Here is a 288,358-nt window from a genome sequence, read left to right on the forward strand (position 1 = left end):
AGCTAGAGAAGCCCATGCGCAGCAACAAAGTCCCAAAACAGCCAAAAATAAGTAAATAATTTTTTTTTTTTAAATAACAACTTTTAAAAAAGATATTGAAACAAGAACAGAGTAGACTGGACATAGATTTGCCCTGAGAAAGACTGAAGCCTACTTTCAAATCAGCTCAGTACTGCATTGGATTAAGATGATCTGTCTTTCCTCTATGGGGATACCTAGGAGATATTGCTGGTTTGGGTCTAGGCAACTGCAATAGAGAGTACCATAATAAAGCAATACACACTAATCTTTTGATTTCCCAATAGTGCACATACAAACTATGTTTACACCATAGTCTATTAAAGTGTTCATTATTATTATGTCTATAAAGCAACATACATATTTTAATTTTATAACTTTATTGCTAAAATTAAGGCTGTATATTGTCACCTTATTTAACTTGCATGCAGAGTACATCATGAGAAATGCTGGGCTGGATGAAGCACAAGCTGCAATCAAGATTTCTGGAAGAAATATCAATAACCTCAGATATGCAGATGACACCACCCTTATGGCAAAAAGTGAAGAAGTAAAGAGCCTCTTGATGAAAAGTGAAAGAGGAGAGTGAAAAAGTTGGCTTAAAACTCAACATTCAGAAAACTAAGATCATGGCACCTGGTCCCATCACTTCATAGAAAATAGATGGGGAAACAGTGGCTGGCTTTATTTTTGGGGGCTCCAAAATCAGTGCAGATGGTGACTGCAGCCATGAGATTAAAAGACGCTTACTCCTTGGAAGGAAAGTTATGACCAACCTAAACAGCTTATGGGGTCGCAAAGAGTCGGACACGACTGTGCAACTAATCACAGACAGCTTATTAAAAAGCAGAGACATTATTTTGCCAATGAAGGTCTGTCTAGTCAAGGCTATGGTTTTTTCAGTAGTCATGTATGGATGTGAGAGTTGGAGTGCTGAAGAATTGATGCTTTTGAACTGTGGTGTTGGAGAACTCTTCAGAGTCCTTTGGACTGCAAGAAGATCCAACCAGTCCATCCTAAAGGAGATCAGTCCTGAATGTGCATTGGAAGGACTGATGTTGAAGCTGAAACTGCAATACTCTGGCCGCCTGATGCAAAGAATTGACTCATTTGAAAAGACCCTGACCCTAAGATTGAAGGCAGAAGTGGATGACAGAGATGGTTAGATGGCATCACTGACTCAATGGACATGAGTTTGAGTAGACTCTGGGAGTTAGTGATGGACAGGGAGGTCTGGCGTGCTGCAGTCCATGGGGTTGCAAAGGGTCAGACACAACTGAGCAACTGAACTTAACTGATAGTTAAAAAATGCTAACCAGTCAGTGAGTCCTAGTCTTTTTGCTGGTCTTCCCTCAGTGCTGAGGAAACAGGATTGCTGATCTTCCCTAAATGCTAACTGATCAGGGTGTTGTTTGCTCAAAGTTGAGGTGGCTGTGCCAATTTCTTAAACCAAGAAAAGGAAGTTTACTGCATCAATTCACCCTTCATGAAGGATTTCTCTGTATCATGCAGTGGTTTGATAGTATTTTATCCACAGTATTACCAGAACTTCTTTCAATATTAGAATTGATCCTCTTAAACTCTACTACTCCAACAACTAAATTTATGTAATATTCATATCCTGTTATATATTTATTAATATCATCTCCACCAAGAGTAGGTTCCATCTCAAGAAATCCGTCTCTTTGCTCACTGAAAATTAACACCTCCTCATCCATTCAAGTTGTATGTGAGGCTGCAGCGACTCGATCTCTTCAGGCTACACTTCTAATTCCCTATTTTCCTCCACTGAAGTCTTGAGTCCCTCAAGTCTTCCAGAATTGGAATAAATGTCTAACTCTTGTTAATGTTGACTTTTTGACCTCTTCCCATGAGTCACAAATGTTAACAGTATTCAGAATTGTGAATCCAAGTTTTTTTTTCAATTCACTGTCCAGGATCCATTAGAGGAATCACTATGACAGCTGTAGCCTATTACTTCTTAAATAATAAAAACAACTGTCAGGTTGAAACCACTCCTTGATACATGGGCTGCAAAATGGATGCTGTTAGGCATGAAAACATTAAATTTCCTTGTCCATCTCCCCTCAGAGATCTTAGGTGTGTTGTCAATCCTGCTACTGTGCTAAGTCACTTCATATTGTGTCTTGACTCTTCGTGACCCTACAGACGACCAGGCTCCTCTGTCCATGGAATTCTCTAGGGAATACTGGAGTGGGTTGCCATGCCCTCCTCAAGGGGATCTTCCCAACCCAGGGATCAAACTTCTACTGCATTGGCAGGTGGATTCTTTACCATTAGCGCCATCTGGGAAGCATTGTCAATAAACAGTATTTTGAAAGAAATCTTTTCTGAGCAATCAGGTCTCAACAGTGGGCCTAAAAGTTTCAGTAACATTGTGAACAGATACACTGTCATCCAGGCTATGTTGTTCCATTTACAGAGCACTAGTAGAGTAGATGATGGCACCCCACTCCAGTACTCTTGCCTGGAAAATCCCATGGACAGAGGAGCCTGGTAGGCTGCAGTCCATGGGGTCGCTAATGGTGGGACACTGAGCAACTTCCCTTTCACGCATTGGAGAAGGAAATGGCAACCCACTCCAGTGTTCTTGCCTGGAGAATCCCAGGGACAGGGGAGCCTGGTGAGCTGCCATCTATGGGGTCACACAGAGTTGGACACAACTGAAGTGGCTTAGCAGCAGCAGCAGAGTAGATTTTAGCCTACTTAATGACCTGAGGATTTCTAAAAAGGGAAAATGAGTTCAGTACCCTAAAATCACCACATAGAATGGCAGCTTTTACTATTTACATGGTACCACCCAGTGTAGGTACACTGCTACAAACTCAAGTGAACTTGAAAACTCTTGAAAGACTTAGCAGCATTACTATGTAATTTTTACCCCAGTTCCTTCTGAAACATTAGTCTGTCTTTGCCCAGTTCATAGTTGTCTTTATCATAAATATCTTACAAAAGCCCATTTGAAAAGACTACATATGTGATTCCAACTATTCCAATGATTCCACATTCTAGACAAAACAGTAAAAATAGCAGTGGTTGGGAGATAAACCGGTAAAAATAGTGGTTGAGCAAGGTTAAGGAGGAACAGAGCAATTTTTAGAGCAATGAAAACACTGTATCCTATAATGCTTAACACATGAGGGATGTGGATAATGGGGGGTGGGGGGCGGGGAATGGGAGAGGCTATCTATGGGTGAAGCAAGTGGTATACTCTGCACTTCATTTTGCTATGAATCTGCAACTATAAAGCCAACCATGTTGAACCCTAAATGGACAAAGGAGTTTAAAACCATGGACAAAAACATGAATTATTATAGTCTATTTGACGATTCACATTTGGCCACAAAGGATTTCTGGAAGTTTCTGTCATTGATCTTAAAGGGGTTCAGCACCTTAAGCCATCTGCAGAATCCTACTGGGAGAGATGAGAAAGCAGCAGTATTAAATGTGGGAATAAAGGGAAAACATAATCTGTTTGGTTAATCTCTAGTTCTTGGTATTCTATAACTTGGTTTCATTACATTTGGTTCAGAGAAGGAAGGTGTAAGTTCCAATGCTGGCAATCCCTAAACTGCAAATAAAGCCGAACATTTCTAGACTTAATGAAAACTCCAGAAAGAGATATACACCCATTCTTACACTAACAGAATATGATGCTAAAAATGAACTCTACAGCTTCATATAAACTTCATAAATATAAGAAAATTTATTCTGAATAATCATTTTATACAGTAATTACTGAAAAGGACTTTCATTACTATTTAAATCATCCAAACAAAATAAACATGGCAATACAAAATTGCAAGAAATTTACAAAGCTGTACAAAATAACTTAATATTTAAAAATGGGACTGATACAGTCCATATGGTATCTGATAAGGGAGCTGTACAATTATAGATTTATGTAGCTTTTTTAAGGGGGTAAAAGAAGGGATGCTTTAAGGCTTCTTTAAGAGTGATCCTTTTAGCTGGTTCATACTCCAACATTTTCTGAATAAGGTCAAACAGAAGCTCATGTTCAGCATCTTGGGAAAGCATAAATTCCTGAAAAGAGAAGAAATACAGAGTCAACAGCCCTTTCTACTACCATTTATTATAAATTCATTTACCCACCATGAAAGAAACTCAAGGTTTTGATCATTTAAGCAAAGACCCAGGCTTACCTTCAGAGGTTTACAACGCCTTGAAACGTATCTGCCAGCAGAACTATGTTCATCCCAGTCTAATCGATCATGATGGAAATATTTACGTTTCCTAAGAATAAATTGATATTCGTTCAGTTTATAATATTGACAATGAAAACTTAAAAAACATCTAGCAAAGGTGACTGACTGATGGCACTTTTTCTTAAACATACCTGGTTTTCTGTATCATATGTTTTGGTAAAGGCCCAAGAATCCTTTCCATCATTGCCAAATGTTCCTTACTATCATGCGTCTAAAACAATAAAGAAAACTTATTAACCACCTCTACTTGCACATTGTGTTTTGCTCTTATTTAAGCAAGCTGCTCAATTTTTAGTCAATGGATAATTACAGGTCACCAAAGAATGTGATCTCTAATCAGGTATACTTTTAGCAAGTTACAACTTACTGGGGAAAAAAAAAAAAAAGGCCTACAGAGTAAATTCATCATAAATTTCTTAAAGATAATTATTTGTAATACACTTAGAAAAGTTTTAAATAAAACAAATTATGAAGGACATAGTGTCAGAATTACACATGAAAAAGTGTTACCTAAAATGCATGTATACTTTATGTTAAAGTGTTCATTCATATAAACAGACAATTTACTTTGGCAAAGCTATTGAAACAGATCATTGTCACTTACTGGAAATACTGTAAACCCAAGGTAATATTCAATAAGAATACATCCTATACTCCAGACATCACATGGCTGGGACCATCCTAAAGCTGCAAAGCAAAGCAAAATGTAAATGAAAAAATTCTCAATATTTCTTACTGTCTTTGATATTTGAGCTGGAAAGATCCTAAAGGAATCACTTAATCCAAACTTAAACATAACACAATAGCATAGTATGTTAAAAATCCCGGCTCTGGAGACATCTGGTTTCAAGCCCCGAATCAGGCTTACTTTTTTGCAACAGACTCGGGGAAGAAAATTTTAGTCCAAGTCTCCATTTATTAGCTTGGAAAATGGAAGCAAGCTATACCATGCAAACACTAACATAAAGTGTATAGAATATAACAGGTACTAAATTATTATGCTTTAAAATCCCATCATGTACTATAAATGTGAAAACTGAAATCTAGCAAGATTAACCAGTCTCTCAAAGTCTTAAAAGAGTTGACTATTTGGAGTAAATTTAAAATCCTTAATGTGTTTTATTATGCTAACCCCTAAAATGGAAAAGAGTCCCACAAACACCTAGAACAGTAAATTTTAAAGTTGGCTTCAACACAGGTCTCAATGCATAGTTAAGAAATTCTTACCTAATATAACTTCAGGTGCCCTATAATGTCTTGTAGATACCAATGTACTGTGATGTTCATCATCATATGTTGCACTTCCGAAGTCTACAACTTTAATATCTGGATTTATTAAAGTACGTTCATCACGTCTCTGAAAATCATAAATGATGGTTAAGAAGGCATTATTAAGGAGGCATAAAATATTAATTTGGAAGTGTGAAGATAAAACATCAAAGACTTACCATTTTGGGATTATATGCCTCTGTGTAGTCAGACTGTACAAATAAGATGTTTTCAGGCTTTAAGTCTGTGTGAGTCAACTTATTACTGTGCAAAACTGAAAACAGAAAAAGTTCCTGTATTATAAAAGCCAAAAATCAAACTCCAAAGCTCTGCAACAACAATTCTCTGGAAGTGGTCAACATTTAGCCTGTTAGAAAACCATCAGGGACTAAAACCTACTACTACACCTTTCTAAAGTTAGTTCACTGAAAACCAACCATTTAAAAAGTGAAGTAATATACTGTTGTCAAGATGGTGAGATTTGCCATTCCTGTATTTTTAACCCAGTGGTTCTAGATTATCATTTTTAGCAATCAGAAAAGCTAATCAGTGTTATACAGGATAACATGTTATTAAATGCTGGACAATATGCTTATTTACTGAATGATATGCAGTAAATTGACCAACAGCTTGTAATCAACTATACCTTTCTCCTACCTATTCTTAAGGCAGGCTACCAAGTAAGTGTACATTAGATTTTTTTTCAAATATCCAAATTGGTCATTAAAATCAGTGTCACTCTGGAATATGTTAAGCGCTTACAGTTCACAGACTTGCATATCTGGTATGCCATTCTCCTGATATGATCCAGTCGAAAGGGCAGAAAACCATTTTCCTTAATAAAGTCATAAGTACTAAGTCCCAATAGTTCAAACACAATGCAGACATGACCATGATGCTCAAACCACTCCAACATCTGGACACAGCGGCTATAAAACATACAAAAAATAACTGAGTACAGCCTCTCACAATTCAAATCTGCCTGAGGCCATTTCCTAAGTTCAATTCTGATACTTACAATGTACTGCTAGGGTCTGTTGTATTTAAGTGTTCCAGAACTTGTATTTCTGAGCGAGCTGCTTCACAATATCTATCCACATTTTTAACTATTTTTACTGCTACATGTCTACCTCCCCTGTTAAGAAAATTAAGTCCACATTAAAAAAAAAAGATATGTCCAATTCCATTTTTTATCACTCTTCAAACTGTCCTACTTCTATTCTGAAGCAATATTTGTTTTTTCAATTTATGGTTTGGCATTCAGCTGTCTAATTACATGTAATTATAGGCAAATAGTTATGTCTAATTATATGTCCAACTTCAACTCAGTGTAAGCAACTAATCTGGAAATATGACAGGGTCAATACAAGTTGCATACAGATTTCTCTCATCAGCCCATCTAACTCATGTGACCTTTTTTTTGTGTGTGTCTTTTAACTACGAACCAACAGTTCACAATACTGTGACATTAATCACCTCAATTTACATTCCAATTAAGACATAAAACATACATACATGGAGTAGTTTTCTTCCTATAGTACCAGTCACTGGCTAATCTTCATTTGGACCAGGTTGCCAAAGAAGTTGGGAAATAGTGGAAGTAATATAAAAGAGTGCTAGTTCTTAGAACCTTACAAACCAATAGCAGGAAGCCTCCCCTAATAATTCAAAAAGCTTTGTCACCCCTAAGGAGAAAGAAATTCAAACAAGAGACAAAAAAATTTCCTACCATATTTTATTTCAATCAATTGTTTGAAGGGCATGGATAAACTTATGACATCAATCTAAAGTGTTTTTAGCCCTAGCTTTTGTTACCAGTATCAGATATGTCACTTTCTAAAATTACAGGTTCCTGAAGACTGGTTCAATGTCTGGGGTAAGAAAGTCTCCAGACTTCTAACATGAAACCAAGGCTAAAAACTGATCTAGAACTGTGCCCAGTGGGACAACAAAAAGTACCTTTGGACACAATAAAATCTATTCTCAGCTTGTAGAAGCAGCTCACATGCACTATAAACAGCTACTGCTTAAACACAAAGGGCTAGTAACTTTACTGAGCATTTCCTGTATCTAAGATAAAACCCCTAAGCTAAAAGGGTATAATGACTAATGACAATAACTGATTCATGGTCAGATCATATCCTAAATGTATTTTCTGTACTGTTCACCTTCCCAAGTCCAATTCCAGACCAAAAAACTTACGCTTTATGATCAATGCACTCCACAACTTTTCCAAAAGCTCCTTCACCTAAAGTATCAACAATTTCATCTAAAAGAGAGAAATAAAACTCAGTTATACCAAGAAGTGAAAACAGTTTACTTACAATAAAGGCTATCAAATGCAGATTATTCTAGTTGATGCTACAAATTTCCTTATCACTAGATAGTTCATTGGTCAACACTGCCAAAAAACAAATATAACTATTTTTAGATCTAATTTCATTCTTAAGCTACTTTCATTAACTTTGATTAACTGTTTTGGAAGTTCTGTATAACATTAAATTTCTAAAGAAAGCAAAAACACAATCCCCCCCACCAAAAGAAATGGAAAAAACAAAACAAACAAAAACAGAGAAAGAAAAAAGATTTCCAAATCCCTGAAATCTTAATCTATAAATAGATTATGTTATCTGAAAAGTTAATAAGTGTTGAAAAATATTCTATACATCTTGCACTTAGTACGTCTCCACTCTGACAGATCAGGTGACCCTCCTCATCATCCTCTACACTCCTGGTTCTTTTCCTTCGGTGACTCTTCTGGAAACGTCAAGTGCGCGGCACCAAGATCATCCAGCCAATCAATATACCCGAGTGAATTCAGGGCAGAATACGAAATTCATTCAGCGGGGAGATATTCAGGCATTCAGATACACGCCAGGCCACAAACGGTTGGCAGGAGCAATTTCAAATTCAGTCCCCAGAAATTCACAGGGCACATAGTTTATGTTAACAGGAGAAAAACATGGCAAGGAACAGATTTTCAGATAAGATACTCAAAGTGGCAAGGTAACAAAACATAATACAATTGTTTTTCTTAAAAAAAAAAAAAAATGCTTAGTTGTAGCATTCACTGAAACATAACTTTTAAGTTTCTAGTGTCCTAATTTAATGCTGTAAAATTGTAGAATGTAATTATTTACTTGTCAAAAGTAGACTGTGGCCAAATTATAATTTCCTAGCTAATCTAAGAAAACAAATATCGAAACAGTAAATAAAATAAAAATTCTAATGTCGGGGAGAAAAAAAATTGGCATACAAGAATAACACTACAGTATTTAAAATGTCATCTGAGCTTGAGCTCCAAATACATAACCAACCCATAATGTTCAAATCTGTTTTTTAGTGATAAAAGGATTAGCCAGAACAAAGGCAAAGCATAATCCTCAATCATACAAATATAAAAATCCTACTTGTAAGACTTTCATTTATCAAAGCAAATCAAATTTCCTAAAGTACCATAAAAATATTTTCAGAGTATCTTGTAATCCCTGCTATAAACTAATCAACATTATCTCCACTATTTCACTGGAATGACAATTAGTTGCCAATCATTAATAAAATCTGCTACCATACAATTAAACATGTACTGTACTTCAGGAATTTCCTATCCAATGCACAAAGAATCCTGCAAGTTAAAACTGAGATGACTTCATCCTAAATAGAACTTTCTCAAATGATCAAACATAAATTCAAGTTTTCCTGTTCCACATGGGAAATAAAATTTCCAAAAAATTTAAAAGAGCTCATACCCCATGTGAACGATGATATGAAGTGCTGTCGTGAATTCTGTGTTTGCTTTTATAACTACTTCTTCCACTTCTACCAGAGGACTTGCTACTATGATTCTGATATCTGCTTTCATAATCTCTATGTCGATGTCCAGGTTCACATCCTTGACTGTAGTCATTTCTGTATTCATCAATGTAGCGTCGACTATGATAATCTTTCTCATTTAAGGATCTGCTTTCCAGGTAATAGCTAGAAAAAGAATGTTTTTTTCAATGCTTTTATTTTCTCTTAAAGTAATACTCATTAAAATTTTTTTCCCACCAAAAAACATACTTCCAATTTTACAACCATAGCTGAAAACAGCAATGCATCAGTTTTGAGTCAATTCTAGTTTTAATAATGAAAATGTATTCCCCACCAGTTTTACTGAAATCAAACTAACATGTTAATGTAATTACTGAGATACTAAGAACCCTTCTTACCTATCAGATGTTTTAGAGTAATTGTATCTGCAGCGCTTGTTCTCCCGTGCACTGCTATGCGATCTCTTCTTTCTTTTATGACTGCCGCTGCTGCTCTTCCATTTTCCATAATCCCAATCTTTTTCATCCCAATCAGGACAGTAACTTCTTTTTGAGTGTCTCATCTACATAAAAGACAAGTTTTCCCGGTTTAGTTGTATCCCATATGTCAACATTTTAATAAAACTCGTCCTCTAAAATTCATCCGAGTTGTGACGTTTTCATTGTTCTTTTAAATCAAAGCTCAAAAGTCATTATTACTCAACTATGAGGGAAATCCTTTCCTGCCAAAACTACAAATTCCTAACAACTTGAAAAAAACGTTATACAGAAACGACTTTTCATCAACTACCGCTCGTACCAGCACTAACACCTGGGCTCCATCTCAACTCTATACAAAAACAAGCGTCGAAATCAAGACGCTCCAACTGTTCCGAGAAGGGGCGGCAGAAACACCCACGCCTAAAAGGCCCGATCACCCGACTTCCCACACGCTCTTTCAACTACACCATATTATTCCTGTTTCCTTGAGTTCCTAAACCTAACTTTTGCTTTCACCTCTGAGGGCAAAGACATTCGCCGTTTTCCCTCGAGTCGCCTTACATCAGGTCAATGTGGTTTTTTTTGTTAAGAGCAAAGTTTCTCAGAAGAGCGTCACTTAGGCACATTCCAGAACCCAAGTCATCGCCAACCTCCCCCCAACCCCGCCGCCATCTTAGAGCCCGTCCGAGGCCTGCCGTTGCAGACAACATGGCGGCCGCCCGGGCTCGGCCCTCCCCGCTCCCTCTGGGGAAGGCAAACGTTCGAGAATCTCTGCCCGCCTAGCGAACTCTTCGCCGCGGATCACAAAGAAATTCGCAGCAACGGCCTCGATAAGCTTGGAAGACGAGCGAACCATCTTTCTGCAGCTAGGGGAGGGGAGCGGGAGGCGGAGAAGAAAAGATCACTGCGCCAGAGACTGCAGGCGGCCAACAAGCCCGTGGGGGAGCTTCACGGGTGTTCTCAAGGCACAAAAGGGGGTCCCGACATCTAGCCCGCTTCTCCCTGCGTCTTACCGTCCTGGCCAAAGAGTCCAAGCCTAAGGAGGTAATGCTTGCAACGCGACCACGGAGAAAACCCAGCTGGCTGCGACAAGCTCCTACGGCAGTATGGAGCTAACAACCGCAGCGTCTGGACTTCTGGAAAACAAGATGACTAGGCAAGCGCGTCTCCGCCTCCGGGTGGGGCGGGGCGGGGCGTGCACGCGTGTCGGGCGGAGCTGGTGAGCCTTATGCGCAGGCGCTGGCTGGGGAGCTCAGAGACAATAGGTGGACCGAGGCAAGGCTTTGTCGGTGGCCATTTTGGCCTGCTCTCCGTTCTCTGAGAAAACGTTGTGTTGCGTAGAAAAGATTCGTTCATCCTCACCAAAAATTGTGTTCTTGAACACTAGAAACGAAGAAAAGTGGGGGAAGCGGGTACAAAGTAGCGTGTGTCCTGACTGCAACCGCTTAAACGGAGATTACACCATCTGCATCAAGTAGCCCCAAATTAGGAATTGTCTGGATTTGGGCTTTTTGTTCTGAGACATTTTTAAAACTAAACCTTACGTGACTGAGACCCACACTCACTGAGGTTAGATTGTAAAGATTTGTACCAAGGTTTTAAAAATCCAAATGTGAGCAAGAGCCTGGAGACAGGAAGTGGGACTCAGGTAAGCAAGATTTCCATGTTAAGTGAAGCCTCTAAGGTGTAAAGTTCAAGTAAACTGAAAGGGAAAAATTGAAGGTTATTGGAAGACAGAATTATCGGAAAACAACTTCTGAATAACAGAAATCAAGCTGCAATTTGAGAGAACAAAGTAACTGCTCATCCTGATCGCCGCCCCTCCTCCAACTTGGAAAAAAAAGGTCACGTTATTCCCTCTAAACTTAGTGAAACACATAAAATCATGACGCAAGAAGATGGAGCGTACTTGTGTTTTTTGCACAGGAGAGCAAGGTAGATAACCTGCCGATTACGGATGCAGTACTGTAGGGTAAAGTGATGAAAAGGAATACACATAGAATTCCCAAAAACCTATGGTGGTTTGCATTTCTTAAGCCTCTTCTCTGAAAATGCTTTAAAATCATTAACACCTAGATTTCTATATGGGATCAGGATCACTAAATTTAAGCTTAGTGTTTTGCTTGTGAGGGAGAAATTTCTCACAGTAACTTGTGAAATTTGCTGTTATTAAGTACATGCTTCTCAGCACATTTAAATGTTAACCAAAACAGGGAATCCCAGTCTTTGGAGTAGAATAGTTAATCACATTGTGTTAACATTAAGCATAGGGTCTCAATCTTAACAGCAATCTAAATATGGGTATTAACCATATTCTGCTAATACAGGTCAAAGTTGCAGCGAATGACTGTGCAGAGAACAAGTTCAGTTCAGTCACTCGGTCGTGTCCCACAGTTTGCGACCCTGTGAACCACAGCACACCAGGCCTCCATGTCTGTCACCAACTCCTGGAATCTACCCAAACTCATGTCCATTGAGTCAGTGATGCCATCCAACCATCTCATCCTCTGTTGTCCCCTTCTCCTGCCCTCAATTTTTCCCAGCATCAGGGTCTTTTCAAATGAGTCAGCTCTTCAGATGAGGTGGCCAAAATATTGGAGTTTCAGCTTCAACATCAGACCTTCCAATGAACACTCAGAACTGATCTCCTTTAGGAAGGACTGGTTGGATTTCCTTGTAGTCCAAGGGACTCTCAAGAGTCTTCTCCAACATCACAGTTCAAAAACATCAATTCTTTGGCGCTCAGCTTTCTTTATAGTCCAACTGTCACATCCATACATGACTACTGGAAAAACCATAGCCTTGACTAGATGGACCTTTGTTGACAAAGTAATGTCTTTGCTTTTCAATATGCTGTCTAGGTTGGTCATAACTTTTCTTCCAAGGAGTAAGCATCTTTTAATTTCATGGCTGCAATCACCATCTGCAGTGATTTTGGAGCCCAGAAAAATAAAGTCAGCCACTGTTTCCCCATTTATTTTCCATGAAGTTATGGGACCAGATGCTATGATCTTAGTTTTCTGAATGTTGAGCTTTAAGCCAACTTTTTCACTCTCCTCTTTCACTTTCATCAAGAGACTTTTTAGTTCCTCTTCACTTTCTGCCGTAAGGGTGGTGTCATCTGCATATCTGAGGTTATTGATATTTCTCCCAGCAACCTTGATTCCAGCTTGTGCAAGTTAATATGTTTAATTTCTTTAGGAGAATTCCTCATTTTAAAATTTCTGGGTAAAAAAATAAAAAATAAAAAATAAAATAAAATTTCTGGGTAAAAGGTGACGAAATCTTGTACTTATTTTCCAAAATGATTTTAACTTTAACAAAGCCCATATGTAACCATTTAGTGATTTGGGATCTACCCAAAGTTTCATTAATTAAATTAGCTATTTTAGTGTTAATGCATGTTATGGGCTGTTTGAAGGCCTGTGTCTCCACCTCCACACATATTCATAGTTTTAAGTCCTAGCTCCCACTATTTCAGAATGTGACTATAGTGTCAACTGGAAAAAATGCACAGTGTGAGAGTTATGTTGTTGTTCAGGTGCTAGTTTGTGTCTGACTCTTTGTGACCCCCATGAGCTGCAGCACACTGGGCTTCTCTGTCCATCACTAGCTCCCTGAGTTTGCTCAAACTCATGACCATTGAATCAGTGATGCCATACAACCATCTCATTCTCTGTCACCCCCTTCTCCTCCTGCCATCAATCTTTCCCAGCATCAGGGTCTTTTCCAATGAGTCAGCTCTCCACATCTGGTGGCCAAACTATTAGAGCTTCAGCATCAGGTGACCCGTGGCTCCTGAGTGGGTGATTGGCTCCGTGGCTGACAGTGACTCCTAAGCGGATTGGCCCCAGGGCAGTCAAAGGCAGCAGTGAGTCCGGGGTGCTGGACATCATCCAACATCACCTCCAGCCTTCCCCACACCCCCTTCCCAGCCACTCTAGCAGGGCCTTTGTCTTCACTCCTAGCTGCACGTTGACCGACACCCAACAGCCAGTTAAGGTTTAAACAAGCTCAACAGACACCAACAGTGGGACAGCCAGGGTACCAGGCATGTCACCCAGCTGTGTTGAGTGGCAGAAGGGCATGTCTGCTAGTTAGGACCGGACAAAATATGGTGCCCTAGAGAATGGAATGGCAAACCACTTCAGTATTCTTGCCTTGAGAGTCTCATGAATGGTATGAATAGGCAAAAAGAAAGTTGTGAGTTAAATTTTACTGGGAGGCAAAATACCTAGAGACAGCCTCTCCAGTAGCTCTTAGGAACTGCTCCCAAGAGGTAGGGAGAGAAGTCAGTATTACTGACTTCAGTTTTACTGAAAGGAGTTAGTGCCAGAAAGCACATATCTTGGCAGAAAGTTGCTGCTAGTAACAGAGGAGCAGATGTTTCCATTAATAATTTTAGTGCTTTTCTAGATATGAGAAGATACAAGAAATTGAGCTCAAAAAATATTTTCCTGAAAATACCTATTTGAAGGTCTGTTCTGCCAGTTTCTCCCAAAGCAAACTCCTTTCAAGGTGTGTCAAAGGTCAGCAGCTGCAGTGGCTAGTGACTTCATTCTTATACTGTAGAAACAGGTAGAAAGCAGCATTTTTCAGTTGGCAGTAAACAGTGTCTTTACAGAGATAATTAGGATTAAATGAGGTCATTAGGGAGAGGCCTAATTCAATTTAGCCCGTGTCTTTCTAAAAAGAGACTAGGAAACACACCCAGAGGAATGATGAGGTTAAGACAGGAGATGGTCATCTACAAGCCTCAAGAGTAAACAACCCTGCTCACACCTTGACCTCCCAACTGTAAGAAAATTTTCTGTTGCTTAAGCCACCCAGTCTCTGATCCAGTACTTTGTTTTGGCTGCTCTTAGTGCATAACATTTGGAGAAGGCAATGGCACCCCACTCCAGTACTCTTGCCTGGAAAATCCCATGGACGGAGGAGCCTGGTAGGCTGCAGTCCATGGGGTCGCTAAGAGTTGGGCACGACTGAGTGACTTCACTTTCACTTTTCACTTTCATGCATTGGAGAAGGAAACGGCAACCCACTCCAGTGTTCTTGCCTGGAGAATCCCAGGGACAGGGGAGCCTGGTGGGCTGTTGTCTATGGGGTCACACAGAGTCAGACACGACTGAAGCGACTTAGCAGCAGCAGCAGCAGTGCATAACATTAAAAAATGTTATTTTGGTGGAAACTGAACTTGTAACTTTGGTTTCTAATTAGTGAGATTGAACATTTTCTCTTTTCTCTTGTGACTTGCCCATTCATATCTATTCCTTTTTTGAATGTACGACTCTCTTTTGTCCTATTTGCATTCAGTTAAACCCATTTCATCTTTGCCTTTATCAAGTTTGTAAACTGAGAAATTCCTTTCCTCTTCAGAGGAATTCTTTTAAATGTTTTAGGCTTTTCTTATGTATTCTTTAAATAGGCAACTCTTTTACCTATCTGGAATTTTGGTATATCATGTGAATTCTTTTGCTTTCCTCTGTGTCATTTACCAGTTACCCTAACAGAACTTATAGAATAACTCTTCTCTTTCTTAAAAAAATGATTTTGGATCTTGCTTTGAAAATTTTTTAAAATATTTATTTTATTTTTGGCTGTGTTGGGTCTTCGTTGCTGTGTGTGGGCTTCTCATTGCAGTGCTTCTCTTGTTGGATACTGTTTTAAATAAACTATGTATACACTGTTAAGTTTCCCAGCCAGGGATTGAACCTTCCTCCCTGCATTGGAAGCATGGAGTCTTAACCACTGAACCACCAGGGAAGTCCTACACTATTATTCTAGCCTCATTCCTCACATCATAACACATTTAATATTTGCTGCTTTATAAAAATTGGGATTAATTCCTTTCATTATATTACAAAAATTTTTCCTTTATCATTTTTCTTATAAATTTATTTTAAAATTATTACATGGAATTCCCATCACTTACTTGAACCACAATTGGTACAAACTGAATTGAAAAAATGCATGTTTTCTTTTCAACCTATTGGTGAAATAGTAACTAATCTATCCACTTTACTAAATTGATTGAAAGTTGAGTTCTATGTATTAAAATTTATCTATTTACATGTCTGTTAGCTTCACAGACTGAGCTCCCATGTAGTATGCAGTGTTGTGTGCACCTTTGTCTCCAAATCTGGAAGAAGCTTAATAAATGACTAGTTTTAGTAATTAAACAAATCTTCAGAAATACCCAACATAGAAAGTATAAATGTTACTAAATGGATCTGGAAATTTCCAAGTTCAACCAAGATATAAATTTTAACTACTCAATTTGCCATTAACCAAAACAAAAGGTCTGCAAGCCTTCTACTCAAAAGAGAACTCCAAACCAAGATCTAACAAGACTGAGGAATTCTAACGAATTCAGGTACATTTCTAGAGCAGAGGTTTCAGGCATAGTTGGTTTATGCTATCCCTTGGACTCATCCTACTCCCTCTGCTGTGAAACCATGATTATCTGGCAACTGCTGATAGTCTGAGTCAAGGGTTGGCAAACTGTTTCTGAAAGGGCCAGATAGTAAATATTCTAGGCTTGCAGGATATTTGGTCTCTGTCACAGTCAATCAACTCTGCTGCTGTAGAACAAACAGCCAGACTCCCTGCATAAACATAGGAATGGCCAAGTTCTAAGAAAACGTTACTTGCAAAAACAGGTGCCTGGCCCGAGGGTTGCAGTTTCCCAACCTCTAGTCTAGATGGGAAATCATATTAATTTCATTTTAAAGAGAATTTGGGTTGATCAGCCATATTCTAGTCTTCTTAGTAGTTTATGGGCTTCCCTAGTGGCTCAGACAGTAAAGGGCCTGCCTGCAATGTAGAAGACCCAGGTTCGATCCCTGGGTTGGAAAGATCCCTTGGAGAACAGAAAGGTTACCCATTCTGGTATTCTTGCTTAGACAGTTCTATGGACAGAGGAGCCTGGTAGGCTATAATCCATGGGATTGCTAAGAGTTGGACATGACTGAGCAACTAACACTTTGACTTTCAATATATGGAACAGATATCAATCACCCAACTGCTAATGTGATCGGTGAACCAGTTAATTCAGTTTGAGTGGACAGAAATCAATGTTCTGAGTTTTGATCCTCACTACCTACAAGAGGCCCATGGGTGCAGTCAATATACTTCCTTATCTATGAGATCCTTATGGGTACAGCTGAGCAGACCTAAGAATGAGTTCGAAGAACCCAAAAGTCACCATACTGGCAACACTAAAAAAACAATGGCACAGTTTCGAATAAAAATTGAGGGAATGTCAGTCAGTACAAAAACATCCTGCAATCAGTAAAATACTCTTAAGGGTGGTGACAAAATTCAATGATATGTTTGGAGAAGAAATATATCAAGGGTAGATGGATTTAGAGACTGTCATACAGAATAAAGTAAGTCAGAAAGAGGAAAACAAATATTGTATATTAACACATATATGTGGGACAGTGAGTAAAAGCAGAGACCTGATTTTCCCAGTCACATGCTTGTTTGAAGGGTTATGTCCTTAAGCAGGGGGACAAAAAAAAAGTCTTATCTGATCTACTGAAGACTTATTTTTCTATATTCTATCAAATATCTTATAAACGAAGATGTTCACATTGTTTACTCTGACAGATGAACTCAATGTGACAACAGGGTAAAGAAAAAATAAATTGATAAAATAATATTTTAAATACTAGGTTTATGGAAATATCACTTCAGATTGTGACTGATAACTTATATTCTAGGATAACTAGACTGACTGAAATCAAATCACTGTCTAAACACCTTACAAAATTCTATCACAGAGTCAGAAGAATTCAAAGACTATTTCATCATTACATATAAACAAAAACAAATAAAGCTGCAGAAAAATGCCCAAAGACATTTTCTCATTGGATGAACAATGTGAGGTCTTAATGGTCATAGGTTAACTATTTGGTGTATTTTATATTTTGAAATTGCCAGAACATTCCCATGGGAAACAACATAGCCATTATTTTTGTGGTTAAAAGAGAAAAAAGATATAAAGTATAAGCAGTGGCAAACCAAATTCTGACTCAAAAAAGGCCTTAATACTAATTCTAGAAACTAATGATTAAAAAGGTGAAACAAAACCTGAGGGCATTGATATAACTGGCCACTCAGTTTATTGGAAGGTATGGGAGACATCAATAGTAAAGAGGATAACTGCAAGCTAACTCCCAAACTGCACTGAAGAATCAAAACATTAATTAGATCAGCCATCTGCAGAAATGATACAAAGAAATGTTTTGTATCATTTTTAGGAATACCCAAGGTCTAATCCAGTTGATCTAGGCAGTGAATAGGACATAGTTCTTGATCAAATCACTGATATAGTCTGATAAATGACCTGATTAAGTAAGAAGCCTGATATGGTTAAGAAGGCAGCTTCCATTTATTGGCTACAGAACACTCCTCCACACCAGAAGCTTTACACACACTGTGTCATTTAATCCTAACAAGAGTCATATGGAGGATTATTTATGAGAAAATTAAAGCTTGGAGATGTTAACATGCCTAGTTAATAGTAGGAGGCAGAGCTGTGATTCAGACCCAGACCAGGACTCTACAACTAATTTTATTTTCCAAATGGATCATCTGTAAAACTCTTATCCTGCATCTATGTATTTCTGCATTTTAAAAAAAGATACACTTTAAAAAGATGTTCCATGGGCAAATCAGTTAGGGCATTCTGAGTGTTCACTGTATTCCAGGACTTCTCTGGGCCTTTACTATAAACACCAGGGGAAATACCTAATGGATTGACTGGCCTCTCTAGGCTATCTCTTTATCTTTCCTCTTTCTAACTGTACAAAGTAAATAGTTAATAGAAATATTTCTAGGATGTGGAGTATGTTAAGGCTGTATATTGTCACCCTGTTTATTTAACTTATATGCAGAGTACATCATGTGAAATGCTGGACTGGATGAAGCACAAGCTGGAATCAAGATTGCTGGGAGAAATATCAATAACCTCAGATATGCAAATGACACCACCCTATGGCAGAAAGCGAAGAACAAAAGAGCCTCTTAACGAAAGTGAAAGAGGAGTGAAAAAGTTGATTTAAAACTCAACATTCAGAAAGCTAAGATCATGGCATCTGCTTCCATCACTTCATGACAAATAGATGGGGAAACAGTGGAAACAGTGACAGACTATTTTTTTGGGCTCCAAAATCACTGCAGATGGTGACTGCAGCCATGAAATTTTAAAAGACACTTGCTTCTTGGAAGAAAAGTTATGACCAATCTAGACAGCTTATTAAAAAGCAGAGACATTACATGGCCAAAAAAGGTCCATCTAGTCAAAGTTATGGTTTTTCCAGTAGTCATGTATGGATGTGAGTTGGACTATACAGAAAGCTGAGTGCCGAAGAATTGATGCTTTTGAACTGTGGTGTTGGAGAAGATGCTTAAGAGTCCCTTGGACAGCAAAGAGATACAACCAGTCTACCCTAAAAGAAATTAGTCCTGAATATTCTTTGAGAGGACTGATGCTGAAGTTGAAACCCCAATACTTTGGCTATCTGATTCGAAGACCTGACTCATTTGAAAAGACCCTGATGCTGGGAAAGATTGAAGGCAGGAGAAGGGGACAACAGAGGATGAGATGGTTGGATGACATCATGGACTCAATGGACATGTGTTTGAGTAAACTCCGGGAGTTGGTGATGGACAGGGAGGCCTGGTGTGCTGTAGTCCATGGGGTCCCAAAGAGTCAGACATGACTGAGCAACTGAATTGAACTGAACAGGATGTGGACTAGATATGGTAGGAATATGTAATTAGGGTGCTCAAAAATGCCTGGATTTGACACTCAGCATTTAAAAATGAATGTTTATATGAAAATACAAAGTTAAACACAGGGTTTTTTTTTAAATTAAAGAAATGCATTAGATAATAGTCATAGAATATGCTCTAAAAATAGGACTAAACACTGTTTGGCCCCTCTTGCTACGAGCAACTCACAGAAGATCTTAGTTATAAACAAGCTGCAATTTTTGACATAATTAAAACTGAGTAAACCATAATAGGTGTGTTCCTTGAATAGTTTGCCAAATATTTGTCCAGGTCTATTATAGCTACTGGGCAAATGGGTTGGCATGAATAGTTATGTCCTTAATGTGTACATCATTAAGAGGTCGATACGTCTTCTCATTTACGGGTAACTTCTCCAGTTCATCTAGAGTCTCCAGACCATCTATCACCCTGAAAGAAAAACAATATAATGTTTGAAAATTTCCTACGATTGAAACATAATATCCAAATACCGACAACAATGACAGTCTAAGAGAAAACGACCAAGTGGTACAGTTTTTTGAGTTCTCCTGTTGAGTATACAGTAAGATATTGCTTTGATTTTCTGCCATAAGTAGGGCCCCAAATTCACAAACAAAAATTCATGTTTATGCCTTTAGACAAAAGTAGCAATGGGCAGGAATATTCCCATCAAAGTATCTAAATGATGTATTCTGCCTCATTCACACGGATTAGCTAGAAATGGGGCCAATACAACCAGTCAGAAGGTTTTCTTTGCTATAAGAAAAGCCTGGAGAAAGTATGTAAGGATGACAGTTATTTTGAGTACTGCCCTGCACTGAATGTTCTGAAGTGGGTAGCTTCTTTGTACTTTAGTGTTTAAACGTGTGTTTTTATTTTTTGCTTCTAAACAACAAAAAGAAATACTGATGAGAAGATTGACAGCTAAGCCCACTTCCAGCAAGCCCAATTCACGTTTCTATCAGAAAAAAAAATAATACAGCTGTTTTTCTAATATGTTCTAGCAACTTAGTCTACTAAGACAAAGTGGCGTTTTAGATTATATTTCCTAGTGCACTTTGAATCAATTCCTAAGACTTAGATTAGGTACTTTAAAAATAACAGATTCCCATTTTATTTTACATTTCCACTAAAATGTTATTATAGCCAAAGCCTTTTGATTTTACACCCAAAAGTAGGCAGTTAAGGTCTTTAAATTGTAAGTTTTAAAGGCTTTCCCACGTTCTGAGTCAGTAAGAGAAAAAAGAGGGTGCAGGAAAAAGATCCCAGGCAAAAAAAGGCATACAGAGTTGAGGTAAGTTAAGTATTTGGGAATGGGTACCTTTGAGAACCGGCAAAAGCTATGAACCATTTTCTCAGAAAAATGTGTGTGCATATACAGAAAAGAGTTTCAAGGAGTTACTAGACCGAAGGTTAAGAATACTTGTTCTAAATGCTACAGTGTTTTTTAACCAATTCAGCAAGATAAGTCCTACTAATTACTAATCAATAATTCTGAATGGAGTGTTAGGGAGAATATAAAACAAAGGGAGTGTAAAGATTATCCATATACACACAAAAACTACTAAAGGCTATAATATTCCTTTTCATCAAATATTAATATATAAATTAGACATGCATACGGAATGAAAAAGAAAAGTTGTAGACTCTTGTATTTTTAATTGAACTAGCTTGGCATCCAAACTGTTAAATAAAACAAACTATAGAACTGTGCCTTGGTTTACTGAACACAGTAAATAATTTGTTGACAAACTGACTTCCTGTTGATTTATAAAAGCAATTACCAGGGATAGTGCATCTAATGGATTTTCTTGCAGAGACTGCTAAAAGTCTCCTCAAGATTCCATTCCCCTTTCTTCTTATTTATAGAGGCCTGATTTTATTGAGATGGCAAAATATCTAGCTGAAAAACATTTCCTACCCTCTCGTAAGTAAGGTCTGAGTCTTTCAGGGAAGTTCTTTAAAAGGGGACTGATTCAGCTGGCCTAAGACTCTTGAAAGTCCCTTGGACTGCAAAGAGATCCAACCAGTCCTGGGTGTTCCTTGGAAGGACTGATGCTAAAGCTGAAACACCAATACTTTGGCCACCTCATGTGAAGAGTTGACTCATTGGAAAAGACTCTGATGCTGGGAGGGATTGGGGGCGGGAGGATTGGGTGACAGATGATGAGATGGCTGGATGGCATCACCAACTCGATGGACATGAGTTTGGGTGAATTCCGGGAGTTGGTGATAGACAGGGAGGTCTGGCGTGCTGCAATTCATGATGTCACAGAGTTGGACATGACTGAGCGACTGAACTGAACTGAACTGATTCAGCTGGCAAGCACCTTTTGCCTTTCCTCCTCCTTTCTGCTTGGAACACAAAAGTTCTGACTGGCGCTTTGCTGCCCAAATTATATCTATGAAGTGAATTTCAGAATGAAAGCTAATGACAGCTGAGAAAAAAGAAAGGCACCTGGGACATCAATGACATACTAGAACCACCATCCCAGTTCATCTTGTTTAAGCAACTGTTTTTCAGATGTGTTGATACAAAATGCTATTCTGAATGAAAACAATACATACTGTTAACTTGCGTAAGATCCTGAAAAAAAAGTGCTGGTGCTTCTTTACAAAATAACTGAGGGTGAGAGAGGCTGTAAATTACCCAAGGTCACATGGCTATTTAAGTGGTGGGTGTAAATTTCAGGCACATTTAGCTCTCATACTGCTCTTTGAATACTAGTCACACCATAATCACAGTCACTCATGCATCCTTTGCAGTGAAATTCCAAACCAGAATACTCACTTGCCAAATACTGTGTATTTCATGTCCAGATGTGGCTGCTTCCCATAGGTGATGAAAAACTGAGATCCATTAGTATTTGGGCCATTATTAGCCATAGATACAACACCTCTAACACTGTGCTGAAAAGGACAGACCAAGTATTAATTGCTTTTACATAAGCATTCCAAATATAGAACTGAAATAAGACATGCATTCTTCACCTTCCCAATATTTAAGAGATCAAGAAAACATGTAATCAGTTTCCATCAGGGCTAGTTCAAATGTTCAGTTTCTGTATTATCTGTATCTCTGGAAACTTGTATGTAAACTGTTTATATACCAAATCATATTCCTCAATTTCATCTTTGGAGAAGTAGAGCCACAAACACTTTTGGCAACACCAATGTATAATAGAAATAATCCTTACATTTACATTAAGGAACAGTGTGCTGGCATGAAACCATCAGGCAGACAACAAAATCAAAATCCCCATAATCTCTTCATATATACACTGGACTCTGGCTAGTTTCTTTATCTGTAAAACAAGGGAGGTTGGACTAGTTCAGGGGTTTTTTCATAATTCAAATTCTCACAAGGGTTGCTGCTGCTGCTGCTGCTGCTAAGTCGCTTCAGTCGTGTCTGACTCTGTGCGACCCCATAGACGGCAGCCCGCTAGGCTCCTCGGTCCCTGGGATACTCCAGGCAAGAATACTGGAGTGGGGTGCCACTGCAAGGGTTAGCAGATAATAAATTGATAATTGGGCAGAATGTAAACATTAGGGAATGGTGGAATCTGGCAAAAGGAATAGTGTATCTCTTGCCTCATGACATATACAACTTTTTTTAAACCAATGGCCAGAAAGAATGAATCTGTGGGTCTTCCACCCATGGGCAGTCAGTTCATAAACCCAGGACTGGATGATCTAAGGAAGGCCTTGTCTATGTTATACAACGGAATGTGTATAGGAGTTAAAAGGATTTTACCAATAAGACTGAAGACAGAACTGTCTTACAGGGAGATGCCCAAATATCAAATACACTAAAAGTAACTCCAATGATTACTCTGTCCGATGCTATTCATAGCAGACACTAATGAGACAAACCACAAAAATGCAACTACATAGATATTAATGCTTTACTGTCTCCCTAAAAGGTGACTACCAATCAAATGTATTTGATGCATCATAAGAATATATGTACCACTTACAGTATAATAAAATAAGCAACCATTAACCTGTTTCCAAGCTTTAAGAATTAAAATTTACCAAACTGTTGCATATGCCTATATGCTCCTCTCAGCTATTACTTCAGCCTCTCGAGGTGGTAACTAGTATTCTACTATCTTTCTAAATGCCTGAACAATATATTGTTTCCTTTTACTGGTTTCTGAGTTCTATAAAATAGTTCATACTATTTTTTAGTCTTCTAGAAAATGATTTCTGCAGTTAACATAATGTTTCTAAGATTCATACATGTATTATACATATTTCTTTCACAGTATATTTTACTACTGAATATACTGCAATTTGTCCACTCAAAGATTGATGGACACTGCTTTTCAATTTTTGTTATTATAAGTAGTACTCTAGGAACACACTTGTACATGTTTCCTAGTGCACATGTACATGAATTTCTCTAGGGTAAACGTGTGGGAATGGAATTTCTGGGTTAGAGTATGTGACTATTCACGCATCCTCAATTCTGGTATGTTAGAAAATGATTCTTAACCTTGTTTGTGTAGGAAATACTAGGGAACCTTAAAATATAGTCATGGTCCTAATCAGTTCTACTGTTTTTCTCTAGATTTCGGGAGGTAAGGCCCTACTCTTTTTTTTTTAATTTAAAACTTCTACAGGTCAATCTGTCACCAGCAAAGTTTGAAAATCACTGGTATAGGATGACAGATCAGTACTATGCAAACAGTTATTAATTAATGCCTAAAAAACCGTTTCATTTCCAATTCAGGAAAAGAGTGACTTTTAAAACAATTTATCACCTCCCAACCCCAACTTTGCCAACAAAGGTCTGCCTAGTCAAGGCTATGGTTTTTCCAGTGGTCATGTACGGGTGTGAGAGTGGGACTGTGAAGAAGGCTGAGCGCCGAAGACTTGATGCTTTTGAACTGTGCTGTTGCGGAAGAGTCTTGAGAGTCCCTTGGACTGACTGCAAGGAGATCCAACCAGTCCATTCTAAAGGAGATCAGCTCTGGGTGTTCTTTGGAAGGAATGATGCTAAAGCTGAAACTCCAATACTTTGGCCACCTCATGTGAAGAGTTGACTCACTGGAAAAGACTCTGATGCTGGGAGGGATTGGGGGCAGGAGGAAAAGGGGACGACAGAGGATGAGATGGGTGGATGGCATCACCGACTCCATGGATGTGAGTTTGAGTGAACTCCGGGAGTTGGTGATGGACAGGAGGCCTGGCGTGCTGCGATTCATGGGGTCGCAAAGAGTCGGACACGATTGAGCGACTGAACTGAACAGAACTCCAACTTTGTAACAATATTTATTTATGACATAAAAGCAAAAAGATAAATTATTCCTAATGACCGTCCAGAGATAACACTGAAGTGAATATTTTTAGAAGTTTTGCTGAGTACATTTTACTGTAACTTCAAAACAATATACTAAATTACATATTCAGATTGAAAGACCACACAATAAATTGTTAACTGATGTCATCTCTGGGGAATGGAACTTTTTAAAAAATTAATATGTACTAGTTTTTTAACTTTTAGAAAAAAGAAAATTCTTTAGAAAGTTTAAAAAAATACAAAGGAAATATAAGTATCTAATTTTTCTATGCTGAAGATTTATTTATGTGCACTTCTCTGAGACCTAGCTGAGAACTACCATACACATTAAGTGAAGTTAAAACAGAAATATTCAAATATCTAAGAGAAGATGATAAAAAGCTGGCGATTGATAATAGGCAATATTGCAACCAGAAGGTCTGACAGTCTCTACTCCCCACTCTCAGAAAAGACCAGTGATTCATATCATTCAACATGAATTCTGTAGTGACACATGAAGCCCCACAGGTATATTACTGATTAAACATTTCAGATTGGACCAAAAGGTGAGCTCACATAATGTCAAGATTCATGTGATGGTTGAGATCCACTATAAGGCTAGAACTGACATTTATATTTCCTCTCTGACATCACTTATCAAGCGTGAAAAACTACAAAAAAAAAAGTATATTTACTAATTATTTTAACCTGTATTATTACAACATATGTATCGGTTTCCAAATGTAAACACAGCATGAAAAAATAGATTCTGAAGTATTTTGGATATACCTTAAGATATTCACTATATTCATCTTCAAACTTCTTGCCCCAGATACTGTTACCTCCCCTTCCAGTACCTATATTACAAGACAAACAAATGAAGTATCTAATTAAAGGTGAAAGGGTTCATGTTCTAAATGTAAGGGCTAGTTTATATAGTGTAACCCTTTAAATACAAATAAAATCTGATATATCCTTTCTTTCTTCCCCAAAATGAACTTTAAAGAACATAAAAATAAAGTATCTCTACAAAACCCCCAAACCCTCCTTATAAATATTGTTGCTCATATTTTAGGGTTTGGTGCTAGCAGCTTCTGCTTAAAAATTTCTTGCTAAGGTAAGTTATAAAAACCCCACATGCTTTTATTTTTCTATTCTTTATCTAGTCTCTTCTTTACACAATATGTTCAATTCCCTACATATTACTGGAATCACTTACCTGTCGGATCTCCCGTTTGAACCATGAAACCCTTGATATTTCTATGAAATATACAGCCATTGTAGTAATTACTGGCACAAAGAGCCAAGAAATTCTGGAGAGTAAAAATAGTGATTGAGAAATGTAGCAGAAACATATTTTAGATAACACATGAATTGTATTTACTGAAAATACTGCAACAACCTTTTAAACAATATCTTTCAAGCATTACTTTAGGTAAAGTCACTGATTAAAACTCTCCGATAGCTTCCTTCTATTCCTGAAAGAAAATGCAAAATCCTCAGCAGAGCCTAGCAAGCCCTGCCTGACCTAGCCTACTTCTGCATCTCATGATAATCACTCCTTCCCTGCTACTTACTGTGTTAACCCCATCAGCCTTCTGAAAGTTTATTCAAAAAACACAGGCTTTCACACCTTGAGGCCCTGTACCTATTTCTATACCTGGAACGTTCTTTTTTATAAGTCCTTCCATGGAGATGCCTTCATTAGCTTTCACACTCCGTTCTTAAAGTGCAATACCACTTTCTTGGCTAGCCTTGCCCTCACCTTCTTTTAAATAAATCCTTTCACATTACTCTCCATCTCAACACTTTATTTCCTTCAAGGCATTATTTCCCTGTAGAATTACTGTTTTTTCTAATGAATTTTCCCCCTGCCTAATCAGGTAACTATTAGCTCCACATGAGCAAGGAATGTCTCTTCTTCATCACTAAAGTTCCAGATGCTGGCAAGATAGCTTCTCATAAGCAAAATTGCTGAATGAATGAATATATATTGCTGACTCCTTTTTTTTCCCTTCTTGTATTTTTTTGGCCATGCCACGCTGCTTATGGGATATTAGTTCCCCAACCAGAGACTGAACCTACGCCACAGGAGTGAAAGCACCAAGTCCTAACCACTGGACCGCCAAGGAACTCCCTTTTTCCTTCTATCCTTGTTATTTAAACAAGTGAAATAATATATGGAACAGTTCCCTTATATTTCTTGAGAAAAACGAGCCAAAAGAAAAAGATACCAGCCACACTATGGTAAGAGAAAAATCATCTACCCTTTCTTTAATTCACTTTAACATCAGAAAAAGAAGTGTAGGACTTCCCTGGTGGTCCAGTGGTTAAGAATCTGCCTGTCAATGTTGGGGACACAGGTTCAATCCTTGGTCTGGAAAGATTCTACATGCCAAGGGGCAACTAAGCCTGTGTGCCACAACTACTGAGCCTGTCTGCCAAGGGCCCATGCTCTACAACAAGAGAAACCACCACAAAGAGAAGCTGGTGGACTGCAAATAGAGAGTAGCCCCTGCTCCCTGCAACCAGAGCAGCCCTGCGTGCAGCATCGAAGACCCAGCACAGCTAAAAATTAAGTAATTTATTTAAAAGAAAACGAAGTATAAATTAGATCAGAAATTATGACTGATGGTTTAGAAAAGTTCTATTTTGGGGGGGGAAAGCCATTTAAGTTAGGTGACTCAATTTCAAAATAGTTACCCTATTGAGTTAACTCATCTTTTATGCATACATTATGGTACTCACTTCACATGTTTTGGGTGTCCTTTCACAGAAGACTTCTATTTTAATATCACCTACATCTGTATGCAATGTCACCGACTAAAAAGGAGAGAGAATGTGAGAAAAATGAGATTTCTTCAGGTGATTTTGTGTACTGTATCATTTCCCTAACTAGATATATTTGAATAAAAACAGAAAGAAATACCATTTCAGAGATGATCTATCCATACAGTAGCTCTTGAGAGATAAGTTGCATTTCTTCAACATTATTTCAGCAGTAGAAAAAGAAATTCCAGAGGAGAAAGGTAAATGTTTAGGTAAAATGGTATCTATGCTAAAAATTTGGGAGCAAATACTATGATGGAAATAATTATCTTATTTGAATTTTTCATCAATAAAAACGATTTTTATGTTAGTATGACTGACTTGAATAAGCAATTCACTAAGTCATTAACATTTATTGAAAAATAGTAAGAAAAAGACTTTTACATAGTTTTTTTAACCATTTCCCTTATATAATTTAATTGTGAGAGTTGAAAAACAATTTCTTTCTCCACTAAAGACAACAGACATAAAAAGCATCTGTGTTTTCAGATCCTAAATGTGCAGAGGTAACCAGAGTACTCTTTCTTTCTTGCCTTTCTGCTTAATCTATTCAGTGTTAGTCAAAATACTCATTTTGTTACTCCATTCCAGAGAGGCTAGAAAGCTTCTGAGACTTCTTTTTTAATTTCTCTCTTTTTTTTTTTACAATAGTATCTAGCAGTCAGAGTATGACTAAGTTGAAGAAAGAGGGCAGGAATGTGTGTGTGTGTGTGTTGGTGGGGCAGAAATGTGTGTGTTGGTGGGGGGTGTGTGTGTTGGTGGGGCACACTGCTTTCTTTCTATCTCCAACTCCAGTTGTCCACCTTAGATCAAGAGCAAAAGGATCCAATGAAAATGATCACACCTGACTATGCTCTTCTGCAACAACCCCTTTCCATCTCTCTCTCTCATCAGTCTTTTTCCATATAAAGGTAAATCCTGTGTTAAGTGAAAAGCATAATTTAATTTTGCCTTTGCTGGTTTTGTTTAGAATCATTTTACACTGTATAGTTCTTCATCTTATTATTTCTGTTTTGTCATTGAAATTTCCATGCAGTTTTACTTCCCTTGATTTTCTAAAAAAAAAGTTACTTATTATGAAAGACATTCATAAGAATTCCATAAAATTTACCATTTTCTTTCTTGATGGTTTCAGGAAGCACTGTTACTTTCTCAGGGTTTCTTGAGAGAAGTTCAAAAACAAGCCTCTATTTACAAAAGAAAAGACAATTAATTTCATTTCCCTCTCTTAACTCACACAAACTGTTTTATGATATATTTAAAAGAAAAAGTGTCAGCGAGTACCCATTCCACCCAAGTAATAAAAATTCGGTTATGGAAGCGATCAGGCGAAACTAATCGACTCCAGACCCTCAAACTCCTCTTTTCTTGCTCACTTCCCAAGGGCCGAGTACATTCCTGCCTTGGGGTCCAGGCACTGGGTGTTCCCCTAGAGTGGAACATGTACACTCAGACATCTGTACGGCTAGTTTCCTCACCTCCAAATCTCTGCTCAAAAGTCTGGTTAAACCTGCCTTAACGATTTCCTTTTCTCACAGCACTTATCAATAGTATACCTCATCCTTTACTAGTCGTCACCCTCCCCACACAGAATAAACTCACTTGTAAGCAGTCCAAGAACCAAAACACACAGCGCTCTGCAAGCACTTGAGTTAAGCTAATGAAACAATAAGTGATGTTACCCCATACTTACTTAACCACTTCGATTAGCACAGTTGTTGTTAAAACAGCAAAGATGCAATCGTAGGTGCCCCCACGGGTCTGTAGATTCGAAATGCCCCGCCGGAAGTCGAGCAAGAGACCCATTAGAGAGAACGCCCCTCCCCGGTTCGCGTCCTCCCTTCCCCCCTTCCTATCTGTAACCCAACCGAGAAGAACTAGGGAGAGAATGTAGGATTTATTCCCCACCAGGAACACTTCTGACCTAGAGAGGGGGCTCTTTCAATAATTACACTAGGACAAAAAGCGTTAATTCTGGGCAACCTCTAGAACTTCCTTGGGCTCAGACGTAAAATGGAAATGACCTCTTCCGCCCGGCTCCTGCGTCCCGCCCACTTTCACAACACCAGGAAGTTCCGCGCAGGACCGGAAGTAGCACTCGCGGAGTCCCGGGACTGGTGAGTCTTGGGAGAATCAGATTCCGGCCTGGGTAGCTGAGCCTTCGGTGGCGGGCTGTGGCAGCAAGCACCCTGATAGCCACAGGGCAGAGATAGGCGCAGAAAACCGGGTTGCCTCGAGATAGGATAGGGCTCTAGAGGGGCCGGGGCCCTGACTCTCAGGTTAACGACCTTGCCACCTGCTCTCTTCATTGTCCTGGAAAACGTCTGAAGTGGGACTGAAAAAAGGGGGGCGCAGTTTGCAGGCTGTGAAGTGGCCCTGCTAATGATACTTAAACAGCGCTGACTCTAGGCCAGGCACTTTTCCCCAGCGTTACGGTTAAATCTTGCAAGAACACTGTGAGCTGGAAACTGTTATTTCTATCCTTCAGAGGTGGAAACCGCAAACACCTTTGGCTCTGGGAGTCAGGCTGGTTTTAGAGTCTGTAAAAAGACATGGTGAAGTCATGTCTTCACCATGCTGGGCCGGCTTCCATTCTTGTTAATTGTGGCTTCAAGCTACGCAGCTTCGTTGTGAATGGGGAGTGTTTTGTTACCTTTAAGTCCTATAAATTTAACAGTAAATAGATCAACACCGCCGTGGTAGACCACTAGAGCTTCACTTTAGCCCTTGCTACATTTTAGAAGCGTCTGTAGAGCGGAGTAATTAGTATCAGGACCTGGAATCTGGAAATTGGAAGTAGTATGTGCTGTGGTGCTTAGTGCCTAAGTCGTGTCCGACTCTTTGTGGCCCCATGGCCTGTAGCCCACCAGTCTCCTCTATCCATGGGGATTCTCCAGGCGCAAATACTGAAGTGGGCTGCCATGCCCTCCTCCAGGGGATGTACCCAACCAGGGGTCGAACCCAGCTCTCCTGCATTCTCTGGCATTGCAGGCGGATTCTTTACCAGCTAAGCTACCAGGGAAGCCAGCAAGTGGTATAAGGACTCTTAGAAGATCTTCCAAGACCCCAGTTCAAGGGTTTGTGGAGGTTCTGCATCACTCCAAACCATATTTTGAATAAGTGCATTAAATATTAAATATTTTTTGTGTATTTGTTTGGAAGGAATGATGCCAAAGCTGAAACTCCAGTACTTTGGCCACCTCATGCGAAGAGTTGACTCATTGGAAAAGACTCTGATGCTGGGAGGGATTGGGGGCAGGAGGAGAAGGGGACGACAGAGGATGAGATGGTTTGATGGCATCACTGACTTGATGGACGTGAGTCTGAGTGAACTCCGGGAGTTGGTGATGGACAGGGAGGCCTGGTGTGCTGCGATTCATGGGGTCGCAAAGAGTTGGACAGGACTGAGCTACTGAACTGAACTGAAAAGTTTAAAAAATTGTTTCCGTGGTTAACGAGTTACAAGTATTCCAATTAAAATTTACAGTTGACTGCTTTCTTGCTAATTTGCATACCATGAAATGCTTTTCTTCAAAAAAATTTTCATAGATACTCAATTTAAGAATTGAGCTAACAGTGTTATCTTTTATATTGGATACAGATGTATAGAAGGCTTTGACTCTGCTAACAGAGTACCCTACATCTTCACCTCACCCACCTCTTGATTCTGGCCTTTGTATGGCACCAAGGTGTTTGTTCAGGGGCAGCGTCTCCTGCCCCTTTCCTGCCTTGACCTTGCCCATTCACAGTGACCCACTTCTGCATCTCATGGTTCTGGCTACTGATAAACCACTTAATTTTTTATGTATGGTATCATTACTTTTTCTTGATAAAGCACCTTTTTTTTTGGCCATGCCCCACAGCTTGAGAGATTTCAGTTCTCCAACCAGGGATCGAACCCGAGCCACAGCAGTGAAAGCTGGAATCCTAACAACCAGGCCACTAGGGAACTCTCTGATAAAGCACTTTTTAATGTTAGTATATACCACCCTAACTCCAAATTCTGCTATCATAGGGGAAGGGAAACTGTATAGTAAGCATTTAGTGCTGGCCCATATTGGAGATACTGAGATACAGAAAAGATAGTTCCTATTCTCTGGTAGCTTTAGGGGAGACAAACAGGAATATAACATTAATTAAGAGAATGTCTGGAGCAAAAGGGGAGACACTGAAAGAGAAAGTTTGTCAAGAAAAGCTTTATTTAGAAAGTCGAAGTGGTCTTGGAAGGAAGTGTAATATCTAGAGAAATGGAGAAGGATGGTTGAAGTAAGGGTGAGAAGACTAAGAACAAAGGGTGTGGGGGGGACAGGGAGGAGGGGATGAATGTAATTGTGTGTTATGTACCAGGCTTGTGCACTGGAGAAGGGAATGGCTACCCACTCCAGTATTCTTGCCTGGAGAATTCCATGGAAAGAAGAGTGTGGTGGGCTACAGCCCATAGGGTTGCAAAGGGTCAGACACAACTGACCAACACACACACACACACACACATACACACACTCCAGGCTTGTGCAAGGTGACTTAAACATATTAATCCATTTATTGACCTTGAAGTAAGTTATAGTATCTCTGTTTTGTAGATGAGAGAACAAGCTCAGAGCGCTTAAGTGACTTAACCTGTGATACCATGCCGGTAAATGATAGAGCCAATATTTGAACTTACGTATGGCTTCCCTGCTGGCTCAGCAGTAAAGAATTTGCCTGCATCGCAGGAGACGCAAGAGACGTGGGTTTGATCCCTGGGTCAGAAAGAAGCCCTGGAGGAGGGCATGGCAACCCATTCCAATATTCTTGCCCAGAGAATCCCATGGACTGAGGAGCCTAGCCAGCTGTAGTCTAGTGGGTTTCAAAGAGTTGGACACTACTGAAGCAGCTGAGTGGGCTTCCCTGATAGCTCAGTTGGTAAAGAATCTGCCTGCAATGCAGGAGACCCTGGTTCGATTCCTAGGTCAGGAAGATCCGCTGGAGAAGGGATAGGCTACCCACTCCAGTATTCTTGGGCTTCCGCTGTGGCTCAGCTGGTAAAGAATCTGCCTGCAATGCGGGAGACCTAGGTTTGAAGCAACTGAGTATGCATGCCATCACGTTTGGGTCTTTTTTAGTGTAACACTACAGCTCTTTTGCTCATATACTTTGCTGTCTAAGAAGGTTTGAGTCTGTGAAGTGTACACGTCCTCCATAGTCTGTGTTTGACTTCAGATACTCAGTTCTGCCTGACTTCTGCATGTTGTCATCTCGTGTACTCCTGATCGCCACGACAGCCCGCCTGGTCCATTCCCGGATCTACAGCTCTTCCCGTTCCTTCATGGATCTGAAGGCTCTCCTTTGCTCCTTGAACGACTTTGCATCCCTCTCATTTGCTGAGAGCTGGGACAATGTTGGATTACTGGTGGAACCGAGCCCACCACACACGGTAAACACGCTCTTCCTGACCAATGACTTGACAGAGGAAGTGATGGAGGAGGCGCTGCAGAAGAAGGCGGATCTCATCCTCTCCTACCATCCGCCTATTTTCCGACCCATGAAGCGCATCACCTGGAAGACATGGAAGGAGCGCCTGGTAATCCGGGCACTGGAGCACAGAGTTGGGATCTACTCTCCTCACACCGCCTATGACGCTGCTCCTCAGGGAGTCAACAGCTGGCTGGCTAAAGGGCTTGGTGAGAAGCCTCTTGTTCTTTCCTATCTAGTTTTTTCCCTGTCAGTGCTTTGAAATTTTATAGAATGTCTTTTCAATAGTGTTTTGACCTCTTTAGGGATGGGAACCATTATTCTGTTTTTATGTATTTTTAAAATAACCTTGCTGAAACCTGACAATTAAATTATATTTGAAAATGAAATTTTATTCTTATTGAATAAAGACCACATGGGAAATCTTCATTTTTGGCTGAGCTTTGAGATTCCTTACTCAAGTGGCACAGTGCCTAGCACTCAGGCACTCCAGAAAAGCCTGTTGAATTGAATCGAAAGCTCAGGCCTCTCCAGAATATACTTCATATATCAGGCAGATAGTTTCACTGGATTAGTCCTTATGCCCAGCACAATGAGAGAATTCACTGTATGTGCTTTTAGCTTTATTTTTGGTAAGCCTTTTTAGTTTCCTTGTGCTGGGCTGAAGCTTCTGTGATGATATAATCTGGATTAGTGTGGTCAAGTGGATTATGAGCTTTGTGACCTGAATCATAGTTTACACAAGTAAATTTAGTAAGCAGTCTCAATTCTATATGTCATCAGAAATTCATGAGTCAATCTTGTCCAACTTTCTGTGATATTTAAGAGTCTTCTGGAAAATAGTTCTGAAAAGAAATATGATTCTGTATGACAATACAAAATCCTTAGGTTATGGGGACTATTGGGTGTATATGTAAGGACCATGTTGTGTGTGTTTATTATAGAAGCATCTAAGAATGAATCCTTTAAAGAATACTCATTTCTTACAGTAGTAGTTTTTAATTTAAAAAAAAAAACCCACAAAATCTCTTTTAACTCCTGACAATTTTTTTTCTAGGTGTTTGCACCTCCAGGCCCATCCATCCTTCCAAAGCTCCTGACTACCCCACAGAGGGAACTCACAGAGTAGAATTCAGTGTTACCCATACCCAAGACCTGGACAAAGTCGTTTCCGCACTGAAAGAAATTGCAGGTGTATCTGTGACTTCTTTTTCTGCTAGGTACAATATATTTTCCTCTTTTTGTGTATATATTAAGAATCTTTCTTACAAATTCTATAACCCTGCTATTTAAGTTTACAACAAATCATTTTCCTCAAGTGGCATCATTTTCCTCTGGTAGGTTTACAAAACAGCATTCTTCTCATTTGCATATGGGTCCCTGAGGAGGAAAACTATGGGATCTTTTCAATACAATAAAAATGATAACGCTTGTTGACTATTTTCTATGCAGGAAGGACTAAACCACACATCTTACAGTGTTTCTAATCCTCCTGACAGTGTTGAAAGGTATTTTTACTTTAGGGTATGTGGATAAACCCTAGTGATATACTGATAATATAGGTTTACTTTTATCAGTTCCCAGCAAATGATGATTCCCAAACACTTGAAAGGGAAAAAATACGTTAAAATGCCTCTCAGATATGCCAATCATTTATTTAATTAGGTCTGAGATACCAAAAAATGTTGGGACTAATTTACCCTGCTGCTGCTAAGTCACTGCAGTTGTGTCCGACTCTGTGTGACCCCATAGATGGCAGCCCACCAGGCTCCCCTGTCCCTGGGATTCTCCAGGCAAGAACACTGGAGTGGGTTGCCTACTAAAGCATTGTAAAAGACACATTATGCAGAGCTAGGACTTAATAATTATAAAAAAATCAAAGATAAATATAGTGACCTTTTAATAAAATGGAAATCTGTTAGCAGTAATCATGCCTTGGGTAAATCTCAACTGCCACTGTGCAAAGCTAAAATGGAAATCCATATAAGCTACACTAAGAATGACTCTTTGGTGAGTGGTTTTTACGTGTAGATACATTATACTAAAGCCATAGTAAATATCCTTTAATAGTATTGAGGGATTTCAAGATCCTTAAGGAAAATTATTTATAAGATTTTGCATAGATTTCGGTCATAGATATCTTTTACCATTCTGAAACACTGTGTAAATACTGAAATTAAAATTATACAAATAGAGCATGGAAACTTCAAACAATACCACAGTCCTCCTTGTCCCTTCTACTCAGTCCCAAGATCTTCAACTCGAGTTGTCTTTTCTTTTGTTTTCAGAGAAGTATCTTTCCAAACATGTATAGGGACATGAAGGAATGTATAGTTTTGTTTTAGTCATTTTTTTTTTTTAATTAAATGGTATGCTGTTTACTTGTCATAGTAATCTTTCCATGTAGATTTCTTATTATGAATGTACTATAATTTCTTGAAGCATTTTGCTTCCTAACTGGTGGACCTTTTAAAGAACTGATACACATTTAGTTTGGTTCCAGTTTCTCCATATTACAGGAGTATCTGGGACTTAACAATTAGACTGGGGACCAGGCATTGTTTTTGCTTCTTCTTTTCAAATCTCTGCAGATGGTTCCAGTGTTAAAATTATGCTTCCACATTATCTTGTAAGGTATCTTTTAGTTCTCAAATTCTGTGATTATATTTAGAGTTTATGATTAAATACAAAACTTTCTTGATGCTAGTTTTTTTGGAGAGGCTCTCAAATGTTCCTTTTTAAATTTTTTTTTGGCCGTGCCCCGTGGCTTTTAGGATCTTAGTTCACTGACCAAGGAGTGAACCCAGGCCCTGGCAATAAAAGCACCTAGTCCTAACCACTGGATGGCCAAGGAATTCCTAAGGGTATTGCTTTTTAAAGGGTGATTCAGGGACCCTCTGAATCATAAGCATAATGGGTGCTTTTGAAAAATGCATCACGTTGTTGTATGGCAGAAACCAATGCAAGATTATAGCAGAATTATCCTTCAATTAAAAATAAACAAAGACAAATGCAGATTTTTTTGCTTTATCCTAGATCTGTGTAATTAGAATGGGATTTGCCTGAGAGTCTGTCTGGGAAATTCTTGTATTCAATGATGTTTGAAAATTAACTTTTCTAGGGCTTTAAAACACTTGTTTGCCCCAGCCCCATTCATAGAGGTTCTGTTTCACTGAGTCTATAGAAGAGTCCAGCAGCTGTTATTTTAAGAAGCCAGCAGGAGATTTCTAATGCACGACCAGGACTAAGAACAGTTCTACAACAGAGGTTTCAAAGTGAGGTCCTTGGACCAGCACATCAGTGTCACCTGGAACTTGTTAGATAAATTCTCAGCCCCCACTCAGACCTACTAAATCAGAAACTCTGAGGGTACGGCCCAACAGTCTGTTTTAATAAGGCCATGAGATGATTTTGATGCATGCTAAAGTTTGAGAAACACTATTCTAGAAAATGGTTTGGAATTAAATCCTAAAGTCCATATAAATCTAATCTCCTATTACAGGAGGTTGTAAACTATGGATTATTTTGAGTACATAAATTTATATATACATATATATTTTAAATTTATATTGATTTGTTTATGTTTATCCTAAACCAAGTGACTTTTTTTTCCAGGGCTGATGATGAAGAACAAACACGGCTCAGTCTGAATTGTACTCAGCAAGCTTTGATGCAGGTGGTGGCTTTTCTTTCCCAGCATAGGCAGTTTTATCAGAAGACTGAAATTCTGTCACTAGAGAAGGTAATAAAAGATATCTTATGTTACAGTGCAGTTTTGTTTGACAAATTCATATGTAAAGTGTTAGTTCAACAGATTATTAACTATTGCCTAGAGCAGAAGCACACAGTGGTGATGAAAGCATGTTGGGCCCTGGAAAGTTTATTGAAAAAGGGAGATGGTTCAGGAATACAAAAATGTAGATATCTTAGTCCATTCAGGCTGCCATAACATGTTTGGACTTCTATAACAGAATACTATAGACTGGATAGCTTACAAACAACAGTAATTTATTTTTAACAGTTAAGGAGGAAGCAAAGTCCAAAATCGTGGCGCTGGCAGACTCTGAGTGTTGCCTGACGGGAGCTCACTACATGCTTCAAAGATGGTGCCTTCTCTCTGTGTCTTCACACAGTGAAGGGACTTGGGATCTCTCTGGAGCCTCTTTTCTAAAGCACTAATCCCAGTTGTGTGGGTTCCAACCTCATGATCTGAAAGTACCTCCCAAAGGCTACACCTCCTAATCTATAGGTTAGGATTTCATCCTGTGAATTTGAGGGGGCCGGAAACATTCAGACCATGATGGTACTTCTTCATGATGAGAGACTCAGTTACAGATTCAGTCTCTTATTTTATACCCTCTGCCTGGACCATTTTATTCCTTCCTTTAACTTGACATGTGGTGATCCCTATGTCTTTACTTCCTGTCTCAGGATGCTTTCTTAAGGTAAAAGATAAAATTAAAAAAAAAAACCAAACTGTATTTCCAGCCACTTTCTGAACATTTTCCACTTACAGATCTCACAAGTATTTAAAATCCAGTATATACAAAAACTGACCTTATCCACATACCATGGTTTTAAATACAAGTTTTTTTCTGTGTTATCGGTGACCCTAAGAGTTGTTTTATTTGCAGGTTTGCATAACCCTCCCTTTCTCCCGTACATCCAAGCCCTGCTGATTCTGTCCCTAAATGTACAAGATGTTTCTCCTCTCTGTTTGCTTTGCCACCACAGTAGTTGAAACGCTCATGTTCCCTCCCTTGGGATATAAGATGCAGTAAACTCCTGAGCAGGCACCTCCAGGAGATAGTCCAGGCTGTTCGGCTTAGAGTGTGTAGCCCTTCATGACCAGCGAGGACCCCTGTCGCCAGCTTCTGCTCCCTCCCCATGCCTTGCTCTGCATACCGGCTATACTGTCTGCTTTTAGATCTGCCCTGTGTGCTCTCTCATACCTTGGCACCTTTGTACATGTTCTCTCTGTTTAGAATGCCTCAATAAATAAATAAAAAGGAAAAAAGAAAAAAAATAGAATGCCTCACCACATCTCACCATATCTCTAACCCACCACCCTGCACTTGACATCTCTCCTTTCTTAACTCCTTTCTGGTTTGTCTTCAAGACCCAAGTCCTTGTAGAAGCTTATTTTACTCCCCTTACTTCAAGTATCCACCTTCCCCGCCGCCCCACCCCCCGCCCCCGCCATCACAACTCATCTATTTTGTCACTCTTTTGTGATCCCATAAAAAAATAGTACCCACCTTGGACTTCCCTGGTGGTCCACTGGTTAAGACTCCGTGTTTCCAATGCAAGGGGCAGAGGTTCGATCCCTGGACAGCGAACTAAGATCCCACATGCCACTCAGCCAAAAAAAAAATAGAAAAAGAAGAGAAGACTACCTTCTCAGGAGACTGAGCTCCTAGAAGTCAGAGAATGTTTTTGTCAGGTTTGCATTCCTAACTTTTAGCTTGGAGCTACTTAAAAAAAATTTTTATCTATTTATTTATTTTTGGCTGTGCTGGGTCTTCATTGCTGTGTGGGAGCTACTCTCTAGTTGCTATGCATGGGGATCTCATGGTGGCAGCTTCTCCCCTTGCAGAGCACGGGCTCTAGGGCCCAGGGACTTCAGTAGTTTTTCAACCCCCGGGTTCCAGAGCACAAGCTTAATAGTTGCGGTGCATGAGCTTAGCTGCCCTGCAGCATGTGGGATCTTTCCAGATCAGGGATCGAATCTGTGTCTCCTGCATTGGCAGGCAGATTCTTTACCACTGAACCACCGGGAAAGCCCTGGAGCTAGTTTTATAGCAAGCTCATAGTGCCCTTGTTTTATTGATCTCGGTATTTGCTCCTTGCTCTATGGAATTGTTTTCTAGGACTAATGATGTCCAGTTTTCCTAATTTCTGTTTCTCTATAGCCTCTCCTTCTCTGTACTGGGATGGGACGGTTATGCACACTGGATGAGTCTGTCTCCTTGGAAACCATGATTGAGCGAATCAAAAGCCACCTGAAACTATCTCATGTTCGCCTTGCTCTTGGAACAGGGAAGACCTTAGGTAAGTATGTCTTCTATATTTATCCAGCATACCTACTGATAATATTGGGCAAAAATGGAAACTTTTGGCTATATCAATATGATAGAAATGTGTTAGCAGCTCACAGAATTTGACTGGTTTACTTTATCGGTCAGAGTGTACAAGGTTATGCTGTGGTATACATCCCATCGGCCTAAACAAGATTTATTTCTCATTCACACTCCAGGTCCATCTCAAATCAGCAGGGGACTCTGCTCATTGTAGACAGGTCTTGAAGAGGGAGAGTCTTAAACTGCGGGTAAACATTGTAGTCTAGAAATGATACATATTCTGTTCAACAGATTGTTCAGAGTCAGTCAACCCAGGAAGAGCATCAAGTGCAGTCCTACCCCATTCCAGGAAGAAAGCTAGAAATCGTGATTGCTCCAATTACAATGCATGTCTTAAGTTTTACAATACTGGTGATAATTTATAGTGAGGTACTGCTATGCTCAGTGATGTAATTGACTGCGGTTTCTGAGTTTTGTAGCCACTGCCTTCTCTCTTGGCTTTCTCCTGCACTTTGGGGAACAGAAGGAACGAGCAGAACATTATTGGGCCCCTGCAGTGAGCCCAGGACTCTTCAGAGTGTGCTAAGTGTGTGTGTGTCCACTGCGAAGGCAACAGGTGGAGTGCGGTTGTTACGAGTGTGGAGTCTGATGCCGTGGGTCCATGCAGCAGTCATGTCTGCTGCATGGCTCTGACAGATGTGGCGGTGGTGGTATAATTCATGTGGCTGCCCACGTCAAGTGCAGTAAGTGCCAGCTATTCTTAGATGTCTCGGAAGTATTATTTTCCCTGTTGTATGGGTGAAAAAAATTGAGGTAACCGACTTAACCAAAATCCACAGTTGAATCAAACAACTCATGAGTGCTCATTTCCAAAGAAGGTGGGTGGCAGAGATGGAATAAGACTTCTGACCAGCTCCATTGCCCCTTTTTTGAAATGCAACTAATGAAGTGTCCATTCTAGGAATCTGAGTACTCAACACTTGTTGGATTTTGGCTTGAAAGTTTCTGTATTTCACTCTCCAGAGGATGCTCTTTTAGGAAAATACCATATTAAAAAAAAATGTCAATTAACAATGTTGTATTAGTTTTAGGTATACAGCAAAGTGATTGAGTTATACATACATCTATTCTTTTTCAAATTCTTTTCCCATTTAGGTTGTTACATAATATTGAGCAGAGTTGCCTATGCTAAATAGTGGGTCCTGGTTGGTCATCCATTTTAAATATAGCAGTATGTCCATGTCATTCCCTAACTATCCCTTCTCCTTACTTCCCCACTGGTAATTATAAGTTCGTTTTCTATATATCAACTATAATCCAATATAAAATCAAAAGTTAAAAAAAAGATATGTGTCAACTCCATTACATAGCATCCTCTGACTAGCCTGTTTAGTTCCTTAGCTTCCTTACCTGGGGACAGAGACAAACATGCCTACCTCTTACTGTTACCTGGAGACCAGGTAATTAATTGAGCAGCACTGTGGTAAACCCTAAAGCCTAGTGCTAATAGTGGTAAATACTATTCAGAGGTGCCTTATGTGGGCTTGCGCAACAGCGAGATTCTAAAGGAGTAATAATCTTGCTTTAGGTTAGCTCTGTAATACCAAGGAATAGTCTGTTTGCCTATATGAAGACATGTTTTATTATTTTTTGAAACTTTTTACACAAAATTCACATACCGTTGATAAGACTGAGAGAGAGATCTGTATTACGTATCGGATTCTTGGTACAGATTGTAATATTAATATGAAGGGGAATTGAAAAGTGTTGGTCTCTTGTTTTCTTTATCATGAAGAGTCCCCAGTCAAAGTCGTGGCTCTCTGCGCTGGTTCTGGGAGCAGCGTCCTGCAGGGAACAGATGCCGACCTTTATCTCACAGGTAGGACAGCCTTTGGACCTTTCTTGTACCCTTTTCTTGATACCCTTTTCTTGTGTATCCCTCCCCTACTTTTGTTCGTCTTTTACAAGGTAAAAATTAGCAGATTTTAGGACAGCATCTAACATACAGATGGATCTAATAAATGTTTTTTGAAGCTGAACTAGATAAAGAACTATGTCAAAATTGGGGACATACCACATACTTTGTGGAAGGAAAAAAAATCATCTAATAATTAGATTATCTAAAAAGTGATGTTCAGCATTTATTTAACCTATTCTGGTCCTAAACATGATTTCTCTCAGATTTCACGTAAGTTACTGGGACGCTTTTTACCTGTTGCCTTAGGTAGAAGATCGTTCCTCTTACTCGGCCCTGAAGGCAGTGATCACTTTCTTTCAGTTCTAGCTCCAAAATCTTTCTAATTGTACCTTTATCTCCGTCCAGACATCCCCTAGCTAAAGGACTTCATTAAGCCTCTAATCTTAATCTTCCACACGCTCCCCCAGAACTAACTTTCAGAAGTACGGATGTGACGGTGTATAATATTATCATGGCTGAAAACCCATCAGCGATGTCCTCCATGTGCCCTGGTGAAGCCGAACGTCCCACGTCCTCTTTCATGCAGTCTTGGCTCATGCTGTTTTCCCTGGCTAGGATGTCTTTGCTTTGCTCCTTTCGTATACTTCTAGTGATAAGCTCAAAGATGCCTCCCCTGAGAAGCATTTTCTTGACAGTGTCCGGCTCCTGCCCCTGATGATCATACCTTCCTCTCCCAATTCCTGTCACTTTTTTCTTAATCTACAATATGCACTTCTTTTGGACAGAAATTGTTTGACTCCCAGGCTCTGTACTCTGTCCTTGTGGTTAATACCTAATTGATAACAGGGCCCATTGTTCCTCCAAGGGAGTTGGAGGCACTTTGAACGCTGCTGTTACCAGCTGCATTTCTACCTCTGGGCCTCTTGAGGGTTAGGAGACAGGGGCTTAAGATTACTTTACCCACTTCTAAAACTAGACTCAATGGCCATCCCTTTGGCGTTACTAGACCTCTCCTGCCACCATACGCCCGTGCCTTATCATCTAGCATCCTCCCTTACAAAGGCTGCTGCACTCGAAATGATGTCATGTCTCTGAGAATAGGTGCAGCATCTTAGTAAGCCTGATGTATTGCTTTGAACCAATTAAAAGTGTATATGACCATTGTCTGTTTTCTTTTCCTTCCTTCTAAAGAAGCAAGGGTTTTATTTGGGGGGGGGCAGCTATTTATTTAATTTTTATTGGAGTATAGTGCTTTATAATGTTGTATTAGTTTCTGATGTACAGCAAAATGAATCAGTTATATGTATATTCACTCTTTTTTAGATTTCCTTCCTGTCTAGGTCACCTAAAATTTAAGATTTTTATAAGCCCTCAAATTTATACCAGATGGAAGTAAACTTTCAGTGTATAGACAGTTTAACATGTTATAACATGATGTTTCTATTTTAAAATTTAGCATTTTACTTTGAAGGAATTTTAGACCTATAGAAAAGTTGCAGTGAGAATAGTATAATCAACTCTTATATACTCTTCACCTACATTGAAAGTGAAAGTGAAGTCACTCAGTCGTGTCCAACTCTTTGCGACCCCGTAGACTGTAGCCAGCCAGGCTCCTCCATCCATGGGATTCTCCAGGCAAGAATACTGAAGTGGATTGCCGTTTCCTTCTCCAGAGGATCCTCCCGAACCAGGGATTGAATCCAGGTCTCCCGCATTGCAGGCAGATGCTTTAACCTCTGAGCCACCAGGGAAGCCCCACCTACATTACTGATGGCTGTTCTTTGCCACATTTGTACATTCTGTCTATAACATCATATATGTGTGTATATATTTGTGTATGCATAAGTATTAGGTTGGTGCAAAAGTAATTGTGGTTGACTTTCACACCAACCTCAATTATTTTTACACCAACTGCAGTTACTTTTGAACCTCAATTACTTTTTCATCAACCTGAGTTACTGTTACTTTTGCACCAACAATTACTTTTGAATCTCAATTACTTTTGTACCAACCACAGTTACTTTTGCACCAACCTAATATGTATTTATGTTTTCTCCCAAACCATTTATAAATAAATTACAGATAAGATGAGATTTTACAGATAAGATTTTACCTTCAAATACCTCAGCATTATATCTCCTAGGAGCAAGGACATTCCCTTATATGACCATGTTATAATGACCAAATTCAGGAATTTAACATTGTTAATTGATCAAAATTTATAGTATTTCTTGTTCAGATTGATGCCCAATTCTTTTTTAAAAATATAAATTTATTTATTTTAATTGGAGGCTAATTACTTTACAATATTGTATTGGTTTTGCCATACATTGACATGAATCAGCCACGGGTGTACATGTGTTCCCATCCTGAACCCCCCTCCCTCTTCTCTCCCCATCTCATCCCTCTGGGTCATCCCAGTGCACCAGCCCCGAGCATCCTGTATCCTGTATCAAACCTGGACTGGCGATTCATTTCACATATGATAATATACATGTTTCAGTGCCATTCTCCCAAATCATCCCACCCTCTCCCTCTCCCACAGAGTCCAAAAGACTGTTCGGTACATCTGTGTTTCTTTTGCTGTCTCTCATACAGGGTTATCGTTACCATCTTCCTAAATTCCATATATATGTGTTAGTATACTGTATTGGTATTTTTCTTTCTGGCTTACTTCACTCTGTATTATAGGCTCCAATTTCATCCACCTCATTAGAACTGACTCAAATGTATTCTTTTTAATGGCTGAGTAATACTCCATTGTGTATATGTACCACAGCTTTCTTATCCATTCATCTGCTGATGGACATCTAGGTTGCTTCCATGTCCTGGCTATTATAAACAGTGCTGCGATGAACATTGGGGTACACGTGTCTCTTTCAGTTCTGGTTTCCTCGGTATGTATGCCCAGCAGTGGGATTGCTGGGTCATAAGGCAGTTCTATTTCCAGTTTTTTAAGGAATCTCCACACTGTTCTCCACAGTGGCTGTACTAGTTTGCATTCTCACCAACAGTGTAAGAGGGTTCCCATTTCTGCACACCCTTTCCAGCATTTATTGCTTGTAGACTTTTGGATAGCAGCCATTCTGACTGGCGTGAAATGGTACCTCACTGTGGTTTTGATTTGCATTTCTCTGATAATGAGTGATGTTGTGATGCTCAATTCTTGATCACACACTGCATCTGTTCTAGTTCTCAACTTTGTTTTTAGAGCATTGGCATTTTTGAAGAGCATAGGCCATTTGCTTTTTTTGTATATCTCTCAGTTTGGAATGTCTGATTGTTTTCCATAAATAATGACTTTTTAAAATTAGTTTTTGTATCACAAAGCAGTATATACATGAGATAAACTCACACAGTTCCAAAATGTTAAAATGTCCTTCTTATATGGTTAGTTGGGGAAACAGAAAATGTCTTATCTAGCTTACTTTAGATGTCTGTAATCTGTGAGGCATCACTTTGAATATCGCTTCAGAGATAGGAAACCCCAGCCAAAAGACCATTTTCATCACCCTTCCTTTGAGCTTTACATATTAGGTCATAAAGGGTAGTATCCTAGGAAGACCAGTAGATGGCAAGCTTGCTCCTTGGAAATACAAATTATATACTAGTCCAGACAGCCAGACTTGTCTTTCCCAAAGCATGACTTCTAACTGGGCCGCTTAGTGCCTTTTTCTCCTTTCACTTTTTCTCTACTATTACTTAAATTAAGATATTTTAAAAGGTACTTGAGTAGAAACTAGTCCTTACAATGAGGGCTTCCCTGGTATCTCAAATGTTAAAGTATCTGCCTGTAATGCAGGAGACCTGGGTTTGATCCCTGAGTTGGGAACATCTCCTGGAGAAGGGGAATGGCTACCCACTTCAGTGTTCTTGCCTGGACAATTCCATGGACAGAGGAGCCTAGCAAGCTACAGTCCATGGAGTCGCAAAGGGTTGGACACGACTGAGTGACTAACACTTCATAATGAAATAATGTGTATTTGACTGGGGGAGAGTGTGAGGAATTGAAATTGAGGGCCTTTTTTTTTTTTTTTCTTTTCCTAAGACCTTTTTTTAATGCGTTTATGTCTTAAGTATATTTCAAAATTGTGGTTTTTATGGAAAAGCCAAATATTCTTGCTCCTACATCAGATTCACAAAGTGTTTTTTAAAAATTCAAAACATTTTGAGTTTTCCCAAAATCTTTCCACAAAAGATGAGATCCTCTTCTACCAGTAACTTCAGAATTTCTAGGCGTTTTGCCTGAGTCAAAGGAAGATATCTTGTTTTTAATTTAGAAATAACCTTAAGCTCATTTCATTCTTATGAATTAGACTACAGTTGATGCTGAGAATTTTGTTATTCACAAAGTATAAGGGGCTTCCCTGGTGGCTCAGATGGTAAAGAATCTGCCTAGAATGTGGGAGATCTGGGTTCGATTCCTGGGTCGGGAAGACCCCATGGAAAAGGAAATGGCAACCCACTCCAGTATTCCTGCCTGGAGAATTCGATGGACAGAGGAGCCTGGCAGGCTAGAGTCCATGGGGATACAGAGAGTCAGACATGACTGAGCTACTAACACTTCACTTTGTTTCACAAAGTGTAAATAAGTCTTTGGGAGGTAAGCGGTGGTCGTTTATTTTATTGTGGAAACCTTTTGAATGGGTGTTCCTACAGGTCAGTTCTGGTGGTATTAGATACTGTTGGATGTGTGCATATACCAAGGAGAAACAATTTGGAATTCTCAGTGGGATGGCCTCTCTTTTCAAATTGGAGGACATGTAAGAAACATGCATATAACTTTCTAAATTCATGTGTAAAGTTTTGCTGTATTACATTTGCTTCATATAGGATGAAAACTTGGTATTTCTGCTGTTGTGGCTCAGCACAGAACCATAGTCCACAGTTATTAGACTGTGTCTAATATTTAAATATTTGCTCTTTCCTTTGTTGGCAGGTGAGATGTCACACCATGATGTTCTGGATGCTGCTTCCCAAGGAATAAGTGTCATCCTCTGTGAACACAGCAACACTGAACGAGGCTTTCTTTCTGATCTTCGAGATATGCTGGATGCTCACTTGGAGAATAAGATTAATATTATCCTGTCAGAAACAGACAGGGACCCTCTTCATGTGATATAAGGCCTGCAGGAACAGCCAGATAACACAATACAGAAAGCAGGTGGCTCCCAGTGTGAATCCATAACATGAATCAGTGGGGTTGGTATCCTTCCAAAAGAATCTTAGAAGGTACATTAGCATTTCTGGTTTCTTAGTCTGCTTCTCCAGATGTTCTGTAGCTCAGAAGGTAAAAACTATAATGTAATTACCATTGAAGAATAAATATTATAAAGGACAAATTAAAGAATATACTGTGGAATATAAATTCATTATAAACTCTAGGAAATATGGAGTAAACCTGTTTATTTAACATTCTTGGGAAATAGCTCAAGTAATCATCTCTTTAACTCAGTTATAGATGGGATGTGTCATTCTAGATCTCTCTGTCCTTAGTTATTTTAAAAATATACCTTTTCAGAAAAGTATGTCTATATATGTATACTTTAAAAACTTGATATTAGCTCACCTATATCTAGGTAGTAACCTTTGGAGGGTGGTAAGGTCTGTCTTTCTGTTCCTGTTCCTAGATCACTGATCTCCCACTTCAATTTCAGAATCAGGATGAGATTTTGTTTTTTGGCCTTGAGCAAACTACTTAACCTTTGTCTCAGTTTTCTCATCCCATGTGGCATGTGGGATCTTAGTTCCTCGACCAGGGATCACACTAGTGCCTCCTACAGTGCAAGTATGAAGTCTTAACCACTGGACCTACATGGATGTCCCTCAGGATGAGTTCTGCTTTTTGTTGTAAATATACATGATCATTATTCATGTTCAGTTCAGTTCAGTCGCTTAGTCCTGTCCGACTCTTTGTGACCCCATGGACTGCAGCACGCCAGGCCTCCCTGTCCATCACCAACTCCTGCAGTTTACTCAAACTCATGTCCATTGAGTCGGTGATACCATCCAACCATCTCATCCTCTGTCGTCCCCTTCTCTTCCTGCCCTCAATCTTTCCCAGCATCAGGGTCTTTTCAAATGAGTCAGTTATTTGCATCAGGTGGCCAAAGTACTGGAGTTTCAGTTTCAGCATCAGTCCTTCCAATGAATATTCAGGATTATTCATGTAACTGTTGCTTTTTAGGTAACTCACCATTTCATTAAAGATTTTTAACTTTAAAAATAATACTGTTGAATACGTGTACAGTGTTAGTTTTGTGCCAGGCACTGTACTATGTGCTCTATAAACACTTTCAATCCCTTATATGCAAGTATATAGGTATTGTTACAACCATTTTAACTAATGAGGCAACTGAGACAGAGGTTATGTAGCTTGCCCAAGGCCATGTAGCTTGGAAGTGATGGAGTTAGGATATAAACTCAGTCTGGCTCCAGAGCCTATGTGCGTATTAATTGCAGTGGATCTTAATCAAATATGTTGATGGCAGGACTGATATAAGAGGTATGGAAGAAATCCTGAAGGGAAAATAAATCCGTCTTAACTGTGATCTTTTCTGGGTGGTATGATGAGAGGCTTTTCTTTTTAATGCTTTTATATTTATTTCCAATTTCTACAACTGAGCATGTTACTATGGTAATGGCAAAAGCAATCTTAAAATACTATTGTCTAAAAATGAGAAAGCATAGAATTTAATATTTGTAGGATCCTTTTCGTACCCACAGAAAAGGCAATGGCACCCCACTCCAGTACTCTTGCCTGGAAAATCCCATGGACGGAGGAGCCTGGTAGGCTGCAGTCCATGAGGTTGCTAAGAGTCGGACACAACTGAGCGACTTCACTCCACTTTTCCTACCCATCTTCTATCTCCTGGAGGATTTGGGATCCTAACTTTAAAATTATTCTTAATTTTTAAGAATACAGTGGTTCACCTGTAATACTGATTCACTACAGAAATAGCCAACAGGAGTGAGCCTTATGAAATGCTCCCCATTAAAAGTTGGAGGAGCCACCAGGAAAGGTGAGAGAACAGCTAAGTGTCAGAAGCCAAGAACTAGAAAGCTATGAGATGGTCAAGTTTGTCAAAGCAGAGAGAATGAGATAGCAGCTTTGAGAGACTATCTTAATGGTATTGGCTTCATTCATTCACTCATTGGTTGCTTTCTGTGTGCTGGACCCATAGAGATGTGGAGAGGATACGACAGAATTTGGTTAATGATGACAGTAAACTCTTAACTATGAAAAAGGCAGGCATAGCATTTACAGGGACGGTCTTCCGGGGGACAGCTTAAACACATGCACTAAGTAGAGAAACAGCAGAGCCCACTGAGAAAGCCCAAGTAATTAATTCAATATTGTCAGGGAGAAGGCAATGGCACCCCACTCCAGTACTCTTGCCTGGAAAATCCCATGGACGGAGGAGCCTGGTAGGCTGCAGTCCATGGGGTCGCTAAGAGTTGGACATGACTGAGCGACTTTACTTTCACTTTTCACTTTCATGCATTGGAGAAGGAAATGGCAACCGACTCCAGAGTTCTTGCCTGGACAATCCTAGGGATGGGGGAGCCGGATGGGCTGCCGTCTGTGGGGTCGCACAGAGTCGGACACAACTGAAGTGACAGCAGCAGCAGCAGCAGGGTGGAATGAAGGCAGGAAAGGTATGGCCCAAGGTGATGATGAAGAAATAGCCTGAGGCCAGTAGCTCTCAAACCCTCCTTTTTTGGTTACAGCACACTTAAGGTGTGGTATGATTTGACCTGTGACTCATGCAGGCAGACAGGATCTCGGAATTGACAGTTGTGGATTAAGCCCTTTGGGTAGAGTTTTAGGAGGGGTTAATGAATCAAACAGTTTGTTTATGATTGACACACTTATTGCCAAATAAAGAATGATATGACTGTAATACATTTTCAGCCTGCTTGCACTTCTGAATAACTAAAAATAATACCCCCAAACACATCCTATGTTATTTTTTTCTTCCTATGCAGTTTAAGAAAAAATAAAGTATCATTCAAGATTCCTTACTTTCAGCTGTCAAATTTTCCAGACTGTTAAAGATGCTGAAGTATGCAGGTGACCTAAATACTTCAGAAGACTTGAGGCCCAAGTGATACATGCCAAAATAATGAAAACTTGGTAATAAGTTTTGTTATGCTTAACGTTATATTTTTCGTAGCATTCGTTATTTCAAATTGACTTCATTCAACACATTAAGGATACTGTAATTTTTAATCTATTAAAACCTCAACTAGGTATTTCATATCACATCTTGATTTTCTCTCAGCTGCCTAGAATAGAGCTTTCTGCATGGTAAGTTCTCAAAAAACATGAATTAACATGGCTTAACAGCAATTTGAAAAATTAAAGTGTGGGAGAATCTCCCAAGGGAGAAATGAAATAATTACAAAAAGCCTGAGAAAGTCATGTACGTGACTATCCCTTGGTTTTTAGAAGACACACATCTGTAATGAGGCAGACTCTCATGACTTGCTGTCATCTCTGACAGCTACTCAGGACTAAGCCAAAAACCTGGAATGTAGAAAAACACATTCTGAACATGCTACTGGCTCCAGGTTTGGATCGACTGGAGCTGAAGTACAGTTGAGCCTTGAACATCGTGGGGGTGCTGACCTTCCGCACAGTAAAAAATCCAACTGTAACCTACAGTTGGCTCTGTGTATGCTTAGTTTCCCTTTTTACATCCGTGGGTTCAACAGACCATGGATCATATAGTACTGTAGTATTTACTACTGGAAAAAATCTGCACGTAAGTGGACCCACACAATTCAAATCTGTGTTGTTCAGGGTCAACTGTAGACTTCTAAAGTTTTGTTAGTAATTGTTTTAAGTTAAGCAAAATCTATAAACCCTCCCTCAAACTGCCTGATCTTTTATAAGAATGAAATATTAATGTATTAAAATGACAAATACAATACTAATAAAATGGCTAAAACAGGGCTAAAAAGGTACAGAGGATGCTGGACAGATATTTGCACTATGCAAACTTGGCATAATACTGAATTCCTTATGCAGAGTTCTAAATAATTATGCCAAGTTTGCATAATGCAAATATCTGTCCAGCATCCTCTGTACCTTTTTAGCCCTGTTTTAGTCATTTTATTAAGAGAAGCCAGAAGAATCTTTCAAGGTTTCAGGTCTGTTTAATACTGCCAGAAGCAAGTAACAGAAGTTTGGAGCCTTAGCAGTCAAACTGATAGAGCTTAAGCTACACTGATGTTGAAACAAGTTAGTGAAGAGCATATAATTCTGCCAAGATCATTATCAGAGCTGTAAGATGCACTCATAAAATTTTTGAAGCACTTCAAAATATTTTTAGTAAAAAAATAGCACTTTATGGGACTTCCCTGGCAGTCCAGTGGCTGAGACTCTGTGCTATTAATGTAAAGGGTACAGGTTCTAGCTCTGGTTGGGGAACTAAGATCCTACATGCTGTATTGCATTGCCAAAAGGTGGGGGGAAAAAAAGGTCCCAGAGAATCTGGGAGTTGTAAGTAACAAAACAGTACTATAAATGAAAAAAAAATTTCTATCCAAATTGCTTTATTACTAGTAGACTATTCACACATATTGCTTGCAAACAGTATAGACACAAAAAATATAAAAATAAACCAGTAGATAAATTTAAGGGCAAATGCAGTTTCACAGCAGGTCATTAAAGATTCTGTATACTTTCTTTATATTGTAAGTTATTATAAACTAAATATATTAAGCAAAAAGAAAAAAAAAGGTGCAAACCAGCAAGTATCATATGCCACCATTTGTGTTTTTAAAAGGAGAAATATAGACAATTACCCTTAGATGTGCATAGAATACCTCTGGAAGAATGCTTAAAATGCTGTCAATGGCTGCCTAAGGGACTAGATTGGGGAATGGTAAGGAAACTCACTTTTTACTGAATATCCTTTGGTACAATTAAAACATTTTTGAATCCTATTCATGTACAAATTTGTTTAAGTATTGATCAATAATTATGGTTAAGACTAACCCCTCTTATACATGGATTTAATATAAAATTACTTCATTATATGACATGAAGAAATTATTTAAAAAATTCTGAGCATTTTGGGAAATACTTTCATAAAAGGTGTTTACAAGATAAGAAATCAGTGAGAAATGCTGATGCAGTATATTATAGTGACAGAGAATTTAACTTCCAAGTATGAAACATTTCAGGGAGTATATAAAGACTATCTGCTGACTCCAGTGATCAAGGTTAGCCTTTTTTTCTTTCCTAAGAAAAAAGGGTTGTATATTTAGGAGGCTTGAAATTGTCACTTTAAGAAAAAATTGAACAAAAAAAAAAAAAGAAAGAAAAAATTGAAATGTCTTACAGTGAGTTTTAGGTGGGCCTACTTGATAGAGAAATCAAATTAACTTAAAGCCAGCCATTAATAAGCTATTCATCTGCATATTATTCAAGAAAAGAAAAAATGCATTGATATACAAGAATAATTAAATTTTTCTGTTGCCTTGGGAAAAAATGACTAAAATATAATTTCAGGATTGTGTTTCTCTAGCCTGGCTTCTCACTCATATCGTGAATGTGATGGCCTTAGCATTAGCTATCTCGAGGAGCATGATCTGTTATTGTTCATGTGCTTTCTGGGATGGGCGTACACCCTATACACTTATTACGTTTTTCCCACTTTCCCAACCGAATAGCATCATGCTCCTTCCTCTACCAGCATGTAGCCTAAATCCAAAAAGAGAAAGCTGAAAATCACCTACTTTCCCCCAGTCCTATACCTTTTATTAAGCCATTTCAGAAACAGTAAAAGGATGATCTGCCTACTCCATTATACGCTTCAGTTCTGACACGCAGAATAGCAAATAAAGCATTTACTTTATGCCACTGTCGGTAACTTTCACACTCTGGAACAAGCACATTTGCAAATACAGTGATAAAAGGCCCTCAAAAAAATTAGGAGCATCATCTCTGGTATAAAAGAATTCAAAAACATCCAGTTCCACAGTTCCCTGAGCACACTGTTCCTTCAGCAAGAAGTCTCCAGAGAGGTAATGAATGAAAGGCACGTTTTCTCCAATTTGAGGACTGCTGCATAGTACTCGGATGGTATACCAGCCAGGCTAATCCCGGTTCTAGGTGATGACATTACCCCTCCCCATTTAAGATCTGTACACTGATGAGTCTAATGTTGGATGTAAACACAACACTTTAGAGGAGTGGCAGCTGGGGTATAACTCTTCCACAGAAGATTCCAAGAGTACAGGAGTGCTTTACGACTCCTCTTCTTCCTTTTCCAGGAAATCAGTCAGTATTCCATTGTCAACAGGAATTAATAAATATTCCACTCCATCAGTTCCCTAAAAGATGTGAGAATACCTGAATGTTAGTCATTCGTAAGAAATGTATTTGAAATATACATTTATTTGAAATGTTAAACAAAAAATGGACTTGATTTCATTAATACTTTACCTGAATAAAGAAATATAAAAGACAAGGGCAGCCAAGGGACACACAGGGATATATAGCTATTAAATACACTGAGTTTATAGTTAAACCACTTTATAGTGGAAAAGACGACTAAGGAATGAGACGGTGGGTATTTCCTGCTCTTTCTAAAACACTACACCACTGATACCTCTGTTCATTTATTCCCTTTTTAACTGGATCCTTCCTATTGGCTACAGGTTCAGGTATCTCCAATTTCAAAACAACCCTCACTAGACTCCTCATTTCTCTGCAACCATCATAAACCCATGGCACCTTTCCAGAAGAGCTGTCTATAAATGGTGATCTCCATTTCCTCACTTTCCACTCAACCCAAGCCAACCGACCTGCCGCCATCACTATCATGTCACACCAAGAGAGCTTTTGGTTAGGCCGCCAAGGAGTCCCATTTTCCTAGATTCACTATGCATCTTCCGTCTTTGTCTTTTTGGCCTCTCAGCAGCACCTGACACTGCTGGCCTACGAACGTGCTTCCCTTCTCGGCTTCTGTGACATCTTAGTTTTCTTCTTGGCTATCTGGCTGTTCCACCCCTGCAGGCTTATCTTCTATTTGGCCATTAAATATCACACTTCTAGGCTTAGTTCTGGGCCTTCTAATCTCACTATATGTTCTCTAGATTGTCTCACCAAGCCAGTTTCCATTATAATATATATATGTAGGAATCATAACCTTTTATCTCTAGCCCAGATCTTTTCTCTGGTATCTTGTCCCAGGAATCCAAATGCCCAGCTGACATCTCCACTTGAAAATGTCAGGAGAACCTCAACTGGAGTAAGTCCAAATATACTAAGACCATGAACTCATGCTCTATCTCCCCAAAATGTTGCTCTTTCAGCTTCTCATCCAGTGATCCCACCATCTCTCTGGCTAGGGAGGAAAAAAACAGGCCAGAAACCAGGAATCACTCTTGACACTCTCTTTTCCGTTGGTTCCCATATCCAGTCTGTCATCAGTTCTTGTTAATTTTGAGTCCCAACCACTTTTCTCTTTTTCACCTAGTCCAGAGTGCCATCATCTCACCCAGGCTACTGACAGCTTCCTAGCTGGCCTCCCTGGAGAAGGAAATGGCAACCCACTCTAGTATTCTTGCCTGGAGAACCCCATGGATGGAAGAGCCTGGTGGGCTACAGTCCACAGGGTCGCAAAGAGTCAGACACGACTGAGCGACTTCACTTCACTTCACTTCACAGCTGGCCTCTGTGTGCTAAGGTTTGGCAATGCCCACCTTCCACTGCCCCATCCCACTCTCCATACCATTGTCAGAACAATTTTCTCAATGACTTCTCATTATTTCAGAATGAAACAGGATTGTGTCATGCTGGCTGCTGTTTTGTTCCAGAGCCTCTCTACATGCTGCTCCTGCCTAGAACGCTCTTCCTTCCCGTGATGACTGTAAATCTCCTAGTCTTCCTTTAGGTCTCAGCGGTCTCTTCTGATACACATAATTAGGTCAAATCCACCTACTGTAATATGTTCTTTCAGAACCATGACCCTCCTAATCAAAGGACCTAACCACAATTTAAATGTTGCATGTATGTTGATTATTTGACAAATGTCCATCTTCTCCATTAGGACATTAAGCTTTATGTGCTCAATACACACAGACTGGATTAATGAATAGAGAAAGGAACACGGTTATCTGACTCATTTCTAATGGCCTGTTTGTTACTCTGAACTAGAAGTCATAAGTCTTCTGCTCCATGCTCAAGTGGAGTACTTCCACCTTCTTTCTACAGAACTCAAATGGCACACTGCCTAAATGGATCCTTGTGACCCACCAAGGCAACCTCAGTTTCATAACAGGCATACTTGTCCTTATGTAAACAAGAGACGCTATTCCTGGCATACAATGTTATAGAGCAAAGTCTCACCTTCTTTGTTCTTATAAGCTTGTGGTCCCTAAATTCAGTTAACTGGGCCCGAAGTGTCAGATCACTATTGACAAGGAATGCCTCCCGACACTGCTGGTAAAAGTCTTGAAAACAAAGTCCTGGAGAGTTCAAAAGAAGATATGAACGTAAGTCAGTATTTAAGACATGACCCCATATATGCATACCCATGCTGAAAAACACAGGAAAAAATTGCTATTCCCCGAGTATGTCAGAGCAGTCAGTAAATGCTGAGTAAATACCTCTCGAAGAAGCAAAACTAGAGACTACTTAGGTGTTATATACTGTGGCTTACATTTTTTAATGAGAACTGATTGGTTGAAAGCAGTCAACTGTGGCCAAGGATAATATAATCTCATGGGCAGCTGTAAACAGCGTGAGTAAAGTTGACTGTTTTAAAAGAGGGAACTAGTAAGTCAAGTGAGAGCTGAATGATTTTTTTTTTTTAACATTTTTTCAAAGTCTTTATTGAATTTGTTATGATATTGTTTCTATTTTATGTTTTGTTTTTTTGGCCACAAGGCATATGGGATCTTGGCTCCCCAATGAGGGATCGAACCTGAAACACCCACATTGGGAGGTGAAGTGTTAACCACTGGACCACCAGAGGAGTCCCCTGAATGATTATTAAAATGTGTGTTTAACAGATTATTTTCACTCAAGTTAAAGAAAATCTGAGTTGCCCAGTATATGAAATATATGTAGCTGGTAGACACACATCCATAGTTAGCAGAGGAAATTTAAGAATTATACTGGATTTGTTTTTCAATTTGTATTGACAAATAATACAAATAGCCTGCTCAGCAGTGTATCTGTAGGGTTGCTTGAAATTTTTCGATATGGCAGACACAGTGATCAAGGAGCAAACCATTTACTGCTGTGAAACACTGCAGTGCTATTATTAGATTCCAAGAAAAAGAATATAAGGGATGAAACAAAGGTCACGCAATTTAATATCATAAATATTGGATACCAGTGTAAGAAGGGTTATCCTGGTTATCCAGCTGATACTTTATTAGTAGCCGGAAAATTCCCCTAAGGAAAAAAACAAAAACAAATTGAAATCCAGAATGTTAACATCCACCGAAAATAGTTAATAGTCAAGTACACAAAGACTGTGAAACACTTAGCCTGTTTATATTACCTTCCTTCCCTTTTTCAAAGAACATCATATCCTGGACTACTTAAAAAGGAGACGCATTTTTACTTCCTTTTAAAGAAAATCTAGGAATATAGCTGACCTTTGAACATCATGGGTTTGAACTGCATGGGTCTGCTCACATATGAAGCCTGGCATGCTGCAGTCCATGGGGTTGCAGAGTCGGACACGACTGAGGGACTGAACCTGAACCGAACTCACATATGCATATTCTTCGACAGTAAACACTACAGTACTACATAGTCCCTAGTTAACTGACTCTGCAGATGCAGTGGAATATGGAGTGCTGACTATGAAACGTTAGACACAGATTAACCCCCATGTTGTTCAAGGGTCAACTTTTTGTTAGACTGGAGATTAGTTTACTATAGAAAACCTGGAATATATAATAAAAACTAAAGAAAGAAAAAACAAAACTAAAGAGAAAAATATTAATTCCATAACCCTAAAATTATAGCCACTAACATTTGATGTGGAGATCATATTTGCATATGCTGCTTTCTCAAGTCTTTGTGGAATGAAGTACTGTGAAAACATAAATTCATGCATTTATACATGGTATACACCATTTTAAACCACTTTTTCACTTACTTATTCTCCCATGTCTTAAAATTCTTCCTATCAGTTTTTAATGCCTGCTCATTTATCATACCACACACTTACCATTTTCCTACTGGTTTTGGATGTTCACATTACTTCCAATTTAAAGTAATAAAAAATAACACCACATTAAATACAATTGTAATAAATATTCATTCATGTTTTTGGAACTGTTTCTGTAGGAGACTGTACCAGGTAGAATTACTAGGTTGGACGCAGTGTTATACAAAACTAAACTTCCCAGAAGTCCCTGGATGTGGCAAAAATTTTAAACCTTTGCATTTTCATTTTTATTACAGTCTAGAAGATAATTTCTATAAGCACACTTTGGATCATCTCAATGACCACTTTATAACTTAGTACACAGCTGAATTTGGTGAAGATTTTTTGATCAATCACATTCATACCAAGCAAAGACTAAATGTGTATTGGAGTGTAAAGGATGAACCAAAGCAGCACCGGAGGCTAGCATATAGACATTTGGGAATGCCAAACTAAAAACAATTGCTTTAGAGCAGTCAGGGTCACGTTGAGAGTATCTGCACTGCTGGATTCCCAAGTTTATATGCAGTAACTAGCAATAGTCCATTAGGAGTAACCATAATAGTAAAATTGAATGAACACTTTTTCTATTCCCAATTCCATCAAAAATTCTGATTAGATATCCATTTAACATATGTGCTAAGTTGCTTTAGTCATGTCTAACTCTGCGACTCCATGGGCTGTAGCCTGCCAGGCTCCTCTGTCCGTGGGATTCTCCAGGGAAGAATACTGGAGTGGGTTGCCATTTCCTTCTCCAGGGGATCTTCCTGATCCAGAGACTGAACCCACGTCTCCTGCATTGGCCGGTGGGTTCTCTACCACTGAGCCATCTGGGAAGTCACTTAATACATATTTCACTGTTAATGGACTGATAAGCTTTTAAGTGTACAGAAATAGCTTTAAAGAATAATAAAATTCATTAAAATTAGCATTTGAGGGTTGACACCACAAGGGAGTCTTGTGATGATAAAGCTGCATATCTTGACTGTGGTAGTAGTTACACAGTTACACATGTGACCAAACGGCACAGAGCTAACACACATATGTGCAAATAAGTGCACGTATCAAAACTGAAACTTGGGAAAGGAATGCTCTGGACCTCCCTGTACGTTTCTCTGTGGCCTCCCTGTGAGGCTACTGCTGCTGCTGCTGCTAAGTCACTTCAGTCATGTCTGACTCTGTGCGACCCCATAGACGGCAGCCCACCAGGCTCCCCTGTCCCTGGGATTCTCCAGGCAAGAACACTGGAGTGGGTTGCCATTTCCTTCTCCAATGCATGAAAGTGAAAAGTGAAAGTGAAGTCACTCAGTTATGTCCAACTCTTAGCGACCCCATGAACTGCAGCCTACGAGGCTTCTCCATCCATGGCATTTTCCAGGCAAGAGTACTGGAGTGGGGTGCCATTGCCTTCTCCAGTGAGGCTACTAAAAAGCCTTTTTCAACAGCTTAATTACGCAATTTATTTTTTGCTGGCTTATGCTATATACAACTTTTCTTAGCCTTTGTTCACTAGCTCTTATTAACTCATATATGCAACTTGGTTAGGCTGCTGAAGGGTTTCACTGGAGACACTATATACAAACATTTTCAAGGTTTAACAGTATGAGCTTTGGAACCACATAGATAGGAATCAAAATCTCTGTGCCCTTGACCATTCACCTTAGAGTGGTTATGGAGATCAGAAAAGCTATTTCGTGTAAAGGGCTCTGTGTCTGAGTCATAATGTTCAATATGTAATTAAAAATAACTATCACATGTAAGCAAAATCCATGAAAATTCTACTGTTTCCTCAATGATGACCACTGAGATGTTCTTACTCAGAAACAAAAAATCTATTAAAAATGCTGGTACCCCTGCTTTATTATTGGGCAATTTGAGACTACTATTGAGTAGTCTATCTAATGCATAACCCAGTACTAGCGACTATCATTATCACTGATAATATTTCTCTTAATCCTGCAAACTTAGTAAGGACATTAAGTACTGCCATTCAAACCTAACAGGGCATATCTTAAAATGTGTCAAGTTTTTTTTTTTAAAAAGAAGCAATAGTTTTCATTCTTACCTTGCATTCGGGGTAAGGCTTCGTAAGACATGAATTAGGGAACTAAGTGGTAGTGATCCAGACTGTTTAACCAGAAGAGAATTCTCATAGGAGGTTTCTTCAGTATAATGACTGTATGTAGTAGTTTCATACCAGAGCCAGTTATAAAGACTCTGCTTTGCATGATCCCACACTAGAATACATGATCAAAAAAAATAAGAATGACTAATTATTTTCATATGGTCCTGTTACTAGATTTCACTCTAGGAAAGAACAAGAAAGCATTAAATAAAAAGTGAACCCTGAAAATTTTCATTTTTGCTATTTCACCATCTAAATCAGTACCTTACAATCTAATTTCACTGTCAATCACTATCTGAATCTTTATGTGTATATTAAATGCAGGTTAAAATATATTAACACTACCAAGGCATTCCTTTAAAAAATTTAATAATTTAGCATTTTGTTTTATAGGATTATCACAAAATCTCTGAACTAAAGGCATAAAATAAATATTGCAGTATCACAAAGAACAGTTAGAGAGAAACCAAAATAATAGTTGGGTCTCCTCTTCTTCAAGAAACTTTACCATAAAACACACCCTTTACTATCTAAATTTTTATTTCCAAGAATTATGTTCTAAATCAGATTGAGGACTCCTATATTTTTGGCAACTGTGTCTTTAAACATGGAACAAAGGAAATGTATATGTAAAACAATACAAATGCTGTGACTTACAACATTAAAACAAGTAATTTTCAAAGACTGTTACCTCAAGAAGAAAAAACAGTAACATTCAACTTACTGAGAGGAGCATTGAGGTGATCAATAGATGCTATAAGGTATATATTACGTAAAGATGATAATTGTCCAATAATTTGCTGGCTTTTGTCTCCTCTCAACATTTGGCTATCCAAGTTGTGAATAAGCAGAAAGAGTTCTAAAGAAGAATCTAAAAGGGAAAAGAAGTCAATTATTATTTTCAGTGAGTACTTGTAAAGTCCCCACCACATGCAAGGCTTATATATTGAAGAACATATCAAGGTAATACAGGACAAAACAGCTATTGTTAGGGGTATGCAATTTATTTGAGAAGATATGTCAGTCACTCATAAAACAGGCAAGACATTATTATACTCTTAAAAAAAATGAAATTCATTGAAAATCAGTAGACTCTGAAGCAGTTAAAGACAATTGGAATGGTTAACACTTGAATCAGTCCATGAAGTAACCAGTTTTCATAAGGCATAGGAAATAAGGCAAGATACATGTTAGATTGGGAGGTGAATCTGTGGATGTTGAACTGCAAGGGGGGGAGGGATCCCCATCCCTAAAAGAGTTCACATTAAGCATTAAGAGAGAATATAGAAAACCTCCATTATCATAAAAGCCAAGAGACGAAAACAACAAGAGAAGGGGAGAGGCCTACGATATTCCTCAAGGCACAAAGAAGGTCAGAGAAGTAAAATATAAAAGCCAGTGAAGGTAAAATTTGAATAACATGCATATTATAGAACTAAAATATTTATGATTTACGTAATTATAAATATATTTAATATAAATTATAGATTATATAATATGTATTTATTATAGATTACATAATACAGATTATATACTACATATACACATTAAAAATGACTCAGGCACCAATTTTAATGAGCATACAAATAATATCAAAATCATCTATTAAATCATTCAGTTCAGTTACTCAGTCATGTCTGACTCTGCGACTTCATGAATTGCAGTACGCTAGGCCTCCCTGTCCATCACCAACTCCCAGAGTTCACTCAGACTCACGTCCATCAAGTCTGTGATGTCATCCAGCCATTTCATCCTCTGTCGTCCCCTTCTCCTCCTGCCCCCAAATCCCTCCCAGCATCAGAGTCTTTTCCAATGAGTCAGCTCTTTGCATGAGGTGGCCAAAGTACTGGAGTTTCAGCTTCAGCATCATTCCCTCCAATGAACACCCAGGACTGATCTCCTTCAGAATGGACTGGTTGGATCTCCTTGTAGTCCAAGGGACTCTCAAGAGTCTTCTCCAACACAACAGTTCAAAAGCATCAATTCTTCGGCACTCAGCTTTCTTCACAGTCCAACTCTCACATCCATACATGACCACTGGAAAAACCATAGCCTTGACAAGATGGATCTTTGTTGGCAAAGTAATGTCTCTGCTTTTGAATATGCTATCTAGGTTGGTCATAACTTTTCTTCCAAGGAGTAAGCGTCTTTCAATTTCATGGCTGCAGTCACCATCTGCAGTGATTTTGGAGCCCCCCAAAATAAAGCCTGACACTGTTTCCACTGTTTCCCCATCTATTTCCCATGAAGTGATGGGACCAGATGCCATGATCTTCATTTTCTGAATGTTGAGCTTTAGGCCAACTTTTTCACTCTCCTCTTTCACTTTCATCAAGAGGCTTTTTAGTGTCTCTTCACTTTCTGCCATAAGGGTGGTGTCATCTGCATATCTGAGGTGATTGATATTTCTCCTGGCAATCTTGATTCCAGCTTGTGCTTCTTCCAGCCCAGCGTTTCTCATGATGTACTCTGCATAGAAGTTAAATAAGCAGGGTGACAATATACAGCCTTGACGTACTCCTTTTCCTATTTGGAACCAGTCTGTTGTTCCATGTCCAGTTCTAACTGTTGCTTCCTGACCTGCATATAGGTTTCTCAAGAGGCAGATCAGGTGCTCTGGTATTCCCATCAAGCATAACCAATTACTCCATTTAATTGTTAGTCGCTCAGTCATGTGTGACTCTTTGCCACCTCATGGACTGTAGTCTGCCAGGCTCTTTTGTCCATGGAATTCTCCAGGCAAGAATACTGGAGTGGGTTATCATTTCCTTCTGCAGGGGGTCTTGCCGACCCAGGATCAAACCCAAGTCTAGTTATTGCAGGCGTATTCTTTACCATCTGAGCCACCAGGGAAGCCCCCAATTAATTGTTAAGCAATGACTAAAGGACAATTGTTAGGCCCTAAATAATTTTATTTTTATTCTTCTGAAATGCTTATATAACCAAAACACTCATACCAAAAGAACAATTTTTTTCCCATTTTTCAGATTTTAGTATATGAAATTATTCAAATGCATTGGTATTTCCTCAGGATAAAGAAATAATACTTTATAAACATATTAAACAATATAAAACTATGAGATACAGATGTTCCAATTGGCTGGAAGCACTTCACACTAGCCAAAAAAAACTGGAAAATTATTCTGAAGTAAAAGGTTTTGAAAAAAAAAAAAAAAAGGGCTTTGGCTATATAAGTTCAAGGTAGCAGGAGCAATTCTTTAATTCTGTTAGTTAAGTGAAGTTCACAGAAAAGGAAAGGAGAAATTATTTTAAAGAAATCTAAATCAGCAATGAGAGAAATATCATTATTAAAACTGCCCACATTTTTGTGTATACTAGTACACAAACAATAAGTGGATGCTTAGCTTCGCCCTATAACTACAGAACATCTTCACATTACCTTCTTTAAATTTATTTGTTATCCACTCTAGCTGATCCAGCACACTGCGGAAAGTACCCATATGATCAAGGACTTCTGTTACAGAATTCAGGATCTATGTCATAAAAGTGCAAGAGATATATCAGTTATAACTTATTCTGTCATGTAGGATAAAAACAACTAGCAAGTCAAGCCTTTTTTTAAAAAAATAAATTTGGATTTCCCACCAAGTTTGAAAAATTACTTCAAAAGTCCTACTTTTTAAGGTAAGTAGATTAAGTAGATCTAATTTATTTTTTTGCTTAAGTTATTACTAAAAGGAAATAAGGAAGCAAAGGTGTAAAGATAATATAAGCAGGGTAGTAAAAATACAAAACAAACCCAACAATATGAGAAATATTATAAAACTATAGATTTATCAAATGAAAGAGGGTCCAAACATTTAGCACATTTTTAAAAAGGAGTATTATATTGGTTAATATCCAGAGCTCAAAAGGCTTAAATTCATTTTCAAATGATGAAGAGAAATGAGCATATGGTGTAAAAATGATCAAAGAATGATAACTATTACTTAACTTTTCACTATCTTTAAAGTATCAAAGTGACATAAAAGCATAATGAAGTTGAAGTTTTCCATAATCTTATCCTTCAGAGAAGTGTTGTAGATAGTCAATGTAGTAAACAAAGCTAACATTTCCCTAAGATGTAATACATTCTCAGTTACCAAATAGGAAATTCAAGGAGGGGGATTCAAAGCTAGAACCCTCTGAATCCAAACATGTGATCTTAAGCACCATGCAATCCTACTAGTGTAAAACCTAAAAACAAAAAATGAATGCTTCAGAATATGAAATAGCATTCTCTTTAACATGACGGTATGGATTGGCAGGGGATATGATGTTACTCCTTTTTAAAACATTTTTAAAACTTACTGATTTCACACTGATTCCAGGAAAGAAGCCATTGATGACAATATGTATGCAATCCTGCAGCATGGTGGTTCGAAATCTTTCTAGTAAATCTCTCTTAGAACCCAAACCATAAAGCACAATGTTGAACCCCAGGCTGTAAGAAAAAGAGCACTCATGAAATTAAATTTCAGTACTTATTGCCAATTTTATAATCAACCAGTTTCCTTCATTTAAGCTTATCAAGAATACAGGAAGAACTGGCATGGCTAAATAATGATTAATATATTGATTCCCAACATACATACAGAAAAAGCACAATTTTGTTATTTGTACACCAAGCTTGTAGTTTCAACTTTCAGTAGCTTTCTCTCTAGCTCCTATCGTGGTTCAGAGGCCAAGTCATGTCTGACTCTTTGCGACCCCAAGGACTGCAGCACACCAGGCTTCCCTGTCTTTCTCTATCTCTAAACTCATGTTCATTGAGTCTGTGATGTATCCAACCATCTCATCTTCTGTCACTCCCTTCTCCTCCTGCCCTCAATCTTTCCCAGCATCAGGGTCTTTTCCAATGAGGTTGTTCTTTGCATCAGGTGACCAAAGTATCAGAGCTTCCTATAACCTTTCAAGTAATAGGAGAAAAGAGAGAACAAGGCACTAGGTGTAAGAAACTAAAAAAATTTTAATAGGCTGAAGCAGAGTTTTAATTGAGAGATTAAACTGGAAAAGTAAGCAGGGGCCAGGTCACAAAAGGTCTTGTTAAATCAACTAAGACATTAATTGAATTTTATTCTCAGGAATATGATCATTTAAAGTTAGTAGTTAGGTGTTAAGTGAAAGGTTTTAAGTAGGAAAGTAACATGATCTTTTTAGAAAGATTACACTGGCTGAGCTGGGGAATGGATAGGAAGGAGGGTAAAACTGAAGACTATGGACTTGAATTAGGTGTTATGGAGAAAAACAAGGTGTCAAGAGCTTATGGATCAAATCGGTTGGATTTGGAGAATGATTAGACATGGAAGATAAGTGAAAAGGACTATTAAGAATAACTCAGTTTTTTGGCATTGGCAACTATATGATTAAGTGATATTCACTACCCTAGGTAGTCGGGGCAGGTGGAAATGATGGGTTTAAGATAAGTTAAATTTTATGTATAATGAATTAGTTATAGAACTTCTACGTGGATACTTTCAATATAATTCATGTCTGCTGCTGAAGTGAATTTTGGCTGGGCTAGAGACACAGTTATGGGAGTTATTCACATACAAAGAGTAACTGAAGCCAAGAGAGTGGGTGAGACAACCCAGAACATCAAGCATGAAAGGTCAAGTTAAAGTTCAACTCCATGATTGTTTATGGAGGTCAATCAGAAACAGTATATATGAGATGCTCTGCAGCAATGCAGGATAGCCTAGAAATAGAAGAAAAGAAGAGCTAAATCCCCAAAGGCAGAGATTAGCAAGGTAAAAGCAGCAGGAAAAACAAAGCAAGGGAATTCAGAGAACTAGCAATTCTACTGAAGTAGCTGACTATGAGGTCTAGGCTGGGAAGCAAAGCAAATCGTTATCAAAGTTGACATATGGGAAGAAAAGAACTGGTGGGCTGTGGGGTAGGATTAGAGTGAAGATCTGCCATATAAACTTATAATGAACAGATACACAAATAGTTACTCAGAGGAGATGAGGTCCTAACAGGGAAGAAGATAATTTTCTTACTAGCATAATCCTTTGATTTATTATTGGCAAAAGAAAACCAGGATCAACTAGGGAAAACTGTGGCAATTTCTCTGTTCTTACTGCACTCACATTTTAGCATATGTTTTAAACACTTCCTTATACTAAGTTTCTTTTAAATACAAATATAAAAACAATTATAGAAAAAAATTTCTATATTTTAATTTTTACCATTCTAGGTATTTTAATGAAAGTTTAAAATTTTACCTTAAGTATTTGAGAAATGATAAAATATTCTAAAAAACAATTTAAAAATGGTAAAATAATATTTATAGACCAGACCTCATGAAATTTGAAGGTTTATAGTACATGTAAATAGAATGGGATTAAAAGAAAAATACATGTTCTTTCATTTTAGAAACTTGGCTGTGAAAAACTGAAGTAAAATCTGATATATTTATCAATTGTGACAAATTGTATCTTCAAATATTTTTATAAGTAATAGTTCATAATTCTAAGAAAGGCTATTTAGTTTATAAAAGCTTTCAAATTTGATTAAACTTAGAAAAGACACATTTTCTGTAAATTGGAATTTCTGAGAAGAGTCATATAATAATATGACATTTCTACATTTGGGTCATAAAACTGGGAAAACATCTATTTTTTCAAATTTTTACACATAAGTAAAAATGCATATCAAGGTCACTGCAAAAAAAATTAATGTCTAACTGCTTTGATTTTAACAGACTTACGTATATATATATTATGTAAATATATTTATTTTACAGAGGTTTGTAATGATAATAGTACTTACTGTAACTGCAACATCCATTTATGAAATAACTGCTCATGCTGTTGATTTAGTTGTTTAAGTTCAGCAGAAAAGGAAGGAGAAACCTTGCTCAGTAAGTTGTGCAAAGTTTGCTTTAAAAAAAAGGAAGAGGGCAGAAGAAGATCACTCTCAAGTCACATACATCAAATCAACTCAAAGTAAAAATATTCCCTTACAGGTCAAGGTTAGAAGAGGCTATTAGTGGAAATATTACTTTAATCAGGTTTGGTAATGAGTGCATCTACTGAATATACACAGTATTTCAATATTTGTTTTTGTAAAATGTTATATACTCTTACATACAAGCATGTAAAAACAGTAATGAATTTGCTAAGTTTTGTCTAGAACCATTTACATGACAATGAACTCCAAATGTAAGGCTTTAATTTCTAAAAACAACTGTTACCATCATGAGATGATTAAACCTGCCTCCCAGTTTTGACAACAAATCCAGACGTTCTGGTGACTAAATACAGCTCACTTCTTGAAATGAAAACACTAGCAAAATGCTGTATATCCCTTTTTACCTTGGCACTACTGCGCTTTCATCATGCTATCCTTTAAGTAAAATATTCTGTTAATACTGAAGACTAGTGCAGCAATCAAGATTCTAAACACTCTAGCCTATAGTTTGTATTTTTTGCCAACAGTTTTAATTTATTCACATACTTAAAGAGAAATAGGACAAATTCTAAGTGAAATGTTAAGCAGGTAGCTTTAAAAAATTTCTCTCTCCATCTGTGCCAAATTACATTACTAGCCCCAGCACTTGCCGCTCCCCTATCCATACCCTTTACTGTGTGACTTTGCAATGCCTCCCACTCAACAAGTGAGTCTAGTCCCCTGCTCTTTGACTTTGTTTTCAGCCACGTCATTTATCGTGGCTACCAGAATGAGGCAGAAGAGACAGAGACAGTTTTGAGCCCAGGTTTTACGAGGTCTTTCTTTTTTCACTTCTGTCTCTGACATTGTCATGAGAAGAACATGCCTCTGGTAGCCTTCCAAGGAGGTCCAACAAGGAAGACAGATATGTGGAGCAAATCCTAGATCGGCCAACTCCCAGCTAATTGGAAGACATGAGATATAAGTGCATCCTGACATGTGCTACCAAGACTGTATCCATCAGCTATGTCTGCAATTTATGAAAGACTTTCCTTTCTTTGATTATCAGTAACAGGTGTTTCTTGCATTCTCTGAGAGATCTTTGTCTCTAGGTCCTGTGAAGTCCTACTCTGACCCTCCACTTTCCCCCACCCCCAGGCTGCTTGTATAAAAACAGATGCACTAAGAAGATGTTAGTGCCATCTCTTCCTTGGAACAATGTGGTTTCTTGACACATGTTTTCAGCTAGTCTCTGATTTGAGTTGCAATACCAATGAGCCAGGTAGAAAGAAACAAAACACCCAAAAAAACCAACCACACAGCACCATGTCATTCAGGTCAGTGGTCTACCCAATAATCTCCTCTCTCTGTTCTATAGCTTGAAAACTCTGTCAAAAGTCCTGTATACCTTAGAAAATTGCACTGAATTCTACTTTCAGGAAATAATAAAATTTTGATTCTCTGAGTCAATAACAATCTCTTATTGACTTAAATTATCAAGCCCACTTTCTATCAAACATTTTCTTATTCAGATGGTTCTGTGTCTTGTCTTAGTGAGGTACGAATAAAAGCCCTGAGTCTAACTGTATGGTATTTTTTATATGACACACTGGAACCACAGTATATAGTAACCCTGTTATCTTACTGTACTGGACAGGCTTTCCATAATATCAGAAAGCAGAATACCCACTACGTTTTGCAAGGTTTTTAACTCAGAATCAGGTCAGTCAGTGTTTTATAACCAATGTGAGGTTCAATGAATATATGGGTTAAAATAACAATAGAGATTAATGGCACATGGATTTCAAAGAAACTATGACCCTGCACAGGGAACTATATTCAGTATCGTGATAAACCATACTGAAAAGAATGTGAAAATATATATAGATGTATAACTGAATCACTTTGCTGCACAGTAGAAATTAATACAACATTGTAAATCAAGTATACATATGTCAATAAAATAAAAAAAGAAACTATGACCCTGATGATTACTGTAGGTCCTGAAGAAATGACAAATAAGAGAAAAACATAATTATAGTACTCTTCAGATTTTGCTGCGTATGTAGCGTATTTTTCAGCTCACAGTAAGAAAAATTTAGAAGTAGCCTTCATTGCAACTTACCTGATCCAATTTAGCCCTCTTTAGTTTCTGCAGTGTCCTATCAGAGGTTAAAACTTTAGAACTGCTGTGGGCTTCAAAATATTCTTCTACTAAGTGACTCTGAAAGCGGACAAAGCAAAGTCAGTTCTTAGTTTCAGATATTTGTTTTATATCAAAACTAGATAGTAACAGCAGTGTAAAACAGGGTAAGTGAAATTCTTTATTTGGCAGTCAGTATTTTCTTTTTGAAGCAACAACACTTTGATTAAGGACCAAGCAAAATCAATTCCAGTGATAAAACTAAGTTACACTTAGGATCATAAAAGTTGAAGAAAGTGACTAGTTTGTAGTAGTCTGTCCAAAAACAATTCCTAAATTTCAACATATAATTCCCATTCAGACTTACAGAAAAAAAAAGGTTTTATGTATTAGGACCTTTGTTTTGCCTCACACAGTCCTAGCAAATTCTTTAATTAGTACAGGTGAAGGACTGTGAAAATGAGAAAGATATCAACACGAAGGTTAAAATAAAAGACTTGCTTACTGTTCCAGTAAGATGACTGACCACGTATTCTATTGATTTGGGGCATGACTGACCTCTATGAAAGGAAGGAAGGAATGGAAAGCTATCAAGCAGTAGGCTCTGCTCTGAGTCTTTACAGAGAACGAGAGGATAATTAGCCCTTTCTCAGGCCATGATATGCGCAGTATTCCCCAAACAACTCAACCTGGATCCAGAGTCACAGCATTTATTATATATTTACACTAACCTGAGTACATCAACAGTGTTACAAAATAAAACTATATAAAAAGGTATATACTGAGAAGCCTTGCCTTCAATTATCCAACTAATATTTATTGAAAAGCTCTTTTTCAGTCAACTGAATTGCCAACTTTAGCATGCTATGGTATTGATATATGGAGATGGAGAGAGAGAGGCCAGGATACAAAGTTCAGAAATACACATGTGGGAATTTATGTGAAAGGCTGAGAAAATGTAGAAAAGTAAAGTAAAAATATTGTGCTGATCCTCCCATTTGGATCTTTTAGGTAGCTTATCTTTGAGATATTACTAATTTTTCTTTCAGGTTAAAGTTCTCTCTTCACTTACTGTTTTCTTTCTCTTCATTTTCTTAGAAGGGGTTCCTTTGCAAACAGGAGCTGAAACTACTCTATTCTGAGCTTGAATCTTTTGGCTCAATATGTCTTCATTAGTGTCCTCTTCATATTCCTGTGCGACCCCTTCATCATCCTCTGAGTTGGAAGCTGAATATTCACTTTCACTGTCAGAATGAGACCGTGGAACTGTGGGGGAAGAAGTAATTGGGAAAACTGGACAGCTTGACAAGAGAGACACTGTAGGGTATTAGGGAAGTGTGCGCACTGAAGTAAGAAACTGTGACTTCTGATTGTGCCATTACATGATGATGATCTCACCAGAGCTAGTTTTGTAAGTTTTATGAGCACTAGTTTCCTCATTTATCAAATGAGGCTACCAATGCTTATTTAATAAAACAATGTGAAGATTACATTGAAATGCATATAAAGAACTAACAATGCCTAACACATAGGAACTGAGGCAGAAATTGTCAATCATACCTACTATGCTCTTTCCTTCTTCCTTGCTAATAGAATTCACTGTAAAATGTGGTAGTGTGCTAAGGAATAAATAATCACAGTAAATTTAACTGTCTTTTCCTTTGCCCAATACATGCTCTCTCAGCCTCCTTTGCTACCAGAATCGGCTACGTAAACATTTAACTGATGAAACTTGAAGGAAAATTTGCTGGAAGCTTTTGGGAAAGATTCTCCTCAGTTACGAAAGGAAAGCCCCTTGGTAGCTCGGTGGGTAAAGACTCTGCTTGCCAATGAAGGAAGACACAGGTTTGATCCCTAGGTCAGCTTCCTCTGGAAGAGGAAATGGCAATCTACTCCAGTACTTTTGCCTGGAAAACTCCATGGGCAGAGGAGTCTGGTGGGCTGCAGTCCATGGGGTCCCAAAGGCTTATACCCATAGCTTAAAGCTATGGAAGCCATTTTGCAATATAAAATATCAAAACTAAAGATGAAAAATGCCAGCGATAAAGCAAAAAGACAGGAAGAACAGGAAGATCCTTCATGATACTGTTGAGTCACTACATCAACCATGAACTGTGTATCTCTAGACTTCTGATATGAGATACTTCAATGTCTTAAGCAATTGTTATAGAGTTTTCCATTGCTGCCCATTGAAAATGCCATCCTAACTGACAGAGCACTCAATATATGACAGTCGCTACTTTAAGGACTACTAATACATAGGCACAATCCATCCCAGAGTTGATATAAAAGTTATATTTTTAAACAAACCATAATGACCCCAACCACTCTGTAGAAATAATAAAGCTAGTTTTATAATCATAAAGTAAGGATAAAACTAGTTTTTACACTCAATAAGTATAAAACTATCATAAAAGGTTAAATTCCAAAAGCAATAATTTTAAGCAAATCACTATTTATTTTGAAGAGTAGATATACTTCAGAATATCCAGTCAGCATGTAACAAATATAGATACTGAAAAAGAAAAAAAAAAAAGGCTTGATTTTGTGGGCATATATAGCTTAGAAGATTCAATTTGTGGTGATTACTGCCCATGGTAGATGCATGGGTTAGAAGTGGTAGGAGGTACCAGACAATGTCTTTATCCTATCTACATGAATACATCATACGTGTTGGTGTATTTATTTGATGGTTATTGAGAAGGAAAAGGATGTTTACCTTCTCTCTAAAAAAGATTCTTCTGTGGAGTAAGGAGGAAATTAAGATGTGGGATGTATTTGACATAAAATAATAATAACAATTGTACATATCATCTTTTACTACTTCAGATATTCACTAATTTAGTATTATAAATTTTATGTTGATTAGAAATGTAGCATCAACTTTATACCTTGAAAAGAACGGCTACGAGGCATGGACTTAACAATGTCAGCTAATATTGTCAAGGAGTCAACCCCAAGAAAGGCACTGATATCTTTAGGAAATCAAGGTCAACAAGAAATCTGCCCCAAAGTTAAACATTTAAAAACCCCAAAACAGGGAGTTCCCTGTAGTTCCAGTAGTTTGGGTTCCACATTTTCACTGCGGTGGCCCGGGTTCAATCCCTGGTCAGGGAACTAAGATCCTGCAAACCATACAGTGCTGCAAAAAAACCCCAAAAAACCCAAAACAAAAAAAAACCCAAAACACTTTTAATTTCCCCAAAGGTGGGATTCATGTTTGTTTACTTGGCTTTGTATAGTATTCAGTATAACTGAATATTCTGAATTATTCCAATATAAAACTTCTAAATAAATCAACAGAACCATTTCTAACACTGTCTTAGGCAAATAAACCAGAAAGCATGTTATTATATTGAAGAAGAATTTTAACTAACCTTAATATCCACTGACTGTAATGTCAAAGACATGGTGCTAAGTGTTAAGAGTTAAAATATAAGATATAGTCCTTGCCCTTAACGGATTTACAGTTCAGCTGAAGACGTGACCATATCCTTTCCATCATGGAAAGAAACAGCAGTAAGTAGTTATAATAATAAGAGCTACTAATAGCTAACACCTGTTAAGAATATATCGTGGTCAAGCACTACTAAGCACATTTGACATTCTTTATTTCAATGAATCTCAAAATAACTCTGAGGTTGGTACCACTGTTGTCCCTATTTCACAAATGAAAAGAATTGAGGCACAGAGAAGTCCCTGTGACAGGCCAAAGAAAAAGTAAGCATTCTAAGGCTAGAACCTGTATATTTAACCATTATTGCCTCTTGTTTAGATGCTTTTTTTTTTTTATTAAATACTCAGTGTTAAAAGAAATACACACCTATTAATCTCTTCCTTAGCCCACGAGGTGCTGTTGACAGAAATTCACTTTTATCATTGTTCTGTTCAAAAATAAAAAAGCAACATAGTTTTAAATAGTCAAATAATAATGATGACATGGAAATTAATGATGGATCTGGGTGCAAGAAAGGCTGGAAAGAAAAAAATATTTTGTTTTCAACAGATGACATTAGAACTAGAGGAGCTACCTCCTGGAACTAGAAGACAATGACAAATGACTTTATTGGGGGAAAAAAGACTATAACAACAAAAATGATACAAACAAATTCCAAAGGATTCTTAGAGTGATTCTATAAGTTGTATTCCAGATATCTGTAAAGTATGGACTTCTATTATTATGTAAAGAAAAATTTATCAGTGTTTGAACCATTCTTCACCTATCAGATTAGCAGAATATTTTTTTTTAAGAGGTAATACTGTTCAGTGATGATGAGTAAGCAAATGGGATTTGTTTAAATGGGATTCCTAGAGGCCTGGCGTGCTGTGATTCATGGGGTCGCAAAGAGTTGGACACGACTGAGCGACTGAACTGAACTGAACTGAACTGATACGGCAATGGGTCTTTTAATGCACAAAAAATTTACTGGTGTTAGTCTGTGAGGAGTCTTCCCTGGTGGTCCAGTAGTAAAGAAATCTGCCTTCCAAAATGCAGGAGACATGGGCTGCACCCTCTGTCGGGGAACTAAGATCCCACATGCTGTGGGGCAACTAAGCCTGCATGCCCCAACTAGAGAAGTCCAGGCCCTGCAACTGGAGAGCCTGTGTGCCCCAGCAAAGGCCCAGCATGGCCAGAAGTAAAAACAGTCTGTGAGGACAGGCACAGAGGTTTCTACTTCTTACTTCTGTACTCTTTAGCTGATCTGATCCACGGGTTTATAAAATATATCACTGTATATTTTAAACTTTTTTGATACAGATCCTTAATTTTTAAAAAATATTTGGCTACCTTGATCCAGTACACATGTGCATATATAACTGAGTTAAATTATGATAATACTTATAATACAGAAATTTCCTGTTTTATCCTATTTCATTTTTTAAAAATTGTAGATCATGTCCTACCAAACTGATTTCTGGATTGAGAACTGAGACAACCTATATCCACAGAGCTTATTTATCAGGTCTGAGGACATCTGTGTCAAAATAATCATTTCAGAAAATTCTTGCTCAAAAAGGTAAGGCTATAAACTAGTAAATAACTTCACTGTTTCCTACAGAAATTTCTGCGAATAATTTATCTTGACAGTTTGCTCATCTGGGCAATCTATTCTCCCATTAGGATAGCAGATTACTAACCAGGGCAAACAGCTTGCTTACTTGTTTCTTATCAAATGCTTGTTTACTTATCAAAACTCAAATTTTGATAAGTAAATTTCAATTATTGTCTGCTACCCTGGACGAAACTCAGTTTAAAACCTTCTCCTCACTGTATCCACTAATCCTAAAATATTATGCCATGAATTTTTGTCTAATACAGATCAGTTTCCCATCTTGACAGATGTGCCTTAAAACCCTTGAGGCCAGATCCCAAAGCCCTATACATATTCTCTGATTGACCCCTTCTAAGACAAAACACTAAGACTCTCTCAGGGTGATGGTCTCTTACTGTGGTGGGTATAATACCACTGGTTAACAGGTTTTCTGACCATGTTTTAGGGAATCAACAAGATCCACTAAGTTGTGATCCACAACTTGAAAAAGAATGTGCTGATTTATCTAAAACACTGACTGGATTGTGAAGTGAAGTGAAGTCGCTCAGTCATGTCCGACTCTTTGCAACCCCATGGACTGTAGCCTACCAGGCTCCTCCATCCATGGGATTTTCCAGGCAAGAGTACTGGAGAGAATGAGCTTTATTCTTTTATAGTTATACAAGATATAATATGGGGGAAAAAAGCAGTATCAAAGGCACGGGAGGCTCTGACATGTCTAGTCTCACACCTATACTTGCCTAAAATAGGACATTCCTGCACAGGCTATAACCATGGCCCTGAATGTCTATACTCAAAATTTTACGAGGGGTTCCCAGAACTGAGCCTGTACATAAGTCCAGACATGTCTAAATCTATAGCCACCTAGGCCTGGAAACACTCACCACTCACATATTCATTATCCTGGATTTATCCATGCCTACCTGGGCTTGCCCACATCTAGGCAGGGCCACTTGATGAAGTATTATGAAAGAACAAAACCAGAAAAACACAAAGGAGAGGATAAACTTTTCATTACTGTCTGCTACCCTGGAATGAATTAACCAAAGCCAACTTAGGTTTCAAACATAAATGGTAAGGGGATAGATGAATTGATTTAGTGGTTTTGGGGATTAACCCCACCTCCACCCCCAAAAAACACATTATATATAAAAGCAACACCAAACCAAACCGTAAAATTTCCAAGCCAACTCTGCTTGATGAAAATACCCAGGGATAGTTCTGACACAGAATAGGCAGGACAGTTGGGGCCAGAAAACCTGGCTTCATTTTCCAGCTTGTCCCTTTCCTAGTTTCGTGAGTTTAGACAAGTCACTTCACTTCTCTGAACCTCACATTCTTCATCTATAAGTTAGGTATTTAATTAGCAGATACTTGTAAATGATAAAGTACTATCTAAATTAACAGGTGAAATGGTTATTTTTCATGTCTTACTTTATAACACTATGGTTTTTGCTTATTTTTAGTCAATTGCTTACCTTCAACTGAGATTTGTCTGAAGCAGAATGCCCTAAAGAATGAAACAAAAAGCCATTACTCACTACAAATACTTCATGTTCCATAAAAACCTAGTTTCATTAAAAGCAAAGTTGCAGGTTCTATCCAGAAGCCACTATATTACTGAATTCTCAATTAATTACATCTCCACTAGAGGCTGAACTGTTCTTACTAATTTTATGATTGCTCTCATTAATGACATTTCTGTAGCATTCATGTAACAAGAAAAACTACATCTTTTCATTGTTTATTTTATTTTTATTTATTTATTTTAGCCATGTCATGTGTCTTGTGAGATCTTAGTTCCCCAACCAGGGATCAAACCCAGGCCCCAGCAGTGGAAGTGTGAAGCCCTAACCGCTGGACCATGAGGGAATACCCAGCTCATTACTTTAATAGCACACTATTTAATCTAGTTGGAATGGGCTATTCAAAAACAACTGCTCCAAAATTCTCCACAAACTATAAGACTTACAAATCCCCAAAACCTTATTTCAAATAGCATTTGCCAAAGCAAATCTTCCACAAACATTTGGCTAAACTAGGCAATTGACAACAGTATTTATTGTCTCTATCAATTTGTATAAGTTCAACCCGCACAGATCTTTTTGCCCCTTACTTTTTGTATTTTTGCTAAATACACTAAAGCACATAGGCTGGGGTATTAACTGCATCTGCCGAATGCATTTTCAGAACAGAAAAGAAAATATATGAACGTGCACTTAGACCAAAAATAAAGTGGTATACTTCAATGTGGGAGACCCAGGTTCGATCCCTGGGTTGGGAAGATCCGCTGGAGAAGGAAATGGCAATACACTCCAGTTCTATTGCCTGGAAAATCCCATGGACAGAGGAGCCTGGTAGGCTACAGTCTGTGGGGTCGCAAAGAGTCGGACACGACTGAGCAACTTCACTTCACTTCACTTCATACTATAATTTGAAGCAACTCTGAAAGCTCTTCTTAAACAACTGAGGTAAAATCTTACCCTTGCTACACTGAGGAATGTCTATTGTAATTTCAGGATCATTCTTATTGAGCGAAACACTTTTTCTTGGTGTTTTCGCTAGTTCGGAAGCTGTAAATAGACAAAAGAAATACATAAAATATTTTTTTAAATGTATAACAGATTAAGAGGGAAAGTATCTTTATTTCACTTACATAAATTAAAAAAAAAACAAACTTGCTGCTACTATTATCAGAAAGATAAATAAACCCAGCCATGTTAAGAGTAGAACTGCTTTCACCTTTACTCACTGTTTTCCAAGCATCTTCAAGTCTTTCTTCAAGGTCTTGCTAAAAAAAAAAAAAACCAAAACACCAAAACACAAAAGCAAATAAAGAGCTAACTTTGACCTTGCTGGTTTCTCTAATCATCATATTCTCTCCCTCTCCTCTCCACTGGCAGGCCTATAGTTCTTCCATTTCTCTACTATTATACTTAAGGAACACCTTTGCAAGGGCATAGGAAAGAATGGCCAGAAAGTGGGATTAAAAGTTAAAACTGTAAAGGTTTAAAATTATAATGATTTTAAAGCTCTTAAATCTCCCCAAAAGCGTGGTTTACTTTATTACTTATGTCTAAAACTCTATAATACATGTTAATAATGTATAAAATATGATATAGCATTAAACAGGGCATTTCTTCAACTGAGCATCAGATGAAATACCTGGCTTCTGAACAGCAGGGGCCATTTAAAATAAAAATACAAATGTTAAAGATGCTCACATTCTCTCACTGTAAGAGGCACACAGGAACTGAAGGAACAGATTTACATTTCCCCAATAACACACACTGGAACACTGTTCACTGAGGAAATAAGTATACACTATTTAAATTATCTTTTTTTTTAAAGACAAAATATAGTTGGATTTGTTAGGTTAAAACCATTTTACTGACTCAAACTCTTTTTAACCTAATTCACACAGCTTTATCCTCCAATCTTGGAACTGACCCAAGATATTTATGCAGTCCCCACATATGCACTGGCTACTTTTTTCTTAACCTCCTCAGTCATCCGTATCATTCATTACAGTTTACAAAATGTTTCTTTGAAATTATTCCTCCATCTGGATTCCATGGTTTTATCCTGCTCCCTGGCTACTGTTGGTAGCTATTCCATCTCTTCTTCACTGTCCTCATTCTCCCAAGCAATCTACCTAAGGCTCAGGCCTGGCCTTCTCTTTACACCAGAAAAGTAGGCCAAGTTTGCATTAAAGGCTGCTGATCCACAATATAGGAAAAAAAACTTTCACATCACAAAAAGCCACAAAAGTACACAGTAACTTGGCTGAAATAGTTTTGGTTTTAAAACATAGAATTTCTCTGCTTATAAATGACTTTAAATTAAAAAAGGGAAAAAGGAAGAATTAAAAAGGAAAAGGAACAAGAGAGTCACCCATGTGTGGATATTAATTTCCGTAATAAAAAACTGGGGGATATATTTTATTTAATTTTCATTTTTCTTATTCATTTGTACTGTATATTTACACAACGAGTGGTCTGCAACACAGTCAAAATTTTAAAGTAAAATTTCTCTTTGGGACTTACCTGCGGGTGCAGTGGATAAGAATCCACCTGCCAATGCAGGGGACATATGTTCAATCCCTGGTCTGAGAAGGTTCCACATGTCCCACAGCAACTAAGCCCATGCACCACAACCACTGAGCCCACACGCTAGAGCCCTTGAGCCCCAACTACTGAGCCCGCGTGCTGCAGCTACTTAAGCCTGCACTCTTTAGAGCTCGTGCTCTACAACAAGACGCCGCAATGAGAAGCCTGTGCACTGCAACTAGAGAAAGCCCGAGCACAGCAATGAAGCCCCAGTGCAGCCAAATATCAATTAATTAAAAAAAATTCCTCTCTGCCTAAAAATAACTTCTCATCAGATTTTATCTGATCCTATCTGAACAAACTAATTTCAATTTCGCAAGTGTTCTCTGTAGTTCACAAAGCCTTCTAAACTAACTCCTACTCAATTTCTAGCCCAACTATATCTTGGTTAGTGCAATTATATTTAATCATCTTTTATACTCAGAGTAATATCGATTTTCTGAGCGATCACTTATTTAAAAATATGAAGGCATTCTATTTTATCGATATGTTTAGATGTAAACCCAATCAGCAACAATAGTTAATGAGTCAAAGAGCATCATAACTAAACACAGATTTTTGGAAAGTATGATCAGTCATATTATCCAAAAAACTATCTTTTCATGACTGCATATTTCTTTCAGATGTGGTGAGAGAAATGCCTATCATAACAATACTTAAGTTCCTCACAGTGCATACAGATAGAAGACGTGTATCACTGCAGCTTTGTGGATGTTAAGTACACACTCAGGGAACTTCTACTTGATGACTCCACTGAGGTTCCATTATTCTTTCCACTATTAGTTCTCCTCTTTCTCCAGTGCCCCACTGGCCTTAAGGTTTCATTTTGGCTTTAGTGTCTATCTGCTGCTGCTGCTGCTGCTAAGTCGCTTCAGTTGTGTCCGACTCTGTGCGACCCCACAGATGGGAGCCCACCAGGCTCCCCTGTCCCTGGGATTCTCCAGGCAAGAACAGTGGAGTGGGTTGCCATTTCCTTCTCCAATGCATGAAAGTGAAAAGTGAAAGTGAAGTTGCTCAGTCGTGTCCAACTCTTAGTGACCCCATGGCCTGCAGTCTACCAGGCTCCTTCGTCCATGGGATTTTCCAGGCAAGAGTACTGGAGTGGGGTGCCATTGCCTTCTCCGTTGGTGTCTATCTGATCTTTCCTCTAATAATTATTTCAGGATTTTCCTCTGGTTTCTCAGAGATCCAACATAGAATTCAGTCATTTTTACAGATCAGAAAAATTTAAATTTCTTTTGTATTGAAGTACAGTTGATTTAAAATGGTGTGTTAGTTTCAGGTACATAGCAAAGTGATTGTTTTCTTTTTCAGATTCTTTTCACATACAGGTTATTACAAAATATTGAATATAGTTTCCTGTGCTATAAGTCCTTGTTGTTTACCTATTTTCTATGTATTAGTGTGTATCTGTTAATTCCAGACTCCTAATTTATCCTTCTCCCAACTTTTCCTTTTGGTAAACATAAGTTAGTTACATTTCTGTTTTGTAAATAAGTTCATTTGGTCTTTTTATTTTTGATCATCTAGGGTCTCCTAGAACATTAACTGTGTATTTAACTTCCATCACGAACAGTGCAGAAATAATTACATACTTATGGTCATACCAAGTTTCCCTTCACCTAGCTTGCTGGCAAGGATGCCCCTGAGGATACTGAATATTTCCTCTACTATAGGTTAGTACCTATTTTCTTTTCAGTTTTTTGGCCTAATTGTACAGCATGTGGGATCTTAGTTCCCCAACTAGGGATTGGAATCTGTGCCCTCTGCACGGGGAGTGCAGAGTCCTAAACACTGGACCACCAGGGAAATAATAAGTTTATTTGTATAAATTTTTTAAAAAATTTCTTGATGTAGATAATAAACTCTAAGCAAAACATCAATTAGTGTAAATTATTGTATGTGCCATGTTAGAATCAAAATTAATGATGCATGTAGTATCTTTCAGAAAACTGAATTTTGCAAATGTTTAAAATTTTATTATGTTCAGAAGCACAGGTCTTACCAATATAATTACTTTTTATATGTCCCTCATCAGTTTTAACACTCAACATGTGTGATTTAACCTTGAACGTTTAAATGATCATTGGTTACAATGACTATATAAAAATATGCCACCTAAGACATATACATATAGATGTTCAACAATTATAGATTATAAGTCTTTTTATATTAATACAAACAACTACATTTTGCCAGGCAGTTAATTATTATTCCTTTGCTCTTAACTTTTTGGTATTCTCAAGCTTTCACATACTTATGGACGGCCTTAATTTTCAAGTACTTTCACATGTTATTTCCTTTCCTCAAAACAGTCAAAACTGATGATCCCTCATGCCACAGGATCTAACTATAGTCTAGTTCTCTGAAACTCAGTAATTCACGTGTATTAGTGTAAGTGGTAACCTGGGTAAGAAAACTATTAGAACAGCTCATTCCTAACAATTTTATATAAATGATTTTCTCTAGTACAAACAACATTTTTCTTCTACATATAGTGTAAATTTCTCATTTTCAATAAATTCAGAATATTTCTGTGCAACTTAAGTCACTCACTTAACAAAAGAAGTAAATGTTAAGAACCTGTGCTAGATGTTGTGGGAAGTAATCTAAGACAGGATTTCTATAAACTTAGAACCTAGCTAAGAACAGAAGACATCTGAATATGAAAAATACTAATGACTTTAAGTATGCTTGAATATGTAATATAAAATGACATCCCTCATCATTCTTTTAGTGAAAGCAATGGGGTGATAACTGTGGGAAATGTGGTTAAACACACCTTCTTAGAAAAGATGAATAATCATTACAGAAATCAGAAAAGCAACATACCTAATTTAGCCATCTTTTCAGGATGTTTTCTATTCTGAAAAGGATAAACTTTATTCCCACCATCTGTAGCAGAGCCATTTTTCAAGGATTCTGAAAGAAAAAAAATGCAACATAAAAAAAGAATGCAAGAAAAATGAGTGAGGTTAATTAACAGAAAAAAAAGGTAAAATTTTACCTAAAAACTTAGGATATGTACCCCTCACTGTCTTATAAAGGTTCAACAATATGTATTTATAAATAAAATGTTTAAAATACACAATAGACCATGATACTGTTTAAATTTTAAAACACAGAAAACATGTTATTCACAGATACACAAAAATACACTCAAAAATAGTCATATGATAGTTGTTCTCTTTCTCTCAACAAAGACCCTGACTTAATTTCATTCTTTAATTTTCCCTTTAAAAATAACAACTGCTAAAAGTGTCAACTGTCTAGTTAGGGACACTTTTATGACAATCTACCCTGCCTGCTAAGCCTACTGAGGGGTGGTGGTCATTTTTTGCATCATGTCATTTAACACTGGGAAAAAAATCCAAAAGCAGTATCACTCAAGAAGTGACAAAAAGGTCAGGAGTAGTCACAATGACCACTTAAAAGTCAAGTGTGAGACAGTAAAAGACATGCACATCAGGGAGGCAGGTGGCATCGACAGGACAGAACTGGCGCACAGAGATGACATTGGGGAGACCAGAAGACCCGAGGCAGCAAAAACCCTGCTCCTAGATCCAATGCCCCTAGTGCCCAACAGTACTGATTTTGTTCCTTGATCATAATTTTTTTTTAAGTCAACTTAAGTAGGTCCATGCTCCTTGCACTGGAATATAAATCTGTGCTCTTTGAGTCCTGAGCAAATTATAATTCAAGCCGAACATTTTTAAGTAAATTATAACTTACTTAAATTTTAAGTAAACATTTTTAAGTAAATTATAATTCAAGCCTAACATTTTTAAGCATAATCTGGCAGGAATCTGGCTTAGGTATAAAAAAGCATAACACTAGCATGCCTAGTTGGAACACATTACTTCTTGGAATAATCCTTCTATCTATTTCTGTAAAGATGACCAAGGTAATAATAAAGTGACTTGTTTTATGAAATTATTTCAAATTAGTTGAAAGTACAAATATCTTTTAAAAAATATATTTAAAGTGCTAGGTCAGTAGACTGTATCTTTCTTAAAGTAAGAACAAGTCTATAGTAGAAACTCAGTGCTTCAATCTTTCCAACTGCAGAGAAAGAATCTGAAGGAATGCTTTTCTGATGAGAAATAATATAGCACACCAGATAAAAGTGTTTTGGAGGTGGACAATGGTGATGATAGCACAATATTATGAATATATTTAATATAACTAAATTGTACACTTAAATTGGTAAAGATGGCAAATGTTGTTATTAACATGTGCATTTAAAAATTTTAAAAATTGGTAAAAAATTGTAGCAAAATGCTACCTAACCAACAGGACTACTTTTACATAACCTGCAGAGCAATTTCAGCTACCTGCAGAAACTTGAGGGTACATTCCCAACTCCACCACCCCTACCCTGCAAATACCTTGAACATCTTGTCCTAAAACTTCAACATAGTTCTGATCTTTTAAAACTTCCTGGTCATCTTCCTCCAACTCATTTTCTGGCTTCTTTATTATTTTTTGTGTGTTGAGCAAAAGCTGGGCTCGCTCCTTTTTTACTTTAGGTCCTATATAAACATTCAAAGAATTAGAACATGACAGGTATGAATTCTTTTAAATGTAAACATTACAGTTAAATAAATAAACTACACCATTTCATTGTCGTTATTTAAAAGCTGAGAAAAAACTCGGTGTTTTCTCTTTGATTCAACAGAAATCACAGTTTGTGTAAGTTTGTATAAGTTAAAAAAAAAAAACAAACCTTGAAATTATATATTTTGGGGGCTCAAACTAACTATACACTTTCATTACAGTAGACAGTTATCTTATCACTTAACACCATTGCTGAACATTTCATTTGAGGTGAGGTTTTATTATTTTTGTTTAATTTTTTTTAATGTTTAATTTTTTAAATTTGTGTTTTTGGGATCTTAGTTCCCCAACCAGGGACTGAACCTGGGCCCCCTGCATTGCATGGTAGAATCTCAACCACTGGGCCATCAGGGGAGTCCCCCTATTTTTAATACAGTTTTAATAGAATAAACTAAAAATTAAGGTAGTATTTACTTGCAGTCTTACTAGATCAAATACTTTGTGCTATATTTTCAAAATAGATGATTAGACTTTTAAAAGTGAAATAATACATAACCATTAAATAAACATCCCTTCCATTGTATAATCATTTAGTACCTCCTTCTCTATCAAGAATGTGATTAAGAACATCATCATCTCCCACAAATTGAACTTTCAGCATCTTGTCTTCCTTTAATTCCAGCGTGCTCGTCATTGCTAACCTAAACAAAAGCAATAAAGTACTCAAAGTGATGAAAAATTCCTATCAACAGTCAAACATTCACATAATGAATCCATATATTTGCATAATATTTTTAAAAGTCTGTAAGTATGAAGGACACATTATTCATTATTGTATCAATATTATGTTTTTGATAATAAGTAACTCAATTCTTTATCTGAAAAATGGAAGGGATGACAAAGTGCCTGAGATTAGGAAAAAGCCAAGCCCAATCAAGGCAACTGAAATATAATGACAGGAAAACAATTTTGTGGGTAAAAAAACTCTAACCAATTTATAGGATAACAACATTAACTAGAAGGGGGAGATTAATACATGAGCTTAGAAAAAGAGCAGCCAAACAAGGAATGATAGTCTGGTGGATTTTAATATCTGTTCACTAGAAAGATAGTCTATTGGGGGAAGCCTGCGGACATCACTGTGTCCAAACCTGGATCAAATAATCCTCAAGGACATCCCTTTACTATTAAATTGCATGCTCCCCAAACAACTTCATAATTATGAATATGGCTTTCTAGGTATCTCGGTAATTAAATAGTAAACATGAATCCTCCCAATACTTTATGGTCAGCTCTTCACTGAATAAATTTCAGAGTTTGGCAGGCAAAAGTTTGATCAACTCTTACTTCGCTGACAAAATTTAGTTTCAGAACTTACAATGCTACTTATTGCCTGAAACAAATTAATAACTCCACCTAGCTGTCAGTTAATCAGCAGTTTACTCAAAAAAAGACTTTTTTCTCTCCTGTCTCTGATAAATCCTATTTATATGCATTTCCCTGACAAGAGGATCATACTGCTGTGTCCCCCATGAGTCAGTTCTTTGCACGCAGATAACTGCCGTCTATGGGGTTGCACAGAGTCGGACACTGAAGTGACTTAGCAGCAGCAGCAGCAACAACTTACTAAATATTGCCAAGTTTTCTTTTGTAACTAGCACACTAAATGATTTTGTCTCAGTTTTCATTTACCTTTAAAGGTACTACATATTCTTCAGCTGGAAAATTCAAGTAGAGTCACCTGTTTTGGGAAAAAGACCTCAGTCAGGCCAGCAAACAGGAAAATGAGAGCAACCAAAGAAGTTCATGAGTTTTTACAAACAAGATGAATAAAGGCAGATCTTACAAAGCCAAAGTTACTATGACGACACAGTAAAGGGCAAAATGGCCATTGCCATTTTGGCCAGGAAGCCTCGGAGACTGAGAAGATCTAAACTGCAGAAGCAGGAGGTAGAGAGAGGCCAAAATTTTGAGTACTTATTATGTGCTAGACAAAATTTTTGAATGTATGTATTCCCATCTCATCCTCATAACAATTTTATTAGGATCATACTTTGTGTTCAAAGATAATAAGGTAGGAGACAGATGGGCCCCCAGGCTGGACAGCTGGTATTTGTCAAATGGAATAAAACTAAAGTTTTGTCCTAAGCCAAAGAACAAACCTGATTCTCTTTCTCCATGGAAATGGAGCAAATAAACCAGCAATGGGGAATGTTACAACAGAAATGGAAAATGTGATTTTTTTAATGCTAACAAACAAGGGAAACAAAGTCAACAGCTATAAAAACCCCAAGAATAGGTCCGTGGGAGTTAAGCAATCCTGGTTTTACTTCAGCTGTTTCTAATCTATAGTGCCCATAACAAGCCTTGTCCTTCATAAAATAATTCCTTAGTTACTCTCTATGTAAATTATATCTTGCACCTGGCCTCCCCCGCTCCCTCTGCCAACACCCTTGTAACACTCCCTTGTAGCATTCATTTCAGAAAGGTCATAAGCTGATAACCTTGGAGGACCAGATCCAGTGTTGAGGCCATTTGAAACTTTGCAGAAGAAAGAATGCAAGACTGCCTTAGTCCTTATCACAAACCCCTGACCATGAGCCCTGAAGACCTCTCCCTATTCCCCAGAGAAGGGGGTACAGTTGTTGAGGTGTTCCCTCTTTGCCTGGCAAAGAAATAAAGCTATACTCTTTCATTCAAAATTCTGTCTCTGTATTTCTATTTGACATTGGTGTACAGAGAGCTAAGATTTTGGCAACAATAATATTTCACCTATAATTTATATGACCATAGTAACGCTAGAGACCTAGTAAACATGGAAGAGATCAAGAAGAGACGGAAAGAATACATAGAAGAACTGTACAAAAAACATCTTAATGACCTAGATAACTATGATGATGTGATCAGCCACCCAGAGCCAGACATTCTGGACTGTGAAGTCAAATGGGCCTTAAGAAGTACTGCTGTCAATAAAGCTAATGGATGCAATGGAATTCCAGTAGAGCTATTCAAAACCCTAAAGAATGATGCTATCAAAGTGTTATACTCAATACGTCAGGAAATCTGTAAGACCCAGCAGTGGCCACAGGTCTGAAAAAGGTCAATCCTCATCCCAATTCCCAAGAAGGGTAGTACTAAACAATGTTCAAATCATCGGACAATTGCACTCATCTCCCAAGGTAGTAAAAAAAAAAAAGCACAAGTGCTCAGTCGTATACGACTCTGCAACTCCATGGACTGTAGCCCACCAGGCTCCTCTGTCCCATGGGATTTTTCCAGGCAAGAATACTAGAATGGGTTGCCATTTCCTTCTCTAGGGGATCTTCTTAACTGAGGGATCAAACCCTGGTCTCTTGCATCTGCTGCATTACCAGGTGGATACTTTACCAGTAGTACCACCTGGAAGCCCCCATGCTAGTAAGGTCATGCTTAAAATCTTGCATGCTAGGCTTCAGCATTACGTGAACGAAGAACTTCCCGATGTCCAAGCTGGGTTTAGAAAAGGCAGAGGAACCAGAGATCAAACTGCCAACGGATCATAGAGAAAGCAACAGAATTCCAGAAAAACATCTACCTCTGTTTTATTGACTATGCTAAAGCCTTTGATTGTGTGGATCACAACAAACTGTGGAAAGCTCTTGAAGAGACGGGAATCCCAGACCATCTTACTTGTCTCCTGAGAAACCTGTAGTGGGTCAAGAAGCAACAGTTAGAACAGTATGGAACAACTGATTGGTTCAGGATTGAGAAAGGAATATGACAGGGCTGTCTGCTGTCATCCTGTTTATTTAACCTATATGCTGAGCACATGCTGGGCTGGATGAGTTACAAGCTGGAATTAAGATAGCAGGAGAAACATCAACAACTTCAGATATGTGGATGATACCACTCTAACGGCAGCAAGCAAAGAGGAACTAAAGAGCCTCTTGATGAAAGTGAAGGAGAATGAAAGAGCTGGCTTAAAACTAAATATTGAAAAAACTAAGATCATGGCATCCAATCCCATTACTTCATGGCAAATAGAAGGGGAAAATATGGAAGTAGTGACAGATTTCCTGGGTACTAAATTAGTGCAGATGGTGACTGCAGCCATGAAATCAGAAGACAATTGCTTCTTGGCAGGAAAGCTATGACAAACCTAGACATTACGTTGAAAAGCAGAGACACTACTCTGCTGACAGAGGTCTGCAGAGTCAAGGCTATGGTTTCCCATTGGTCACCTATGGCTGTGAGAGCTGGACTGTAAAGAAGGCAGAGTGCTGAAGAATTGATGCCTTTGAACTCTGGTGCTGGAGAAGACTTCTGAGAGTTCCTCAGATGGCAAGGAGATCAAACCAGTCAATCTTAAATACTCAATGGAAGGACTGATGCTGAAGCTCCAGTATTTTGGTCACCTGATGTGAACGGCTGACTCATTGGCAAAGTCCCTGAAGCTGGGAAAGATTGAGGACAGAAGAAAAGGGCATCAGAGGATGAGATGGCTGGATGGCCTCACTGATGCAATGGACATGAACTTGGGCAAACCTCAGGAGATGGTGAGGGACAGGGAGGCCTGTCGAGCTACAGTCCATGGGGATCACAAAGAGTTGGATATGACTGGGCAACTGAACAACAGCAATACAGATTTTGGCAACACTAATATTTCATCTATAATTTATATGGCCATTGCCAGTAGAACATATTCTTTTGCTCTTTGCCAACTTTCTAGTCATGATACTACTTCTTAGTATGCGGAATTGGATTTATTAGAGAAAAAGTTTAATGCATCTATGTGACATTTATACTAAATTAAGAAATATTTTCTTTTTATCTGTACAAAATAGCTTTCTGAGGGGCTGTTTGTCAGGCATTGTATAAGGCACTTTTATGCACACCAGATCAGTAAATCCTCAAGACTCCCTGAGGTAGTTAAAATATATATAACTCTCCCAATTTACAGATGAGTTAAATGAGGTTAAATATTAAATTACTCACTAAAATTCACAAATTAGAAAGTGTATTAGGGCCGAAACCCAAGTTTGACTAATTCCAAAGACCCAGATCATTTTACTAATTGACACACTTCTCCTGCCATTAAATACAAACCTGTTATCCTAAATGCTTGTCTTGACCTCTGGAAACTATTCACAACATGTGTAGTCATTTTTCCACACAGTGGTTCAAATATCCAAGGACTGCTACAGTTCCTCTAGGTTTCCAGTTCACTAGGTTAAACATCAGTAGTTCTACCAAGCATGCTTTTAAGAGCAGCATTCTGTTGTTTAGTCGCTAAGTCATGTCCAACTCTTTGCGACCCCATGAACTGCAGCAAGCCAGGCTTTCCTGTCCTTCACTATCTCCCTGGGTTTGCTCAAACTCATATCCATTGAGTCAGTAATGCCACTCAACCACCTATTCGTCTGTTGCCCCTCCTCCTCTTGCTCTCAGTCTTTTCCAGCACCAGAGTCTTTTCCAATGAGTCGGCTATGTTGTATAGAGGATTTGAAGCAATGACAATAAACAATGCAATAAAAGAAATGATAAGCTATAAATACTAATAGGGAATCTGGATCAGGGAAAATAAAAGAAAAAGAAAGCGAGAAATTAAAACCATACAAAGAATTTTTAACTCTGAGCTTCCTCTCAATCAAAAGGATTAAAGGTCAGTTACATAAATCTTATTAGCAAAAGTTTAGTAGTTCCTTCGGGGGGGAGGGGGTAAGATTTTTAACAAAAATTTAAAAACAAATATTGTAGATAACTGAACACTATCCCAGGCAGTTTCCCTATGGTATTTTACATAAGAATTGTCTGGGCAGAAGCAGCCTAACTTAGTCTTGTCTGTAGCCAAATACATTTATACATAATTCCCTTTTCTAGATTTTAAGGCATCTTATTATATAGGACAGAATCACAAAATTGAAATTTCTACAGAAACCTACCAAAGGAGCCTGGTTTTGCAACTGCTTTACAACCCCTGGCCCAGGGTGACTGTGTTCAGTTAGGATTCATTTGGTGCTTCCAGGGTGGGATGACATCAAAGTGTTCCTGCTCCAGTGGTACTTTTGGGACAAGATTCCTTCCTCTTCAGCCCTCACTGTACCTGCTCCTATCCCAGGACACCTTACTACTTTCTTTACGGATTTTTACAGTTCTCTCTGCAAGCAGAAGGCTCCTCAAGCCGGGAAACAGATATTCTGGTAACAGACATCCTCTGAACACTAGATCCATCACTGCTGGACAGAGCAACGGTCTTTAAAGAAGGAGCCTCTCACCCCAACAAGTATTTACTGATTTCGCTCTGGGCCTCGCGCAGCCGAGGGTTCTCAGACCAGCGAGGCTGGAGGCAGTCTGGCGAGCGCAAAGAGGGAGGCGCAGCCACCTCGCCCAGGGTGCTCAGGCGAAGGCTGGGGACTGGGTGCACCTGGACTCACCTCAGAAGCCCCGGGCAAAGCAGGAGAGGGAGGCAGGCTGTCCCGCCGCCCCACCACGAACCGCCAGGTCTCCACCAGGAGCGGCTGCGGCCGCCTCGTGCCAGCCGGACGCTACCCGGCTGAATGGTCGCCGCTGGGAAGAAGGCTTCAGCCCTAGCAAGAATGCCAAATTCTTGTAGGCAGTGCAGGAGCAGAACCGCAGGGTCGCAAGGTCGACCAGGAGAGCTCCGGGAGCCAGAAGGGGGGGATGGGAAGCTTCCCTGCGGCACACCAAATCTCCCGCCCTGCTCAGGAGGCGGAGCCCCGTGTATCCAATAGCACGTGGACTCGGCTGAGAGCGACGGTTCTGCTCACCAGTCAACGCCGGTCTGATGGCCTCGCCCACAAGAAAACTGAGGAAAAGGAATCCCCAAGCTCTGGGTTCTGGGCTTTGCTTTTGCTCTTTCCGTTTCCGGGGAAGGGAGTAGGAAGCATTGCTTAGATATGAGGAAATTGAGTGAACTCTGTGCAAACGCAGTCTTCAAAGTGTCATTGGTTTCTCTGGATACTTCCTTTTGAGGGAAAAGATAATGGAATGAATTTGGGTTTATTTGTTTTTAAACAATCTCATTTGGCGTGAAAGGTAGGGCCCCGTGCATCTCAGGGATTTGGGGTAGGGAGGAGGGGAGCAGTGCTCTCTAGTATGAAGAGAATTAGGGCTGGGGCACTGAATGTGGAGATCGGAATCAGACTACTGATAGGATGAAGAGAGGAGGAAAATGGAAGGAATGGACGCAGAGAGAACTAATGAGGAAAAAGGTAATGAAGAAGAAAAGGAGTGAACCTGCTGGAATAACAGTATTACCCACTAACTACGATTTCATTTGGATTCATTCATTCATTCAAAACAAAACCTGCATACTAGATAATAACGTTACACTATTGAGCTAGCGGAACCTGCTCTCTGTGCTCACAGTAGCCCTTATAGAAGATACTGAATATATGGGAAAAAATGCTACGATTTTGGAAAGCCCAGTGTTTATCGAACCACTGGCAGAATTATCTAATTAAAGGACAGAAGGATTCAGAAAAAAATTTCTTTGGAGGAAGAGATACTTAAACTGAAACCTGAGGATTGAATAGATTTAAGCCAGACAAAAGGAGGGGTAAAAGTTTTCCAGGTGGAAGGCCCAAATCAACATAATGGGTGTATAAAGGGTCAAGAGGCAAGCCCCAAAGTTCAGTGTGCTTTTATGAGGGCTAGTTTGGCCCTTAGGCCACTAGTCACATTTGTATTGAAAGATCATTCTGGATAAAGGTGGTAAAGAATGGAGCCGAGGGAAGGAAGAGACAGAGTTACATCAGTTTGGAAACTGTTTAGGAAATCTGATTGGGAAAGAGAAATAGTCATAGCCTGGATACCTACCTTAGTATTCCATTTTGGTTAGCAGAATTTAAGAAAACAAAAGAGAAATTAATTTTCTCTACATTGGAATCAAAAACAGAATTTGGGGGTTGAGGAGGGAGAAGGAATATAGTCAACAGTTAACACTGAAGTGCTTGAAGAATTCTTAAAAAATGTGAAGATCTGATACTACTACTCAACTAATAAGTTATGTTTCTATGATGGAAACTTTCTTCCATCTCCCTCTCAAATCTTCACTAGTCTTCTGCAGACTTAGTGTGAGTGGTGGGTTTTAATTGTTTTTATGGTATATGTGTGGGAAACGGGACTTCTCAGGTGGTGCGATTGGTAAAGAATCAGCCTGCAAATGCAGGAGATGCAAGAGACTTGGATTCAACCCCTGGGTTAGGAAGATCTGGAGAAGGAAATGGCATCCCATCCCAGTATTCTTGCTTAGGAAAATCTCATGGACAGAAGAGCCTGGTAGGCTACAGTCCATGCATCACAGAGTCGGACATGAATGAGCATGCTCGCACGCATATGTGGGAAAGAGACAGAAGGAGCTGAGTTTCCCTTCTAGATTGGTACTGGGATAGATTAAAAACAAAGGGTCATACCATTCAGAATGGAGATCTAGAATTCAGGAGTGGCAGGAAGTTGAAGATAGAGATGATTATAAGATGGCAATTTCCTCATGTATTCCACACACAGTTTGGGTAGAACATTAGACTTTTCCAAGAGCAAGAGAAGACCAAGCCAATTTTGAATACATCTTAAGTGGGTAGAGATGCCAGCAGCTAATTGGGTTATAGTTTGAAATTTATGGCCAGGTTTTAAAAGTCTCTGAATTTAAGAGTCTTTAGAATTTGAATAAAGAATCTGCCTGCAATGCAGGAGACCCAAGTTCGACCCCTGGGTTGAGAAGATCCCCTGGAAAAGGAAATGGTAACCCACTCCAGTAATCTTCTCTGGAGAATTCCATGGACAGAGCAGCTTGGTGGGCTATAATCCTTTGGGTTGCAAAAAGTCAGATATGACTGAGTGACTAACACTTTCACTTTTCAGAATTTGATTAAAGATGGCTAATTGAATACTGTCTTGAAATGCCACTAAAATAACAGGGTCAAAAGAAAATTTTAAATATAAACATACATACATACAAAGAAACAGGAAAAGAAGTTGAAAATTTTAATAAAAATTTGGAAGATGTATAGTGATCAGGAAAAGCAGAGTAAGCTGAAATGCAGGCCAAGAAAGGATGATGACAGTGTCTATTCCTGTCACAGAACTCCAGTTAGTCTCAGGAATTCATCTATAGGAACCTCTAAAGTCAGAAGAGCAGACTGGAACATAGCTGGAGGACTGGTCAAAGTCTGAAACAAGGACCAATTAGATCCTAGATCTCTTGTCATACTTAGCATAATAGCAGGAATTTACAAGGTGAACCAGAGGATCTGGACTCAACAGAGTAGAAATAAGAAGGCATACTGAGTTTGGCTAGTGTAACAGGACAGATTATGTGGGACACTAGGAATCTCCTTGTTTGGCTCCCAGAACACTGGCAACTGTCTTTATTTAAACATTTCTTTTTCAGAAGACTAATCAGAAGAGGAGGCCCCAATTGAAAAAGCCAGTTCATCTACTGATCCACCTTGAAACCCACCAGCTGATAATCCTTGCCCCTGCGGGCAGAGTTTCCAGTCAGTTTTGGCTTCACCAACTTTTTAATAAAGGCTCAACTCTGAAAGAGACAAAACAAATAGACCAGGAGCAAAAGGACTATTTGGGAATCAGAAGATTTATTCCAAACTGTAATTAAGAATACCTCAGAGACAAAGATCTTATATCTGTAAAAGAAGGAATATAAAAAGAATGTCGGTCATCAAATTTAGATTCTAGAGAAGAAATAAAGTTTTAATTAATATTTAGACAGCAGATTGCAGCATCAAGATGTCAGCTGCACATTTTTCTTCACCAATGATCTCATTTGTCAGCATATCAGAATGTCTTTATAAATTCCTTTCTCAGTAAGATAGTGAATTTAAAAATGTGAAATTACTTTTTCAAGTTTTAATTATTTTCATATTCAAACAAAGGGTTTTACCCAAACTATATTTTAGATCAAAATATGATATAAAATGACCTAGATGCTATGCATTAAACACACACTCGATAAGGGTACACTAGGTCTAGAATGTCAATGGCAGATGCCTCAGCAAATAATTTCTACCCAGAGATTTTTAAAAATATCAATAATGCTCAGGAAACAAAAGTGATTGTCTGTCTTAGAATCCAGAGAATATAGTAACCAGAAGCTATTTTATCTCTAGTATTCTCTTGAACCTGGGATAATGAGGTCTTCATAAACCACACACAGATTAGCAGTGAAAGATTTGGCAGAGTAAGCTCTCCAAAATGTGTACATAGTAATTCACATTCTGAGAAACTAGTTATAGAATATAACCTTCAATTCAGAAAGAATTTCACAGTGTAAAATAATTATTTATAGCACTGGATAATGTCTATAGATTTCTTAAAATACTGTGATTAATCTCTTTGAATGGAATTGTATTTTAGCTATAGGTATTTCAGAACGTTAAGTCTGTACTGATTAACATAACCTAGCCATAAAAAAATGTTTTCATTCCTAATGTGTATTAAACATTGTTCCCTAAGATAAAGTGCCAAAACTAACTGGCCCTTCATGTTGTAAAGTCAGTATCACCCCTTTCTGATGTAACATTTGGAACAAAACTAGGGCTATTACCACAGATTACATCCAACCTATTTGAATCATGACCCAGGGCCACATTTAGATCTTTAGAGGCCCTAAACATGAAAGACTTTATTTCTACCCTCTCCCATGCAGTTAAAAATAACATTAAATTACAAATAATTGCAAATAAGTCCAACTTCCTAAGCTGCTTTTTCCCAGGGTGGTTGGGAGGAAGGAAATAAATTTTTTAAAGTTTTGTATTTTGGGAGACTCCTCTTCTTTATGAATTGTCTAAACCAGCTTTTCTAGATGCTCGTCACTCATCAGAGAGATGCAAATCAAAACCACAATGAGGTACCATTTCATGCCAGTCAGAATGGCTGTGATCCAAAAGTCTACAAGCAATAAATGCTGGAGAGGGTGTGGAGAAAAGGGAACCCTCTTACACTGTTGGTGGGAATGCAAACTAGTACAGCCACTATGGAGAACAGTGTGGAGATTCCTTAAAAACTGGAAATAGAACTGCCTTTATGACCCAGCAATCCCACTGCTGGGCATACACACTGAGGAAACCAGAATTGAAAGAGACACGTGTTCATCGCACGTTCATCGCAGCACTGTTTATAACAGCCAGGACATGGAAGCGACCTAGATGTCCATCAGCAGATGAATGGATAAGAAAGCTGTGGTACATGTACACCATGGAGTATTACTCAGCCATTAAAAAGAATACATTTGAATCCATTCTAATGAGGTGGATGAAACTGAAGCCTATTATACAGTGAAGTAAGCCAGAAAGAAAAACACCAATACAGTATACTAACACATATATATGGAATTTAGAAAGATGGTAACGATAACCCTGTATGTGAGACAGCAAAAGAGACACAGATATATAGAACAGTCTTTTGGACTCTGTGGGAGAGGGAGAGGGTGGGATGATTTGGGAGAATGGCATTGAAACATGTATAATATCATATAAGAAACAAACCGCCAGTCCAGGTTTGATGCAGGGTACAGGATGCTCGGGGCTGGTGCACTGGGATGACCCAGAGGCATAGTATGGGGAGGGAGGTGGGAGGGGGGTTCAGGATGGGGAACATGTGTATACCCCAGATTCATGTTGATGTATGGCAAAACCAATACAATATTGTAATTAGCCTCCAATAAAATAAATACATTTAAATTAAAAAAATAATAAACCAGCTTTTTTCAACTGAGGTTCCTCATAGGAACCATAGAAAGACTATTTTCTCGTTTCTCCAGTCACACATGCACTCTGGAGAAAAAGAATGGGATATAATTAAGGACAGTAGTCAACTGGAAACATTATATTGGATTGGCCAAGGAGTTTATTCAGGTTTTTCTGTAACATGGAAAAACCCGGAATAGACTTTTCAGCCAACCCAACATATGTAGGAGAAAAGTTAATTTTAAAATAACTATGGATATCTAGGGTATGAGGACTTGATTCTTTCAAGGGTTTAATTTGCCTTTTAGTAATCTAGCTCTACTGAGATCCAAACTCCCCTTCCTTCCCAGCTTCCACAGGGCCCTTGGCCTCAGGCAAGTGAGATTAACCTTATATGCAGCTGTATCTTGATGGTTAAGTGCAGAAGTCTGTGAGCCTGAATGTCTTGAGTGTCTCTGCTCTATCACTTACTAGCTTGGTGACCTAGTTGTTCAGTTGCTAAATTGTGTCCAACTCTTTGCTATCCCATTAACTGCGGCAAGCCAGGTTTTCCTGTCCTTCACTATCTCCGAGTTTGCTCAAACTCATGTCAATTGAGTCAGTGATGCCATCCAACCATCTCTTGCTCTGCTGTCCCTTTCTCCTCTTGCCCTCAATCTTTCCCAGCATTAGGGTCTTTCCCAATGAATCAACTCTTCACATCAGGTGGCCCAAGTATTGGATCTTCAGCTTCAGCATCAGTCTTTCCAGTGAATATTCAGGGTGGATTTTCTTTAGGATTAACTCATATGATCTCCTGGCTGTCCAAGGGACTCTCAAGTCTTCTCCAGCACCACAGTTTGAAAGTGTCAATTCTTCGATTTTCTCTATGTCCAACTTTCACATCCATAACCTGATTACTTGAAAAACCATTACTGTATAGGTTTGACTATACAGACCTTTGTCAGCAAAGCGACATCTGGGTTTTTTTTTTTTTTTTTTGGCTTTTGCATTTCAATATGCTGTCTTGGTTTGTCATAGCTTTTCTTCCAAGGAGCAAGTCTTTTAATTTCATGGCTGTAGTCACCATCCACAGTGATTTTGGAGCCCAAGAAAATGAAATCTGACACTGTTTCCACTTTTTCCCCGATCGACTTGCCATGAAGTGATGGCACCAGTTGCCACAATCTTTGTTTTTTGAATTTTTTTTTAATTGGAGTCTAATTACTTGGGTTTTGCCATACATTGACATGAATCAACTGTTTTAAGCAAGCTTTTTCACTCTCCTCTTTCACCTTCAAGAGGCTCTTTAGTTCCTCTTCATTTTCTGCCATTAAAGTGGTATCATCTGCATAGCTGAGGTTGTTGATAACTTCAGATGAAATTTCCTTTTTTTTATAAAGGAAGAGTAATAGTACCTACTGGGGCTTCTCAGGTGGCTCAGTGGTTAAGAAATCGCTTGCTAGTGCAGGAGACACGGGGTTGATCTCTGGGTTGGGAAGATACCCTGGAGAAGGAAATGGCAATACACTCCAGTATTCTTGCCTGGGAAATCCCATGGACAAAGGAGCCTAGAGGACTACAGTCCATGGGGTTGCAAAGAGTTGGACATGACTGAGCGACTACATCACTACCACCATAACAAACAATACCTATCAGACACTTGTATTAACTGAGAACTGAATAGTGGTATTTTCTGTAAAGTGTTTACAATGGTGCTTGGCACATCCTACCACTGAACAAGTGTCATTTTTAATTCATCCTTGGACCATAAAATATTGTGTCCTGGACCAGAGTTGTATTTGTGTGGAAGGATACTGCCTCCACTACCTTATTAATATTCACTATTACAGTACCTTAAAGTGACTTTCTCCTTTGTACTTTCTCTGTATTTTCTAAGGTTTTCAAACAAACAAGTAATATTTTGATACTTAAAATTTTTAAATTTTTTTTCCAGGCCCTGCTGCGTGGCACGGAGGATCTTATTTTCCCAACCAGGGATTGAATCTGCATCTCTTGCAGTGGAAATGCAGAATCTTAACCAATGGACCACCAAGTAATATATTTTTAATGAAAGGAATACTGAAACTGTCAACTGGTAAAACGCATTCTTCCTAACTGATGGAGAACTAGAGTTGAGGGAAATAAAAAGGTCTGGTGAGTTGCCTTATATCACTCTTCTGGAACTGCTAATCTATACCAGCAATTTTGCACTAAGGCATAACAAGATATAAAAGGGAAGAGAAAGCTTTGGCTCATAAGTAAGGAATACCAGGCATGAGGAAAAAAGGTACAAAAGAGGTTTTTCTAGAAAGTGCATGTAAAAGGAAAGGAAAAGGCAGCCTGGGGGCTCAGGCCTTTGTTAAATCCATGTTCTAAGAGAAGGTTAAAGTATCTTTAGAAAGACAATGTAGCATCGATCAAGAAGTTTAATGCTAGAGAACGAACTGCTGGTAAGAGTATGAGAAAAGCACTTTCATACATTACTGAAGAGTGTAAATGGCACTGTAATAATGGTGGCTCCGGAAAAGAAAATCAGTTCTAATGTCTCAGTACTAGAAACAGTTGTGCTTCACCTGAGAAACTGATTTAAGGATATCTCAAAATCACATTGTTAATCTCTCTCTCGTTGGCTGCTTTAAAGCTCAGAGATAAATATGTACCTCAACAGTAACATAAATGTGTGGCACACGTTTTATGTATTAATTTCACTCCTGCCTACATGTTATTTCTTATTTTGGGTGCTATATGTAATTTTATATATTGCCTTAATTTTGTAAATTTCCTTAATAGGGTATCGTATAAATTAAAAACTTCAGACATATGTGAATAAAATTACATGCTTTGAAAAATGCAATGAAGGACCATTTTAAGCTAAGAAACCTAGGTATGATATAAATTAACTCAGGAAAATCCAGTCAAAAGCCAAATAAAGCTGTATTTTATACTGTACAAAAGAAAATTTACATCCTTAATGTAACTAGATACATCTAGGGAAAAATTACACATCTCTCAAGAAACACAATATTTAACATCTTAGATATGATTCTGCATTGCAGACTGATAATGAATTTTATACATCTTTATTTATAACTTAAAATATTTTTTCATCTCTGGCAGATATTTACAAGGTCAACAGTGACTACATTTCACATTTCAACAATCAACAGCATTAACCAGTTCAGTAAGACAGTTAAGATAATGGCTTACATGCACCAATAAATATGATCTTAAATGTGCGTTTCTTCTTCAGCTCTGAAAAAGATGTTTTCACTAGTCCTAGTTTGAAAGGACATCAGTCAATAGAGATCATATTTTCTTCCTGACTATCATATTTAAATTTTAACCAGCGTTATTCTCTGAATACTTGGCAAGTTTACACCAAGCTATAGGTTGATCCTGGTTAAGAAACAAAAACGTGTAAGAGCTGACCTATTTAACCTGTATCCTTTTATGAAGCAAACATGAAAGTAGGATATACTTGTCCATTGTGACAGAGATCAGATACATGGTGTTACAGTAGTAAAAAACTCTTCAGAAATTGTAGGTCAGGAGAGTCAAATTATGATGACAAAGTGGGAAAATTATCTTTGCATCATAAAAACTGTTTCACTTAACCAGTTAAACTGAATGTAAAGCCAGTATAAGTTTTAGAATAAGAATCAAAAAACCACCACTGTAAAGCAGTTAATGAACTTCTTACAAATATTTTAAAACAACACAAAGAACATTTAGCATATGTCTCAATTCAGTTTGGATGATAAAACTTAATAAACCCACAAAAACCGAAGTTCATAATTGTTAGAAAGCCAATCTTTTCTAAGATAGCAGATCAACACATTCATTACTTTTTAACTTCTATCTGATATAAAAAAAAAATAATACATAGAGCCTGTTTGGGACATCAGGTAATATACAAATTCATATCCCCCAAATCATTATTTAACAGTTAAAGTAAATTCTTTAGTGCTTACTGAACTGTTTTAAAAATAAGTGTTTTAACTTTTCTTAACCCAATCGTTGTTTTTCTGCGGAAAAAAAAAAAAAACCCAGAATAATCGAGTACATAAATTATGTAAACAAACATAGTTTTAGCCAATATCATACTTACTAGAAATAACTGACATTGCTCACTTAAAAATACACATTTCTATAATTTACCCTCAATTTTTTTAGAAAGTCACAATATTATACAGTATACCAATTACAGAAATTCTTCTCTCTCCCCCTTTTATTTAATACTGATGAGCAAAATCCTTAATTTGAATTAAGGAGACATGAAAATTTGCCATAAAAAATAATATTTGGACTTAACCCTTAACTGGTACTTTTGCTGGAAGTATAAATGTTGACATTTTACCAACACGATAAGAAAACCTCAAAAGGAATCTTGTAGGTTCTGTATATCTGTTCCACATGGAAGAATATTTCCCCCAGGGCTAGAAATCAATCCTTCATGTTAAAGGGGCCTCATTCCTTAAGAGTTAGGTACTTCAAATTTTATATTTGGTTGATTCATTTTCTTTGGTAACTTTTGTAGTTTATGAAGATGTGAAGAATTTCCTCTGATATCATTAACACTACACTTTTGACACTCAAATACAGCAAATCAGATTAATATGAATTCCGTAGTTGGGAATGGACTGTCCAATTAAGTTCATTTTCTTTGAAAACAGAAGACTTTCTTTACTAAACCTACCTTCAGATACACAATTCTGAAAAAAAAAAAAAAAGACTCATTTATACTTTAAGCTATGCCTAATTCTAATTTTGGGTGTAAAAATCTGTATTAACAGCATAATAGCAGACATCTGAATATGACTTAATTTGTAAACATTTTCAGAAAATCCAGAAACAAAACATAGAACTTACGTATCTGTACTATGCTGCCAGTTATTTCACATCATTGCCAGCTATCTGCTAACTTCTATCCTAAACTGTTTGCTCTTCTATTTCTCATGTGACTAATGGCTAAGATTATAAACATACTGAAGAGACTGAAGTTAAATTTTGTGGTTATGTGGTCAGGTTCAGAAGCAATGTACCTACATGGGCAGGGGAAGGTTGGATGATTATATGACTCCTCTAATTCTAATGGCTTGGGACCACCACACAAATTTCTGGCACCACCAAAAATCCAATAGTTTAAGTGCACATTGGTTGACTCTACAAATAGTATTTCCTATATATGTTCAGTGCCAATATGATATACCCATTAGGTATACAATGTAGGATAATACTAAAATTTGTCTTACATTATCAACACGACCACCCTGGCAATGGAAAGTTTTATCAATCTGGTGACTCATGGTTTTTTGTTGTTGTTTTTTTTTTAGCACTGTTAAGAATTTTATACTGCATTCCATTTTATAATCTGGCAAATATTCTAACATTTAGAGTTTAAGCTATCAATTATTTCTAGCTGATTTTCAAACAGCTTGTTTCTAAAAAGCACTTTTTTAAAAATTATTTTTACAAATAATTGTCTCAACCGACTTAGTGGTTTGAAACATGACAATAATCATTCAACTTGAAAGATAAAAAGTCTCAGGTTCAGACTGTTTACATAGCCATAGTATAGAAAAAATTGATCTAAAATTGTAGATTTTCTGATCACTGTCATGACTTATTAAACATTTTAAAACTAAAAAACAAGTATGTAACTGAAATCCTGATTTTTAAAAAACAAAACCATAAAACTTACTTTGTAATTCCAAGATCAGAAATGGAGAGAACCTCCATGCTAGTGTCTGTATAAATAGTGTACTACCCACTGAAGATACGTACTAGTATTTTTATTTACAGATGAACATGCAGAGAATTAAATGAGACTGACTGACTGTCAACAATTAAAAGCACTCAAAAATGGACCCATACTAACTCGTCTGAGTAGGAAAAATACCACAATTCATTAAAATATTCACAAAAATGGTGCAAACAAAACAACTTAAAAGGAGTTATTCTCAGTACTTCAGTAAAGCTACCAAGTGGAATTTGAGAATGTAGGTTGGAAATATTGAGCTTATATAGCTGGGACTACTGCATTTAAGACATTTTATACCATATATACACTTTAAATGACATGGTTCACCATTCTGCTATGCAACCATAAGCTTCACTATAAATCTTTTTCAATCAAAGAAGGAAATAATTGCTTGTTATCTATCTGCTCTGAGCACAAGGTTCAATCTCCTTACATTAGAAATTATGGAATCAAATTTATCTTTACTTTGCAATACTACATTGTGCAATACAGTTAACCTGCCACCTAGGTGACTGTGAAAGCTGGCTGATTCAAAATTACTTAAGATAACTAGAAATACTGATTAAAGTCATTTTCACTGGGTTTATTTTTGCATTTAAATAAATTCCCAGAAACACAATAAACTATAAAATGGCAGCATACAATTGTTAAGTGGCAGAAAACAGTAAGGCATAAATTAGAGTAAGAAAAATGTATTATCCTTCTCCATCTATGTTTATTACTCTACATTTTTCTCTGGATTTAATACTTTTCTTAATGTGCTATATTCACCACTACTAGACCCAAACTGTAAAGAAACTGCAGAATTGGAGAGTGTTCCATACCACACTCACCATATGATGAGTGAAAGGAGGCAGTGGGGTGTTAATATGCATTTGACGGGAGACAGGAGTTTGACTCTGGCTCTGCTTCTAAGTTATGTGACTTTGAGCACATTACAACCTTTTTGAGCCTCAGTTTCCTAAGAATGGATATGAAGTAGTGGGTGCTGGGAGACTCCTAGATTACCTCTATGGTCTCTTTAGCACAAAAAATATTGACTTTATAATAAATAGGCACAGGAGAATCATTGGGAAGATAAGACTAGTGGTAATGATCAGGATTTCAAATTACAATCATCATGCTCCCATGCAGCTTCTCAAAATATTTTCGTATTTAAAAATCTTACTTCTAAGCTAGCTTTCACTTTACACTTCATTTGTTCTAAAATATATGTGTTCTAGTAACATGATTTCAAATTAACATCATAGAGAAGAATTCCCAAAACTTGCAGATAATTTCCTTGTATTTCTTAATTGAACCTGGCATAGATAACATCAATCAAATTGTTTTATTATAGAAAACAAGTATTTTTGCCCTAACTAGCTTGTACATAAATGAAAGAACTTTTTAAAATGGAAGTTAGGAAGTATAAAAACAAAAAGTTTTTAAAGGATAAAGCATGAATATTGCTGGCATATATTTGTAACAGCTGTATATCTGAAAACTATTTTACATTAAATGCAATGATGCAAATGAATATTAAAAAATCTCTTTGAAAATGTGACTATGGTTTATGACTGACTCATTCCATTTTAACTGTATCTTGCACAGGAAATCTGTTCTAAGACACCAAATGCAAAATTCGAACTAAATGAAATGTTTCTTCTTTGGGGCCAAATTATACCACTTAAAAGAATGGAACACAAATGTTAGAGGGTCATGAAACATTAATGGGTATGTGTATGTACAAAATATAATATGAACACACATAGAGATATATGAAATCCTCTAAGTTGAAAGTTTTTCAAAACTAACTTTTCAAGTGTAATATAATATTTCTAACAAATCAGAGGGAGAGTTTATGATGTCTTTTACAGTTTTTGCTGTAATTTGGTATTATTCGGGGTTTTTTTGTGCTATAACTAAAAGCATGCTAGATTTAGGTGCCAATAAATGCACAACTTGCTAAATTAAAAACAACCCTTCAGCCTCTTAAATCAACCAGGCAGTTTTACCATAAAGTGACTGATCTCCAGCCAAGATCTCACCTCCTGTTAAGTATAATGCTCTTTTCTTTTCATACCCAAAACTCTGCTTTCCTTATTATGTTATATATCTTTACACCTCATTTATTTGGCTTTTAATTCATTTATCTGACATCCCTTAGTTAAATTAAACGAAAAGATATCTAAAATATGTCTTTGTGATATATACATATACACACTATATATATACACACACATACACACACATATATATACACAAATCAATAAATCTCTATCAACTTTTAGCTTTTCTTCAGACTTTGGCAATGTTATAGGTAATAGTTCAGGTTCTAGTTTTCCATTTTCGTATGAGCTGAAAAATATTACACACCACCAAATTCAAACAAGCATCTCACTGTTTTCATAAAGATTCTAACAGAAAGTACCTTACAAAACCCCCCAAAATAAAAAACTCTTACAATAAAAAGGAAGGGGCTGGATTTTAAGGTGTGAAAAAATGAGAAGCATTTTTCTGGTTATTTTATCAAAATCTATTGGAATTTTAATCAGTAGAGGTAATATTTCAAACTGTTAATTAGGAGAATACTTGCTTCTGTAAATTCAGTATATTTTTCTTTTACAATAATAAAATAAGAATGTCTAAATGTACAAAGCATTCATCGCTCTGAATATTGTGTGGAAGAATGTATAGCAGTTCAAGTCACAATACACTGATTTTCAAAAACCAATATATTTTCTTCTATTTCAGTCAAGCATTAGAGCCTGGGGCCCAGATAAGTTCATAATGAAATCTTATCCAACCAAATCAGAACTAAAAAAAAAATAATTTCTAAAAAAACCAATAATGCATTTTCATAGCCTCTTAGCACAGTTACCAAATGCTACTTACATACATTCAACATCCAGCTTACTGGCATGATTTCAAAGATTTATAAAAATGAGAACTTTTGCAGATATATGATTAGAAGGTACACAAATTGCATTACATTAAACACAAAGGCAGTGTGGTCCTTGTAGGAGAAATCAAGTCAGTACCCCCTGGTAGAAATGCTCTATAAAAATGTGTCACATTGAAGCATCAGTGTTTTCAGCCAATTATCTGTCCCTGATGTATTTCCTTGGAGTATATGACCTATCAGGACTTCAGGTTTCTTAATCCAAAATATCTGACTGAATTTAGGTACATCTAGAAAGCAGCTGAAAGGGTTTCTCCAATAGTCTGACATCATAGAAAGTGGGTTGAGAAATCCCTCTCTTTACCTGAAGACGTACTTACTCTACTTCAGTCATCATCAGCTCACAAAGGAAAAAAAAAAATTAAAACTTCCCCTCACACAAACAATCCCACACAAGCTAAACAGAAACTGCCCCCTCCCCCCATAAAACCCCAGCACCGAAGTGTCAATCATTCCTGGGAAATAGAACAAGCCCCTTGGATTCTCTGATTTATTAGCTGTTCAAACTCAAAGGACAGAAATGACCTTATGTCCCTGTGGGGAGGAGGGAAGACATATTAATAATGACTTTAGAGCCATTGAGAAAGTGCATTATCTATTACACAATCAACTTAGAGCCCTGTCCTCCAACAGAGGTGGCCACAACTTGATTCAAATGCCTCAGTAATTGAACATTGTATCCTCGAGATAAAGGAGATGGGGGAAAAAAAGAGCCACCCTCATTTTAATGAAAAAGTGCAGCAGTCTACCACCTTTCCCCATGCTTCTCAAGAAAATGATTGCACAGACTCAGAGAAGTCCAAAGTCATAGCAGAATCTCTGAGGCACTCCTGGTTAAGAGAGAAAAAATATGATCCAGTTATCTTCATAGTTCTACAGATTATGAGAACAAACCCGTTTTTTTTTTTTTAAAAAAAAAAAAACAAAAGCCAAAGTATCATTCATAGGGATCATATACACCATTTCCTCTAACATAACCTCAGTCTCACAGTGTTGAAATGGGACCGATCAGCCTACGATGGATTGCACATCACCCAAGGAGAAATGAAGGTGTGGAAAATGCAAACATTTTCTACTGCTTCACAAACACGCTTACAAGGAACAGGTGAAGAGAAGATAGAGGAAGAGAGAAAAGAAAACCTTATTGCTGTTTCCATACAAAATACAGTATGAAGATACCTAAACTAAATCAGATCTGTTTATGATGACCAATGTTTTCACAATGTGGGATGAAGTGTCTTCTTGCACAATGAAATGTTCAGTCTAGAAGATAAGCAGAAAGATGAGAGAGGATATCAAGACTACACCTGGGATATTAGCTGCATATTGAAACTTGGGGATCGAGACTGCTTGGTTAAGGGAGCTCCTGGGCTGAGGAGCTCTTTACCTTCTCCAGCTTGACCTAGCCGGTCTTCCTGTAGACTGATAGTTGAATATCGATTAGCATTGTTAGCTGCTAAATTAGTAATACCCTCAGTGCCAACCCCAATGCTGGTACTTGCTTGACTGCCATTTACATAGTCAAATGATTTACTTGAGGAAGCACTGGCTGTCCGGATTAGATTAATGCTATTAGTTTTTGGCACCACCTGGCCAGCAGGCAGGCTCAGGTGTTTCTTCATCGGTGTCAGCTCAATTGAATCTACACTAAGATCAGTTGGTTGCTGTACATACTGCCTGCGAACTACTGAATCTCGAGGGCTCTCATTGGATTTGACGGCAGAAGTTGTTTCTTTATCCTTGGCTGAACGCCCAGTTGCTACTTTCCTTAAGCTTCCCCTCTGAGAAGAGGAGGATGGTTTGGTCCCAATTGGCTGGCTGCTGAGGGAAGCCCCTGATGAAAATCCTTCATCTGCATCATTCAGGTTTATCGACTCCTCTCCTCCATTTATACCCTCAGCACCTAAAAAACAAATCAGACAGGCTCAGCAATAGCTAAATTAAATAAAAAGCAGCCGTGAATAACAACTCAACTGACCTTTTCTCCTAGGTAATATTTGCTATAGGTCAGTAATGACCCTTGCTACAAACACTTTCCCTAAATAATTTAGGGGAAGGAGCCTCAATCTATACAGAATTCTGATGTTATTTATTCTGTTCATTTAGCTTTAACTGGGCTAGCTTATGTAAAACTATTCACAAACAAGTCTAGCATACTATTAATATCAATATTTAGACACACAACTGTAGGTAAAATACATAATGATCATAAATCTTTATGATACACCTTGTCAATTTGAGGTGAGCATATCTGTCTAAAAAAACCAAAAATTTTCCTGTCTTCCTTAACCTATCATAAAATAGGAGACCCTTCTAATTTCAGTCACCCAGAATAATGTCAAAAACTCATCCCCAAACCATTTTTAACTACTATGAAATTTTATATTTAAAAGCTAGTTGCTTCTAAATGGCTTTAAAATCTTTTAACATGGAACTAGTACATTTTCCAACTCTAAACTAAAAACTCTACATTGCTTCTAGTAACTTCAGTCATATTTTACCTTATGAACATGCCTACTCACTGGTTTCCATATTTTCTTGATCAATTAATGTGAAAATATTTGATTATCAGAGAACAAAGGTAAGAACCAACAGGATACTGAGGAGGAATTTTTTACAATATAATAAATAATATAATAATTTTATATATTTATATAATATTTTAGATTTTAAATATTGAGATATATTATTTTGGGATCACAAAATACTTATAGTATTCCATTAAGTTTCATGCAGAAACTGCAGTTAACAAAAGAATTCTTATCTTGGGATTTTGTAAGAAAAGCAGCATGTATTCAGTTTGGGTTTCCAGAAAGCCCGATTCCTTTACTGAAAGTATGATCAACACTCTCTTAGAAAATAGAACATTTGCTTCTTTCAAAAACTGACAGAAGTTTGCTCCCTTTAAAATATGTTTACCAGATTGTAAGAAAGTTCAGTCTAAATCTACATTCAGATATCAATATTTTAGCTAAGGTAAACTGTTAGGACACAAATCCAAAAAAATATCACTTTGAGATACAAGTTACCTAAGTAAAATATACACAAAATACTTAAACACACAATCTTTATTTAACATAGTACTTGGAAAAATATATTTTCTCATATGGATTAGTTATTTCTTTCCTTCAAAAGAAGAATGAAATAGGCTATCCTTAAAGCAAAAGGCATCTTCTTGTTATATCCAGCAGTTTAGTAATCTTTATTCATCATGCAAAGCCATATGAAAATGCAGCTGACACCACTTCTCTCAACCCCTTCCTCAAGAACAGTATATAGTGTACATCAAAATAAAAACTTTAAATTATATTTATATGACATCTAAGCAATTTATTTATAATTACTATGAAGAACTCCACAATGCTCAGGAAAAGATAGTTACTGGTTCAGAATTAATATCAGTAATATAAAACTAGAAGTGAACAGAAATATGTCATTGGCTATACATATGGTTAGGAAAAGAGACTGAGAGACTTAGTGCTAGCTTCTGAATTTTGCCACATGCAGACCTGATGCCCAAGCAATATGGCCATAAAAGAGATATGACAACGTAGAAACCACCATGCAAGAGAACCTACTGATATTTTATATACTAAGAAATGCTATTTCAGTATAGTGGAACACTGAATATACTTTAATCACAAGCATGGTCCTCAGTTTAGTAATAATTTTAAATACAGCTTTAAAAGTCATAAACGTTACTTAACAATAAGGATAAAGATAGGTGATGAATTCTCCCTTCAATTCCAACACGTAATGAATACAACTTTAACTGTAAATCTATTTAAAACTGTTAGAAAACATGTTTCCTTTTTTCTTTTGGTTGCACCACATGACTTGTGGGATTTTAGTTTTCTGACAAGGGATTGAACCTGGTCCTCAGCAGTTGAGAGAGCAGAGTCCTAACCACTGCAGATGCCAGGTAAAATTCCCTTCGTTTTCTTTTAGAAGGTCAATTATTGATGCTAAACCAAAAGCTCCAGCAGACTTCAGAATTACCAAAACTTTTCATTAGTTTTAATAATTTCCATATATCTGTCTAAAAAACCTCAAGGAATAAAAAGGCTATTATGTCTAATAACATTTTCCTTTCTAATTTTCTCCTTGGGTGATAATACTATTCATGATCCAAAGATGAGACAACCAAAAGGATTTTTAATGAATTTTCCTATTTATGTTGCTTTTCCTTAAAAATTAGCTTTTACTACTACTGATTTAAAGCTACAATTAAACTAGATTAAAAGGAAAAATAACTTGAGAAATTTCAAACACACTAATGGGACTCATTCCTTTTCTAAATGGCTATATCCCACCTTCACTGAAATTTTATCAGTAATAGGAGATATTAAAACAGGATGTTTTAATAGGACATTTTAAAGGAATTACTATTTTTTCCTCTTTCAAAGTGTATGACTTATGATTAATAGGAAGAAATGATTCTACCCAATCCCATACTTAAATTTCATCAATGTTAGTGAATACTGTACTACATTTAGCATGGATACTCCAATATTCTAACAATGGCAGTAGATCCACTTCAAGTGGCTCATTTAGTCACCAAGAAAGTGGAGAAACAGATGTTGACCAATTTAGGCCAACTCTGAATTTGACATCTATTCATATACTTATTTTTACGCCTTATACAAGATACAACTGACTCCCAGGGATAACATAAAGAGGTACAGAAAAAATGAAAAGGAAAGGCTGTATCTTTCACATGGTTCTCTTCATAGTACCAACTTCTTTGGGTCCCTAGATCATGCACATGCAACACTGTTAAGTCAGGTCACTCTGGGCAAATGGGCAAGGGAACAGAAGGTAGATTTAGGTTCTTACTGAGCATGCTCAAATTTTTAACGCACCAAAGAGCAAGAGATTTTCCTAAGTTGGAATAAATAGAAATATGTAACCTATTTTAAAACTACTTGCTATATTTCTTAAATTAGTATACAAGTTCCACAGCAGCAATACATTAAATAATGAAAAAACTGTTAGGCTACAGTATCCTCTTTTATAAAACCGATTTCTATGGCATCACATGTTAAACAGCAAATAAATACTTTCCTATCAGAGAGAAGTGTTCTTTTATAGATAACAGTCGTGGCTGTGGTGGTGGTGGAGGGGTAAAAAAAAATTCTCATTTGAGATACCCATATTGTATAAACAAGGATCTACTAGGATTTATGACTTCTAAATAATACACTTCACTTCTGTTTGGGAGCTATATAAGATAAGCGTTATTTACAATAAATGATAAAAATGTAGTGTACACCAGGAGAGTACATTTATAGAGGAAAGATGTCAGTAGTTCAGACCCAGGCAACTTGATTTGAAGATTATAAGAAGCCAATCAATACTGGTTTATTCTGTCAAAGAGATAAGAAGTTTTTGTTAATTGGCCACCCTGGGACTAGAGACAAATCAGCCAGCTCCATTTCAGTCCCATTTCTCAAAGATAATGTATTAAAGCTTTAAAACTCTCACCTATTTTCTGAATAATACATTATCAACTAAATGAAATTGATACACATTGAATAATAAGGCTCAGGTCCATTGGGTGCATTTTTCCCTTCCTGATGTTAGGATAAACATGCTCAGTAATGAAGAAATCCCAAGCATTTGCAGACCTTTTGGAGACAGGTCTCTCCCTTGTTAGTAGCCATGCCAAGCTGCTCTTTAATACACAGGGATGCAGACTCCAGGCCAGCACAAATGGTAACTAAAGATTGTACCTGACCTGGTGCTAGCATATAGGGGGGGTGCGCTTTGCAAGGAGAGTCTAATACACCCTGGGGTAGTGGAAACACACACTAGAATGGAAAGATGTTCTGCTTGGGGACAGAGAGCCAGGATCCTTCTCCAGCAACTGCCTCACTGACTTCTGCCTCCTCATCTCTGTCCTACCCTCTGTTGTGGCTGCTGCTGAGTTGGGCTCCGGTGAGCCGTGCTCAGGAGTCCTGTGCACCAGCACCTCCCCCTCTTGCACACGTTTGATCCCTAGGTCAGTGGAGCCGTGTTGGATCGGGGAGCCAGGAATACTCGAGTCAGCCTCGTTTGAGAAGTCAAAGCCATCTGGGATTCAACATATAAAATTTTAGTGCTTTTTTGCTGCTCTATTCTTTTCTGAGCATTTTGACCCAGGCAGATAAGAGAATGTATATATGGATATGACATAAACACAAACATTATTTATATAGTTACATGTGTGTGCACAGCATGCACACACATAAGGCAGCAGATGAACAATGTGAGGTTTGCAAATGAATAGGAGAAAAAAATAGAGATCATTAAAATGGCAATTAATCTCTCTTAGGCAAGACAGCTTGACTATTCAAGTAGCATATGCCTATGAAATACTGCTGGACTCAGCACTTACAAAACAAGGAAAAGAAAGATAAAAATCAGTTATTTTATGTATAGCTTGTATTATGGCCAGTTATATAATTTTCTCCCACACTGCTCATACAGGTACCTTTTTTCGGAAACAGGCTTAAAGAAATTTCTTTTCTATTGTTATTACTAGTTAAAAAAAATTAACTTGATCTTATTTTCTGTTTTAACATTCAGAGAGCAGTTTAAATGACATCTTTCTACTTTATAAAATATATATACATATTTATATTAAAATGAATTCGGGTATACAAACCACATTTCTAGTGCTATTTTTAACAACTGAACAATTTTACTTAACTACATAAAGTACTATAATAATATCATGTGTAAATATAGTCTGTAAAAACAGTGATAAATTTACTTTAACCCATTAGTGGGCTATAGGGATTTTATATTCACCTTCTCTCCTCCATCTATGGCGACGGATTGAAGCTGTTGTAATCGCAGTCCGAGAAATCCTCGGCACTGTTGGAGTGACTTCAACTTTAAGTACTTTCTGGCCTTCTTGTGAAGAATCAGGAGCATCAAACGGTAATGAGTTTTTCATGGCATTGGCAACCTAAAATGATAAGTCTATATGTACTTACATTCAATATACAATTTATGCTTACTGTACATTTCACGTTTCCATACTTTCTTGAATATGTATTTTAAAGTTGCTCTACAAAATAGAAAAATATAATGTGTCAGAAATCTTTATATTTCCACTGGTCTGTATTCTTTTAGGTAGGCTTCTAAGATGAGAATTCATTTAAAAATATGAGTCACACACCCTCATGAACTCTGAAGTTGCTAGCTTTCAAGGAGAAAATACATTCCAAAGAGTTTTAAACATTTGAACCCTGATACAAGAAAATTTGGAGTAAGTTTCTTTCTGATTCTTCAGATGATAAATAATAGGCAAAATTTAATTTACAATAAAAAAATTAGCTTTGTTTTCATGAGGAGACATCTTCTCTAAACACATCTGGCACTTTGTTCCACCAAGTTCTGCCCTCTGTGGAGGAAAGTGAGGTATCTGGCTGGAAAGTAATAGCCATTGGCTGCTCCATGTTTTCTGATTGAGTAGTGCTGACCTAGCAAAGATCTTGAGCTAGAGGACCATCTTTCTCCCTCACTCTCCACGTGGACAGAACAAGTGAAATGCAGCAAGCTGGATACCCCTGCCTGCTCTGCCAACTCAAACGTTCTCTCCCAACTCAAACCTTCTCTCCAGTGGGCTGTTTCAACATCTTGACTAAAGGGTAGGGAGTGAAGTCTTTCAATCTAACCTTAATCAGCAATAAAGATGGTACTTGTTTTTCTATCTACCAACTATTTTATCTATTTATCATCTGGCTCTATTTTTGAACAGAGAAAAGGAATGTCATTTACTGGGTCCCTTGGAGACCCATAGCAATAAAGGATTATTCTAGAACTACAGATTACAAATCTCTTTACCTACCTTGGAAATGCCACTTCTACTTAATTTATAAGACTTACAGGGATAAAATTATAAATTTAAAGAGTCTTGCAAATGCAAGGTGTTATTATCAAGATGTAATTTTTATCTTCTTGTCCACTTGTTTTTTGTTTTTGGTTACACTGTGCAGCTTGTGGGATCCTGGTTCCCCAAGCAGGGATGGAACTCTTGCCCTTGGCAGGGAGACAGCAGAGCCCTAACTAATACTGTCAGGGTATTCCCTATGCAATCTGTTTTTTTTTTTTTTTACAGTAAACTTTAGGGTAAAATTAGGGATGCTGACATGAGGAAAAAAGAAAATTCAAATATGAAAGAATATAAATGTCACTTCAATAAATTTATATTTAGCTTAAACTATAAAAAAGACATGAAAAAATGACTCAAAAATTATACTCTTAAATTGCTGCAAGTAAAAATACATAAATAACTTAAAAAATACAACTCTAAAAATACTAGAAAAAGTTTAGAAAATACAGAAAATTGCAAAGAAATAAAAACTATCCACAGCTGAATCACCTAGACAACTATTAACATTTGTTATGTTTCCTTTGTCTTGTCTAGATTAAAAAAAAATAGCTGTATACTACTTTACCATTAACACAGCTAGCATGTTTCCTTAATATTAATTTTCAAATAAATAATTTCATCAAGTAAATAACTTAATGATTCTCTGCTGTAAAATAATGTTTAGAGTTCAGATTCCTTTGCACTTAAAACAAACCTTGATCTAGTGTTCACAATACATTAAAAAAATTTTTTAAGTAATTTCTTGGGAAATGTTGGTAAAGATGGGATAGTAGCTCAAAGAAAACAAATATACGTTACCAAAAGGATGTGCAGAGTTATGTCATACTATTACTGGTAACACAGAAAATACCTTCCTCACCCTACTACTGGACGTTCAAATTTAGTTTTTGATTGATCATCTACCTTTTGGAGATAGTTATTTTGTGGAAGAGTATGAAATTTTTATGTAAAACTAAATATTAACTTGCTTTTTTTGTCATGCCTGTTGATAACTAGCTCATATTAATTTTGGTTTTAAAAAACTGATGGTTTATGGACTTCCATATAGGTCCAGTGGTTAAGACTTTGTGCTTCCACAGCAGAGGGTACAGATTTGATACCTGGTCAAGGAAATAAGATCCCACATGCCATACTGCATGGCCCCAAAATAAAAGAATGCCCCCTTTCCCCCTCCAAAACAAAACAAAAAACTGATGGTTTAGAATTTAGATGTTTATGTAGTTAAAAAAAAAAAATCATCAACCTTTTTTGGTGATGTGTTCAGTCACTTAAATATAGATAGCCTTTCCTTCTCCAGAAATTTGAGCAAATATTTATTTATAGCCTTTCTTCTTTCTTTTCTTAAAGGATTTCAAGACACTTAATTCTTTAATTTATTTGAACTTTATTTTGCTATGTTGTAAAATAAGAGGATAAAACAATTTTATTTCCTTTTCAACTGTTGGTATGGAATAAACCTGTTTTCCCCCTCAATGATTAGTACTGCCTCATACATTACATACTGAATTTTATACCAGCAGTACCCTTTTTCAGAAAAGGCAATGGCACCCTACTCCAGCACTCTTGCCTGGAAAATCCATGGACGGAGGAGCCTTGTGTGCTGCAGTCCATGGGGTCGCTAAGAGTTGGACATGATTCAGCGACTTCACTTTCATTTTTCACTTTCATGCACTGGAGAAGGAAATGGCAACCCACTCCAGTGTTCTTGCCTGGAGAATCCCAGGGATGGGGGAGCCTGGTGGGCTGCCATCTATGGGGGTTGCACAGAGTCGGACACGACTGAAGCAACTTAGCAGCAGCAGCAGCAGCATCCTTTTTAGGCACAGGAAAGTTTAACAAAAAGTAAATATAATAACTTACCAATAGTGGTTGAGAAAAGAGTTCTAGTTGAGCTCTATAGATGATATCATCAAGGACTTCCTGGCCAAGGTCCCATTGTCCATTATACCTATGGAGAACCAGATTACAGTCTCTAGCAAATATCTCTCATTTTCAATAACAATCATTTTTATTGCTCCAAGTCCTATTATTCTGGTTCTGTAACAGGATTTTTACATTAATATTTGCATCATGCATTTCTAAACTATCCCAATTTTGGCTATAAGAACAAAAAGAAAAATTTAAATATTAACATTTAAAATATTTCACAGATATCTCTTCAAAATAATTGGATTTTATCATGTGTTGATATTTTGGGTTATCTATTTGAATTCATGAAAATCTGGGTTATGAACTATGTGACAGTATTTAGACTTCAGTTTAATGACTAGTTTTATTTTAAAAGTACTGAAAGGGCTATGAATAATTTTATGTCAACAAACTGGACAATCCAGAAAATGGATGAATTCCTAGAAACATACAATCTACCAAGACTGAATCATGAAGAAATAAAAATCTGAACACACCCATCACTGTACCCACAGGAAATTGAATCAGTTAATCAAAAACTTCCCAATAAGTAAAAGATGGTCCCAATAAGGACCAGATGGCTTCATGAGTGAATTCTACCAAACATTTAAAGAAATAATATCAATCCTTAAATTCTTCCAAGAGTGAACACTTCCATAGTCATATCACGAGGTCAGCATCCCCCTCATACAAAAAACAAACAAGGACACTATAAGAAAAGAAAATTACAAGCCAATATACCTCTGAGAAACATAGCATAAATGCAAAAATCCACAGCAAAATATTAGCAATCTATATTCAACAACTGATCACATACCATGATCAAGTGGGATTTATCTTGGGATGCAAGGATGGTTCAACATCTATAATTTAATCAACAGTGATACACCATATTAACAAAATGAAAGATAAGTCCTTCATCATAATAGCAGATGTAGAAGAAGCATTTGAGAAAATAAAAAATCCATTCATGATAAAAAAAACAACTCTCAAAAAAGTGGGTACAGAGTAGATGTACTACAGTGTAATAAAGACTGCATATGACCAGCTCATAGTCAACAACTACTCAACAGTGACAAATGATCAAGAACAAGATCTCTCTAATATCAAGAATAAGATAAGGATGCCCACTCTTGCCACTTTTATCCAACACAGTGCTGAAGTTCAAGCAAATAAAAAATAAAAGAAGTAAAATTGTCTCTGTTTGCAGAAGACATAATATATAGACAGTTTACCCGTGAACAACATGAATTTGAACTGCATAAGATCACTTATATGTGAATTCTTTTCAATAAGAACCAACTACTGTAATTCACAATCTGTGGTTGATTGAAGCCATGGATATGGAGGGCTGACTATAAAGTTATACTCAGATTTTCAACTCTGCAACTGGCACCCAAACCCACTCATTGTTCAGAGTCAACCATAGAAAACTTTAAAGAATACACCAAAAAAACTGTTAGAATAAACAAATTTAGTAAAGTTGTAGGTACAAAAACAATATACAAAAATCTACTGCATTTCTATGCACTAACAACAAACTATCAGAAAGGGAAATTAAGAAAACCATCCCACTAAGTAAAGTCAAGTTGCTCAATCGCGTTCGACTCTTTGCAACCCCATGGACTATACAGTCCATGGAATTCTCCAGGCCAGAATACTAGAGTGGGTAGCCTATCCCTTCTCCAGTGGATCTTTCCAACCTAGGAATTGAACCAGGGTCTCCTGCATTACAAGTGGATTCTTTACCAATTGATTCTTTACCAACTATCAGGGAAGCTACTAGTAACAAACTATCAGAAAGAGAAATTAAGAAAACCATTCCATTAACAATTGCATAGAAAACACCTGGGAATAAATTTAACTAAGGAGGTGAAAGACCTGAACACAGTACACTTATGGTTTTCATATAAGACTTCAATGAAAGAAACTAAAGAACACACAAATAAACAGAAGGATAGTCCATGCTCAAGGACTGAAAGAATTAAAATTGTTAAAATGTCCACACTACCCAAAGAAATCTACAAATTCAATATAATGCCTATCAAAGTTCAGTGACATTCTTCATAGAAACAGAACAATTTATACGGAATTTAGAATTTATATGGAACCAAGAAGGACAATGAATAGCCAAAGCAATCTTGAGAAAGAACAACAAACCTGGAGACAGGATACTTACTAACTGCAAACTGTATCAAAACGCTTTTAGTAATCAAAACAGTATGGTACTGACATAAAAACACATATAGATCAAAGGAACAGAATGGAGAGCTGAGAAATAAACATAAATGTATATGATCAATTAATTTAAATATGAGAATATAAAAAAGGTAAAAGGATAGTGTTTTCAATAAATGGTGCTGGGATAACTAGACAGCCACATGCAAAAAGAGGGAAACTGGACAACTCTCTTATCACATGTCAACTAAAAATGGATTAAAGACTTCAATGTAAGATCTGAAAACACAAAACTCCTAAAAGAAAACAAAAGCAATAAGCCCCTTATTGCTTGTAAGATGAATGCTGGACATTGGTCCCATCAATTACTTTTTGGATTTGACATCAAAAGCAGAGGCAACAAAGGCAAAAATAAACAAGTGGGACCACACTAAACTAAAAGCTTCTGCACAGCAAGGAAAACCATCAACAAAATGAAAAGGCACTTTTGGAACAGGAGAAGATATCTGCAAATCATTTATATATGACAAGGAGTTAATACAAAAAATATATAAACAACTCATACAGGTCAATACAAAAAACCAAGTAATCCAATTAAAAATAGGCAGATAATTGAACAGACTTTTTCCCAAAGAAGACACACAAATGGCCAACAGGTACATAAAAAAGGGCTCTAAGTCACTAATCACTAGGGAAATGCAAATTAGTATCATCTCACATCTGTGAGAATGGTTAGTATCAAAAAGACAAGAAATAACAAATGTTGACAAGGATGTGCAGAAAAGGGAACCCTGTACATTACTGGTAGAAATGTAAATTGGTGGAACAACTATGGAAAACAAAATGGAGATTCCTAAAAAAATTAAAAACAGAACTACCATATGATCCAGCAATTCCACTTCTATTATGCATTGGAAGGAAACTTAATCACTATCTCAAAAAGATATCTTATATCCCCATGTTTACTGGAACATTATGTACAACAGCCAAGACATGGAAACAATCTAATTGTAAATTAACAGATAAAAGGATAAAAAAAATACGGCATATATGTATATGTAAGTATGTATAAGAATTGCCAGAAGAAATATCAACAACCTCAGATAAGCAGATGATACCACTTTAATGGCAGAAAGTGACGAGGAACTAAGTGCCTTTTGATGAAGGTGAAAGAGGAGAGTGAAAAGGCTGGCTTACAATTCAACATTAAAAAAATTAAGATCATGGTATCCAGTCCTATCACTTCATGGCAAACAGCTAAGGACAATGTGGAAACAATGTCAGATTTCATTTTCTTGGGCTCCAAAATCACTGTGGATGATGACTGCAGCCAAAAAATTAGAAGACGCTTTGCTCCTTGGAAGAATAGCTATGACAAATCTCGACAGTATATTAAAAAGCAGAGACATCACTTTGCTAACAAAGGTCTGTATAGTTAAAGTTATGGTTTTTCCAACAGTCATGTATGGATGTAAAGTTGGACCATAAAGAAAACTGAACACTGAAGAATTGACATTTTGAACTGTGGTGCCAGGGACAACTCTTCAGAGTCCCTTGGACAGCAAGAAGATAGAACCAGTCAATCCTAAAGGAAATCAACCCTGAATATTTATTGGAAGGACTGATTATGAAGCTGAAGCTCCAATACTCTGGCCATCTGATGCAAAGAGCTGATTCACTGGCAAAGACCCTGATGCTGGGAAAAATTGAGGACAAGAGTAGAAGGGGGTGACAGAGAATGAGATGGCTGGATGGCATCACTGACTCAATGGACATGAGTTTGAACAAACTCACGGAGATAGCTATCAATAGAGAAGCCTGACGTGCTGCATTTCATGGAATTGCAAAGAGTCGGACATGACTGAGCAACTGAAAAACAAATATGTGTTAGACAAACACACAGATAAGGTGTGTGTGTACATATAAGTGTATACATACTTATTATACACATACATATTATATATACAATTACATACACACAATAGAATGTTATTCATTTAAAAGAAGGAAGAAATCCTAGGACTTAAAGACTCCACACTTTCAATGCAGGGGGCTTGGATTTGATCCCTGGTTGGGGAACTCCTGCATGCTACATGATCCAAAAAAAAAAAGGAAATCCTGCCATTTGTGACAACGTGGATGGATCTTGAGGGCATCATGCTAAGTGAAATAAGTCAGACAAAGACAAATGCTGTATAATCTCATGTACATGTGGAATCTAAAACAAAACAAAACAAAAAAAGAGTAACAACTCATAGATACATAAAGATTGGTGGTTGCCAGAGGCAGGCAAAAAGGGTACAAAAGGGTTGGTTCAAAAGGCACAAACTTCTAGTTATAAGATAAAATCCTGGGTATATGATGTACACCATGCTAACTATAGTTAACAATACAGCACTGAATATTAGAAAGTTGTTCAAAAAGTCTATAAGCAATAAATGCTGGAGAGGGTGTGGAGAAAAGGGAACCCTCTTACACTGTTGGTGGGAATGCAAACTAGTACAGCCACTATGGAGAACAGTGTGGAGATTCCTTAAAAAACTGGAAATAGAACTGCCTTTATGACCCAGCAATCCCACTGCTGAGCATACACACTGAGGAAACCAGAATTGAAAGAGACACATGTACCCCAATGTTCATCGCAGCACTGTTTATAACAGCCAGGACATGGAAGCGACCTAGATGTCCATCAGCAGATGAATGGATAAGAAAGCTGTGGTACATGTGCACCATGGAGTATTACTCAGCCATTAAAAAGAATACATTTGAATCCATTCTAATGAGGTGGATGAAACTGGAGCCTATTATACAGAGTGAAGTAAGCCAGAAAGAAAAACACCAATACAATATACTAATGCATATATATGGAATTTAGAAAGATGGTAACGATAACCCTGTATGCGAGACAGCAAAAGAGACACAGATGTATAGAACAGTCTTCTGGACTCTGTGGGAGAGGGAGAGCGTGGGATGATTTGGGAGAATGGCATTGACACATGTATAATATCATATAAGAAACAAGCACCAGTCCAGGTTTGATGCAGGATACAGGATGCTCGGGGCTGGTGCACTGGGATGACCCAGAGGGATGGTTACAGGGAGGGAAGTAGGAGCGGGGTTCAGGATTGGGAACACGTGTACACTCGTGATGGATTCATGTCGATGTATGGCAAAACCAATACAATAAAACCAATACAATATTGTAATTAGCCTCCAATTAAATAAATTAAAAAAAAAGAAAGTTGTTGAGAGAGCAGATATAAAAAGTATAATTGATTTAAAACTACTAAAACAAATTCATATTAGAAAAATAAGATAATGGGTCCATCATGGAACAAAATATTCAATATTGTGAAACTAATAAGGAAAAAGGGAAATATTAAGTTTTCAAAGACTAGGAAGAATCCACACAATTTCACAGTACACCTACTTACATGGCATAATAAACTCCTGTGAGAAGCTGCACCATAAATTCGGGATCCACCACTATTCGACCACAGAGTTCCTTCCACTGTTTTTCGTGTTGCCGTGGGAACCCACTGACACAAACCCTAGGAAAATACATTACTTAAGTGTGATTTGCTGATTCATTAAATAAAACATTTTTGTGTTTATAAGTTCACATATTCAACACTTACTGAAATATTTTTTAAGTACTTGTTATGTGTCAGTCTCTATCATGGGCCTATGCATACAGTATAGGTAAAAAGATTAAAAAAAAAAATCTATGCTCTCACAAAACACACATTCTAGTGGACTATAGCAATAAAAGCAATGAAAAAGTGAAAGCTCCTCAGTCGTGTCCGACTCTTTGTGACCCCACGGACTATAGCCCACCAGGCTCCTCTGTTCATGGAATTCTCCAGGCAAGAATACTTGAGTGGGTAGCCATTCTCTTCACCAGGGGATTTTCCCAACCCAGGGATTAAACCTGGGTCTCCTGAATTATAGGCAGATTATTTACTATCTGAGCCACCAGGCAAGACCTCAAAGCAACAACTTTTCTCAAATAGGTATCTCTCTCATAATCCTCCTCCTCCCTCTTCACAAAAGAAATGCATAACTTTCACACATCCCAAATTTTATCAGCATGGATTAGTGGATGATACAGAACTCTCAAAAAATTTAAAGTGTCATAAACTATCCTCTATTTTCCATCTCATTAAAATATGCTTCCAGAAAAGTTATATTTAATAATTAGCAGAGATGTTACATACCTCTACTATTTTAATAAATTAATTTATTAGAATAACTGCAATGGTGAGTTCAGAAGAAATTTTTTAATGTTTAGTGCGTTTTGGTCTCTGGAAATATTTTTATATTTTTAATTTACATATTTTCTTTGTGGCAGAGGTTTATAATTAGTTGACCAATAAAAGACCTTTAAGTATAACAGCACTATATTAGGATAAAATTTATGTGGATAACGTTCAATACATATTCAATTTTAAGGAGAAAGACTATTAAGGAAAGACTATTTTTCATTTATTTCATATATAGATGATGGTATCAATTAGATCACTGTGTATTTACATTATATACATTTAAAATAACAATTAACAATTATTTATTTTATTATATTAATATTTACATGCTGGAAATAATACAATTTACAACTATTTGAAAAAGGATAAAAAATTTAAATGTTAACTTAAAAGTGTATAAAGGCTATAAAGTTTTTCAAAATTCATTAAGGGATATGTGAGTAAAAGTTTGAGGACTACTAAATGCTATCATCATTTGTTATTAAGGAACTCTGTAAGATGCCATGTAAATGTTACCAATTAGAGATATAGCGAATTTGTTTAATTGAGCCAAAAATAGTCATCTATAAATAAATTTATCTGTAGATATGCAGTAAGTGCTTAAAGAACATTTAGGTTAGAATAGACACATGTATATGTATGGCTGAGTTCCTTCACTGTTCACCTAAAACTATCACATTGTTTGTTAATCAGCTATACCCCAATACAAAATTAAAAGTTTTAAAAAAACAAACAACATGTAGATTAGAGACAAGAATTTTGTTAGTCATTAATCTTGTTATTATACACAAGTGGAAATAATAACACTTTAAAATAATCTACAAATCTATAAATCAAATTAACAGCTAATTTAGACTGGCCTACCTCCAATTAGCAAAAGTGAGTTTTGTTATAAATAGGACCTCAGTTTCTTTTCAGTAATACACCAGTATGAACCTGTGCAAAGCATCTGTAGTAGTGGTTGGGGGTGGGGCATGTGGGGCTGATCCTCATGATACCTTCCTGGTATTCACACCCTTGTGTCATCCCCTCCTCCTGAGCATGGCTGGAACCTGTGATTTGCTTGTAACATGGCAAAGGTGATATGATTTTCATGCATACATGTACATGATTATGTGATTATATAACCTAAGACTGTAGTGTATCATCTCTTGTTCCTCTGCTTTAAGAAGTGAACTGCCATGGTGTAGGCTGCCTAAGTTGGGAGGCTCACATGGCAAGGAACTGACACTGGCCTTCAGCAGACAGTCCATATGAAATTCAAGCCCTTAGTCCTACAACTATAGGAACTGAATTCTGCCAAGTTAAGTGTATAATTCCTCAAATGAACCTCAGGTAAGATGGCTACTCCAGCAGACATCTTAACTGCAGCTTGTAATACCCTAAGCAGAAGGCCCAGCTAAATGACACTTAGATTTCTGACCCACAGAAAACTGAAATAATAAATGTATGCTATTTTAAGCAACTAAATTCATGGCAATTTGTTATGAGGCAATGGAAAAACTAACATAGCATTTAACTTTCAGGGGGTAGAGAAGGCTCACCCTTTTTATTTGCGCTTCCTCAAATAAAAATCAACTGGGCAGGATAAATTGAGTGTTCCTTCTGTATTTAAGATTCCCCTCCTCTGTCTCCAAACCTATTTATATCAATTTTTTTTCAATAGTGGAAATAAAAATTTTAGCTCAGGTCTGTTCAAATTATTAGAAATTCTGGTTTGGTAAAGATTAGAATATACAAATATAAATGAGACATACACATAATTGATGCTATTGCTAATCTTATCCAAAGAAGAGAGTTATTTGTGAGGTACAGTAAGGAAAAAGTTCACATTTCTTTACTTTCTCTATACAGAAGACTATTTATTCAAAACACTCTAAGTGGTTTATAAAAACTGGCATCCAAGCAGTGATCAAGTATACCAATAAACCACCTTGAACCTATATCATCTTGGTTTAGCTTGATGTTGAGCTACAAAATACTTCTTTAATACTGAAATACTTTCAAGAAATCATGACATATGAGGAATGATAGAAAATTCCTACAGGAAGATAAGTTTCCTGAGTTTTGTTTACTGCTATATCACCAGGGGTTAGAACAGTGCCTACCAGAGAGAATATGCTCAATAAAAATGTATGAAAGAATGGTAAGTATTCTGCTTACCTGGAGCCCATTCGGCAAAGAGACTGGTAAGATGAAGCAGGCATATACACGATAGCAGAATTATAACATAACATGAGAAAACTCAGGACTTCAAACCTAGAAAAAACAAAACAAGGAGAAAAAGATCACAAATAATTATTTATTTCTACTTATAGACTGTAGTAAATGATTTCTTTGTTGGATGGTTATAACAACAATGCCTTAATATTGATTTTCATTATTTCTCAATCAGATCATTGTAATATCCTCAATAATTTCCCTATTTCCATTTGCCTTATTAAAGGTCATACCACTTGCTGCCATCTATATTTTCTTCCTCAAAAATCCCCCATCATGCTTGAATAGATGACTCCCCTATCTGCACTAATCTACTGTTACTACTGACTGCATCATAAAGACCAAACTCATCAAGGCATAAAAAGTCCTTTAAAAATCCACCCTCAACCTACCTCTCCAACCTTATTTCCCTCCACTGTGTACCACATACACCATATGATAACAGTTTTCTTGTATCATTCCATGAATAATGCCATAATCTTTCATAATACCTTGCCTTTTTTTTTTTTTTAACTGATATTACCCTTTCTTACTACAACACTTTTCACTTGGAAAACTCCTACTAAGGTTTCAAATCCTGGCTCAAATTTTAATTTCAGACATAAAGACATTGTTAATTCTCCCAACTAAAACAAACAAAAATTGTTCATCTGTATAGCTCTAATACAGTATTTATCTCACTAAATCAGTTCTCTGTCTCTACCTCTGTTTTATCCATTCAGTAATAAGCAACTTTAGGACAGATACCCTAATTTACTCATCTCTAACTCTAGTGTCAGACACGGTGTTTAATACATTATTATTGCTCAATTAATTTTTATTGAATGAATAAATGAATGCTTTCTTAATCTGTACAATCACTAAGAAAGTGGCTCCTAAACCTGAATGCACATTATAGTTATTTAAGGACATTTTGGAATAATATATTCCTGTGTCTCAACACAGACTGACCCAATTAGAATCTCTGAGGGCAGGACCCAGGAACACAATACTTCTAAAAAGCTTGCCATAGGTGGTGAAGAGTATATTGAAAGTCTTTGCACTACTTCTGAAATATTTTTTAAGTCAGAAATTATTTCAAAATGAAAAGTTAAAAATTGAGTTCAAAGTATGACACAGAAGCAGTTCACATCTTCAGATCCTTTCTCCTTCTCTATGCTGTGAGGTTCATTGAAGATTTATTTTCTGAAATTGAAGACTTATTTTCTGAAAGGATAAAAGAGAAACTTCTACCAGGGAACCACCAAGCACAAGTGTGATTTGGGTTGGAGTGGGGAGGATGGGAAGATACTGAAAATAGAAAACTTAAGTAAAATAGGTCTTACTGGATACTGACACCTCAAGTTTTCCTTCCCGACTTGGCCATCCGAATGCTAGCAGCCCTCTGATTAAGAAACTAGAAGAGTTTTCTTTAGAGAATTTGGCCACCCTAAGAGTAAAGACTTAAAGATATGGACTTGGGAAGTTCCCCAAATGAGTGGCCCAGTGAGAAGTTGGGAAGTTCATACTCAATCAGCCCCTACCAACATGGTCATAGCTTCTCATATTTTTAAATTCCCAGCTCTTAAACATAAGTAGGGAAAAATGGATTATAGACATCTGATGAACTTTATTAATAGGAAAATGAGATCAAAATAAAGAAACGGGGGTGGGGGAACACAATTTGGAGGACACAATAAACATAAAAGAGAAAAAAAACTTTAAATAAAGCAAATTATCATTAATATTCTAAAAAAAGAGATGCTGTTTCAAAAATAAAAAAACAACAAAAATCCAAATAGGAACTATTTTACAAGACCATTCAGAATATACAAAATATGATGTATTTTGTCCGTATCTTTAAGTCTTTCCTCTTAGGGTCGTCAAATTCTCTTCCAGATATACAAAATATGATGACAGAAATGAAAAACTCAGGAATAGAACTGGTGAATGAAGTTGAGGAAATATAGAAAGTGAAGCCAAAGGAAAAAGATATGGCAAATGGAAGAGGAAAGAATGCCAGAACAGGAGCTCCAAATAATAAAAGCTCCACAAGAAAGATAATAAAAGACCAAATAAATAAAGGACAAATAATAAAACATTAGAGAAGATGCAAAGGCTAAACTAATTAACAAAAAATAATTAAGCAAAGTTCCCAGTCTGAAGGACATGAGTTTCCAAATCAAAAAGGCCCATGTACTGCTCAGTACAAACAGGAAATAAACCCACACCAAGAAATATCACATGGAATTTCAGAATACTAGAAACAAAGAATGAAGATCTAGGGTGCAAGAAACAGTGGATCCATCCACACAGGAAAAAGAAAAAGGGAATTCCCAGGGTAATAGTGAGGGGAAATACCAAGATGACAAGTATACACCAGGCAAAGAGGGAAACACAGTTCAGACTGTAGTAAGTCAAAAAAGGCTCTGGGAGCTCCTTTTTCAGGAAGATAAAATTGAGAAAATAACTGGTATAAACAAAGTTTTGGAAGGCTACATAGAAAACTGATAGAAAATTTACAGGGCTAAATTACAAAGCACATAGTAAACAAAGAAAACAAAAGGTCAAAGATGAACTTCAAGGAAAACAAAAAGATATGCAGGAAAGGAAAAGTAACCAGTCACAAAGCTCAGCTCTGAATAGTTCTGATGAGCAATGTTCATTCAAGGGGTTTCCCTGGTGGTCCAGTGGTTTAAGAATCCACAGTCCCAATGCAGGGGGCATGGGTTCAATCCCTGGTTGAGGAACTAAGATTCTGCATGCTGTATAGCACGGCCAAAAAAAAAAAAATCATTCACAATAATAAGAAATTTAAATAATGAATTCTCCAGAATTACAAGACAACTATACTGAGAAGAAAGGATGAAGAGAGCTAACAACCTACAAGTTTTTATCTTTCATAGAGATAAGTTATTAGATAATGCCCCAAAGTGAAAAATTTTAAAGCAGTAAATTACTACGAAGATGGTAAATATTAACAGCAAGATTTTTCAACCTCAGCATTATCGACATTTTCGCCTAGATAAGTGATTGTTGTCGGGGGCCAGTCTAGGCATGGCAGGATGCTGAACAGCATCCCTGACTTCTACACTTGAGATGCTTGTAGCAGTCTTCCCTCCCACTCAGTTGTGACAATCAAACAAGTCTCCAGACGCTGACAAATGTTCACTGAAGGGGCAGAAGTGCCCTGGTTGAGAACCACTGGTTAAAAGTTGTTACATCTAGGGAAGGAGAAGTGGAAGGGATGGGGAGCCAGAGACTGCAGTTTTTCGTAATAAACTCTAGAACTAATGCATGTTTAACTTAAAAAAAGTGTGTATTTCTGACATAGCTGACTGTACAAAAAGGTAAAACATATAGCAAAAACAACAGCACAATGATATACCATTTTCCATACCCACTAAGATAGATATAATCAAAAAGATGGAAAAAAGAGTAGGTAAAGATGTTGAGAAACTGGAACTATCATACATTGCTGGTGGGACTGCAAAATGGTACACAATTCTGGAAAACAACATGTCTCTTCCCATACCAAATGTGAACCAAAGTAATTATAGCTAACTATTAAGTGTAAATTAACAATTTTAACATCTACAGTTTTGATTATTACCGGTTTTGTGCAGTGAATGTTTCCCTCTGAGGATGAAGATCGCTGTAAACAACCCTGATGAGATCATGCTGACATAATGCCCCTTCTGTCAAGGCCATGGATCCAATCGTGGAGGGCTATAAAAACAAGGTAAAGTATGAGACTGTGTCTTTAAAATAAAATAAAAATCTGTAACATGAGAACATTTAATTCTGCTTCAACAAAAGGTAATGTCAAACCATTGCTTCTTCTCTTTCAAAATCTCTTCAATTTTTCAATTATATATGTTCTATAGCTCCTTTTAAAACATATATACAATATATAAAACTAAAAATACACCACTTTGGTTTTTGAAATATTATGGAATGAATCTATATTTAGGACACAGAATAAGAAAAATTGCTTAAAATAATAAAGATTACAAATGCAACAACTTTAATTTGTTTGTTTCCAGAACTCAGAGCACTCTTGGGGACTATACATTCAAACCTGCAGGTTTGTCTAACTTCACAGAGGCTGGTACTCTCATTAATCTTACATTAAGAAAGCAAGGTGTAGGGAGTTATAATTGTATAATACAAACAAGAATAAATACTACGATCAAGTCTCTTTAATAGTGATATAATTGATTTCATGTTTCTAAAGTTAGAACCATCAATTTGTAAATGTCTCACTACCCTCCATTTTATAACTTGATACACGGAAGAGTTAAAATCTAATATTTAGAAATGTTCTATGCTAAAATCAGCCTTGGTTAAGTAAGAGGCATTCTATTTCCAACAAAAGACAAAGTCCCAGGGGAATTAATTAAAAAATAAATAGCTGCATTGAGCTATGAAGCAACTGGATACTGCTTGCTGTTAAGAAAATTGAATCTAATTTTTAGACTACTGGTGAATTAGTTAATTTAAATGCTTTCCTCACAACTTTATGCACTAAAGGCCCAACAGACGAGAAGCTTGATTCATAACATATATCCTTAAAGAGAGCAGGCAGGAGTTCAGGTCAATAGGAGCCATCTATCTACATAATTATCATTGTTCTCACAATCTTCAACCAAATAAATACTGGAAAAATCAGAAGTATAAGGTTAATGAATATCTAGAATGCATCAATCAGAGTACTTTAAATGTACTGTGTTAATATTCTTACTGTGTTAATATTCTTCTAAGTAGTTATTTTCCTAAAAAATAATAAAAAATTAATCAATCTAACATAGATCATTTCTAATTAATATGGACGACTTAAAAAATTTAAAGGAATATTTCTAAAAATTCATATAATAAAAAAGACCAGCGATGATATTGGTAGAACAACAAAAAAGAAATAAACCAGAACTAGAGGAAGATTTTCCAATAAGTAATTTCTATCTCTCTTGACAACAGCTCAGCTTTATATCACTAATAACAAACATCTACATTTAAAGAAACAAATCTGCTAAAGATGTGTTAGGAATAATTTATCTCTAGTATGAAACTGACTTTTGCTCAATATATTGATAACTTTTAAAGATTCTACCTCTCCAATCTTACTTACCTCATGGTATATTGACGGCTTGGATAAGGAAGGGATGGTAAAAGACAGAACTTTATTGTTTCCATCTTTATCAGCAATTTCCTATGGTTAAAAAAAAGAAAATTCAGAGATAATGAAATAGTCACACAACTCTATTAAAAGAAATAATAATTGCTTTCTTAATTTAACAAATATATAATTGGCGATTGAGGAAGACTTTTAGAAATGGTAATAAAAATATTATTACCCTTGTGTATCTTTAACCAATTAGCAAATTTGTACACTTTGGTAGTTGACGTCCTTTGGGAGACATTGAGAGATATAACACAATTAATCAAAAATACCATGACAACAAAGACATAAAATAGGCACATATATAAATCCTCATGATAAATTGGTAGGACAGCCAGGGAGATTACAAGTTATCATATCTCTTAGTAGAAACTAGCTGAGTTTAAAAGATTAATGGAAAGATAACAGAGACGATTAGCATAGCCCTAACTAGGATGACAGGCAAATTTGTGAAGTGTTCCACATTTTTAGAATAGGAGAAAATATTTGCAAATGTTACAAATAAAATATACAACAGCTCATATAACTCAAGAACAAAAACACAAACAATCCAATCGAAAAAAGGGAAGACCTTAATAGACATGTCTCCAGTGAAGACATACAGAGGGCCAGTAGGCACATGAAAAGATGCTGAAAGTACAAGTCACTCAGTCGTATCTGACTCTTTGTAACTCCATGGACTATACAGTCCATGGAATTCTTCAGGCCAGAACAGTGGAGTGGGTAGCCTTTCCCTTCTCCAGGAGAGCTTCCCAACCCAGGGACTGAACCCAGGTCTCCTGCATTGCAGGCAGATTCTTTATCAGCTGAGCCACAAGGGAAGCTGAAGAATACTGAAGTGGGTAGCCTATTCCTTCTCCAGCAGATCTTCACAACCCAGGAATCAAACCAGGGTCTCTTGCATTGCAGGTGGACTTTACCAACTGAGCTATCAGGGAAGCCTCAACATCATTAATTTTAGAGAAACGCAAATCAAAACTACAATGAGGTACTACCTCACACCAGTCAGAATGGCCATCATTAAAAAGTCTACAAATAACAAGTGCTGGAGAGGGTATGGAGAGAATGGAATCCTCCTACACTGCTGGTGGGAATGTAAGTTAGTAAAGCCACTGTGGAAAATAGTATAGAGGTTCCTCAGAAAACTAAAAATAGAATTCCCATATAAAAGATTGAAATTAAAGGTCTTAGCCAAGAAATCTACACTTATTAAAAGAAAATCTTACAATTATTCAATAATAAATTAATGACCTGAAATAAGCTACATAGTAACATAATTATATGGTACTAGTCCAAGTGATTAATCATAAGTTCATACTTAATAGTTTTTACTGAACAACAGAAACATCCCTGTGATTTTTAAAAAGCATTTTATCTTTCACTGAAAAAGTCATGGCATTCATTTCTACAGTCTCTGGCACCTCCAGTCTTCTACAGGTATCAGTAAAAACCTGCCTACAGACAACAGCAATTAGAGGGGTGAAATGCCCCTCCTGCATCAATCCTTTTGTCTATTGTCTTATTTTAATCTGTTTTTTTTTAAACCATATTAGAATACATGACTGGCATAAAACCCAGAGACAGACTACCCTTAGTAGACCTAGAAGGAAGGTGGTCAGAGAGATGAGTGGTTGTACAGCATAAAAGGAAGAAACAACAATAAAAAACAACTATCATTACCAAAACACAAACCCAAAAGAACTTTCCTTGAGAACCAGTTTCTGAGTTTAACATGTCACAGGAGAGTATCAGTTGCATGTGAACAATGGCCATACCTCTAATTTTGGCAGGAAAGTGGTTTAAAAATCCTTAGAAAAATCATTTACCTACTCTGTAGTCAAACTAGTTACCACATCTGAGCCAGTGTCTCAGAGAAAGTCTCCGCTAAGATGAATGGGCCTGATTTAAGTTAGGGGATAAAATTTTAATTTTTATCCCTAAATTTCAAATTAAGTCAAATACTTTTGATTTTTATCCATGTATATCTGTGGAGAAGGTGTTAAGCTACTGAAGCAAAAGCAAGGGAGAAGTGCTGGGGTGAGAAAAGAAGAAAAAAGAGAAATGAATATACGAAAGAAATCCAAGGTGGTAATAAAAATTGAGAACCACAGAGATGAGAGAACAAAGATATTAAGGGATTTAAAAGAAGACAGAAACCCGAGGTTACATTTATGATACACAATTGAGTGTTTAAAACAGTACACTATTTTTAAGATACCAAAAGATAATTAAACCATAGCACCAACAAGTACTGTCAAGAACTTGTCAGGGATCCCCAAATTTTTTGCTTTATTTGTTCCACCACTGAAGTTTATTATACCAAACAGTACAAACGATAACTAACATCAACAAACATTTACTAAGCACCTGTGCTAAGCACTAGAGACATGATGATAGATGAAATCGCTTTTAATACTACTATCAATGTTTTATTTCTGTTTTACAGATGAGGCAACTGAACTCAAGGTATTAAGTAACTTGTTTAGATTTAAAACAGCCACTAAGTGGCAGGGCCTATTTTTAAACAAAATACAAGTGACTTCAAAGGCCAGACTTCTTCCTTCACATTTCAGTGATGGAAATGTTCTTTAATGATTTTTAAAGAGATAATGCTTAAGAGAAATGGGCACTGGAGCAGAGTATTTTTTGTAGACTCAAATGTTTTGTGAGGTACTTTAGTTACGGTACCTCTCATCTACAAACATAGTTTTATTATGCAGAGTGTTTGTTTACAGGGAATACACAGAATACAAGAATTCGAAGGGCTGGAATTTCAACACCAATGTTCTAAACAGGACACCATGAGAAAAAAAACAACCCAGAATGTTTAAGGTACTTAAGAATTCCTTAAAAGAAAACAATTTCAGGAACAATACAGTATCAGATACATGTTTTATCAAATGATTATTAAAAATAAATTAAAAATTTTTAATGCAAGGCATTACAATTATTAGTCAATTTAAAAATCAGAAAAATAAGCCATACATTAATAATTTCATCAATTATAATAGTTTCACCTACTTTATAAAACGCATTACTAGCATACACTGAACACCTATGTACTCAATTTAATTAATTCAAATAAGTTATTCAACAGACATTTAAATTTCTTTTCCTCTAACTATTCTGTAAGTATTATTTCAGAGGACTTAAAAAAAAAATTTGACATTTTCCAACTATTATTTTCCACTTACCAAATTGTAAATTCCTAACAGAAGTGCTTCAATGCAACCATTACTCTGTCTGTCTCGGCTAACTGTAAGCCGTAAATACACCCACATCAATTCTGGCAAGAACTGCAGTGTGAACCTCTTAAGTCGAACTTCAGAGCTACGATAGAGCTCAAACAGCTGGTGGCAGACAGGCTCCAGGAGCTAAAAAGAAAATAAAGTGCATTAGCTATTTCCATTCTTTTGGCTGTATTTTTTTAAGGCACATATACTTGTATTTTAAAAATAAATTCTCAATATTAATTTTTGCTTATTCGAAATCAGTGCAACCAAAACCTCAACTTCTATTTATACAGAGACTACACACTGAACTGACCAATTCTGTAACTATAGGAAGTCCTTCATGCCCATATAATATCAACATCTCTTTCAACACATGGTACTTAATTTAACTTCTTAGATAATCAGTCCTTTAACTAATATACTAGTTTACAGTTAGTTTCTTTTTCTGTTCTTACCAACTCTTACAATCTTCCATTTTTAGAAGTTTCAATTGGAAGAAAAGAATGATATTGTTGGAAAAACTAAATTTCAACTTTCAGTTCAGTTCAGTCACTCAGTCATGTCTGACTTTTTGCGACCCTACGGACTGCAGCATAGCAGGCTTCCCTATCCATCACCAACTCCCAGAGCTTGCTCAAATTCATGTCCATCGAGTTGGTGATGCCATCCAACCATCTCATCCTCTGTCATCCCCTTCTCCTCCTGCCTTCAATCTTTCCCAGCATCAGGGTCTTTTCAAATGAATCAGTTCTTCACATCAGGTGGCCAAAGTATTGGAACTTCAGCTTCAGTATCAGACCTTTCAATGAATATTTAGGACTGATTCCCTTTAAGATTTACTGGTTTGATCTCCTTGCTGTCCAAAGGATTCTCAAGAGTCCTTTTCAACACCATAGCTCAAAAGCATCAATTCTTCAGCACCCAGCTTTCTTTATGGTCCAACTCTCACACACATACATGACTATGGGAAAAACTATCTTTGACTAGATCGACCTTTGTTGGCAAAGTAATGTCTCTGTTTTTTAATATGCTGTCTAGCTTGGTCATAGCTTTTCTTCCAAGGAGGAAGCATCTTTTAATTTCATGGCTGCAGTCACCATCTGCAGTGATTTTGGAGCCCCCCAAAATAAAGTCTGTCATTGTTTCCACTGTTCCCCCATCTATTTGCCAAGAAGTGATGGGACCAGATGCCATGATCTTAGTTTCTGAATGATGAATTTTAAACCAGCTTTTTCACTCTCCTCTTTCACTTTCATCAAGAGGCTCTTTAGTTCTCCTTTGCTTTCTGCCATAAGGGTGGTGTCATCTGCGTATCTGAGGTTACTGATATTTCTCCCTGAAATACTGAATCTCAACTTTAGATTGCTGTTGCTGCTGCTAAGTCGTTTCAGTCGTGTCTGACTCTGTGCGACCCCATAGACAGCAGCCCATCAGGCTCCCTGTCCCTGGGATTCTCCAGGCAAGAATTTCCTTCTCCAATGCATGTGATTTTAACAAATTATATACCACTTAGTAGATAAAGGCACTTTGCAATACATAATATTTGGACATCTAAATGCTAGCGAATATTTTAAATCAGTTCAGTTCAGTCGCTCAGCCGTGTCCGACTCTTTGTGATCCCATGATCTGCAGCACGCCAGGCCTCCCTGTCCAACACCAACTCCCAAAGCCTACTCAAACTCATGTCCATTGAGTCAGTGATGCCATCCAACTACCTCATCCTCTCTCATCCCCTTTTCCTCCTGCCCTCAATCTTTCCCAGCATCAGGGTCTTTTCAAATGAGTCAGGTCTTCGAATCAGGTGGCCAAAGTACTGGAGTTTCAGCTTCAACATCAGTCCTTCCAATGAACACCCAGGACTGATCTCCTTTAGGATGGGCTGGTTGGATCTCCTTGTAGTCCAAGGGACTCTCAAGAGTCTTCTCCAACACCACAGTTCAAAAGCATCAATTCTTCTGCACTCAGCTTCCTTTATAGTCCAACTCTCACATCCATACATGACTACTGGAAAAACCATAGCCTTGACTAGACGGACCTTTGTTGGCAAAGTAATGTCTCTGCTTTTTAATATGCTGACTAGGTTGGTCATAACTTTCCTTCTAAGGAGTAAGCATCTTTTAATTTCATAGCTGCAGTCATTATCTCCAGTGATTTTGGAGCCCCCCAAATAAAGTCTGTTTCCACTGTTTCTCCATCTATTCACCATGAAGTGATGGGACCTGATGCCATGATCTTAGTTTTCTAAATGTTGAGCTTTAAGCCAACTTTTTCACTCCCCTCTTTCTTTCACTTTCATCACGAGGCTCTTTAGTTCTTCTTCACTTTCTACCATAAGGGTGGTGTCATCTGCATATCTGAGGTGATTGATATTTCTCCTGGCAATCTTGATTCCAGCTTGTGCTTCCTCCAGCCCAGCATTTCTCATGATGTACTCTGCATATAAGTTAAATAAGCAAGGTGACAGTATACAGCCTTGATGTACTCCTTTTCCTATTTGGAACCAGTCTGTTGTTCCATGTCCAGTTCTAACTGTTGCTTCCTGACCTGCATATAGGTTTCTCAAGAGGCAGGTCAGGTGGTCTGTATTCCCATCTCTTGAAGAATTTTCCACAGTTTCTTGTGATCCACACAGTCAAAGGCTTTGGCATAGTCAATAAAACAGAAATAGATGTTTTCTGGAACTTTCTTGCTTTTTCCATGATCCAGCAGATGTTAGCAATTTGATCTCTGGTTCCTCTGCCTTTTCTAAAACCAGCTTGAACATCTGGAAGTTCGTGGTTCATGTATTACTGAAGCCTAGCTTGGAGAATTTTGAGCATTACTTTTCTAGCGTGTGAGATGAGTATAATTGTGCAGTAGTTTGAGCATTCTTTGGCATTGCCTTTCTTTGGGATTGGAATGAAAACTGACCTTTTCATTTAAAGACATATAAGTAAAATAGATTACTTTTATATTTTAAGACTGACTTAAGTCTTGCTAATTGTATTTATTGGAAAGACTTTGAAAAGGAGGAAGTATACAGAAATAGCCTTTCCAATGTTTAACCTGATAATTTTCGTATAATATCACAAAATATGATATAAGGAACTTTATAATCTTAAGAAGAAAACGAGCAGTTTATATAAACCTCTTCCTTCCTCCTAAACTTGTACTGTTAATTTAGAATGGTGTTGCTAGAATAGCTTCACAAAACTGCTAGACTATAGAAAACTGCCTATGATCTTAAAATGCAGATAAAACACTGAGAGGAAACTATAGAATAATGCTTAAATTAAAATTTAACACCAGCTTTTTGTTTTTTAAAAAAATTTTATTGGAGTATATCTGATTTACAAGGTGTGTTAGTTTCAGGTATACAGCACAGTGAATCAGTTACACATATACATACACTCTTTTTATTTTGCTGAATCCTTTTCTTGTATTTATTAACCATCTAAAATTTAGAGAGGGCCTACATCATTCAAACTGTAGGATTCAGGAAGTAGCTTCGTGGTTTAAGAAGGATGAAACATATGATCTTGGCCCTCAGTAGTGCTCACAGAATTGTATTTAAATAAATTTGTTAAAGTTTGACAGACCTAAGGGATGAGCTTTGGCTTCCTTGGTGGCTCATAAGGTAAAGAATCTGCCTGCAGTGTGGGAGACCCAATCCCTGGGTTGGGAAGATCCTCTGGAGAAGGGAGTGGCTACCGACTCCACCAGGTGGGCTATAGTCCATGGGGTCACAAAGAATCAGACATGACTGACTGACATGACTGAGTGACTGACTAAAGGATGAGCTTAGGTGTAATAGGGGAAAAAAATTACTGGACTAGGTCAAAGGTATCATTTAACATACTAAAGGAGGAGTATTCACTGTTAATGGTTGTCATGAGAGACATTCTTCAAATTAGACATTTTAACAAAATATCCACTCTTTTTTTCAAATTAGACATTTTAACAAAATATCCACTCTTTTTTTCAAATTAGACATTTTAACAAAATATCCACTCTTTTTTAGATTCTTTTCTCATATTGGTCATTACAGAATTATTGAGTAGGGTTCCCTGTGTTATACAGTAAGTCCATATTAGTTATCTATTTTACATATAATAATGTAACAGTAGCTTTAAAAAAGGAATAATTCAATAATTTATACACTTCTATTCTAAATGATAATACATATACACCCTTGTAACTGCTTGAATGTAGATATATGTTTCTAATAATCTAACACTTCAGAATAAAGTCATTACTTTCACAATAGTAAATTCAAGTCAACAAATCCTATGTTGATTGTACAGTTAATATTATTTAGATGACTTAAGCTTAACTCTTAAGAACTCTAAAGCCAGAAAAAATTTACACTTTCTAGTCTACTAACCACCAATGCTTTATATGAAATCACTATCATAGGATTTAAAATCTTAAAAAACATGCCAACTCTCCCCTTACACTGAAGTCTAGACCAGTCAGACAATTTGTCCAAGGTCACAGAAATTAGTGGTGGAGAAAGATACCAGAATTCAGATATTTTGACACAGATGATGTTTTCACTATACAGCCCTTCTTATACCAGAAAGGAGGTGGAGGAAGAGGTGAGGATTGCTTAATTTCAAGCAGTATAGTCTATGTAGTACCAATAATGAAGTAATGAACTTTAGAAAATGGCCAACTGCTGGTAACTAATTCAGCTCTTTAGGGGAATTAAACATTGTTGTCTTCATAAATTTATGTATTAAAACTATATGTCCATGTTTTAAACCTACTTTCCTCTTTAGTAAGACTCTAAAATTGCCTTCTCTAAATGTCATTGGCTGTGGTACTACTATGATTTGTCTATGTTATAAAGACCTTATTTCCTATCCTCAGTAGCAAGTACATTAGCATGTAGACACTGTATTTTAATAAGCACTGCAAAGAAATATAGATTAACCAAATTAGTACTTTTGTTGTTTAAAAGGAGGGTGGGGAAGTGACTGGCAATCCAGTAAATTTTCATCACATACCACTGCAAAATAAGACTATTAAAAACTTGCCAATGTACTGTTAAAGTCTTTCATTCCAAGCATATGTACCATGCCATCATGTTCTCAGTTTCTTAGTATCAGAAATGACCTCCTCACAGAGTTTGAAAAAGGGAAAGGTGCTTCCCTGGCAGTCCCCGTGGTTAGGACTCTGTGCTTTCACTGCCAAGGGCCTGGGTTTAATCCGTGGTTGGGGAACTAAGATCCCACATGCCATGTGGCACAGTATATAAATAAGTAAATAAATAGACAGAAATATAGGTAGATGGGGCTTCCCTGGTGGCTCAGATGGTAAAGAATCCTCTTGCCAATACAGGAGATGCAGGTTCAATCCATGGGTTAGGAAGATACCCTGGAGAAGGGGATGACAACCCACCCCAGTATTCTTTCCTGGAGAATTCCGTGGACAGAGGAGCCTGGTGGGCTACAGTCCATGGGGTTGCAAAGAGTCAGACACTACTGAGCAACTAACACTTATCCTTAAATGGTGCTATAACCTACAGCAAAAGATGTTAAGAATAACTTACACTTCCCTCAAACTTAGCAAATAATTTTGACATGATAATTACTAACAGGCATGCCATATGATGAATGCATTGAGAGCAGTTTGGGTGGAATAATGGAGACTGAATCCAAATATGAGTGGGTAACGAAAAAATATGAGGAGAGGAAATGAGCACAAGTAGGCAGAGGCTGAATAGCAATATTATAAGGTTCACTGGGAAGGAGAACAGAAAAATGGTGTAGGTAATAAAATAGGAGGCAAATCAAAGGTTTTTAAAAAATAGAATATTGTTGTTTATCATATTCTTTTCATCAAGAAAGGAAAAAAAAATCAACAACAGAAGAAAAAGAGCAGACAATTGCAGGAGCAATCTTTGAGGTGGTTAGAGAAGATGAGATCCAGGCCTAAGTGGAAGAGATAGTTTTTGATACAATCTGAGACACTTCATCCACTGAACAGCAGAAATAGCAGGAGAGTTTGACTAGAGATGCTGGCAGAGCGGCAGATTTGAGTAGGAAAATAGTTTCCAACTATTTCCTTCTTTTATAAGGACACAGAAAGCAAACTGAAAATGAGGAAGGATGGTTAAGTGTGAGGAAAAGGAAGGAATAAAATGAACAGTGGGTAAGTGTAAAATGAAATATTATATGCTCATTTTTAATTTTCAGGCCTGCATTTAAGTGGAGAAAGTCAACAAAAACTGTTTTCTCCAGGTACGTTGAGTTGCTCAGTTATAGGCATGAAGTAGATGGATGGGTGGATTTTATCTAGTGTTGAGATTTTGCCCAAAGAATATGAATTAAGGGAATCAGAAGCAAAGGAGCTGAGAATGTGTGCAAGGGAATGATTGTAATGATGGACCATGAAAATGTAGCTAAGAAAAGAGGGACATGAGACATTTGCAGGGAGGCAGAAGAATAATTAAATCATAAAGAAGCAGTAGGGTCAATGGTTTTCTGGAAGTCGAAGAAGCAGAACTGCTGCAGTAAGTAAGGGATCTGGAAGGAGGGAAAGCAGAAAAAGTAACACGTTGGTCTAGGGATTAAACGAGTTATAGTACAGGTTAGCCATGATATGGAATATTAAACTTCTATAGGAATTTCCTGGCAGTCCAGTGGTTAGAACTCGGCCAAGGAATTCTCTCCATGTATTTCACTATTCTTCTAATCAATATTTACTAGTGATAAAATACTACATTATAGGGAATTAACATATATATATATATAAACAGATATAAAAATATATAACCCCTGCCCATGAATAACTTACAATTTAAAAAGAAAGCATGAAACAAATATATTTTAATAAGCAAAGCTTAATGTTAAGACAAAACAAGGGAATACATACATTCAATATTCACACAGAATTCTGAAAACTCCTGACCAAGATATGCATATGTGTTCATTATCATCCCTAAAGTTACAAAACATTCAAAAATACACAGCAAGAGAAAAAGAAGCAAATGAGTCCTGAGGTTGCTGCTACAAATAGCAACAGATGCAAGCCCAACTGAGAGCCAATCCAAGTTTAGGAGATAGGAAAGAAAGAGGTCAATAAGCAAGCTTTTAGTGATAGGACAAAAATGAAGATGCACTTTAAGTTAAGCTGCTGGTTAGGAGATGATTACCTGAACTTCTTCAAACTCACTCCAGTACACAGCAGAGGCACTCTTGGAGGCTGTATCTGGGAAGATAAGAAGCTACTTTCCTGTGTGTTCCTTTCATTTCATTTTAAAGCATACATGAATCCAGTGGTGATAAAACTGTATGTCATACTATTATGTTAATGGAAAGATAATGTGTGTATTTTGCATAGGTTAACATATAGAGTCAATAGCTGCACTTTTTTCCCCTTCTAGCACAAGGCTAAACAACAGCAAACTCTTACTCTAAGTTTATTGACTGTGATTATTTAGGCTTTCTCTGGTCATTTTCAAGCTAAATTTACTAGCAGCATCATTTCACACTACCAGTTTGACTGAATTCTCTGATTAGAGTGATTACACAGAGTTCTATACTGTCAATAGAAGGACTGCAAACCATACTTCAATAAATCTCAAACCATGTATGGCTAAAATTTAGATTCCAGGAAAGGAAACATTCCAAAACAGGAAACAGAGTAAAGTTTTAAATTAAATAAATACTCTCCTAAGATGGTGGTCACTCAAACCAAGAATCGAAATGTACTGTCCTCAACCGTAACAAATTTAGTCAAAACATTAAAAAATATGGAGAGGGAGGTCATGGGGAAAGCCAAAGCAACTATCAGAATGAAAAAAAGCAGAAAGAAAGTTTTCCAGTCTCATTGGAAGGATTAAACAAAAAAAAGGAAAACTACAAAACTTACATATATGTGTTTTAGTACACGTATTTCTTATATAGTACAATAAAATCATTTTTCTTATAAACTGTCCTACCTCATTATTTGAGTCTTGAATAACTTTATACAGGGCTGGTACCAGTGTTTTTTTCCGGTGTAAAGTTGCCGCATAATTGGTGATCTGAGTGTCAGGTAATGCCTAAAAGAAACATCAAAGGAAACTTAAAGTGAACTTAATATTTGAGAAGTCAAAAACTTAAATTTATATGAGTCCTTCTCAAAAATAAGAGTCAACTAAGAAAAGTAAATAACATGAAATAATCATGAGCTAATAAAACAAATAAATTAGGATGTTATACAATTCTTCTAAATAGTCAACCAGGAGAAATGATTAGAAATCTTACGTATTACACAAGCTTTGCTGAAATGAGTCACTTTAGTCTTAAAAAAAAACAGCATGGGATATATTTCAATTCCTGTATTTTATTTTCACAAACACTTATATCTATAGTGTTAATAAATTATACAGTTTTTTGTAAAATTAATGAGTGATTTTTAATCACAGGAAATAAAAACATAAGGCACAAATTTGATTTCCATGTCTTATTAAAGCTTGGAGGCTTCCCTTCTTTTATTGAATATATCACCTTATCAATCCTAACAACTAGATTCATTTTTACATATTATCTTCTGGCCATAATTCACATTTGTTGTTGTTGTTGAGTCACTAAGTCATGTCTGACTCTTTGTGACCCCATGTACTGCAGCACAGAAGGCTTCCCTGTCCTTCACTATCTCCCAGATTTGTTCAAACTCATGTCCACTGAGTCGGTAAAGTCATCCAACCATCTCTGTTGCTCTTTTCTCCTCTTGCCCTCAATCTTTCCCAGCATCAGGGTCTTTTGCAATTATTCACATTAGTGTCTTTTTAAAGAGGTGCAATTACAGAAACAAGTTATTTTATATTTTGCCATTCCCACTTTATAATTTTTGTTTCAGTTTCTCCATGAACATATACACGAATATATACACTGAATTACAACATACAGAATCATATGACACATTCTCATCCTCAATGCAATTTACCTTGAATTCTGATAACCATTCTTCCACAACACCACGTTCAGATCCCAGCATCTTCTTCTACCTTCTATTCCTCTTTTCTGGAAGAAAAAAAGAAAGAAAGAAAAAAAAGCACTGAATTTGAGGACAGTGTTACTTACAGAAACTATCAAAGTGAATGATGTGTGCCTTTCATTTAAGGAGAAACTCATCTAGTGCATATTTTAGGTAAGGAGGCTTACTTTTAGACTGCCTTCCTGGAAGTAGCTTCAGTCATGTCTGACTCTTTGAGACCCATGGACTGAAGCCTGCCAGACTCCTCTGTCCATGGAATTCTCCAGGCAAGAATACTCGAGTGGGTTGCCTTGCCCCACTCGCTGCAGGGGACCCACTTGACCCAGGGATCGAACCTGTGTCTCCTGCAATTCCTGCATCGCAGGCAGATTCTTTACTGCTGAGCCACTGGGCAAGCCCCAGTTTCAGACTAGTGTTCAATTAAAACAAAACTGTTTATAAAGAAGTTCTATCTTTAATGATACATTTGAAACCTAATTTCCTAACGCTTTTATATTTTCCCCAACAACTATATTCCAAAGTAAAAAGTAACAAAAGCTAGTTTACAAAGTAAAATCAAACTGCACATTACCCAAGACAAAGGTACAGTCCATGCCTAGTGTGTGTGCTTAGTCGCTCAGTCGTGTCAGACTCTTGCGACCCCACAGACTGTAACCTGCCAGGCTCCTGTGTCCACGGGATTTTCCAGGCAAGAATACTGGAGTGGGTTGCCATTTCCTTCTCCAGGGGATGTTTCAACCCAGGAATCGAACCCAGGTCTCCTGCATTACAAGCAAATTCTTTACTGACTGAGCTACAAGGGAAGCCCTGCTTTTACTAAATATACAACTGGAATAAGTTATACATAATAGGATACACAATGGGACAGATTTTTACAAAAGTAAAAAAGTTAGAAATCAAGGGTCATATATGTACAGCAAAATGATGATAAACATATACATATATATACACTATACAAAATAAGGCCATTGAAGAAGGCAGATTTATATTTTCTAAAATGGAAAAATGTCCAGGTAGAAAAAGCAAGTTGTATAATAGTATATAAGTTATAATTCTATCAAAAATTATATAAATGTAAAAAGCTGGGAGGAAAAATATATAAATTATTTAGTGTTTACCTCTAAGGGAAGGATTAACTGAGGATATTCTAACTGTGTAACTCTGAGTTACAAAAAAGTAAAAATACATATGTATTATTTTTTAAGTGAGGCAGACAACAAAAGATTTTGGGTTTTTAATTTATGACTCAAAAGGGTAATCGAAAGAAAAAAGAAATTCCTTGAGCAGGGAGGGAAATGTCTCCAAAGCAATTGAAATGAAAAAGACAATATTTCTTGAATGTGTCACATTTCATAATAAATTTCTATCTAAAAAAAAGAAACTAGATTTTCTAATCCCCCCAACATTCCCTAAATATCCATATATAATGCACAAGGAGTACAAAAAGGAGTAGGAAATGCTCCTTATTCTCAAGTAGCAAATGCTTTTAAGATAGGCTGATGGATTTATTCAAATAAACTGCAAGAGGAAAATGAGTGGACTAAAAGGGATGTTAAAAACAATCAATAACCAAAATATAAATCTTATTTGGATTCTGATTCAAACATTAAAAAAGAGCTTAACATAACTGGAAAAGGTTAAACATGACTTACTGTACGACTTATTACTTAATACTGGATGATATTAAATCAAGGAATGATCAATTATTTTATATTTAATAATGGTATCTTTAATAATGGTATCTTAGGAAATTTCCCATACCCTTATGGTATCACCAAGTTAATGAACATTGAGCAGACGACGGGAGACAGTGAAGGACAGGGAAGCCTGGCGTGCTACAGTCCCTGGGGTCACAAAGAGTTGGACATGACTCAGAGACTGAACAACAACAAAAAGTCCCACATATATTTGTAACTATTTATGAGCTATTATTCCCAATTTTATACCAGAACTATATTTTAATTACTGTGGCTGTATAATGCACTTTATACAGTCTATGGGGTCACAAAGAGTTGGACATGACTGAATGACTAACACTTTATAATAATACAAGTCCCATATTAATTCTTTGCTAAAAATGTATTTCATTATTACTGCCTGCTTTATTCTTCCAGTTAAATATTAGACTTCTACTGATAAGTTTCTTTTCTATACTCCATCCTCATAGGAATTAAATTTACAATTTCAAATGGCACCCTCACATCACTGAGTCATCCAATACAGAAGCATAGCACTGCTCTTTATTAAAAATCTTCCTTTTCATGCCTGTATAAATTGTGTTTTCTTCATACAGATCAACACATTCAAATTAAGTTGATTCTTAAGTAAAATCTTCTCTGTTGGTTGGTTCCAGATCCACTGTGGATACCAAAATCCAAGGCTACTCAATTCCCACAGCTGGCCCTCCCTATCAGCAGATTCAACCAACCATGTACTGTGTAGCACTGCATCTATTTACTGAAAAAATCTGAGTACAAGTGGATTTGCTGAGTTCAAACCAGTGTTGTTCAAGGGTCAACAGTTCATAGTTTCTTGCTGCAACTGTGATTCTTTTTCATCATTTCAAACTAGCTACTGCTACATACACACAAATGCTTAAAAAAATTAAAATGAACAAGTTTCTAGATAAATATTTAAAATACTGAAAATTAAATTATGATTTATTTCTATGTTTTAGGAAATATCTATACTTTGACTACAATGACTATAGAAAAAGACAACAAAAAGCAACTACAATTAATCAAAAAATTTTCAAATTTTTTACAAAAAACATCAACAGCTTTTAAAATTAAAAAGAAAATCAAATATTATTTTTTGAAAGAAACACAAAACTTTAATCTGATATATACTGCACTGGAAGCCCTAACTGATACAGGGCCCAGAATACACAGTTTGAAAAAGTTCCCCAAGTAATCCTAACGACCACCTTCAGTTTAAAACAAAGTATTACATCCAAGTTAAATTTATCATGTTAAATTTCTATATGATATCTCCCATAAAAACAAATTTGCCCTGTCAAATCACTTTGGTTTCTATCAATACTGTTTTTTTTTAATGTGACTGCAAGTTAATTAACTTTAGACAGAAGAATACAGTGGTGTTAATAATAATTATAACCAAAACACCATACTTCCCTGATTTTATGATACTAATTTTAAGACAATAGTTTATTAACAAATTTAAGTAGAAAATAAGAAATAACCCTTTATCAAAATGAAACAAAAGGCTTAACTAAAAGATAAGAGCACAAGCTTATCCACATAATCCCACAAGGCTTTTAAAAATTATCCCTTACATTTCTGGACACCTTTAGTCTCTTTACACTTGCCACCCTCTCCTAGTTCTTGGTATATGGCTGTTCAGTGTTAACCTCTTCATAGAAGTCCCTGTGTCTACTCTATTTATATTGGCTGCCTCTACATGCTCTTCCCTTCAACCCTTAACACTCTGTCCTTTCCTTCATATCATTTTAGCAAAATCTGTAAATAATCTTTTTTTTTAATGAGGCATAGTTGACATACAATGTTCCAATTATTTACTTATTATTGGCTTTCCCACTAGAATCTGTACTTCACAAGGACAGGAAGTGTGCACACAGCAGGCACTCAAACATCTGATTTAATTATCTGTGCTCATGATCTCAATTTATGTAGCAGCTTTGCAATGACACTTATTTTTGGTCATAACAAATCCTGAAATATCTTCTGTATTTTCTGTTTAAGCTTAATAATTTTATTTTTTTCCAAATTAAATATAGATGGAAGCTAAGAGCCTCTTTCAAAATCATCCAGAAACTTCTGACAGCCAGATATTCTCCTAGATGTATGAGTCATTCATACTAACCTTGCTCAGGTGTGAAATTAGAGACAGAGATCTGGCAATATTGCCATCTTTGAATTAACTGCCATGTGTCAGGCAATCTTCTGCTGAGAAAATTATTACTGCAAAACTGTATTATACTGTGATATTCTGTAGACATTTTAAGTTAAAATTAGGGGCAAAAATTCAGTTAACAATTCAACCCTATGTGGTTTTACTTAAATCAACTGAAATGATAACTGAATAAGTGAGTACACAAAGCTAAATTCCCAAAACATCAAATATGAATGATTACTTATATTTCAAAATTTACTTGCCTGGCTGCTGAAAAGCATATTTAGACAATATAAATCTTGATTTCAAAAATGTGAAAAAAAGTGTCTTGACAGTGAGAAAAAAGAAAGTTATCAGCAAGCCTTTTAAGTATAAATACTGTATTAGCTACTTTCTGAACTTTACCTGATTTAATGACAGGAAATAGAATGTAGTGGTTTAGACTCAATTTTTTGTCTCAGTTGACAGTTTCACCCCTACATTTTACAAGTTTATTAATTCACTAAATTCAAGTTTATTACACAAACCCATTAAATTATTATATAAGCCCATTACATGTTAACAAATAACATTTTTAAAAGAAACTTTATTTTTCCAAAACAAAAACTACAGTGACAAGAATAGTGCTGTTTTACAATTTCTGCAAATCTTATACTTGCCTCTGCACCCAATCTATTGCTAGAAATCTTCAAGGTATATTCACCAGAGAATGACAGTGAACAAGAAGTCAAATACTATCTTAGTATTAATATGAAAAATAGTTTTAACTCCACAGATCCACTTAAAGGATTCCCAGGACACATACTGAGCACAGACTCCGGAGCCAGATTAAGCTTTAGGTCACTAACTCTAGCTATGTTTATTTTTTTTTTAAATTGAGTTATAATTAACATACAATATTATACTAGTTTCAGGTTTATGTCAGCAATTAGATATTTTTATATATTATGAAAAGATCACTGCAATAAGACCAGTTGCCAACCCTCATCACAGAAATCTGTTACGATATTATTGACTATGTTCCCTATGTGTCCATTACATACCTAAAAAGTAAAAGTAAAATTGCTCAGTCATGTCCGACTCTTTGCGGGTCCCATGGACTGTAGCCTACCAGGCTCCTCCATCCATGGGATTTTCCAGGCAAGAGTGCTGGAGTGGACTGCCATTTCCTTCTCCAGGGGATATTCCCGACCCAGGAATTGAACCCAGGTCTCCCGCACTGTGGGCAGACACTTTACCATCTGAGCCACCAGGGAAGCCCTTACAAACCTATGACCTATTTATCTTTGAACTGGAAGTTTGGACATCATTCTAACTACGTTTAAACCATCACACGCCCTTATCAGCTATACTTAAACCTGTGTTTCATTTCTTTCATTTCAAAAAGACAGGTAATAAGGTCCTAAAGTAAGCACTGTGTAAGTATCTACTATGAGCAGTACATGATCTCTGAACAGAATGATCTCTGTTCGTCTCCAAGGCAAGTCATTCAATATCAGAGTAATTCAGGTCTATGCCCCAACCAGTAACGCTGAAGAAGCTGAAGCTGAACAGTTCTATGAAGACCTACAAGACCTTCTAGAACTAACACCCAAAAAAGATGTCCTTTTCATTACAGGGGACTGGAACGCAAAAGTAGGAAGTCAAGAAACACCTGGGGTAACAGGCAAATGTGGCCTTGGAATACGGAATGAAGCAGGGCAAAGGCTAATAGCGTTTTGCCAAGAGAACGCACTGGTCATAGCAAACACCCTCTCCCAATAAAACAAGAGAAGACTCTACACATGGACATCACCAGATGGTCAACACCAAAATCAGACTGATTATATTCTTTGCAGCCAAAAATGGAGAAGCTCTATACAGTCAGCAAAAACAAGACCGAGAGTTGACTGTGGCTCACATCATGAACTCCTTATTGCCAAATTCAGACTTAAATTGAAGAAAGTACGGAAAACCACTAGACCATTCAGGTATGACCTAAATCAAATTCCTTATGACTATACATGGAAGTGAGAAATAGATTTAAGGGACTTGATCTGATAGCCTGATGACCGAGGTTCGGAGGTTCGTGACACTGTACAGGAGACGGGATCAAGACCATCCCTATGGAAAAGAAATGCAAAAAAGCAAGATGGCTGTCTGGGGAGGCCTTACAAATAGCTGTGAAAAGAAGAGAAATGAAAAGCACAGGAGAAAAGGAACGATATAAGCATCTGAATGCAGAGTTCCAAAGAATAGCAAGGAGAGATAAGAAAGCCTTCTTCAGCGATCAATGCAAAGAAACAGAGAAAACAACAGAATGGGAAAGACTAGAGATCTCTTCAAGAAAATTAGAGATACCAAGGGAATATTTCATGCAAAGATGGGCTCGATAAAGGACAGAAATGGTATGGATCTAACAGAAGCAGAAGATATTAAGAAGAGGTGGCAAGAATACACAAAACTGTACAAAAAAGATCTTCATGACCCAGATAATCACAATGGTGTGATCACTCACCTAGAACCAGACATCCTGGAATGTGAAGTCAAGTGGGCCTTAGAAAGCATCACTACGAACAAAGTTAGTGGAGGTGATGAAATTCCAGTTGAGCTATTTCAAATCCTGAAAGATGATGCTGTGGAAGTGCTGCACTCAATATGCCAGCAAATCTGGAAAACTCAGCAGTGGCCATAGGACTGAAAAAGGTCAGTTTTCATTCCAATCCCAAAGAAAGGAAATGCCAAAGAATGCTCAAAATACCACACAATTGCACTCATCTCACACGCTAGTAAAGTAATGCTCAAAATTCTGCAAGCCAGGCTTTAGCAATATGTGAATCGTGAACTTCCAGATGTTCAAGCTGGATTTAGAAAAGGCAGAGGAACCAGAGGTCAAATTGCCAACATCCACTGCATCATGGAAAAAGCAAGGGAGTTCCAGAAAAATATCTATTTCTGCTTTATTGACTATGCCAAAGCCTTTGACTGTGTGGATCACAAGAAACTGTGGAAAATTCTCAAAGACATGGGAATACCAGACCACCTGACCTGCCTCTTGAGAAATGTGTATGCAGGTCAGGAAGCAAGTTAGAACTGGACATGGAACAACACACTGGTTCCAAATAGGAAAAGGAGTACGTCAAGGCTGCATATTGTCACCCTGCTTATTTAACTTCTATGCAGAGTACATCATGAGAAACACTGGGCTGGAAGAAGCACAAGCTGGAATCAAGATTGCCGGGAGAAATAGCAATAACCTCAGATATGCAGATGACACCACCTTTATGGCAGAAAGTGAAGGGGAACTAAAAAGCCTCTTGATGAAAGTAAAAGAGGAGTGTGAAAAAGTTAGCTTAAAGCTCAACATTCAGAAAACTAAGATCATGGCATCTGGTCCCATCACTTCATGGGAAATAGATGGGGAAACAGTGGAAACAGTGGCAGACTTTGTTTGTCTCCAAAATCACTGCAGATGGTGACTGCAGCCATGAAATTAAAAGACGCTTACTCCTTGGAAGGAAAGTTATGACCAACCTAGAGAGCATATTGAAAAGCAGAGACATTACTTTGCCAACAAAGGTCTATCTAGTCAAGGCTATGGTTTTTCCAGTGGTTGTGTATGGATGTGAAAGTTAGACTGTAAAGAAAGCTGAGTGCCAAAGAATTGATGCTTTTGAACTGTGGTATTGGAGAAGACTCTTGAGAGTCCCTTGGACTGCAAGGAGATCCAACCAGTCCATTCAAAGGAGATGAGTCCTGGGTGTTCTTTGGAAGGACTGATGCTAAAGCTGAAACTCTAGGACTTTGGCCACTTCATGTGAAGAGGTGACTCACCGAAAAGACTCTGATGCTGGGAGGGATTGAGGGCAGGAGGAGAAGGGGACGACAGAGGATGAGATGGCTGGATGGTATCACCAACTCAATGGACATGAGTTTGGGTGAACTATGGGAGTTGGTGTGGACAGGGAGGCCTGGCGTGCTGCAATTCATGGCGTCGCAAAGAGTCGGACACGGCTGAGTGACTGAACTGAACTGAAGGTAAACACTGCATAAGTATCTACTATGAGCAGTACATAATTAATCTTCAGGATACTATGTACTATAAAATAGCTGTTATCCCCATCTAACAGAGAGGAAAATTAAAGTGTAAAGTTTGAGTGATCCACACATGGCAACACAAATTAAATGGCAGAGCTGGAATTTGAATTTAATACCTACTAAAATGTATGGTTGAAAAATGTAACTGTAATTGTCCCTGTTTTACAGCTCATACTTCTTCCCCAAGAGCTTTCTATGTTCTGACGATACTCACTTCTCAGTGTCTCTATCGCTTCATGCATACCTTCACACCAGGGATTCTGTTCCAGCCTGTAGTGCTGTCCTACAATAACTATTCCTTCACTTTCACTTTTCACTTTCATGCATTGGAGAAGGAAATGGCAACCCACTCCAGTGTTCTTGCCTGGAGAATCCCAGGGACGGGGGAGCCTGGTGGGCTGCCGTCTCTGGGGTCGCAGAGAGTCGGACACGACTTAAGCAACTTAGCAACAGCAGCAGCAGCAGACATATAACAGGTATTTAATGTCTATTTGCTGAATCAATGAACCACAAAGCTTATACAATCTTGGACAAATAACTTAAACCCTTTGGCCCCAGGTTGCTACAATGATAAGTTACTTTCTAAATCTAAAATCCTATAAATATATTTTAGTACCTTCTTTTGTAACCAGTAGGTTACAAAGGAAAAATTTAAATATATGTCTTCTAACTTGAATCTGCATCTTTTAGCATTTAGAGGTGGCTATGAACATAGTTATTAACATACTGCAAGTCCTCTTTTTATTTAAACAGACAATACAGAATTCTGAAAATCATTTCTTCTGCAGCATATTACACTCATCCCATCACCTGGTATATAAAAGCTATATTTAAAAGCAAAAATCAAGCTGATATTCTAGCATGCAGATCAATTCAGGCCCATACTGCCTCACTTCCAGAGTATGAAACAAATTAAAAAGTGTATCACAGAAAATGATTATCTTTTTGGTGACCACAGCAATGGCAACCTTTATTGGCAAGATCTGAATAAAACAAAACAAAAAATAAAGTGCTGAAATATGATCTTAAAGAGGTCAATAACTACTTGTCAGAAAGCAAACTCACAATACTTGTACAAGTACAGTAAGTTCTTCACTACCTACACAGATATATAATGTGTCTTAGCTGATCATCAGTATATGTATTCTTTAGAAACTGACAATTTAGAGAGAACTAGGCTTCCCTGGTAGCTCAGATGATAAAGAATCCACCTACAATGCAGGAGACCCGGGTTCATATCCCTGGGTCAGGAAGATCAGGAGAAGGGAATGACTACCCACTTCAGTATTCTTGCCTGGAGAATTCCATGGACAGAGCCCCTTGGTGGACTACAGTCCACAAGGTCACAAATAGTCGGGCACAACTGAGCGACTAACAGGATATAACAGGCAGGATGGCCAATTGGTTATAAAGAGTACAGCCTTTTGCTCTAGACTGCCTGAGTTTGAATTCCAGCTCCATGACCTGCAAGTTATATTAACTTGAGAAAGTTACTTAACTAATCTGTGGTCTCAAATCCCTCATTTATAAAATGGGGATTATCTATGTCAAAGAATTTTTTTTAAAGATTAAATAAGTTAACAGACAGCAGTGAGCTAAATGATGATAACTGCTCTCAAGGATTTCTAAAGGCTCTCAAGGATTTCTAATGGACCAAAACCATTGGATAAATAAAGCTATACAATTATCAGGGTGACATATGACAGTAAAAAATGGTTTTGTTATTGCAAATTTTCAAACAAAGTCAACAACTACCTACATATTTCAAGGTATAAGTATGAAACAAAGCACTTAACACATGCTATTATTGTAAATACCAAACTTAAGTGAAACATTAGAGCTGCACTGTCCAGTTTTAATTAATTAAAATAAAATTTAAAAATCAATTCCTGGGAATTTCCTGGCTGTCCAGTGGTTAGGACTCAGAGCTTTCACAGAAGAGGGTCTCAGTTTGATCCCTGGTCACAGAACTAAGATCCTACAAGCCACATGGCATGGCCAAAAGAATCAGAAAAACAAACAAACAAACAAACAAAAAAACTGTACTATTGAAAAAAAACCCACCAATTCCTTACTTGCACTAGCCACATTTCAAGCACTTAGTAGCAGCATGTAGCTAGTGTCTCCCATATTAGAAGCACAGATGTAGAATACAGACATTATTAAAGAAATTTCATAAACAGCATTGATCTAGATGTAGTTAGACAATACAATTATGCTGAGTAAATTCAATAATTTAAGAGCTGCAAAGTTTAGGAAACAAAAAATTTTAAAGACAACAATTAAAAAGGAAACACTTTCAAAAGTAAAATTAAAAGGCAATAATTAAGATGCGATTATTTCAAGTCTCCTAGGTAAAAACTCCTTACAAATAGCTGTGAAAAGAAGACAAGCGAAAAGCAAAAGAGAAAAGGAAAGATATACCCATTTGAATGCAGAGTTCCAAAGAAGAGCAAGGAGAGATAAGAAAGCCTTCCTCCGTGGTCAAGGCAAAGAAATAGAGGAAAACAATAGAATGGGAAAGACTGGAGATCTCTTCAAGATAATTGGAGATACCAAGGGAACATTTTGTAAACAGAAGCTACCCACCAAAAATTACCAAAAATTCCAACATGTCTAACTATGGGAACTTCATTCTTTAACCTTTAAAAAGTTAAATTCTATGATTTTACCTCTGTTGTAAGATCAGTGTTCTAATGGAGGAGGTGGCACAGGAATGCAGCAGAGTTCAAGTGTGGAATTCATTTGTTGAGACTTAAATATTTTCCAACTCTACAAAAAATGAAAATGAAAAACTGTGAAATACGGAGAGAGAATATTATCAAGAATGTAAAATAAAGGAGAAAGAATAATTTGGAAAATACATTTATAATACAGTGTACCTAATTTAAAAAATAATAAATAATTTTTAAGTTTTCTATAATAACCAGGAGATACTCAAATACCATTATCAAACTTATTTTAAAAACATCAGATTTGGAGAAAACTCTGAGTTTTACTTTGAAATTTACCATTAAATATCTGTAAAGACTTAGAGTAAGCTATTTAAAATTTCTGGAGCTTAACCTGAATAATCTACAAAAATAAATTACTTCCTAGTCAAAAAGCCTATAAATCCAATTTTTGAAACATTACAGTGATCTTACACACACACGTAACAATCAATAAAAATTTAATGTGCAGCATAAAACAGAGCTTAAATAATAAATACAAATAGCTACATTATAATTTTGCATGAATTTCACAGACTGAAAAGTTTATCATTTTGAGAAAGAATACAGAAAATGCTATTACTTGAAGTTCTGGCACAAAAACATTAAAAATTATTTTCAAACTGCTTAAAGTATACTTTTCTCCTCATAAAGTCATAACTGCTATTATGCAGTTGCTGACCACATTATACTCTACTTCTTTGATTCAAAATTCATCACAACTTCAGAATCTAAAACATCAAAAGTAAATTAACATTTTTAAATAGTTCATCACAAAATACTTTTTTAATACAAGGAATACTGCAACAAAATTCTCTTGGAGTTAAATGACATTACCACTTTAAATGAAGTTTTTCAAACTGAAGATGCATCGGGAAACCTCCTACTCCAAGAATGGCAGCTGACTTTTCATCTCTTACACACTGGGCTATTGCATGAAATTTTTTATTTCATGAGAAGTTTTGCCATGGGGAAAAAACTTGAAAAGGACTAATAGAATGTCTCTGGAAAGATATACAAGAAATTGGTAACACTTTGGGAAGAGACATTTGATGTCAAGGAGACTCTGTCTTTTTGAACTTTGGGAATTTGGAACCATCGAGACATTTGCCAGATTTTGAAGCAGTGCAGGCAGGCAGACTTGAGAGCTATGCTGGGAAGCTCTGTAGAGACTGGTCTCTGACAGACTTTCTAGGTTAAGGATATAGATACTAGGCTCTCTATTGAGGAAAACAAAACCAAACAAGAAAACACAACAGGGCAAATGACAGGAAAAATGAGTAATTCAGAGTATGTTCTTTAACTACAATAATTAATAAATAACAATAATTGCTCAGTCATGTCTGACTCTTTGCCACTCCACAGACTGTAGGCTGCCAGGCTCCTCTGTCCCAGAATTCTTCACGCTAGAATACTGGAGTGGGTAGCCGTTCCCCTCTCCAAGGGATCTTCCCAACCCAGGGACTGAACCCAGGTCTCCCTCATTGCAGGCGAATTCTTTTATCAACTGAGCCACCAGGGAAGCACATAATTAACAATAACTAATAATAATTAAATGGCACCCCACTCCAATATTCTTGCCTGGAGAATCCCATGGACGGAGGAGCCTGGTGGGCTACAGTCCACGGGGTTGCAAAGAGTTGGACATGACTGAGAGACTTAACATTCAACTTTCAATAATAATTAAAATAACATTAATAAATAAAAGGACTTCCCTAGTGGCTCAGCTGGTAAAGAATCTGCCTGCAATGCGGGAGACCTGGGTTTGATCCCTGGGTTAGGAAGATCCGCTGGAGATACCAAGGGAACATTTCATGTAAAGATGGGTTCGATAAAGGACAGCAATGGTATGGACCTAACAGAAGCAGAAGATATTAAGAAGAGGTGGCAAGGATACACAGAAGAACTGTACAAAAAAGATCTTCACGACCCACGAACCACGATGGTGTGATCACTTACCTAGAACCAGACATCCTGGAATATGAAGTCAAGTGGACCTTAGGAAGCATCACTACGAACAAATCTAGAAGGTAATGGAATTCCAGTCGAGCCATTTCAAATCCTAAAAGATGATGCAGTGAAAGTGCTGCATTCAATATGCCAGCAAATCTGGAAAACTCAGCAGTGGCCACAGAACTGGAAGAGGTCAGTTTTCATTCCAATCCCAAAGAAAGGAAACGCTAAAGAATGTTCAAACTACCACACAATTGCACTTATCTCACACACTAGCAAAGTAATGCTCAAAATTCTCCAAAGCAGGCTTCAACAGTACATGAACCGTGAACTTCCAGATGTTCAAGCTGGATTTACAAAAGGCAGAGGAACCAGAGATCAAATTGCCAACATCCTTTGGGTCATAGAAAGAGCAAGAGAGTTCCAGAAAAACATCTATTTCTGCTTTATTGACTATGCCAAAGCCTTTGACTGTGTGGATCTCAATAAACTGGAAAATTCTGAAAGAGATGGGAATGCCAGACTACTTGACTTGCCTCTTGAGAAATATGTATGCAGGTCAAGAAACAACAGTTAGAACTGGACATGGAATAACAGACTGGTTCCAAATTGGGAAAGGTGTACGTCAAGGCTGTATATTGTCACTTCCTTATTTAACTTACATGCAGAGTACATCATGCGAAAAGCCAGGCTGGATGAAGCACAAGCTAGAATCAAGACTGCTGCGAGAAATACCGTAGCTCAGGTGGTAAAGAATCTGCCTGCAATGCAGGAGACCTGGGGTTCAATACCTGGGTCGGAAAGATCCCCTGGAGAAGGAAATGGCAACCCACTCCAATATTCTTGCCTGGAGAATTCCATGGACAGAGGAGCCTGGCAGGCCACAGTCCATGGGGTCGTAAGAGTTGGGCACAACTTAGCAACTAAATGATGCAGATGACACCACCTTATGGCAGAAATTGAACAACAACTAAAGGGCCTCTTGATGAAAGCCAAAGAGGAGAGCAACAAAGTTGGCTTAAAACTCAACATTCAGAAAACAAAGATCATGGCATCCAGTCCCATTACTTCATAGAAAATAGATGGGGAAACAATGGAAATAGTGAGAGACTTTATTTTGGGGGGCTCCAAAATCACTGCAGATGGTGTCTGTAGCCATGAAATTAAAAGATACTTGCTCCTTGGAAGAAAAGCTACGACCAACCTAGACAGCATATTAAAAAGCAGAGATATTACTTTGCAAACAAAGGTCCGTCTAGTCAAAACTATGGTTTTTCCAGTAGTCATGTATGGATGTGAGAGCTGGACCATAAGAAAGCTGAGTGCTGAAGAATTAATGCTTTTGAACTGTGGTGTTGGAGAAGACTCTTGAGAGTCCCCTGGAATGCAAGGAGATCCAACCAGTCCATCCTAAAGGAAATCAGTCCTAAATATTCATTGGAAGGACTGATGCTGACGCAGAAACTCCAATACTTTGGCCACCTGATGTACCTTATTTGAAAAGACCCTGATGCTGGGGAAGATTGAAGGTGGGAGGAAAAGGGACAACAGAGGATGAGACGGTTGGATGGCATCACCAGCTCAACGGACATGAGTTTTGAGTAAGCTTTGGGAGTTGGCGATGGACAGGGAAGCCTGGTGTGCTGCAGTCCATGGGGGTTGCAGAGTCGGACATGACTGAGTGACTGACCTAAATTGAATAAATAAAAACCAAAAGAAACCTCAGCTACTTGGAAATTTTAAATTATACTTCTAAACATCTATGAGTCAAAGAAGATATTAAAGCCAAAATCAGGGACTTCTCTGTCGGTCCAGTGGTTAAGACTCCACGCTCTAAATGCAGGGGACATTGGGTTTGATCCCTGGTTGGGAAAGTAAGATCCCATACACCATACAGCATGGCCAAAACACTTAAAAAAAAAAAAAAAGAAACTAAACAAATAAATAAAAATGCAACTTCCAATAGCATTAAAAAAAAGAGGGAGAAAAGTCTAACAGAAGATATGCAAGACCAGTATACTGAAAACAAGAAGACATTTCTGAGAGATAAACTGAAGGCTGTATCATGTTCACAGTTTGGCAGCTCACAGTAAAAACGTCAGTTCTTAATCCAAATCCCACTGCTTTCCTTTAAAATCCCACTGCTTTCCTTTAAAAGACAGACTGACAAGTTGATTCTGAAATCCCTATGGAAATACAAGGAGCCAAGAATAACCAAGGCAACCTTTAAAAACAAAAATTGGAGGACTCTATTCCAAAATATTAAAACCTATTATAAAGCCACAGTAATTAACTGTACAAGTATAGTAACCAAAACTTACCAATGAAAAAGTAAAGCCTAGAAAATCACATACAAGTAGGATTGTCTGATTTATGACAAAGGCAAATTGCAGTGCATTTGGGAAAAGTCTTTTAAATGTTGCAGGGTCAACTGGATATCCCTATAGAAAATATTGTATCATGATCTCTAACCTTACACAATTCACAAAATTCCAAATAGAATGTAGATCTAAAAATGAAAGTAAACAAACCAAAAAAACCCATAGCAAAATATCTTTGTGTCTTTGAAGCAGGCAATTTTTTTTTTTTTTAAACAATGTTGTGATAGTTGAAGGTGAACAGCAAAGGGACCCAACTATACATACACATGTATCCATTCTCCCCCAAATTTCAATTCCATCCACACAGCAGGCAAATATTTTTTAAGCCAACAAAAAGGCACTAACCATCACCACACCAATAAATTGGCCTGCATCACACCTGTCATTAAAAGACAGACTAAGAGAGTGAAACTGCAAGACAAAGACTAGAACAGGGTATCAGTAACACCGTAAGGAGAGATCTGTGATTGCTTGGGGTTGGGGTCAGGGCAGGAAAACTAGATTTGTAACTTCTCCAGACTGGGAATATGTCTTAGATATACCTGTATTTCCCGTTCCCGACAGGGCTTAGCACACAGTCAGCACTTAGTTCATGACTACTGAATGAAGTGCTTAACAGCAACAAGTCGTCAGTCAGCAGCAGACTAAGGAGAATGAAAGTGAAAAGTGAAAGTGTTAAGTCGCTCAATCATGTCCAACTCTTTGTGATCCCATGGACTGTAGCCCGCCAGACTCCTTTGTCCATGGGATTCTCCAGTAAGAAAACTGGAATGGGCTGCCATTCCCTTCTCCAGGGGATCTTCCCAACTCAGGGTTCGAACCCAGGTCTCCTGCATTGCAAACAGATACTTTACCATCAGAGCCACCTGGGAAGCCCTTCAGGAGAGGAGACAGGAAGGCAAGTATGGCAAAGATTATTAGCTCCCAGCTGATATAGATCCACGCTCCATCCGCAATGATCTAGTCTATACTGTCAGCCAAAGCCATTTCTGAATCTTATTTACAGCTGAGTATGGCCAAATGACTAAGTTTTGGTCATCAAGATCAGAGTTATAGAAAGGTTTCTCTCTTTCCTTTTTTACCCCCTTGGCCATGCCACATGATTTGCAGGATCTTAGTTCTCCAATCAGGGATTTAACCCGGGTCCATGGCAGTGAAAGCACTGAGTCCTAACTACTGGCTTACCAGGGAAATCCCTAGAAAGGTTTCTTAAAAGATGAAAGGTATGCCCCCTTTATCTTCTGCTTTTCTTCCTCCTTTCTTCTGCCTAGATCATGGATATGACAGCTGGATATACAGCAACCATTCTGTGATCTTGAAAATAGAAGCCACATGCTAAGGATGGCAAAGGAAAAAGAGAATGAGACTGGTCCTTGACAAGCCTATGGTGCTGCTCTATCAGTCTTGATTGTTATTTTTGAATTTGTTTTTACAAGACAAAGAAATTAACTACTATCTTATTTAAGCAATGGTTATTTCTTACCTCTCGTTCTAGCAGCCCAAACAATTCCTACCTGGTAAGGTAAGAAAGAGATTCCAGCAACAAATCTATGGTCTAAGATACCGATAAGCCATCTTAGTTATGCTTCAATGCCAATAAAGTGTTCATCTTTACTGAAATGGGGGGGTGGGGAGTTGTGGGGGGGAGTATAGAAGAAAGACTGACTAAAGAATCTACTCTGTGAAAGCACACCACCATTATAGCTCAGATGGAGAGCTGTTTATAATAGTTCAGTACACTGAAAAGATTGCATAATACAGTACTATAATTTCTTGCCAACATTTAGGAGTTATGTTCTAGAAAAGTAATGTGACTTATTGTGACTGGCCAAAACTAAATTATATGAAAATAAGAGGTTAGGAAAAATAAACATTTTAATAGAAAATGTTAAATCAGCTATTTAAAACCTGTTCAAATAGAAATCAGTGAATTTTCTACATATTCACCCCTTCAAATTTCCAAGAAATACTACTGTAGCACAAGTTTGATAAGGCTGATTCTCTCATATTATGATCAATATTCTACTTCATAAAGATTTTGAACCTGTTCTTCTTGGCTTGCCATTTTATGTCTTTGCTAATTGTGTTTTTATTTTTGTTAAATCTACAAAAATTTTCACATTTTTATAGTGACTGTATAATTTTTGGGGTTGTTTTTCATCCATACATTAAGAAAATAGAAAATAATCTGATTTCTCTGTGGACTATTGTACACTGAATTTTTGTGTCACAAATCACTTCAGTATACTTGCCTTGAGAACCCCATGAACAGTATGAAAAGGCAAAATGATAGGATACTGAAAGAGGAACTCAGGTCAGTAGGTGCCCAATATGCTACTGGAGATCAGTGGAGAAATAACTCCAGAAAGAACGAAGGGATGGAGCCAAAGCAAAAACAACACCCAGTTGTGGATGTGTCTGGTGATAGAAGCAAGGTCCAATGCTGTAAAGAGCAATATTGCATAGGAACCTGGAATGTTAGGTCCATGAGTCAAGGCAAATTGGAAGTGGTCAAACAGGAGATGTCAAGAGTGAACGTCGACATTCTAGGAATCAGCAAACTAAAATGGACTGGAATGAGTGAATTTAACTCAGACGACCATTATATCTATTATCGCGGGCAGAAATCCCTTGGAAGAAATGGAGTAGCCATCATGATCAACAAAAGAGTCTGCAATGCAGTACTTGGATGCAATCTCAAAAACGACAGAATGATCTCTGTTTGTTTCCAAGGCAAACCATTCAATATCACAGGAATATAAGTCTATGCCCCTACCAGTAACGCTGAAGAAGCTGAAGCTGAACGGTTCTATGAAGACCTACAAGACCTTCTAGAACTAACACCCAAAAAAGATGTCCTTTTCATTATAGGGAACTGGAATGCAAACGTAGGAAGACAAGAAACACCTGGGGTAACAGGCAAATGTGGCCTTGGAATACGGAATGAAGCAGGGCAAAGGCTAATAGTGTTTTGCCAAGAGAATACACTGGTCATAGCAAACACCCTCTTCCAACGACAGTAGAGAAGACTCTACACATGGACATCACCAGATGGTCAACACCAAAATCAGACTGATTATATTCTTTGCAGTCAAAAATGGAGAAGCTCTATACAGTCAGCAAAAACAAGACCGAGAGTTGACTGTGGCTCACATCATGAACTCCTTATCGCCAAATTCAGACTTAAATTGAAGAAAGTACGGAAAACCACTAGACCATTCAGGTATGACCTAAATCAAATTCCTTATGATTATACAGTGGAAGTGAGAAATAGATTTAAGGGATTCGATCTGATAGATAAAGTGCCTGATGACCTATGGACAGAGGTTCGTGACACTGTACAGGAGACAGGGATCAAGACCATTCCCATGGAAAAGAACTGCAAAAAAGCAAACTGGCTGTCTGGGGAGGCCTTACAAATAGCTGTGAAAAGAAGAGAAGTGAAAAGCACAGGAGAAAAGGAACGATATAAGCATCTGAATACAGAGTTCCAAAGAATAGCAAGAAGAGATAAGAAAGCCTTCTTCAGCGATCAATGCAAAGAAATACAGGAAAACAACAGAATGGGAAAGACTAGAGATCTCCTCAAGGAAATTAGAGATACCAAGGGAATATTTCATGCAAAGATGGGCTCGATAAAGGACAGAAATGGTATGGACCTAACAGAAGCAGAAGATATTAAGAAGAGGTGGCAAGAATACACAGAAGAACTGTACAAAAAGATCTTCATAACCCAGATAACCACGATGGTGTGATCACTCACCTAGAGCCAGATATCCTGGAATGTGAAGTCAAGTGGGCCTTAGGAAACATCACTATGAACAAAGTTAGTGGAGGTGATGGAATTCCAGTTGAGCTATTTCAAATCCTGAAAGATGATGCTGTGAAAGTGCTACACTCAAAGATACCAGCAAATTTGGAAAACTCAGCAGTGACCCCAGGACTGGAAAAGGTCAGTTTTCATTCCAATCCCAAAGAAAGGAAATGCCAAAGAATGCTCAAATTACCGCACAATTGCACTCATCTCACACGCTAGTAAAGTAATGCTCAAAATTCTGCAAGCCAGGCTTCAGCAATACGTGAACCGTGAACTTCCTGATGTTCAAGCTGGATTTAGAAAAGGCAGAGGAACCAGAGATCAAATTGCCAACATCTGCTAGATCATGGAAAAAGCAAGAGAGTTCCAGAGAAACATCTATTTCTGCTTTATTGACTATGCCAAAGCCTTTGACTGTGTGGATCACAAGAAACTGTGGAAAATTCTGAAAGAGATGGGAATACAGACCACCTGACCTGCCTCTTGAGAAATGTGTATGCAGGTCAGGAAGCAACAGTTAGAAATGACATAGAACAACAGACTGGTTCCAAATAGGAAAAGGAGTACGTCAAGGCTGCATATTGTCACCCTGCTTATTTAACTTCTATGCAGAGTACATCATAAGAAACGCTGGGCTGGAAGAAGCACAAGCTGGAATCAAGATTGCCGGGAGAAATAGCAATAACCTCAGATATACAGATGACACCACCCTTATGGCAGAAAGTGAAAGAGGAGAGTGTAAAAGTCGGCTTAAAGGTCAACATTCAGAAAGCTAAAATCATGGCATCTAGTCCCATCACTTCATGGGAAATAGATGAGGAAACAGTGGAAACAGGGTCAGACTTTATTTTGGGGGGCTCCAAAATGACTGCAGATGGTGATTGCAGCCATGAAATTAAAAGACGCTTACTCCTTGGAAAGAAAGTTATGACCAACCTAGACAGCATATTGAAAAGCAGAGTCATTACTTTGCCAACAAAGGTCCGTCTAGTCAAGGCTATGGTTTTTCCAGTGGTCAAGCATGGATGTGAGAGTTGGACTGTGAAGAAAGCTGAGTGCTGAAGAATTGATGCTTTTGAACTGTGATGTTGGAGAAGACTCTTGAGAGTCCCCTGGACTGCAAGGAGATCCAACCAGTCCATTCTAAAGGAGATCAGTCCTGGGTGTTCTTTGGAAGGAATGATGCTAAAGCAGAAACTCCAGTACTTTGGCCACCTCATGCAAAGAACTGACTCATTGGAAAAGACTCTGATGCTGGGATGGATTGGGGGTGGGAAGAAAAGGGGACAAGAGAGGATGAGATGGCTGGATGGCATCACCAACTCAATGGACATGAGTTTGAGTGAACTATGGGAGTCGGTGATGGACAGGGAGGCCTAGAGTGCTGCGATTCACGGCATCGCACTGGGAGGGATTGGGAGCGGGAAGAAAAGGGGATGACAGAGGATGAGATGGCTGGATGGCATCACCAACTCAATGGACATGAGTTTGAGTCAACTCTGGGAGTTGGCGATGGACAGGGAGGCCTGGAGTGCTGCAATTCATGGGGTTGCAGAGTCGGACATGACTGAACGACTGAACTTAAAATTCATATACTGAAATACTAACTGCCAATGTGATTAGGAGGTGGGGCCTTTGGTGGGGTGGGTGGTGATTAGTTCATGGAATAGCATCTCATGAATGGGATTAGTGCCCTTATAAGAAAGATCCCCAGTGAGCTCTCTCACATGTTAAAACACAATCAGAGAAGGCAGCCATCTCTGATATAGGTAATGGGTCACCAGCTGACATAAAATTTTCTGGCATCTTGATCTTGGACGTCCCAAGTTCAAGAACTGTAAGAAATAAATGTTTGGTGTTTAAACCACCCAGTCTATGGTACTTTATTATAGCAGCCTAAACTGATGGAGAGAAAGGTCCTTTTCTATTTCTCCACTCCCTTGAATTTGGACTAGCTTATTGAACTGCTCTGACCAACAGAATATGGTGGAAGGGCTGTTAAATAAGTTCCAAAGCCTAATCCTTAAAGAGGCCTTGCAGCCTTACAGATTCTTTACCTTTTTAGAAGGCTACCTTAAGAATGCCCTGTAAGGATGCCAAACCAGCCTACCAGAGGATGAGAAGCCACACTGAGAAGAAATGAAGCCCTTTAATGAACAGCCAGCACCGTGTGCAAACATGCGAGTGCCAACATTTCCAGGTTGGCTAAACAATTCCTTGTTGGTTTCACTTGGCTCTCTCATGCAGCTGAATCCACCTGGAGGGTTGACTGAGTTAGAAGGTCCAAGATGTTCACACTCATATGTTTGCACACGGAGCTGGCTGTTCATTAAAGGGTTTCAGTTCTTCTCAGTGTGGCTTCTCATCCTCTGGTAGGCTAGTTTTTCTACAGAATCATGCAACATAAAAAAAATCTTTTAGTCCTGAGTCATTAAATCTTGCGGTACTGGTTTAGGCAGCAGCAACAAACTTTAAGATAATACTTAAAACAATAGCTTCTTGAAGGTGAGAACAACTGCTTGAGATTTTTCTGTTTTTATCTTTAGTTCGCCTATTATAGCATCTTGTAAGCCAGGCTGACTCCAACACTTCATTCTACTACAATTTTTTAAAAAAACTGTGAAAACACAATGGAGAGCCATTAAAGGATTTTGTATGTAGTGAGTAATACCTAATAGGCACTTTGGAAGAGAACTTTGGTTACAATGTAGCATGGACTAGAGGGAGAAAAGACCTACAAAGGCGGGTGACCAATAAGAATACTGTTGGAATGGTCCTAGTGAGAGGTCTAGTAGGAAATTAGGTGCCTAGATCATACTTACTGCTACTGCTATTCCTACTATTACATGCATTATGTATTTATTTTTTATAGAATGTCACCTTGGTGACTTTCTTTAAAAAAATTTATCTTTATTGAAGTATAGTTGATTTACAATGTTAGTTTCAGGTATACAGCAAAGTGATTCAGTTACATATATGCAGATGTGTATATACAGAAATATATTCTTTTTCAGACTCTTTTCCGTTATACATTATTACAAGATACTGAACATAGTTCCCTGTGCTAAATAGTAAGTCTCTGTTATCTATTTTATATATACTAGTGGTATAACACATTTATGATGAACCAAGTACTGTAATTAGAAATTTGTACGTATTTGCTCATTTAATCCTTAATACAACCCTTTTAAAGAACTTTTTATTTTGAAAACAATTACAGACTCACATTCCCAAACTATGTGCCAGAAGGTCCCATGTATCCTCTCCCCAATGGTAACAACTTGCATAACTACAGTAAAATATCAATACCAGGAAACCAACATTGGTACAGTCCGCAGATACTATCACTCAGGTTACTCAGATATCACCAGTTTTACAAGCATTCATTTGCCTGTGCATGTGCACGTGTAGTTCTATACAACTTTATAAAAGATGTAGACATGTGTAACTACCACCACAATCAAGACACAGAACTATTCTGTCACCAAGAAGATCCTTTATAATCACTCACTCCCGTCTCCCTGATCTCTAACTCCTGACAAACACCACTCTGCTCTTCATCTCTGTAATTTTGGTCTCCCAAGAACACTATATACAGGGAATCATACAGAATATAACCTTTTGAGAGTGGCTTTTTTTCACTTCAGACTCATCCTAGTTGTTGCATGTATCAATAGCTCATTCTTTTTACTGCTGTATATTATGAATGTGCCACCATTTGTTTAACCATTTACCTGTTGAAAAACATTTGGGTTGTTTCCAATTTTTGGAGATTAGGAATAAAATTGCTATGAACATTCAGGTACAGGTTTTTATATGAGTTTAAGTTTCGATTTCCCTGGAATAAATGTTCAGTAGTGCAGTTTCTGGGCTGTACAACTCTGCTTTTTCAAAGAAATTGAAGCTATAAACGGTGAAGCTGGGATTCTAATCTAGATAATCTGCCTCTAGGTCCTAACTCTTCACACTGTTTCCAGTGGTTGTAGAAACAGAGAGAAACAAATGGAATCCAAGAAACAGTAAGGAGGTAGAGTCAACAGAACCTAGCATTGCTCAGATGAGGGGTGTATGAATAAAGTGTCAAGACTAACACTAGGTTCCAGTTTCAGCACATTAGATAGATGGTAAAATATAAACTGAACTTTAGATATGCTGTATTTAGGGGATACGCAGGGTTCTCCAGGTGCCACAGCAGTAAAGAATCCACCTGCCAACGTAGGAGAAGCAGGAGATGCGGGTTTGATCCCTGGGTCGGGAAGATTTCCTGGAGGAGGAAATGGCAACCCACTCCAGCGTTCTTGCCTGGAGAATCCCATGGACAGAGGAGCCTGGCGGGCTACAGTCCATGGGGTCGCAAACAGCGGACATGACTGAGCACACATGCACAGGGAATCTGCAGATCATTCCCATCTTGCAGGCAACTAGATTAGATGCTGAGTAACATCAGAGAGAGGGTACTAAATGACAAGAGATTTGACAACAGAACCCTGAAGAATAGAAATAATTGTCCCCTTTAGTTTTTCTCCCCACAATCAATAAAACAGTAGGTACTGTGACAGACTGAAAATTCATATTAACTTTAGATCTTACAGCACTTCATGTCCACTTTATCAGTTTTACAATACTATTATAAAGTATGAGGTATAGAGTAAGAGACTTTCCCCTCCCCCACTCTCTTTCTCATTTAAAAAGAAATATAAAAGGAATACAAGCTGATTAAAAAGTCTTAATATGTCAGTATACATTTGTCCAAACCCATACAGTGTACAATACCCAAACTGAACCCTAGTGCAAACCATGGACTTCGGGTGATGTCAACGTGGGCTCATCAACTGTGACAAATGCACCACTCTGTGGGGTGTACTGGAAGCCATGCATGTGTGAGAGGGTGTATAGGAACTCTCTGTATTTTCTACTTAATTTTGCTATGAACCTAAAACTACTCTAAAAAGTCAATTAAAAAATAAAATTAAGCCTCAGTACAAAAGAATATGTAAAAAGCATAAATTTCACTCCTCTCTCAGTATCCAACTCCCTCCACCCATTTTTCAAAAAAAAAAGATATGTAGAAAGGAATTTAAAGAGGTAAACTGATAAATCTTAGAGCTAAATAAGAATCAAGCAATACCAAGGGTCAATGGATAATGTCAATTATACCTCAATAAAAAAAGCCAAGGATTTATAATGATAAAAGTGATAGATAAGTTTGATTCTAACCTTTTTGGAAGTTCAGTATTTTGCAATAGAATAAAATAACTATTATGGAATCTATGCTTTGCCATTTAACAATTTAAGTGCCACGTACCATTATTTTATGACTACATTTTTTGCAGTTGTATCTCAAACTGAGAAAGAATTATAATTTTATAAACAATGTCATACCTCTTAATATATTACATAATTGAGTTTTTTATTCCTTTCTCTAAAAATAAAGTCTACACATTTATTTTTTCTCATACCTGTCTCCATGGAAGACAAATACCTAAATAGAACATCTAGGATTTAAAAGGATGAATCATGAATTTCTAAACATACCCTGTGTCAAAGTTAACACATTCACAATTTCAAGTTTTTATATTATTATTTTTTTTTAACCAAAAGATGAGTTTATATCTTCATCATACCATAGCAATATTGCAAGAAAAACCCTTTCATCAAGAAAACTTCCAGGCTTCCCTGGTAGCTCAGTGGTAAAGTATCCACCTGCCGATTTAGGAGACAAGGGTTCCATCCCTGATCTGGGAGGATCCCACATGCCTCAGAGCAACTAAGCCCATGCGCCACAACTACTGAGCCTGTGCTCTACAACTACTGAAGCCCTAGAGCCCACACTCCAAAACAAGAGAAGCCACCGTAACGAGACGCCCTCGCACCAAAATTAAGAGAGTAGCTCCTGATCTCTACAACTAAAGAGCCTGTGCAGCAATAAAGACTCAGCACAACCAAAAAGAAGAAACTTCAAATTCTTATTTCCCAATTCTAGTGTTAGAACTAGATAGCTTTCAGAGACATTAAGAGAACAGGTTTGAATAATGAAAGAAATTAGCTTGGTTTATGTAAAGGAGCTAAGTGCCAAGTAAAAACTAATTCCAACCAAAACATTCAGCACAATTTTTATTTCTGGCAACTTTAGCTCCTGGCTAGAAAGTCCATCCCAGTTATGACAATAAATGGTAAAAATTTATTGAGCTATAATATATTGATAGATTTAGAAGCCCTTTGTCTCAAGCTAAAACTACTGTTCTGGTTCACACCACATTGGGAGAGCCTTAAATGAGATCAATGATTCTCAAGTGGAAGCCTGTGGTAAACCATATCATCTAGGGGATTTATTTTTCCTTCAAAATATATCTACCTTCCTCATATTCTCCCTACCACTAAGATTCTTCAACAAAGTGGAGATGATATCATGGAGATGCATGTGTACCTTTTTTTCTTTTAACTCTTAAGATTATTCTGATATATATGTAACTCCTCACTTTCATGGAGAATTCCTGAATTAGGTCCAACTCTGCTTTTTTAAATTTTAAAAATATTTTCCAATCATATTTTTAAACATTGTATCAATAGCAAACAAAAGAAGCAGAGCTACAAAGTGGCAAGAGCACAGCAGAAAGCATAGCAGGTAAGGGGCTGTACTAACAGCAGCCCTAAGCAACCTAGAGTTTTCTGTGCCAGCTCCCTCCAGAACCCATTATATTACATTTTAGATGAATGCTCAGCTCATCATCCTGAGAAAAACACATAGTCTACTAGTCAGATAAAAATGTAAAAAGAAGCTATTTTGGACATCAAAAAACTAAGCCATAGAAAAAGACAAAAATTCCTCTGTTCCTGCATTAAAAGAACAATAACAAAGTATTATTTTGTGCAGCTGATAACTTGTTTGGAGACTTTCTGCTCATATTTTATTATTTTAGTTTTTCAGTATGTAGCATTATTTTTCTATTATAAAACCCAGTCAAGCTAAAAACCTTAATCGTTCTAAAACCTAATAAATTACTACAGAATGCCAAAAATGTATGAAAAAAAATCAAACAATCCTAATCCATATTGCTTGTCAAGACAGTTTAAGAGCTGGATTAGAAAAACAGGCTTTCAAGGTCCATTTTTGAGCAAACAATACTTCTTCACAGCCTTTATTCCGAATCCCTTATAAACAGCTTCAATATGGAAATGCACTAGAAAAGATAATTTCTAATCACATATAAATAATCAGCCAATTATTATTATATTCTGATTTGGATTAGCGTTCCTTAAATCACTTGCTTATTTCCTATTCAATGTTCAACTTTATCGCATTCAACAATGACACCTACTGGCCATTTAGAATCAGCCATTCTCTAAGACATCTCTAGTAGGCTGGTTATATAAGAAGAAACACATACATATACACACAAGATACACATAACCTGCATGAAAACAGAGATTTGTTCATAGGTACTCACACTACAGAACTGCACCTAAAATAGAAGCAGAACTGTTCTTCGTGACTGAGTATTATTCTTGCCAAAAGATAAGGAAGAATGAAATACCAAGTATCAAAATTTTATCTGAAACAGATAAATATCCCAGTACTCTAAACATTTCAGAACAAACTCTTAATGATCCAACACTCTTTACCAAATGACATTTAGAGGAAAAAAAGTTCCTAATTTAGTTTCTGGGATATACTAATATAAATCATCAATAATAGGAAAAAAAAGAATTTTGGAAAGTTCTGACATGCAGTATTAAGCTCAGAAAAATTATATACTTGCTAATAAATACTACATTAGTCTTTATAGTCTAAGATAAAGGCAACATTTCAATCAGCTTACATTTTAGAAATGTACAATGCCTCTTTTAAAACTGCTTTCCAATGCGCTATAAAAAATCAAGCTTTTTAATGTAATATGTCATTCCATAATACACAGTGAATGGAATTCCATTTTAATTCTACATTTCAAAGTGCAAATGAGTGACAGAAACTTAGAATTATATCTGTAAACACAGTTTACCTCTATCGGAGAGGGTCAAAGGACATACTTTTTAAACCTTAGAAATAAATAATTCATAACTAGTTTCCCAGACTTAGGGAGCAAATTACTTAAAGATAACTTCCCCTCCCTTCCCACCCCCACAAAAAAATCAGACCACCATCTCATTTTCAGTCTCTAACGTCCACAATATTTAGGGAGTGAAAAAAGAAAAAATTACCAACTAATTTTCTAGTCATTTTCCAAGTTGTACTTACCTTCTGCTATAGATTTTCGAGCGTCTCCACTTCCCTTAAGATTTGGGGAAAAAAAAAAATTTGTAATCAGTCATGACCCTTAAAACAAATAAATTCACGAACTACAAAACGTGAACCTGGCCACGCTCATCTCAAACTAACACATCTCTCAACCCAAGTCCATATTTGGGATAAGCTCTTCGTGACTACTCTATCCTTCATGGTTCTTCGCCCACAGAGCCTGCCGGGATAGAAAACAGTCAAACCAACAGGGGGAAAAAAACAAAAAAACTACTCAGACACATTAATAGGTTGCAAGACCTCCTCTTTCCAGGAGGGACAACCTAGTTGTTTGCGTAAATAACAGCCAAGGGTTACATAATGTACAGCTATGAAGTCTCAACTATCTCACTGCCAATATATATTTTTCTTCATCGCTACCCCCGTTCCCACTCTGAGAAATGGCCCTAGGAAGAAGCAAACCCTAGGATTTCTCTCAGGTGTTTGCAATGCCGTGTCCTCTTCTCTCTCTGAGCTCCATACAAGGAATTCCTCCAGCCTTCACAACACCGTCTTGCTCCCACCTCTCTCCGGTCTCCGCCAGCGCCACCGCAGCCCCCCACGCCCGAGGCTCCCACGTCGCCCCGCAGGGCTCAGCCTCCACCCGCCTCGACTGCTTCTCCTCCTCGCGACCCTTCCAAGCGGCTACCTATCTCCTAGTGGTTCCGGAACCACCAAAACTAGGGCTAACGCCTTCCCAGACCACCCTCGGCAGATCCCGTCTATAGCTCCTGTGGCTGAGAAGAAGAAAATCCTTCCTATCTGGCACTCCGCGTCCCCCAAAGACAGCGCCGCCGCCTACCTGTCACCCCGCTGCCTCCGGCTTCTTACCGCCACCGCCTCCCACAGCAGGCTGCCAACTGCAGCGCAACAACCCGCCGTCTCATTGGGTGATTCCACGCTCCAACAACGGTGCCGCTGATTGGTAGCAGAATGCCCGCGGCCCTCCTTCTGTGCAGCGTCTAAAGATTCCGGCCTCCTAGCAAGACGAGGTCGCGCCTTCCTCACCCTCTGTCCTCCACAGTTTCCCTTACCTCGGCCAAACTACAGATGCACAGATATGCGGGGGAAATGTCCACTTCAGGCAGGCTTCATGTCACCTCCACTGGTCCAGGAATCTGTGACCCAGCACAAAAATGTTTAATTTCTCCTCTGGTTTCCTGCCGTAAGTCACTCGAGGTGACAACTTCCGTTTCCGGTTGCCGCTGGCTGGAGGGGTGAATCTTGAGTGTCCTGAGAGGTCAGATTGCTGTCAGGTAAATTGGGGAGCTTTTGGGAGATCTCTCGCTGGGGAATAAAAATGAGACTCTATTCTGAGGATTGTCAAAAGGGAGAGACTAAATGGAGGATGATGAGAGTGCTCAAGAGGGAAAGAATCGAAGAACTGTCAGGAGAGAACAATGAAGTCCTGGAGTAGTTGAGGGGTGGCTGTAGGATGCAGTGAGAATCACTATAGTTAAGTCCAAACCCTTTTTTTCCTCCTCGGCCACCCCGTGTTTTTTTGGTTTACCTTTGAATCGAATGATGGCACAACCATCCTCGAATTGAAAGTTTGTAAATTTACAATGCCTGCCTCACGAACCTGTGTTTGTTGTTGTTCTTTAGTCGCTAACTCGTGTCTGGCTCTTTTGTGACTCCATGGACAGTTGCCCACCAGGCTCCTCTGTCCATGGAATTTCCCAGACAAGAATACTGGAGTGAGTAGCCACTTCCTTCTCCAGGTGATCTTCCCGACCCAGGACCCGCATCTCCTGCATTGCAGGCGGATTCTTTACCGCTGAGCCACATGGGAGTTGCTCAGTTGTCCCTGGCTCTTTGCGACCCCATGAATTGTAGCCCACCAGGTTCCTCTATCCGTGGGATTTTTCCTGGCAAGATTACTGGACTGGATTGCCATTTCCTCCTCCAAGGGGTCTTCCTGACCCAGGGCTCCAACACGCATCTCCGGCATTGCAGGCGGAGTCTTTACAGCTGAGCCACCTGGGATGTATAGTATAATTTTATTTATTTGTTTTTTTGAAGATTTAGTATTTATTTATCTGGTTGCAGTCCGGCCTTAGTTGCAGCACATGGGATCTTTGTTTTGTCATGCGTGACCTTTCGTTGCAGTGTTTGGGGTCAGTGTTGTGGCAGTCAGCAGTTGTGGCACACTAGGCTTAGTTGCTCTGCATTGCATGGCAGATTCTAAACCACTGGACCACCAGGGAAGTCCTTGTAGTAACTTTTAAATTAGATTTTTCTGGCATGAATGTTTATGACCCAGAGTTAAAGTGAAAAGGAGATACAAAGTCATCACACTAATGTTTAGTATGATTACTCTTTTTAAATTGCCTATACACAGATGCAGGGACTGGAAGTGACGCTAAAGGTGAAACCAGTTCATTTGTCTTTAATTTTCTAATTTTCCGATGGTAATAACAATTTTTTAGAGGAGAAATTGAAACATATAATTCAAAGTCTTTGGTAAACTGTGAAATTATGTATATTGTAAGTGGCATTACCCATTTATTTCCTTATTAGGGAAGGTACGCCTGCACTCTTCTGTACTAGAGCCAGCTCCCTTGAGTGGAGACTGATCTTCACCAAAGTTATAGGTTCACTTCAGACATAGATAGAATGAGGTGGGGAAAAAAATTAGTGATTACATGTTCTTTCCTTGTTGAACTAATTTCCTTGCTGTTCTTATTTGAGCAGCTCTGAAATGGAAATTAATCACCTCTTACTGACTCCTTGACACAGTTTAAGTCACTTTATCTAATTTTAATTTTTATTGTGACATATACATAGCAGATGGAGAAGGAAATGGCAACCCACTCCCGTGTTCTTGCCTGGAAAATCCCATGGACAGGGGAGCCTAATACATATAAAAAGGCTATATAAAACATAAGTACATATAAACAAATTATAATCAAGCAAACAATTGATCCCGTTCATTTCAGTTGCTCAGTCGTGTTTGACTCTTTGCGACCCCATGCACTGCAGCACACCAGGCTTCCCTGTCCATCACCAACTCCCGGAGCTTGCTCAGATTCATGTCCACTGAGTCAGTGATGCCATCCAACCATCTCATCCTCTGTCGTTCCCTTTTCCTCCTGCCTTCAATCTTTCCTAGCATCAGGGTCTTTTCCAAGGAGTCAGTTCTTTGCATCAGGTGGCCAAAGTATTGGAGTTTGAGCTTCAGCATCAGTCCTTCCAGTGAATGTTCAGGACTGATTTCCTTTAGGATGGACTGGTTGGATTCCTTGCAGTCCAAGGGACTCTCAAGAGTCTTCTCCAACACCACAGTTCAAAAGCATCAGTTCTTTGGCGCTGAGCTTTCTTTATTGTCCAACTCTCATATCCATACATGACTACTGGAAAAACCACAGCTTTGACTAGACGGACCTTTGCTGGCAAAGTAATGTCTCAGCTTTTTAATATGCTGTCTACATTTGTCATAGCTTTTCTTCCAGGGAGCAAGCATCTTTTAATTTCATGGCTGCAATCACCATCTGCAGTGATTTTGGAGCCCAAGAAAATAAAGTCTCACTGTTTCCATTGTTTCCCCAGCTATTCGCCAACCTTCAGGTTAGGAAATAAAGCATTGCCAAAAGTTTAAAATATGCATTCTCAACAGAGATGATTGTCTTTAAGTCAGTAAAAATTGGTTTTTGTTGGGTGGGCGTGAGAGGGCAAAAAAACCCCACAAAAACCGTTAGGTATTAACAATACAATGGTTTGTGGCCCTCCAAAAAGCGATAGTACATAAACTGGGGTATTAAAAGTTCATGTGGAGGGGTAAGGTGAGAACATGATTAACAGGGACAAAAGGTCTAAAAAAGCTCTTTTGGGGTACAATAATTACAATACTTTGAAAAACACTGCCTTAGAAGTTCTGTGAATGAGTTTCTGTGATTCCATCTCCACCAGGAGGTAACCACTGTCCTAACTTGTAATAATCATGTACTTGTTTCACTTAAATTTTTTCCACAGTGCATTCCTAAAAAATGAATTGTTAGGTTTTTTTTTAATTAAATAAATGAAATTAAAAGTTATATATATTTTTTCTGACTCACCCCTTGCTCATTGTTTGTGAAATTCATACTCTTCCATGGTTGTAAATTTGAGTTGTTTACAGTTTGGGGCAAACATAAATAATATAACTAGAAAGATTCTTATAAAACTGTTATACAGATGCAAGAGTTTCTCTAGAGCAGTGCTGTCTAATGCAGATATAATTACAAACGACATACTTAAAATTTTCTAATAGCCATATTAAAAAAGTATAAAGAAACAAAATTAATTTTTAAAATTTATTTGCTTTTAATTGGAGGGTAATTGCTTTACAATGTTGTGTCGGTTAAGAAACATAAAATTATTTTTAATGGTATATTTTATGTAGCCCAGTATATATATTGAAAATATTATCATTTTAAGATGTACTCAGTATTAAAAGCTACTAATGAAATGCATTTTCTTCATGCTGTCTTCAAAATTGATGTATTTTATTTTACCCTTACAGATATGCTCTTTATATCTATAACAACACAGTGCCTATGACTGGAATTGTTAGGCCATAAGATATTCAAGGGACTTCCCACGGGGCTCAGTTGTTAAAACAAAACAAAACAAAATAAAAATCTACCTGCCGATGCAGGACATGCAGATTCTATCTCTAGGTCGGGAAGATCCCCTGGGGGAGGAGGAAATGGCAAGCCACAGTATTCTTGCCTGGAGAGTTCCATGGACAGAGGAGCCTGGCAGGCTACAGTCCATGGGATTGCACAGAGTCGACACAACTGAGCATGCACACACGCAAGATATTCAAATATTTAACTTTTCTGGGTCATACCAAAGTTCTTTACAGTGGTTGTGGTAAATTGCATTCTCACCACCTGAGTGTGAAAGTGGAAGTCACATCATCACAGTGTGTTTTTACAGTCTTTCAAGGTTGGTTCTAACTTCATGTTATATGAAGAAACTGAAGTTCAGCAAGATTAAAATGATTTGATCAGGATTTTATAGCTGTTAATGGTGCACTCATGGTTTAATACCAGATCTGTACAGCACCAAAATCTGCATTTCAGTAGAATTCCAAGATCAGGATATCATTGTTTGATTTATGGCTATTGTGAAGTAGAAATTATTTTTAAGAGTAAATGAAGCTTCCCTAAAAATATTGTTCAACTTTTTGTTCTTTTTGAAAATTTGTTGAAATATTTAGTAAATCCCTATGAAGGGACTCTTTCTGAAGTATTTTAATTAGATAGAAGAGAAAATACATTGAATTTATTAGAGGAAATTGGGAGAAATGAGTGTTCATGTATACTTACTTTTTTTCAAAGATTTATTTTCCAAATTAATATTTTGAGCATAGTAGTATTATAACTTTGAGATAACCTTCATACCATAGTAATATTTCAATTTTCATTTTAAAAATCAAGTTTTTTAATAAAAAATTGACCTTTGGTTTTGTATTTTTTCTAAAGTACCTTGATACTTTAGTAGGTTTAATGTTCTAGAATTGATATTTCCAAAAAAAGAGTTTACCTTGTAGTCCAAAGATTTTTGGAATGAAACATTATTAAATTTTTTTTCTTTTACTCAGGGAACTCAAACCAGGGCTCTTTCACAACCTAGAGTGGTGGGATGGGGTGGGAGGTGGGAGGGAGGCTCATATGTATATGTAAAAGGGAGGAGACATATGTATCCCTATGGCTGATTCATGTTGATATATGGCAGAAACCAACACAATATTATAATTATCCTATCCTTCAATTAAAAATAAATTTAAAAACTTTTTTGAAAACATAATCTGAAGAAGCCATTTTATCATTATAATTAAATACTTGTAAAAGTATTTCTTTTCTGATAATGTATTAAATCTCAAAAGTCAGACTGAAATCTGAAACCATAATTTGTTTCCTTTATATTATTGAATCCACCAAACAGTAATGAAATAACGGATTAAATGTTTTATTCAGGGCTGTGAATGTTGTAATTTTAACTTGTGTTTGTTGGGTATTGGTTTTTATTCTCCTTTAAATGTGAAATCATCAACATAATGTTTTAAATAAATTTGATTTAAATAATGTTTTAAACCAATTTAATGTCTATAAATAAAAATATTAAGTGCTGGCTGATTTGTCAAAATTACTTTGTACAATTTTGTCCTCCATATTCTGGGAACTACTGTTTAATAAAATGAGTGCTTTACATAATATGTCTTTAGTATACACTATCTAATAATTACCTCTGTCTTCTAAAATGCAGTGTAGGAATCCTGCCTTATTATTGGATTTGTTTATAGTTATAAATGCAGACAAAACAGTAATAATTATTTGGTTTGGTTTCATTTCTGGAAAGCAGTGATTATAGAATTGCTACTGCTAACCTTACACAAGTTACAGGAGAGCATTATTAATTTATACCTTTGTAATTTGAAATTCGTAACAGTATAGCTGGGGGTTGAGCTCAAGGTTATTTCTGTATTATTTTTTAAAATAACACTAGTAAACTGAGATCTTTGTATACCCATTGGGGGCAATAACCCACTCCAGTATTCTTGCCCGGAAAATCCCATGGACAGAGGAACCTGGTTAGGCTACAGTCCATGGGGTTGCAAAGAGTTGGACACGATTGAGCAACTTCACTCTCATCAGTTAGAAGGGGGTCCTAAGGACTCTGTTAATGGAAGAAAATATAAAAAAGAGAATACTTATATTTATGTATGTATATATCTGAACCACTTTGCTGCACACATGAAACTAACACAACATAGTGTGTGTATGTGTGTGTGTTTAGTCGCTAAGTCATGTCTGACTCTTTGCGACCCCATCCTTGGGATTTCCCAGACGAAAAGACTGGAGTGGGTTGCCATTTCCTTCTCCAGGGGATCTGCCCAACCCAGGGACTAAACCTGCATCTCCTGAATTGCAGTAGATTCTTTACCACTGAGCCGCTGGGGAAACCCAACATATGTAGGTCAACTATATTTGAATAAAAATTGTTTTTAAAAGTCTTTGTTGATCTGCAGGAGTCAGCAAACTACAGCCTGCTGGCCAAACAGCCCATTGCCTGTTTTTATGTGGCCAGTGAGCTAAGAAGAATTTTTACAGATGAACATTTTCAATCAATTTGATACTAAGGAACACTAAACTTTGAGCGCCAGTTAAGCAAAATGTTACCCACTGAAAGGGAATTGCGGGGTTTTTTTCATCAGAAGACTTGTATTACAAAAATTATACTCAACTGTTATATTTTGAATTAGTAAGATATTTATGGAAATTTGTTTTCTCTCCTGTTATATAAGTATCTACATAATATCCTTGATTTTACCTCGTGACCAACAAAGCCTGAAATATTTACTGTGTGGCTCTTCACAGAAAAAGTTCATGTGATCTGTATATATTAACCACAGTAATACTGCAGTTTTAAAGAACTGTCTGAAGAAAGCAAGTAACGAAAGAGTATGTACAATATTTTATTATACATACTCATGCAGTAGACAGTATTGCTTAAAAGTTAGGAGCGAGGGCTCTGAGATGAAGCTTTAAGGTTCAAAACCCAGCCATACTATTGACTGTTTCTGTTACCTTCAGAAAGGTACTTAGCTTCTTGGAGCCTCTTTGGCTTCATCTATAAAATGAAGATAATAATAGTAATCTAAGTTCAAAGAGTTGTTTTAGGAAGACTGTAAGAGAGTCGACACTTAGATCGCTTTAACATAGTGCACCTGGCACATAGGGCATGGTAAATGTTTGCTATTATTATAATTAAGAAAGAAACCAAATAGTAAATGTTTTCTTTTAGTGATAGGCTCTTTTTATATCTTGTGTATGTATATTTCCAAACAGTGAACATTTGCTAGTTATGTAATAAGACATTTTAGTAAAATTTCTTAACTTCGAGTTTTCAAATATTGGCTCTCTTTTTAAAAGTCACTTTAAATGTTTTGCCTTTAAAAAAATGGTAAACTTGGGTACTTGATACCTGTAATGTATGTATTTCTCCCTAAATTAATTTTTTCTGTAGACATGGCCCATGGACATGGACATGAACATGGTCCTAGTAAAATGGAACTTCCAGATTATAAACAATGGAAGATAGAAGGGACACCATTAGAAACTGTCCAAGAGAAACTGGCTGCACGAGGACTAAGGGATCCATGGGGCCGGTAAGAACAATCAAATAATTTAGATAGAATTTATCCTAGGGAAAGAATATCTATGTTCCCTTTCAATATATTCTTTTAAAAAAATCAGTGAAAATGTCTTTTTACATTTAAGTTTTAAGATCAGCTTTATTAAAATATCACAGTAAAATTGACCCTATTTTAAACGTATCATTCCGTGAGTTTTGACAGATAGGTACAGTTATGTGACCACCACCACAGTCATGATACAGAATACTTCTAGCATACGAAAAACCTCCCTCATGATCCTTTGTACTCAGTGCGATCCTGCCCCTGGATCCTGGCAGCCCTTGATCTGCTTTTTCCAGAATTTCATGCAATTGGAATTATACAATCTATAACCTTTTGTTCTGGCCACTTTTACTTAGCATAATGCTTTTGAGACTTAGGTACATTGTTAACTTATAGCACAGTTTCTTCCTTTTTTATCACTGAGTACTACTCCACTGTATGCATATACGTCATTTTGTTTACTGTTCACCAGTTTCATCTGGGTTATCAGTTTTGGTCTATTATGAGTAAAGTTGCTTTAAACATTCAAGTACAAATCTGTGTGAGCATAAGCTTTTATTTCTCTTGGATAAATACCTAACTGGGATTTCTGAATCATTTGAAAAGTATTTTTTGGTTTTGTTTTTTAAATGAAAAACTGCCAAACTGTTTTACAAAATGGTTGTACCGTTTTACATTCTCAACCAGCAATGTATGAGAATTTTACTTGTTCAGTGTCCTCATTAATACTTGGTATTGAGTCTTTCCTGGCCGTCCAGCGGGTAAGACTCCATGCTTCTGCTTCTGTGCTTCCATTGTAGGGGGTGTGGGTTCAATCCCTGGCTGGGGAACTAAGATCCAGCATGCCCTGTGGTGTGGCCAAGAAAAATACTTGGTATTATCAGCCTTTTAATTTTAACCATTCTAGTGAATGTGATAGTAACATCTCTTTGGTTTTAATTTGCATTTCCATGAAGAATGAAGATCATGAGAATCTTCATATGCTTATTTTCCATTTGTGTATTTTCTTTGGTGCAAAGTCTATTCAGATCTTTTGCCCATTTTATTTATCAGAATGTTTATCTTTTATTGAATTATAAGAGCATATGTATGTTGTTTTAAATGATTTTATTTATTTATTTATTTATTTTTGGTCCCACTGAAGAATGTGGGAATCTTAGTTCCCCAACCAGGGATCAAACCCAGGCCTTCTGTGTTGAAGCACAGAGCCTTAACCACTGGGCCACCAGGGAAGTCCCCAAGTCCTTTATCAGATAAAAGTTTTGTGGATTTTTTCCCAGAGTATGACTTAACTTTTCATTTTCTTAATAATGTCTTTAAGACAGTTTTAAATATTGATGCAGTCCCAATTTAGCATTTTTTTCTTTTATGGTGTATGATTTTAAAGATTTTCCTAATCTTTATTCTGGGAGCTTTTATAGTGTTCTTTCTTCCATTTAGGTTTATGATCCATTTTGAGTTAATTTTTAATGTCAAATGAGGTAAGGATGGAGGTTAAAGTTTTTGCACATAAACATCCAGTTCTAGCTCTGTATATTAAAAGACTGTCTTTCCCCATTAGTTGACCTTGACACCATTGTCAAAAATCTCTTGACAATATCTGTGTGGACTATTTCTGGATTCTTTTTGTTACCTTGATCAATATGTCTAACTTTTGTCAATACGACACTATCTTCAGATCAGATAGTATAAAATGAGATGTCTGATTTTTTAAAAAAAGGTTATGTTAGCTATTCTAGGTTCATTGTATTTATATTTACATTTTAGAATGAGCTTTTCAGTTTCTGCAAAAAGCCTGCTTGGATTTTAATTGGGATCGACTTGCATCTTTCAGCTCGATTGAGGATAATTTATGTCTTAACAATATTGAATCGTCTAGTCCATGGACAATTAGATCCCCTTTAATTTTCTTAGCAGTTTTTATACATTCTTGTACATATTTTGTTAAGTTTATCCTGGATTATTCCATATTTTTATGCTATTATAAATAGTATTTTTAAACTTCTGTTTCCAAGTGTTCATTGCTGGTATATAAAAATATAATTGCTTTTTATATATTGACTTTATCTTGTTACCTTGCTAAATTGAATTTTTAGTTCTAGCAGATGTTTCTCAGAGATTTCTTAGAATTTATTTCATAGAAAATGATTTCATCTACAAAGACCACACTTTTCTTTCAGTTTTTTTTCTTGAGTTATTTCACTGTCTAACGTTGCTAATATAATATTGAATAAAAGTGGTGTATGTGGACATCCTAGTTTTGTTCCTAACTGGGGAAAGCATTCAGTCTTGCATCATTAAGTAGGATGATGTATCCTTACCTGCGATAGAACCCTTTTTCTCAGCAGAGCTTTCTGATTTGTTTCTTTCTGTGTTCTGGATACTCAAAAGAAGTATTGCCAGAGCAAGAAATTAATCTTCTAAAGTCAGACTTATATGACAGGGGAAAGCAATGATTCATTGAATAGTAATAGTAGTATCTAGTAGTACTTTTTGTGCCAAAATACATCATATATTACTCTGTTTAATCTTTATAATAACACTATAAGATTGATGGTAATCATTACTGAGTAGAAGAAACAGGCCCTGACAGATTAAGTAATTTATTGAGCCTAAAAGGTGTGTATCTCGTAAAGTGGCAGAGCTAAGATTAATACCTAAGTCTCTTAACTTCCTCTTTCCATGAAGCTATAATGACTAGCATGGGCAAAGCTACACAACTGACCTGTGGTGGATAGGCCAAGGTGAGTCTTGCATTTGAGAATTCTGTAACATTCTGAGTATTATGACTGTGAAATATGAAACCATCAAGTGCTTTTTCTTGTATTTCATATATGAAATGTGAGCATATAGAGCTACTTATCTTATACCACAGAACAATTCCTATTGTGATCCACTTAAATTATCTTATATAAGGTAGCATATAAGTCTGTTAGAAAGGTGAAAATCAAATTTATTTTACTTAATGAATAAGTCATATGTGATTATAATTTTCCCCTTTTTTTTTCCTCTCTAGCAATGAAGCTTGGAGATACATGGGTGGCTTTGCAAATAATGTTTCCTTTGTTGGAGCATTATTAAAAGGATTCAAGTGGGGATTTGCTGCATTTGTGGTAGCTGTAGGGGCTGAATATTACCTGGAGTCCCAGAAAAAAGATAAGAAACATCACTGAAGATAATACCTGGAAATATCTTTTAATGTCTTAACTTTCTTATAAAAAGATTTCTTCACTGTAGCCTACTCACCTATGTGTTTATTCCTTAAGGAATGCTAGTAAGATTTAATAAAATAAGAAAACATGTACCAGTCTGCTTTTTCATTCTTAAAAAAAGCATGTCGAGCCATATCAGATTTGGCTTGGAGAACACATGAGAGGTTGAGTACTGGCAGCAGTACATTCTGCAAGTAGCTGACAGCCAGCATATATTTGAACAAATGGATATGTTCTAATAGGTTTCTTTTTTTTAATTTTTTGAAATTGTGATAAAATTTGTCATCTTGTTTTTTTTAAGTGAACAGTCAGTGACATTAAATACATTCATAATATTGTGCTACCATTACCACCATAACTCTTTTCATCTTTTAAAATTGAAAATCTGTGCCAATTAATTAATAACCCCCATCCTCCCCTCAGCCTCTGGCAACCATCATTCTACTTTCTTTCTCTGTGATTTTTGACTATGTAGAAACATGCAGAATTTGTCTTTTTATGACTGGCTTATTTTATTTTGCATAATGTCCTCAAAGTTTATCTATGTTACATATGTCAGAATTTCCTTTTCTTTTTAAGGCTAAATAATAATTCTGTTTTATGTATATACCACATTTTGTTTATCCATTCATTAATCAATGAACACTTGGGTTGCTGATGGACATGAGTTGCTGCTACATTTTAGCTATTATGAATAATACTGCTATGAACATAGGTGTACTCTTTTTTTTTTTTTTTTAAAGTGGGATCTTAGTTTCCCAACCAGGGATTGAACCCATGTCCTTTGCCATGGAGGCATGGAGTTTTAACCACTGGACTACCAAGGAAGTCCCCAGGTTTTTTTTTTTTTTTAAAGAAAAGACGTTTATTCAGCATCATAATTAGACTATTACATTTAGCAATCAACAGCATGGGTGCAAAAAAATCTACATTAAAACACTTTGTTGAGATGCTTTACACTTTCCACAGAACAGAAACTAAAATAACCTGTTACACAATTAGTCACAAGTACAGTCCAAGTTTTTTGTCTATACACATGCTGCTGCTGCTAAGTCGCTTCAGTCGTGCCCGACCCTGTGTGACCCCATAGATGGCAGCCCACCAGGCTCCCCCGTCCCTGGGATTCTCTAAACAAGAACACTGGTGTGGGTTACCATTTCCTTCCCCAATGCATGAAAGTGAAAAGTCAAAGTGAACTTGCTCAGTCATGTCTGACTCTTCGTGACCCCATGGACTGCAGCCTACCAGGCTCCTTCACCCATGGGATTTCCCAGGCAAGAGTACTGGAGTGGGGTGCCATTGCCTTCTCCACCCATACACATGAGTATTCTCTAAAACATGTCTTCTTTGTAGCAACTAGGCCCTGCCACCACTGTGCTTGGCTGAATTCACAAATCTGTTGTAACCTGTAGCTTCCCTGTTACTTCTCTGGCTCTCCTCTCCTGCTAAGCTTTGTTTTCTGTTAGTAATTAAAACCTGCCACCGCCGTTGCCGCTGCCATAGCTACTGCCACTGCTGGAACCACCATAGCCACTTTGGTTTCATGGTTTGGCAAAGTATTGGCCTCCACCGCCACAGGGGTCAGAACTTCTGCTCTAAAGTTTCCTCCTTTCATGGGTCCAAAATTTGAAGATTGATCATTGTAATTGCCAAAATCATTGTAGCTTCCACCACCTCCAAAGTTGCTTCCACTGCCACCACCAAAGCCACCTCCACCTCCACAATTTGTTACAGCTGTCATAGCTTCCACTCCCGCCATAGCCACTGCCCTGGTTTGCATAACTCTGTCCACCACTCCCATAGCCTCTGTGCTTCCTCCAGAGTAACCAGGGCCGCCTCCTTCACAACCACCATCATTCAGTTCAGTTCAGTTCAGTTGCTCAGTCGTGTCTGACTCTTTGCGACCCCATGAATCGCAGCACGCCAGGCCTCCCTGTCCATCACCATCTCCCGGAATTCACTCAGACCCACGTCCATCGAGTCCGTGATGCCATCCAGCCATCTCATCCTCGGTCGTCCCCTTCTCCTCCTGCCCCCAATCCCTCACAGCAAGAGTCTTTTCCAATGAGTCAACTCTTCGCATGAGGTGGCCAAAGTACTGGAGCTTCATTACCAAATCCATTTTAACCATCCCCACTGCCACCATATCTGCCACCACTGTGGCAGTCACAAAAGCCACCACGACCACTGGCGTTTCCTCCACAGCCAAAGTTGTTATTCCCGTGGAAATCACCTCCATGACCACCACCAAAGTTTCCAGACCCACTTAGACCTCTCTGGCTGGATGAAGCACTAGCCATCTCCTGCTTAGACAGGGCTTTTCTCACTTCACAGTTGTGGCCATTCACAGTGTGGTATTTCTGAATGACAATCTTGTCTACGGAGTCATGGTCATCAAAAGTTACAAAAGCAAATCCTCTGTTTTTGTCACTGCCTCGGTCAGTCATGACTTCAGTCACGTCAGTTTTCCCATACTGTTCAAAATTATTTCTCAGGTGATGTTCTTCAGTGCCTTGTTTAATGCCACCAACAAAAATCTTTTTCACAGTTAAGTGGGCACAAGGTCTTTGAGAATCTCCTCTTGAGATGTCCCTCTTTGGTTCCACAGCTCTTTCGTCCTCTTTGTGTGGCCTTGCACTCACGGCTGCATCCACCTCCTCCACCATGGCGTATGTGACAAACCCGAAGCCTCTGGAGCGCTTGGCGTTTGGATCCCTCATTACTACAAGTCTGTGAGCCTTCCCCATTACTCAAAATGGCTGCTCAGACTGTCATCGATCGTTTCAAAGCTCAATCCTCTGAAGAAGAGCTTCCGCGGCTGTTTGGGCCCTTTGGAAGACTCTGACTTAGACATGGAGAGCTTTCTGCTTATCTCGGTGGCATCCACGGGCAGAGACAAGTCCCCAATTTTTAAAAGAATTTTGCTGCATCCATCTGAAGGTAGGTGGTTTAGACCTATTATTATTTTGAAAATATGATGAAAACTGCCATATGGAATTTTAGTATAACGGACTTTTGGACTCAGAGGAGAGGGAGAGGGTGGGATGATTTGGGAGAATGACATTCTAACATGTATACTATCATGTGAATTGAATCGCCAGTCTATGTCTGACGCAGGATGCAGCATGCTTGGGGCTGGTGCATGGGGATGACCCAGAAAGATGTTAAAGAATTGATGCTTTTGAACTGTGGTGTTGGAGAAGACCCTTGAGAGTCCCTTGGACTGCAAGGAGATCCAACCAGTCCATTCTGAAGGAGGTCAGCCCTGGGATTTCTTTGGAAGGAATGATGCTGACGCTGAAACTCCAATACTTTGGCCACCTCATGCGAAGAGTTGACTCATTGGAAAAGACTTTGATGCTGGGAGGGATTGGGGGCAGGAGGAAAAGGGGACGACCGAGGATGAGATGGCTGGATGGCATCACTGACTCGATGTACGTGAGTCTGAGTGAACTCTGAAAGATGGTGATGGACAGGGAGGCTTGGCGTGCTGCAATTCATGGGGTTGCAAAGAGTCAGACATGACTGAGCGACTGAACTGAACTGAACTGAACTCTTTCTTTAGTTCTAATAGTTCCCACATAGTGAGAAGTTTGACATTTTTTCCTGTATTTTCTAACAATAGACATTCTCCCCATATCATTCAATTTCTAAATTTTAGTTAAATCTCTAATTAAAGTTGAGACTTAAAACTCGGCTTGCTGAAGATGGGTAATAATTCTGCTTGAAAAATAAAGCTAATATAAAACTCCAGGGTGATTTTTTTCTTTGTAAATTTCTTCTTTATAAATACAAACTTGGGAAATCACTAAATAAATGAAACAGATGAACTCCTAATAAGTTGTCAATGGTAAGTGGAATGTGCTAAAATGGAGTCATAAAAAAGACTGCAAAAGAGGATAAGGAATGCATTTAATAGGGAACAAACAGCAGTGGGACAAATAGAAATAGCAGAATGTTAGATTTAAGCTTAATCGTATTTGTAATCATACCAAATATAAATGGTCTAAAAGTTAAACTAAAACATTCCAATTACAAGATAGACTGGCATCTTGGGAAAGAAGCAAGACCCAACTATAAGCTGTGTATGTGAAAACCCCTTTAAAGACATAGGGTAAAAGTAAAAGAATGGAAAAAGATATTCTGTGCAAACGCTAATGAGTTCAGTTGTAGTGGAAAGAACATTGAAGTGGCTATCTAATATTAGAAAACAGATATTATTAAAAGGGGTGTTTTATGATACTAGAAGTCAGTCCATTAAGATGACATAAAAATTTAAATATGTACAGAACTTCATCAAGGCAAATTAGAAGTGGTCAAACAGGAGATGACAAGAGTGAACATCAAGATTCTAGGAATCAGCGAAATAAGATGGACTGAAATGGGTGAATTTAACTCAGATGACCATTGTATCTACTACTGTGGGCAGGAATCCCTTAGAAGAAATGGAGTAGCCATTATGGTCAACAAAAGAGTCTGGAATGCAGTACTTGGATGGAATCTCAAAAACGACACAATGATCTCTGTTCGTTTCCAAGGCAAACCATTCAATATCACAGTAATACAAGTCTACGCCCCAACCAGAAACACTGAAGAAGATGAAGTTGAACAGTCATATGAAGACATACAAGACCTTCTAGAACTAACACCCAAAAAAGATGTCCTTTTCATTATAGGGGACTGGAATGCCAAAGTAAGAAATCAAGAAACAACTGGAGTAACAGGCAAATTTGGCCTTGGAGTACAGAATGAAGCATGGCAAAGGTTAACAGAGTTCTCCCAAGAGAAGACACTGGTCATACAAACACCCTCTTCCAACAACACAAGAGAAGACTCTACATGTGGACATCACCAGATGGTCGACACTGAAATCAGATTGATTATATATATGCAGCCAGAGATTGAGAAGCTCTATACAGTCAGCAAAAACAAGACCAGGAGCTGACTATGGCTCAGATCATGAACTCCTTATTGCCAAATTCAGACAAATTGAAAAAGTGGAGAAAACCACTAGACCATTCAGGTATGACCTAAATCAAATCCCTTATGACTATAAAGTGGAAGTGAGAAATAGATTTAAGGGACTAGATCTGATAGACAAAGTGCCTGATGAACTATGGACAGAGGTTCATGACATTCTACAGGAGACAGGAATCAAGACCATCCCCAAGAAAAAGAAATGCAAAAAAGCAAAATACCTGTCTGAGGAGGCCTTACAAATAGCTGTGAAAAGAAGGGAGGCGAAAAGCAAAGGATAAAAGGAAAGATATACCCATTTGAATGCAGAGTTCCAAAGAATAGCAAGGAGAGATAAGAAAGCCTTCCTCAGTGACCAATGCAAAGAAATAGAGGAAAACAATAGAATGGGAAAAACTAGAGATCTCTTGAAAAAATGAGAGATACCAAGGGAATATTTCATGCAAAGATGGGCTAAAAAAAGGACAGAAATGGTATGGACCTAACAGAAGCAGAAGATATTAAGAAGAGGTGGCAAAAATACACAGAAGAACTGTACAAAAAAGATCTTCACAACCCAGATAATCACAATGGTATGATCACTCACCTAGAGCCAGATATCTTGGAATGTGAAGTCAAGTGGGCCTTAGGAAACATCACTACAAGCAAAGCTAGTGGAGGTGATGGAATTCCAGTTGAGCTGTTTCAAATCCTAAAAGATGATGCTGTGAAAGTGCTGCACTCAATATGCCAGCCAATTTGAAAAACTCAGCAGTGGCCACAGGACTGGAAAAGGTCAGTTTTCATTCCAATCCCAAAGAAAGCCAATGCCAAAGAATGCTTAAACTACCACACAATTGCACTTATCTCACACACTAGTAAAGTAACGCTCAAAATTCTGCAAGCCAGGCTTCAGCAGTACGTGAACCATGAACTCCCTGATGTTCAAGCTGGTTTTAGAAAAGGCAGAGGAACCAGAGATCAAATTGCCAACATCTGCTAGATCATGGAAAAAGCAAGAGAGTTCCAGAAAAACATCTATTTCTGCCTTATTGACTATGCCAAAGCCTTTGACTGTGTGGATCACAATAAACTGTGGAAAATTCTTCAAGAGATGGGAATACCAGACCACCTGACCTGCCTCTTGAGAAACCTGTATGCAGGTCAGGAAGCAACAGTTAAAACTGGACAGGGAACAACAGACTGGTTCCAAATAGGAAAAGGAGTACGTCAAGGCTGTATATTGTCACCCTGCTTATTTGACTTCTACCTCATGAGAAACGCTGGGCTGGAAGAAGCACAAGCTGGAATCAAGATTGCCGGGAGAAATATCAATAACCTCAGATATACAGATGACACCACCCTTATGGCAGAAAGTGAAGAGGAGCTAAAAAGCCTCTTGATGAAAGTGAAAGAGGAGAGTGAAAAAGTTGGCTTAAAGCTCAACATTCAGAAAACTAAGATCATGGCATTGGGTCCCATCACTTCATGGCAAATAGATGAAGAAACAATGGAAACAGTGGCTGAGTTTCTTTTTCTGAGCTCCAAAATCACTGCAGATGGTGATTGCAGCCGTGAAATTAAAAGACACTTACTCCTTAGAAGGAAAGTTATGACCAACCTAGAGTGCATATTAAAAAGCAGAGTCATTACTTTGTCAACAAAGGTCCATCTAGTCAAAGCTATGGTTTTTGCAATGGTCATGTATGGATGTGAGAGTTGGACTGTGAAGAAAGCTGAGTGCAGAAGAATTGATGCTTTTGAACTGTGGTGTTGGAGAAGACTCTTGAGAGTCCCTTGGACTGCAAGGAGATCCAACCAATCCATCCTTAAGGAGATCAGTCCTGGGTGTTCATTGGAAGGACTGATGTTGAAGCTGAAACTCAAGTACCTTGGCCACCTGATGCAAAGAGCTGACTCATTGGAAAAGACCCTGATGCTGGGAAAGATTGAGGGCAGGAGGAGAAGGGGACAACAGAGGATGAGATGGTTGGATGGCATCACCGACTCAATGAACATTGGTTTGGGTGGACTCTGGGAGTTGGTGATGGATAGGGAGGCCTGGCGTGCTGTGGTTCATGGGGTCACAAAGAGTTGGATACGACTGAGCGACTGAACTGAACAGAACTTCAAAGTGTATAAAGCAGAAACAGAACTGACAGAGAAATAGATAAGTCTCTAGTTAGAAATTTCAACAGTGCTTTCTTAGTGATTGAACTCTTGAGTAGATGGAAAATTAGTAAGGTTCTAAAACCTTGAACACTAACATCTTTTTTTAAAAAATATTTATTTGGCTGCACCAGGTCTTGGTTGCAGCACACAGTATATTGTGCATGCAAGCTCTTTTAGTTGTGGCATGTGCAATATTTACTTGGAAAGTTCCATGGACAATGGAGGCTGGCATCTATAGTCCATGGGTTCAAAAAGAGTTTGACACAACTTGAGTGATGAACTTGTGTGTGTATGTGTGTGTGTGTGTGTGTGTGTGTGTGTGTGTGTGTGTGTGTGTGTTTGTAATCTTTAGTTACAGCTTGCAGGATCTAGTTCCCTGACCAGGGATCGAACCTGGGCCCCCTGTATTTGGGAGCTTAGAGTCTTAGCCACTGGACCACTGGGGAAATCCCTTAAATATCTTGATACAATATTTGCAGACCACACCACCCAGTGGCAACCCACTTCAGTATTGTTGCATAGAGAATCCATGGACAGAGGAGCCCAGCAGGCTACAGTCTATGGGGTCCCAAAAGTTGGACACGACTTAGCAACTAAACACCACCACCCAAAAAGAGTAGTGCATTCTTTTCAAATGCTCATGAAACATTTCCCACAATAGACTACCTTCTGGGCCATAAAATAATATATTTAAGAGGATTGAAACCAAACATAATATATTATCAGGCTATGAAGAAATTAGCATAAAAATAGCATCTGAAATCTACAAATATATGGAAATTGGATGGCATACTTATAAATACACCCCTGCTCAAAAAATTCTAGGGAAATTGGAAAATACCTTTAATTGAATGAAATGAAAACACAAATAGCAAAATTGATGGCATACAGCTGAAAAGATTGATCTCTAGCTCGGCAGGGTTGGAAAGAATCAGACATGACTGAGCCACTGAGCACGCATGCACTGGTTAGAATGATAAGGGAAAAGAAAGACAGATCAGGAATGTTAGTAAGGAAAGAAGAGACACCACTACAGATCCCATAGAAACATTAAAAGAACAATATTCATTGGCAACTTTATGCCAATAAATTTTTATGAAACTGACTGTGTCCTTAAGAGACAAATTGCCAAAGCTCACTCAAGAAGCAGATAACCTAAATAGCCATATCTGTATTAAAGAAACTGAATTTCTTGTTAATTATAAATTTGTTTGCTCTGTTAGGTAGAGAAAAAAATGGAAAATTCAGTGCTTGATACATTTATAGTAGAGAATAACAGTTTTGTTCTCCAGTCTTAGAATTGATTTTCCTTGTCCATCATAATTTTTTCTGGAAGCAAGAAGTAAAGTTTTCTTTATACTTTAATTTCAAAATTATTACCTGAATTTCTAAGGAGTTGCAAAGCTTACAAGCCACTGTCATCTTAGCTATCGCTGTTACTTGAACTAGACCCAATTAAATGTGATTCTTGTTCTTAAAATGAAAGTACATTTGAGAAAAATGCTAATTATATGTCTACTAGCCTCACAAGTAAGCACTGTTGTTGTTGTTGTTGTTCAGTCCCTCAGTCATGTCTGACTCTTTGCAACTCCATGAACTGCAGCACTCCAGGCTTCTCCGTCCTTCAGTATCTCCCTGAGTTTGCTCAAACTCACGTCCATTGAGTCAGTGATGCCATCCAACCATCTCATCCTCTGTCGCCCCCTTCTCCTCTTGCCCTCAATCTTTCCCAGCACTAGGGTCTTTTCCAAAGAATCAGCTCTTCACATCAGGTGGCCAAAGTATTGGAGCTTCAGCTTCAGCATCAGTCCTTCCAGTGAATATTCAGAGTTGATTTCCTTTAGCATTCACTGGTTTGATATTGCTGTCTGAAGAACTCTCAAGAATCTTCTCCGGCACCACAGTTTGAAAGCATCAATTCTTCGGTGCTCAGCCTTCTTTATGGTCCAACTCTCACATCCATACATGACTACTGTAGATGATTATTAAAAGTATTATTATCCCTTTTTGTATGTTGGCCAAGGCCATAGTAAAGTGACAAAACCCAAGATGACATAGCTAGTAAGTTCTAGTGTTAGATTATGAACCCAGGTCGGACTCCATAATCCATCACTTCAGTTCAGTTCAGTCACTCAGACGTGTCTGACTCTTTGCAACCCCATGTATTGCATCAAGCCAGGCCTCCCTGTCCATCACTAGGCCTTCCTGTCCATCACCAACTCCCAGAGTTCACTGAAACTCACGTCCATTGAGTCAGTGATGCCATCCAGCCATCTCATCCTCTTTTGTCCCCTTCTCCTCCTGCCCCCAATCCCTCCCAGCATCAGAGCCTTTCCCAGTGAGTCAACTCTTTGCATGAGGTGGCCAAAGTACTGGAGTTTCAGCTTTAGCATCATTCCTTCCAAAGAACACCCAGGACCAATCTCCTTTAGAATGGACTGGGTGGATCTCCTTGCAGTCCAAGGGACTCTCAAGAGTCTTCTCCAACACCACAGTTCAAAAGCATCAATTCTTCGGCACTCAGCTTTCTTCACAGTCCAACTCTCTCCATTCATGACCACTGCAAAAACCACAGCCTTGACTAGATGGACTTTTGTTGGCAAAGTAATGTCTGTGCGTTTGAATATGCTATCTAGGTTGGTCATAACTTTCCTTCCAAGGAGTAAGCGTCTTTTAATCTCATGGTTGCAATCACCATCTGCAGTGATTTTGGAGCTCAGAAAAAGAAACTCAGCCACTGTTTCCACTGTTTCCCCATCTATCTACCATGAAGTGATGGGACCAGATGCCATGATCTTAGTTTTCTGAACATTGAGCTTTAAGCCAACTTTTTCACTCCCCTCTTTCACTTTCATCAAGAGGCTTTTAGTTCTTCTTCACTTTCTGCCATAAGGGTGGTGTCATCTGCATAAATGAGGTTATTGATATTTCTCCTGGCAATCTTGATTCCAGCTTGTGCTTCTTCCAGGCCAGCATTTCTCATGATGTACTTGGCATAGAAGTCAAATAAGCAGGGTGACAATATACAGCCTTGACGTACTCCTTTTCCTATTTGGAACCAGTCTGTTGTTCCATGTCCAGTTTTAACTGTTGCTTCCTGACCTGCATACAGATTTTTCAAGAGGCAGGTCAGGTGGTCTGTATTCCCATCTCTTGAAGAATTTTCCACAGTTCATTGTGATCCACACAGTCAAAGGGGAAATAGATGTTTTTCTGGAACTCTCTTGCTTTTTCCATGATCTAGCAGATGTTGGCAATTTGATCTCTGGTTCCTCTGCCTTTTCTAAAACCAGCTTGAACATCTGGAAGTTCACGGTTCACGTATTGCTAAAGCCTAGCTTGCAGAATTTTGTGCATTACTTTACTAACATGAGATGAGTGCAATTGTGCAGTAGTTTGAGCATTCTTTGGCATTGGCTTTCTTTGGGATTGGAATGAAAACTGACCTTTTCCAGTCCTGTGGCCACTGCTGAGTTTTCCAAGTTTGCTGGCATATTGAGTGCAGCACTTTCACAGCATCATCTTTCAGGATTTGAAACAACTCAACTGGAATTCCATCACCTCCACTAGCTTTCTTCATAGTGATGCCCCACTTAGTTACCACTAAACTATGTTACCTATCAGGTATCTGATAAGTACTCTGAAATGCCATTAAAGTATCCTTTTGGATCTTTTTTCAGAGCTACTTTCCTATTATGCTTGAAGTAAACAGTAGCGATTTTTTAAAAATCTAAAGTATGAAATGTAATATTTTATTGAAAAAGGAAATAATGAATATAGTCATTTTACTGTATACTTATACTTTGAATGGAACTGTTTTGATACACCTAATGAAACAGATTCAGACATTTTTTAAAAAGTAACATGAGGATGCTGGGGGACAAGTTGGCATAGAAAATGTATACAAAGACAAAAACATGAAAATAATGGGAGTTTATCCAAGTGGACAGTTACAATGATGGAAGAAAGAGGAGATAATAAAAAAAGGAAAAGAAGGGACTGCAGAATATGGACAAGATGGAAGAGCAGAAATTAATACTATTTGCGTAATGGGATGTATTTACAATTATAAACTTGCTACTTCAATCAAATATAGACCCTAATGATACTTGGAAAAAGAAGGTTGCTTTATATATATATTAAATTGTACTATTTGCTTTATTGCTGTGAGCTTGAACCAAGTCTGTAAAAATCTCTGAGGTATGTTGAGTTTTTAACACATCGGCCTACATCTTAATATAAATTTGTTTAACTTCTGAAGGATAGGACAGTGGCAAGGCTTGCTTGACTAGAGACTAAATAAAACTATTCCAGTAGAAATAGTTCCTTTATCTTTCCTATTACTAGCCATATTTGTCATTTTTCTTTTTACAAATTTACATATCAGAGAAAGACTCAGTTTCTAACATGATGGTCTGGTCCCCGAAATGGGATACAGATAACTCAGGGGATGTGCAAGACTATGCATTGATGTGAGAAGAGGAGAAACTTAAACATATTTATTTTCATATTTAATAAAAATGAATTAATTAAACTCCCATGTGAAATAAGAACATTGAGTACACTTAAAGATGTAAATCAGGAAAAAAAAAGATGTAAATCTGAAGATTTTATGTCATTTGGAAGAGTCTTATTTTTCAATTTTTTTTAAACTGAAAGAGTAATTCTTAATCATGTTTCAAACAGTGCTCTGCAAAGCAAATTACGGCTTGAAAGAAATATTTTGCATTTGGATTCTTACTAATTACAGTATCTGTAATTTATTAGTTAAATCTCATTATAAATAAAACATTTAATACCCTCTGCAAATGTTTCACCTACTTTAATTACTCAGTTCTCAAACCAAATTTGGATAAAACAGCATTTAACTTGCATTTTCCTGCTGATTTGATAATTAATCAAATATCTTTGTAAATGTACTTATTTTAAATATGTTGGTCAGACTTTTTTATGTTATTGTAGAAAAGCAAAGAGATTTTTAAAAAATCTTTGCATTATATATTTAAATGATGACAAGTGCATGTTTTGTGATTATAGCTTTTCTTGTGTTAAATGTATGATATATTTCATTTCATTTATTCTCTTGCTACAAAATTTCTGTGGGAAATACTAGCTGTTCAGAGACATAGTACTGAAGGGCAACTCTTCAGTACTATGGTTCACAGTAACCATAGCAATAACTGTCCTAAAAATAAAGAGTCCCTGTATCAGCACAGATGGAATCATCTTACTGAGGAAGAATCAGGTTCACAGGCAGTGGTATCACCTGGACCCAGGAATCCCATGTGATAGTAACATAATTCAAGAGCATGAAGGTTTACTACAGATATAAAAGCTTAAAATTAGATTTTATATTTAGACCAGGCTTTATAGTGAAACATAATTTAAAACTAAAACTGTATCTGTAGATGCTAAATAAGTTCCAACAAAGAAACATCACAATTCATATTTTTAGCCACACAAGGATTAAACTCAAGGTATTAATTCCTTCATTCATGGCTTATAAATATTTCCTTGTATTTGGAACTGATTCTGCAGTTTGAGCCAGTGAGATTGATTCCTGACAGTGATCTTTCACTCCTGAAAATTGCACAGAACTTTGTACCCTCCTAGTAAAAATATACCTTGCCTTATCTTGTAACTCAGGTATTTTTTACTTGCTTTATTCTCTAGCAGGTTATAGATCCTTGAAAAACTTGCCTTATTTATTCTTTTATCTCCTACACAGTGCCTTACACATGATAAAAGTTCAACAAATGTTTGATTTGGACTTAATTGGAGTTTTTAAAAATTGAAGCATAATTAACATATTACATTAGTTTCAGGTGTGTAACACAATGATTTGATATTTGTATTTATTGTGAAATGATCCACAATCTTTAGTTCCTACCCATCATCATACATAGACACAGAAATTTTTTTCTTATGATGAGAAAGAACATTTAAGATTTACTCTCTGGGAAACTTTCAAATATACAATACAGTATTAGCTATAGTCTCCATGCTGTACATTACATCCCCATGACTTACCTGTTTTATAACTGGAAGTTTGTCCTTTCGACTTCCATCACCGATTTCACCCATCCTCCAGCCTATATCTTGGCACCCACAAATCTGTTCTCTGTTATCTATGAGGTTGGTTGCCTTTTTTTTTCTTTTTTTGGTCTTTTCGAATTGCACAAATAAGTGAGATTGCACATATGATATTTTTGTTTCTCTGTCTGACTTGTTTCACTTAGCATAAAACTCTCTCTCTCAAGGTCCATTTCTGTTGTCACAAATGACAAGATTTTTCTTTTTTGTAACTGAATAATGTTTCATTTTATATATGTATATATATACACCAGATTTTATTCATTCATCTGTCAATCTTTTCATGTACCTGTTGGCTATTTGTATGTCTTCTTTTAAAAAAAATGTCCATTCATTAATTCTGTTTTTTAACAGACTTTATCACAATTCTTATAATGAGTATAAATCCTCATTTAAACTATTTATACACAATTACACTTCTTTCACAGTACTTTGTGAAAAGGAAACCCTCAATATTTGCTGAATTGAACTGAACATATTTAAAGTAGTTTTAGTTAAAATTTTTTTTAATCAATTTTTATGAGGACTATAAATTTCTCTTTTTGCCTAACCACTTAAAATATATCCTTTAAAGGGGGAAGAAATAAAAGTAAGTGAGGGGACTTCCCTCGTGGTCCATTGGCTGACTCCATGTTCCCAATGTAGGGGACCCAGGTTTTACCCCTGGTCAGGGAACTAGATCCTATATGCTGCAACTAAGTGTTCGCATGTCACAAGTACAGATCCCGCATGCTGCAATGAAGACCTGGCACAGGCCAACAACAACAACAAAAAAAAGAGTACGTGAGGAAATAAAAACATAACCATCAGATTTTGGGAGTTTCATAATGTGTCAGAAATCTTCATCTTGATCAAGCTAGAGAATTTCACCCAATTTACATATTGATCTCTTTTTTATCTTCATAAAAGCATTTACCATACTTACTTCATATATTACATCATTTCTTCCTCCTTTCCACTATCCTTCAAAGTGAATCGCTTATTCTTGCTAAGGTTAATGAATAGCATAATAAAATGTATGATTCCAAACAGTTACAAAAGCTAAAATCACCTAGTAGCTTACTTTTCCAGCTATATAGTGGGTTGTGTGGCAGCCTGGGCTGTGTGAGAGAGTTGTGAATGATAGAGTGGGGCTGACCTGGTCTTACAGATTAATAGGAAGCTCTGTGACCCTTGTCTGTGCTCAGGGTCCTATGGTCTCCATAGGCCACAGGAGACACTGAGACATGATCTGTTTGCTCAGCCATGAACCACATCCATTTGGCTGCAGTGCCACAAGAGTTTCAAAGCTCAACATCTAGCAACTCCTTGAAGCCCCAGGCTGTTTTCTCTGATGTCCCACACTCCTTTTCACTTCATCTTACTTACTGAAAGCTAACTCCTGCCACAAATATAACAAGCCCCATTTCTTCAGGCCCTCAGCACAATGCTTATACTCAATTTACAATTTACCTCATTCCATTTTTGTTGCTGTTGTTCAGTCACTAAGTCATGTCCAACTCTTTGGACCATATGATTGCAGCACACCAAACTCCCCCACCTTCTGGAGTTTGCTCAAATTCATGTCCATTGAGTGGGTGATGCTATCTAATCATCTCATCCTCTGCTGTCTCCTTCTCCTTTTGCCCTCAATCTTTCCCAGCATCAGGAGCTTTTCCAGTGAGCTGGCTCATTGCATCAGGTGGCCAAAGTATTGGAGCTTCAGCTTCAGCGTCTGTTCTTCCAATGAATATTCAGCATTCATTTAGGATTGACTGGCTTGATCTCCTTGCAGTCCAAGGGGCTCTCAAGTGTCTTCTCCAGCACCATGATTTGAAAGCATCGATTCTTCAGCACTCAGCCTTCCTTATGGTCCAACTCTCATATCCGTACATGACTACTGGAAAAACCATAGCTTTGCCTAGACGGACCTTTGTCAGTAAAGCAATGGCTTTCTAATATGCTATCTAGGTTTGTCATAGCTTTTCTTCCAAAGAGCAAGCATCTTTTAATTTCATGGTTGCAGTCACCATCCACAGTGATTTTGGAGTTCAAGAAAATAAAATCTGTCACTGCTTCCACTTTCCCCCCATCTATTTGCTATGAAGTGATGGGACTGGATGACATAATCTTATATACATATATTTTTATATTGAGTTTTAAGCAATCTTTTTCACTCTCCTTTTTCATCTTCATCAAAAGGCTCTTTAGTTACTCTTCACTTTCTGGCATTAGAATGGTATCATCTGCATATCTGAAGTTGCTGATATTTCTCTTGGCAATCTTGATTCTAGCTTGAGATTCATCTGGCCTGACATTTCGCATGATGTACTCTGCATATAAGTTAAATAAAGAAGGTGACAATATACAGCCTTATCGTACTCCTTTCCCAATTTTGAACTAGTCTGCTGTTCCATGTCTGGTCTAACTATTGCTTCTTGATCTGCATAAAGATTTCTCAGGAGACAGGTAAGGTGGTCTGGTATTCCCAACTCTTTAAGAATTTTCCGCAGTTTATTGTGATCCACACAGTCAAGGGCTTTTTAGCATAGTCAGTGAGGCAGAAGTAGATGTTTCTCTTCTGGAATTCCCTTGCTTTTTCTATGATCCAACAGATGCTGGCAACTTGATCTCTGTTTCCTCTGCCTTTTCTAATTCTAGTTTGAGCATCTGGGAGTTTTGGGTTCACATACTTTTGAAGCCTAGGTTGGAGAATTTTGAGCATTACTCTGCTAGTATGTGAAATGAGTGCAATTGTGTTGTAGTTTGAATACTTTTTGGCATTGCTCTTCTTAGAGACTGGAATGAAAACTGACTTTTCTAGTCCTGTGGCCTCAGCTGAGTTTTCCAAATTTGCTGGCATATTGAGTGCACTTTAACAGCATCAACTTTTATGATTTGGTGTATGTATGTATACAATAAATTTAGTTAACACCCATCATCTCACAGTTAAACACTTTTTTTTCTTTGCTATAAGAACTTTTAAGACCTATTCTCTTAAAAATTTCCTAGAAACGTATCATAGGAAAACTGGTAAAAATGGTCATGGCCTGTCTGGTTTAGCTCCTGAAGACTGGGGTAGGGGACATTTCCAAGTCAGGTCTGAACAGAGTGCTGAGAGCCAGAAATAGGAAATCCTTTCCAAATGGATTGTGCAATTACAAAGAACATGTACATAGATTAAAATTCAAGGGGATTGTCAATCCAGGAAGGCAAAGAACATAAATAGGACAATTCTGGACAGTAAATGACAGACCATCTGAATGAGAGCTGGAGACAGCTGGTATTGTCTGAGGCTGGATCTCATGTTTCAGGGTTGATCTGATTCATGTAAAGAGTCTGGAATGGAGCAGACCCTAAACTTCATATTTTGTCGAAGTTCCAGGAATACCATGTCTATTGTTCAGTCAGTTTTGGTCCAAAAGGAAAGTTGTGGGATAGATTGATCAGTCAGTCATTTCATATCACTGGTTTAAAGCAACTTTGCATATTATTTGGTACCATGTTATTTCATGTTTCTTGTATTTGTGTTTCATTGAGTTTCTTTGATCTATGGGTTTATAGTTTTTATCTAATTTGAAGTTTTCAGTCACTGTTTATTCCAGTGTTTTTTTCTGCCCCAATTGCATATATATTGGGTTGCTTAAAGTTTTATTAAACTTTCCTGATAGTTTTTTTTCTTCATGTGTTTCATTTTAGATAGTTCTGTTGTTTTGCCTTCAGATTCACTAATGTTTTCTTTTTGCATATTTCATCTGCTGCTGCTGCTACTGCTACTGCTGCTAAGTCACTTCCGTCATGTCCGACTCTGTGCAACCCCATAGACGGCAGCCCACTAGACTCCCCCGTCCCTGGGATTCTCCAGGCAGGAATTCTCCACTGGAGTAGGTTGCCATTTCCTTCTCCAATGCATGAAAGTGAAAAGTGAAAGTGAAGTTGCTCAGTCATGTCCGACTCTTAGTGACCCCATGGACTGCAGCCTACCAGGCTCCTCCGCCCATGGGATTTTCCAGGCAAGAGTACTGGCGTGGGGTGCCATTGCTTTCTCCGTCATCTGCTGCTAACCACATGCAATATATTTTTCACCTCAGACATTGTAGTTTGCATCTAGGATTTTAATATGGGTCTTTTAAATCTTTCATATCTTGACTGAACATGCTCAATATTTCCTCTATCTTCTTGAACATATAGAATAGTATCTGTTTTAATATCCCTGTCCTCAACTTCTCTAATCTGTGGTTTTTCTGAGTCTGATTTTATTGATTGATTGTTGTCTTCATTATGGTTTGTATTTTCCTGTTTCCTTGCATTTTCTTGTAATTTTTGAGTTAAGTGCTAGACATTGTGAACTTTACATTTCTAGGTGCTGGATGTTCCTGTATTTTTGAGTTTTAGTCTGGAAATGTAGTTAATTTAATTTATAAATAGTTAAATCTTTAAAAAATATTTATTTATTTATTTGGCTGACTCAGGTCTTAGTTGCAGCATGCGGATCTTTGTTGTGGTGTGCAGACTTTCTAGTTGCAGACATTGCATAGTTGCATAGGCTTATTTCCCTGACCAGGGATTGAACCCACATTCCCTAAATGGCAAAGCAGAGTCTTAAGCACTGGACCACCAAGGAAGTCCCAAAGAGAAATCTCTCTGAGCCTTGCTCTTCAGCTTAGTTATATGGAACTGTTAGTCTAGGACTAATTTTTCTCTACTACTTAATGAAACACAAATTAAAAAATTTCCCATTTTGTGTAATATGAATTTGAACTATTTTTTTCCTTGTATGAGCTTTGAGAATTGTTTCCTTTGCTCCTGTCAGGTAGTTCTTCCCCAGAGTTGTGTGATTTCCTTCCTCATATGCACTAATTAGTATTCAGCTGAAAACTTGAGGGACACTCTCACCTCTGGGACTTTGCCCTGTGAACTCTAGCCACTGTGGCTCCCCAGACTGTCTCCTCAATTTAAAGAGACTACCAGTAGAGGGATGTATGACCATTAAAACAAAAGATAATTAAATTCTAGTTGACAAAAAGAAGCAAGTCAAAGACAGAACCATTATTTAAGGGACAAACAAAAGAAAGGAAGTCTGTAAAGAGACTGAGAAGGAAAGATCAGAGAGGCAGGAGATACATCTGGAGAGAGTTGGTTCCTAGAAGGGAAGAAAGGATTGTTTCTGGTTTCTTCCCCTGATGGGTGAGGTTGGTCTGGTGGCTTGTGAAGGCTTTGTGCCTGCATCCTGGTGGGAGGTGAGTTTTTTCCCTCTGATGGGCAGGGCCATGTGAGGTGGTATGTTTTGGGGTGTCTGTGGGAAGCCCTGTCTGCTGGTGGTCGGGTTTGTGTTCCTGTCTTGCTTGTTGTTTAGGTGAGGTGTCCAGTGCTGCAGTACTGCAGGCAGTTGAGTGGTGCCAGGTCTTGGATTTGGGTGGAGGCCTTTGTGGGAGTTCTCTCTGAGTAATACTCCCTGGGGTCAGAAGTTCTCTGCTGCTCTAACATCCTGGACTCAGCGCTCCCATCCCAGAGGCTCAGGCCCAACTTCCGGTCAGGGAACCAAGACCCCACAAGCTGTCATGGCAATAAAAGGGATTAAAACAAACAGACCAAAAAAAAAAAAAGCAAAATACAAAACCCAGACAAAGGGTAAAAGAAAAATCAGGCAGATAGAAACAAAAACAAAGGAACATACATACACACACACCCATATATACACAAAAGAAATCAAAACAGACCAAGGAAAACAAAACCCAAGAGAGTCCAATAAAGTCAGGTCAGTTCTTTTGACCTGATGAACAAAAGAAACAAAAATTAAATCAATCAGTTAAAAACAAAACTAACTAAAACAGAAAACAAAACCAAAGCAGAGTGCCAACTGAACAATAAAGCAAAGAAAACAAAACAAACAAAAATGGTGGGGGTAAAAGAGACAAAAGAGAAATGCAAAGTTAAACAGAAGTATGTAAAAAAGATCCACATATATTAAAGAAAAACAACAACAACAAAAAGAACCCCCAGAAAACAACAACAACAAAAAACAAGCCAAAAAAGCACAGAACAGCAGAAAGCTAAACAGAAATAGACTGTATAAAAGAAAAAGTAAGATTTAAAAGAATCTCAAAAACCTAAATAGAAATAATAATAGTAATAAAAATAAAAACTACAACAGAGAAAAAAGAGAGAGAGAGAAAAAAAAAGGAAAAAAAACCAGAACCCACAACAGAAGGAATCAAAACATAAGAATAATAATAAATATTTTCTCAGGGATCAGCTGTCAGCATCCTTTCCCTTCACTGTGAGCCACAGCCCATCTCCACTTCCCTAGGAGGCCCTCCAGTGCTGGGGAAAGCAGGTCGACCTGCTGTGAGGACAGACTCTGATCTGGCCCTGCTACTGGGTATGCTTGTCTCCAGTGTCTGCAGCTGCCAGAGCTAGAGGGTTTTCTTTTCAGGGAACATTCTTTGTCTTCATATATTCCACAGACACAGGGTTTACCTAGTTGATTGTATGGATTTAATCTGCAGCTTGTGCAGCTGATGAAAAGGGTTTTAATCTTTTTCCTTAGGCACTCTGCCCCTGGAGCTCAATTGTGGTTTTATCCCCACATCTACCTGAGGGCCATCCATAAGAGTCTACTCCTAAGGCTGCCCTGGAGGACTCGGGTCCCCCCGAGTGATGACCAGGAGTGGAGATGGCATGGCTGCTTGGATCGGGGAGACTCCCAGAGCACCAGGCGCCATGGGCTCAAGGGATACGACTCTAATAGTCTTTTCTAGCTTCTGGCAGCTGGTGTTTGAAGGGCTGCCCTCTCTGGGATCCTTCTCTACTGCTCAGGGGCCAGTGCTGGTAACGTGGGGAGAGAGAGGCTACATAGACGGCTCCACCCCCTGCATGTAACTTACCAGTAGCGCCCTGCTTCCGGAGCCGCCCTGTTTCCCTTCAAAGGCTGTTTCCCTTAAATCCTGCTGCAGATTTCCTCCTTTCCTTCAGGTCATCTCCTCGGAATCAGTAGCAGTCCTCGCCCTGGGTTTGCTCTCCAGTCTACATGCTCCAGCTCCCAGCTGCCATGCGCCATCGGTGGACGTGCATCCTGGGACAGGTTATGTAGGGCCGCGGCTCGGATTGTCTGTGTGGTTTTCACTCTATTCGGACTGTCATGGATCAGCTGCTTCACCCTCCGACAGCCCCAAATGCTTCCCTTTCTGTCCCAACTGATTCCTCCGGATGTGGGAATCTCTCCCCTGCTTCAGCTCCCCCAGCGCTTTCTCTCCTCTTCCTTCTCCTCTCTTTCTTTTGTCCTACCCAGATATGCGAGTATCCATAAAATCCTTTCCAGTGGTCAGGGACTCCTGCTAGTGTTCAGGCCGTGTTCTGTGAGAACTGTTGCATCTATAGATGTATTCTTGATACATCCATGGAGAGAGATGTACTCCATGTCCACCCACTCCTCCACCTTCTTGAGTCCCTTCTGTTTCTTCCTTTTTTACTGCTGACTACTGTTTCATTTTATAGATACACTCCCATGGTTTATCCATTTGCCTTTTGGTGAGTATTTAAGTTATTCCTAGCTTTGGATTATTATTAGAGGAGCTGCTATAAAAATTAATCTGCAAGTCTTTGTATATATATTATATATTATTTCTCTTGAGTAAGTGCTTAGGAGGGCTTTTGTTTTATTATATGCTAAGTGCAGCCATGAAATTAAAAGACGCTTACTCCTTGGAAGGAAAGTTATGACCAACCTAGACAGCATATTCAAAAGCACAGACATTACTTTGCCAACAAAGGTCTGTCTAGTCAAGGCTATGGTTTTTCCAGTGGTCAAGTATGGATGTGAGAGAGTTGGACTGTGAAGAAAGCGAAGCACCAAAGAATTGATGCTTTTGAACTGTGGTGTTGGAGAAGACTCTTGAGAGTCCCTTGGACTGCAAGAAGATCCAACCAGTCCATTCTAAAGGAGATCAGTCCTGGGTGTTCTTTGGAAGGAATGATGCTAAAGCTGAAACTCCAGTACTTTGGCCACCTCATGTGAAGAGTTGACTCATTGGAAAAGAGTCTGATGCTAGAAGGGATTGAGGGCAGGAGGAGAAGGGGACAAGAGAGGATGAGATGGCTGGATGGCATCACCAACTCAATGGACATGAGTTTGAGTGAACTCCGGGAGTTGGTGATGGACAGGGAGGCCTGGCGGGCTGCAGTTCTTAGGGTCGCAAAGAATCAGACATGACTGAGCAACTGAACTGAACTGAACTGAAGTGTACTTTATAACAAATAGCCAAACTATTTTCCAAGTTTTATTGTGCTACATTTCTGCCAGTAATGTATGTTGTAGTTATTTCACATTCTCACTGATTCTTCGTATTGTCAACTGTTTGGATTTTAGCCATTCCTGTAGGCTTTTAATTTTCATTTCCCTGATAACTAATGATATTGAATAGTTTCTCATGCACTTATTGGCCGTTGCTTATCTTATTTTGTGAGGTAGCTGGGCAAAGTTTTTGCCCATTTAAAAAGTGAGTCATTAGTTTTATTATTCAGAGTAAGAATTCTTCATATATTCAGGCTTTATGTCCTTTGATGATATATATTGAAGCCCTAATCTATGGTTGCCCTTTCATTTCTTTAAATAAAACAAAACAAAACATTTATTTATTTATTTGGCTGCTCCAGGCCTTAGTTGTGGCACCCAGGATCTTTAGTTGTAGCATGCAAACTTTTAGTTTTGGTGTTTGGGGTCTTGTTGCCCGATCAGGGATCCAGATCCACACTCCTCAGTGGAAGTACAGAGTCTTAACCACTGGGCTGCCGGGGAAGTCCTATTTTTATTTTTTTTTAATGCGGATATTTTGAAGGAAAGATTAAAATTTTTGATTTGTAAATGTTTTCTGCTATGAGTTGTGCTTGTTTGTGCTCTAAGAAATCTCTGCCTACCCCAAAGTTTCAAAGATTTTTCTACTCTGTTTTCTTCTAAGAATGTTATAGTATACAGCAATGAAAATCAATGAACTGTACTGACATACTACACAGTAAATCTCAATGAACATAATATTGAGCATAAAAAGAAAGGCACAGATGAATATGGTTTGTTTTCATCCATATAGAGTGCAAAAATAGTAAAAACTAAGCTGTATTGTTTAGAGATGCATAGGTAAATGGTAAAACTTATAAAGTCAAGAAAATTCTTATCTCCAAATTTGAGATAGTGGTTATCTCTTAGGGGAGAACGTGGGTTATGATAAAGGATGGGCACACAGAGGCCTCTGAAATGATCCTATTTTGTGCCTTTGGGTGGCAGTTACATGGATGTTTGATTTACCATTCTTTATTAATATATGTATTTATGTTTAGTGCACATTTTTGAATTTGTTTGCATTTCACAATCTTCAAACATTCAAGGAGCCTTAACTAGATTATTATTCTTAACTCTGGGATTAAAAAAAAAGAAAAGAAAACCTTAATAGAAGGGTTGGAAAATAGAAAAAGTATCCCCCAAAATAGAGATGAAAGACAAATAAAAAAGGAGAAAATAGGACAAAAAGTACAGAGCAAGTTCAGGAGGGGCAATGTAAAAAAGAAGGAAAGAATGAAAGGAAGGAAGGAAAGTAAAAGAAACAGAGAAAAATGGATAGGAGAGATCACCAGCTAAATACTTAAAGTCTCCTAGAACTTAAGGATATATTTCCAGATTGAAGACTCTTGAGTGTGAAGCACAGTGAAGTCAAATAGTGGAGGTACAGCATGTACTGTGAAATTTCAGAATACCTAAGAATAATGAAAAGATGCTACATACTTTTTATACTAGTCATAGTCCTCCAGAAAAATAGGACCAATGATGTAAAAAAAGATTTAAAGTGATTTATTTTGAGGGATCGCCTCATTGGTTATAGAGACTACATCCTATGATTTGCAAGCTAAAAACCCAGGAAAGCCGGTGGTATAAGTCCCAGTCCAAGTCTGAAGGCCCAAGAATTGGGAACACTAACATTCGAAGGCAGTAGAGGATGGGAGAGAATACTTGCAAGTGAAAGTGAAAGTGTTAGTCATTCAGTCATGTCCGGCTTTTTTTGACCCCATGGACTAGCCCATCAGGTTCCTCTGTCCATGGAATTTTCCAGGCAAGAATACTGGAGTGGGTTGCCATTCCCTTCTCCAGGGAATCTTCCTAACTCAGGGATCAAGCCAGGGTCTCCGGCATTGCAGGCAAATTCTTTACCGTTTTCAATAAGAGACTTGTATCTAGAAAATATAAAAAATTCTGACAACTCAATAATAAAGAGACAAATAATTTTTAAATGGGTAAAGGATCTGAATAGACATTTTTCCAAGAAAAATATACAAATGACCAATAAGCTCATGAAAAAATGTTCAACATCATTAGTCATCAAGGAAATGCAAACCAAAGCCACAATGAGATACCATTTAATACTCACTAGGAAGGCTAGAATCAAAAAGTCAGATAATAACAAGTGTTGGTATGGATGTGGAGAAATTGGAAACTTCATATACTGTTAGTGGGGATGAGAAATGGAGTGGTCACTTTAGAAAACAGCCTGGAACTTCCACAAATGATTAAAATAGAGTTACTGTATAAACCAGCAATTCTACTCCTAGGTATAAACTCAAAAGAAATGAACATATGTCCATGAAAATACTTATACACAAACGTTTATAGCAGTATTCTAGCCAAAAACAACCCAAATGTCCCTTTACTAATGAATGTCTAAACAAAATGTGTTATATTCATACAAAGAAATATTCAGTTCAGTTCGGTTCAGTTCAGTCACTCAGTCACGTCTGACTCTTTGCGACCCCATGAATCGCGCAGCATGCCAGGCCTCCCTGTCCATCACCAACTCCCAGAGTACACTCAGATTCATGTCCCTCGAGTCAGTGATGCCATCCAGCCATCTCATCCTCTGTCGTCCCCTTCTCCTCCTGCCCCCAGTCCCTCCCAGCATCAAGAAATATTACCCAGCCATAAAAAAGAATAGAGTTACTGATACATGACATAATATGGATGAACCTTGAAAATCCTGTGTGTGTTAAAACCTACCTTGCACTCCTGGGATAAATCCCACTTGGTTGTGGTGGAAACCACACTTATTTTTAAATGTTATTGGATTCAGCTTGCTAGTATTTTGTTGAGGACTTTTGCATCCATATACATAAGATATTGCCTGCAGTTTCCTTTGCTGTGATGTCTTTGTCTGGTTTGGGTATTGTAGTAATAATGGTCTCATAAATTGAGCTGGAGAGTATTCCTTTCTTTTTATTGGTTAAATTGTGTCCTACACCCTTGTCCCTACCCCAGTACATAAAGCCCTAACTCACATTCTGTAGGTTGTCTTTTCATTTTCCTGATTGTATCATTTGAAGCATGAAAGGTTTTAATTTTGAGGAAGTCACATTTATCTATTTTTTCCTTTGTTAAGTCTTTGGGGTCATATCTAAGAATCCTTTGCCAAATCCAAGATCATTAAGTTTTACCCCTATGTTTTTCCTAAAAATGTATAGTTTTAATTCTAATGCTTCAGTCTTTGATTATGGTGGGAAATAGTGATCCAACTTTATTCTTTGGCCCATGGAAATATATTTGTCCCAGAGCTATTTGTGGAAAAGACTATTTCTCCCTTGGATAATCTCAGCACTCTTGTCTAAAATCAGTTGACTATACATATATGGGTTTATTTCTGGGCTCTTAATTTTGTTTCATTGATCTATATATCTATCCTTCTGCCAGTACCACACTATTTTATAATTCTTTTTTTTTAACTTATTCCTAAGTTTAGATGCCCTTTATAAAGTTGTGGATTCTCTGGTATCCATAGCCCTAATTCCTAGGACCTCACAATGTTACTGTAGTCACAGATAAGGTCTTTAAAGAGGTAAAGTTAAAATGAGGCTTTTAGGATGGCCCTAATCCAATATGACTGGTGTCCTTATACGAAAACATGCAGAAAGACAATGGCATACAGAGGAAACAGCTTGTTGGGACACAGCGAGAAGACTGCTATCTAAAGTCCAGGACAGAGCCCTCAGAAGTAACCAACCTTACTGATGTCTTGGCTTCAAACTTCTAACCTCTACAACAGTGAGAAATAATTGTCTGTTGTTTAAGTTTCCCAGTCTGTGGTGTTTTGTTATGGCAACTTGTTTTGCAGTGCATCCACTCCATGTGTGAGACTTCAAATTGGGGGGGGGGGCTCCCACATAAAATCCCAGGCTGCAAATTGATATCATAGTCAGTTTGCATGAAAAAAATGCAGTTCTGGCTTTTCTGTAACTTTTACAATGCCATTTGTTTCACTTTGTGAGGCACAAGATTTTCCAGACCCCAGAGGCTAGACAGGTCCACAGGGCTCAAGAAATTCCAGGACCCATTCCTTTTCTCATCTAAAGTGCCACTTGACTTGGTGGTAACAGTTGGTATGTTTGTAGGCAGGTATATAGTCCAGGAAGGGTCAAAAGTCGGTCGGAGGCATGCTCTCCTACTTCTGAAGCCTGAACAAGACAGTTTCCATTTTAATTTGTCTAACACAACCCCAGCAAACTAATACACTCCTCTTCTGTTTTTTGGAAGAGTACAGATTATTCTTAAGAGTCTGGTAGAATTTACAAATGAAACTGAGTCTGAGCTTTTCTTTGTGGGTAGATTTTTAAATTTCTTCACCTTTTAAAAATTAATTAATTATTTTTTTATTTTTGGCAGCACTGGGTCTTCATTGCTGCACAAGGGCTTTCTCTAGCTGTGGAGATTGAAGGCTGCTCTCTAGTTGTATAGATCTACAAAGTGACAATCTGAGTGATTGTCTATTTCTTCTTGAGTCAGTTTTGATAGTTTGTGTCTTTCTAGGAATTTGTCCATCTAGGTTACCTAATTTGTTATAGTATAATTATTCAGTGTCCCTTTATAATCCTTTTGGTTTCTGTTGGATCAGTAGTAATGTACCCTATTTCATTTCTGAGTAATTTGAAATTTCTTTTCCTCTTGGTCAATGTAGCCAAAGATTTGCAATTTTTTTCACTTTTTCAAAAAATTATTTTTGGGGACTTCCCTGGTGGCCCGCTGTTAAGAATCCACCTGCCAATGCAGTGGACATGGGTTTGAGCCCTGGTCTGGGAAGACTCCATGTGCTTCAGGGCAACTAAGCCCAAGAGCAGCAACTACTGAAGCCCAGGCCCTAGAGCACGTGCTCAGCAACAAGAGAAACCACTGCAGTGAGAAGTCCACAAAACACAACGAGAGAGTAGCCCCCACTCACTGCAACTAGAGAAAGCCTGAGCACAGCAATGAAGACCCAGCACAGGTAAAAAATATAGAAATTAATTAAATTATTAAAAATCAGCTTTTTGCTGGTTTAATTGATTTTCTCTATTGTTTTTCTATTCCACTTTAATCTGTATTATTTTCTTGCTTCTGGCTGCTTTAGGTTTTGTTTGCTCTTCTTTTAACCATATCTTAAAGTTGAAGTTTAGATTATTGATTTGAGATCTTTTTGCTTAATATGGACATTTAAAGTTATAAATGTCTCTCTAAGCACTGCTTTAGCTCTACTTCACAAGTTTTGAAATGTTGTGCTTGATTTTCATTCACCTCAAAGTATTTTCAGATTTTCCTTTTGATTTCCCTTTTGACCCACTGGTTACTTAGGAGTGTGTTATTTATTTTCCACAGACTTGTAAGTTTTACTCATTTTCCCTGTTATTGGCTTCTAATTTCATTTCACTGTGGCCAGAAAACATACTTTATATTATTTCTGTTCCTTTAAATTTATTGAGGTGTGTTTTAGAGCCTAGCAGATGGTATAGCCTGGATAATATTCCATGTGCACTTGAATGTATATTCCTATATAGTGATAATGTACGTTCTATTGTTGGGTGGAGTGTTCTATGGCTGTCAGTTAGGTCTAGTTGGTTTATGGCATTGCTCAAGCCTTCTATTTTTCTTTTTGACTATCTGTCTAGTTGTTCTATTATTGAAAGTAGAATGTCAAAGTTTTCAGCTGTTATTGTTGATTCTTCTATTTCTTATTTATTGTTCTAAGAACCATTGGACCTATGGAAGTCTCCATAGATTTTTTTTTTAATCCAGTCTAGCAAACTTTCCTTTTGATTGGATCATTTAATCTATTTTAATTCAATGTTATTATTGTTACAGCTGGATTTGCATGGCTCATTTTTCTTTTGGTTTTCTATTTGTCATACGTCTTTCTTATCCCTCTGTTCCTCTTTTGTTGCTTTCTTTTGCATTAAGGAACTATATTCTAATAAAGCATCTTAATTTCTTTAACCATTTTTCGCCATATATTTTTTGAATTGTTTCAGGGGTTGCTCTGAGGTTTACCATATGTAGCTTAATTTATCAGAAGCAGCTTTGGATTTACACCAGTTAGTTCCAGTTTTATATAGAAACTTTTCTTGTATATAGCCCTACTCCCTTCTTCCTGCACCACCACCGCTTTGTGGTATTTTATTATATATATACAGTATCAATTAATGTTATACAACCAACAATACATTGTTATTATACTACTTTACAGTCTGTAATCATTTCTTTATCCCAATGTAGCTTTTCTCCCACCCACCTCTTTTGTGCTATTAGCAAATATATTACACATATTAATTTTATGTTACAGGCACAATCATCCATTATATTTTTTTAAGAAAAATTCATTTATACTGTCTCTTCTAATTATACAATTGCCTTTTCTGATGTTTTGTTTTTCTTTTGGTATAAATTTGAGTTACTGTCTGGGATTATTGCTTTCAACCTGTTATTTGCTTTTGTCCTTTAGTATTTCTTGTAAGACACATCTGCTAGCAAAAATTCTCTCAGTTTTTGTTTGTTTGGGAAACCACTTCACCAGTTATTTTCATAAGATTGTTTCTTGGAGCACTAAGACTATATTATGATATTGCCTTCTGGTTTCTCTTGTTTTTCCTTAAAAGTTAGTTATTAATCTTAGTGGCATTAACTTGTAAGTCATGAGTCATTTTTCTCTTGCTGATTTCAAGATTTCTTCCTTTGACTTTCAGCATTTTTGCTATGTTGTGTTTGTAGATCTCTTGCATTCATCCCATTTGGAATTTGTTGAGTTTCCTAGATATGTGACATAGTTTTTCAATAAATTTAAAAAGGTTTTAGCCATTATTTCTTTGAATATTTTTTCTGTTCCTTCTTCACTCCCCTGTCCTTCTAGTATTCCTGTATGCACATGCTGGTGTGCTTAATGATGTCCACATTTCTCTGAGGCTCTTTTTATTTTTCTCTGTTCTTGGAAACATAATCTCTATCTATCTATCTTCAAGATAGCTTATTCTTTCTTCTGCCAGTTTGAGTTTCCAGTTAAGCCTCTAATAAAGTTATTTTAGTTATTGTACTTTTCAAATTCAGAAATTTCTGTTTGGTTCATTTCTATAATTACAGAGTCACATCCCTGCTCTAGGGGCTGATTATATCTCTATTGACATTTCTATTTGGTATGACATTATTGTCATACTTTAATCATGCTTTTCTTTAGTTTTGTGAACATGCTTATAATAGCTACTTTGAATTATTTTTCTGGTAAATCCAACATCCTGTTGCTCTCAAAGACAGTTTCTGTTGCCTATTTTCCCAGTGTTTGGGTCATACTTTCCTGTTTCCTTGCATGCCTCATACTTTTTGTTAGAAACTGGACATTTCGTTTTGTATTTTAAAAATTTAAAGTTTATTTTCTATTGGTATATAGCCAATTAACAGTTTTGTGATAGTTTCAGTTGAACAGCAAAGGGAAACAGGCATACATATACATGTATCCATTCTCCCCCAAACTCCCCACCCATCCAGACTGCCACATAACTTTGATCCACCTGCTATACAATAAGTCCTTGCTGGTTATGTTTTAAATATAGAAAGGTGTACAGAACACTGGACATTTTAGATAATATAGCAACTCTGGGCACTTGTTTCCTCCTCACTCACTGGCCTCACCAACCTCTTTTATTGTTTCGTGCATGCTTATTTATTTAGTGGCTGACTGGATTACTTAAGTGAAGTTTATCCCCTCCCACCTCCAACCCCTACCCCTTAAATTTTGCTAAACCTCTTCTGATGTTGTTATCTGGTATTATAGAAATTCAAGTAGGGCTCTGGGAAATGGAATATTTTCATTTCTAGTTATTTTTGCAACTTTCCTGTAAGTTTAAATATATTTCAAGAAAAAGTTAAGAAACTTAAAAAAATATCAGAAGAAAGTAGTTGTGAGGAATAAAGCATATAGCGCTTTTACATTTGCTATTTATTATTTTCCAGTACATCAGCAACAAACTACTAGTGCTTGTTGCTAGAGACAACTAGAACTGCTTGGTAAGCAACCGCCCAGAGTTCATAGCAAACACGTAGAGAAGTAAAAACAGGAAATAGCCGACACAGGGGCTGTGGCCTGGCACCGATTCTACTGGAAGGGCGGGAGAGTGGGGTCTCTGGGTCTAACATAGTGAATGTGGGACCATCAGACTTTTATAAAGTGAAAAGTTTTTATAGAGAGAGACAAGTCCAGGGAGAGGAAGGCCAGAGCGCTTGCGGACTGGACAGGAAAGCCACGTCTGCTTTCAGACTTTCGGTTTCTTTTTCTCCATCTTGCCTGCGGATTTTCAGGCGTCGGAGTGAAGTCTGGGTTGCCGCCAGAGGAGAGCCTCGCCGCAGGCTGGACGGTAGGTGCACCCCCCACCCCACCCCGACCCTCCCACGTTGCCTCTCGAGTTCACCCGGACTGGCGCTTCCTGGCACTGCGCCTAGGCGGGGGTGTGGGGCAGGGGGCAGGGGAGGGGTGGGACTTCTAGCAGGTGACTCAGTCCTGGAGAGAGAGAGATATATATATTATGTTCATGAATTTTTAAGTTTTTAATTGGAGGACAATTGCTTTGCAGCGTTGTGTTGGTTTCTGCGGAACAACAACCAAGAATCAGCCATAAGTATAGTACATCCGCTTCCTCTTGAGCCTCCCTCCCACCCTCCAGGCCCCCATCCCACCCCTCCAGGTCCTCACGGAGCGTGGGGCTGAGCTCCCTGTGCTATACAGCAGCTTCCCACTAGCTGTTTTACACATCGTAGGGTATAAATGGCAATACTACTCTCTCAGTTCCTCCCACCCTCTCCTTCCCTTCATAGATCTGTTATCTTCGGTTTGCCCCCAGGGCCCCAGACCAGCAGGAGCGCCCCGCGTCCCCAATTCCCTGGAGGGCCGCCCGAGTCTCCCAGGATCCCAGGTACCCGTTTGGGCGCGGGATCGCCCAGACTCAGAGACTCTCCCAACAGTGAGTTGCCCCATTGCTCTGGGGTTCTGCGGTGCCCCAGAACCGCAATTTTGGTTTCAGATCCCCAGGGTCTTGTAAACTTTGCTTAAGGACATCCCGAGGGTTGCTCCCTTCCGGGTGTGGCCTGATGAAAAGTTTGGCAGCCTTCCTTTGGCAAAGTTGATGAGAACTGGGACTTTCTGTGCTGTAGTGTGTGCCTCCGCAGGGCGACTGCTAGCACGGGAATTTTCACTCTTTTGCAATAGCCTGGTGAAGTAGGTTAGGGCTGCTCTTTCCTAAAGCAGGGTGTGATGTGTGTTTTGGCAAACTGGAAGAACAGCTTGCCTTAGGAAAGTTCGCAATGACTGATTGATAAGACTTTTTGTAGAGCCTTGAAATAAACTTGTTCCTACCTCCCCCGCGTTTTCCCTTAAAAGGAACTGGGGAATGTCTGGTCAGGGCATATTTTTTAAAATATTAACAGTGGAAGGCAATCGAACAAAGGCCACTGAAATTCAGAACAAGGTTTTTGTTGAAGGTTACAGGAAGTAAGTTCAAGGACACCAAGGTTCTCCAACAGTTTCATTTGCTGACATTTGAAATTTGTTTACACGTTGAGATGAAGAGCCAATAGAGAGCTTGCTGGACCCCGACAAAACATGATTTAAAACTAGGACAGGGCTCTGAGGGTTGACCTGCTTCAGGTAAGAGATTTCAGATAAGATAAACGGAGTTCTGGGTAATTTCCCTTCAGTGGCTCCCCTGAATAATCTTTAAAAAGTTTCTTTGGGAGAGCCAAAAAAAAAAAAAAAAAAGAAAAGAAACTTGGCCTAACTCCAACACTTAAAAAAGAAAAAAGACTAGGGCTTGTAAGGGAATTTTGACAGTGTCTGCCCTACAGAAGTTGCATTTTTAGTGTTAGCACTTGTTCTATTTATAGCTTCTGGGTTGGACATCCTGATTAAAATGGCTTTTCCTAAGGACTTCATGTTTTATATTTGAAAGTGATATTTGCACTTCATTTAACACTGTTATTTATCATCTGGCACCTGCTCTACAAGGTGAATCCACCTCACCTGCAGGCCTGCAAGGGCCCCTTGCCCCTGCCCCCTGGGAATCTTGCACAGTTGGGGTGTTGCAGGGGATAGTTGTGGGTAGTTCTTCTGAGTGGTGGCAGTGGACTTGTTCATAACTGTAAAGGAAGTATAGGTTTGGTCCCTGGGGTGACCTCAAGCCCCGTTACCAGCAACAGCTATGCCCACTGTTGTCTTGGCTTGAGACAAGTAATCCCCAACCACCCCCCACCCTGCCCCCACCCCACACACACACCCGCCCAACGCCAGGTATGTTCTTTGCCCACACAAGGGAGTCTACTGTCTGGAGAGACAGCATGTGATGTGCACCTGTAGAGTTTTTAAGGTGTGGGGGCAAAGAGCTCTGGAGCAGGAAGTTTGGTTTGGGCTGTGGTTCTGGCAGGCTGCCAGGCAGGAAGCCCACAGGAGCTTCATGCTTGCCTTGGAAGCCACCGCTTGGTGCGTCAGATGCTTTCCTCCAGTTTCTGTTCTGGCCCAAGTGTAGTAAGTCCCCAAAGTTCCATTCAGAGAGAATGTTGGTAAGTCCAGTTTGTTCCTAAGTACAATAAAGTTAGCCTAGGTACCCAACTAACACAATTGGCTATACAGTGGTGGTGGTGGTTTAGTCGCTAAGTCGTGTCTGTCTGACTCTTGCAAACCCATGGACTGTAACCTGCCAGGCTCCTCTGTCCATGGGAATTCTCCAGGCAAGAATACTGGAGTGGGTTGCCATTTTCTTTTCCATGGCTGTATAGTACTGTACTGTAATAGGTGTACAGTACTTTTCAAACAAATAATACATAACAAACACAAAACCAGAGCTTTCTGTTTTGTTGTTGCTCTGGGGTAAATGATATAGTCATTAATCTTTTTTCTTCTTTGGTTTTTTTTAAATCATCCATCCCTCAGTTTCTTTTTTTAAATTTTAATTTGTATTTTTTATGATAGGTCAAGAATTCTCTCACTTTTTTTTCTTTTGAATTTTGACTGCACCGAATGGCATGTGGGATCTTGTTCCTCAACCAGGGATAGGTATGATCCCAGGTGGCCTCAGCCTGCAGTGACTTGTAGGGGGACTTCTGTTCCCCGGCCAGAGGTTGAGGCTGGGTCACAGCAATGAGAGCAGCAAATCCTAGCCACCTGACCAGCAGTCAGTGACAAGGCCCTGGTCCTTTGGTTTTGAGGAAAAGAATTCCCACAAAGACAGAGAGTAATGAAACAAGTTAAAAATTTATTAGGAGGAAAAAGAGTACCATATGTGTGACTAGACGCACGGGCAGACTCAGAGTGAGAGTCCCTGAATCTTGCCCTTGTGGCAGTTTTAATCACTTTTATGAAGCATTTCTTCTGATTTTCCTGTGGCCAATTATTTTGATTTGCCAGGGTCAGAGTCTGTATTTGGTATATCTCAAGATCCTCCTCCCATGTGTGTGCATGCATTGTTAGCTAAAATAGGTTCTACTACAGAGATGTTTGGGTAGAATATCTCTTGGACTTCTTCTCTTTTGACCTCTAAATAGCCTTTCTGCGCATGTATAGTCTAAGAGGTCTCCTGACTTTGAGAATGAGAAATGTGTGGCCTGCACAGGGCCCAGCCTCCTCGCTGTCTCTTCTTTTAAGGACTAAGTGATATCATTTATATAGTAAACATTATACTAGTCCTGAAGGAGATTTATGTGGAATCATTTATGTGGAATCATTCAGGGAACCTCAAGGAGCAGAGAAACCTGAATTAGAAACCTGAATTAGGCTTTGAGAAAAGTTTGCCTGCGTGCTTGTTGTGTCCAGCTCTTTGAGACCCTTTGGACTGTAGCCCGCCAGGCTACTCTGCTCATGAAATTTTCCAAGCAGTAATACTGGAGTGGGTTGCCATTTCCTTCTCCAGAGGATATTCCTGACCCAGGGATAGAACCCACATCTCGTGAGTCTCCTGCATTGGCAGGTGGATTCTTTACCACTATGCCACCTGGGAAGCTGGAGAAAGATTTCGATATTAATTTGTAGAGGTGGAGAGTAAAGAGGACGTTCCAGATGGAGGTAAATATTCTTGCAAAGTTACAGAGTTAGGACAGAGATTAAAGTATTAGGGAAGGAGTGGGGGACAGTCCAGCTAAATTTAAGGGTTTACCTGCTATGTAAGTTTTCTGTGGCTGCCCTCAGTCTTCCTTTCTTAATTGTCCTGCTATTCTTGTCTTAGAGTTTCTGTTCACAGGGAATGAATCTCCTATCACTTTACCCATCTTCCTCCTGCTTCAGAACCCAAGCCTCTTGCATTGAAAGCACAGAGTTTTAAACAGTGGACCTTCAGTAGTGTTCCAAGAAAACATTTGAAAGCTTACAGTACAGTACTTTGAAAGTACAGTAGTACAGTAAATAGCTGGCCCACAGGGGCTGGCATCAAGTGAATATCCTGGGCTTGTAATATTGTACTACTGTATTTGATACAGTGTGTGTCTTCAGTCACTTAGTTGTGTCCAACTCTTTGTGACACCATTGGCTGTAGCCACCAGGCTCCACTATCCATGGACTTTTCCAGGCAAGATACGGGAGCAGCTTGCCATTTCTTACTCCAGGGAAGTTTCTCAAACCAAGGAATTGAACCTGCATCTCCTGCATTGGTTGGCGGATTCTTTACCACTGAGCCAACAGTGAAGCCCCCAGGGAGCCTCATCCAGTTCTTAAACAACAGCATTGTTACCCCACAGAATTGCAAAATCTTCCTTTCACAAGCTCTGTCTCCTGGATCTGACAACCAGGTTCTGAGCATGTTTCTTATTCTACCACCGTCTCCATCTTACTTCCTTTTAGATTATGTAAGGATGAGTAGGCATGACACAAGTGCCTGCCTGCTGGGGCCCTGTAATGATGACCAGTCTGTTCGAGGCCTAGGAGGGTACACTTGGCAGTCCTAGCCAGGACTCCACTACAACTTCATGTGGATGAGTGGGAGCTTACTGCATATGACAGTACTCAAGAAGAAAGTAGGTAAGGGAAGGGGGGTAATTTTGGGTGCTTGTGCTCTCTAGGGGAAGTTTGCCCTAGTGAAGATTTGCTTTGATTCAAGAGGAGTGGGCCAGTGCATTAAGCAGTTTTCCCTAGTGACTCTGCTTATGTTACAGTACAGTTAGATGACTCACCATCTCCTTTTGGTCTAGATTCTTTCTCCTTCTGGGATTATTTCATTCCCGCATTTTCTGCAGCCCATAGGAATCAGAGAAGTGATGTGAGGTAATGTTATGTTGAAATTTGTAGGAGTTTCCATGAGAGTCATGGGGCTGAGCTTCATCAAAGAAACTTTATAAGATATACCTTCTAATTTTATGTCATTTTATAATTGAGATAACTATAGCTTGTGGGCAATTTGCTGTAATTGAAATGTATGATTGGGAAGCCAAATATGATAATTTTTTAATGCATCCTCTTAGCCACTGATGGGCTTCCCTGGTGACTCAGTTGGTAGTGTGGGAGACCCGGGTTCAGTCCCTGGGTCGGTAAGATTCCCTGGAGAAGGGCATGGCAACCCACTCCAGTATCATTGCCTGAAGAATCCCCATGGACAGAGGGGCCTGGTGGGCTACAGTCTGCAGGGGTTGCAAAGAGTTGACACAACTGAGTGACTAAGCACAGCACAGCCACTGATACATTATGTATTTTCATATACATAATGTATCAGTGGTAAAAGTATGCATTAAATATTAAATTAAAAAATGAAACATATGAAAAATTAAAAATGTGCAATAAATAATTCTAAACTGGAATGCATTTGTGTTTCTGCTTTAATACATGGTCTTCTAGACCATTTCTGCAGCATTCCAGAAACCAGGACCCACGTGATGATCTCTTACTAAGCATGTTACTTTAAATAGTGGGCACAAAATGGCATTTTGTGCACTATCTTAGGGTTAAAATGCCTATGGATGGAGAAAAGCTGCTTTTGTTATATTGGCTGCTCAAAGTGCCGCACACAGAGCCCGCACCCACAGGTTCTGTACACAAATGGAGGAGGAGGAGAGGGGTCCTGTGGATGCACTGAACTCCTATAATGTGGTCAGGATCATGTAACCTTTTCTTCCTTTATCTCTTTAGAAGCTTCTGGATGACTCTCTCAGGCACTTCGTCTTCATATGTCAGTGGGGATTCCCAGACACCTGAACGTTCCAGGTTTACATGCTGTTCTCTGCAGCTGGCAAGGCAGGCTTCTCCACATTGCCACTCAGTTGTGTTGTATTGCTGGGAAATTACATTTGCTTGCATGCTGTGGCTCAGTGAACATGACCTTGCTTTCAGGCCATGCCATGAGCAAAGCAGTACAAAAAAGGGACTGTTAAGTGTATCTGTCCTGGAATAGGTTTAAGTATGCCGGGAACCAGTCATACTGGCAGTTATGCTACTGGGAACGTTACGTGCTTTTGATACCAGATGGTTTGCGGGCAAAGCTGGCATTCTGTGAGAAACATTGAAAAGCCTGATAAAGTGACATTTTACTGTCACCTACTGGGGCTATGCTGGGTGCTGCAAAGCTTTATATACATAATATGGTGATGGAACAAAGGAACTGCTGACTAAGTCTGGGTGAGTTCTTCCCAGAAAAGCTTTACATGTAGGAGACACTTCAGCTGGCCCTGCAAGCTAAGCATGGTAATCCAGGCAAAGGTGCAAAGGTGTGGGTAAGAACTCCTTGTTGAGGTTGGTTTGAAGCTGAATGTGCGAGGTGTGTTACTGAGAGGTAAAGGCAGGTGCCAGACCTGGAAGAGTCTTGAATGCAAAGGAAATTGGAACCTGCGCTGGGAGGTGAGTCATTGAAAGGTCTGAATTTAGGAAAGTGCTTTGGTCCAAGCAGAAACTTCAGAAAGTTCATTCTGATAGATCTCTTGGGAGATGGAGAGGCCACAGGCAGGAGGAATAGACAGGCTAGCATGAGAGATGGATGCTAGGGCACCCCCTCATTTAAGAAGCAGGTACGGAAAGAGTGCTGAGGGGTTGGAGAAGGTCAGAGGGAGACAGTGTAAAATGTAGTGGTGTGAAGTCAGCCAAGGCAGAAGAGTTTCAAGGAAGAGTATCAGAATGCTTGGGTAAAAAAAGACTTCCCTGTGACCATGGATTTGGCCACTAGGAGGCCACGAAGGCCTCTAGAAGAGCACCATCAGGTGAGGACACTCGGGTGAGGCGAGTGAGGCAGTCATTTCAGGCCCATCACTTAAGGGGGTGTGAAAAATCAAGATAAATAATATTTTAATGCAAGATTTTGAAAACATTGACATGAATGCCAAAAATCCATGATGGAGAAAATATCAGATTTCTCAATAAAGACAGTATCCACATTAATGATGTTTCCTTTGTTTCGGGTTCCAGTATGGCACTGAGTCTCACTGTGGAGAGGGTTTGGGGTGGAGGGGATACCAGTAGAGGCATCTTGAGTGAATTGAGACACTGAAGGACCTGAAGCATGCATTGCAGTCTCTCCCTTTCTGAAACCCCAGCTTCACATGAAGGGAGAAAGAGTGAAAGACTGGTTAAGTCTAGGGGATCTCAGGAGGAACAGGTTTTTTGTTTTCTTTATTTTTAAGATGGAAGAGACTGAACATGTTTACAAGCTGAAGGGGGAGGAGTCCCTGAAGGCAGAGAGAGATTGATGAAAGGGTGGAGACAAGAGGGCAAATGGGGAGTGGATGGCCCAGGAAGGTGTGGGACAGCAGGGGAAGGTGGAAGGTTGCAAGAGATCACTCGATCAACTGCAAGGTCGATCGATGAGAAGTGGCTCCAGTGTGTGGTGTTTGGATAGAAGAAAGCTGTGAGGGTGGAAGGGGTGAAGGGGCTTTTGAAAGGAACTGACCGCAGTCCTGAAATAGCATGCCAAGTAGCAGTAAGGGGCCAGCTGATGTTGAAAGTCACACAAGTGTGGGATGATTTTCCCCCTCCATTCAGCACGACTTCTACTCTAAATTTGTGAGTGTTGGACGCTCACCATCTGAAGATGGGATGCTGGCGTGACCATCCCTGTTTGTCAGTGAGGAATTTCCTGGGCAATGGAAATTTTAGTGCTCAAACTGGAAAGTTCTGGCATACCACAGTATTGCAGAGCTGGTGGTGAGGAGGCAAAAGGGCAAGAGAATCGAGGTGCTAGCCGGAAAAGGGTTTGTAGCCCTTGCTTCTAGGTCCTATCTGGGAAGCTAAGAAAGTGAGGCCGTTGCCTTGAAGCGAATTCTGAAACTCTATTCACTCATTCAAGTACTAATTGAGTGCTTGCTAGGAGTCAGGCACTGGGGTCTATGCAGAAGATCTAACCACAAAGAAGACAACAATGTTCTTTTGGGATAGCCTTCTGTCAGTTGGTGTCAGTTGGTGCTCAGGACCCGTTCTCATTTAGGTCTAGAGAGTTCAAAACCACAAACTGCATTTCCCAGACTCCTTTACAACCAGGATGTGAATTAAGGTACATGTGGGCAGGATCTGTAAACAAGTGGAGGAGAGACCAAGTAACTGGCTGCTCTTGGTTTCCCTGCTGGCAAGCATGGCGGTGGTGATGGGGTTCAAGCAGCACATTGTTAAATCCAGTTACCAGCTGTGGGGACAGAGGAGGCAGATGGGGGGCTGATTGACCCTCTGATCTTGGGATCATTGACTGAGCTGTTGTTTTTTTTTTTTTAAGATTTCTTTATTTTATTTTTGGCCATGCTGGGTCTTCCTTGCTGGATGCGAGCTTTCTCTAGTTGTGGTGAGCAGGGGCTACTCTTTGTTGTGGTGTGCAGGCTTCTCATTGCAGTGGCTTTTCTTGTTGCAGAGCACGGGCTCTAGGGCACATAAACTTTAGTAGTTACAGCACATGGGATTAGTTGCTCCTCGGCCTGTGGGATCTTCCTGGACCAGGGATCGAATCCATGTTCTCTGCATTGGCAGGAGGATTCTTAACCACTTGGCCACCAGGGGAGCCCCGAGGTGTTCTTCAGCTCAGTGCTACTGTTGACAGCCTCCTGCGTCCCCACTGCCTGGGCCAAGACGAGGTCTTTCTGGGAGCCCTGGCAATCTTTCTCAGAAGCTCAGTTAGGAGACCATTCCTCAAGTCCTTACAACACTTTTGTAAGCACCTGTATCCACCTATATCAATGTTTTTTCTGCTCAAAACACCTGGAGTGGTTTCTTCTTCTAGAAGCTGACACCCTTTCCCTTTCCATTAACCAGTGGAAAGGAACCCTCATGACTTACATCTGCTTTCTTTAGTGTATTCAGTGATCATTCGCAACTAGTTGAGAAGTGAAACTGGAACTGCTCTGACTCTGAAGGTGGGGGACAGTTTGTACCATTGTGGAAATTTTGTGTGGGTGAGGAGACGAAGGAGAGACAGTCATTAAATTAAAATTTGCCAGAGAGGAGGTGACAGAAAGGGGAATTCCTTAAAAATTCTACAAACACACACACAGCTGCCAGTTTTGCCCTGCTGGGAAAGGTGAATGACTTAAGACGGTGGGCGTGAAAGAACACTAACAGAAGTCTCAGTCAGTCCGGAGGGCTGGGTGTTTGAAAGAAGGAAAGAGAAAGAATTGGGCTTGGACAGCTCCTTTGTCTCTAAGTGAGGTGAAGCCATTGACTTCAGAGGAGGTGTGTGGTGCTGAACTAGGAAGCTCAGGCAGGACGGGGCTGGTAAGTAATGAGCACTCTCCTTTCACCAAACTCTAAAGAACTCATTCTACCTGCCACCCCCCTCCCCATCCCTTCTACCCTATCTTTAAAAAATAAATATTTATTTGATTGTGGCTGTGCTGGGTTTTTGGCATTGCTGACTTTTCTCTTGTTTTGGAGAGCAGGGACTATTCTTTAATTGCTGTGCATGGGCCTCTCCTTGAGGTGGCTTCTCCTATTTGGGACAAGTGGACTCAGTAGTTGCAGCTCCTGGGCTCTAGAGCACAGGCTTAATAGTTGTGGCACTGGGGCTTAGTTCCTTTGTGGTATGTTGGATCGTCCCAGATCAGGGATCAAACACAAGCCTCCTGCATTGGCAGGTGGATTTTTTATCACTGAGAAACCAGGGAAGCCCCCCTTCTACCCTATCTCTTGAATCATGTTAAATAAAATTGGGCTTGTGTTTTTTGATGGTAACTTTGAGATGCTTCTAGGCTGTCTTGTTCTAAGGATTGTCTATGTATATACCAGAAAAGCTCTGACAGCATTTTCAATGCTATGAGATACTTTCTATATGGCATGCTCTGGTTGTTTTCATGCAGGACTTGTTAACTGAACTGGTAAGGGCTAAATGCAGTAGAGAGAGAGAGAAACTCCTTTTTTCCGTTCAAGAACGTATAGGGTTTCCTTTTGGCTCATTATAGTCTTCTAATTTTATTATGCTGTGGTCAGAGAATGTGGTCAGAGATGTATTTATTTTACTGTCTGTATATCTATTGCTGAGCTTATGTAGTAAAATAATACAAATTTAGTCACTTCCCCTCTGTATTTTTATTTAGTGACGTTCTGTTAATCCCACAATAGAAACCACTTTTCTGTGTTAATTATTCATTATTACTATATGTTTTAATATTTTTAATACACATATCCCTAAACAATATATGGTATTGTTACTAATATTTAGGGTCTTAATGTAAGCTGAGAGTGCTCAACATGTGTGCGTGCTCAGCCGCTCAGTCGCGTCCAGCTCTTTTGCGACCCCATGGACTGTAGCCTACCAGGCTCCTCTGTTCATGGGATTTCCAAGGCAGGAATACTGGTGTGGGTTGCCATGTCCTTCTCCAGGAGATCTTCCCGACCCAGGGACTGAACCTGCATCTCTTGTGGCTCCTGCATTGACAGGTGGATTCTTTACCACTGCGCCAGCTGGGAAGCCCCAAGTTATTACTAACATTAAAGATTTTCAGTTCAGTTCAGTTCAGTCACTCAGTCGTGTCCGATTCTTTGCAACCCCATGAACCGAAGCATGCCAGGCCTCCCTGTCCATCACCAACTACCGGAGTTTACCCAAACTTATGTCCATTGAGTCAGTGATGCCATCAAACCATCTCATCCTCAGTTGTCCCCTTCTCCTCTTGTCTTCAGTCTTTCCCAACATCAGGATCTTTTCAAATGAGTCAGCTCTTTGCATCAGGTGGCCAAAATTTTAGAGTTTCAGTTTCAACATCAGTTCTTCCAATGAACACTCAAGACTGATTTCCTTTAGGATGGACTGGTTGTATCTCCTTGTAGTCCAAGGGACTCTTAAGAGTCTTCTCCAACACCACAGCTCAAAAGCATCAATTCTTCTGCTCTCAGCTTTCTTTATAGTCCAACTCTCACATCCATACATGACTACTGGAAAAACCATAGCCTTGACTAGACGGACCTTTGTTGGCAAAGTAATGTCTCCACTTTTTAACATGCTCCCTAGGTTGGTTATAACTTCCCTTCCAAGGAGTAAGCGTCTTTTAATTTCATGGCTGCAATCACCATCGGCAGTGATTTTGAAGCCCCCCAAAATAAAGTCAGCCAGTTTCCACTGTTTCCCCATCTATTTGTCATGAAATGATGGGACCCAATGCCATGATCTTCGTTTTCTGAATGTTGAGCTTTAAGCCAACTTTTTCGCTCTCCTCTTTCACTTTCATCAAGAGGCTCTTTAGTTCTTCACTTTCTGCCATAAGAGTGGTGTCATCTGCATGTCTGAGGTTATTGATATTTCTCCTGGCAATCTTGATTCCAGCTTGTGTTTCTTCCAGCCCAGCGTTTCTCATGATGTACTCTGCATAGAAGTTAAATTAGCAAGGTGACAATATATAGCCTTGACATACTCCTTTTCCTATTTGGAACCAGTCTGTTGTTCCATGTCATTTCTAACTGTTGCTTCCTGACCTGCATATAGGTTTCTCAAGAGGCAGGTCAGGTGGTCTGTATTCCCATCTCTTGAAGAATTTTCCACAGTTTCTTGTGATCCACACAGTCAAAGGCTTTGGCATAGTCAATAAAGCAGAAATAGATGTTTTTCTGGAACTCTCTTGCTTTTTCGATGATCCAGAGGATGTTGGCAATTTGATCTCTGATTCCTCTGCCTTTTCTAAAACCAGCTTGAACATCAGGAAGTTCTTGGTTCACATATTGCTGAAGCCTGGCTTGGAGAATTTTGAGCATTTCTTTACTAGCGTGTGAGATGAGTGCAATTGTGCGGTAGTTTGAGCATTCTTTGGCATTGCCTTTCTTTGGGATTGGAATGAAAACTGACCTTTTCCAGTTCTGTGGCCACTGCTGAGTTTTCCAAATTTGCTGACATATGAGTGCAGCACTTTCACAGCATCATCTTTTAGGATTTGAAATAGCTCAACTGGAATTCCATCACCTCTACTAGCTTTGTTCGTAGTGATGCTTCCTAAGGCCCACTTGACTTCACATTCCAGGATGTCTGGCTCTAGGTGAGTGATCACATGATATGCATGCTTTAGCAGCTTTTTGCGTTAGCAGAAATATTTGTTTTATTTTTTGTCTGTTTGTGAGATTCATTCATAGTTCCTCATTTTGCATGGCCGTATTGTATTTTACAAAGGATTGGGACCTTTTATTCAGTCTCTTTTAAAATAGACTTGTAGATGGTTACCATTATTGTGTGCTAAGATTTACTGATGCTTGGAACATTATGTACATATCTTGGTATTCTAAGAATTTTAAAAGTATATTCATTTAGGAATAAAATTTTCATGTCATAGAGTAACATATGCTTTCATCTTTACCAGGTATTGCCAACTTGTTCTTTAAAGTGGCCCAATCAATTTATAATTTCTCTAGCAGTGTGTAAAGTTTCTAATTTCACTATATTTTCTCTGACATGTAGTAACAGATTTGACCAATGTGAAATAATATCTCACTGTAGTTAAATTTGCATTTCTCTGAATACTATTTTGCCTTCAATATCTTTTCATATGGTTTGTGGCTGTTCGGGGTTTCTTCTTCCGGGAATTGCCTATTGCTTATTTTCTCCTTGGGTTGCTTGTCATACGCTTGTTGATTTGCAGAAATGCTATTACATAATTCTTAAAAAATCACTTTTGTATTTGTAGGTTATCATAATGTTCTTGGAGAATCTTTTCTAGACATTTTATGTCCAGGACTTTAGTACTTGTGGGTGGCTTGTAAATGGTATGAGGAAAGGATCCCAGTTTATCCTCTTTGTATGTACGGAAAACTAGTTGTCTCAGCACCCTTTCTGGACATTAATGTTCTTTCCCTCTTGATTTACAGGACCACCTTAGTTGTCAGTGTGTGGATTTATTTCTGAGTTCTCATCTGTGTATTGGTTGTTCTATTAGCTATTCCTGTGTCATTCTTTCTGACTTACTTCACTCTGTATAATCGGCTCCAGTTTCATCCACCTCATTAGAACTGATTCAAATGCTTTCTTTTTAATGGCTGAGTAATACTCCATTGTGTACATGTACCACAGCTTTCTTATCCATTCATCTGCTGATGGACATCTAGGTTGCTTCCATGTCCTGCCTATTGTAAACAGTGCTGCGATGAACATTAGGGTACATGTATCTCTTTCAATTCTGGTTTCCTCGGTGTGTATGCCCAGCAGTGGGATTGCTGGGTCATATGGCAGCTCTCTTTCCAGTGTTTTAAGGAATCTCCACACAATTCTCCATGGTGGCTGTACTAGTTTGCATTCCCACCAACAGTGTAAGAGGGTTCCCTTTTCTCCACACCCTCTTCAGCATTTATTGTTTGTAGACTTTTTGATAGCAGCCATTCTGACTGGCGTGAGATGGGACCTCATTGTGCTTTTGATTTGCATTTCTCTGATAATGAGTGATGTTGAGCAGAAGATACTTATTTTTAAACTCTTTCAGATACAGGTTCCTAGTATGTGAGTTTCACTTTGTCTACTGTCATGGTGCTTTTTTTGTTTATGCAGGTGATTTTTTATCATGGACTCACCTTCAGCAGAATGTATGTCTCATATCCTCTGGGTTGGGAAGTTGACCTTATGGGGGTGGCTTGGGCTTTGCCTCTCAAGACCTTACAGAACTTCCTTAGTCTGAAAGTAGTTTTTATGTTAATTTCTTGGTTTGGGATTAAAAGAAACTGTAACAAAGTAGTGAGTATTTGGACTGTAGCCCCACTTCTCCCTTTCATGCTCCCTTCTTTCAAGTGCCAATCACTGCTAGCCTCAGTTCACTGTCCCCGGCACCGCCCCAACACATAAGCACTCGTATTTTGCTGCATCTGGTTGGCCTGAGTCAGCACAGGAGCTGTAGTTTTCCTTTTGATATTTTCTTTGACTATGCCAGATGCTACCACTGAGTAATTTGGATTTTGCTGCCAAACTATACTTCCATTAGTACAGAGGGAAGACAGCACTCCAGTTCTCTTGCTGAGTGTACGTGACTGGCAGAAGGCAGCCTTGGGTGTAATGGCTAGAGGAAATGAACTGAGCCGATAATATTTTAAGAAGCAATTATCTAATTTTGTTAACTCTTGATGGTATTATTATATCACTGATGGTTATGAATTATAAGAATTACTGTTTTTAAAAAGAGGGAATTGAACATTTCATTTCTAATAGCTCTGTTTGGTTCTTTTTCAGTATGTCTAGTGAATGTACATAACATCTCATTGCCTTTTTTTAAAAAAATAATTTTATTTACTTTTGGCTGTGCTGACTTTCCTCTAGTGGCAGCATGAGGGAGCTACCCTCTAGTTGCTTCTAGTTGCTTCCCATTCTAGTTTGCTCTCTAGTTGCTTCCCATTACAGTGGCTTCTCTTGTGGTGGAGCACAGGCTCTAGGGCTCACAGGCTTCAGTAGTTGCAGGGCATGGGCTCAGTGGATCCGACTCCCAGGCTCTAGAGCACAGGCTCCGTGGTTGTGGTGCACGGGCTTTGTTGCTCCACAGCATGTGGAATCTTCCTATCAGGGATCAAGCCTGTGTCTTGGATTCTTTACCACTGAGCCACCAGGAAAGCCCCTTATTTCTTCTTGTGTTTACTTTCTAGTGTGTATAAATGTTTTATAGATTAATTTATAATAATAGCAACTGCAGAATTATGAATTTTAATGAATAGAAAAAGAACTTGCCTTCCTTTTTTGGAAACTAGTAGGTAGGTTTAAAGTCTTGTTAGCCTGTGAGTAGAGTACAGGTTTAGCCTCTGCAAAACACATAAAATTAGCATTAAGCTTTCAGATTAGAAAAATGAAGTAGTCTGAGTACCAGTTTTTCTACTTTGAGTAAACAATCATTTTAAATTTCATTTCTCCAATTATTCAGAATGGCTGTGTTTAAGTGAGGCTTGGATGAATGAACATGGGATTGGCATAGACACATTAATACTTATTAACAAGCCTACATTAACTAAAGTGTCTATTTTATTAAAAACTAACCCTTTTAGACTATTGAGAGGAAGGCTAGTGTGAATGGTATGCATGAATGGCTTATTTTAAAATAAGATATTAAAAAAAATTTTTTAATGAAATTTTAAATAAACATAATTTTGTTAATTTCAGACACTAAAGTACTCATTAATATTTCCATTGGTGGGGAACTCCGGAATCCTAGGGAAATTGTGTCTCCTCTAAGAATCTTTCAATTTTTCTTATTTTTGACAGCAAGGGCTATTTAACATCCCATATATCCCTTTTTGCTTTGACTGCCAGGAAGCTCGGGACACATTCAGGGTCTGCTAAAATCTGTTTAGGCCTTTCTGGCCTGCATATTTGCATTGTATTCTTTATCCCTCCACCTCATTTTGACTTTCTAATCTAATTATTTTCCTCCATGTTCTCATATAATTTTTTTTCTGCTTATGTGTTTGTAGTAAGATGCCTCATCTTTTGTAACCCAAGATTGTATATCAATAAATAAAATAGAATTGGTGTTCCTTTCAGTAAATCCTGCTAGTTTAATACATGTGTACACAAATATGCAGCAACAGGTATCAACCTACAGTTAGGTTGTTTTCCAATTATTTTTTGCTATGATTAGCTTTTAATCTGAAATGTTCTCTGCTAGAAACCGACAGGGTATTATACCAGAATGTAAAAGCTTATTTAAAATAAAATATAGCTATGAAACTTTAAACAGTGACCCCCATTTATAACTTAAATTTTGAAAGAAAATAGGTTGAGTTCCAATGGAAGAAGTTAAGAATACACCCATGGCATGAACACCCCACCATTCCCACCCAATTCCTGGATCTTTCCGCAGATCTGCTCACCCTCCTTTTTTCCACTGATGCAATCAGCAATGCTAGTGACAGTTGCTGTCCAGCAATGTGTTGTGAGTATGGGCTTCTGACCCTCCCAAGGGGCTCAGGGTCCAAAGAGGTGATCAAAACTTGGCAAGGCTTATGTTCAGCTATGGGGACGGGTCCTGTGAGCATTCATGATGACACTGTGTAAAGTGCCTGCGACTTTGGGGGATGGCAGCAGGTGTGAATGAAGGGTTTCCAAGTAGGAGAACAACTGGAAAAAAAAGGGTGAGGGAGAGACAGAAACCGGTTTTCTCCCATCATTTTTGACACCTTGCAGAGTCCCCTTTGCTAAGATTTGTGTTTGTTCAAGCCTACCGGGAGTTCACCAAAAAGGGGTTAACCCCCGTGACCTCAGTTTCTGTGGTCCAGAGAGCAGCCTAGTCATTGGGCTTTTCCTCTGCCCCTCACCATTCATCTGACACTTTGTCATTAATTCCTTAGTAGTGATTTTCCACTTACCACACTTAACACTCTGATAAACTGTGATAAAGCACATGGGATTTTTTTTGGAAATAATTTGTCTCTGGTTTCATTTCTTTTAAAATGTAGGTTATCTTCTTTGTCTGTCCTGATTTTGGGATCAGTTGCTTTGTCTCCAGAAAGGATCAGTTCTGTAGACTTAACAACATGAGTTTAATCTGCTAAATTAGACCAGCAAGAAAAGAAGAGCCTATACCTGGACTTTGAGGCATATGTTATTTTGCTAGGAGGATTAAAAAAAAAAAAAAAAGTTCCCTGTTAACCACAGAACTCCTCCATTGGAAAGGATTTTGAAAGAAATGAAGAAAACCACCAGAAATGAAATCAGTAGCTTCATGGCCTTCTGTTGACTGGACTAGACTTTTCTTCCTGCCATTCCTTGGAATAACACTGTACAGGATGTCTGCTGAGGTCATCCATCAGGTAGAAGAAGCACTTGATGAAGATGAGAAGGATGCACTTCTTTTTTTGTGCCGAGATGTTGCTGCAAATGCGGTTCCACTGAATGTCAGGGATCTTCTGGATATTTTAAGAGAGAGAGGAAAGCTGTCTTCTGTGAACTTGGCTGAGCTGCTCTACAGAGTGAGGCGGTTTGACTTGCTCAAGAGGGTCTTGAATATGGATACCCCGACAGTGGAGGCCCTCCTGCGCAGGCACCCACATCTGATTTCAGACTATAGGTAATTCATCAGCCCCTCCCGAGGCTGCACCAGTAGGAGGGAGGGAGGGAAGAAGGTATAGACTTCAGAACCGTAGAAAGGAGGACATTAAGAAAAGCAGGTTCATCCCTTTACCTACCCACCAATTTTATTGCCCTGTTGATGTTCATTCTTCTGAAATGTTTGAATCCTTAGTACATGTTTGCTTAAAGTAACCGGGTAGAAGGTCAGAATGAAACTGGAAAGGACAGATGGTATGTGTTTGCCTGATGGGTAGAATGGTAGAGAGACAAATGACTAAGAGCTAATACTGTTGCAGGCTTCTAATTATGGGATCTGCTGTGTTCTTTGCTAGCCTGTGATGTCAGAGCTGGGCAATTTCCTGTTCTGAGAAAAGAAAACAACAAGCCTGACAGTAATCTTCCTGACCTTTGTAGAGTTTTGTGATCCTTCCTGAATCCCCTCCGGTCTTTCCCCTGCCAAGGAAGTTAGTGGGTGAGCTAGCTTTCTGTGAGTTTCTATGAGGTGCCTGCTCCAAGAGGCTCTGGAGAGCCCAGATTGAAGGTTTCTTCAATTAACCACATCTAGACTCCCTTAAATTCAGAGAGGAATGGCCACTGGACTTCCCTTTAGTTCAGACAGCCTTTGAATTGTTCCTTCCTCCTGGTCACAGAGCGTTCTCTTGGAGGCTCAAAGGAGCACAGAAACCACAGGAAAGGCTGCATTTCTGGGGAAAGAAAGATAATTTGTAACCTTAAATTTGTGATTCTTTTTTCTCTGGACCACCCTGGTCTTTAGTTATATCATTAAGGTATATTTGGAGATGATACACATGATTAAAAACTGTATTAAAGAGAGTTGCAAGCAGTGTGGCCCTTGGAACGTGGATGAGACTTGAGATTAAAGGTCTGTTTGAAGCCTCAGAACCAATTACAAGCCACATAGGCTGAGCCAGCCACTGCCATCAGTTAGGCCTTCATTTTCCTACTTGTGAAACTAAGAATAATATCTGATTTCACAAGTGTGTTTGTAAGGATTGATTGTGATAATTTAGTTTGTGAAGTACTTTTAAAAATTATTAAATTTTAAATTATATAAAGAACTTTTTAAAACCAGGTAGCACCCTACCAATATAAGGGTTAATTATTGTTGTTGCTGTTTTTCTTAATCATTTTCCATTTCTCCAACCATTATATGATGTCAGAAATCTTAACACTTTTCAGGAGGCACTGACTGGGTTTTTGTGAAAAAGTCAAGGGGCTCTCTCTGTTTTCTGTTTCCTTGCTGAAGTGAATGGAGGCAGTTTGGGGACCTCTGAGTAGAGAGGCCAGGGAGTGCTAGATTCATTTATTCATCTATTGAGTGGGCTTTATTGTGGGTTGACATATGCGAGGTGTTTGGTAAGCGCTAGAGCAAAACGAAGAATCTTCCATCCTCAAGAATCTGAGAGTCTAATTGGGAAAATGGGCTTCTAAGCAGTGATGCCAATGACCAGGCACTAATGACAATCATGAGATGTCCTTGGGAGCCCCGATAAAGCATGCTGGTACTCCAGCTGTAACAGAGGTGGCTATGTGAGGAGGGGCTTTCTACATAGTCACAGTTCCCAGGATGTAGGTGCCTTTTACCCTTTGAGTTCTGGAGCGAGCCAGGATAGCTTAGGCGTTACTTTGCTTCACAATCTTGTGATTGAAAGTATTGTCCCTGTATTAGCAGCTTCAGCATCACCTGGGAATTTGTTAGACTGAGAGGATGAGATCATTTTGAATTCTATTTACATCTTTCATCTTAGTCATTTAGGTTCTTCATTTATTTCACTTATAACTTCTGGGAGAGCTAGGGGATTCTTTGGGGAAGTTTTTATTCTCTTGTTCTTTTCATAGCAGATGGAAAAAGAGGTACCATGTTCTACTAAAAACTCAGAAGGGATAAGTTTCCTTTTTGAATTGCCTTAAGATCTCCTGGGGTGATCTATGCTTTCTGTTTTCTGGGGGACACATTCAAAATAGGGGCAAGAATTAGTATTTTAACCAATTTTTGGCCTAGAGGAGACCTATACTCTTAGTATATTCTCACTAGGACTTGTGTCTGAATTTACTAAAGAACCTTATCTGGTTTTCAGGGTGCTGATGATGGAGATTGGTGAAGATTTGGATAAATCTGAGGTGTCCTCACTAATGTTCCTCATGAGAGATTATACGGGCCGAAGCAAGATAGCCAAGGATAAGGTGAGTTTGCTTTCTTTTTCTTGATTCATGTTCCTAAGAGTCTTATCAGAAGTTGGGAGTTGTTCTCTATAGTATGAAGAAAGGGACTCGGCACTTAAGCAACAAGGCCCAGATTGAGGGTGAAGGTGGGAAGGGAGCAGAGTATGAGGGTTTTTTCATAGTAACACTGATGGGAGGAAAATTGGTTCATGAATTGAGAGGCAATAGAGTGATGTTGGCTGGTCTGGCCCTGGGTGTTTCATCCTTGTATTTTATCCTTTATTTATGTAACATCATAGGTCTGGCTTATATACTCCAGCTTCTCTCCCTGGTTTGGCAGATCATTTGGGAGGGTTAGGAGTCCCATCTGCTCACACTGAGTGGAAACAGATGGGAAGTGCTGGTGCACTGCCATGTTGCTCTCTGCTGTCTCCCTCTCCTCAGCCAGTTCAGGGTCCATGTGGAGTCATCAGGCTGCGGGGGAGATGGGTAGGGGAAGGTCCCTGAGACTGATGAATCCAGAGAGTGGCAGAAGTATAGATTTGCAGTTGAAAATGAGCTAAGGGTGAAATCTCAGGGATGCTGTGGTCACTGGAAAAGTATTTAGATCCCAGCTGGCCTGATCTGTACTTCCAACCTGTGGACAGGCCAGGAAGAGCTCGGGTCTCTAGTATCAAGGACCTGCTTCTGAGGACTCTGGTAAATCATTGCTTAAGAATCTCCTCACGTTTCTTAATGATTGTTGTTTCATTTCTGACATCTAGGAATATTAGGGCAACTGTATGCCCCCATTATCAAATGCAAAATGGAAAGTAAAATAAAAAAAATAAAACTCACTTTTTGGCGTCCCCTAATCCACTTATTTCTCAATCATTTATTTAGATTTAATTATGATTATTAATTGAAAAATAAAGATAGCACATTAGTAACCAAATGTTAAACAGAAAGAAAATAAAACCAAAAGTGATGCCTATTTCTGAAATGTAGTTCTTTCACAATCCCTATGTTCCAGGCTGAACAAGTAGCAAAATACCCTAACTTTGTAATTTTACCACCTCTTGTCTGTCCACTGTGTCAGAATGAACTGGAATTTCCAGCATTGATTAAAATATTTTAGGAACTTCAAGACTATATCATTTAGAATTTTTCTAGTAAAAACATTTCCCCAGCTACCTTCTCACTTCCCTTTTTCAGTAAATCCCTTAGAGTTTTTCAGTATGACACCAGCCTGGCTTTTGGGAAGAGAATTAACACAGGAGGATTTTATTTTCAGGCCTGCTTTCTTAATCCTTCATGCAAAAAAATGACTCATGCATCTATTCCCAACCTGGGTACAGGTTGGTCCCCCCCAAAGACTTACCTCTTCCCTGGGTAAATTCCAGGAGTGTAATTTGCTCATGGTCTTGGAGAGACAATAAAACAAAGCACTCTGGTTTAGGATCCCTGAAGGTCACTCAGAGGGCTCCTCTGGTCACATATTCTTATTGTTATAAATTATGCAGCCTGAGGTTTGCATATGAGGCCTGATGGTCAGCCTTACTGACATTTGTTTCTTGTTGATGATTCTCTTAGAGTTTCTTGGATCTTGTGGTTGAATTGGAGAAGCTAAATCTGGTTGCTCCAGATCAACTGAATTTATTAGAAGAATGCCTAACGAACATCAACAGGATAGACCTGAAGACAAAAATCCAGAAATACAGGCAGTCAGGTGAGCAGCATTTTGGCCCTCTCTGTGGCCTAAGGAAGTACCTATGTGTGGTGGGTTAGGTTGGTAGAGATTCACGTGTACAATGGGTGGATGGAACAGAACCCAAATGTCCATGGCCCTCACCAGCCTGACGCTAGCAATCAGAATCCTTTATATCCTCTATACCCCATATCTGCTAACTTCATCACCCAGCACCCCTGACCACAGAGTCTTGGCCCTCTGCAAAATGCCACCAAGCAGTTCTTAACATTCTGGTCTTCAAGAAGGAGTCTGCACCCCAACTTTCTGCACTGGCTGGTGGCACTGTGTGTACTCAGGGCTTCTGAGTCTATGCCAAGCCCTGCTGCCTTGCCTGACCACCATCCAAGCTCTGGAGACATCCTGTCCCTGGGGTCCTATAACTGCCTTGCATATAACCTCCTCGTGGAAAGGGGCATCTTTTCTGCTGAACCCCTTCCATAAAGGGGACCAGTGCACACTGGCTTTCTCTCTCATGGCAGCCCTTCCTATGTCTCTTATTTATTTATTATTTTATTTTATTTTTAAATTGGAGGCTAATTGCTTTACAATATTGTGGTGGGTTTTGCCATACATTCACATGAATCAGCCATGGGTGTATGTGGTCCTCATCCTGACCCTCCCTCTCACCTCCCTCCCCATCCCATCCCTCAGTTCCCATGTCTTTTAGACTCACACTCCGTATGGGCTCTGCTAGCAGTCTACTGCCACCATAGAGCCTGAGGGCATGACTGATACCCAGTGATCTGCACACAGCCCTCCCCCATGCCCATGAATGATTCAAGATCAAGTATAGGAGTATCACTTTTAGTCTGTTCTTAATGACGTTGGGAGAAGAGTCATCTGATCTGACATTTTGAGTTCAGTAAGTGGCTGGAAAGTTTTGGGTATTTTGAAAGATCATGACTGACTCTGAAATGAGCCATTGTTGAAGATTCATTTGATGATAACTTGTCAATCTTAACTCAGTGCCTCTCTTCTGCTTATAGCTCAAGGAGTAGAAACAAATTATGTAAATGCTCGCCAGGCATCTCTGCCAAACTTGAGTGTTAAAGATCCTTCATATAACCTAAGGGTGAGTCTGGGGCAAATGTGTGGAATCCTGGCATGAAACAATTTCAGAACTTTGATAAAAATGTACGTATTCTCCTCGCATGTATTTCATTTAACATATGAAAAAAAATGTGACAGAAATGTGCATTGTTTATAAAATATGTATAAATTCTTATCATTTCAAAGCTAATGTGTTTATTGAGATAACTTGGAAAATACAGAGAACTATATATATAAAGGAAAGGAGATAAATCACCTGCATGTTAACAGTTGTTCCCCTCTAGTCTTTTTTCCCTGTGTGTTTGTGTATCCACATATACAAACATTTTTTCCATTGTTTGTGTGTTCCTTTGAAAATTTACGTGTTTATTTTTTAATATTTATTTGTTATTTACTTGGCTGCACCAGGTCTTAGTTGTAACATGTGAACTCTTTGTTGTGGCATGTGAGACCTAGGTCCCTGACCGGGGATCAAACTTGTGTCCCCTGCACTGCAAGACAGATTCTTAACCACTGGACCACCAAGGAAGTCTAGATAATTTAACTTTTTAAATAAAAATAAGTAGGACATGCCCATGGACAAAAAATTCAGAAATGTGCTAAAATGATTTTTTAAAGTCTGTTTCCTCTTACCCAGTTCCTTTCCCCAGAGGCAGCTGTTGTTACCCGTTTCCTTCTCTGACCATTTGGAGATAGCCTATGCACATATCATACTAATTTTTATTTTTTTTTCTTCTGTACAAATGGTAACACACTATGCCCACTGTTCTGACCTGAGAATTCTTAGAAATTTTTTTGTATGAATCATATGGGACTGCCTCTACTTAATCATTGTTTTTAGTGATTGGACATAGTTTCACTTTCTGGCTGTATCACAATATGTGGATTTAGATTTTTTTCTAATCTTTTGTTATAAGACAATACTTCAAAATAAATATCCTTGTACTTACCTCTTTGTGCATTTGCTTTTCATTGAGCTTATTTTAGTGATTTCAACAAACGTGTAAAAGTGTTTTTGTCACTGCGTGACTGATCTGTGACCGTAAATAAAAGATAGTCACTTCTGGTGGTTGTGTTAGTCAGCGGTGCAAGGTCATCATCAGAATAATTGTTTGGTTAATCTTTTATATTGAGAATTTAATCTCATTGTAATCTCATCCTCATCCACATATAAGGATATATGGAATGTATAGTCAGGACCACAGTTTATCATTTGTAATTAAATCATAAACACTTTCATAAAAGTATGTGATGAAAATATTGACTATACCTGTAGTAAAAATAGTTTTGTGGAGAAGATAAGTTGTAAGAGAGTGTTAAGCAATGGAATTTTTGAACTCAGATGGATGGTGGTAGGCATTTACTGCCCAACCCTCTCATTAAATAAATAAGGACATTTAGGCCTAAGTACCTAAGGACCTCCTTTGAGGCTGAGCTGGTAAAGAATCGACCTGCAATGTGGGAGACCTGGGTTCAATCCCTGGGTTGGGAAGACCTCCTGGAGAAGGGAAAGGCTATCCACTCCAGTATTCTGGCCTGGAGAATTCCATGGACTGTATAGTCCATGGGGTTGCAAAGAGTCAGACATGACTGAGCAACTTTCACTCAGGCCTAAGGAACATTGATTGCCCACTCTACCTACCACCAGACCTATGCCCATCCATACTCCTTCTACACCATGGTGCATTTTTTCCAGAATTAAATATGCTTTTCTGACGGGGTCTCACCCCGGTGGGTCTAGGGTAATTTGAAGGTGGGGGCGGAATCAGTGTCCTGGAAAAAACTTATTTAATTGCAGATATAGAGAGAGATTAGAAACGGATAGTGTAGTAGGAAAATTAATGGAGAAAAGAGGCTGAATAATTGGTTTACGTGGAATACTAATTACCACCTACGTAGGCCACAGGCGTCTTTCCGTTTTCCCGAGGGAGAGGAGGCACTGAGGCCTCCCTGGTCTGATCTTAGAAGCCCCAGCAAAGTCAGTAGGCTTGGTGCGTACCCTCGTACCAGATGGGAATTTAGCCAGGAAAACGGGGAGCGAGAAAGAAATGACACGGGGGAATCAGTCTTTCCAGAAACTGATCCGATTTCTTTATTCTTTAGGTTTGTTTATATACCTTTTTGTTATACATAGAGATGAATACAGAGTCACGTGGGGGTCAGCAGACCTGACCCTTGTCACAATCAGGTGCTTCATATAAAATTATACAAAGGTATTATGGGTTTTTACATCATCTTCTAGCCATGAGGTTTGCTGACATTTTATGGCCCTTTCTGATACCGGTCAGTTAACCAGAAAACTTATTTTTCCAGGGGTGATTTTTTCTTAAATCAGGCGCCACCCTCCAAATAAAGTTGCATTCCTATAGGGTGAGGGTGTAGTGAGTTACAATCAAAAAAGGAATTTACCTAACCTAAGGTTTAACATGATTAATCTTAAAGGTTAATACTTATTTCTCCTATATGCTAGTTATATTCATTATAAGGGCAGGAATATGGAGATTTAGCAGCAAATATTGGCTCAACAAATGTAAACCCTTCACCAATGTTCCCCTTAAGATCTATTTTGTCTTAAGATAGTGATAAAGTTACATTTTTACATAGCATAGTGATTTATAACAAAGTACAGTGATCTATAACAAAAGAGAAAATTCATTAAGTCAAAAAGTCTAGTATTGGCTAACATCAAAAAACTACTATATTTCCTTTTCTATATTCCAAATACATTGATTAATATATTCCCAGGTGCCTAAGGATATGGAGGCCTGGCGGCAATTATTTACTCATCAATGAAAAAAGCCCTACGCTAATACTCCAAACTCTCTGTGCTGTTTATGGTTGAGAGGTTGTCACACGAGCTAGTCTGTCAGCAGAGAGGTTTGACTTGAGACATCCTTGTCACACCCAGGGCAGGGAATTAGCAATAATTATTGGCACGACAAATGAAAAAACCCTTCACCAATATAATTTCTAATCAACCCACTAATACTATACTAATGATCTTCTAACTTCTCAAAAGAGTCTGTATTTAAAAAGTTTTAAAACATCCTGTGCCTCTCACAGTTGGGAGGCTGTAAACAATCACATGCGGCCAGAGGAGCCTGATCAGGCAGGCCAGAGAACCTTCAGAGTTCGTAAGTTAAAACACTCTTGTCATGCCCAGGAATTTTTATTAACTGGAGCTACAAGTTAACTCCTTCTCTAAAAAAAATGGTTATGGGGGAGAGCTCCCCATAAAGTACTCTGGTTTTGGGGGTAGATGCTCGGAAACAGGGGATTTCCTGAGGCTTGATCACGCCTTTGCGTATGCCAAGCTTCCTTCCTCATGACCTTTGCCATGGGCAGAGTTCCTCACGCTGGCTCCCAACACTTTTCTTTGTCCTTCTGAACCTCTGTGATACCAAATCATGAGAGAAGACTGATTTAGGATTCAGATCCCGATTTTCTGAACTTTCTTTGCCGTGATGTATCTAACAGAAATTATACTGTCATTCTTAGTTAAAAGCCCGCTGTATTTTTATTATTGCCTTTCTACTTTGTTAATGCAAGTAATTGGATTCACTGTCTTTGTGGCTTTTTAGGAACCCACGTGCTCTGTAAATTTTGCCTTAAACTTGCTATATTAATCTGTGGCCTTGGTCATTCATTCATTTAGTTAGCAGGCACTATGGCGTATGAATTCAGTGAATTCCTCACAAGATTTAAGAGCCTGGATGTTAACTCATACAAGTTTACAAAGGTGCTTTTAAAATTACAGTAGCATTTGCCATCTCAAGTTCCAAAGATTCCTGGATGCCCTTAGAGAAGTCTTATCCACTTACCCCACCCTCAGTGTCCTATGTCTTTATTCTAAATGCCCCATCTCTTTATAAATTTTGTCCAAATTTAGCCTCTGAGTTCAAATACTTCCCTTTATGTGACAAAATATCTTTGAAAGTGTTAATTTCCAGAGATATAAACATTTCCTTGTTATTACTGATTTATAATTTAATTCTGTTTTGGTCAAATAATTACTCTGTATGATTTCTGTCCTTCAGAACGCACTGAACTTTTTGTTTGCTTTTTATAGCATATTGACTTGCCTCTTGAGAAATCTGTATGCAGGTCAGGAAGCAGCAGTTAGTACTGGACATGGAACAACAGACTGGTTCCAAATAGGAAAAGGAATATGTCAAAGCTGTATATTGTCACCATGCTTATTTAACTTATATGCAGAGTACATCACGAGAAATGCTGGCCTGGAAGAAGCACAAGCTGGAATCAAGATTGCCAGGAGAAATATCAATAACCTCAGATATGCAGATGACACCACCCTTATGGCAGAAAGTGAAGAGGAACTAAAAAGCCTCTTGATGAAAGTGAAAGTGGAGAGTGAAAAAGTTGGCCTAAAGCTCAACATTCAGAAAACGAAGATTATGGCATCCGGTCCCATCACTTCATGGGAATTAGATGGGGAAACAGTGGAAACAGTGTCAGACTTTATTTTTTGGGGCTCCAAAATCACTACAGATGGTGATTGCAGTCATGAAATCAAAAGACGCTTACTCCTTGGAAGAAAAGTTATGACCAACCTAGATAGTATATTCAAAAGCAGAGACATTACTTTGCCGACTAAGGTCCATCTTGTCAAGGCTATGGTTTTTCCAGTGGTCATGTGTGGATGTGAGAGTTGGACTGTGAAGAAGGCTGAGTGCTGAAGAATTGATGCTTTTGAACTGTGGTGTTCGAGAAGACTCTTGAGAGTCCCTTGGACTGCAGGGAGATCCAACCAGTCCATTCTAAAGGAGATCAGCCCTGGGATTTCTTTGGAAGGAATGATGCTAAAGCTGAAACTCCAGTATTTTGGCCACCTCATGCGAAGAATTGACTCATTGGAAAAGACTCAGATGCTGGGAGGGATTGGGGGCAGGAGGAGAAGGTGACGACAGATGATGAGATGGCTGGATGGCATCACGGACTCGATGGACGTGAGTTTGAGTGAACTCTGAGAGTTGGTGATGGACAGGGAGACCTGGAGTGCTGCGATTCATGGGGTCGCAAAGAGTCGGACACGGCTGAGCGACTGAACTGAACTGATTCAGTCTATTTTGGTGAATGCTGTATGCACTTTGTAAAAAAAAAAAGAATGTTCTCAACTATTGAGTGAAATATTTGATACATTGCAGTTAGTTCAAGCTGGCTGAATGGTTTTCAAATGCATTCTTTATCATGATTATTAAAAAAATTACAGTGGTGTTGTAGGACATGTGATACCAACATGTGAATTAACAAATTGTGGGACTTTCCCGGCTGTCTAGTGGTTAGGACCCTGTGCTCCCACTGCAGAGGGCACAGTTTGATCCCATGTTGGGGAACTAAGATCCTGCAAGCCACACAGTGCAGCCAAAAAAAAAAAAGCTGTAACTCTGTACTGTAATGTTTTTTATATTTATCTAGAGTAAATCTAGCTTTGATTTGATGTTATATCTCTTTAATAGTATGTAAAAGTAAATGCACACTCATGCGGGGTTTCAAATTCTAATATCATTATCCTCTGGCTAAGTCATTGGTTATTACTGATAAAAGCAATTTATGTGTTTTCTTTGATTTAGATGCACAGACTTAGCCATAGACACAGCTTAATAAATAGTGTACTTCTCTCTTTTGGCTAGGATAGCTTCAGAGGAGAACTGTCATTTGAAAGCTGAGCGTATCAGATGGTTGACAGTGTGTGCTATGTGTCCCTTACACAGGACCTGTCATCTGAGAAGAGAAAGGGTCTGTTCAATCTTTCATTCTCTGATTCATCCCATTCTGGCCCTCAGAGAGGGTGCCTAATGTTCAAGAGCCACACCCACATGTGGCTTATGCATAGCTGGGCATTATAGAAAAATAAAAACTGGACATTTATTAAGCACTTCCGTATGCTTAAAAGTCACTGTGCTGAGTGCCTTGTATACATTTAATCCTCAAAAATATTTATAAGGTAGGTACTATTATTGTCCTCATTTTGAAGATAAGAAACAGACATATAGTTAAAGAAATCGCTCAAAGTTACATAGCTAATAAGTGTCAGAATTCTACCCCCTCTCTTAATCATACCTGTACCTTGCCTCTGTATTAAAGATCAGGCTGAATGACCTGATCTTTAACACAGAATGTTGAATGTTGTAAGTTCCAGCAGCTTGTTCTAACTTTGAGTTATTGTGGCAACTCTCCTGTACCATGACGTCTGACTTTACTGAGCTGTTTTTGAAACATTCTAATATGCTAGTTCAGTATATTTACACATTTATTGTATTTTCACTTTGAATTGCTGCTTTGGTCATAGACTATAGTTTTATGGAATTAATGTCTCTTGCTAGTTTTCTTTAGATAATTTAACAGTGAATGTGATACTTTTATTTATTCCTAAGTAAGAATCCTATCAAGATGTTTAAAGAGGTGTAATATAATATGCCTCTGAAAAATGAACGGGGAGTGTGACCTTGTTTTTTATGTTTGAAGCTCCAGAATGGCTGGAGTAAAGAACAAAGGCCTATGATGGGACCACCTGACATTCAAAGTAAGACCAGCTTTTCTTTATATTCACCTTTATAAATGCTTAATAATTCAAGTACAAAATGTTGCATGTTTAGAGTTGGCCATTCCTTTATCTACATATTTTAATTAAGCTCTCAAAATGAACAGTTAAACTCTTAAACTATATTCATTAACATTTCTAGTTATCCATCAAATTAGCTTATTTGAATGTAAATACCTCTGACTTCATCATTTTGGCTATATATTTTAAGAGATGTGACATTTATACCTCAAACAGAACTATAACCAGGCCATGTTAAACATTAATCTAGCCGTGGTCATAAGCCATGTTAAACCAAATATCTAGGAGCAGGAAGAAAAAAGGTTACTAGGATCTTGTTTTATAGCCCATTTAATAAATGTAGATACTGTAAGATGACATTCTCTACCTCTACAAATAAAAGAATTTTTTAAAAAAACCTAGTCATCTGGTCCCATCACTTCATGGCAGATAGATGGAAAACAATGGAAACAGTGATGGACTATTTTCTTGGGCTCCAAAATCACTGCTGATGGTGACTACAGCCATGAAATCAAAAGATGCTTGTTCCTTGGAAGAAAAGCTCTGACCAACCTAGACAGCATATTAAAAAGCAGAGGCATTACTTTGCCAACAAAGGTCCATCTAGTCAAAGCTATGGTTTTTCCAGTAGTCATGTATGGATGTTAAGAGTTGGACCATAAAGAAAGCTGAGGGCTGAAGAATTGATGCTTTTGAACTGTGGTGTTGGAGAAAAATCTTGAGAGTCTCTTGGACTGCAAGGAGATCCGACCAGTCCATCCTAAAGGAAATCAGTCCTGAATACTCATAGGAAGGACTGATGCTGAAGCTGAAACTCCAGTACTTTGGCCACCTGATGTGAAGAACTGACTCATTTGTAAAGACCCTGATGCTGGGAAAGATTGAAGTCAGGAGGAGAACGGGATGACAGAGGATGAGATGGTTAGATGGGATTACCGACCTGATGGACATGAGTTTGAGCAAGTTCTGGGTGTTAGTGGTGGACAGGGAAGCCTGGAGTGCTTCAGTCCGTGGGGTCACAAAGAGTTGGACATGACTGAGCGACTGAACTGAGTCATCTCAACCAAAAGATTTAAGGGATATAAGATCTCTCTCATCACTCTTAAAACATCAGCTCTTGATGCTATCATTTTCAGGAAGGGTGCTTTTTGCTTGTCTTGAGTCCTCCTTGAAGAGAGGGCTGAATCTTACTGTAGCGGATATGATTGCACTTAAGAGGCGGGGCTGCTTAGACAGGTAAGGAGGGCTCAGTCTTCCCTGAGGAGCTTGGAATTTGTTCTGTGTGCAGTGGCGATCCTGAGCCTACCGAGCAGGGTGGTGGCCTGATGGAAGCTTCCTTTATGTGGCAGGCCCCTTGCAATCCCCTGACTCAGCCAATATACTGTCTGTGTGCACCTCCAAACATTCTGCCCACATCAGCCAGGTGGAGCAAGTCATGCCCATCCTTCCATACATAAAAGTTGGCCCTCCAGCCAGAGCTGTTGAAGAGCGAGTTAATTTCTGACAGCATGTTTCTTAAAACACCAGTGAGGTGGTGAGAGTTAGCTGTTTAAATTGGGAGACTTGGTAGATTTGGATAGGAATTTAAAATAATCAGAGCTCTTTCCACTGGGCTCTGTGATGGCCAGTTTATCCTTGAAGGTAATTATACAGGTGAGGTAGATGAAGCTATCAATAGCCCTGCAGATCCTTAGGAGAGCTGGTTGCCTGCTCTTGCTTGGATATGGTTCATTTGCTGATAGAAGAGTATCCTTATAACTTTCCCTCAATCTAATAGAAGTTTAATCAAACCAAGTGTTCCTATTATTTCAGACTTTCAAATAGATTTCAACTGGATGATGACTACAATAACTACAATTTATTAACACTTTTAGTAAGTGCTAAGTACCCTGAGAAGTTTCCCAAAGAAAGGCAATGCCAAAGAATGCTCAAATGACTGCACAATTGCATTCATCTCACACACTAGTAAAGTAATGCTCAAAATTCTCCAAGCCAGGCTTCAGCAATACATGAACCGTGAACTTCCAGATGTTCAAGCTGGTTTTAGAAAAGGCAGAGGAACCAGAGATCAAATTGCCAACATCCGCTGGATCATCGAAAAAGCAAAAGTTCAATTCTGCTTTATTGACTATGCCAAAGCCTTTGACTGTGTGGATCACAACAAACTGTGGAAAATTCTGAAAGAGATAGGAGTACCAGACCATCTGACCTGCCCCTTGAGAAACCTGTATGCAGGTCAGAAAGCAACAGTTAGTACTGGACATGGAACAACAGACTGGTTCCAAATAGGGAAAGGAGTACGTCAAGGCTATATATTGTCACCCTGCTTACTTAACTTATATGCAGAGTACATCATGAGGAATGCTGGGCTGGAAGAGGCACAAGCTGGAATCAAGATTGCTGGGATAAATATCAACCACCTCAGATATGCAGATGACACCACCCTTATGGCAGAAAGTGAAGAGGAACTAAAAGCCTCCTGATGAAAGTGAAAGTGGAAAGTGATAAAGTTGGCTTAAAGCTCAACATTCAGAAAACGAAGATCATGGCATCTGGTCCCATCACTTCATGGGAATTAGATGGGGAAACAGTAGAAACAGTGTCAGACTTTATTTTTTGGGGCTCCAAAAATCACTGCAGATGGTGATTGCAGCCATGAAATTAAAAGACGCTTACTCCTTGGAAGGAAAGTTATGACCAATCTAGATAGCATATTCAAAAGCAGAGACATTACTTTGCCAACAAAGGTCCATCTAGTCAAGGCTATGGTTTTTCCAGTGGTCATGTATCAATGTGAAAGTTGGACTGTGAAGAAAGCTGAGTGCAGAAGAATTGATGCTTTTGAGCTGTGGTGTTGGAGAAGACTCTTGAGAGTCCCTTGGACTTCAAGGAGATCCCACCAGTCCGTCCTAAAGGAGATCCGTCCTGTGTGTTCATTGGAAGGACTGATGCTGAAGTTGAAACTCCAATACTTTGGCCACCTCATGCAAAGAGTTGACTCATTGGAAAAGACCCTAATGCTGGGAGGGAATAGGGGCAGGAGGAGAAGGGGACGACAGAGGATGAGATGGCTGGATGGCATCACCGACTCAATAGACATGAGTTTAGGTAAACTCCAGGATTTGGTGATGGACAGGGAGGCCTGGTGTGCTGCCTTTCATGGGGTCACAGAGTCGGACACAACTGAGCAACTGAACTGAACTGAAGTACCCTGAACTGAGATGGACATGTTACATAGATTATTTTGTGTGTTTTCTTTAATTCTGTTCAGCCATGATTGTTAAAATATAAAAAAGTGAAAACTTCCTCTTAATTCTGAGTATCAGACATAACCACTATTAACGTTTGATCCGTGTACCTCTAGTAAGTATATGTAATATACACACACAATTACATGATTTTAAGTACATTGGCTCAATATTAAACATATTATTCAGCAATCTGTTTTTCACTTAATATATCCTGCATATCTTTTCATGTCAAGTACATAAAATCTCTGTTATTTGTTTTAACATTGCATAGTATTTTATGTACCATTATTTATTTAACCAGTTTCTTGTTAGTAGACTTTCAGGCTCTTTCTAGCTTAGGGCCATTACAAACAGTCCTTCAGTACCTCTCCATGACATTTTTGCACACTTGTTCTGTTATTTCCTTAGGATAAACTTCTAGAAGCAGAGCATTGGTTTAAAGGATATTGCTAATTATCCCTTAAAAAGTCTGTTTTAGCTTATACAGCATTACCATTTGAAAGTGCTCATTTCCCCAAACTTGACCAACACTGGCATTTCCTTTGCCTATCTTTAGATATAATTCCTCATTTTTGCAGCAGTCTTATAAATCAGGTGCTCATCTCAGAGATTAAAAAACAAAACAAGACAAAACCAAACCCCAACAAACCCTGAGACTTCAGGAAGAAACTTGCCCCAGATCACAGAGCTTATCAGTAATGGTGCTAGGGTTTCAGCCAGCTCTTCATGGCTTCAAAATGGGTGGTTTCTCCACTTCCCTGGGACTAGTAAAGTCATTTTTTATCTACTTTGCTTTAGGCTCATCTACATTTGCTAAGCCCACTGTGCAATATCTTGCCATTGACATTTTATTTTACAATTTTCCATTGACCCTGGATTAAGAAAACATGGCCATCTCTTTTGTTAAGTGGCTAACTCACAAAAGCTTTTCCTTCTCTGAGTCTCTAAGGCTGTTCCCTTGAGGCATTGTGTGCAATTTCAGCACATGCAGTAAAGCTATTGATATGTTGGGAAGTAAGTTTATCAGATTCTCCCTATCAGGTTAAAAATTCCCCTGTCACTGGGCTCTTACCTGGAAAAGGGCAAGGGAGAACCATCTTTCACTTCTATTTAGGTGGTTTTTCTACACAAAGCCTGTTTAGCATGGGGACTTGTGTTTTGTTATCAGTTAAGTGTTTCAGTGTGAGGGAGGTTAGAAGCTTGGGGCTGAGTATAGCTGGGGAAAGAAGAGATAGAAGAGGGGAAGAAAATCGGGAAAGAGAGCAGGTGTGACATAAAAGCTAGTAGGGACTAGGAACAGTCTTGGTTCTTCAGTTTTGTAAATGATTTCTCTCTCACCCCCAGGAGAACCAGTGAAGAGACCCATTCAGGAATCAGGAGCATTTTTGCCTCAGGTACAGAATAAATGATCTGACTTGGTAGTATAAGCACAGTATCTGTGGAGAACACTGATGGCTTTACAAATAGCTGTCTATTAAGAATTCTTTGAAAGTACGATGCTGAGGATGCTATTCTGAGAACGCTTCTGTTCTAAAGGGGAACCTTGGATGTAGCAAAGAAACAGATGTTGAAGTGGATTGCATTAGTGAACTTTGGAATACAGGAAAATTCCAAAGTGGCATTTCTCTTCTCAGCTGAGTGATTGCTGAGTAAATAAGTAAGCAGTGACCCTGAACCTTGACTTGTTATGACTTTTTCTACGCTGGTACGTCTTCTCTGTAACAGAAGGCAATAGAAGGCCTCCTTTTGCGTTGGTTTGGAAAAATATCACTTGTACAAACTCAGGTTGCTATGGAAACTTATGACCCATCTTTTCTCTGTGTTTTACGTTATCTTTGTCTCACAAAGCTAATGTGTAAAGGGACTGCAGGTTTCATTAAAATTAATTAGAAACTAAAATAACTGGTTGATGTTGAAGGGAAATGTCAGTCGTGGTGACTTCAGCCTGTGCCTATTGAGTAACTCATCTGCCAAAAGGAAATTTAAGGAAATCCAAAAGAAAAGATAGTATGGGTGGGACCTTGAGGTAAGAGAACAATGTTTAGCTTCTTTGACAATCCCTGCTTTCCTTTCCAGCACACAGTAGAAGAGAGATATAAGATGCAGAGCAAGCCCCTGGGAATCTGCCTGATAATTGACTGCATTGGCAATGACACAGGTAGGTGTGGGTGCCCCAGATGAGTCGATGCTCCATGGTGAGATCGAGGCACACACAAGCAGTATTCATCAAAGGCATCAACACTAGCTGCTGCTTAACAAACCACTGCCCAAAAATGTGGTTTCACACAGGAAGGGTAGTTTCTTACTCATGTCTGGTGGGGATGGGGCTGGGGAGCTTCGTTGTAGGTGTACATCAGTGGTGTCATCATCTGAGGGCTTGGAGTTGTCTTTGGATCCTCTATGTTTGGCTGGTGAATGACAGAAGTGAGAGGAAGAGCTCAGAAGGACTTTAGGGACAGGCTTTAAAGTGATATGTATCATTTCTACCCACAGTCCTTTGGTTAGAGCTCATGGCCCCATCCAACCACAGTAGACAAGGAACTGAGTCTAGCTGTGTGTCAGGAGGAAAATGAAAGGGAGTAGGAGGAACCCATAGTGCTGCCTCTGGCACAAAGGCGAATTTTGTGAAAGTTGGGGAGGTTCTGTCTTGTCTTTCCATGCTAGATGCTGCAGCAGGAAGGAGTCCTGAAATCCAAGGAGGGGTTAAAAATGGAAGGTTTTTCTGGGCTTCAGTATTATCAGATGCCCCATCATTTCACCTAGATAGATCTTTAAAGCTTTTCTGGGGAATATTAAAAATAGGATAAATTTGTGCTCATTTAGATGCAATGTTTCTGCCACCCTGGACTTTGGTTATTGGCCTGAGTCTATACTACTTGTTTATCCTTGTTTGGATCTGAATGGATTCATTTGCTCAGCTGTTGGATGTCTGACTCGAACTGAATCAATCACTGGTGATGTATCAAAAAATAATGAGAAGAGCTTATATAAGTGCAATAAAATTTGGTTTCATTATTTATCTCTTTCTCAAAAGGATTGATCGTTTTATTTCCACAGTTTTGCAGCTTCTCAACATTCTCTTAGAATGAGTCAGAACTGTGTATTTTAGGCTCACTGAAAATGTTACCATGGTGGAGCTTGCCTGGTGGCCCAGTGGCTACGACTCTGCTCCCAGTGCAGGGGGCCTGGGTCAATCCCTGATTGGGAAACCAGATCCACTCCCCTTAACTAAAGATCCTGCATGTCCCCCAAAGATCAAAGATCCTGTGTGCCACCACTAAGACATGGTGTGGCCAAATAAGTAAAAATAAATATATATATATTTAAATGTTACTATGGTAAGTTTTATGGGAAGAGCATCTAAGAAAGTTCCGATTAGCAACTATTACACTGAATTTCCTAGAATTTCAGATATGATGTCACTTTTTCCTGTCCTGTATTTAGTTAGATGTGAGAAATGCTGTCTCTTGAGCTATAGATGTGTCCTGTGTTTATTTAGTTTTATTTTTCTTAAATTGAGCTGTATTCGGTATACAAGATTCGTTCTTTCTGGTTTAGCCCTTCAGTATTCACTTAAGAATGAGGAAATGTTTTCTCCGAAAGAGATTGTGTAATCGTCCTCCTGTTTCGGTTGTGACCAGTTTTGTTTCATTCATTAGCGAGAAGTTCCCAACTGGACTTGGTGCAGGATGTATAGCTGTTGTGTGAGGAGAATCACAAAGATAAAGCCGTGACTTGTGATTTTCATGGCCAAATTCCAGTGTCTACATCCCTTATTGAGTTATGAACCTCTTGTGGGCCGGGACTGAGTGTGTATTTGTATTTTTCTGTGTTACCGAGTTGTGATCAGAGTTGAGCCCTGGGATACCGTCATGTAGGTGTGAATCATGGCTTGGCCTTGTCCTGGTTTGTTACCTGGGGCACTTTTTCTAGCCTCTCTGTAGCTCCATTTTTCTTCTGTAAACTGAGTTCATAACAGGACACACCTCATAGGGAGATTGGGAGGAGTGAGTGAGTCGTACTTGTAAAGAACTTAGGGCAGTGCCTCACACACACACACACACACACACACACATTTAGCAGGCACTAAAATATCTATTTTGTGAACATTAGTTAATGTTATTTGTCCATTTTGTTTGTTTAATTTTAGTTGTAAATCACTGGGCTAGAACTCGCCATGGCTTTGAGCTTAGCACATGGAGCCTGACCCCAGACCAGTGAGAGACCAGAGAATTGGGATCCAGAGGCCTATCTCAGTATCTGCAAAATAGCTGAAAGATATTGTCTGTTGATGGGTACACAGGACTTTGCCCCAACACTGTTCTTGACTTTGTTTCTCCCTGGTCTCGCATTCCCTCCATTCCTTCCTTTCCTGATTAACAGCTGCTTGAATCTGCCCATTGGAACTCAGGGAGGGTCATGGAAGCTGGGTGAAGGCTGTTTTCTATAATCAAAGAAATGCAGGGCCCCACAGAGCCCCTGCACAGTATCACTCTTATCTCCATTTTCAAGACGAGGAACCAGAGCACAATAAACTCCCTTTGTAGCTTTTCTCATTAAGTAATAGAGCTGGGGTTTGAAAGCTTGACTGCAAAGCCTCTGTTTTTAGCTACTTCGCTGTAAGTTCCATGAGGGTGGTGAGCTTCTGCTATGTGTCTTCAGAACCTGGCACTGGGTGGCACATGAGAGTTCAGTAAATATTTGTTGGGTGAATGAACGAAGGAATAAGCTCAGTTGGTCTTGGCATGTTTCTAAAACCATTCCTTTATACCTGTAGAATTTAGCAGACTCCCTTACACCTGTCTGTTCCTGTCCTCAAAAAAAAATGAGCATCTATCCAAAGAGTATGTGATTTTCCCAAAGCTTTATAGGTTTATTCTTCCTTTATTCCATAAATGTTTGTTGAGCACCTACTATGTGCAAAACACCACACTTGGCCCTATGTGAAGCAGGTATAGAGGCCACAAGGTAGAGACTGGCCTCAGAGCCACATTGTGAACAAAGATAAGGTTATCATTTGGTGGCTCATTCTTTAAAAAAAATTTTTTTAACTCTTTTTTTAAATGGCTCATTCTTGAGAAGAATCTTTAGAGAAGTCAGTAGCCTCTTCTTGGAGCAGACGCAGAGGCTTAAGGATTTGGGGCCAATTGTCTCAGTTCAGTGGCTTTGCGCTTGGCGTCCTCGGTGTTGTGTCACTTGTGTCAGAGGCCTAGCAAAGCTAGACTTGCACGAGGTCCTGCTTCAAGGTGCCCTGACAGAGCATCTTGTTAAGGAGGGGAGAAGTGAGAGCCCCAGATCACAGACACATGGACTCTGGACCTTGACCTTGGGCCCTGGCTGGGCTTTTTAGGCTGAATGAAAGATGGTGTTTGCAGATTTTAAGAGGATGTGTTTGTTTGTCTTTTCTCCCTCACTGTTTCTGAAAAGCTTGAAGATTTTTGTGTGCTCTTTTAACTAGGCTAAGATGTAGATTTCTCTAACAGATGCTGCACATTTCTCTGGGAAATTTGCGCAACTTTCTCTTCTAATAGAGCAGCAGTCGTTCTGAAAGCCGAAAGTCGGTCACAGAGAGAGCTTCGCAAGGGTGTTGACTGGAGCTTGGCTCCTCCTTGGGGTTACGCAGCCCCCTTCCTCGATTTCGCTTAATGGGATGGGTGACAGCCCAAATCAGCAGCATTTTCCTGTACTGATAGATATAAACAAAACTCAGCAAGGGGAATCAGAGCAGCCGTGGTGGCCTCTGCTGCTATGCTTTGAAAACACGTGGAAGTCTGACACCTGAGATGATGATGGAGGCTTCATTCCCCTAGAGCAGCCATTGTTGCCTGCTAGCCTGAGTGCCAAGGAAGAGAAGCCTCCCCCTTTTAACTCCCTTGGCATTAGCAGACTATTAAAGATAGCTTCCCTGGGAATTGGGCGGAGGGAGAGTGTGTGGAACCAGGAAGTCTGTGGTGGGTGCTTTTTTTTCTGGGCATTCTTTTTTAGTTTGGCTGTGCTGGGTCTTTTTCCTGGGCAGGCTTTTCTCTAGTTGCAGTAGCAGAGGCTACACTCTGGCTGCAGTGCGCGGCCTTCTCATGGCAGTGGCTTCTCTTCGTGAGGAGCATGGGCCTGTGGGCTTCAGCAGCTGCAGCTCCTGGCTCTAGAGCACAGGCTCTATAGTTGTAGCACATGGGCTTAGTTACTCTGCGGCACGTGGGATCTTTCCAGATCAGGGATCGATCCTGTGTCTCCTGCATTGGCAGGCAGGTTCTTTACCACTGAGCCACCAGGGAAGCCCTTTCTGAGCATTCTTATCCTCTGAGACTTAAGCAACCATTCAGTTGGAAACCTAGAATCACTAATGAAATTTCCCTTTAAATCAGTGTGTGTGTGTGTGTGTGTGTGTGCGCGCGCGCGCCGGCGCCGTCAACCTTGTCCGACTCTTTGCAAACCCCTGGTCTGCAGCCCTCCAGGCTTCTTTGTCCATGGATTTCTCCAGGCAAGAATACTGGAGTGGGTTGCCATTCCCTTCTCCAAGGGATCTTCCAGACCCAGAGATCGAACCTGCGTCTCCTGTGTCTCCTGAATTGGTAGGCGGGTTCCTTACCACTGAGTCACCTGGGAAGCCCTTTAACTCAGTGCTACATAGCAAACCCTTTTTTCACAGACAGCATAAATCTAGGATGTAAAGAAGAATTTTAGGTCCACAAGCCCTTATTGGAGACCCTTGTATTTCAAAATTTAAAAGTTTAAGAATTCAGAATGATGATATGGTACATATATTGTAATTTATAGAACATTCCAGTGGGATCTAGGGTAGTGCCCCATAATCTGTGATTATTTCTACAGCAAAAGGAATGGATATTTGCACTAAGTGGAATAAAGACTATAAATAGCTTTTCATTAGTTCAGGAAAGATTTTGCTACAAAACAAGTTAGGGAAAAGAACTTAAGTTTTTCAGAGCTTCTGGAGTTTTGGGATTGTGGAAAAGGTGTGGTGGGTAAGTGGAAAAGCAGAGGACTTTAAGGCTGCCTAAGGGGCCACAGAAGCCTCTCTTGACATGCACTTGACATGTTTATTATTAATATTGTTTTCTCCTAAGAAAAGCTAGTCCTGAAGGAATTACTAGTCATCATCTGTAGCTTAAAAGAAAAACGACGTTTGTAAAGTAGCTTATAATTTTGTGTGTCCAGTAAATGGATTGTCCAGTAAAACCCCCTGATCGGTGTATCTGAACCAATCGAAAGTCAGGTTTGTACAAGCCCCGCCCCCTCCACTCCCCACTTCCTTTCTCACTCTTCTGTGTTTATTCACCATTTTCCTTCCACTTGGAGGCCTTTCCTTTGCCCTGGTGTTTTTTTGGGGGGAACCACAGCTGAATTACACCTTTCCCATAATTTCCCCTTCAGGTGTCTCAGACTGCACTGACTTTCCCTACTCTGATCTATTCTACGAAAACTCCTGCTGCTCTGTGTGACATGTCAGTCATTGTTTTATACGCATTTATACACATCCAAGCACCCCGAGTCCTGCGTCCCAGCACCCGGCTCACCGCCGCCCCCTCTCCTATGTGATCATTCTGCTCCATGCCCTGACACACGTGGGGTGGCCAGCAACCACGGCCACAAGCACCTTCGTCCCACACTGTCACCGATCCACACTGACGCCCAAGGCCCCAGCAGAGCTGTTGAGGAAACCTCCTGCAGCGATGGCAAGCACCCATCGGCCCACGGGGGCTCCTTTTCCGCAGGGGATTCCGCCGTCGCCTCATGTTGGTGCACTTCATTGGCTGTCCACTTCACCTCTGAAGAAAACAGTCTGTAAACAGACATGAAACCCTTTGGTGATAGAGGAGCCCAAGATTGGGCTAAAAGGAGACTGTGGTGTGCCATTACCCCTGGGGAGAATTCCTAGGGGAAGTGGATGACAGGTTGGGGAGAGGGGATGGAGTGTATCCTGGATAGACAGACAGTTTGGAGGGAATGGGGAACTACTGGATGTCATAACTAGGTGAGGGGTGTGTGTGTGTGTGCCCGTGTACCCACCTTAGGTTAGGAGTGGGGAGGGAGGTCTTCTGGGTAAATCTTGCCTCACTGTCGTAGGCCTGAGAGCTGTGGTCAGGCAGGTGGAATACCATATTGGTCAGGTAGTCCACCCTGGCAGGCATCTCTGCCTAGAGCACACCTACAGCCTCCCATCCGGTTGGCAAGGTTTTCCCGGCTGGCCCCACTGGTATCTGTGTGCTCTCTTCCTTCCACTGCGTGGCAGTGTGACTGCCAGCACAGGTCCACATTCATCGTCACACCTATGCCTCCTGGGTGCCTGGGTCTGCCTCCCAGAGCCCACTTAAGACCAGGACCTTCCTGGAGCCACCACCAGCGCATGAGAGTCACAGCCAGCCCAGGACCTGGCACAGTGGCTGAGCCTCCCATAGCGGTTGCTGGCATGAGGCATGTGGTAAGGAAGGTGTGTTCGTGGCCACTGGCCCCACCTGTAGATGTAGATACTCCTCCCGCACCTTCCGCTGTGGCCACCATCGTGCAGCTGCTCACACCCATGGCCACCGCCCCAGCCCACCCCTAACCCCAGCCCACCCCTAACCACACCCTACCCATCCCCACCTCCTTACATCACAACAGCAGGGGCCCCAGCACAAGCCCAGGAGCATCACTACAGCCACGAGGGGCACCAGCCACAGCCCCTCAGCAGGGAGGAAGGCAGGCATTGGGAGGCCCCAGGTGGGTCATGGTGGAAGCGGTGCTTCTGAGAGTCCAAGCAGTGGCGAGGGCATCCGAGAAGGAAGAAGCTGGTGGTGGACAGCTTGGAGTGGGCAAGGTTGCCACTGTGGCCAAAAGGTTTGTCCTGGGGAACAGTGGAGGTGGCCTGACCATGCTTGGGCTAGAGCTGCAGGGCCCCAGGGGGCTGCTGTCACAGCACTGAGGCTGGCAGAGCAAGCATGAGCTAATAGGGTGGTAGGGTTCCGCCAGGGAGATCAGTAGGTGGCAGGGGGAGAGGAAGAAGAAAGGCTTCCTTGACCGGGAATCAAACCTGGGCTGCGGCGAATTCTAACCACTGTACCACCAGGGAGCATCAGGGGTTTGCCCCTGGCCTGCTCCTGCTGAACCCAGCACCTCCATGCCACCCGCTCTGTGCCACCTTGGTGCCCACACCTGGCCCATATGAAGTAGGACAAAGGCTAACAGAGTTTTGCCAAGAGAACCCACTGGTCATAGCAAACACCCTCTTCCAACAACACAAGAGAAGACTCTACACCATGGACATCACCAGATGGTCAATACCGAAATCAGATTGGTTATATTCTTTGCAGCCAAAGATGGAGAAGCTCTATACAGTCAGCAAAAACAAGACTGGGAGCTGACTGTGGCTCAGGTCATGAACTCCTTATTGCTGAGTTCAGACTTCAATTGAAGAAAGTACGGAAAACCACTAGACCATTCAGGTTATGACCTAAAGAAAATCCCTTATGATTATACAGTGGAAAAGACAAATAGATTCAAGGGGTTAGATCTGATAGAGTGCCTGAAGAACTGTGGACTGGGGTTCGTGACATTGTACAGGAGACAGGGATCAAGACCATCCCCAAGAAAAAGAAAATGCAAAAAGGCAAAATGATTGTCTGAGGAGACTTTACAAATAGCTGAGAAAAGAAGTGACGCCAAAGGCAAAGAAGAAAAGGAAAGATACACCCATTTGAATGCAGAGTTCCAAAGAATAGCAAGGAGAGATAAGAAAACCTTCCTCAGTGATCAGTGTAAAGAAATAGAGGAAAACAACAGAATGGGAAGACTAGAGATCTCTTCAAGAAAATGAGAGATACCAAGGGAACATTTCATGCAAAGATGGGCTCAATAAAGGACAGAAATGGTATGGACCTAACAGAAGCAGAAGATATCAAGAAGAGGTGGCAAGAATACACACAAAAACTGTACAAAAAAGATCTTCATGACCCAGATAACCACGATGGTGTGATCACTCACCTAGAGCCAGATATCTGGGTATGCTAAGTCAAGTGGGCTTTAGGAAACATCACTATGAACAAAGCTAGTGGAGGTGATGGAATTCCAGTTGAGCTATTTCAAATCCTGAAAGATGATGCTGTGAAAGTGCTGCACTCAAATATGCCAGCAAATTTGGAAAATTCAGCAGTGGGCACAGGACTGGAAAAGGTCAGTTTTCATTCCAATCCCAAAGAAAGGAAATGCCAAGCAATGTTCAAACTACTGCACAGTTGCACTCATCTCACACCCTAGAAAAGTAATGCTCAAAATTCTGCAAGCCAGGCTTCAACAGTACGTGAACCAAGAACTTCCAGATGTTCAAACTGGGTTTAGAAAAGGCAGAGGAACCAGAGATCAAATTGCCAACATCCTTTGGCAATCATAGAAAAAGAAAGAGAATTCCAGAAAAACATCTATTTCTGCTTTATTGACTATGCCAAAGCCTTTGACTGTGTGGATCATAATAAACTGTGGGAAATTCTTAAAGAGATGGGAATACCAGACCACCTGACATACCTCCTGAGAAATCTGTATGCGGGTCAAGAAGCAACAGTTAGGACTGGACATGAAACAACAGACTGGTTCCAAATTGGGAAAGGTGTACCTCAAGGCTGTATATTGTCACCCTGCTTATTTAACTTATATGCAGAGTACATCATGAGAAATGCCAGGCTGGATGAAGTACAAACTGGAATCAAGATTGCCAGGAAAAATATCAATAACCTCAGATACGCAGATGACACCACCCTTATGGCAGAAAGTGAAGAGGAACTAAAGAGCCTCTTGATGAAAGTGAAAGAGGAGAGTGAAAAAGCTGGCTTAAAGCTCAACATTCAGAAAATGAAGATCATGGCATCCGGTCCCATCACTTCATGGCAAATAGATGGGGAAACAATGGAGACAGTGACAGACTTTATTTTCTTGGGCTCCGAGATCACTGCAGATGTTGACTGCAGCCATGAAATTAAAAGACACTTGTTCCTTTGAAGAAAAGCTATAACCAACCTAGACAGCATATTAAGAAGCAGAGACATTACTTTGCCCACAAATGTCCATCTAGCCAAGGCTGTGGTTTTTCTGGTAGTCTTGTATAGATGTGAAAGTTGGACTCTAAAGAAAGCTAAGTGCTGAAGTATTGATGCTTTTGAACTACGGTGTTGGAGAAGACTCTTGAGAGTCCCTTGGACTGCAAGGAGATCCAACCAGTCCATTCTAAAGGAGATCAGTCCTGGGTGTCCATTGGAAGGACTGATGCTAAAGCTGAAACTCCAATAGTTTGGCTACCTGATGCCACCCTTGATGCTGGGAAAGGTTGAAAGCAGGAGGAGAAGGGGACGATAGATGATCAGATGGATGGCATCACTGACTCGATGGACATGAGTTTGAGCAAGCTCCAGGAGTTGGTGATGGGCAGGGAAGCCTGACGTGCTGCAGTCCACAGAGTTGCAAATAGTTGGACACAACTGAGCAACGGAAATGACTGATCTAGTTTGCTTTCCCAACAAGAGTGTGGGCTTCTTGATGAATAAGAACTACATGGTCTACTTCATCTGTATCCTGTAACCACAGTGTTTCTCTAACACAAGGAAGAGGAACTTTGTAAAGCATGAGTTTTGAGGTCAAGCGAGTTTTAATAGATGAGAATAATTTGTTCCCCTTTAAGAGCTTTGCGATGCATGTTGGCCTTAAAGCTTCTGAGCAGTCTTTACTTCTGAGTAAAGAAACCTGGTTAAGTATTGTCAGTCTTGCATTTGTCCTCCATGTTTGACCTCAAAACTCCCCTTTCCACTAAGAATATGCTGCACACTTGAGTTGCATTCATGTGCTTTGTAATAACTTAAGCTGGGTTTATTAAAGTTACTCAATAAGTGATTGTAAATAGACTGCTGAAGCAGCCACCCTTCCTTTTTTATTCTATACTTTTATTTAATGAATCCCATTTTGTAGATAGTATTAAGATAAATGTGAGCTCATTTCAGTCAAAACACATTCTAATTGAATGGAGTCATGACATTTTACTGTGTTTAATTTTTTGAATTTCATCTCAGTAGTCCCCAAATTGGTGGGCAATGCTGATTCTAGCTTTTCCCCAACCGCCCTGTACTGTCAGGCCAGAATAAACCCCTCTCAGGAAGTTAATAAAGGAACAGCTGAATTTTACAGAGATAGGGCTGGGTCAGGTGTGGAGTTTCCAAGATGAGTAGGAGAAGTGGGACTTCTGCAGTTGGCTGAAGTTTTATTTTCCAGACTCAACACCCACCTTTTTCTTCCCCTATTTGCAAAGAAAGACAGAGAAGTTACTGTTGATACATGGGAGTGCAGCATCTAAATCTGGCCACTCTGTGTCCATTTTAGTTAGCTTTCACTCTAAGGGGCTTCCCAGGTGGCACTAGTGCTAAAGAACCTGCCTGCCCATGCAGGAGACATAAGAAACATGGGTTTGATCCCTGAGTTGGGAAGATCTCCTGGAGAAGGAAATAGCAACCCACTCCAGTATTCTTGCTTGTGCAACCCTATGGACTGTAGCCTCCATGGAGTTACACAGAGTTGGACACAACTGAAGTGACTTAGCGCACTGGTTTCTAAGGAAGTAGATTCCATACAAGAGAGGCATTGCAGGCAGGCTCCATGATTTGTGCTGAAGTGGCTGCCTTTATATTCTTTAAAACTAATATCTTAAAAAAATGTTTTATTTACTTATTTTATATTTATTTTGGACTGTGCTGGGTCCTTGTTGCTGCACACGGGCTTTCTCTGGTTGCGGTGAGCAGGGGCTGCCCTGTTGTGGTGGGCTGGCTTCCCGTTGCAGTGGCTTCTCTTGTTGTGGAGCACAGGCTCTAGGCACGCAGGGTTTGGTAGTTGCAGCACACGGGCTTCGCTGCCCCATGGCATGTGGGATCTTCCTGGACCAGGGATCGAACCCATGTGCCCTGCATTGGCAAGTGAATTCTTAACCGCAGGACCACAGGGGAAGTCCCCAAACTATTATCTTATATTTGAATAAGCACTCACAGTTTGCAAAGCATCTTGACAGAAATTTCAGTGGATCCTTACAGCCACCTTCTGGAAGACATGGTTTAGTCACTGATCCATTTTATAGATGAGTAAGTTACAAATGTCATTTCTTCAAAGCCACACTATCATGATCTTGATCCTGTATAGACTGGCTTATATCCATGTTCTTGCTGGGTCAAGAAGAAACAACAGCTAGCCTCAGTCCTCATCATCTGATAGAGAAAAGGTGTGTTATTAATGGGAAATGCCAGCTGGGATCCCTTCAGACCGTGTCCATTGAGTGACTGTTGCCTCAGGAATATTTTAAGGGATCCTCGTCTTTGTCTGAGGCCCATTCAGGTCTGGTATTCTGATTGGCCTTATACTTGGCCTTGAGGACCTGTATGGCTTTTGGATCCGCTTCCAGCTTTATTTTTTTTCCTTCTGTTCTTCTAGACCGCAGATTCCCGTCTCCTTCTTAGCTCTTCTGTTAGCGTAAGTTAGCCTTCTTTCAGGACCAGACAAGGTTTAGACCCGTATGTGGGTAGAGGAGTCAGGACTGAAACTCAGACCTTGTGATTCCAAGACTTCCTCTTTTACCCAGTTTCATGCAGTGGCCTGCCGACTGCCTTGCGACAGCCCAGCCAGAGCCTGCGGGCAGCCCAGATCAAAGCAAGAAATTAAGTAAGGCGCAGGACAGCATGGTTCTATGAGACAGCCTGGCCAGAGCCTGCGGGCAGCCCAGATCAAAACATGAAATTAAGTAAGGCGCAGGACAGCATGGGTTCTGTTCAGACCCCTGCATACAAGGATGGAAAGGGAGGAAGTGGCTTTCTTTCAAGGGCTTTGATAAGGGAGTCAGTCTATCAGTGAAAAGAGGCTTTTGAGGGGACTAGGCCAGTCTGAGACAAGTAAACAAAAGAGCTTTGAGTCTGGTGTTTCTCTGTTTGCTTCTGCCCCCTAGGGGAGAGAATGCTCCATGACTGGAGAGTGACTCCTGAAAGGGAGAGTTTGGAACAAAGCAGAGGGGATGGCACTGGAGTCCCCGTCCAGGTTCTCTCATGGTACAGCCCCAGCTGAGCACAGAACTGGGCACTGAAGCCTTGCCTACACCCTCAGAAACCTTGCCTAGCAGGAGGTGCTGCTGCGCCTTGTCTAGCACTCCGAGACCCTATGTAGACAAGTGAGGTTGCTTTGTAGGATTTTAAAGAGATTGGCCCCTTCTTTATATCTCTTCATTATGGCATTTTATGTATGTATATATTTATTTATTTATTTATACACACACACACACACACATATATATACATATAATTCAGTGGTTTTTTTGCCCTTACCTCTTGGTCTGGCAGAAGGACAACAGTGAATAGTTTAACTACATTCTTAGGTGATGGTTATCATCGTTGCCTTTTGCTGACATACTGGTGAATTGAAAAGGGAAGTGAAAGTGTTAGTCACTCAGTTGTATCTGACTCTTCGTGATCCCATGGACTGTAGCCTGCCAGGCTCCTCTATCCATGGAATTCTCCAGGCAACAATACTGGAGTGGGTTGCCATTCCATTCTCCAGGGGACCTTCCCGACCCAGGGATTGAACCTAAGTCTTCGGCACTGCAGGCAGGTACTTTACCATCTGAGCCATCAGAGAAGCCCAAAATACAAGGTGGGAGGGAGGTTCTGTGGCCGTTGGATCTAGATTTAGATCTGTGCTCTGCAAATGCACCCATTCCTATGAACTGGGTTATTTTAAGAAGGAGCCCCTTGAACAAAAGTTTTGGTTGAAAAGAAAAAGTGTTTTTCACTCTCATGTAGATGAGAGGTGGGCTCAGTCCATGCCTGAGGCCAGATGTGGCGGTGGCCTCAGGGAAAGAGAATGTAGCGGGACAGATCATGGCTGTGAAGCTGGGACATGAGTCACATAAGTCATGTTTTAGGCTGGTTCTATCCTCCTGACCCATTCTCAGGACCTTTGCTGCTGCTGCTGCTAAGTCGCTTCAGTCGTGTCCGACTCTGTGTGATCCCAGAGATGGCAGCCCACCAGGCTCCCCTGTCCCTGGGATTCTCCAGGCAAGAACACTGAAGTGGGTTGCCATTTCCTTCTCCATTGCTTGAAAGTGAAAAGTGAAAGTGAAGCCGATCAGTCGTGTCTGACTCTTAGCAACCCCATAGACTGCAGCCCACCAGGCTTCTCCGTCCATGGCATTCTCCAGGCAATACTGGAGTGGGGTGCCATTACCTTCTCTGCTCAGGACCTTTAAAGCCTCAGAAGAGAAAATGTTAGTTGCTCAGTCATGTCCAACTTTTTGCAACTCCATGGACTGTAGCCCTCCAGGCTTCTTTGTTCCTGAAATTCTCCAGGAAAGAATACTGGCGTGAGTAGCCATTTGCTTCTCCAGCAGATTTTCCCAACCCAGGGATAGAACCTTCACTGCAGACAGATTCTTTACCGTCTGAACCACCAGGGTAAAGTCTCAAACTATGACACAAAAAGCAGAAACAGACAAATAATGGAGATGAGACCATGTTTAGGATTGTGACCCAGTGTCTCTTGACCTTTCCTTACTCCTATGTTGTTTTTCATCTTTGTTTTTTCCAGACATTCTTCGTGACACCTTCACTTTCCTAGGCTATGAAGTCAGGCATTTCTTATATCTCACTATGAGAGATATAACCAACATTCTACGCCAGGTTGCCCAGATGCCCCAGCACCGAGACTCTGACAGCTTTGCGTGTATCCTGGTGAGCCGAGGGGGCTCCCAGAGCGTGTTTGGTGTGGATCAGACTCACTCTGGGGTTCCTTTGGATCATATCAGAAGAATGTTCATGGCAGACATGTGCCCCTCTCTCTCAGGGAAGCCAAAGCTCTTTTTCATTCAGAGCTATGTGAAATCAGAGGGCCAGCTGGAGGACAGCAGCTTCCTAGAGGTGGACGGGCCGTCAGTGAAAAGTGCAGAATCCAAGGCCAGGCAGCCTGGGGCCTACCAGGATTTGATTCACCGAGAAGCTGACTTCTTCTGGAGCCTGTGCAAAGCAGATGTGTCCCTGCTGGAGGGACCCTCCAGCTCACCCTCATTGTACCTGCGGTGCCTCTCCCAGAAACTGTGGAAAGAAAGGTGAGCCTCCCAAGCTGTGGTGGATCCTGGCCCCAGTTGTTCTGCTGCCAAGATGGAAGGGTCTTCCCAAGTGGTGCTAGTGGTAAAAAACCCACCTGCCAACACAGGAGACATAAGAGATGCGGGTTCCATCCCTGGGTTGGGAAAATCCCCTGGAGGAGGGCATGGCAACCCACTTCAGTATTCTTGCCTGGAGAATCCCATGGACAGAGGAGCCTGGCAGGCTACAGTCTTTAGGGTCGCAAAGAGATGGACATGACTAAAGCGGCTTAGCATGCACACAGGCACTAAGATGGAAGTGCCACTGTTTGATGCCCTTCTCTTCAGGGTTTTTTTTTTCAACCCTTGTTGCAGTTTCCTTAAGAGTCTGAGATAGATTCTGCACAGTTTATGAATGCTTTGTGCCTTAGAAGGATATTTAGTAGAGCTTGTGGTTTGGATATTTTCCTTCAAAATTAAGAAATGTTTATTTTTTCTTATTACAAAAGCAATGCATGCTCCTTACTAGAAAAAAACCACCACCACCACCAACAAACCATGAGATATAGATGCTGAAGGCAGAGCATAACAAGCGGTTTTAATCCAACTTACCAGAACCAACCTGTTAACCAAATCTCAATATATTGCCTCCCAGATCTTTTTTGGATCCCATACAGTTATACATAAACATGTGTTTTAAGCCAAAATGAAATAATAATCTACTGTTATTTTATAACATGCTTTTACTTTGTGTAACAGCTTATTTTTACATGTCAGGAATCATGTTTCTATAGCATTTTACTACGCAGAGTAGTCCCTAATATGGTTATAGCATAATTTCCTTGGCCAGTCTTTAGTCATTGGGCAATGTTTTGCATTGGGCAATATTTTTACATCTTTTTAGGTCAGTATTTGTGCTTATTCTTAATTGTTTTATTGAGGGGAAAATTCCCAGAAGTGGAATTACTGGGTCCAATGGCAAGCATTAAAAAATATGTTTATTTATTTATGACCTCACTGGGTCTTCCTTGCTGCACTCAGGCTTTTCTTTAGTTGCAGAGAGTGGTGGCTGCTCTTCCTTGCAGTCTGCAGACTTCTCATTGCAGTGATTTCTCTTGTTGCAGAGCACAAACTGTAGAGTATGGGCTCAGTAATTGTAGCACACAGGCTTAGTTACCCTCTGGCATGTGAAATCTTCCCAGAACAGGAATCAAACACTTGTCCCCGGCATTGGCAGGCAGGCTCTTAACCATTGGACCACCAGGGAAGTCCAATAAGCATGTTAAAAACCTCTGATACATCTTATCAGATTGTCTTCTAGATCAGTTAGACCAGCTTTTCAAAAAAAATTTTGGCCATGCCATGTGGCTTGAGGGACTATAGTTTCTCAATCAGGGATTGAACCCAGAACCCTGGTCGTGAGAACACTGAGTCCTAACCACTGGACTGCCAGGGAATTCTCATAGGCCTGCTTTTATGAGACTGTCGATATCCCTGAGTTCTCACTAATACTGTGTGCTCTTTTATTTCCCCACGTCTTGACAGTTTGATGGGTAAAAAATGGTACCAGATTGTACAGATTTGCAAGTCTTTGTTACTTGGACATTTTTGGTGTTTATTGGCAAGAATACTTTTCTAAGGGAACCATTAGTGAGTGGTCTGGTGTTCCTTTAGGTGGAAGCAAGCCTCACTGTGCCTCAAATGAAGATTAGTAGTCCCTTTTCAGTTTCCCACTAATAACAATTTATAGTATCTCCAAGTCACTTGTGAAAGGCATCTTTTGTCGCTTGGGAGACCCTAGGAATAAATCTCAGGGCCCAGGACACCTAGCCTCCTCAGGAATGGCTCAACAGTAAGGGGAGGGCTAGAGCAGCGGTGACTCAGCCTTCCACGGTGGAAATGCCATGGGCCAGCCACATCGTTGGCCTGGCCTTTTACATTCATCCTGCATTTGCACAGAGTTGCCTCTTGGGGGAGGGGACTGTGGTCATCAAACAAGACTGCTGCAAACCTGTTTAGATCATTTGCTAAGCAGCTTATAGACTATTTAGAAAGGAACAGTTTTACAGCACTTTCATATCTGTGAGTTGATTTCATTCTGATGATAATCTGTCTCCTCATTGATAATTGCATGGAATTAATTTTTGCCTTTTACATTCCCTCCAGAAAGCACTCGCTCCTGGAACTCCACACTGAACTCAACAGCCTGGTGTATGATTGGAACAGCAAAGTGTCTGCTAAGGAGCGATACTACGTCTGGCTGCAGCACACTTTGAGAAAGAATCTCTTCCTCCCTCACAAATAAAAAGTCAAAGTCACGGCTGGTGAGAACCTGCTTCCTGTTGTGTCTCCATATGGCAGAAAGCACAGAGAGAACAGGCTGTCTTATGTCTCTTCTTATAGGGGTACTGATCCTGTTCATAAGGACTGCACTGACATGACCTAATCTCCTCCCAAGGGCTATCTAATATTATCATATTGGAGGGTGGTCACAGACATTCAATTTAAAATAGTGGCTTTCAGATCTGAGGTTGCCTGTCTGCCTAGGATTCACATAGCTTTCTACATCTAATTAGGTATAGTGTGCCTTTCCTTTTGAGAAGGAAGTGGCAACTCACTCCAGTGTTCTTGCCTGGAGAATCCCAGGGACGGGGCTCCTTGGGCTTCCCCGGTGGCTCAGTGGTAAAGAATTCACCTGCATTGCAGGAGTGAGTCACAGGAGACACAGGTTCAATCCCTGGATCAGGAAGATCCCCTTTGAGGACGCATGGCAACGCACTCTGGTATTCATGCATAGAGAATCCCATGGACAGAGGAGCCCAGCAGGCTATAGTCCATGGGGTCCCAAGAGTCGGACACAACTTAGCAACTAAACTACCACCATTTAAAACAGTAGAGCATTTTTTGCAAATGTTCATGAAACATTTACCACAACAGACTATATTCTGGGCCATAAAATAATATATTTAAGAGGATTGAAACCTGCCGGGGTCCAGTCCCGGTGGATCCAGGGTGATTCAAAGGAGACGGATAGGCGAGGAAAAAACTTATTTATTTATTAATATAAGATTAGATTAGGAAGAAATAGTATAGTAGGAAAATTAAGGAAAAGAGGCTGAATAACTTGATATACGTGGAAAGCCAATAAAGTCCCAGACAAGGAACTTGCACCATCTACGTTAGGCCACTGGCGTCCGTTTGAATATCGGAGAGTGCCCCGCCTTGGGCTGTCTCTCTTAGGGATCTTAGAAGCCGGACAAGTAAGTAAACATGGTGAGCCTCCACGCCCCAGATGGGAATTCAGCCGAAACAGGGAGAAAAGAATGACATGGGGAAGCCCAGCATCGGTGCAAGACTCCAAAAACTATTTTTCAAAATCAGCTTATATACCCCAAGTTGTACATAATGGAATATGCAGAGTTATGCAGGGACAGCAGTCCTGACCCTCATTGAGACAAGGCTTCCTTTTTGCATACCCTCCCGCATACAAAAGGTCTCAGGTGGTTTACATTATCTTCTGGCCAAGAGGCTTGTTAACATTTTTCTGGCTCTCTTCCTGGATAATTGTCTATCAACCAGAAAACTCCTTTTCCCTAGAAGTGTTTTTTCTTTTCTCTGCATCACCCTCAAAGTACTAAATAAAGTGACATTCCTGTAGAACAAAGGTACAGTGGGTTATAACAAAGAAAGTACTTAACTCAAAGATCTAATGTTGCTAGTACCAGGTTTACCATCTGTTTTTCTATATACCAACTATATCTAAAAATAAAAGATATGAGATTTTGGCAGCAAGTATTGGCTCAACAAATGAAACCTTTAATCAGTCCTATTCTAATGATTTTGACTCCTTGGAAGCCTCTACATTCCTAGGATGTTTTAAGCTTCCTGTGCCTCCTGCGGTCAGGAGGCCTCAAACAATCACATGCGCAGCTATACGAGTCCTGCAGGCAGGCTAAAAAGCCATCAGAGGGGTTTTTGGATTGAAACACCCTTTCAAATGCAGAAGACTAAAGCCTTGAGATGACTTTTTCCAGAGTGTGTCAGGAGAGTGGAAAAGCAGTGTACAAAAGGCTGGCAGACTGGGTTTTTTGGGGTACATGCTCAGGAAATACCAGGGGGAAAACCTGAGATCTGACTCGACCTTGCCCATCAGATCTCTGCCGCATGACCTTGTCACAGGTGGGATTCCTCACTCTGGCTCCCGGCAGAAACCACACAAAATATATTCTCAGACTGAAGAAATTAGCCTAAAAATAGCATCTGAAAAATCTACAAATATTTGGAAATCGGACAGCACACTTATAAATACCCCTGTTCAAAAAAGTCTAGGGAAATTGGAAAATATCTTTGATTGAATAAAATGAAAATACAAATAGCAAAATTTGTGGCATACAGCTAGTAAGAGTGATCTCTAGCTCGGCAGGGTTGGAAAGAATCCAACACGACTGAGCCACTGAGCACGCATGCACTAGCTAGAATGATAAGGGAAGAGACAGACACAAATTAGGAGTGTTAGTAAGCAAAGACACCACTACAGAGCCCACAGGGACATTACAACAGCAGTAGTATTTATTGGCAGCTTTATGCTGATATTATGAAATTGGCTATATCCTTAAGAGACAAACTGCCAAAGCTCACTCAAGGTGCAAAGAATCACATGGAGGAGATTCTGGGGAGCTACATGGGATCTCAGAGAGTTGGACATGACTGAAGTGACTTGGCACACATGCATACCTTTCCTCCTTGGATTGGAGAGCATGACCTGGAAGAGTATTATTGCTTAAAATATCCTTAAAGGAGGACCTCCCCGGCAGTTCAGAGATTAAGACTCTGTACTTCCACTGCAGGGGACTTAAGTCTGATCCTTTGTTGGGAAACTGATCCCAAGTGCCAGTTGCCACTTGGAGAAAAAAAAGAAATACGAAGCAAAAAACAAAACAGGAATAAAACAGTTATTTATCAAATTATATTAAGTTATATTATGTTGTCTGTTTACTTTTGTCACTTTTGTTAATACCATTTGTCAGCCCACAGATTTCAAGGAGAAGAGTGTTAAGAGCTTGCTTGTGTGTTTTGCTCACTGGCAAGGGTTATGGAGTGGAGCAGAGGGACTTTGATTCCAGGAGCAGGCCTCCAAGATGGGAGGAATAAGGACTTGCCAGCCCTTGCCTACTTCACAGAATTGTTCCAAGGATGAAATGAGAGAGCCTTTATGATCATAGCCAGTGACTGCACTGGTGATGCCATGCGCACATAACTGTTATTATTAATAGCACACTCTGGAGGAGTTATTTTGAAAACGTTGAATCAAAGCTTGAAAACTGGTAAGGATTTTGGCAGGTTGAGATGGAGAAGAGAATACATTATAGAGGAAAGAGATCAAATGAAGGAGCAGGGGAAATGCAAGACATGTTTTAAAAACTGGATGTAACTTTTAGCTGGAGTGTAGAATGTAAGCAATGGTGACAAGCCAGGAGGTGCCTGGCATGTGATTGGCATGTGAAGAGCTGAAAAGACCCCCATCTCCATCATTTAGTCAGCTCTTATGTAAGTTATTTTTCCTCACTTTAATGGTGGAGTCTGAACTACTTTGACACTTTTGTTTATAAGCATTTGATTATTAAATGCCTTATTTCATTGAGTATAGTTTTTAAGTGAAGTTTTTTAGGCATGCTAAAAGAGAATTATATTAGGTATCAATATAATGGATATTCATGTACCCACAACCCAGCTTAAAGGAAATGTTCTAAAATCTTCAGAGAAGACTCTGAAGATATTGCTTAAGTAATAGCCCTAAATATAAAAGAGACAAATATATTAAAATACTTCAAACTTTATAATAACCCCCCAGCTGAAAATTCATCCAGTGTTCAGTAATAGGGGCATGATTATGCTGAAAAGTCCAGTAGTTGGAATTCTATATAACTGTTAAAATTATACATACAAATAATAAAGGCTTACATAAGTTGTTCTTAGCTCATCACACGAATTATCTCATTTAATCCTCAGAACAGCTCTGTGAGGTAGGTATTTTTGTCCCCTTTATTATTTATTCCCACTTTATAGGTGAGGAGGGTGAGCACAGTGATATTAAGTAGATTATCCATGGTCACCCCCAGCTGAGGATGTAAACTCAAGCCATAATCAGAGCATTTAAAAAATGTATTTATTTATTTATTTGCCTGTGCCAGGTCTTAGTCGCAGCACATGGGATCTTCAGTCTTCACTGTGGCATGCAGGATCTTAGTTGCAGCATGCAGGAATTTTTAGTTGTGACATGTGGGATCTAGATCCCTGACCAGGGATTGAATCTGGGCCCCTTGCTTTGGGAGTGTGGAGTCCTAGCCACTAGACCAGCAGGGAAATCCCAATAGAGCCTTTATTTTTATAAGTATATTTAAAGCAAAAACAAACAAAAAAAATATCTCAGGAAAACAAAAGCCCAGAAAGAAATATTCCAAAAGTGGTATACTGATGACAGGACTATGGCTGATACTTTTTGTTTTCCGAATCCTCATCTCTGTATATTTGAGAATACTGCTTTCTAAAGTAAAGACTAGGCAATTCCTTCAACTTTTGACTCATTGGTTCTTCGGTGCTAAAAAACAGCTCTTCTCTAGGTCTGTCTTCACTTCTCTGTCTGGTCTTTAGTCCTTTTCAGTAGCAGGATCCCTGTTCTCAGGGCTGCTGTTCTAGGCTGCTGGCTAGGAGGACTGACTCCTCAACCTCAGTCCCATTCCAGCCCCCAACCCCTTCCATCCTCTTCCATGAATGAGCCATGGTTGGTGTCACTTGACACCTTCTTCTGTCTGCAGTGTTTGAAATGGGGATCTCTTCGCTAAGATTCTAGGAGCAAGTTTTCAGGATTGAGGTCAGCCTTGTCAGTTTGTCTGTGTGGCAGACCCTGCTTACTGTCCCAAATACCATTCTCTTTATCCCTAGTAATAGAAGTTTTAATTTGATACTGAGCACAAAGCCTCACAGAATACAGCCTAGTTGTCCAGGTTGTGCTAGTAGTAAACAGATCAGATCAGTTCAGTTCATTTCAGTCGCTCGGTAGTGTCTGACTTTTTATGACCCCATGAACCACAGCACGCCAGGCCTCCTTGTCCATCACCAACTCCCGGAGTTTACCCAAACTCAGGTCCATTGAGTCAGTGATGCCGTCTAACCATCTCATCCTCTGTCATCCCATTCTCCTGCCCTCAATCTTTCCCAGCATCTGGGTCTTTTCAAATGAGTCAGCTCTTCACATCAGGTGGCCAAAGTACTGGATCTTTGCCATGAAATGATACTGGAGCTTTCATCAGTGCCATGTGGTGTCATCTGCATCAAAGCAATCTTGGTGACCATGTACTGCATAAGTTAAATGACTATTTTGGGTCAGTTCTAACTGACCTTTCAGTCTGAAGGACTGCACATAGGCCTAGATGTTGATTAGCAATTTGATCTCTGTATTTTAGCTTGAACATCTGTTTCATGTAGTTTAAAAGTTTAATTTGCTTAGATCATTTTAATTTGTAATTATTGTTTAAAAATGTTTGTATGCATGTATGGTTAAAAATGTAATGTTAAAACCTGAGCTGATCAGCCTGATACTCTGTGATGACCTCAAGGGGTGGAATGGTAGGAGGAGATGGAAGGAGAGGGAGGAGTTATAGATATACACTATGGCTGATTCATGTTGTGTGGCAGAAGTCAACATAGCACTGTAAAGCAATTATCCTATAATTGAAAATAAATAAAAATAAAATTTAAAAACCTGAGCTGACCTAAGTTTTTGATATGTCTGATGGTGTCATTTATTTTCTTTTATATTTTTGTGGTTTCTGTTGGAGAGATGGAGATGCTTTGTTAAGACATTGGTAGGACTTGGACACTGTCCTCATAAGAGAGGTAATCCTCATAACAGATGTAATCCACAAGGAAGAGTTCTAACTGAATCATTAATATAGACCAGCTTTTGGACCTGGTTTACAGTGGGTATGAGTTTGAAAAATACATACACAGAACTGGGTATAAAAAAGAAATAGTAAATCTGCACATATGTTTACAATTACCAAAGATAAATGACTCCAAAGGACCCACTGTTGGTAAATCCACAATTTCTTGTTTCCCAGCCAGACCCTTTCTTGTCTACAGCAGCCCCAGAGGTGAAAATGTAGGACTCAATCAAGGCCATTAAATGAAATGTCTGATTTTTCAAAAATTTATTCTCTCCTCTATGCCAAGAAACACTTACTCTAAACATCTTCTTGTGCCATACCAAAGCTACCAGACCCATGCATTCAAATTTTTCCACTTTGGCTCTATCAAACACTTGGTAAGCACACATTCAAGAAATAAAAATTCTCTTCAATAAATCCCTCTGCAATATCAGCTGGTATACACCAAGGACCACAGATGAATCGAACTCCCCACTACATACATGGAGGCTCACCTAAAAAGTAGATTACAGGTGAAAAAGGACTTGTATATACATGCTCATAGCAGTAAATTCACAGCAGTCGGAAGCAACTTGAATGTACATCAGCAGATGAATGGATTAAGCAAACGTGGTATATCCATAAAATGGACAGTTATTTATCCATAAGAAAAAATTAAGTACTGACCAATGCTGCAACACAGATGAACCTTGAAAACACTATGCTAAGTAAAAGAAGTCAGACACAAAAGGTCAGATACTGTATGATAGCATTTATGAGAAATACCCAGAATAGGTAAATCCATAGAGAAAAATAGCAGATTCAGTTCAGTTCAGTCGCTCAGTCATGTCTGACTCTTTGCGACCCCATGAATTGCAGCACACCAGGCCTCCCTGTCCATCCCCAACTCCCGGAGTTCACTCAAACTCATGTCCATTGAGTCGGTGATGCCATCTAGCCATCTCATCCTCTGTCGTCCCCTTCTCCTCCTGCCCCCAATCCCTCCCAGCATCAGAGTCTTTTCCAATGAGTCAACTCTTTGCATGAGGTGGACAAAGTACTGGAGTTTCAGCTTTAGCATCATTCCTTCCAAAGAAATCCCAGGGTTGATCTCCTTTAGAATGGACTGGTTGGATCTCTTGCAGTCCACAGAACTCTCAAGAGTCTTCTCCAACACCACAGTTCAAAAGCATCAATTCTTTGGTGCTCAGCTTTCCTCACAGTCCAACTCTCACATCCATACATGACCACTGGAAAAACCATAGCCTTGACTAGACGGACCTTTGTTGGCAAAGTAATGTCTCTGCTTTTGAATATGTTATCTAGGTTGGTCATAACTTTCCTTCCAAGGAGTTAGCGTTTTTTAATTTCATGGCTGCAGTCACCATCTACAGTGATTTTGTAGCCCCTAAAAATAAAGTCTGACACTGTTTCCACTGTTTCCCCATCTATCTGACATAAAGTGATGGGACCAGACGCCATGATCCTAGTTTTCTGAATGTTGAGCTTTAAGCCAACTTTTTCACTCTCCTGTTTCACTTTCGTCATTAGCAGTTGCCAGAGACTGGAGTAAGGGGGTACTGGGGAAAGACTGCTTAAGCGAGGACAAGGTCTCCTTTGAGGTTCTTAAAATGTTTTGGAACTAGATGGAGGTAATGGTCGCATGGGGCTTCCCTGGTGGCTCAGAGGTTAAAGCGTCTGCCTGCAACGCAGGAGACCTGGGTTCAATCCCTGGGTCAGGAAGATCCCCTGGAGAAGGAAATGGCAACCCACTCCAGTATTCTTGCTTGGAGAATCCCACGGATGGAGACTCCCATGGAGGAGCCTGGTGGGCTATAGTTCATGGGGTCACAAATAGACACAACTGAGTGACTTAACTAATTGTTGCATTAACACTGTAAATGTACTAAATGTCACTGAATTGTACACTTTAAAATAGTACATTGTATGTGAATTTCACCTCAAATTTTTTTAAAAATGGAAAAAAGAAGATTAAAATAATTTATTAGTTGTTCCACAAACATTTCTCCCCAACTTTTTTTAAAGACACCTTATTTTTTAGCATAAATTTTAGGATTACAGAAAATTTGTACCGAAAGTACAAAGTTTCCATATACTCTTCCACTCCCCACAATTCTCCTCTATTAACACCTTGCATTATTGTGGTACAGTTGTTACAGTTGAGGAACAATAGTGATACATTTGTATTAAACTAAAGTCTACTAGCATTTACATTAAGGTTCACTCACTCCAGTGTTCTTGCCTGGAGAATCCAAGGGACGGGGGAGCCTGGTGGGCTGCTGTCTATGGGGTTGCACAGAGTTGGAAACAACTGAAGTGACTTAGCAGCAGCAGCAGCAATGTTGTACAGCTCCTGGTTTTGACAAATACATAGTATCAGGTATGTACCATTAATGTATCATACAGAAAACTTTCAGTTCAGTTTAGTTCAGTTCAGTTGCTCAGTCGTGTCCGACCCTTTGCGACCCCATGAATCACAGCACGCCAGGCCTCCCTGTCCACTGCCAACTCCCAGAGTTCACTCAAACTCATGTCCATTGAGTCAGTGATGCCATCCAGCCATCTCATCCTCTGTCGTCCCCTTCTCCTCCTGCCCCCAATCCCTCCCAGCATCAGAGTCTTTTCCTGCCCTAAAAATACTTTGTGCTCCACTTACTCATCCTTCTCTCCCCCAAAGCCCTTGACTACCACTGATCTTTTTATTTTCTTTATAATTTTGCCATTTCTAGAATGCCATACAGTATAATATCCTTTCCAGACTGACTTCTTTCACTCAATAAAATGTGTTTAAAATTCCTCCATGTCTTTTCACAACTCGATAACTCAGTTCTTCTTATTTCTGAATAATACTTCATTGTTTAGATACACCAGAGATTGTTCACTCACTTACGGAAGGGTATCTCGGTTGCTTCTAAGTTTTGGCTTATGACTAAAGCTGTTAGAAATATTTGTGCACTGGTTTTTGTGTGAATGTAGGTGCTCAACTTATTTGAGTGAACACGCAGGAGAGAAATTGCTGTATTGTCTGGTAACCCTATGTTTAACTTCTGAAAAAAATGGAAAGACTGTATTCCTAACTGTAAGAAATGCTGCGGGAAGAAAGAGCCACCTCTATGGACCATTGGTGAAGGCCTTTATTGGGCGGTCGCTCTCGGGCAGAACTCCCGGGGGCGGGTGAGCAAGGAGACAAAGGGAGTCTGCGAGGTAGGAGGGGTGAGGAAAGGTTTTATAGCTAGGGCCTGGTTCCCATATAAGGAAGAAAGCGCGGGTTTCAGCGGTGTCTAAGGGTTCCGTGTCGGCTTCCTGATTGGATGGCTTGGTTGTCGGCCGCCTCCTGGGCTTGTCTGCGGCTCTCTGCCGGGACATGTCCTGACACGTCCGACCTTGCCCTTACCTTTCACTAAGCGGCTGTACTATTTGGCAGAGTTCTTTTGCCCCACATCCTTGCCAGCATTTGGTGGGGTTAGTGGTTTGCATTTCAGCTATTTTAGTAGATCTGTAGTGATACTATGTGTGTATATATATATATATATTTTTTAAATTGAAGTATAGTTGATTTACATGTTATATTCATATCGTTCTTTTAATTTGCCATTATTTAATGATAAGATGATGAGTACTTTTTTAATCTTTGTTTGATATCCGTATATCTTCTTCCAACCAGGAATTGAACCTGGGCCCTTGGCCCAGGGAAAGTGTGGAGTCCTAACTACTAGACTAATAGGAAATTCCCCATATATTTTCTTTGTTGAGATATATATCAAAATCTTTTGCCCATTATTTTTATTTTTAATTGGAAGATAATTGCTTTGCAGTGTTGTGTTGATTTCTGCCATATGACAATGAGAATCAGTCATAAGTATACATATAACCCCTCCTTCTTGAGTCTCCCTCACACCCTCCCATCCCACCCCTCTAGGAGGTCATAAAACACCAGGCTGAGCGTCCTATGTTATACAGCAACTTCCCACTTGCTATCTAGTTTACACATTGTAATATATGTATGTATATATATAAAACATATATACATATAATATGGATTCTTTACTGTCTGAGCCACCAGGGAAGCCTCTGTGTGTGTGTGTGTGTGTGTGTGTGTGTGTGTGTGTGTATACACATACATATATTTCAATGCTATTCACTCAGCTCATCCCACCGTCTCCTTCCCCTCTTGGGTCCGCAAGTTGGTTCTCTATGTCTGCTTCCATTGCTGCCCTGCAGATAGGTTCATCAGTACCATCTTTCTAGATTCCATATATATGTGTTCATATATGATATTTATTTTTCTCTTTCTGACTTACTTCACTCTGCATAACAGGCTCTAAGTTCATTCACCTCAGTTCAACTGACTCGTACTTGTTCCTTTTTATGGCTGAATAATATTCCATCATATATATGTACCACAGGTTTATTTATTCATCTGTCGATGGATGTCTAGGTTGCTTCCATGTCCGGGCTATTGTAAATAGCGCTGCAATAAACACCGGGGTACATGTGTCTTTTAGAATTATGGTTTTCTCAGGGTATATGCCAAGTAGTGGGATTGCTGGGTCATATGGTAGTTTTATTCCTAGTTTTTAAAGGACTCTCCACACTGTTCTCCATAGTGGCTGTATCAATTTACATTCCCACCAAAAGTGCAAAAATGATCCCTTTTGTTCACATCCTCTCCAGCATTTATTGTCTGTAGATTTTTGGCGATGGCCATTCTGATCAATGTGAGGTGATACCTCATTGTAGTTTTGATTTGCATTTCTTTAATAAGGAGCAATTTGATCCTCTTTTCATGTGTGGCCATCAGTAAGTCTTCTTTGGAGACATGTCTGTTTAGGTCTTCTGCCTATTTTTTAATCAGGTTGTTTGTATTTCTAATATTGAATTCCTTCTATATTTTGGAGATTAATCCTCTGTTAATTTCTTCATTTGCGATTATTTTCTCCCATTCAGAGTGTTGTCTTTTCATTGTTTATTGTTTCCTTTGCTGTGTAAAAGCTCTTAAGTTTAATTAGCTCCCACTTGTTTGTTTTTGTTTCTATTTCTAGTATGCTAGGAGGGGAGTCAAAGATCTTGCTGCAGTTTATGTTAAAAAGTGTTCTGCCTATGTTCTCTTCTAAGCATTTTATAGTTTCTGGCCTTACATTTAGGTCTTTAATCAGTTTTGAGTTTATTTTTGTTTATCGTGTTAGGAAGTTTATGCATCAGTTCAGTTCAGTTGCTCAGTCGTGTCTGACTCTGCGACCCCATGAAGCACGGCCAGGCCTCCCTGTCCATCACCAACTCCCGGAGTCCACCCAAACCCGTGTCCAATGAGTCGACGATGCCATCCAACCATCTCATCTTCTGTCGTCCCCTTCTCCTGCCCTCAATCTTTCACAGCATCAAGGTCTTTTCAAATGAATCAGCTCTTCACATCAAGTGGCCAAAGTACTGCAGTTTGAGCTTCAACATTAGTCCTTCCAATGAACACCCAGGACTGATTTCCTTTAGGATGGACTGGTTGGATCTCCTTGCAGTCCAAGGCACTCTCAAGAGTCTTCTCCAACACCACAACTCAAAAGCATCAATTCTTCAGCACTCAACTTTCTTTATAATCCAACTCTCACATCCATACATGACCACTGGAAAAACCATAGCCTTGACTAGATGGACCTTTGTTGACAAAGTGATCTCTCTGCTTTTTAATATGCTGTCTAGGTTGGTCATGACTTTTCTTCCAAGGAGTAAGGTCTTTTAATTTCATGGCTGCAATCACCATCTGCAGTGATTTTGGAGCCCAGAAGAATAAAGCCCAGTTTTCCCCTCATCACTTACTGAAGAGGCTGTGTTTTCTCCATTATGTGTTTTTGCCTCCTTTGCAAAGATAAAGTGCCCATAGGTGCATTGGTTTATTTCTGGGCTTTCTGTCTTGTTCCATTGATCTATATTTCTGTTTCTGTGCTAGTACCATACTGTCTCGGTTGCTGTAGCCTTGTAGTATAGTCTGAAGTCAGGAAGGTTGATTCCTCCAGCTCCATTGTTTCTCAAGTTTGCTTTAGCTATTGGGGGTCTTTTGTGTTTCCATACAAACTGTAAAATTTTTTATTCTAGTTCTGTGAAATATGCCATTGGTAATTTGATAGAGATTGCACTGAATCTGTAGATTGCTCTGGGTAGTATAGTCATTTTCACAACATTGATTCTTCCAATCCAAGGACATGATACATCACTCCATCTGTTTGTGTTATTTTTTATTTCTTTCATCAGTGTCTTATGGTTTTCTGCATACAATTCTTTCATTTCATTAGATAGGTTTGTTCCTAGGTATTTTATTCTTTCTGTTGCAGTGGTGAATGGGATTATTTCCTTAATTTTTCTTTCTGAGTTTTCTTTGTTAGTGTATAGGAATGCGAGGGATTTCTGTGCATTAATTTTGTATCCTGGGAATTCACTAAATTCATTTATTAGCTCTAGTAATTTTCTGGTGGTATCTTTAGGTTTTTCTATCTATGATATCATGTCATCTGCAAACACTGAGAGTTTTACTTCTTCTTTTCTAATCTGTATTTTTTCCTTTTTTTCTTCTCTGATTGCCATGGCTAGGACTAGTGGCAAGAGTGGGCACCTTATAATGTTTGCTGTGGTTTTCACTTACATAGCCTTTTTTGTGTTGAGGTCAGTTCCTTCTATACCAATTTTCTTGAGAGTTTTTAATCAAAAATGGGTGTTGAAATTTGTCAAAAGATTTTTCGGCATCTATTGAGATTATCATATGGTTTCTATCTTTCAGTTTGTTAATATGGTTTGTCACATTGATTGATTTGCATATATTGAAGAGTTCTTGCATCCCTGGGATAAACCCCACTTGATCATGGTGTATGATCCTCTTAATGTGTTGCTGGAGTCTGTTTGCTAGTATTTTGCTGAGGATTTTTGCATCTGTGTTTATCAGTGACATTGGCCTGTAAATTCCTTTTTGTGTGTGTGATGTCTTTGTCTGGCTTTTGTATCAGGGTGATGGTGGCTTCATAGAATGAGTTCAGGAGTGTTCCTCTCTCTACAATATTTTTGGAAGAGTTTGAGAAGGATAGGTGTCAGTTCTTCTCTAAACATATGATAGAACTTACCTGTGAAGCCATCTGGCCCTGGGCTCTTGTTTGTTGGAAGATTTTTTTATCACAGTTTCAGTTTCAGTGCTTGTGATTGGTCTGTTCATAATTTCTATTTCTTCTTGGTTCAGTCTTGGAAGGTTTTACTTTTCTAAGAATTTGTTCACTTCTTCCAAGTTGTCTGTTTTACTGGCATATACTGCAAGGAGATCCAACCAGTCCATCCTAAAGGAAATCAGTCCTGAATATTCATTGGTAGGACTGATGTTGAAGCTGAAATTTCAATACTTTGGCCACCTGATGCAAAGAACTGACTCATTTGAAAAGACTCTGATACTGGGAAAAATTGAAGGTGGGAGGAGAAGGGGAGGACAGAGGATGAGATGGTTGGATGGCATCGCTGACTCAACAGACATGAGTTTGAGTAAACTCCGGGAGTTGGTGATGGACAGGGCATGCTGCAGTCCATGGGGTCGCAGAGAGTCAGACACAACTGAGTGACTGAACTGAACTGAACTGAACTGATTTGCCCTTAGTAGTCTCTCATGATCCTTTGTTTTGATTGATTTGAGCCTTCTCCCTTTCTTTCTTGATGAGTCTTTCTAATGGTTTGTCAATTTTATCTTCTCAAAGAACTAGCTTTTAGTTTTTGATCTTTGCTATGCTTGCTTCATTTCTTTTTTATTTATTTCTGCTCTGATCTTTTATGATTTCTTTTCTTCTGCTAACTAGGTGGAGGTTTTTTGTTGTTGTTCTTGCTTTAGGTATAAGGTTAAGTTGTTTATTTGATGTTTTTCTCATTTCTTGAAGTAGGATTGTATTGCTATAAATATCCCTCTCAAAACTGCTTTTGCTGCATTCCATAGGCTTTGGGTCATTGTGTTTTCCTGTCATTTGTTTCAAGGCTTTTTTTTTTTTTTTTACTTCCTTTTTGATTTCTTCAGTGACTTTGGTTGTTTAGAAGCATATGGCTTAACATTCATGTTTTTATAATTTTTACAGTTTGTTTTCCTGTAATCAATATCTAATTTCATAGCATTGTGGTCAGAAAAGATGCTTGATATGATTTCAATTTTCTTAAATGTACCAAGGCTTGATTTGTGACCCAAGATGTGATCTACCCTGGAGCATGCTCCATGTGTATTTGAGAAAAAGTGTATTATGCTGCCTTTGGATAGAATTTCCTCTGGATATCAATTAGATCTATATATGTTATTTAATAGGGACGGTGGAGCCTGGTGGGCTGCCGTCTATGGGGTCGCACAGAGTTGGACACTACTGAAACGACTTGCAGCAGCAGCAGCAGCAGCAACGTGTCATTTAAGGTTTGTGTTTCCTTATTAATTTTCTGTCTAGATGGTCTGTCCATTGGAATAAATGTAGTCTTAAAATCTACTATTATTGTGTTCCTATCACTTTCCCCTTCTATAGTTGTGCATTTGCCTTAAGTATTGAGATGTTTCTATGTCGGGTGCATACATATTTATAATCGTTATATCTTTTTGGATTGATCCTTTGATCATTACGTAGTGACCTTCCTTATCTTCTGCAGCAGTTATTTTAAAGTCTATTTTGCCTGATATAAGTATTGCTACTCCAGCTTTCTTTTCATTTCCATTTACATGGAATATCTTCTTCCATCCCCTTATTTTCAGTCTCTATGTGTCCCTAGGTCTGAAGTGGGTCTCTTGTAGGCAGCATATACACAGTCTTATTTTGTTATCTATTCATCCAGTCTGTGTCTTTTGGTTGGGGTGTTTACATTTACATTTAACATAGCTATTGATATGTATGTTTCTATGGCCATTTTCTTAATTGTTTTAGGTTTGTTTTTTGTGGGTTTTTTCCTTCTCTTATGTTTCCTGCCTAAAGAAGTTCCTTTAGCATTTGTTGTGAAGCTGATATTGTGGTGCTGAATTCTCTTGGCCTTTGCTAGTCTGTGAAGCTTTTGTTTTCTCCATCAATTCTAAATAAGATTGTTGCAGGATAGAGTAATCTTGGTTGTAGGTTTTTCCCCTTTCATCATTTTAAATATATCCTACCACTCCCTTCTGGACTGTAGAGTTTCTGCTGAAAAATCAGCTGATAGCCTTATGGGGATTCCTTTTATGTTATTTTTTACTTTTTTACTTTCCCCTTGATGCTTTTAATATTTTTTCTTTGTATTTAGTTTTTGTTAGTTTGGTTAATATGTGTCTTACAGTGTTTCTCCTAGGGCTTATCCTGTATGGGACTCTCTGTGTTTCCTGTCCTTGGGTGACTATTTCCTTTCCCATGTTAGGGAAATTTTTGACTATACTCTCTTCAAATATTTTCTCAGACCGTTTCTCTTTCTCTTCTTTTGGGACCCCTATAATTTGAATGTTGGTGCATTACATCTTTTCCCAGAGGTCTCTGAGACTGTCCTAAATTCTTTTCATTCTTTTTTCTTTATTCTACCCCTTGACAGTTATTTCCACCATTCCATCTTCCAGCTCACTTATTCATTCTTCTTCCTCAGTTATTCTGTTACTGATTCCTTCTAGAGTATTTTTAATTTCAGTAATTGTGTTGTTTATCACTGTTTGTTTATTCTTTATATCTTCTTGGTCCTTGTTAAATACATTTCATACATTTAAATAGAATAAATACATTAAATAGAACACATTTAACACATTATGTGTTAGCAGTTCAGTCATGTCTGACTCTTTGCAACCTCATGGAGGGTAGCCTGCCAAGTTCCTCTGTCCATGGAATTCTCTAGGCAAGAATACTGGAGTGAGTTGCCATTTCCTCCTACAGGGGATCTTTCTGACTCAGGGATCGAACCCAGGCCTCCTGCATTGCAGGCAGATTCTTTACCATCTGAGCTACCAAGGAAGCCCATTAATACATTAAATAGAATAAAATCCATTCTACTTTCAAGATTTTAGCACTTCTTTATTATCATTATTCTAAATTCTTTTTCAGATGGGTTGCCTATTTCATCTTCATTTATTTGGCCTTGTAGGTATTTACCTTGCTCCTTCATCTGTAACATATTTTTTTGTCATCTCATTTTTTTTTTTTAATGAGTGGGACTGTGTTCCTGTCTTATTAATTGTTGGCTTAAGGTTTCTAGGACTGGAGTTTGTAGGCAGGTGGGTAGAGGTAGGCCTTGGTGTTGAGATGTAGACCTCTTGGATAACTCACTCTAGTTCACATTCCCTGGGGCCTGATGTTCTTTGTTAGTCCAGCAGTTTGAACTTGGTGTTCCTACCACAGGAGCTCAGGACTGATCACTGGACTGTGAACCACAATCCCACAAGCCATAGTTCAGTTTAACTCAGTTCAGTTACTCAGTCATGTCCACCTCTTTGCAACCCTGTGGACTGAAGCATGCCAGGCTTCCCTGTCCATCACCAACTCTTGGAGTTTATTCAAACTCATGTCCATCAAGCCAGTGATCTTATCCAACCATCTCATCCTCTGTCATCCCCTTCTCCTCCTGCCTTCAATCTTTCCCAGTATCAGGGTCTTTTCCAATGAGTCAGTTCTTTGCATCAGGTGGCCAAAGTATTGGAGCTTCAGTTTCAGCATCAGTCCTTCCAGTGAATATTCAAGACTGGTTTCCTTGAGGACTGACTGGTTTGATCTCCTCATAGTCCAAAGGATTCTCAAGAGTCTTCTCTAACACCACAGTTCAAGAGCATCAATTCTTTGATGCTCAGGTTTCTTCATGGTTCAGCCTTCACATCCACACATGACTACTGGAAAAACCACAGGCCAAGGCAAAAAAAAAAAAAAAGGAAAGGAGAAGAATAATAACAAAGAATTAAAAAATAATAAATTTAGAAAACTAACAGATATATTAGAGAAAATATGAATCTATATGAAACAGGTACTGGAGGGTAAAACCAGACTTCAATGGCAAAGAGGAAAAAATAATTCCAAAAAATAAAAGGAAGTAGAACAATAGCAAAGAGTTAAAAATAAAATTGATTTGGAAAACCAGCAGATATATTAAAAAAAAATTAAGAGTATATGTATGAAACAATCATTGGAGGGTAAAATCAGAGTCTGATATAAAGAGAGAAAAAATACTAAAAAAAAAAGAGAGAGAGTAGAACAATAATGAATAAAAAAATGTTTCAAAAACTGACAGAAATAATAGAAAAATAAGAATATATATGAAATAACCACTGGAGGGTAAACTCCACTGTGTGTGTGCATGCTCAGTATTGTCTGACTCTTTGTGACCCCATGGACTGTAGCCTGTCAGGCTGCTTTGTCTGTAGAATTTTCCAGGCGAGAATACTGGACTGGCTTGCCATTTACTCCTCCAGGAGATCTACCCAAAGATTGAACCCACATCTCCTGTGTCTCCTGCATTGGCAGGCAGATTCTTTACCAGCTGAGCCACTGGTAGGGGAAGCCCAAACTCCGCTGGCAAACAACAACAACAAACCCTGAACAAAGCAAACATGGAAGCAACCTAGATGTGCATTGACAGATGGATGGATAAAAAGTTGTGGTACATACATACACCATGGACTGTTACTCAGCCATAAAAAGGAATACATTTGAGTCAGTTCTAATGAGGTAGATGAATCTGGAGCCTATTATAGAGTGAAGTAAGTCACAAAGAGAAAAACAAATATCATTTATTAATATATATACATGGAATCTAGGAAGATGGTACTGATGAACCTATTTGCAAGGCAGCAAAGGGCTTCCTTGGGGGCTCAAACGGTAAAGAATCTGCCTGCAGTGGAGGAGACCCAGGTTGGATCCCTGAGTTGGGAAGATCCCCTGGAGAAGGAAATGGCAACCCACTCCAGTATTCCTGCCTGGAGAATTCCATGCACAGAGGAGCCTGGTGGGCTACAGTTCATGCGGTTGCAGAGAGTCGGAAATGACTGAGCAACTAGCACTCTCACACTTTCAGTGGAGAAGTAGACATAGAGAACACTTGTGGACACAGTGGGGGAAGGAGAGGGTGGGACAAATTGAGAGCGCAGCATTGAAACACACACATTACCATATGCAAAATAGAGAGCCAGCGGGCATTTGCTCTGTGAAGTAGGGAACTCAAACCTTGTGCTCTGTGACAACCTAGAGGGGTGGGATGGGTGGGATGGATGGGACGCGAGTCGGAGGTTCAGGAAGGAGGGGGCATACGCATGCTGATGTGTGTGCTAAGTCTCTTCACTCATGTCTGACTCTTTGCCACCCTATGGACTGCAGCCCGCCAGGCTCCTGTGTCCATCGGATTTCCAGGCAAGAATACTGGAGTGGGTTGCCATGCCCTCCTCCAGAACATATGTATACTTATGGCAGATTCATGCTGCTGTATGGCAGAAACCAACACAATCAGAAAGCAAGTATCCTCCCATTAGAAATAAATAAATAATTTAAAAGGCAGAAAAATATCTTGGCTGTGGGGAGCAGGGCTTAGGTGGGGAAAGGCTAAGCAGTGGTGGGGCTTAGTCAGAGGTGGGGTTTAGGTGGGGGTGGGGTCACACCAGGAGGCTTCCCTGCTGAACCCTGAAGCACTCTCCTCAGCTGGCTTGGCTTTTTCTCCTCCCTTTTCCCTGTCACACCCAGAGAACGTACCCAGGCAGAGAGGTGCCCTCAGAGTGGGCTGGAGAGGAGCCCCTACTTGCCACAACTCTACCCAGGCAGAGAGGGGCCCTCGGAGTGGGCTGGAGGGGAGCCCCTACTTGCCACAACTAGAGAAAGCCCACACACAGCAATGAAGACCCAACACAGGCAAAAATAAATGAACAATTTTTTAAAAAAGCTTGATTTTCACTAGGTCCCATTTGCTTTTGTTTGTTTTATTTCCATCATTCTGGGAGACAGATCTAAAAAGATACTGCTGCAATTTATGTCAGAGAGTGTTCTATCTGTATTTTCCTCTAGGAGGAAAATAGTACCTGGCTTACATTTAGGTCTTTAATCCATTTTGAGCTTACTTTTGTGCCTTAGTGTTAAAGAATGATCTAATTTTTCTTTCTTTTTTTTACATGTAGCTGTCCAGTTTTCCCAGCACCATTTGTTAAAGAGACTGTCTTTCCACCTTTGTGTTGTCATGCCCCCTTTGTCAGACTAATTGACCATATGTGCATGGGTTTATTTCTATGCTTTCTATCCTGTTCCATTGATCTCCATTTTTATTTCTGTGCAAGTACCATACCGTATTTTGTTGGCTATAACTTTATACTGTTGTCTGAATCTGATCCTGATTCCTCCAACTCTGATTTCCTTTCTAAAGATTGCTTTGGCCTGTATTAAGCTTGATGTGCCTGGTGGGTAAGTTGGGAATTTTGAATAAACACATCTGTATTTTTTGTTTCATTTTACACAGAGCACATATTATTGTAACTTCAAAATATAAAATAATTGCTTATTGTTAAAAACATCTCTCTTAATTTATATAAACGCAATGTATTCACTTTAAACATAAATGACATAACATTTTAACACTGTTCACTTTTTATTTATGCAGTCATGCCTATACCTATATGTCTCAGTGTGATATTTGAATCATTTCCAGTTTTTCACTGTCTGTATGATGATACAAGAGATATCTTTCCTCCTCAGTTGGTAAGGACTTCCTGCCCCAGACCCAGGACTCATACTCCCTCTGCTGGCGTAGGTAAGCCCTCTTTCAAGACTGAGTATTATTATAAGTCTCTTGTATCTTCAATCTCTTACTTTCTTCTTTGATTCTTCAGTCTGAAAACAAACTTTGCTTTCCCCTTCAAATAAACTCCCTTTCTTTCAAGCCACTGCCTTCTATGAAGTCTGGTGGTGGTGGTTTAGTTGCCAAGTCATGTCCAACTCGCAGTCCTATGGACTGTAGCCCGCCAGGCTCCTCTGTCCATGGGATTTTCCAGGTAAGAATACCAGAGTGGGTTGCCATTTCCTTCTCCATCTGTGAAGTTTAGGTTAATCTATATTCTCCATTTCATCTTTCCCATTTATTCCATATTCCCCTGCAATCGGGATTTCACATTACTCATTTAAACAAACCTACAAGATCCATGCAGAGAAGGCAATGGCACCCCACTCCAGTACTCTTGCCTGGAAAATCCCGTGGATGGAGGAGTCTGGTAGGCTGCAGTCCATGGGGTCGCTGAGGGTCAGATGCAACTGAGTGACTTCACTTTCACTTTTCACTTTCATGCATTGGAGAAGGAAATGGCAACCCACTCCAGTGTTGTTGCCTGGAGAATCCCAGGGGTGGGGGAGCCTGATGGGCTGCTGTCTATGGGGTCGCACAGAGTCGGACATGACTGACATGACTTGGCAGCAGCAGCAGCAAGATCCATGAGTCACACTAACCATACTTACCAAACCAGTGGTCCTTAGACTCTGTGGGGGTACTTAAATGTGTATATCCCCAAAGATCACTCTCTTGTTTTCTATTTTTCTTTTGACAATGTTGTAGCTTCAGTGACTACTCCTATGCCAATAACAAGATGGATGTTTAAGCCTAGACTCTTCAAGTTCAAATCTCACCCTTTAACTTCCTGGTAGACTTTTCCACTTGATTTTCCCTCTGGTACCTCAAACTCGGGCCTCCCAGGTGGCTCAGTGGGTAAAGCATCTGCCTGAAATGCAGGAGATGCAGGTAGACGCGAGTTCAATCCCTGGGTCAGGAAGATCCCCTGGAGAAGGGCATGGCAACCCACTCCAGTATTCTTGCTTGGAGAATCCTGTGGACAGAGGAGCCTGGTGGGCTATAGTCCATGAGGTCACAAAGAGTCACACACAACTGAATCAACTGAGCAGGCATGCAAGGACCTCAAACTCAGTATATTCCAAACATGAAAAATTCTCCATTCCAAAACTGCTCTTCTACCTGCATCTCCAGTTTTAGGTAACAGCATCATCCCAACATCGTTTTCATCCTAATCCACCCTCTCCTGTGTTTCTGTATCTGGCTAGTAACTAAATCAGGTTGGTTTTGCATCTACAATGTCTTTTCCATCTAGCCCCATCATTACACTCCCTCTGCCTTCATTACTCCACTGAACTATGACAATAGCTTTCACACTGATATCGCCCCCAGTCTCTCAATCCTATGATCACATGTTAGGGAAATTAAAATGGAGATAGTCTTATTCAGGCTTCGGAAGTAGAGGAGCAGGCCTCTGACCAACTTCTGAATTGCCTGGAACCTACTGCCTGCATGCAAGCATAACAATTGTTACCAGCAAGTCAAGTGGCACTTTAGATAATAAAGGGTATAATATTTAGATAATAAAGGTCTTAGAATTTCTTAAGCCCTGGGATCTAGCCGACATCATCCCCCAACACCACCACCACCACCACCAGGGTCTAAGGAATCTTCTGACTCACAAGGTGAATTAAATAGCACTGTAAAAGTTAAAGGAAAACCAGAGTTGCACGTTTGTGCACCGACAGATGATCATATCAATTTTTGGGCCGAGATTATAAGTAGGAACTCCCAAAGCCACGATGCAAACTCTCATCCTTGGGTTGGACGCTCTGTCTGAGACCCTTCTCTGTTCAGACTCTGGATTGCTGTTACTTCGGACTTTTCCAGGATTGCTGTTACTTCGGACTGTTCCAGCGCTGTTCAAGTCTAGATGTAAGTTTCTGTGTAATTTGATGATGTATACGCTGTTACTTCTCTCTATTGTTTCTATTTCTTTTCTTCTAACCACTGTGTATTGAAATTTAGTTAAACTTCTACTAAAAAGTGAAATTATTTATTTGTTTGTAACTAGAGTTTTCTTTTTATAATGAATTCTTCCAACCTAAAATGAAAGTAAAACTTGTGGCAAAACATGTCATACACAGCAACCGAAAAAAATCTTTCTCGACATGTCTTTGTCATTTTTCCTCCTTAAAAGCCTTCGAGATTCTCCAGTGCTTACACAATAAGACTATGGCTGGAGGTTGGGATGACGGACAGGATGGGAGAGTAGGGTGCTGCTGGTTTTAAATCTTGGAGTCTAAAGGTCTAGAGAACTCCAATGTCCAAGAGGAGAAGACAGAATCTTGGCTCAAGAAGAGAGAGAGAGAATTCACTCTTTCTTCTCCTTTTTTGTTCTGTTTGGACCCTCAATGGCTTGGATGATGCCCACCTACTTTGGTGAGGGCACAATTTTTTTTTTTTTTACTTAGTCTATTGATTCAAATGTTAATCTCTTCTGAAAAACACCCTTATAGACACATCCCAAAATGAGGTTCACTTGATCTCTAGGCATCAAGCGCAATCTAGTTGACACATAAAATCAACTATAACAAGGCTGTTTGTGACCTGGGATTGTGACAGATCTTAGATCTTCCTTTTTTTTTCTCTCTCTATTGAGCTATAATTCACATTTTATAAACTTCATCTTTTTAAAGCATACAATTCTGTGGGTTTTAGTATATTCACAGCTGTGCACTCACCACTAGGACCTAATTTCAGAACATTTTCATCTACCTAAAAAGAACCCATACCTGTTAGCTACTATTCCTTATTCCTCCCTGCTTCCTAGTCCCTGGATTACCACTTTCTGTTTCTACACACTTTCTTATTCTGAATATTTCACATAAACAGATCATTCAATATGTGGCCTTCTGACTTCTTTCACTTAGCATGTATTCAAGGTTCATTTTTTTGTAGAATATATAAAAGGACTTCATTTACTTTTATGCCTGCATAGTATTTCAATGTATGGATATACCACATTTTGTGTGTCTATTCATCAATCAACGAACATTTAGATAGTTTCCACGTTTTGGCTGTTATGAACAATGCTGCTATGAGTATTCATGGGCAAGTTTTGGTGTGGATATATGTTTTTAATTCTCTTGGATATAGACATAAAAGTGGAATTGTTGGGCTATAAGGTCAGAGTTGAATTGCTAGTAACGCTTATGTTTACTTTTTTGAGGACTGCCAAACTATTTTTCAAAGTGGCTATACAACTTCACATTCCCACCAGCAGGGTATGAGGGTTTCACACAATCACCCCTCTGTAGCTTGGTTCAAATATTTCCCTTGAGTACTTAGAGTACTAGGATAAACATTTAAATTTTCCTTCAGGTGTCTCTATTCTACTTCTGCCTTTCAGGCTTAGCTTAAATACCTCCTCCTACAAGGCATCCCCATCTGGATTCTTGCCCTGTTTTGTTGGGCTCCAATAGCATTTGATGAGCCCCTTTTGTGGCATTACCCTGCCCAGTTGTTACAGAAATTACATGACCTCATATGGAGTTAGTGGCTGTAGTAGCCTTGGGATCCAGAGCATAGGATTTGGAGTTAGAGAGGCCTAAGTGTCAGTTCTGAATTTCCAATGCTTCTTAGGATTGGGATGATGGCAAAGTACTTTTTCTCTCTGAACTTTGACTTCCTCATCTATTGAATGTGAATAATAACACTGACCTTAGAGAATTCATGCTTTACACATAGGAGGAGCTTGCTAAATATTTAATATTATTGAACAGAAGTTGGGAAAGTAATGTATTTCATGAACCAGGTGAGAAGCGATAGTTTCATCAAGTTGCCTCCCCAGATGGTGAAATTTGTTTAACTGAAGAAATGAATAGAAGACCAGCACTTAGAGCTCGTCTGTCTTTTGGTTATCTTTTTTTAAAAATTGTAGTAAAATACGCATAGCATAACATTTATCATTTTAACCATTTTCAGGTGTGCAATTCAGTGGCATTAGTATAGTCACATGGCTATGCAATCACCTCCGCTCAGTCTTGTCTTTCTTGGGCACAGAAGTTCTCAGATCATGCCTAGGATTTGGAAATGGCGCTCTAATAATTTATTTCAGAGATAAAATATCTTTCTAAACTTTTCTATCTGGAGCTCTGTGCATTTGATTTAGCTCGACTATTGCGTGGTGTCTTAAAGCCAAACTCACTGGTTTAAATCTTGGCTCTCTCACCAGCTCCTTTTGTGATCTTGGGCAAATTGCTTAGTTGTGTCTTAATTTTCATGTCTTAAAAGAGGGGTCACAGTATTTATTTTAGAGAGTTGTTGGGATAATTAAATGAGTAAATAGTTGTCTGGCACATAGCAGTTGGGATACAAGTGTTGGGTACTGTTTTCACGATGTGATATAATGCCTTTGAGGTCTTTTTCCTGCTGAACTGAAAGTGCTGGAAGGGCATAGACATCACCAGCTTCACCTACTGTTAACTGAGTTCCTTGCAAATACTTCCAAAAACGCTTATACTCCAGCCCCTGACCCCTCCCTTTTTTTTGGCCTTAATTTTTTTTGTTGTTTATTTGCACATGTCCTAAGATGGCTGACAACTATTTCATGAACTATTTGAGTTTTAGTGTGTTTGGGGAAGGAATGGTTAGGAAAAACCAACACTTCCTTTTTTGACTCATTGTTGAGGGAAATGACCCCAGGGAAAGGCTAGAGCATTAAGTGCCTTCCAGAAATTCATCTGTGGGGGCTCTTGGCTTTCCCTGGGAAAATCTCCAGCTCTACAATGGAAAAGTTGTTCATCTGCCATTAGGAGACGCTATTTGTCAGAATTATCCTAACCCCAGCGACTTAGCAGCAGCAGCAGCAGCAGCAGGAAAGGGGAGGAAGCAAGGCAAGTGAATTACAGATGACATCAGCAATTCGTAAAAGTTACCAAAATCAAATGATCCAGTTTTCATTTGCCGGGTCAGAAACTAGTTGAGTTCACTTTCCATACAAAGGGGAGCTTCCCGGAACTTGGAGTATGAAGAGGATTCTGACTTCTTAAGTTCTGTTTTCAGAAAATTGTTCCACGAATTTTTAATCTCCAGAGGCTCAATGAAATTTGATCAGAAGTTACACTGTCAACGTGCCATCCCCACCCCCACCCCACCCCACCCCACCCTCGCCCCCACCCTCACCCCCCACCCCGGGCTACGTCTCATATGTCAGTCTTTTCCCTTGCTTGATGTCTTAGAAACTTGCAAAAACTTTCATATTGTCAGCAAAGGCAGTATTTTTGCCTGGATTTACTAACTGTACTAGGTGGGGGGAAAGTTTAGAAAACCCCGGAAGGCTCCAACACAGCCCTTTCCTGGTCGAGATTTGCTATTTCATAAACGGAGACAAAGTCTGGCAGACTCGCCAGAGCCAGAGATCAGAATCTTCAGGAAACTGCAGGACAAATTTACGGTGTTGGAATACATCTCCAGGAATCCAGCCATATTGCTTCTAGGATCAGTGTTACGACAAGGGAAGACCCTATGGATGATCACATTAAAAAGCCTCTCCTTTTGGTTTGTTTTTAACAATTAAAGTAATATATACTTATTGCATAAAATTTGAGAAACTCAAGCAAGAGCCAAGAATAAAATTTATATTGTCTGTAATTATACTGCTGCTGCTGCTGTTGCTAAGTCGCTTCAGTCATGTCCGACTCTGTGACCCCATAGACGGCAGCCCACAAGGCTCCCACCATCCCTGGGATTCTCCAGGCAAGAACACTGGAGTGGGTTGCCATTTCCTTCTCCAATGCCTGAAAGTGGAAAGTGAAAAGTGAAAGTGAAGTCGCTCAGTCCTGTCGGACTCTTAGTGACCCCATGGACTATAGCCCACCAGGCTCCTCTATCCATGGGATTTTCCAGGCAAGAGTACTGGAGCGGGGTGCCATTGCCTTCCCTGGTAATTCTACTACTCTTTGTTATTGATTTTTTTTTCTATGTTCTTCCTTTAGAAAGCCGTTTCTTATTTCGAAATACTGTTGCATAGTGAATATATACCTCAAGTTCTTAAAGAATGAATAATTGCATGGAAAGTTTTGTTAATTCACTGTTCCTCTGATTGGAATGACATTTACTGTAGAAAATACCGCAGTTGATGAACTAGCCAGGTGGAAATACTGACTTCCATAATTTGTCATTTCTTGATACATGCATTTCCCATACGTAGAAGAGTGCTCAATCCATTAATATGAGATAACTGGTTTTCCTTAATAAACAGTAAACTTTTAATGTTCAGATTACCTGTCTCTTGCTGCAAACCTCTGTATAGCCTTGCTCTCGCTCTCTCCCATCACCCTTCTCTGCCTCCTCGGATGTTCTCACATGGTCACCTGAGATGCTGTCTCCCAGGCTTGAAGTCCTAGTAATTCCCACCAAATAAACCTAACTCTCAACTTTTAGGTCAGGTGTATGGTTTTTTCTTTTTTTTTCAGTTGACAGTTTTGGCTCACTGATGAAGGGACCAGAGCAGATTCCTCTCCTTTGCCTGAACTCTGTGAGGACCTGGAAACTTGTGCCCACCAGCCTCCTCAGGAGTCCAGGCAATTCTGAGTCTCTCCTGGTTCTAGGATCTCCCATCTTTGGTCTCTGATCCTAAGTTGTATTCAGTGGGGGAAAATGTTACCTTGAAACTTGGTTTCAAGAAGAGGTACCTGGGTCACTCAGTTTTAACACTGAGAGGGAATACCCTCAGTCGGAGGTCTAGGAAGATTTTGCTTGAGCAGGGAACCCTCAGAGTTAAGGCACTGGGAAGACTCAGCTTGGATACTGAGTGGTGGATAATCTCAGTTTAGAGACTGGGAAGACAGCTCAGGTAAACACTGAATAAGGTAGGACTGGGGTATTGGGAGGAAGACTGGCCTGTCATTTTCCTTTGAAATGGCTACCTTACTGGAGTTTGTCAGAATAAAACCGAAATTTATGACAGCTTTTGAGCTCCGAAGAAGGGACTCTCTCCTCCTGGTTGGCCTTTCTCAGGCAACTGAGAAACTTGCAGGCGTGGTGGAGGCAAGTTGGCCCTATGGGGAAATGCACTCACGTAATGAACAATCTGCTCAACCAGGGACGCAAATAACCCGAGATCTGAGCACCCATGGAAGTCTTATACTCCACTGGGATACCCGAGACATGAAAAACTCTGGGGCTAAACCAGAGGAGCAAGCCCCTAAGCAGCACACTGGGCCCACCATACGGTCATCAACAGCAATTTTATGTCAACAATCTGATTTCAGAATGGGAAACAAGGTTTCCAAAACAAAAGAAAAAAGAATGAAAGATCACCAGCCTCCAACTAATACCCCAGCCAGGTTCCTGTACAATACATATGGAGATTATACTTGCAAGTATCTAATTGGCTGGGGAAATTATACTAAAGGAGACATCAACTTGAAATGGCCAAATTAGGGTTATTTTCACATTCCAAAACTGATTTTTTGCATACACAGTCAGAAAAAGCCGGCCATAAGATCAAACAGACTGAATGGAATGCTTATTTTGATTGGTATTTAGAAGCTTCAAAAAAAGGAAATGATACAGTAACTTCTTTGGAGGAAACCAAAGAAAGGTTGTTTGAAACTATATCCGAATTTCAAAAAGTTTCTTGGGTTAATCCTATCTCTCGCTCTGTTCCTCCTTTGGCTGTTGTTGTTCAGTCACTAAATCTCATCTGACTCTTTGAGACCCCGTGAACTCCACCATGCCAGTCTCCCCTGTCCTTCACTATCTCCCAGAGTTTGCTCAAACTCATGTCCTTTGAGTCGGTGATGCCATCCAACCATCTCATCCTCTGTAGTTCCCTTCTCCTTCTGTCCTCAATCTTTCCCAGCATCAGGGTCTTTTCCAGTGAGTTGGCCCTTCTCATCAAGTGGCCAAAGTATTGGAGCTTCAGCTTCAGCATCAGTCCTTCGCATGAATATTCAGGGTTGATTTCCTTTAAGATTGACTGGTTTGATCTTGCTGTCCAAGCGACTCTAAAAAGTCTTCTCCAGCTCCACAATTCAAAAGCATCAATTCTTTTGTGCTCTGCCTTCTTTATGGTCCAACTCTCACATCTGTCCATGACTACTGGAAAATTATAGCTTTGATTATACTGAGTTTGTGAGCAAAGTGAAACTCTGCTCCTCCTTTATCTGACTGCCTAACCCAGAAGCTTTGTCTCTCTCTCTCTCTCCCCCGTTAACTCCACCTTCTATCATTTCCCCTTCCGCAGTAAAGGAAGGCAGAAAATCAGAAGTAATCATAGCTCCCTTCAGGGAGAAACCTATTACTGGAAGGGGTGAACCATCCTCAGTGTTTACTTGTACACCTTGGACCCAAACAAAACTTAGAGCTCTAGCTAAGGAATTTTCTAAACCTAGTCAAGGTCCAGCAGGATTTGCTAAGGAACTTGAGTTAACCATTCGAATCTATAAGCTGATGTATTTAGACCTGTACCAGTTAATACATCTATTGGTTTCTGAAAGTAAAGCAAAGGAATGGATAGAGAGAACAGGGTGGAAGACTGTTTAGCAGATTTTGATTTACATACCTCATAGGATTGAGATAACTGCAAAAGGAATTAGTTCATTAATAACTCAAGCATATTCCAGAGCTTTTCCCACAAGCAGTGAATTGATCCAAGATTCAACAATGTAAACAAAGACCAGATGAATTAATTCCAGATTACTAACAGAGGTTTGAGAAAACTTTTAAACAATATTCAGGCATGACACCTGAATCATTCTCTAACCACCAAAATGATCCTTTATTCCACTCTGCCTTTCTAGAAGGTTTGGATGAGGAAGTGGCTACTTGAATTGAGACATAATTTAGGTTGGTCTGCATTATAGACAAACACCCTTGCCATGCTGGCAGACAAACTTTTCAAAACCACTAGAAAGAAAAAGACACCTTTATAAAAATTATGAAACTTCAATTGTGCCAATTAAGTAAACCAGGACAGTTGGTGGTTAACAAATCTCTGTTTGATCCACAACTGACAAAGAAAGCTTTTACTGCAACTGGCCTGGTCACCTAAAAAGGGCCTGCAGAAAATTTAAAAGAAAATCTGAGGACAGACTAAATTGGGCTACTCTGAGAGGAGGACAAGGGGAGTCTTTCCCCTCCTCCTTTCTAATACCCTTGGGGAAGTGGAAATGAATATTCAAGGAAAATCGATTAAAGCCCTAGTAGATTCCGGAGCCATCTCTTCAGTTTTGTGTGTGCCTAGTTGCTCAGTGGTGTCCAGCTCTTTGCAACCCCAAGGACTGTAGCCAGCCGGGATCCTCTGTCCATGGGGATTCTCCAGGCAAGAATGCTGGAGTGGGTTGCCATGCTTTCCTCCAGGTTAATCTTCCCAACCCAGACATCAAACCCAGGTCTCCTGCATTGCAGGTGGATTCTTTACTGTCTGAGTCACCAGGGAAACCGTACCAAAATCAAAGGCTCCCTTCCTTGCAGTAAAACTTCAGTGCAAATGGTGGGGGTTTCCAATGCCTCCAGCAAGGCTTTTAAATCACTGCCTTTAGAATTTTACTTACAAGAACTTAAATAGAAAACCTTCTTTTTTTCCCAGTAGAAATTGCCCCTATTCACCTGATAGTTTATTAGAAACTTATGAAGCCCAGATTTTGTTTACTGCTAAGGGAGAAATGTTTTTAGACCTAAAAGATCAATCAGATCTTTCTCTCATCACTTAATGTTCGTGATCCATGATAAAGGTGAGACAGAAAAAGAAAAATTGCTAGGCTTGGTACCTAAAGAATTATGGGCATGCATTTCCACTAACATGGGGAGAATACATTCTACATCACCTGTTAAAACTACTATGGACCAAAGTAAACCTCTGCCCAATATTCGCTAACACCCATTGAAGCAGGAAGTTATAGAGAGAATGAAACCCTTGATATCAGCTTACATTAATAAAGGGCTTATCATGCCTTGCACTTGTCCTTGTAACACTCCCATTCTGCCAGATGAAAAACCCAGTGGCAAGGGTTAGGGATTTGTACAAGATCTAAGCTCTGTCAATGCTATTGTTATTCCTTGCCACTCTGTGGTTGGTACCTAACCCCCACACGTCACTATCCTGTATCCCTAAAAATAGTGACTTCTTTTCAGTGACAGATCTCTGCAGTGCATTCTTTAGTAGCCCTGTACATCCTGATAATCAGTATCTTTTTGCCTTCACTTGGAATGAACGGCAGCATACATGGACTGTGGTGTCACAGGGCTACACTGACAGCCCCACTTACTTTTCTCAGATATTAAAAGCAGATTTAGAAGATCTAGTTTTTCCTCGTAAATCAGTCTTAATACAATATGCAGATGGCTCTCTGTTGTGTTTAATTTCCTTAACAATCAGTAAGACATCCTGTACTTGCTCTAGAAGATGGATTCAAAAGGACATAAAGTGTCTATAGAGAAACTATAGTTTTGTAAAGCTAATATTAATTACCTAGGGCATGTGATATCTAAAGATGGGCTTTTAATTGATCTAGACAGAGTAACGGGCATTTTGGCTTTCCCTGCTCTGAGAACAAAAAGACAACTAAAGAGGATTTCTAGGTCTTGCAGGCTACTGCAGGACTTGGATTCCAAGTTTAATAGCTCAACCATTACATGATTTACTTAAACAAGATCAAACCGAACCTGTTTACTGGAATAGAACACTCTAAAGCCATGGACACCCTAAAGGGCTTCCTGGCAAAGGCCCCAGCCTTAGGGCATCCAAATTATGATTTACTCTTTTTCTTCTTTGTCCATGAAAACAAGGGAACTGCACTAGGAATATTAACCCAACAGCACAGTAGCCACTATCGACAAATAGGATACACAGCCCACAGCCAGATGCAGCAGCCAAGGGCCTTTCTCCTTATCTCTGAGCTATCACCGCAACAGCTCCGGTGTGTCGAACCACAGAGGAGATAGTTATGAATCACCGTCTCACTGTCTTTGTTCTGCACTCTGTGGATGCCTGACTAAACTCTCATCACACACAGCATTATTCAGCAAGTCGACTAATCTCTCATGAGATTGTCCTGCTCTCACCAAATATAACTCTCCACAGGTGTAACAAACAACGCAGCTACCTTGCTCCCAGAAAAATTGGATGATGCAAAGTATGATTGTATTGCCTTTACTGACAGTCTTTTATCCCCTAGGATTGACTTTCAAGAGAGTTCAATGGATAATCCTGATTTTATGTTATTCACTGACAGTTAATATTTTCGAGGACCTCATGGAAAATACCAGGCTGGCTGTGCTGTTGTTTCCCCAGTGTCTATCTTTGAAAATAGTCATTTGCCTAATGTCTCTTCCGCTCAACAGGCTGAGTTAATAGCACTAACCAGAGCCTGTCAGTTGGCAAAAGGAAAATCTGTCAATATCTACAAGGAGAGCCACTATGCTTTTGGAGTGGTGTATGATTTTGGTATACTTCGGAAACAAAGAGGGTTTCTAACATCCTCAGGACAGCCTATCAAAACTGGGAAACAAGGAGTGGAGTTATGAGATGCAGTTCCGCTACCAGATGTGCCTGATATTACTAAGGTATCAGGCCATTCAAGGACCGACACTGCCGAGGCAAAAAGAAACTTTAGCTAATCACGCCGGCAAGGCAGCAGCCTCTCAAATTATTCACGACCAACTAACTACTGCCTTTCCCTTTCAGTCTCCCAGTAACCTCTCTAGCATGTTATCAAGATTTCAGAGAACAGCACCAGACAAGGAAAAATACACCTAGATACAGAAAGGAGGAAGATTCACCCCTAAATTAGAGCTGTGGATAGGTCCAAACAGGAAGCCTGTCCTTCTGTTTGGAGCTCAGTATCCTGTTTTACAATATATTCATGAGTTAACTCATTGAAACCCAGATAAGATTTGTGTTATGGGGTAAACAATATTTTTGGAAACCTTCCTCTACTACAGCTTGGGACGATCTATTCAGGGTGCAGTGCATGTCCAAAACATAATCCAGGAAAGCCACTGCATAAATTCTCAGGGGGGGTTTCCATTACCTACAGGCCCTTTGGAAATGTGGCAGGATAGGTTTTGTACAGATGGCTCCCCTGCAAGGTTATCAACATGTTCTTGTTATGATCTGTGTGTTTTCACACTGGGTTGAGGCATTCCCAAGGAGAAGGGCCATGGCACCATCGGTAGAGAAGCTGCTTTTAGAAAGAGTGGTTCCCATCTGGGGAATCCCCTCAGAACTACATAGTGACAGAGGAACTCATTTTACTGGACAAATTGTTAAGGAAGCCTGTAAAATTTGGCCAATTATGTAATACTTCCATTGTACCTATCACCCCCTGTCTTCTGGGTTAATAGAAATGACAAATGGAACAATGAAAACTCAGTTGGCTAAAATTATGGATGTTATTCCTTATGCTCACCTAAGGCTCTTCCATTGGTCCTCCTCAACCTCAGATCCACTCATTTTGGCAAACATCATTTCTCTCCCCTTGAGATTATTACAGGGAGACAAATGAGACTGGATGAAGGATCATATGATCCTACATTACTAAAGGGAGATATATTACATTATTTCAAGTGTTTAATAAAATTATTGGCAGATCCTTCTAAACTTGTTTCCAAAGCTTATCACAGTAATCTATCTTCCAATGGAGATCGGGTGTCCTATGACTTACAACCAGGAGATTATGTATATTAGAAAAGATGTCATTTAAAGGACTCCCTTCAACCTAGATGGAAGGGCCTTTGTCAGGTTCTTTTAACAAGCTCATGTGCAGCAAAACTGAAGTAAATTGACTCTTGGATTCATCTTGTTTCCCTAAAAAGGGCTTCTGCACCAGGCTGGCTTGTAGAGAGAATTGTTGAGCTCAGACTCATCTCAAAGCAGTGCTCTGATAATAATAAAGTAGCAATGCCAGAACAACCAGAAGACAACGTCAGAAGCAGACAGCTGTGCCAAGATGCTAGA

General features: G+C 38.9%; 8 protein-coding genes, 1 long non-coding RNA gene and 2 pseudogenes across 57 annotated transcripts in view; 6 read left to right on the top strand and 5 right to left on the bottom strand.

Annotated features, from left to right (window-relative positions):
- Positions 1–3,721: 3,721 nt before the first annotated feature.
- On the bottom strand, positions 3,722–10,964 carry CLK1 (CDC like kinase 1). 2 transcript variants are annotated; one of them, XM_004004815.5, is made up of 13 exons: positions 10,840–10,964; positions 9,746–9,909; positions 9,284–9,512; positions 8,201–8,291; positions 7,737–7,803; positions 6,553–6,669; positions 6,297–6,463; positions 5,714–5,808; positions 5,493–5,622; positions 4,870–4,952; positions 4,397–4,476; positions 4,203–4,293; positions 3,722–4,083 (listed from the first exon to the last, which is right to left on the bottom strand). In XM_004004815.5, the coding sequence occupies exons 2-13, from the start codon at positions 9,907–9,909 to the stop codon at positions 3,940–3,942; spliced, it is 1,458 nt and encodes a 485-aa protein (XP_004004864.1). In that variant the 5' UTR covers positions 10,840–10,964; the 3' UTR covers positions 3,722–3,939. The 2 variants fall into 2 exon arrangements, with proteins under 2 accessions (XP_004004864.1, XP_042100880.1); XM_042244946.2 differs by lacking the exons at positions 8,201–8,291; positions 9,746–9,909; positions 10,840–10,964 and having other exon boundaries at positions 9,284–9,347.
- A 4,742-nt stretch (positions 10,965–15,706) lies between these two features.
- Positions 15,707–29,768, bottom strand: PPIL3 (peptidylprolyl isomerase like 3). 4 transcript variants are annotated; one of them, XM_027963868.3, is made up of 8 exons: positions 29,703–29,768; positions 29,413–29,480; positions 28,831–28,906; positions 27,639–27,713; positions 26,110–26,203; positions 25,680–25,747; positions 22,398–22,516; positions 15,707–20,035 (listed from the first exon to the last, which is right to left on the bottom strand). In XM_027963868.3, the coding sequence occupies exons 3-8, from the start codon at positions 28,831–28,833 to the stop codon at positions 19,909–19,911; spliced, it is 486 nt and encodes a 161-aa protein (XP_027819669.1). In that variant the 5' UTR covers positions 28,834–28,906; positions 29,413–29,480; positions 29,703–29,768; the 3' UTR covers positions 15,707–19,908.
- A 41-nt stretch (positions 29,769–29,809) lies between these two features.
- On the top strand, positions 29,810–49,193 carry NIF3L1 (NGG1 interacting factor 3 like 1). Its single transcript, XM_012142189.4, has 7 exons — positions 29,810–29,836; positions 32,919–33,379; positions 34,228–34,390; positions 36,786–36,912; positions 39,083–39,221; positions 41,046–41,129; positions 46,108–49,193. The coding sequence occupies exons 2-7, from the start codon at positions 32,944–32,946 to the stop codon at positions 46,290–46,292; spliced, it is 1,134 nt and encodes a 377-aa protein (XP_011997579.1). The 5' UTR covers positions 29,810–29,836; positions 32,919–32,943; the 3' UTR covers positions 46,293–49,193.
- Positions 49,194–50,712: 1,519 nt separating this feature from the next.
- ORC2 (origin recognition complex subunit 2) lies at positions 50,713–87,897 on the bottom strand. Of its 4 annotated transcripts, XM_042244947.1 has the most exons (19): positions 87,649–87,897; positions 84,810–84,920; positions 82,928–82,976; positions 81,833–81,936; positions 81,067–81,210; positions 79,511–79,600; positions 75,053–75,142; positions 74,048–74,079; positions 71,339–71,399; positions 68,588–68,781; positions 67,498–67,596; positions 65,253–65,362; positions 62,790–62,922; positions 61,879–61,972; positions 59,203–59,349; positions 58,419–58,590; positions 55,526–55,587; positions 54,535–54,653; positions 50,713–52,514 (listed from the first exon to the last, which is right to left on the bottom strand). In XM_042244947.1, exons 4-19 carry the CDS (start codon positions 81,927–81,929, stop codon positions 52,428–52,430), a joined length of 1,731 nt encoding a protein of 576 aa, XP_042100881.1. In that variant the 5' UTR covers positions 81,930–81,936; positions 82,928–82,976; positions 84,810–84,920; positions 87,649–87,897; the 3' UTR covers positions 50,713–52,427. The 4 variants fall into 4 exon arrangements, with proteins under 4 accessions (XP_042100881.1, XP_014948970.1, XP_060266185.1 ...); XM_015093484.3 differs by lacking the exon at positions 84,810–84,920; XM_060410202.1 differs by lacking the exons at positions 82,928–82,976; positions 84,810–84,920.
- Positions 87,898–88,080: 183 nt separating this feature from the next.
- Positions 88,081–97,670, top strand: LOC105610198 (uncharacterized). The gene is made up of 2 exons (XR_003588032.3): positions 88,081–88,270; positions 90,627–97,670. It is a non-coding gene; the product is annotated as an uncharacterized LOC105610198 (long non-coding RNA).
- HYCC2 (hyccin PI4KA lipid kinase complex subunit 2) lies at positions 95,838–165,363 on the bottom strand. 6 transcript variants are annotated; one of them, XM_042244950.1, is made up of 15 exons: positions 165,328–165,363; positions 164,487–164,520; positions 152,976–153,077; positions 148,061–148,160; positions 137,388–137,464; positions 136,399–136,500; positions 128,433–128,612; positions 125,188–125,268; positions 123,673–123,788; positions 120,024–120,119; positions 117,030–117,146; positions 111,370–111,457; positions 108,420–108,579; positions 107,532–107,699; positions 95,838–103,530 (listed from the first exon to the last, which is right to left on the bottom strand). In XM_042244950.1, the coding sequence occupies exons 5-15, from the start codon at positions 137,436–137,438 to the stop codon at positions 102,929–102,931; spliced, it is 1,761 nt and encodes a 586-aa protein (XP_042100884.1). In that variant the 5' UTR covers positions 137,439–137,464; positions 148,061–148,160; positions 152,976–153,077; positions 164,487–164,520; positions 165,328–165,363; the 3' UTR covers positions 95,838–102,928. The 6 variants fall into 6 exon arrangements, with proteins under 6 accessions (XP_042100884.1, XP_011997611.2, XP_060266182.1 ...); XM_012142221.3 differs by lacking the exon at positions 152,976–153,077; XM_060410199.1 differs by lacking the exon at positions 107,532–107,699.
- On the top strand, positions 125,608–125,707 carry LOC114113349 (U6 spliceosomal RNA; annotated as a pseudogene).
- A 346-nt stretch (positions 165,364–165,709) lies between the features above and the next one.
- NDUFB3 (NADH:ubiquinone oxidoreductase subunit B3) lies at positions 165,710–176,014 on the top strand. Of its 2 annotated transcripts, XM_060410240.1 has the most exons (4): positions 165,710–165,781; positions 167,966–168,092; positions 172,539–172,680; positions 175,727–176,014. In XM_060410240.1, the coding sequence occupies exons 3-4, from the start codon at positions 172,541–172,543 to the stop codon at positions 175,881–175,883; spliced, it is 297 nt and encodes a 98-aa protein (XP_060266223.1). In that variant the 5' UTR covers positions 165,710–165,781; positions 167,966–168,092; positions 172,539–172,540; the 3' UTR covers positions 175,884–176,014. The 2 variants fall into 2 exon arrangements, with proteins under 2 accessions (XP_060266223.1, XP_004004868.1); XM_004004819.4 differs by lacking the exon at positions 167,966–168,092.
- Positions 176,015–177,391: 1,377 nt separating this feature from the next.
- Positions 177,392–178,776, bottom strand: LOC114110321 (heterogeneous nuclear ribonucleoprotein A1-like; annotated as a pseudogene).
- A 17,319-nt stretch (positions 178,777–196,095) lies between these two features.
- Positions 196,096–261,480, top strand: CFLAR (CASP8 and FADD like apoptosis regulator). Of its 34 annotated transcripts, none has more exons than XM_060410216.1 (13): positions 205,504–205,802; positions 206,260–206,357; positions 210,266–210,442; positions 222,221–222,831; positions 224,933–225,038; positions 226,590–226,725; positions 227,733–227,818; positions 234,283–234,340; positions 238,975–239,024; positions 239,707–239,788; positions 253,219–253,735; positions 255,881–256,038; positions 258,742–261,480. In XM_060410216.1, the coding sequence occupies exons 4-12, from the start codon at positions 222,470–222,472 to the stop codon at positions 256,017–256,019; spliced, it is 1,536 nt and encodes a 511-aa protein (XP_060266199.1). In that variant the 5' UTR covers positions 205,504–205,802; positions 206,260–206,357; positions 210,266–210,442; positions 222,221–222,469; the 3' UTR covers positions 256,020–256,038; positions 258,742–261,480. The 34 variants fall into 34 exon arrangements, with proteins under 34 accessions (XP_060266202.1, XP_060266189.1, XP_060266199.1 ...); XM_060410215.1 differs by having other exon boundaries at positions 210,266–210,438; XM_060410214.1 differs by having other exon boundaries at positions 206,260–215,095.
- An 8,472-nt stretch (positions 261,481–269,952) lies between these two features.
- The window catches only part of CASP10 (caspase 10), a 27,606-nt gene continuing 9,200 nt past the window's right edge, over positions 269,953–288,358 (top strand). Inside the window, exons 1-4 of one of the 3 annotated variants that reach the window (XM_060410239.1) lie at positions 269,953–270,070; positions 275,263–275,364; positions 277,249–277,326; positions 288,217–288,358. The exon at positions 288,217–288,358 is cut by the window's right edge and continues 8 nt beyond it. In XM_060410239.1, the coding sequence (XP_060266222.1) occupies positions 277,325–277,326; positions 288,217–288,358 (144 nt within the window). In that variant the 5' untranslated portion in view covers positions 269,953–270,070; positions 275,263–275,364; positions 277,249–277,324. The remainder of the gene's footprint in view (positions 270,071–275,262; positions 275,365–277,248; positions 277,327–288,216) is intronic. The other 2 variants (XM_060410238.1, XM_042244961.2) reach the window with 2 other exon arrangements.

The sequence above is a fragment of the Ovis aries genome, chromosome 2 (genome assembly GCF_016772045.2).
Source record: "Ovis aries strain OAR_USU_Benz2616 breed Rambouillet chromosome 2, ARS-UI_Ramb_v3.0, whole genome shotgun sequence".
Taxonomy (NCBI): Eukaryota; Metazoa; Chordata; class Mammalia; order Artiodactyla; family Bovidae; genus Ovis; species Ovis aries.

What these genes read in the sequence shown, in the direction of transcription:
- NIF3L1 (XM_012142189.4), top strand. Translation starts at nt 32,944, where the DNA reads ATGTTGTCATCTCGTGTACTCCTGATCGCCACGACAGCCCGCCTGGTC. An exon ending in CTGGCTGGCTAAAGGGCTTG is followed by an intron (nt 33,380 to 34,227) that starts GTGAGAAGCCTC and finishes TTTTTTTTCTAG; the next exon opens with GTGTTTGCACCTCCAGGCCC. An exon ending in TGCCGACCTTTATCTCACAG is followed by an intron (nt 41,130 to 46,107) that starts GTAGGACAGCCT and finishes CTTTGTTGGCAG; the next exon opens with GTGAGATGTCACACCATGAT.
- HYCC2 (XM_012142221.3), bottom strand. Translation starts at nt 137,438, where the DNA reads ATGCTGGGATCTGAACGTGGTGTTGTGGAAGAATGGTTATCAGAATTC. An exon ending in AGCCGTCAATATACCATGAG is followed by an intron (nt 123,789 to 125,187) that starts GTAAGTAAGATT and finishes TTGTTTTTATAG; the next exon opens with CCCTCCACGATTGGATCCAT. An exon ending in TCTTTTCTCAACCACTATTG is followed by an intron (nt 108,580 to 111,369) that starts GTAAGTTATTAT and finishes TTATCATTTTAG; the next exon opens with GTTGCCAATGCCATGAAAAA.
- NDUFB3 (XM_060410240.1), top strand. Translation starts at nt 172,541, where the DNA reads ATGGCCCATGGACATGGACATGAACATGGTCCTAGTAAAATGGAACTT. An exon ending in CTAAGGGATCCATGGGGCCG is followed by an intron (nt 172,681 to 175,726) that starts GTAAGAACAATC and finishes TTTCCTCTCTAG; the next exon opens with CAATGAAGCTTGGAGATACA.
- CFLAR (XM_060410206.1), top strand. Translation starts at nt 222,470, where the DNA reads ATGAAATCAGTAGCTTCATGGCCTTCTGTTGACTGGACTAGACTTTTC. An exon ending in CCAGAAATACAGGCAGTCAG is followed by an intron (nt 226,726 to 227,732) that starts GTGAGCAGCATT and finishes TTCTGCTTATAG; the next exon opens with CTCAAGGAGTAGAAACAAAT. An exon ending in ATCCTTCATATAACCTAAGG is followed by an intron (nt 227,819 to 234,282) that starts GTGAGTCTGGGG and finishes TTATGTTTGAAG; the next exon opens with CTCCAGAATGGCTGGAGTAA.
- CLK1 (XM_004004815.5), bottom strand. Translation starts at nt 9,909, where the DNA reads ATGAGACACTCAAAAAGAAGTTACTGTCCTGATTGGGATGAAAAAGAT. An exon ending in TACTCTAAAACATCTGATAG is followed by an intron (nt 9,513 to 9,745) that starts GTAAGAAGGGTT and finishes TTCTTTTTCTAG; the next exon opens with CTATTACCTGGAAAGCAGAT. An exon ending in AGGCATATAATCCCAAAATG is followed by an intron (nt 5,623 to 5,713) that starts GTAAGTCTTTGA and finishes TATGATTTTCAG; the next exon opens with AGACGTGATGAACGTACTTT.
- ORC2 (XM_060410202.1), bottom strand. Translation starts at nt 81,929, where the DNA reads ATGACGAGCACGCTGGAATTAAAGGAAGACAAGATGCTGAAAGTTCAA. An exon ending in TGAAAAGATGGCTAAATTAG is followed by an intron (nt 75,143 to 79,510) that starts GTATGTTGCTTT and finishes GTCTATTTACAG; the next exon opens with CTTCCGAACTAGCGAAAACA. An exon ending in CAGACAAATCTCAGTTGAAG is followed by an intron (nt 71,400 to 74,047) that starts GTAAGCAATTGA and finishes ATTTTTGAACAG; the next exon opens with AACAATGATAAAAGTGAATT.
- PPIL3 (XM_027963868.3), bottom strand. An exon ending in GGACACCCAAAACATGTGAA is followed by an intron (nt 26,204 to 27,638) that starts GTGAGTACCATA and finishes TTTACTCTCCAG; the next exon opens with AATTTCTTGGCTCTTTGTGC. An exon ending in TCAAACGGGAGATCCGACAG is followed by an intron (nt 25,748 to 26,109) that starts GTAAGTGATTCC and finishes CTTGTAATATAG; the next exon opens with GTACTGGAAGGGGAGGTAAC.